This window comes from Drosophila arizonae, chromosome 2, assembly GCF_054131065.1.
Source record: "Drosophila arizonae isolate 15081-1271.41 chromosome 2, UAZ_ARI_1.0, whole genome shotgun sequence".
In the NCBI taxonomy this organism is placed as follows: Eukaryota; Metazoa; Arthropoda; class Insecta; order Diptera; family Drosophilidae; genus Drosophila; species Drosophila arizonae.
Window position 1 is genome coordinate 9,614,453 of NC_142922.1, and position 219,372 is coordinate 9,833,824.

Sequence of the window (219,372 nt, forward strand, 5' to 3'; positions counted from 1 at the left end):
GAAACCTGCTTTCTTCTTCGTGACTTTTGGTATTTGAGCGGGGGCCTCATCTTGTGCGCTTTGAACCCGTTTGCACCCTTTTCCGTTTGCCGCCTTATCGCATATGTATCGTATATGCGTTTCTCCATTCAACTGGAAACAAATTTTCAATTTGACTTTTGGCCAAGCAGTCGGTCGAAGCCGAGTAGCTGGCTTTTTGCCATTTTGTACGTCGAACAAATTTGGACTGTGGCAAAGGCAAAGCCTGTCCAGAACCGCCATCAATTCGATCTCTGTGGCAGCTGCACACGGCTCCAAACTGAACTTCGGGCTGAACGTGAGCCGCATTTTTCGGCTGCTTGTTAGCCAGCTCTCAAAATTGAAAATGCCAGCTCTCATTTGGACCCATTGGGGTCGATACGTATTGAAGGAGCTGCACATACTTTTGCCTTAGGCCAAATCGCTATCAAACGAATCATGGTGAACCTTATCTATTATATATTGAATAAAATATAATTAATTTTGTTATTCTCCTCGGTTGCCCAAAGGGGGAAGCTGTGCTGCGGGTATTCACACTGTCTGGCATTCGCATCGTTTCAAATACTCGTAAACCTCAATCAGATATTCATCGAAATGTTGTAAAATTTTAATTGATCTTCGCCAATTTAACAGCATATTTTGTGCTACTTGGCACACCTCCTAATAACTACAACTAATAACTGATGGAACACGAGTCTGCATAATGAATTCCACTTCAGCGCGTATCTTTGAGGGATTCGCGTCTCTATTATGACATGCGCCTGTCAAAATGCCGCAGCCAGTGCCTCCGTCAGAAACGCATCAAATCGGTATTTATATTTATTAGTGGCAAATTAAACAAGCGATCACGTTGAGCATCCGACTATATAAATAACAGAAGACAATTGGGAAATCTGTTCAAAATATGATATGCTGGCTCGCCGACGATCGGGCGAACAAATCGTTGGTAAGACAAAGGCCTTTGTGAGCGGCGCGTATTAAATAAACATGTCAATAGGAGCAGCAGGCAATAATTTGAAATGCAAATAGTATAAAAATAGTAAAAATGTATAGGCAATGGATGCATTGATCCAATCGTTTAAGGTGTGAAATATAGACGGCACACACACACACACACACACACACACACACACACACACACACACACACATGCACATTTGCGTTTTTTTTTTTTTTTTCGATATTGGGATTTCAGATTGGACTGGGATGCGTATTTGATTTTGAGTTTGGAGGTCAACATCGTCGTATCAGAGACATTTGATACGGATCTTGGTAGCCATTGCGGGTTTCGATGTCGAAGTCGATGTCGGCTTCAGGTTCGATTTCTGTTTTCATTATTCAGCATGGTTGCGTCCATTCCAGATTATATGAAATGAGTTTTTAAGTAAGCTAAATCAATCATTTGGCAGCTGGTTAATTGTTGGCCACACCCGACGAAGGCGTCTTCGGTTTCACTCTTGATACCCCCACATTGTCTACTTGTTAAGCTACTGACATGCTGGGCATTAATAGGCAGCATCGCTTTGTTCCACCAGCTGAACTCCTGGACAATCCAGTCGCCCGTTGGCCAGCCATTGTCTGAGGCTTAATGTCAACCTGGCACATTTATCTTCGGCCAACTGTAATTTTTCAGCGAGACCTCGGCCAGATCAAAAATCTTTCTTATAGAAATTGCTGAAACACTCCAAATTATGGCATGGTAACTCGGATTGAGTTGCTGCATGATTGACATGCTAATTCAATTTATATTTGAATTTCTAATGCACACTTTTCCCCCAGCACTCTAAGAGCTCTTTGATTGTGATAGCTGCAATTGATGTTTGCATTCATGAAGGTTTTTAAAAATTATCCACAAAATCGTTGCAACATGCTCTTTATGAATATTTTAATGAATGACCATTAAATCAAACTGTGAGGATAAGATATATTAAACAGAAATCAAATTATTTTTATTCGTTTAAATTTTCCCATAGCACCAACAAATATTTGAAATTAATAATCAATTTCACTGTAATTTCTTTCAATTTAAACACCAGAAAATTGAAAAGGAGTAGCTCCCTGCTGATTATATAAGTGGACTTTCTACCCAGCTCACTTAATTAGAATTTCGCTATGCTCATAAATACCTCACACCACGAGCAGAAGACAGTCGATTATGATGTGAATTGGCTGGCAGCGCTCATAAAACACCAAATGCCAAGTGGAAGCCATTAATAACGAATGTGTTGGGGATTAGCGCGGCCCAGCCCAGCCCAGCCTTGCCCCGAAATTGACCTGTTTGGGTTTTATGTAACAAAGTGTCGATATAACTAATAATATCATAAATCTTGTCCAATAATTTCTTTGAGTGTTTTGTTTTGTTTCTGTTTTCGGTTATTTGTTTCTGTTTCTGCGCTTTGGTTGCATCAACTTTGCGCACTTTGCTTCACATATTTAAAACACAAAACTCAGACAAAAAGAAATTAATTTGGTTTATTTGTGAGCTCGACTGTTCCTAAGGTGATTAGCTGTTCGCCGATGAGCCCCGCGACACCCACACCCACCAGATTTAATGGATGCGCTGCCCGAGGCGCCACAGAACGCCCACCTGTGCTGACTGCGTGTGAATAGACCAAACAAAAGCGTTTCCAGCGTTTCCTCCACATACATTATACGCATATATCTCTATAGCTGTCTCTATAGCTGTTGTCTGTATTGGTTAAGCCGATCTATTGTTAAGCTGGCTCATCATTTGTCATACGCGTTGGGGCTGATGGACAAGGTTACTTGGCGCTGCTTTGGCTGACAGTTTATTTTCAACACATCCATATGTATCTATATAGCTCTGCTTTATTTGCTTTCAAAATAGAATATGAAAACTCTTTACACACACATACACATATACACACACACACACACACTAATACATACGTAATTTTAAAATTCACACTACATTATGCAAAAATAATATCCTTCTGCTTTAATAATGATCAGCTTCAGTTGTTCCCTAATTTCTGTTCATTCCGTTAGCTTTGCTCAGAGCTGGCTATTGGCCAGGTGATTGTCGATGACCACCTGTATGATGCGCATGCAATCCCTTTGCCTGGCTATGGTATTGTCTATCAGCTGCTCAATGAACTGGCTGGCCTTGATGTTCGTATTGGGCGGTATATCCTGGGTGCAGCTCACGTACTTGTTAAAGATCTCCGTATTCAGGGACGTGGCCAAATAGCGTTCGCTCTCGTCCTGCTGTAGCAGCTTATTCAGCACCTGTGCCGCGGCCAGCAGCTGGTCCTTGTGCTTCTGGTAGGCGCGTAGTTCCTGCAGATTGCCATAATCCACGCCATTCAGCTGCACGTAACGCTCCCCGTCCTCCCCGGTGGCCTCGCCTGCCTTAATTGACTTTTTTGTCAGCAGCTGGCGTATGTGATACTTGCGCTCCGTCACGAAATTGCCCAGCAAATAGCCTGCGAAGCGAGAACAAACGACTCATTAGCATGTGCCACACGGCATATCCGGGATTGCCGCCCACCTGAGATGAGCATGAAGAAGCCAATGGTGAGCAGGAGTGAGGCGCAGGTGCGCTTCGTCACATATTCGCGCGAGCTGCTGCTGGCCCGCACAGCCGTCTCATAGCTGAGCACCTGATGCATGCTGAGCTCCTCCTGCGTAGCCTTCGCCTATCGGATGGATATCTTATTTTGCCTTTAGTTAGAGCACACTCTTAGAACCTGTTCAGCTTGTCTTGGCCAAGTCTTGTTGTGGCACATTCTGTCGAGCAAACGAGGCAGCTGCAAATATAAATAGATAAGGGAATATGAATTAAATGTAAAACTATATCGAAATTTAATGCTAATTAGAATGGCTTTTACGACAATGCCCGCCATTAAATAATAATAATATGCACATCCATTAGCCAGTCTGTTATATATGTATATGTTTGTCCCAGAGGCCATTCACTACGTTTGCCACCAACAGAAAATTTTAATATAAATTTTTGTCAATTTCTAAATGAACAATGTGCGGTAAAATATTTGATAAATTATAAAGGCTGTGAGTGCCACGAGAGGAATTCAGTATAATAAATGGGCAAAATCGCAATTTATGCTACGTTAGGGAAACCTACGCAAACGCAAAAATTTGCAAAACTTGAATAGAGCTTGAAATGAGACTTTTGGCAATTATGGGGAAGCGTGCCATAAATAATAGCTCGTCTTAAGCCAATTCGCTGTGTGGGAAGGTGAAATTGCGCTCAACGTGGCGTATACGCGATATTTCACATTAATTCCATAAGTAGTAAATTTACGCCATAATTATGAGCTATAGAAATATTTTCATTCAATCCTTATCTGATATTTTTTTGAAATAATATAAAATATTATTTAATCTGTGCATCTGCAACTGAATAAATTTTAAATTATTTTAAATAAACTACATATGTATATATTTGTTCCTTAAAAAGCAAAGTCCAATGAACTCTGCCTGCGGGATCTAAAATTAAAAACATATTTCAAGAACAGTTTCTCACAATCCTATGAGCTGCACTCGGCCAGCGGCACTTTCACTTACCCAGCTTTGACGAAACGAAGAACCCTTGCTTTTTGTACTTTATAGCGTGATGCTCCCCTACATATAATACACTTTATATGTATGTAAATACAAAGTAATTGTTGTTTTCTCTTCAATTACAAAAAAAAGCTAGAAATATATAATATTTTTGTTTTTCTTTTATTATTTTCCGGCAGTGCGCGTTATCCTTGCGGCTCTGTTGGTCCGGTCCGTTCGCCTTGCCACCGACTTGTGCACTGAGCACCAGCCACAGTCAGGCATCGGCTTTAATATAGCCAGAGCCGGCGACAGTTGGTGGTGAATTCGCTTCGCATTGCTCCTGTTACGAGCGCTGCCTGTGGGTGGGTGGTGCATGGGCGCAACTTTTCCTTGCTTACTTTTCCCTCATTTCCTCGTTTGGGTCAAGTTGAGATGCGGCTGTCTGTGTGGAGGCGCTTCACGTGAATGTAGAAATGCCGCAATAAATTCATGATTAACGGACATTTCAATTTGAGGCGTGCATCTTTGAAGCCGTATCGATTTTCAGACAGCCGACGAGCGGATAGACTAGTTCCCCACATACTTCGCATGGTGTTAATGCCATCGTTTGTTCTCTTTGGCCCGTTGTTTCCTGAAACGCGCCTACTTCAAGACTATCACATGCAACCTGTGCCACTTGTGGTGGCAGGTGCGAGCGTGGGTGTTGTCTTGGATTAGTTTACGCCTTACACTTTGATGTTGCCGCTTGCCGACTATTCCAGGTATTTAGTGCACCTGAGCGCAATGTGAGAGAACGGTAAACGTAGGTGCTGAATGTAAGTAAACTTGGACTTCAATAGTTATTTCTAGTGCCACTTCCAAGGGCTCATACGCAATATTGTCCTTTCCATAGCCAGAGCTAAATACCCCTTGCTCCGTTTTTCTGGTAAATTGAACAGGCTCATGGGGCTACGTATTTGTTTTATTTTTATTTTACCTCACATATTTACCTGCATCTTCTCAAGCATCTACTTGTTTCGTTTACAAAAATAAATCATGTAATTGTGTAACAAAAAAATGCAACTTGTCAGGCTAAAGTTGAAGCCGCCCCCAAAGCTGTTGCCGTATAGTAAATGTTGTTGCAGTTGCCGCTGTTGCAGTTGTTGTTGTTGTTGTTGTTGTCAGTGAAAGTGGAACTTGTGCTAACAAGCAGCAATATGTCCTCCTGCCTCTCAAGGGCCGAGAGATACATTTCGCTCGTTTACAAGTGCCGGGCGAAACGAAAGCCAGGATGAAGCCGCCCGGCAGGGGTCGGAGGCGAGGTGCTCGTGGAGGCCAATGTTTCATTAAGTGAAACGGCTTTTGCCACGCTCTGTGCGCACTGCACATGCAAATGGCCACCTAAGGGGGGCGGGGCAACTGGATACAAGTGAGGACTCCTCGTGTGCGATTCAAGCGCAGAAAGGTTTTTCAAGGCATTGCAGAAATGGGAACTAGTTCATATGAATGCTAAATGAATCTCCCAATATTAATTCAAAAAGTGTCATTAATATTAATTTCTATTTATGTAATCAGTTTGCACCTGCAATCCGGTTCAATTATTTCCAATTTCAATATAGTTCTTTCGGTTTTAATTAATTTCCCCACCCAGGCACAGCCCACTCATTCGCATTTGCAAGTTTAATCTCAAAATTCCATTTCGTACACACAGAGAAATGTCAGCGCAGTGCAGTGCATTGCACTCTGCATCCTGCATCCTGCGTCCTGGAACGTGCGAGCTGCACGCTCATCATCAGCCACTGCACTCCACACACAACTTGAACACGTTCGACGCCATTTTGGCTTGCCACCCACTGTGCCAACCTGTGCTTTCATGTCGCACTCGCATTTGCTCTGGCAGCGCATTAATTTCTAAGTGCATTGACATAGAAACACGCACAGCGAACGCACAAAAGTAGGCAACCTGCAGCTGGCAACGTGCAACATGCTACGTGCTACACGGAATTCAGTCAAGTAGTGCCACTTGCAACCAATAAGCGACAGTTGTTTCTCGTATTGATGGACATCCTAATGCACATCTATCAACGGAATAGTTTTTCATTGAACTATATAACTATTTTTTATTATTACAGTAAATTTTTTCTTGACGATTTTATCTTCATAAATGCGACTTGTTGCTGCCTTCAATTGAAGATTCAGCTTGATTCTGCTCTCTCTCTCCCTCACTCACTCTCGCTCTTTGCTGACTCTCTTTAAAGCTCTGACTCTCTGTGAAGCTTTAGAGTCGTGTGCATTTCATTGTAATAAAAGCTCTGACTAAAGCTCACTGTTATACATGAAAGTTGCAAAAGCCAACTAAGCATATGACTCTCCATATAACTAATCTAGCAAAGATACTGAAAAATGTCCAAAGCTTCATTTGAGCTGTTCGAATATCTATTGTCTAGTAAATGGCAGCTTAGCTTTTTAAGTCCATTTTTAACAGCCTTCTTTGTTTATTATAGAAGTGTGTGGTATATTAAATTCTTCATCTCTCTTAATTGACAATAAAAATTATTGGTTAAACGAAACATAAAAACTTAAGTAGCTGTATAAAATACAAGGTAACCAAAAGCTTAATACTTATTATTATTAAGCCTGTTTATCGTTTTATGTTTTGTTTTCAAAATATCTTGACTAGCCAATTAAGAGAGGCAGCAATAAATCTTAGTTAAATCGTATAGCTCGGACAAACCTGAATTTATTTTGGCTTATCATCGATTCCTAGACAGCATTGGCATATCACTTGCTTGGGCATATCACATTTTAGTAAACGAGTGCGACTAGTTTGTGGGGCTTCTGAAATCGAAAATCGAACATAATTTGTCTCGCATTCTGCACTTGTTTCCTTGCATTTCTCACGTGCGTCGCACTTTAGCCCGTTGTGCAGAATGAAATGCAGAATGTAGCAGCAATCAGAGAGCTCTGAAGTCAATTGGCGATTAGCATGGGGCCCTGGCGGCGCCCATTGACTTGTTTTGCATACGCATTGACCGAGTTTTGAGCAAGCGCTAATGTAATTAGCGACATATACCACGTCGTACTGGCCAATTGCGGGCAGTTGAACACGGCTAATTGAAGACACCGCATCGGGCAGCACAACGGCAGACCACATCAGCAATTGTGCAAAAGGATTAAACAAACAATTGCCCAGGACATTTGGTGGCGTGTCGTGTCAACTGAAGATGTAAAGTGCTGGCTGAGCCGTTTTTTTCCAATTGATATTATTTAAATAGAGGCAGCGGCATTATGGAAACGGACGCTGAAAAGGCGGCTGGCTCCCGCCTGGATTACGATCTGATGATGGCCGAGGAGTACATACTCAGCGATGTGGAGAAGAACTTCATTCTGGCCTGCGAGCGCGGTGATTTGCCAGGTGTCAAAAAGTTAGTATTTACATAGGATAGAAACTCTGACAGGCTAATCCAATGCTGTGCGTCTTACTAGAATCTTAGAGGAATACGCGGCGACACCGTCGGACAAGTTCAACATCAATTGTACGGATCCCATGAATCGCTCCGCTCTGATATCGGCCATTGAGAATGAGAATTTCGATCTGATGGTCTTGCTGCTGGAGAACAACATTCAGGTGGGCGATGCTCTGTTGCACGCCATATCCGAGGAATATGTGGAGGCAGTCGAGGAGCTGCTGCAGTGGGAGGAGAGCCATCACAAGGAGGGCCAGCCCTATGTGAGTTGTCTGATATAGCCCTTATAGCCCTTGGCTAACATTCTCTCTCGGACCAGAGCTGGGAGGCGGTGGATCGCTCGAAGTCCACTTTCACCACGGACATAACGCCGCTGATTCTGGCTGCACATCGCAACAATTACGAGATACTCAAGATCCTGCTGGATCGAGGAGCAACGCTGCCCATGCCGCACGATGTCAAGTGAGTGCACACTCCATCATCCACTCCTCCAGGAGGAGTTCATATTGGTATTGGTGTCGTTGCCTTTCCAGGTGCGGTTGCGATGAGTGTGTGACCTCGCAGACCACGGACTCGCTGCGTCACTCGCAGTCGCGCATCAACGCCTATCGGGCACTCTCGGCCAGCTCGTTGATAGCGCTCAGCTCACGTGATCCTGTGCTCACCGCCTTTCAGTTGTCATGGGAATTGAAGCGCCTGCAGGCCATGGAGTCGGAATTCCGTGCGGAATATACGGTAACTGAAAGCTGAAAAAGGATTCTTCTTAATTATAACATTTTGTTGTTAAATGTTCATCAGGAAATGCGTCAAGCGGTGCAGAACTTTGTAACGGCGCTCCTGGATCACGCGCGCACCTCCATGGAGCTGGAGGTGATGCTGAACTTCAATCACGAACCATCGCACGACATCTGGTTTCCCGGCCAACGGCAGACACTGGAACGCCTGAAACTGGCCATTCGCTACAAACAGAAGACGGTCAGAGATGCAGCTCATCTACCTTATGCAATGTATTCCATTTGCTGATCCCATTCCAGTTTGTGGCACATCCAAACGTTCAGCAATTGCTCGCTGCCATTTGGTATGAGGGTTTGCCTGGCTTTCGGCGCAAGCAAGGATCCCAGCAGCTCATTGACGTCATCAAGCTGGGCTGCAGCTTCCCCATCTACAGCTTGAAGTACATCCTGGCACCAGACTCGGAAGGGGCCAAATTCATGCGCAAGCCATTCGTCAAGTTCATCACGCACTCCTGCTCCTACATGTTCTTCCTAAGTGAGTGCTGAATATCTTTAACTATTTGAGCTTCTCTCAACTCCTTTTATTTTTTGGCGAATTAGTGCTTTTGGGCGCAGCTTCGTTGCGTGTGGTGCAAATTACATTCGAGCTGTTGGCATTTCCCTGGATGTTGACCATGTTGGAGGATTGGCGGAAACACGAACGAGGCTCACTGCCGGGACCCATAGAGCTGGCCATTATCATGTATATTGCGGCGCTGATATTCGAGGAACTCAAGAGCTTATATTCCGATGGCCTGTTCGAGTACATCATGGATCTGTGGAACATTGTGGACTACATATCGAACATGTTCTATGTCACTTGGATACTTTGTAGAGCCACCGCTTGGGTGATAGTGCACGTAAGCTGGATCTCTCTCTATTAAGCATGGTTGATCAATCGTCGTCATTGCGAATTGCTTTCAGCGTGATTTGTGGTTTCGAGGGATCGATCCGTACTTTCCTCGCGAGCATTGGCATCCCTTCGATCCCATGTTGCTCTCAGAGGGCGCCTTTGCTGCGGGCATGGTCTTCTCCTATTTGAAGCTGGTGCACATCTTCTCGATAAATCCGCACTTGGGGCCGCTGCAGGTGTCGCTTGGCCGCATGATTATTGATATCATCAAATTCTTCTTCATCTACACCTTGGTGCTGTTTGCCTTCGGCTGCGGTCTCAATCAACTGCTCTGGTACTATGCGGAACTGGAGAAGAACAAGTGCTATCACCTGCATCCCGACGTTGCTGACTTTGATGACCAAGAAAAAGCCTGCACCATCTGGCGGCGCTTTTCCAAGTGAGTCTATCCATATAAGAGGTCTACAATTCGGGCTCTGAGCTAGATTCCTTGCAGTCTGTTCGAGACCTCGCAATCCTTGTTCTGGGCATCGTTTGGCCTCGTAGATCTCGTCTCCTTCGATTTGGCTGGCATTAAGAGCTTTACGCGCTTCTGGGCGCTGCTGATGTTCGGCTCCTATTCGGTTATCAATATAATTGTGCTGCTCAACATGCTAATTGCTATGATGTCGAACTCGTATCAAATCATTTCGGAGCGAGCTGATACGGAGTGGAAGTTTGCCCGGTCGCAGCTGTGGATGAGCTACTTTGAGGACGGCGGCACCATACCTCCACCCTTCAATTTGTGCCCCAACATGAAAATGTTGCGCAAGACACTCGGACGCAAGCGACCTTCTCGCACCAAGAGCTTCATGGTAGGTGAATCCACCCATGGGCCATACCTAACCCTAACCCAGCAACTGGACAATCAAGACAAATCCTTTGGCAAATCAGTTTTAATAAAGCTCCCGTGGCGTGCTTGGCGTCAATGTAAATACGCTTAGCTCGCACTTCAGTAACTCTGCCCCTTTTCCATCCCTTTTCGTAGCGCAAGTCCATGGAGAAGGCGCAGACGCTGCATGACAAAGTGATGAAGCTGCTGGTGCGTCGTCATGTGACAGCCGAGCAGAGGCGTAGGGACGATTACGGCATTACCGAGGATGATATCATTGAGGTGCGCCAGGACATTAGCTCGCTGCGCTTCGAGCTGCTGGAGATTTTCACCAATAACAGCTGGGATGTGCCAGACATTGAGAAAAAGACGCAAGGTAATGCCCAGCTCTCGCCTCAACGTATTGCCACGACATCCACTAAACAACCTCTCCATCCACTTGTAGCCGCTGCTCGTACCACCAAGGGCAAGGTAATGGAACGTCGCATTATGAAGGACTTCCAGATTGGCTTCGTAGAGAATCTGAAGCAAGAAATGGACGATAGTGAGAACGGACGTGACATTTTCGCCTCTCTGGCCAAGGTCATAGGCAGAAAGAAGACTCAAAAGGGGTATATAGATTGCCTTATCTATAATGTAAGGGAGATCTATAACTTCTTTTAAATTCCAGTGACAAGGACTGGAATGCCATTGCCAGGAAGAACACGTTTACCGCAGATCCCATTGGATCGAAACGCTCCTCGATGCAGCGTCATAGCCAGCGCAGCTTGAGGCGCAAGATCATTGAGCAAGCGAACGAGGGTCTGCAGATGGACCAGACCCAGTTGATAGGTGCGTGCAGCTTCCACTTTGCTTTACCCTCACTAATTGCTCTGCTCTCACACAGAATTCAATCCGAACCTGGGCGAGGTGACACGAGCCACACGCGTGGCCTATGTGAAGTTCATGCGCAAGAAGATGGCAGCCGACGAGGTGTCCGTGGGCGAGGCAGAGGATACTGATGCTGAGAAGAAACCAGACGTCGCTGGCGTAATTATAACTGTCTTGTCTCCTTAGTCCAATTGCTTTAATTATAACTTTACAGTCCAAAAAGGCGCCTAGCGGAGGCTCGTCCATGATGGCAGCTGCTGCACTGCGTGCCTCCGTCAAGAACGTGGATGAGAAAGCCAATGCAGGGGACAAGAAAGATGACAAGAAGTCCGCTGATGACAAGGATAAGAAACCCACAAATGACAAGAAGCCTGGCGACAGTAAGCCCGATGCGAAGCCCCAAGCGCCAGCTGCTGCTGGAAAGCCCGCCTTGCCAGCCACCAAGCCGCCAACAGCCGCCAACGGAGCCAAGCCTAATGAACAGTCAAAATCAAGCAGCGATGCAGCCAAGCCCAATGCACCGGCGCCGCCAGCTAAGCCGGCTGATGCTAAGCCTGCGGCCCCCAAGCCAAATGAAGCCGCTAAGCCGGAAGCTGCGGCCAAAAAAGAGGAGGCTGCCAAAAGCGAGGCTGCCAAGCCGCCAGCAGCAGCTGGAGCCGCTGCCAAGAGTGCAGCGCCATCAGCGCCCGCAGATGCCAAACCGGACACCGATAAGAAATCCACAACGACGACTGCCACGCCCAGCGGCACGAAGGCAGCAAATGAGTCCAGTGGTGGAGCAACGCCAGCCGCTAAGCCGGACGACAAGAAAGACGGAGGGGCCCAGAAGGCCGATGACAAGAAGGAAAAGGATGCCAGTGGCAAGCCCGGCGAGACGAAGCCCACTGCAGCAGCTGGGGCTAAACCAGGCGATGCCAAGCCAGATGACAAAAAGCCAGACGACAAGAAGCCAGACGATAAGAAACCCGCAACGGCGCCACTCAAGCCGGCGATTAAAGTGGGTCAAAGCAGCGCCGCAGCCGGCGGTGAACGCGGCAAGTCCACCGTCACAGGCCGCATGATCTCCGGCTGGTTGTAAGAGAGGCCACATCAGCATGTTTCAATAAAATTCTAGTTGGTATTTCTAGCTGATATAAGTACTCAAAATGTGTGTAAACAAATAAACGAAACTTAAAATTAAATTTCAATTATGATTTTTATAGTCATGAGATGGGATTTATGAAGTTTCTGTCTTGCAGTCCATATGAAGCTGAAGTAGGAATAAGTAGTCGCTATCCTCATTTGACAAAGTATTAAAAATGTTACGATACGATAGGCGAAGCAAATCGAAAAATGAGCTAATCAATCATATAACTCTGTTAAAGAGCTAGAGAAATTTAGGTATTAGAAATTTGGAATGAATGCTCGAGTTGAAGGCGTGGCAGGGGTCGTCTGATAGTTAGAAACGAAACTTGTGATGTCTCAACTACTGTTCACTTTCTCTACAGATTTGCTAAGCATTGTATATAGGCTTACCTCTTTAGATTGCGAAATATTGCATAAATCCAAATATTTTGGAACTGGCTGCGATTTGACCATAAATGAATCTTCTGCAGTCGGTAAATGTCGAGTTGTGTACATCATATATGAATATGCATTTACATTATATTTTACAAAATCTACACTATTTATGCATCGCACTTAAGAAATTGCCAAACCAGATAATTTTCGCTTATTTTGCAAGAGAAAAATTCTTATGCTGTAAATATTTTAAACAGATTTGTAACATTGTTGTACAGCAAAAATCCCATTAAAGACATTTCATGCTTCACTACTTTTATTTTCTTGTAAATCTTCGCAAATCCTTTCCACCCATTTGTTTTAGTCATTGGCATCAAGTAGTTAGCTTTGGCAACATTTCATTGCCCACAGGTGGTTGGTTGCTAGACTGACACATAGATACACCAGCACACACACACACACACACACATATACATAGCAGCAAAAGCAATTGCTGCGCCACCACGGGTTGCCTTCTCAGATTGCTGCTCTGCTTTGCCATTGGTCTGCTCCTTGGCATATAAAAGGACTCGAGTTCCGTCCAGCATCAAGCATTGTGTCAGCGCCCATCAAGAAGTAAACATCTGACAAGGACACAAATATATAGATAGCAGAGCCTTTTCATCTACTGAGAAATGAAGTCGTTTCTGGGACTAGTTAATATTGCCTACACAATTCTATTGCTCGTTTTGCTGACTAAATTCACAGCTGCAGGTGAGTCAAGGACTGGAATATAAAAGTGTCTCAGCGTCAATGAGGGACCCATTAATATGGCTTATCCCCACTTGGCTGCAAGTCTAAATCCGCGCGCAATAAATCTCCGCGCAGAAGTGTAAGGACATCGCAGACAATCCTTCAGGCCATTTCAATTTGTTTCTATTAACGCCAAAGCTGAGCAGCAAGCCTAACGATTTTATTTTACAATTTTCACTTATAAATTAAATGTAAATTTAACAATTTGTATATTGTTTCAAATACTTTAAGATATTTCGTTTGGACAGAAATTCGATAGTAAGTGAAACCCTACAAAAGAACAAAATATGTATCTATACGGTTCTATATTTTTATTTACAATACAAAAATATTTTCGTTATTCGATTTTCCCCAGAAGTGGAACACGATAAGATCCGACGAGGTGCCAACATGGGTCTCTATGCCTTCCCACGTGTGGGACGCAGCGATCCGAGTCTAGTGAACAGCCTGCACGATGCCAGCGATGCGGTTACCTATGAGAATATTTACGGCATGGGTGACGCCTCCGCCGAAGATTTCGAAGGTGCGGATTACTAATTTCCATTTGATAATGCAACTCTAACACACTGAAAATCCTCAGATTACCAAAAGCGACCCGGCTTGGTGGCCTTTCCTCGCATGGGACGTAGCGAATCCGAGCTGAGAAAGTGGGCCCACTTGCTGGCCTTGCAGCAGGCGCTGGACAAGCGCACTGGACCCAGCGCCTCGTCTGGCTTGTGGTTCGGACCACGTCTGGGCAAGCGTAGCATCAATGCCAAGGACTACCCCGCCGCCGGCAAGGGCCAAAAGGAAATGTACTAAACGACATGAAAGCCAAGCGCCTCCGAAGGAAACAACAATTCGCACTTGAACACACTAATTTGCCAACAATTTATAATTTACGCAATTAATTAGCTTATAATTAAAGCTCCAATGAGATCGACAAAACAACGGAATATTCTAATGGGTATATAACAAACGAGTAAACATAACACGAACTAACAACGGGCTGGTGAGGGCATGCACTATCGGTAAAATTAGTTTCAATTTGATTTACAAGACCTCCGAAAAGCATTCACGTATGTAAATAGTATATGTGTCTAAAAATCTAAATTAATATTAAATAAATAAATATCTGAAAAGCAGTTTGAAATTTCTGAGTGCTTACTTCGAGGAAGGTTTATCAATATATATATTATTGCATACCCAATGAACACTTCAGGTTTAGTGAAAATTTTATTATAATGAAATTGAAAAAAGAGTATGTATATCAGCGTGTTATATTATTCAATAAAAAGTCTGGTCGTATCTATAAGGATAGCTCCAACTAATTGAATGTGTTAGGTTTCCTATTTCCCTTAATCCTTTTGCTGCTTGAACTTTCGCAGTTCGCTCTGAATGGCCTCGATAAGCGGCGCAGCCGAGGCCGACTGAGCACTCGCCTTACGTCCGGGCGTATTTGCCGTGGAGCTGGAGCTAACAAGTGCTCCACGCGAAATCTCCAAAATGGTATCCGGCCGCTGGAAGGGTCCAGCGCTTAAGGGGCGCACCAGCGGCGAGTGGGAGCCGTTCAGACTGCTGCCCCAAGCGCTGTAAGTGGGCGACGGCGGCTGCGTGGACTGCGCTGACTTTGGCGTCTTCTCCGGCTGTGCGGTGGCTGGCCGCTCGGCAGTGCTGTAGGCCTTCGGGGGAAAGCTGCAAGGAAGGGAAGGAGTGGTTAAACAGTGGCCTGATCACAGGCAACGTCACATACCTGGGTAAGCCGGCAGAGGAGCCGCGATGCTCGCGCTTTGTGGTGCGTCGCTTGTTCGTGAAGTCGCGCGAGGGCAACGGCATGGGCAGATCATCCTGGCTGGCGTACATCTGCATGGCTCCCTCGAGCAGGCCCTCGTAGTGGTTGCGTATGGCGGATGCATCGTGCATGGGACTGGGGCTAAAGTCAGCATAGCTCCGGGCCTCTGCGGAAGATGTGTGGAGGAAGTTCAGTTGATTTCAGTTGAGTTCAGTGGGGATTCGGTTGGATTGCAAGTGGGTTATTTGGTTTAATGGTCTCTAAGCTGGGTTAACTAATTACAGTTGTGTGCAGGCAATATCAACAACAACTAGGACTACAGTTGCCCGTTAGTAACGTGTCTGTGCCCCAATTTGCACATCATTATCATCATCATCATCATTATGAGCATGATCATGGTGTTCACCCGCCTCACCCTGGTTGTCAGCGCTGTTGAGGCGCTTCTTGTGCCGCTCCCAGACGACGGGGCCCACAAAGCCCGGATCAGGATTGTCGCTGTGCGAGGCGGAACGCACATTCCGCACCGGAGGCGGCGCCTTCGGACTGGGAAAACTGGCAATGGTCGCGATGGTGCTATCCCTGCTCCCTAGGGATTTGTGCGATTTGAGGGATCTGTTGGAGTTCTGCGGCGCTGTGGCTTGAGGTGCCACTGCATTCACATTGTCATAGTAGGTAACGAAAACTGGATCCAAGACGCGATTCAGTGGCTCGGGTAGCGTGCTCTTTGGAAAGGCGCGCACCGAGGCCATGGACAGAAAGGAGCCCACACTGGCCGTGTCCGAGGACTTCTCCGAGGGCTGTGCGCCGCGCGAACGTATCATCTCCCTGTTGATGGCTTGCGGGGAGCCCACGGCGCCCTCCTCCGCCAACTCCTTATCCGAGAATACCGTTTGCTGCTGCAGCAGCTTGTTGCGATGGTAATTGTTGTGTGGATTATAGGCCTCATTGCGCTGGAAGTTCTCGTAGTTGCGACGCATTGCAGCCGGAGAGTTGCCCTCCTCGGTTGAGGAGTTACTTTGAGCCAGTGATCCCTGCACTGGGCTGGTTTCCAGTGAGCCGACGCGATTCTCGTTGAGATAGCGACGCTTCGACTTGTGCCGCGACTTCTCGCTCTTCTTCTCCGACACCACCGAGGCGTATATAGTGTCTTCCAAGCCGTTCTCCGCTCGATCATACTGATGCCGTCGTCGCTTGTGACCGTCAAACAGTCGCGCAGCCTTGTCATCCAAAATGCGCTGCACATCAGCACTGGGCGGATTGATGGGGCAATAGACCGAGGAGTCCGATGTGTTGTCCGTAGAGGAGATGGAATCGTGGCGGGTTCGCGTGTGAGTTTCGGCTGGAGGTGCTGGGAAGCTGATGCGAGGCTCCCGCTCATACGAAAAGTTCTGCACGCCCACATCCCGAGAGCGCACGGTGCTCTGCTCAGCATTGGCAGCTGACCCACCGACAGCGCTGTCCAGCAACGTGCCACGCGAACTGGGCCGCATGGACTGGCCCTCCGACAAGAGCTCGTTGCGCGAAGTTGTTCTGCGAGTAGAGGAAACGGGTTAAACTTGGATCTCTATGTGATTTGAGGTTTTGCAACCACCTGTTGACCGCACTTAGCTCCCGCTGGCGGGCGCGCGTTCGTCCCAGCAGCAGTATGGCCACCAGCAGCAGCATGAGCAGCAGAATGGCCAGCGAGCTGATGACCACCAGAGCCACATTGTTTTTCACCGAGTTGAAGAAGCCCGCGTGACCGCTGCGCGGCACAGGTGCCAAGGCCGTGGCCGTAGGCTCTCTGATGTAAGCTGTGAATGGAAGGGGCTTAAATAGTAAAATATAATTTGATTTTTATTCTCATTCATAAACTTACGTTCAGACTTCATGTAGACGGCCTTGCCCAGGGTCTTAGCCGCCTCCGCCTCACTAACCAATTCCATGTCCTTGGCCGCTGTTGTGGCCAAAACGGGTCGCCCGTTCACTAGGACCGTATAGATGAGCTCCGTTTGATTGGCAACGGGTCGTTCATTGCTGCAAGGATTAAAGGTGCCACATGAGTATAATCAAGTACAGCTAGTTGAGTCTATACATGCAATCCCTACAATTTGAGGTTAACATACGCATCAGAGTCAGCGACATCGTTAGCCGAGCTGTTCCACTTTTGCAACTCCGCCTCACTGATTTGCGTGATGTTGTGTATGACGACCCGCACTCGCTCCTCCCGGTAAATAGGTTGCGGTTGCGGTTGCGGTTGCTCCTGTTGTTGACTCAACAATGCCTCGCGCATTTCCTGTAACTTCTCCGACTTTCCATTCTGCTGTATGAGCTCCCAGGGGATAAGCGTTACATATGGGCTGTAGTCAATGGACTCGGTTGCTGTCGTGGGCATTGTGGAGCTACTGAGTGGCTCGCCTGACTCTGAGGAGTCGGCGACTGCCCACTCAGGCTCCTCCCCCGCCGCCCACACGGTTTTGATTTGATGAGTCGGGTCCACCTCCATATCGAGTATTTCCACATCATCGCCGGGCCAATTGGTGGTGCTGGTGATGGTGGTGCCCAAGTCCAGCCCCGGCTGGCGACGCTCACGTGTCGCATCTATGGCAACGCCCGCAATTTGCTGTGCTCCATTTATGCCCAGGTGGCGTGTTTGCTGTCTGTGTGGACTCAATCGAAAGTTAGGGCAGCTCTAGCTGCAACCAGTGGCTGACTCACCTGGTGAAAGCCAAGCGATATAAACGCGCTAGCCTTTGCTCGAGCATGGGATTATCCTTGGCCGTGTAGAAGCCAGACATCACAGTCAGCAGCCAGTAACGGCGATCCGTGGAGGTGTAGTTGAATGGAGGCACGCCAGGTGTGCCCAAATCCCAATTGCCGCCACCATCGTCCGGCTTGCAGTCCAGGCAAATGGGTATCTCGATTTCCTGCAAAAGAAATTGAGTAACCCCAGCTGCAGTTTGACTTCTGACCCGACTTACATTGTTGCCATCCACGTAGACGGTGGCCACCACAGTCTCCGTCTTGACTATCACATCCTTGCCCTTGCTAATGCCCGTGTGCACCTTCTTCAGGTAGTCGGGCGGACCGTCGCCCGAGCCAGTCCAGAAGAAGTCCTCCAAGTGCACCTCATCCTTGATTTCCGAGTAGTTATCATCTGGATCATCGTCTGAAAGTAGCGTGTCCAATTAATTGAATCGCTGCGTCAACTTTTAAATAGTTTTCTGTTATTTTCCCATTTCCCACTTTTATTTTACTTCTTGAAGTTGTTTATTCGCGAATCGGCGCCTGTTATTAAACAGTTTCTTGAACTTTTAGTTACTATAGCAATTAGCTGGGGTGCAAAAAACTTGATGAACTATTTTTTGTAATCGCAGACAAGGGAACTTATGCCATGCATGAATGTATATTATATTATTCCTAATTGCTAATTCATCTGGAAATTTTTTTGATCTACATCATTTTTAATTAATTATGACAACTTTTACTCATTTAAACTCGGATCTGCATTTAACGTTGGTATAGGAAATAGTTAATATATTATATAAATTAAAAGGATATAAAAACATAACTTGCTATATGATTAAGGAGTAATCTAGGTCTAGCATAAGTAGGCCAATGAGTCCATTCATTTGACTTATTGACATATTGATTTATTGAAACGATATCAGAAAGAATAATGTACACAAGATTGATAAGCGATAAATTGTGATATGATTAAGAGGATTAGGCAATAAATTATGCCAGTTATTGAAATTGAAGTCACTTTATAAAATTGAACAAATATAATTTTGTTAGGAATTATAAGAATACTAGAATACCAGCGTATTTTCAAGAAAGTACCAGAGTATCTAGACATTTACTCAGCACTCACAATAAGCTCAAGTTTGTCGTTCAATTTATCGACAAATCATGAAGTTCGGTTACCTACCCAACGTGAGCCACTTGCGCCACTTGCAACGGGGCTTGCTGATGGTGGATTCACTCGCTGCCATTATGTTTATGTATCTTATTTTAATAGCGCATTGGCAAGTTTGTTTGATCAATTGTCGGGGAATGCAGCAGCAACAGCTGTAGATAAATTATGCTGAGTGCACTGCCCCTAGGTACTCCTCCCCCCATCGAGGGGACGTTTAAAGTAGTTCAGACTTAATTATGATGGCCTGGCCTCAATGATGATGACTGAGCACTAACCACAACAATGCCCAGTTAGACAACGGTAATAAATTTATCGATTAGCACTCGGCTCGGTGGCATGCCAGCAAAAATATTTATGGCACCGTTGACCAATTTGGGTGCGTGTTGGCGGGGCAATTAACTCTTACGCATATTTGTGCACCTGTTTCATTATTTTAGTTGGCTCTTTTTATGTCTGTGTGTGCAACTGTTTGGGATTTGGCAGCAATTGTTGGCTTTGTGGTTTATGCAATTACTCATGAATTATATTGATTGTCCTACATTTCGTCAAAATTTACCAGATTTCTACTGGGCAAATTTTTCCGGGCACTGACGCATGAAGTCAAAGGTCAAATCACCAGCCGTGCCACAGTTGAAGGGTCAAGTCGAGCCGTGACCAAATCCAAAAAAAAACCTTTATATATATAAATAAAAATATTTACACCCGTAAATCACTCTCGGGCATCTCGGAACAATGCGTATAATTTCACCTGGCTTGTTGCTCAACTTACCGTGACTCAATTGTATCAGCGACTGTCCAGCGGCTGCCACGCCCCCGCGCCCCCTGCACTCGTGTAAAACGGACAAAAACAATAAAATTGACACAGTACGCGTAAGTTTTGATTTCATTTCACTTTTTGTTCATCTATTGTTATATATAATCTATATATATATTTTTTTAAAGGCACTTTAAACACTTTTTACACTTAGGCAGTTGGTAAACATATTTTGAACTGTTTCATTTATTTGACATATATTGTTGGAATCTGCCTTAAATATCAGTTATATTGCAGCCGATTCGAATTTTAGTTTTCGCGTCGCGTTCTCGCATCGCTGAAAGTTGTCCGGGAACTGAGCATTACGTTCTAATCCAAACTTAGGGGCGCACTCTGGCTCTGCCCTGGTGGTTGTTTGTTTTGTTGCTTCAGTTGTGTGGGTACCAATAATATGTACAGTATGTACACTTAACGAAAAAGTGACTTGACAACATAAATAATTTCAATCTCAATCTAATCATCAATAAAAAATAAATTGTTAAAAATTGTAATTTTTTTAAATTATTTTTTATTATTAAATTATTGCAAATATTATTCTAAAGCTATAAGATATATTTTTTATATTATAAATATACTTGACAAATAATAGCTAAGAGAATTTTCGCATTAAAAAACAATTCTCATCATAAAAAATATTTTGTATTTCTATATATGTCTAACATTGTTTGTAAACATTGGTTACAGTGCATCGGAAACACACGCGGCCTGCCGCATTGACGTTGGTTTGTTTGGTTACTCACAGGTTGCGTTGCGCGGCTCTCTGTTTGGGCCGCTTTGTGTCTGGTCAGTTACCTGTGGCAACAATCAAGCGGGCCAATTGCGCGCCAAAGCCGACTCGCAGCTAATAAACAATTCTGAGCTTTTAATTTCTAGCGCTTTGTTACAGCTATGTTGAACACAAAGTGCCGCTAGATTTTGCATTGTTATGGCCCCATTGATGTGCTAGCTTTAGTTCAAACCAAATTACATTTATGACAAGTTAACGGCTTGCTGCAAGTTTAATGTAAGCTTTGCTGTTAACATTAACAGAGCTGTTACAGAAAGCTGTCGCTGCACACACTCAATTGCTGCCTGCTATGGCACGCAGCAAGCAGGTTAGCTAACAGGTGCTAACAGCGAAACTATCAATATGCAGACAAGAATTCCGGATTTCGACTTTACTACGAAAATCCCCGAACGAGCAACAACAACCTGGTGCGTAGCTGAAGGTCACTACGCACCAGGCTGTGTATTCAAAACAAGTAATTAAACTATTTCGAATACTTTAGCTTATCTTAATCGAGCTACCCCTTGGGCGATGTTTTTGTTTGTGGGTAATAAAGCAAAAACTCCAGTTGTTCAACCATAATTATTTAATAATTCAGTTTATTCGACGATATTTTAAACACATAACCATTATTCATGAGCTTATTTTAAGGCATTCACCCAACATATAAGGAAACTGTCAAATAATCAGTAATTACTCTGGCGTTCTACAAAGAACAATTGGCAGCACCTTGAGTAGAGGTCAGCAACAATGGCTTGGCTTGTGAGCAACTCAATATTCTTTAGGCATTAAGGCATGTGCCCATGACTTTAACATTAAATATACAAACATAGGCTTTAACTTAGCACTTTAGCACTCCCAATGACATTTGTTTAGGCAAGCGACAAGCGTCATACTTAAAGTTGCATTAGCCACGGTTCGCCTCGTGAGTTTAGATAATCTGTCATCAGGCAATGGGCATAATTAACGTGACTAATAATTAGTTAAAGCTCCTAAACCTGTAAATTAAAATGCAAATTATGCACAGATCTGTTGCTTAGCGATTCTTAAACTTCGCTTAAGACTCATTGTCAACTGGCAGCAGACGCCAAAGTGTTAATTTTGATATTGAATCTTGTAAGCTACCAGAAATTTAAATGTCAATTCACTTTGCGTAATAACATATATAGAAACTTGTCTATCCTGATAATTAAAGATGTTGGCATGATCTTGACCAAAGACCAACCACGATTTGTTGCCAAGAACCAGTTTGAAAATGAAACCAAATTGTGGACAATAATAATTTTAATAATATATAATTTTTGCTCTGTTTTATCACCTGTTTTAATTTATGTTCTTAGCAATAAGCAGCATTCCTAACCAGCTGCTGACTTGAGAGATCCAGGGCTCAGCTTACGGTTCTTAATCTGATAGCGCGTCTTATAGCCATCCTTATCAGCTGTGTACATGGTAATGGTATCCGTATCGGTCTTCTCATCGTACGTCGAGTAGGTACCCATAACAACGAGCTGTTCCTCGGCTGTGCCTGGGTTCATAATGACACCAATTTCCTCCCGACTGCTGCCATTGGGATCCTTCAATCTAAGAATGGATAGCAATTCAATAGAATGTGGATTGGTTGGTTGATCAAAGACGGACTCACTCGAAGCGATAACCCTCCTTAGTGGGCGCCTGCTGGTAGAATTCCGTGACTATGGAGGGGAACACATAGTCCAGTAAACCAGCTGAGCAGCTGGTGGCCAAAACAGCCACCAGGGCAGTAACAAATATCTATAAGATATGATTAAACAATGAACTACGTATTGACTTGCAGCTGATGGAGCAATTATAGCTAATCACTCGCCCCGGCGCACAGCAGCTGCAAGTGTTTAGCATTTTAATCACAATCATTCAGGCCGAATGCGAATGCTTTGAATGCCATTCAAATAGTAGCAAGTGTGTCTAAGCTCCTCCCTTGCCTTGGCCGACGGCCTTTGCATCCAACGAATACTCACCAATTTCGCAGCTGTCATGTTGATGCGCGGTGTAGTTCCGAATCGAGACTGAGATGGAATTGCGCGGCGATCGACCAGCAGAGATCTGCAAAGAATATTTCAGCGAGGCGTCGGCGTCGTCTACTATGTGATGCGTCGTATACTTAATATCTTATACTGTTTTTATTTGTTTCGCTGTAGCTACTATTAACTGAAACCGGTCGCTCACTTATGCTACTGAAGTATCTCTATGCAAGTCCCTAACCAATAGGTGCGCTTTTTTGCTTTATATAGCTTTAGTCTTGCGGACTCTGGCGCATCCAGGGTCGTCGAGATTTTGGACATGCTCTCAACGTGGGTGATACAATAAATAATGCAAAATTATCCGAAAATGTCATCTTTGCACCGTTGAGTTGATTTCACACTTGTAAATGTCAACAGATCGCCATTGATAAGCAAACTGAGTTTGAAATATCGAAACTATTGTACATCCAAGTTATTCATAATCACGTCTGCGAAGTATCCACACCAGAATTCGCTTTGAAGTGAAAATTAATGTTCACATGACGAAATGTGTCAAAATTTAGGCCAGGGCTGAGACTCCAAATCTGTATCATTTGATAAATGTTTCAACCTCAAATGTAATTTATTTTTACATAAAAGTATTCAAATGAAGTAAATGTCTTCGGTTCGTGTTATGGCTTGCTTTATGGTACATATAAAAAAGTACATATAAGGAGATAGATATTGTTCAAGACTTAGAGATCATTTCAAATAATTTAATCAAATGCATCAAATTTGTAAATTCAACCCCCATACTAAACTCTTAGCCATTTACGAGAGATTTGAGAGTCCTTCTCATCAGGCCTCGCTTCTTTTGTTCAACGTGTGCTTTGTAGCCGCCCTTATCGGCTGTGTATATGGTAATAGTTTCCGTATCAGTTTTCTCATCGTATGTGGAATAGCTGCCCATCACAACCAACTGTTCATCGGGTGTGCCTGGATTCATTATAATTCCGACTTCCTCGCGCGAATTGCCATTTGGCTCCTTCACTCTTTAAGAACAGAAAGTATCAGTTAAGAACCAATTGCCCTGGCATCAAGTAAAGAGACCTACTCGAATCGATAACTCTCCTTGGTCGACATTTTGGAGTAATACTTGGCTGTTATAGTGGAAATATGCTGATTCAATAGGCCAGCTGAGCAGCTGGCTGCCACCACAGCCACCACAGCATAGAAGAGAATCTGTTGAAAGATCATAGACATCAGCTAAAAATACAGTTTTGTTTGCTGGAATATAGTTTACCAATTTAGCCGCTGTCATGTTGATGCACACTTCAGTTCCGAAATTCAACTAAAACTGAATTTTCGCACAAGATAACATCAAAGATTTGCCAAACATGCTAAAGCTGGGCGTCACCAAATATTCATATTCAACTTTTCTAATTTTGTATTTTCGCATATGAATTTTTATTGGTTTGACATCGCTTTTAATGGAAGTAGTCTTAAAAACTGACTAGCTTTGTATAAAAAGAAGCAACAAGACGGAAAATATATGGTATATCATAGGGTACCTGTCTTTTATGGAGGAGTTTATAATACTCATTATAGTCTCAACTCATGAAAAATAGTAATGGCAAAAAGAGGCGTGGCTGAACCGACGGAATATATATATATATATCCATAAAAACTTAAGATTTTTTAAATCTAAAATAAATGTACCTGTATACCCTTCTCACATTTTTCACATTTTGTTATGCCATTTCTTACTATCGATAAATATGTATATTCTAATTTCATTCTCAACTTCCCTCGCAACTTCTTGGATTTTTCGCCAATTTCGCTGAACGAACGCAACGTCATTTGCGAATTGACATCGCTTCGTGTTTGTTGCATGTTTTTGTTGTATTTCTAATCTTTTTTGGAATTTTTTTTACCATTTATATCATTATTGATTTAAAAGCTAAATATATTTATGTATGTATTTATACATATATATATGCACTCTCGATTTTAAGTAAATTAATAGCTAACGAAAATTTATTGAAATAAATAGTCGAATGAAACTGGTTAGTTGTATTATGACAAAAACAAATTGAGTTAATATAGTCTATCTTTTCGGCCAGTTTCTATTTCTATACCAGACTCGTACATGACACGTTCACCTTGGAGTTTTTTCAGCGTAAAAATGTTATTCGTAAAACTGGGATTATACAAAAACATGTGCATCTGTAAAAGAATGGAAAAAGGGAGTTACGCTACAAATAATGACGAATACTACCTGAATGGATGAGTCAGTAAATTGATAGCTGCAGGAATATCATATAAATTATTCATAATTTTTACTGAAAAGTAAAAATAATTAATTTTTACTTTATTTGTGATGTCAGCATAACACGGAAGTGTTTCCATGTAGAATATATTAATTTTGTAATACTTGCTTTGAGTGGTACTGTTAGTAGCAGTGCTTGTTTATTTTGATTTGAGGTTGAGGTAGTCCTGAGTTCAATATGATGCAAAAGTCGACAAAGAATATATATAGTATATATCCGCAAGATATCTTTGATATTTTAGCAATCTTCCAATTCGAATATGCGATACAAACGTCTCTCTCTCTCTCTCTCTCTCTCTCTCTCTCGAACGAAGTAAATAAATCCCAATAAATACTTATCAAAAGTATGCAGTGCAATCATCTTCGGCTGAATAAGAATTACGCGGACCATGGCATACTTTAGTGGTATTCCATAGCACAAGCTAAACTTTTCTCCACTTATTGTTGCCTACCTTTAGGCTTTTCTTAAATTGAAAAAAATCGCTTTATTACCCTTGAACCTGCACGACGACTATGGGAATTAAATGAACCGTTTTATTAATTATATTTAATTACCAAAAACTTAGATTACTTTCAATTAGCTTAAACGCACTAGACTTTCGCATGTACAAAAAGTAAATTCTCGCTCGATATTCGCATCAGTTTAGTGAACCACCGTGGCTGCTTTATCCAGTTTTCGAAATCCAAATTCAAACTAGAGTAATGTTAAATTCAAAGTTCACTCTAGACAGGCTCTGGCCTCTCCTTTGCTTCATGCTGGTCATCTGGCTGAGCCTGAGCAGCTCAGCCTTGGTGCAGGCCGCCGATGGTGACGATCAGGAGCTCATCGCCTTTCCATCGCAATGCGAGTGCTCGCTGACCATGACCTGCAAGTGCTGCGTGGGCGCAGTTTTTAAGGTCATGGATCTAAATAAGACTCGTATGTTGGGGCCAGTAAATTAATTTCCATATTTAATTTTGTAAACTTGTCGTTCGCAGTTTGCATGTCATTCAAAATAAACTTATTCAAAGCCTCTGTTGATGTGACTGTTACGCTGGATAATGAGCAAGTGTCCAAGTTTACGCTGGACTCCAAAACCACGCCCACTTTCTGTCTGCCCATAATATCAGACCTAACGCCGATGGCCATTTGCCTGAAGATGAGCACGAAGCTGTCGGGCCTGTCAAACATCAACATGTGCCCCAGTTTCTACAGCAGCTTCTCAGATAACCAACTGCTGGCCTTTGATTTCCCATGCCTCAAACTGGGCACGGATGGCTTGAGTTTTGCCTAAAGCATTGTGCTGTGTATGGACGTTGAATAAATGCCGAGAGGGTTACAAACTTCGTTTTGATATTCTTTATTTTTGCTTAAAATTGCAGCAGCAGGAGAAAAAGCCAAATATTTGTTTAGCGCAGGATTCGTTTTAGTGAGAGGCTATATACATATACAAGTAGTGCAGTTCCTAACTTACGTCTAAAGCACTTTTCTGCTCATAGTTCTTATGATATATATGAAGTTATATTGCGGTTCTGCATCAAGTTAGTTTCAATCGTAAGATAAAAAATATATATATTTTATTTTTCAAGACAATCAAGTTGCAGGTGTTAAATATGTTTTAGGTGAGCCCCAGTTAAATAAACCCCAAATAAGTAGCCCTAAATTATGTCGCAGAACCTGGGCCAACAAACGAAAATCAAAAGTAAACTCAAATACAAATTAAAACACGCAATGTACAATAAAACTTACAACTGAAGATCACACAAAGGACTGCTAAACTTAAAGGCTATGCGGCTTAGGACTATATAGAGATATATGTATATATATGCATTAATGTTATCCCTATCGATCTATCGATGAACGTTTATCGTTGATCGTATATCGTTTGTCGTTTGTGTAAGCTAAGTAGGGATGGTGCATGTTAACAATATTCGTTAGCCGACTTCCAAATGCCCTTGCCAAGTGCTGCTCCAACTTCGGCTTAACCAGCTCAAGTGCTACCCAATGCAGCGGACGTTGACGTCGACGTCGCCGTCGGCGTTGGTGGGGGCGGCACATCGCTCACAATCGCCTTGCACATGACCATCCTGACTCCGGCTAGGAAGTCGGTTAGGTAACATCATGTGGGCCGTGGCGGTGCCGCCGCCTTGCGCGCGGTGCACATCAGCGCCACGGGCGGTGGTGGCGGCGGTGCGCTGCGCATTCGTGGCAAGGGCTTCAGATCACCCTTCGGCTGGAGCTGCTTTGGCTGCGTCGTTATGACCTTTGGTATGGTGCCCAGACGCTTCGCCTTGACAAGATCCGCATCGGCGCCGCCTTCCGAGCTAACCGAATCGTACGAAGAGGGCGTCGGTGAATGCCTGCGATTGCCCTGTTCATCCAGCTCAACATCATCATCCGCTTCCGCATCCGCATCCTCCTCCTCATCGTCGTCGTCGTCCTCGCCCTCCTGCTCCTCGATCATCGTGCGAAACTCCTGTATGGAATCGTTTAGCGCCCACAATTGTGACAGCAGTGAGAGATCCAGTTGACGCAGTCCGTACTAAATGTGGGGGAGTAGAGAAGCAAACAAACGTAGGAAATTAGTCAAGCGCCTTGCCACAAACAACAATATTAATATGCAACATGTACAAGTTCTTGACGTGGCCACCAACGCGCCACAGCCACAGCTACAGCCACAGCCGCAGCCACAGCTAGAGCTCTGCGCTGCAACTTTCAAAAAGCCAAGGCAAACCAATATATATATAAAACGTAAGCCACGATCTTGGCTGACTGACTGACTGAATGATTGACTGACTGCCAATTGCTGTTGCTGTTGCTATTGCTGCTGCTGCTGTTGCTGTTGTTGTTTTTATAGAATTGACATTGATTGACAGCGCCGCACAGCAACTAAAACTGACGGCGAGTGTCCATACCGGGGCACACCCACAAGCCCATAGAAAGGTTCGCAATTTGCCTGCCATTGACGTAGAATCTTGGAGACTATAGAGTAAATATAGAGGCTACAGAGCGCTACGACTTCCCTGTGAAGTATGGCGTCAAATGCAAACATTAATAAAGTCTGAGACCCATAAACCAATTTGAAAAGCAAATATATGACTAAACTTTGAGACAGTGTCCAAGAGTTATTTGATACGAACGAAATAAGTTACCCAATGCTTCTATAGCTTTTGATATACTGCTGCCATCTTATCAAATGGCCAGGAGATTATAACTCAGAGTAGCTTGAGGCAACTTGAGATAACTTTAGTATATTTAAAATACTATTAATAGAGCGTAAGTTAAACTAGAATTTTATGATTTGAATTTTATGATCTGCTGATCTCATCTGATCCAATAACTGAGAATGTATGTATGTAGTTTAAAGAGACTTTAATATACCTTAAATACATTCAAAATACTATTTATTTATAGATGGTGGCTTTATATACCATTTATATACTAGAACTTTCCACTATATTCAAAGAGTATCTCAATGTAAACATATTGAAAGCCATCCGTCTATCGTCTATCGATATCTTTTGCATTTCACATTCTTCTTTCGCATTTCGCCTATGGCCACATATACATATGTGCCATGACAGCGTTCATCAATCTGCCGGCTGCTATCGCGGCCTGACATTTAACAGTTCAGCGGCCCGTCAAGAAGACTGGGCGACTGACTGTGGTCTGTGGTCGGGTCTGGGCGTAGGGGGTTGGTTGGTTTTCGGTGCAGCAGCAGCAAAAGGCGTATGTTAACCTAGGCAGCAACCGCATTTATGGCATTAAGTAACGTGACAAGAGTTCGCGGCGCGTTTGATAGCGCCAGACAGTTGGCGTCAACCCAAACAGCAGCCATCGGAGACCCGGCTCCAAGCACATTGGCCAGCCACGTATGCATATTGCCTTGGCCTGCATTTGTGGAACTCAGCTGCGGCTTGAGCTTAAGCTGGAGCTGGAGCTAGAGTTGGCGTTTGAGTTTGAGCCGGGCTGACAACGAGACGCTTGTGGTCAAAATGAAAGTTCCCCTGTCGCTGTCGAGTAGGAAGGAAAAATCTCATTTGTCAATTAATATCGCCGCATAATATCTCGCCAGCAAACGCGCGCGCAAAAAAAAAAAAATACATATATATAAATATATAAAAAGAAAAGCAGCACAACTTTCTGCATCGTTGCGGCTTTAAACAAATCCGCTCAAAGCCGGCAATGCAGCGTATCCCCAACCACCCTCTCTCCCACTCTTCGTCCAAACGCCAACTCCCACTCTAAAGTGGGCTGCTAATACGCTAGACGCCAGCCAAGATCTGTCCGAGATGGGGGGAGATCTGCGGCTGCGGCTGCATCTTTAGCCATCTGATAGCTGTGAACTGAGGCTGCTGCCAACTGGCTAACTGGTCAACTGCATCAGCCTGTCATACGGCCCGTAATCCTGACAAGGCAAAGGCAAACTACCCCAAGCAGCAGCTATGAGAAATCCAGAGCACCCATCGAGTGAAAGCTTCGCAAGGCTTCCACAAAATTCAATTTTAAACATATTAAAACTAATTATATTTGAATATTGATAGATAGATATTTTTTGATAAATATGAATATTATTTATATAGAATAATTAAGCCAATATACTACACCAAATAAATTACAGGGTATTTCAGTTGTCAAACTGCAGCTTAAAGTAACTTTTGCTGACTTGACTAGTTTGATTAGCCTCATTTGCGCTCTAACACAGTTCAGCCACATGCATTAGCACAATTACTATTGTTACAAACACCCACGCACACAAACACAGCCAGAGGCACACACATGCATATATGTTAATTGGCAATTAATTAAGTTGAAGCCCTAAGGCGACAAGTGCAGCAGATTTTGCAACTGCCAGTGCTAGAGAACCAGCTGCAATTCCAATCAAGCAGTTGGCACAGTTTACACGCCCCCACAGTATGCAAATATGTATCGAAAGATATAAATATATGCAATGGTTATATATAGCAGCCGATATATGCCCATTTCCGCATTACACGCCTGCCCACAAAGAGCCAAGCAGTCAAGTAAAGCACACAAGTGCTAATAGAATTTCTCGCAGTGCAGTCGAGTTCAAACTCTGTTTGCGGAAGACAAACAGAGGCAGAGTTTCTGTGGCTTCGCAGCGCTCTGCGAGTTATGGCTAAGAACTGAAACTAAAAAAGTGGCACAAAAGCTCTGCCGCAGTGGTCCAATTGCAACTTCGAGCTGAACTTTGCGACCACACGGCGTATGGGTAACATATTGCATATGTGTGTGCAACTGCAGCTGCAGGCGACCAAGCCCACACGCACACACATACACACAGCAGCAGCAGCTACTACTCGTCAGCTACTCATGAGGTCTCAGCAACTACTCATAAAATACTCACTTCAATGTCATTGAGGCATCGCCATGCATCATTTTGTAATTAACAAAACACTGGCAACTGGTTTTGTTTACAATTTTACCTAATTAGCATTAACATTTTGCCTGACCTTGAGCGGCGGATGGCGTCGAGCAAATGTGAATGCAAATGCCCCAGAAGATACAAGATACAAAAAGGTGTTGCTCACTCAACACCGGATTGGAGAATAACTGTTTAACATGACGAACAAAAAAATAGCTAAATATTGTATAATTACAAATAATACTAAATATTCAAGTAGCTTTTTTATGAACAATTATGGCTATTGTCCAAGTTTTCTAATTACTAATCTTTGCTAATCAATTTTTCAAACAAACGATCAATAATAATTATTGCCTAAGCTTAGTTTATATTTTATTTAATAAGCGAAATAATTATAGCTATAAAATGTATATATAATGAAACTATTATACAGGCTATTAGCGCACAACAGTGCATAATACATATAAATAATAAGCTTTCGATCTTGTTTATAGATTAAGTTTTAATCAATTGAAATCAAATGCAAATTACATAATATTATTTTCATTTAAAACAAATTAAAAGTGCAATATTTTTTTGATTCTAACAAAAAGATTTTAAACTTTGACCTTCAAAAGATTTTAACGCAAGTTGGGGATCGTATAACTTTGCAGGAGCTTAGGAAAATGTGGCTCAAAGACTAAATCAATCAATAAAAAAATCGTGAGAGGAATATTAGAAACAGAGCACAGATATAACTCTAGTAAAGATATCTGATAAGATCTCTATGAAACTCAGTGGATATGCAAAAGTTATTGTCGAATGTGTCATGAATGGAATACTTATATATACTTATATGTAAACACAAGAATACACACCAATAAACAAATACATAAAGTCCAGAAACTTGAGGGCTATAAATTTGCAAGTCATATCATTATGACAGTGGCCGGCGAGTGTGCCGCAAATTTAGCATTAATGAGTTTTTAAAGCGTTTGTTCTTAACGTCCTGTTTTTCTCTTTTTATGTTTTCTCATTATGCAATGCGAGGGGCAGATGGCAGGAGGCAGGTGGCAGATAGCAGCTGGCGCACGGCTGCTGCAATCAGCATTTCATAGTGATTAAGCCCAACGCATGACGACATTAGCCAAAGCAAAGAACCAACTTTCGCCGCGACGCACGGCTCGTAAAGAAAAGTGCAATCGATAAGGCAGATTGTGGTTGAAAATTTAATTAGCTTTAAGCGCATTGCGCTTAAAAATAAATAGCTGTTAAAGAAAGCAACAACACTCATAACAACAAAGCCATGGGGGAAGTATTATATTTTGTTATGCACATTAGTTGTAGCGCGCAATAAAAGGCGACGACGCGACAGAAGCCCTCAAAGTACGTGTATCTCATGGATGCAACGGCCATAAACTAGCGACACACAGGGCCCAACATGCGGCAGCAGCAGCAGCAGCAGCACAGTTGTTGCATGCATTATGCATGTGTGTCTGCAGCTTGCGCCTGCATCTATCTTTAGCCGGGGGCCACAGAGGGGGCTGTTGGCCCGGGCAGCGGTAGGTTTCTGCCTTTGGGGCGTTGCGACGGCCACACTTCAAACATTTGTGCGTTGCTCTTGCAGCGTGAACTTTGGTGACCGCTGCTGAGCACGAGTACAAGAATGAGAATGAGAATGAGAATGCGTTGCAAATGCGGAAGCACCTCCCCAGAGATAAGCCTTGGCCAAAAACAAAATTGTTTTTATACCCTGAACCCATTGAAAATGGGAAATCAGGGTATAATGGTTTTGTTGAAATGTATGTAACAGGCAGAAGGAGGCGTGGCAGACCCCACAAAGTATATATATTCTTGATCAGGGCGACGAGCTGAGTCGATTTGGCCCTGTCCGTCTGTCTGTCTGTCCGTCTGTCCGTCTGTCCGTCTGTCCGTCTGTCCGTCTGTCCGTATGTTTGAACGCGTCGATTTCCGAAGATATAAGAGCTAGAGACTTGAATTTTTTTTTAAAATGACCGTTTATACAGCGCGGACGTCGAGTTTGCTTTTAAAATTCGATAAATCATCCCGTTATATTTTTATCGAGTATAAACATTCAAGTTCAAATCAGATGCCACTATAGCTAATTGTGAATGATTTTTCTTTTTTTTAAATTTCTCAAATATTCAATATAATATGTAGATCATATGCTGAAAGTTTCATTAAATTCCGTTCAGTCAAAAATTAATAAAAAATAATCAAATATTTGGCCAATTAACAAACGCACGTGCAGCAGCTACAACAAAAACATTCGTTGAATCACATCAGCTGTTAGTTTCATTTAGTTTTGGTAGATGGCGCAGCAGCAGTGAATCTATTTGAGTTTTGCCAGCATTGCTAGCAGGAGTGGGGTGGCCTAGTGTGTTAGCTGCGTGACGCTCGATCGAGAAGTCTGCGGTTCGAATCCCGGTCGATGCAACTGATGTTAGTTTTTTTTTAATTGTTTCAAAATATTTTTATATTTTCATAAATGAGTTTTCTATTTATTTATATTTTTGAATACACCGAAATTGAAATTTTAACTATACTTCATGTGCGTTTTTAATAGTTTGGTTATTCTAGCAGATTCTTAGAATCACATCAGCAGTTAGTTTCGTTTAGTTTTGGTAGATGGCGCTGCAGCAGTGAATCTATTTGAATTTTGCCAGCACCACTATCAGGAGTGAGGTGGCCTAGTGTGTTAGCTGCATGACGCTCGATCGAGAAGTCGCGGTTCGAATCCCGATCGATGCAACTGATGGTAATTTTTTTTTAATTGTTTCAAAATATTTTTATATTTTATTAAATGAGTTTGGTATTTTATTTATATTTTTAAATACATCGAAATTGAAATTTCAGGCATACTAAATGAGCATTTTTATTTGTTGGGTTCAGGGTAGTATCTAGTCGAGCACTCTCGACTAGAATTTTCTTACTTGTTTAAATTGTTTTTTAGTTGGCATTGTCACTGCTCTAGGCAGCAGCTGTTGGCATACCCTGTAGAGCCTGAAAGTTGTAAACGTGTATGCTCAGCTCTAAGAATAAGAAATATTTATAAATTAAATTATAAAGATAGTAAAAGTTTTAGTTAATATCAATAAAGAAATACAACTTTTCCTAAATAAAATTTTTACTATCTTAATATTTGTTATTTGCTAATTGATATAAGAAATAAGAATTTTGTAGAGTTTAGGCGTTTATCAGACTAAAAGTTGATACAAGTTAAAATATAATTTGTTACACTATTTTGTATATTTTAAACTCCATTTAACATAACCTAAAAGTCTCTCCTCTCATAAACCTTGTTTTATATAAAAATAAAAATAAATTTAAAAAATGTATTAATCTGAAATCGATAAAGCAAGTCTGTTCACAGAGTATCTGCCAGTCGATCATAGTTGATTAGCCATTTGTTATGGTTCGTTATTGTTGGCGTAACTTAATTTAGCCAAGTTTTCTTGTTGCTGTTGTCGAACGACAACAACTTTTTGGCATTTGCATTTGCCAGCCGATGACAATGCAGCAGTCACGCCTTTCAACTTTAGCGCCAACTGCAAACCGATATATATATATATATGTGTATATGTAGTATTACACTTATATACATATATACAATATATGTATATATATAGTTGTGTTGCTGTAGCTGCCAAGTCGTTGGCGACATTTTGACGTGCCCAGAACATTGTCAACACTGGAATTTTTGCACTTGCATTCGGTTCGCTTCAGTTCGCCGCGTGGCGCTCCCCCGCCCTGGGACCTAGTTAGACACGTCGTTTATTTATTGCCCGTTCTGCCCGTATCGTATGTTGACGCCTTCCCAAAATCCAAACCGAAAAGCAATCCACTCCTTTTGGAGTATAACCCAGCACGTACAAGACGATAAAATGTCAACGATATGTGTTTATGTACATCCTATACAGGCAATAGACCGTTCATCTAACGGACTCATAAGCTCATCGCATATATTATATATTTATATAGATATAGGTATACATATAGCCAATATGTTGATTTTACTGTGGGTGCCACGAGCCGACGTGCTGGCATGTTGTCCGAGCCAAACTCAAATCCAATTGGCATCACATCTTTTTGCAATCAGTTTGCTGCTCAATTTATATGCAAAGCGCCAAGCGTGACGAGTTAACAGTTTAACCAGCTGCCATTGCTAGACCTTTGTCGGGCGCCGCTCAGGCGCAATATATGTTAGATCGTAATATATAACCTATGATAGGAGCAGATGTCAAAGCAATGTTGTGAAAGGAGTCAGAGAAAATATGTGAAGCAACACAGAATCAGTGATCGTTAGGAGATGACATTAAGCAATATAATCTTCTATAGTTAGATAGAAAAAGTAAGGCAACTGAACCGAGTTAGGCAATAGTCTTCTGTACATCGATAGAAAAAGTGAGTTAACTCATGATTCTTATATAAAGTGCGACTCTCTCTACAAATATATATGGCTTTATAGATTCAGAGATCCTTTGTTATTTCAATTTGAAGATCATAAACATGTCGCCTTTTGATAGATAGTCTACTATTTCTTAGATCTGCATATGAAACCAACCGGCAACCGTCTCCAGGCGCTAACGGCTTTCAATTGCGTCGCCTAGTGGCACATTAAGAAACACACAAAACTCACACACACACACATGTAACCGTTGCAAGCATCTGCAACTAGTTTCTGTGGCACACACGCAGCTGCCCCAACAGCTAACATAAAAGTTGCCCGGCCAAAACGGTAGCCAAAAACTGCTGCACGGCCATAAATAAAACGGTTTGTACAACTTTTTTTTTCGCTTTTTATTTTTGTTTGTTTTAAATTTGTTTTTTGTTGTTTTTCTTTTTTCTTTTTTTTTTCTGTCTGCAAAATTACGCAACATTTCAGTAGCTGATTCCGCACTGATTGATAAGCCAAACAAACAGAGTCCAGACCCGAAAACGAGCCAAAGCTATTTCTGCTTAGCGACTCCTGCTGCTGTTGCTGCTGCTGTTGCTACTTTTGCTGCTGCTGCTTCTGTTGCAGTTGCAGCAGCCTCTCACCGAGCAGCTCATTAAAATTTCAGTCTGGACCAAAAGGTGTTGATTGTTTTCCAGCAATAAACAGATTTCTTTAAAAGAGTGCGAACATTTCAGAAGCAACAGATCGTAATAAGACGTATTAAAACTGTTGCATGGAAAGGTCATAAAGTACGCAAAACAGTTTCTGTTTTAATTAAGTCACACATGCGACAGAATCTACCAAGAGAAGAGCAAAAGAATAACTTCTTTGAGCTATCATTAAAACAGTTGAGCAAACACATGATCTACCAAATGAGCAATCAAATTGAGAAACAATTCAAATAGCAAAAAACACGCATATAAATATCACAAAAGGTAATAAAATATGAACACATGTTCGTTAGAAACAACAACAAATGATTATTTAATGTTTACACAAGCGAGTTGCATATTTTACAGCAAGAATAAAAACCTTATTTTTTATATACAGAAATATGTGAAATGCAAAATTAAAACGTTGAATTATACAGTTGCTTGTGAACAAAAAATGCCCACCAGAGTTAGTTCATTATATACAGGTTTTTGGGAAGAAGAAGCTTGATGATGTTTAACTAAACAGATAAAGCGAAGATATAGATATATTGATAGGGTACATAGAAGATAGATAAATAACAAACAGATATTGATGTATAGAAGACAGATAGATAACAAATAGATAAGCATTGATATAAAAAAAATAAAAATATGTTATATAGATATACATGTTAGACACATGTATATATAGATTTACAGAAATATAAAAAAATAAATAAATATATGGAAGATAGTAGAGATGATACTAGATTTTAGATCGATAGATCGCATAGATAGATAGAGATATATCTGTATATACATAGATATATGACTTATATGATATGAAAATATGGTCAGTTATTGGGATGCTTTTGTCTTCAGCCTTATAAATATTATGATTGACATATATTGATATTAATTCACCAGTTTCCATTAACAAGATATGATATAGAAGTATTTTACATTATTTAGCATATTTTCAATATTTATAAACTACCCAAGTTCCTTACAACTTCTGTCAATCCAAGATTGAGCAACTAAAGGAAGCTGTTATAAACGGTAAATAAGTTTGGGATAAAATAGCATTTAACATTCACAATTGAATGCTCTGCTTAGAAAGTGAAAGAGCAATGCGAGTGCTTGGCTCTAACCATAATAAATATCTAATATGTGAACATATTTGTCACTTGGTGATTTATCTAATGCTGTGTCGTATAGCAGCAGCAGCAGCAGCCTTTGGGGCAACAGTAAATTGTTGCAGTGGTGCAACAGATTTTGAGTGCCCCCGCACTCCGCACAGACGCTCCCAGCCCTGGGCAAATTAAGTGTGGTGCTGTGGGTATGTTAATCCATAGAGGCGACTTGTCGCTATGTTTGGGGCATGTAAGCCCCCATCGTGTAAGTTGTTGTTGATTTTGTTATTGTGGCGGCTGTTGCATGCCCCCATTTGGCATTTGCCATTTTCTAATTGCACGTATGCGGCCCAGAAGCGCAAATGCGACCCAAACGAACAATCGCCAAACATGAGCCAAGCGGGAGCGGAGCTCAGCCGTTTGGCTATGCAGCTGAGGAGCTGAAGAGCTGTGGAGGATTGCAAAGATTAAGGAGGCATCGCTGCCATCGACTACATTGCATGTGAGCGCTAATTTTTGTAATTTGTGTGCAACTGTCAACGCAAGCCAAAAAGCCACGGGCAGCAGAGCTGCGACCAAAGCTGGAGCTCAAGCTGGATCAGGCGCAATTGGCCTAAAGGCGAACGAGGAGGCTGGAGCGGTGGCGGGGGCGGGGGCGTATTGGTCGATTCGAACTTTCACTTGGAAGTTTAATGACAACCACTGTGGATGCACACGGCGCATGTGCAGCAGCTCCTGATCGAATGCAGTTTGACTTTATTTTGATTGCAAGCGCAGCGAATGTTTATTTGTTTGTTTGCTGAACTGAGCCTCGGATTTGCCGCCTTTCCACTCGCTCACCAACACCACCACACCCCCGCACCCGCCACGCCCAATAATACGAATTTGTTGCATTGTGTCCCCACTTTGCATGTCATGCGGCTGTATTGGCGCTTGGCGCATTTGTCAGCCGCCCCAATGCACAATTGCCATCAATTTTTATTAAATTTTTATGTGAGTTTTACGTGCTGCGACGCTTTCATCTCGCAGCGCTATCTCGCATCGTTTAATATAAATATAAACTGATAACTATAGATATGTATGTATGCCTATTTAATTTTATGATTTTAAAATGAGAGTCGTTTTTATGATTGTTATTGGCATAAAATATAGATATCCATTAGAGTATGAATATAGATAAATATGTAAATTATTCTTTTAATATATATAATATATGTTTTAGAAGTCTTATTATCCATTTGTAAAATAAACAGCTTATCGATAAACTTATATGGTTTCTGTTTACTTTAGGCATATGTAGAAATCGGTAATTTATTTCTGTATTTCATAGTTTTACGAGGTATCCTTTAGTCAAACAGTCTCGCACAGAACACTTGTTCATTTCACTTTAGTATGTGTTTGTGTTTATAGCTTGTGACAGTGACACACCTCGTTGCAGCAATTGACCAAAATATTATAAAAAATAAATAAAAAAGCCCCAGCCCAACAATTTGCATATTATAAATGTTTATTATAAGCTCATTGCGCCATGAAGCTTATATTGCGATATATATATACTTTATATATACAATGCACAACATATATATTCATATGGCAGCTCCCCCAACGGAACTTGGCTTCAGTGACTCGCACATAATTAGCCACGCAGCCGTGTCCGCATCCATTTGAGCCGTTAACTAAGAGGAGGGCAAACGTTTGGTCTGTTAGCTTGGCTATTGTCTACTTAGGTTTCAATTAGCCAACCTCAGCCTTCGGGCCGCGCCATTCTTTTGGCCAACTCTATGTGTGTACTTACGCTAAACTTTAAATACAAAATACAAATTGAACAGAAATAAATACCCAAAGGCCAAAAAGAATCGACGGCATTGCTGACATTTAGACAGAAATACAAATAATTCGAAAATGGCAACAACGAAACAAAACAAAACAAAATAAAAGTTAAACATTGATAGCGAATCGGGGCAATACAATAAATAACATTTAAAGAAATAAATGTACGAAATAACCATTGCAAATCGCAGCAGGTTGCCGATTTATTGTTTACACTGTGCAGCACTTAACACTAAAATATATATCATGTATAAATATTGAGCATAAGCCAGAGGCGCGCAGAGCCACTAAAAGGGGGCGAGTAACAAGCCTAAGAGCTGAGCGTGGAGTGTATGGAATGCAGAATATGTTGTAAATACATAGAGATACAGTATATCGCTTCATAAAACAGAACTGATTAATTCTGATAAGAGCAGCTGGAGTATGGGCAGATATATAGAGTAAATATTAATATTGATATTTATCAATAAATATACATGGCGTCGGGTTGAAGACACTTCCGCTCTTAAAAACAATTAAAGAGAGTAGAAGGAGAGAGATATGTGGACATTATTTTTGAAGTGAAATATATGATAATAATAAAGAATTTCATATTTAGGTATTGAACATTCAACAGATTTGATCTGAGTTTACGATATGAATTCCAAAAACGAAAATATAATATTGTATTTTATATTTATATAATAATGTATTAAAAAAAAAAAGTATTACAACTACCTGAATTACCTCATAGATACTTCTTATTTCTTTTAGTGTTAAATACACACATATACGACCATTTGCTAGGGTCGGCACCCCGTAGATAACTGTATTTTTTAATTTAATATTCTTTTCTCTTGTCCCATCAATAGGTATTAACAATTGTTAACGCTTTACAAGCTCTCGCGACTGTAAACAAATCCCATAGAACAACAAGCTGTCGGCGCCATTGTTGAGAAATTATTGTAGCGTTTCGAATGGCGTTCAAATAAAATGAAAATCATGTTCAAATTGTTTGCTTGTTTGTTTGTATATATATTTTATACGCTCGTCTTGAGCTAAAAAGAAAAACAGCAAATTTAAAAGTGAATTTCACAGTTAGCTGCGCACGCCAAGAAGTTGGCTAAGTTGCGAGGCATTAGCCAGAAATGACGAGTGTAGACAAAAGCAACAGCAACAACAACAACAACACTGATAATCATGATGATGATAATGATCGTCATAATGATGTTGATGTTGATGACGACAATGTTGGTATGTAAGCCAAGAGATATCAGCGTTGTCTTGTAACCTGTTTCCTGGCCAACATCTTTTTGGCTGTTGCCACAATTAGCGTCGCCTCCAACGCGTCGCAACAATTATGAGCAGACTTATTGAGCGTAAACACAGCAACAGAGAGCAACAAAAATGATATAATAACAATTCAGTGACAATTTTCTTATAGCATAACTCGCCCCATCTCCCTCGCTCCCACTCTTTCGCTTAATTTATAGCAGACTTTCGCTTTCAGCCACGTCAAGTGGACTTCCTGTGTGAAAGGGCAAGGAATGCACGCATGCAGATTCTACAGCAACTATGTGTGTGTGTGTGTGTGAGTATGCGTGTTTCTTTGAATGTCTGGCTAATTTTGTGCTGCATTGCACAGAACTTTCCCCATTTGGCTAGGCAATTCCTCATTCCCTGCAGGGCATTTACATTAATCCGGATTATTTATAGATGCGAAAACTTCTAGAGTTTCTTTTTGCAGGTGCCCGACTGCACGGCTGCACGGCTGCCAACTGGGCGCCCGCATAGATCATTAGTGGATGCCATGACAGCCGCCACAACACCAACAACAAAGGCGGTTGGGTAAAAGCTGAGTCAATCTCTTCCACTTCTTCTTCTTGTTATCTGCAACCTCCTGGAACAGCTGGCCACCCGCTGCGGCAAGCGGCAGCCACTGTCCAATGTCAGAGCGCCAAATCATTTCGTTATTAATTATGTATGCCGCCAGCCCCAGCAATAAGTGGAAGAGTAGCGGCAGGGAGGGGACTCTGCTCACATACTAGCCTCTGTGATATAATCGCTGCCGGACTTGAACCGCGACTGACATTGGTTCCATTCGCTGATTTCTGCATGATGCATGCAAAGCTAGCACAACGGAGTACAGCAGAGGGACGGGCCGCCCGCTTATGGATAACGTTGACCCCAGTGCCGAAGAATCGCATCGAGTGTGAGTAACTGCCACCGGAAGGTGAGTTTTTCGAAAGAAAGGTGTACAGCAAGTACTCGAATGACGGCATCGTTAAATAAAGACCCGAACCGTAGACGCAGAACTTAAAGAACCCGAACAAGAAGAAGCAGTGGCAGGGGCGGTGCCAGCGGGGGCACAGCATAAACGGAAGGCAGCAAAATAAACAACGGAAGCGACAACATAATAAAATAATAAAAATAATAAAAAATTACATTCTCCTTTCCATAAATAAACGAGAAATGTGTATTCTTATCAGTAAGAAAAAAAAAACACTTAATATTACTCTCGACTTTAGAAATAATTTAATACGGTTGAAATTTATTTTCTATTTTAAAATATTAACAGGAAAAACTATTCATTATAGTTGTAGTAATAAATGTGTAAAAATATACTCATAATAAATTAAAAAAAAAATAAATAAAAATAAAATAAAAATTTTAAATAAATAACAAAAATATAAAAATTAAGTAAAATAAATGAAATAATAAATTCAGTTTTAAGTAAGGATTTTAACAAATTATTTCGTGCTAAACCATTTTTATTACTTCCACAAATATGATGGATTAAAGTACAAATAAAGACTTTAAAGATGAATCGAGAAAATCTCGTCTGCTGGACTAATTATGATCAAAATCTCATAAAATAGCTAAATAGAAATTCTTCTTAAATGTATAAGAAAAGCACTTAGGATACTCGATTTGTCCTAAACTTTAATTTTCAGAGAAGCTTCTCATGAAAACACAAAGAAAGAAGAGCTAACATTTCGATCAGTTCATTAGCACGTGTTTTCGCTTATCAATTTCTATCAAGATCATCTTGGCAGAATAAAAAAAAAAAAGTTCATTAAACTTCAATACAAAATGGCGACTGGCATGCTTAGAGTGTGACCTGCGCTAAACAAATTTGCGACGCATTCAAATGAATCTTTTACGCTGAATATTTTGTGGGATTTCTTGTAGCTTGCTTTGTTTGTGGCTTGTGCCACATTAAGCGAAACCAAAACACTTGGCTAACAGAGAAAGAAGACCAAGTGCAGCAAAACAAAAAATTACAAAATAGAAAAAAAAGAAAGACAAACAAACACCCTAGGCCAAAAATTTTAGCAGAGAAATCAGCATATAAAATATATTTATCAATGGAAGAGAATTGATATCTAAAATGGAAAATACTCTGCGTATAACTTCATAGCAAGACTTAAGCCTAAAGCTTTTATAGTTTTGCGCCTACAATCAATGTCAATATACCCATTTTCTCTACTTTCAATGGGTAGACGGTGTACAAAGAGAGAATAGAAAGAACCGCCAGCGGGCAATGCGTTCAAGGCCGTTTTATGGAAAGCCATAAAAAGTCATTTCATGCCTTGATGCATTTCTTCTCACCAACTTGGCCCTGATGCTGCCTCTATGGCTGCTGCAATGTCTTGGTGGTTAGCTTGCGGCTAATGTGGCAGCTGGCAGCTGCTTTTTATGATTATAAATTTAATTTGCCAACCATAAACCAAGGCAAGAGAATTAGTCGGCTCAAGACGCTGACTCTGGCTATGGGTCTAGCCGTAATGGCTGCGCATGCGCTGATTAGTTCAACTCCTCAACTCCTAGGTTTTCTCCTATTGTTACCCGTTTGCTGCTGCTGCTGCCTGGTTTATTTTTTATGCGTTTTCTGGCTTTATAAAAAACATTTTTATTACTTAATTTACATTGGCGCACACTCACACACATTAAGAGGACAAAAAAGCCGAACAATTGAGCGTAATTTGGCTTGGATAATTGTAATTGACGAGACTCCAGATGTGCTGCTCATTAATATGGAATGCATGTGGTTTTCTATAGGTGCAGCACTCCCATATCTCAGTTGCCCAGAAATATACGAAGGCCAACGGGGAAAGCTGTCCATAAAATCTATCACACCAGAGCAGCTTAGCAGCTCAACCGAGATGAGATATTCCTACAAGTAGCTTAGGCCTAGAAACCAATCGGAGCTCGAACGAAATAAAATGAAAATTGAGCAGAGATGCAGAAAATCAGCCTCAACACAATAATTACATCTAGTTTAGCAGACCAATCAATTTGCATGCAACGTTCTCAACATGTAAATAATCTCATTCACATGTTCAGTCTCTCCATTTTAGTACTCCTAAGTGATTCTCTTACTTCCTTTGCATACAATTCTTTTTATATTTACTACTTTTGAGCGTTGAATTCTCAATTGGTTGAGCTACTTAAATAGTAAACAATCTCTTATTGAGTTCCACGGCGAATTGTAGCTTATCAGCTTCAAGCCCACATATCCTCAGACTTATCTAAATTGTAAGCGTAGACACTTCCGTCTCGGCAATAGCTCATAATCAAAATGTTTTTATTATCGAAAGCATATGGCAATTTATCATTTGTTGCCAATTGACATAAATTGAAGTTTGCATAATATAATTGCGTTTATGGCATATTTGAAAGCTGATCTAATAATATTAACGGTCTCGCTGACCTTCAGCCAACTATTTACTTTCAGTTTTCATAATTGAACCGAGCGAATATAAACGGCAAGATTGTAAGAAAAAAAATAAAATCATAGTAAGAAATAACCTATAAATAAATACGCATTCATACGTCAGTGTGAATGTATGTCGATGCGAAAGAGTATCAATTTCTTTGGTTTTTATCGCAGTTGAACAATTGAAAGCAAAAGCGGCCAACTAACATAATTGCAGCGCACACACACACAATGCATTGTTTTTATGTGTGCCCATGTGAGTGAGTGTATGTGTGTGTGTGTGTGTACTACACACCCACCAACAGTTCACAGCTTGAATCGTTAATCATTCAACCGCAACATTTGCAAAAAAACAAAGGAAAACTAACCCAGGCCCAAAGCCCGCATACCCCAGCCCGCACTTGGCTCTCCCACAAGCTCGAGGCCCGGCGACAGGCCGCGCTCAATTGTAAACGAGTAAATTTAAATGTTTATCCAATGCAGCTAGCTAGCGCTCAAAAGGTAGCTGACCTATTCTATACTCTATAAACATTGTTAAAATATTTATAGAGTAGTACATATAATTTATTACTTAATAACTTCATTACATAATAAACCATTTTATGTAATAGCTAGTGAATTTTTTTACTAGACAATATTTTTATTTTATAAATACAAATATTTACATATATATTATTAAATTTATTTAATAGCAAAAATTACTTTAAAATATAAACATTTTTAAAAGAATTCCTAAATGAATTACATCAAATATTTGCTGTATATTATATATATATATATATATATATATATATATATATATATATATATATATATATATTCGTACATAATATATACAGCAACTTATAGACCAATTTGTTATCTATTTTGTTGCACTACTAATATAACGTGTTGGCCATGTTACCTAACACTCAGCTGTGCATTTACTACCTAATTTTTTGCAGTGTATTAATAATGGTTGGGCAAAAACAATGACCAATTACTGTGTCATTGGGCGCGCGTTGGCGTTGTCCGGCATTTTGGCTTTAACTTCGAGCCGACTTTGAGCGCGTGAAATTAGTCGAGACAACAACAACAACAACAACAGCAGCAGCAACAACATCGACAATAATAACAATAATAATAGCAAGTGGAGCGTAATTGGTAACAAGACACATAGCAACATTTGTAATTTAATCGTAACAGGTAACAGATACCAACGGGCAGGGGCAGAGGGCGGGGCCTGTGCACAGCCCAGCCCACAGATGACGCCTGACCCAGTAAAAAGCAAAAGAGTCGCAGAATTATTGCACAATTGGCATGTAAATTGGTAAATGGCCTAAACTCGCTCAAATTGGCGCCCAAAACAGAGCACACAATAGGCCAAAAGAAACAACAAATAAAGGGGGCCAAAATCTGTGGCAGCCGCAGTTAGACCCGAACTGCGGCCGCTCCTAGTCAGCCGACAATTGTAATTTGTGTTTTAGTTTTACACCTACGCCTGGGTGTACATTAAACAGGTTCTTTGTAAAAGGTCGCCCAGGCACTGGCACATAAAATGTGAAAGGTTTTGGCCACAGACGTTAGACGTTAGACTTTAGACCCGGCCAAAAGCCACTAGCAGGCGGCAATGCGCACTCGGCATTCGGCATTCGGCATTCGGCAATTGGCAATTGGCAAGCCTCAAGCTCAGGCTGGCCCACAAAGCCCAATCCGATTGCAATTAAAAACAAGTCGCAATTGCGTTACAAATTGTTAAATTATTACGCAAGTGCAGACAAAATTTTAATTTATTTAATTGCAGCATAAAAATGAAAAGAAAAAAAAATAATGAAATAAATACAAACAGACTAAATTACAAATCAACTGTCAACTGTCGGCGACACAGGCAGAGATGACGTTGTTGCTGAGGCTTGGTCAAGAGCACCACATCAGCGAAGTCACTTGGCTCAGTGCTCGTGGGCCTGGCCACGACGCCAATAGACCAATCGACCAATAGACAGTCAGGTGGCTGCCTCAAAAAACGTGTCACAATTCACATGCGAATGCCATGTGCAGATCGTGATCAGCTCAAAAACAAACTGGATAAATACCTTAAGTCGCTCGGCATGTGAGAAACTTCGAATCATTCGGATCCGCATCGCAAGCGGATGCGAGTTGAATTTCAGGCAAAGCCACAAATTGCCTTGAGCTAATTTACACATATATTCTAAACAATCTATATCTGGCATTGAATATGAATATATATAAGGAAAATTCAGCTTTTTATCTATAAATTCTTTACTAATTACAGATTTCATAATATATGCCATATTTGTAACCAACATAATTAACACTTCTTCGAAATACCAAAGTTTTTCTTCAAGTTTAAATGCTCCTTCCTAAATTGCCTATAGAGTATTTGCGAATCTATCATGGCTTCGCTTGCTGCTCGCTCAAACTCCCATTTGCTTGTTGATGCATCGCAATTATAAAGCTGACTTAAAGCGACATTCGCTCATCAAAGCCCCCTCTTCGCCACCGGCTGATGATGCCCCAAGACATGATGTCAAATGAATACATTATTTGAAGAGCCTAACGCCAAGCGTTAGCGTTGCGTCTGCGCTTTCAACTTTGACAAAGTGTTTGGGTAAATGCCAGCTGCCCCCACACCACATATACCCGGCCCGTACCCAAAACAAAAGCTAGTCAACTTTAAAGCCAAAAGCCGCCCCATGATGGCTAGCTCTGTCTCTCTCTCTCTCTCTCTCTCTGTACCTCGCCCTCTCTCTTCTTTCACCGTCCAAATGAATCTCTTTCTATGGGTAAGTTAATTGCTTTGCCAATTTGACTTAATGAATAAAAGCTGCATTTGCATTTCGCTTTGTTGACCCAACTCGTTGACCATTTCGATGCTTTATGGCCATCTATATCAGTTTAGGCCCAAGCGCGACAATGTCAAAGTTTAGAGTTGAGCTTATTTAATGCTCTGAAATATTCATGAACTCTGCCAGCAAGCAAAACCGAAAGTTTTCGGCACTTTCTTTTCGCTGTTATATAGAAGTGATCGCAGCTGCAGCAAAGCACAGCACAGCAAAGCAAAGCTGATCTCACGTGCAAAAAGAATCGTAATAAGTATATATATTCCATATACATATATATGAGTATATATATAAATATATACGTGCATAAGATCATTTGTCAAAGTCGTAGAAAGCTGCGCCCAAAAATGCAATTGTTTTTGTTGTTCAAAAAATATGACAAATGAACTAACTTTAAGATACGGAGTACTCAAACTCACGCACACACACACACACGCGTACATACACACACACTGCTGCATTTGAAAAATGTGCAACCAAAATCTGAAGAATTTTCAAACAGTGAAATCTGAAATTGCTTTTATGGCATTCAAGTGCTGAAAGGCCAGCACACACACGTATGCACACACATATACACACACACACACTCGCACACTTAACATGCATTTACAAATTAATCAAATCGAAAACATTTCCGTTCCATTGTTGCATTTTCACTTTGGCTATAACAGAATTTAGCTTAGCTTCGTCGTTTCATATGTAAATGATGTGCACCCCGCCCCCTCCAAAATGTGATCAAAAGAAGAAATGCAATAAATCACTTTCAATTGGTCGAAGTACAAATACCCTACCCATATAGACCATAAGCAACATGAATAATTACTTGAACAAATTCTTAGAATTTGAATGCAACGTACAAATGTGAGCAAGTCAAGGACTGATTGTATACCCTATATTATTGTAAAAGAAACTTTCCATAAAAGCTGAGCCCATATTTCTTTATAATTGCCTTAATTAGTTTTACTTAAGAAATGTGTATTTTAGTTAGGTATATACGAAAATTAATCGGAATCATATATAAAATGTGAGTACCTACAAAATCTAAGATCGGTTTTACTATTGGGTATTGTTGTTACTTTGCCCCTTTAACACGTTTGCCTTAAGCTCTCCGACTAAATGAAACTCCCTTAACATATAGGGTATATTATGAGGTGATGGCTAATCGACTTACCATTTCCTTGCGCAGCGTCGCTATCTGCGCGTCCAAAGTGCTGCCCGTTACATTGATTTTTGCAGGTGAGCTTGGCGTTGATGTCGTTATTGTTGTTGTTTTGTTTTCATTTTCATTTGCATTGGGAGTTGCTGATGTTGCTGTAGCCATAGCCGCGGCTGTTGCTGTTGGTGTTGATGTTGCTGTAGCAGAGTCTGCTGTAGCTGTTGCTGATTTATCGTCTGCATTATCTTGGCTGCTGCTGTCTTTAGATGCTTGCTTATCGCCGCTCAAATTGTTGTTGTTGTTGTTGGTGCTGCTGCTGTTGCTTTTGTTGTTGTTATCACTAACTATTTGGCTTGCTAATTTGTTGCCGCTGTCGTTCTCCTTCTTCACGTTGCTATTACTGTTGATGTTGCTGCTGTTGCTGTTGTTGTTGTTATTGTTAAGCTCTTGCTGTGCCACGTCCACATCGCTCAAGAGACCCGAGTCGGAGCCGAGCAGCTTGTTGAAACCACTCAGAGATTTTGGCAATGGCGGCAAGCCGCTTATAGACATTCCGCTGTGAATGGAAAAAGAATTTTAATTTAAGATACTTTCCATTAATGATGCAGAGCTGGGAGTACTTAGGTCTAGTGCAGGTCGTGGCATACCTTCGCTTGCCACCCAAATAGCCATAGCCGTGCCAATAACTAATTACGTTCCCATCATCAACCAGTTCATCATCAGCATTGTCATTATAATAATCATCGGGATCGTTATAACTATCCTTATCGCTATGCCCATGCCCCATTAGATCATGCAAGACCAGCGGCAATTGACTCTGATCATTGTCATTGTCATTGCCATTGGCATTATCAGCATCTTCATCTTCATCATCATCATCGTTGAAGTCACTGCATGTGGTGGGCGTTTGGCCACGCCCCACACCGCAGTCCTCCTCCACGCTGTCGTCAATGGTAAAGAGTCCATCTTGAAATCTCTGATACCATCTGGCCACATACTGCGCAGTCGGCGCAAACGGCCCAAAGGCGCTGCGGCACTCGTCGAGTATCTGGGCGGGATTGAGGCGGCGGCGGAAGCCAAACAAGATGCACTGCTGCAGCTCGACGGGCGTTGGAGCCGGTATCGGCGTCAGAAACAGCTCGTCCAGATCTTCGGACATACGTGCAGCAGTTGTTAGCTTGCGTTTGAATCGACTTAAGACATTAGCTGTGAATGGGCAGGGTACGATATAATAGATAACGATAAACATTTTTTTCTTTCCAAATAAAGAGAGAGAGAGAGGGAGAGTGAGAGCGTTAAAGCGAGAGCAAGAGCGAGCGCGTGTGACGAAGTGAGAAATTGAGCACTTTGAGGTATTTTTCAAAACACAGAAAACAAAAGCAACAATAACAAGTAACAAAAGTAACAGCAAGCAAACAAATACGAGAGTGTACCCGACCAGCACATACCCTATACAACATACATAGTCTTCATTTACATTTCAAACAAGTTGAGCCAGAGAGCGCGAGAAGAAAAAGTTTCCACCACTCCCCTTTTCAGATAAGTACAGGGTATATAGAGGGGCACCCAACAATGTGAAGTGTTAGCAAAAAATATGCGAAATTAGCAACCAAGCACATTCGAATCTGAGTTTTTTCTGCGGCAGTGGCTGATCTTTTGCTGGGGCATTTATTCATACGATAAGCTGACAACAATGACATTTCAATCTCAGCCATTAGCCGCAAATACCGACTGTTATAAATATACATATATATTTGTATTTATATAAACGTACATATATATTTATTTATATATAACTATAGGCTCGAGTGTTTGCGATTCAGGCAACCAGACACTCAACTCGACTTAGAAACCAGTAACCAAGGCCAGCAGCTATTCGCTGAAGTAAGCCAGCCACTGGCACAGCCAACCGATCTGCAGTCAGTGCTCACAGCATACTTTTGGCTTGATTTTTAGAGGCTACCAGTGAAATATGATATGACAGATAGATCAAAGGTGATTAGCTGAGAAATTGCAAATATCTTACGGTGCTTCAAGTTCCTTGAAGTTGAATTCAATATAGAATATTTACACAGATATTAGAATACATTTTTAGATGCTTATCTTTAGTTTTCGATTTTTATATTTTGTAAGTATCTGTAAAGTAGGTTTACTTAATATAAAGAAGAAAAATAATAGCTGTTGTTTATTTTTTGACACCAAATAAAATCAAAACACTCGCGTTTAAATTATATTTAACTTTTCATCTTATTAACCGTAGGTAATTCTCAGCTTTTTTAAAGCTTAAAAAAAAAAAAACAACCAACACCAGAGAACAAGTCACGCTTGCAGACGAACTCAGTTTTCGATAGCTCAAAACTTTAGATATTTTCGGTCGCTTTCATAACATTTCGTTGATTCAGCATTGTGTTGGCTCTGCCTTAAGATGTTATAATTATAATCATGAGACACCACAGCGGGGACTTGAAATCCATATTTACCAATGCAGAATGGCAGTCGACTTTACGCTCGACTGTCGCCAGTCGCATTGCCAACAGAATGCTAACAAACGAGTCCAAAACAAGTTGCATCAAAGGCCACAAAAGTCAGTCATAGATACAGATACAGATACAAACGTATCGTGAGTGTGGCTGAGAACTATTTGACAATGCGAATAGACTGCGGTCTGAGATACATTCGATTGCTGTTGCCAAGCACGGCTCACAACTGACCCAATTACTGCGCAAATGGTGGAATCGAAGCATTGTAAAGCATTCAGCGGCGATTTGTAAGGCTCAGGCAGATAATATGCAGCCATTTAACGGTAATCGCTGCCTTAACTTAGCTTAGATCAGCTGCAAATTGGGCGCTACCAAAAGCCGCACTTACAACCAATATTAACCCCCAGCGCAGATCTGCAAGGGGATCATTTTGCGCCAGATCTAGAGATTTATCGGTCACGCCGTGGCTTAAGATATTATTTACTGCGATTGCACGGAACAAACTAAGCGAACGCTTCGCTGCATCTGTTGGCCAAGTTAAGACGTTCAGAGCTCAGGAGTGACAGCCGGACGGCAGTCCAGACAAATGCATTATGTATTTAACTTGGCTAATTGCTTGACTCTTGCTGCGCGTCTCTGTGTAATCAGTAGGCAGCTACGCTTTGCCAATCGCTAATTTGTGTGAACAGCAGCCGAGTATCTTTATTTACTAAAAGATACTTTGTGCTTAGCTTTTTTTTTTAATTTATTTTTTTTTTTTTGCTTCTTCTTGGCCAGTTGAATGCCCGATTTCTCTTCAAATACGCCACAACAATCTAAGCTAGGCCAAACAAAAAAATTAAATAAAAGCCCCAACAGAATACTGCAATACAGGAAGCAATAATCAGACATAAGTCAAGAGCCGAATGCTTCGTGCCTTCACAATTGCCATGCCGTTTATTTATTTTGATAGCATATTTCACAGATACTCTTATATTTTATGCTAACCATATATACAACAACAATTTAAAGCAAATTAAAAAAATCAACCTCAAGCGACCACCGCAGACCATTTTTTGCAACTCTTCGCCATTAACTCGAATAATAATCACCAAACCGAACGAAAAAAATTAAGTGCAAAATACATATTTAGCACGTTCGAAGCATTTTAAAGACAAAACAATAAACAATAAACATTAAACACAGCCAAGAGACAACGTTTTTTTCAGCGAACAGCACAGACAAGAAAGGCAAATAAATAAAAAACTAAACCGAATGAGGAAAAAACCATAAACAAAATGATATTCTTGTATATTGAGTGATTTACTTTTCTGTTAACAATGCAATAAAATGTTATCGATCAACGTGTTTTTGGCTAGAAGTATAATAAAAACTTTTTCCAATCTCCATTAGTCTTTTATTCATACAAATTCAGTTACATAAAACTATAAAACTTTTTCCAAAAATATTTTACTATACAAATTGTTGATTTACGTTTTATAAGTTGATTTACCTGGCTCTTAATGACGCGAATTCATGGCTTAACTATGGCTTTAAAGATCAGTTGAGTGTTCAACGATGACAAAAATTATCGATGTAATTAATCGATAATTTTACCTGACTCTTAATACAGCGAGTTCATGACTTTATATATTCCTTTAAAGATCAGTTGAGTGTTAATTGATAATAAATATTATCGATATGATTTATCGAAATGCCATTGAAATTTATTAAATATGCATCAATACCAAGTCTGTTCCTATCTGTTGGCTAGATCTTTACACTACTCGATCTACCATATGATCGATCAAAGTTGTCGAATCACCGCCTACACTCGACTATTCAATAACTAAGACTCTTTATATATATTCGCCATACGCTATGCTCGTCCAGATTACAGTTAGGTATGCTCATATCACTTTGCCATTCTTTATTTTATCTATCATATGATCGATAAAAGTTATCGAATAACTACCTATGCTTACTAGCTATGGTATGCTTCAATAATTATGTATGCATTAAAGCGGCCAATTTTATCCGATTCACATAAAAGATGAGCTATTAGTATAATAGCTCAACATGATGAAAATGTTAATGAAAAGCACATGAAATTCAGTACATGCCTGGCCAATACATTTATGGCGATTACAACAATAAAATGGAGCACGAAAGGAAATAAATTTTGCTCATTTATGACTCTGCTGGCAGCGCTAACTTATCAGCTAATTGGTAAAGCTATATACATATATATATATACATATACATATGTATATATATTAACGAGCACAGATGCGCATTACTTATATGCGGTATTCCTGCCCTACTCAGCTTGATTAGCAAATATATAAAAAAAAATTGAAAAACCTGCTGTGTGGCGCTCAGCGTGAGCCGTAAACAATATGCAGTTAATTTGGCAGCTGAGCACCTGAAATTTCACCTGAGTAGTGCACGGGTAATTATGGTAAAAAGCGCCTTTTGCAGCTACAGATTTGCATTTGGTTTTTAACCAGAAAAATGTCAGAAAAGCCAACAACAGTAACAACATGCACTGTTATTAATTGGAAGAAAAAAAAACATACCTTAAATACGCTCAAGCATAATTTGTGTCTTGTTGTAGTAGTTGCAGTCGTTGTTGCTGTTGTTGTTGTTGTTGCAGTAGTTGCTGTTTTGTTTGTTGTTATTTATATCATGTCCAACTGGCTGAATGGCTCACATTAATTTGGCAAGTTCATTAGCCCCCAATAGCTAATGACACGAAAGGTCTTACAAGCCTAGTATATGCACATACATATATACATATAAGCAGGTATTAAAATTGATTTATCTAGAGCCTGATCAGTTGATCGTCTCTATATGGCAATTGGCGGTTTTTCTAAATGAAGATTTCTGTCTCGATATCAGTCGTTGGTAGCTGCTTTTATGGCAACAGCGACGCCTCTTAGCCGTTGCCAACCTACGCACTCAGTTTTTAAATATATTAATTAATTAGCACAAGTATTCGTAAATGGCCTAAACAAATCTGAACCGGACTGAAACAAACTGACTGATTACAGCGTAGGTGTGAAAAAATGGCAAAGAAACAGCAATTTTTGGATAGATATGCAGAAGAAAGTATCTTTACTCAAAAGAAGAGTTGGTTCTTAAGTATATCAAGGAAAGAAAGTAGTTAATTATGAAAGCAGCTCTAGCTCTATTAATAGTAGTACAGCTAGGCATACTAATCACAGCTATAAACATTTTATTACTTCCAATTACAAACATTATAATTACTCTCTCACTTCCGAGGGATATGCTCCAGTCGAGCAGTCAGATTTTTGTGAAAGCATGAGAAAAGCATTAAAAATCTACAACTCAATTCTCAGCAAGCAGTATAATTTATTCCAAGAACATATCTGTCTTTTATTTCCACTTTTCACATATGCGATAAGCAGACGCTCTTAACACTTGGCCACATTTAGCTGGGGGGGTTTCAAGCATAGCAAAGCCATAAAGCCCAGGCACAAACATAGAACTACGAACTACATATGTAAGATTTTCCACGTGCAGTCAGTACAACGCTTAAGGTCAACACAAATAACTTTGGCTATATGTATAAATATACAAAAGTATTGTCGTGTATATATATTTATATATATAGACATTTCTTGGGGCACATTCGAATAAATAAAACGTCTTAGCGTATATGTACATAGATATGTAAGCAGGCACAGTTTTGAATGTTGTTTGAAAATCGTTTTGTTATTAATTAAGAAGGTAAAACACATTTCTAGTTAGAGACCAAACGGCGGCTATATAATTTGTACAGATCTCTATTCGGAATTCGGAATCGCACAGAACGTTTTTGTTATGTTTTGGCGCAGTTCTTCGCGAGCCATAGCAACATTTTTTATGATATTTATTTTTTGTTGTTTCTTCATATACAGCATAATTATTTTTAATTGTTATGCAGCCTCGTTTTGTTTTTAGAACGTGCACATATACATATAAACATAAAGACACAGAACGCACTCAGACACTCGCACACACGCACACACGCACAACAAGAGCTGCGTAAATATTTTGATAGCTAAGATTCTTCGACGCGTACTCACAAATGATAATTTGTAAAAACAATATGGGAATTATAAACATATAATTTGTTTTATTTGTAATGGCGAGTATTTCTTTTTCTTGGCTCTTGTTCGTTTTGACTGGGCTCGCTGTGATAGCGCTGAGAAATTCGCGTGCTACTAAAAGTCAAACGTTGGCGACTTTTTGCCACGTCGAATATCTCCCGAGTCATTCTCTCGCGCCGAGCGGAAGAGATTCGAAAACGCGCACAGCTCTATCTATCAGATGCACATATATAAATATATATATATATGTATATATATAAAATATATCTATCTAGACATATGTGTTTGTAGCTGCAGAGAGCTGAGAAAATTAGAAAATCCAAGACAAAGATAAAAATATATAAGAAATGCGTGTATTGATTTAATAAAAATAAAATAACGAACAGGGTGTGTCTGTCGTGCATTGCATGTGTGTGAGATGAGCGCGAGATAAATGTAAATAGAGAATAAGCCCAAACTAAATTAAATATTTGATTGAGCATGGAACAATTTGTGGGGCCAAATCAATTTACAGGGTTGTAAACTTATTGAGATAGAAAAAAATCAATAAAAACGGAAACAGCCCAGTTCAATGAAATTGTGGTGAAAGAGAGAGACAGGCCTAAAGAGAATGTATAGAGATCTGAGACTGTGCATCAATTTTAGTTTGAGTTTAAGTTTGAATTTATTTAAGCATTAATTTAAATGTTTATTGTCCCCATTTCTTTAAGTGTAGTTTGGACTAATCTCGGGCTATCTCTTCTATGGGATGACCACCCTGTACCTGCCTGTCGACAGCTGCTAGTGGCGGATGCTATTTTTAGAGATAATAACAAAATAACACGTTGTTTCTCTATGTAGTACATCATATTTTTGCCTCCGCCTCTCCTCAACTCAATGAGCCAAAGGGTGAAACCTCACACAACACATACGACGACATTCGACTCGAGAAAAAATTCGGGCACAACGCAGTGCTCATTCAGAAAAAGAATGATGTTGATGACGAGGAGGTAGATGCCATCAAATTTGTTTAGCTCCCCGACAGCGTCGACAAACAGCCTACAAAATATATATCAACAAAAAATAAGTACGCGTGCTTCAGGCGGGAGTACCCCACGTGTAGATACCCTAAGCGAAAGGCGACTGGCTATCAGTCTGAGAGCTTTAAGTTATAGAAATATAGATCGAAGGAGAGAAAAAGTCAAAGGTAGCTAGAAATGAAAGAGATAGAAGTAGAAAAGGAGGAGGAGAAACAAATCAGAGACGAAAAGACAAATAGAAAGAGAGAGATAGAGAGAGCGACAGAGCTAGAAATATGAAGAGTGAGTTAAAGGATAAAAGCGAGACAGAGGACAGAGGACATTTACACAGAGACAGAAAGGGAGAGCGGACAAGAGAGAGAGAGAGAGAGAGACAGAGAGAGACAGAGAGAGAGAGGGAGAGAGAGAGAGAAGGAGAGAATAGAGAGATTAAAGGAGACAGACAGACAGAAAGAGAGTAACACAGAGATAGAGACAGAGACAGAGAGAGAGAGAGAGAGAGAGAAAGATAAAAAAGAATTCCTCCCTTTATACAAGATACTAAGAGACTATGATACCCTGTTTACCCATTTCCAATGGGTTCGGGATAGAATGAAATTAAAATACATACTAGAACATTTACCCTTGCCCCGTGTGAGGCAACCAAATCGAATTGGGAGCGCGTCGACGATGTCGCATTTTAAAAATAAACTCGGAAAAGCGGTGCACGCAACGCCACCGAGAGACGGCACCACAGAGCGATGAGCACCACCGAAAATAGTGCAGGCAATCGCGCAGGTGGTAAATGGGAGCACGAACGGGATGCACTGCGACTGCTACTGCGACTGCGACTGCGACTACGACTCAAAAGAATGCAGCAGCAACAACAACGACAGCAGCGACAACAACAACGGCGCCATTTTGCTGACAACGTTGTCATAAATCTTGAAATGCCTTTTCAGCCAGTCGGTTCGAGGCGATTTCTCGCCAAACCAAGCGACGTGATCATAATATCAATAGTTGACCCAGAAATCAAAACGTTTATGAAGTTGGCTCAAAATAAAGGTTTCAGCTCTTTTTATTGTTTCTTTACTTTTGGCCAACAAATCAAATGAACTCCTAGCTCATTGTGTGTGATTAATCCACAGAAAATTGACCCATTGTTTGACATTTGTTTGAGGAGAGATGGAATAAGAACGTAATCATCGCTTCTGAAGTTCCCTATGCTAAGAAGGTCACAGTAGACGAGCATAAAACATAATTTATATAACCTCAAATCTCACAATCATTATCAAATTAGAAAGAAGAGACAGAGAATAGTCAAAATCAGATATGAATTTGCATCTACACTGTATGAGTCCAATAAATTAGAACATTCCAACAAATTCACAGCCTAAATAAGGTCACAATAAGAACATATATATAACCTATAAAGAAAACTCACTCCACCAAACATTTGAGAATTAACTTCAACAGAAAGTCGTGGAGAGGGTATCTCAGATCCCACAATAACTTTCAAGCTCCTACAATGACAGCTACTCGCTGAGCAGAGGTATGGACTGGGAAGGGGGTCACACTCTAATGGGCCATAATTTAACCATTGTATTCTAAGAGATCGCAGCTAAAGCGTTAATTAACTGAGAAGTCGCCTAAAAATTGCTGCCAGGTAATTTTGGGAAAACCTTGCGCACAACAAAAGCCAAATGACGAGTGCGTTAAATAGTTAATCACAAGAAAAAAACAATTATGTGATAAATGTGAATATGAAATACTCTTTCATTACGATATTTTAAAATAAATGCAATTTTTCATTTTATTTTATATTTTATAAGAAGCATGAGTATAAGCTTGACAGCTTAACTATAAATTGAACTGTATTGAACAAAAAAGCTTTTGGAATAACTATAATATAACCATGTCGTTTCATATAAAAATATTTTAATTTATATATCAATTATTCCCACCTACTTGAATGATGGATACGATAAAAAACAGACTTAAGGTTTGCTTGAAACTGACATTAACGATTCAGAAACTAAGAATTTATATATTTTGTGACAACAAGAGATATCTAAACTGCGCTACACATTTCGTGACAGAATTACGAGACCCACGACAAGTGTATAAGCAAAGAAAAACAATAACAAAACCATTTAACGAGCCGAGCTGAGAAAGAGGGTCAAGCTCAGTGTTTTGTGTGTGTGCTGAGTGGAATTGAATGCGCTTTCATAGCCATAAATGAAATGCTATCAGTGGATTTATATGCAGGGCCTCTCACGTACAACGCCCCCACCTTTCTACACGATTCACAAATCACATTCGCTTTCATTTTGATATGGTAAAACCATACGGGATATACCCTGCGTTTCTGGTCTGGTTTCTGGGCCAATTTGACATCAAGTCGAGTTGGTTTCTAAGCTAAGCGGCTTGGCTCATTTGTGAAATCTCTAAATAAACAGCTCAGTAATCATATGCAAATAAGCCAACAAGAAGAGACGAACAAGCATACGAAGTAGAAGACGAAGAAGAAGCAGAAGAAGAGAAGAAGGAGAAGAAGCAACAGTTGATTTCACATAGTCGTCGAGGTTTTGGTTTGGTTACCCAAATACGAACAAATTTCGTTTAGTCTGGTGACCCGGGTTCCATACGATTCGTTTCGGGTTTCTCTTTCGAGAGCGAACGAAAAGCGAAATTTGATTTCGGCTTTCTGATTAGTAGAACTAACCAACAAAATATAATCAAAATAAATGAAAAAGAAAAATAAACAAACATCGAGAAATGTGGCCAACACCTTTGCGAATAGCAGGGCGGGAGGGTTTTCTTAATTTATGCACCTTGTCATCGCTTTGGCTTTTAACGATGGGTCGATGGGGTTTGGGTTTTAGCTCTGCGGCATTGTGTTTTGGTTTTTTTTTTTTTTTTTTTTTTTTTTTTTCTTTCTTTTGGGCTAGAAACTACCTGCTTTAACTAGACAAAAGCGAAAGTCGTCTGGTAATATATCAAATATGCTTGCTGAATTATTTACGGAAAAAAATACGAAAACTTAAAAGGTAAAATATAAAAATATTTGTATACCAAATATCCATAACGAAAAGAAACAAACTTTGAATGCGAAAAAACCAGGTATTGTTGTCTTAAGCCCCATAATACGAGCTGATATAAACCAGATTTAACTTTTTGCTGTTATATTATATATGTTTATATTATAGATTAATTTAAAGCTGTTCATTCAAAGATTATTTGTGCATATACTATTGAATAATACAAATACCTCGGGTAATACGTTTCTTTTCTAGCTAAGCAGATTTGATAAAAATTTGTGTATAAAGCTTAGTTAATAAACTAAGTTTCAGCTTAAATATCATATTGAGTCTGCAATGGAACTTGTAGCCCTTAGCTTACATTTGATGTCTTGAGTTTTAATTTGTATAAAATAAAACAAGCTTAGACACGATGTTTGCTGCGAGTCTTTGCTTGATTTATGACTTTTCCATTTTTCAATTATAATAATCGTAAATATTTCAATATCTCATAAGTGTCAGAAATCGAAAACATATTTAACTCAATGGAATTTCATTTTAACCTAATTAGTTTGCCTTTGAACACATATTGTCGAAAGATTATGTACATCTGATATGCTAGAGATAGCTCATAAATTAAACAATGCTGAGAGGAACAAGTTCTTTAATTATCATATGTGCGTCTATAAATTTTAATGTTTCCAATTATTTGTACAATCATAGCTAACGCATACTCAATTTTCAACATACTTAAAAACTAGTTTGCAAAGAATCAATAAAGCTCAAAGAAAACAAGACTTAGAACAACAATCATTATATATAGTCATTGGCTTTTTGTGTAAATATTTATTCTTCCATATTTTCATTACGAATATGCATGCAAGCATAAATACACATGGCATTTAACTATTCCTCACTCTTATCTCAATTCTAGCGACTTGGGCTGAACATGTTGAAAGACCCGCAGGTTATTTTGGGGGGCGTATTGCCAAATCTGTAGTACTTAAATCATCGCGCAGCGCTTTGTACATATTTGGCTAATAGCAACGCGATTTCCAAGCAAGTGAAATGCCGAAATAACAGCAACAACAACAGCAGCAAGAGCTAAACAAAAGTCAAAGCACTTGGCCAGTCAGTCTGGCCGATTGGAGCAGGAAACTTGAGCAATGCGCGCACTTGACTGCATAGTTTCGTTTTGTATCCATAAGATACAAATCAGCAGCAGCAACAGCAGCTGTTGCTATTGCTGCTATTTTGGGGCAATACACAACAAACTCATAAAGTTCAATTGCGCCAAAGCACTTGAGTTTAAATTTATAAATTTATACAAAAATATGTACAAGAAATAAAAGAGACCAGCCAAAAGGTGAGACAAGTGCACATACCATACAAAACTCTAATTTAGACTGATTGTAAGGCGCAGATATATAGATATGCAATCGTTAGCCGAGGATCGGCTAGAAACCCACCAGAGAGTCAAAACCGAAAACCGGCTGCTGGCGAGCCGGAATCTAGCCTGGGCAAAAACTGAACTCGAAAAATCACAAATTTGAAATTTAAATTCAAATTTTGTAGCGCAAAACTGTGAGCTCCAAGTGCATTAAGTGCCGAATTGCTTCCGGTAGCTGCGACCATAGCACAGCCACAACCACTACCACAGCCAATGGGCCAACACACAAGCTCACTTGTGGCCAAGAGGTGCTCTCTGCTCACTGCTCGTCACAAGTCTGCGCCGCATTTCGTAAGCGGCTTCAGTTTTCTGACAATTTTCTTTTCGCTTCATTTTTGTTTTAATTTTTTTGGCCAACCAAACAACGCACACACACATGGCTAATGTTATAAATTAACGCAACATACAACAGCAACAAACAGTGTAACAAATAAAGGTGTAAGCAAGTAGAGCAACTCGGCTAAATGATACCCTAAGCCTTATATTTAGAAGGTTTTTAAGCCAATTTTCATTAAGCAAATCTGCCTAGACTGGGAAATAGCCTTCATTAGCATTTCAAAAGCCTTGATTAGCTTGTTATGCGTAGATATAGAACATTACCATGCTCTAGGCTAAACTGATTTGAAGATAAGCCAAGACAAAGAGAAACGGCAGCGCATGGCTAACTGGACTGCAAACAGTTGTCTTCTGCTTGGGAATAAATAAAGTTAATAAATTCTCTAGCTCTTTCTAATACCTAGAGTGCATATACCCCATATACCCACTTTCAATTGGCGGAGGGTACACAAAACACAAATTGTACCGTCATGTGGGTTTTATATAAGCCAGGCCAAGCAGCTAGTCGGCCAGCCAGTCAGTTAGGCAGTCAGTCGGGCAACCTACGCGCATGTGCGTCCAGATCCACATCCACTTCCAGGTGGAACCCGCTCACAAAGTTGGCCAATTTTTCCGCATCTGCTGCCACTTTCGTGTATTTTTATTAAGCTTTCGGTTTTGCAAATATACAGCTTTTATTTTCTACCTTTCTCACGTCAATGAGTCTGCATAAAATTAGCAAAGTTCAGCTGCGAAAATTGCTTAATTATCTAATGCCAACACTACAATAGAAAATGCCGCCAAAAATAACAATAAAATAGAAAACAATAAATAAATTATATGCCTGTCCACATCAATTTAAAGTGCGTTTGTTGTTTTGCCTTGTGGGGATGGGAAGCGAATCGCAGCTAAAGAGAAGAAATATATCTAGAGAGACGTGAAGAGTGTGCACCTTAACAAGAATCAAACTGTCTATAGAAACAATAAGCTGAAGCCAAAATTTAAACAATACAAAATTAAAGATTGCCAAAAATCTAAAGAAAAAGCCGAAAGAAAAGAACTGAATAGAAGGTCAACATCGATAATGACCTAATTATTGATTCGGTTCAGAACAAACTATTCATTATAAATGGAATATTTATGAGATGCTTGATTGATTTAAATATGCCATTCATATGACTTATATTAAAACTGGGTAAATTATAAATAAGCTGAATAACTTATAATAAATATACTATATGAACAACTTATTCAATCAATCATATGAAAAATTTGGTATATTAGACATATATTACCATTATATATATATATATATTCAGCCCATAATGCCGTAAACTAAAATTGCAATTCTCCTTTTACTTTTATGTTTTGCAGTTAAAAAATGAAGACGAAGAAGTTAAAAAATGAAGACAAGTGCTAAAAATATTAAATGAAGTCTTGTCAAGTTTTAAATGAACATCTTTGTTGTGTGCCCAAAAAACTGAAACAAAAACATAATAATAGCTCAGTGTTAAAAGCGTTAGAAACTCGTATAGAAAGTTGCAGCGGTTTTACACTTGACCCAGAGCTAATACAAAGCCAAATATTTGTACAGCTGGAAAATGCTGCATAGAACAGGCCCCCCAAACAAAGAGCAAAGTACCGTTACTCGCTAAAATCTTCAAGAATCTGAAACTTGAGAGTGTGTGTGTGTGTTGTGTCGTCTCACACACCACACACACTCACTCACCGAGTAAGATTGCCTCCCCAACCCAGGCCCATGAAACAGATCAACGGCTGTCACTGTAAGCGTTCTCAGCTCCAACTGGTAGCCCCAACTGAAAGTCACAATCGGTTACAGTAAAGTGTCAGATGCTTAGCAATTATGATGATTATGAGGAACTTACATTTCACATAGAACAGCAGACGAAAGACCGTGTATGGCTGCCTCACTGGCGGACTGCCTGACTGACTGACTTTAGACGACATGAACCTATAACCGTAACCAAAACTTCTCAGTTGAGCACTGCGCGCACTTTGTGCTACTTATTTCAAGTTCTCCCTCTATGTGGTAGCATAGGGTATTACCATTTTGTCCATAGTAATATATGCTTATACTTTGATCTATCAATATAATATCATGGGGGAGTTCTCTTAGTTTTGATCTATACATATTAATATGATTCCCATATCACCTATCATTCCACTATATCTGTGACAAACTTTGAGCTTAGGTTTAGCCTATGTCATACTGTTATAATGCTGCTAGGGTATTTAATCGTTGTTCTTGCCTGTTGGCCGTTGTTTTGGGGGCTTTGCGGTGCGTTCAACCTGCATTTCTGTCGCATCATCTAAAACTATATTTTTTTCGGGTACCTGAAACAAACAGAGGCACAGCACTTGTCAGTGCGTCAATCAGTCAGTCAGTCAGTCTGTCGGTCGGTTGCTCAGTTAAAGTCGCTTTGCCATGCTTTAACGGTTCTCACACTCGCGGGCAACTGAATCTGGCGTGTGTATCTTTGGCAGCGAGTGGCACTCATCATAATTACAACGCCGCAACAACAACATCAATCTAACTGACTGACTGACTGACGGACTGACGGACTGAATGACAGCCACATGAGGCACAGCCAAGCATCGGCCTCACTCGCGCAGTTCCATAGCCTTTCGCACTGTTCATAATTTATGATTGCTTTGCGTGATTTTACATTTCTGTGTTATTAGTCTAAACTTGGCTTGAATCTATGCTCGTGTCTTTGTCTGCTGAAATGGCAAAAATGAAAAACACCTACATACGTTCGCACCACGGACCCAACGCAGTTGCCAGCCCACACATTGGGCAAGGGGCGGGCCGGCGGGCCGGCGGACAGGCCAGGCTATGCTAGAGAGAATTGCACGTTGTGGCCAAATTGTGTTTGGAATTTTGAATGCTGCCGATCATTAAAATCAATTCTGATTCATTAGCTTCAATTGATGGCTTTGTGTAATGATTCGCAGACACCGTTGATCCCGAGTTCAGGTGCCGAGTGTGGGATTTTGAGAAATCAACAAATCTTTAAGATCGCTGAAACCTTGTAATACAAATGGTATTAGTGAACAATCTATTTGCCATAATTGAAGATTGAGCAAGTCAGAATAGTAATAGTGATAATGATAGCTAACTAAAGCAGAAACGGAAATATATTTTCATGTCTTATTTAAATACATTGTATTATTTATATATGTATATGCCTATTTCTCTATATATATTATATATACCATTAACAACTTTCAAAATCTAGCACCTATATCATTATCAAGCCTCCAGACAAACCGTAAGGTCAAGCTCAACCACAGAGCGAGAATAATGTTATGAAAACTCTATCAAAGGCTCACCTTGAAATTAGTTTAATGATCTAAACAAATATAAATTCAAATCTACTTAGTTAGTGCGTAAAATATAACATGGCAATTATTTTCAGCACGTCATCAATCATAGCCATAATAATAATAAAAGCAAACAAATGGAATGAAGTTAAAAATAGAGGAACCAACGTCTGACCAGCTGTCAGAGAAACACAAAATGTTTGACCCCAAGCAATATTTGCTTTACCGTATGTCAATGTTTCTTAAGGAAGCATTTGAATTGTTGTTGTTGTTGTTGTTGCTGCTGTTGTTGTTTTAGCTGCACAAATAGACGAGGTCAGGAAGTGTGTAGGGGGAATATTTCCGCTTGAAGTGCCATAAGGAAACTCTTGACACAGAGGCCACAAAATGTTTGATTTAAGAAGGAAAAACAATGCAGGCGAATGCTAGCGACTGCGTAATACTCGCTGGGATTGAATTAACCGTTATGAGATAAATTATAATATACTTATCATATCTGCCTAGATCAGGTCTTTCAGCTATAGAGTTGTTGTTAGAAAACTCAGTATACCCCTTAGTAATGCATGAGCGGGTATTCAAATGGTTATTGCTTCAGTTATGATCTAAGAATTTCCATGTAAATGTGCCGATATGCAAATGATATCTGGATAAACATAGAGAAGCAAATAAACGAACTGCGACAGCATTTGCCCAAAGGCACATTTCGATTGTTGTTGCTGTTGCTGCTGCTGCTGCTGCTGCTGCTGTGTTTATTGCTGTTGCAATTCCCAGAAAATTATGCCTGAAAATTGAGAGTCTCGAGTCTCGAGGAGCGCTGCATCGAGTCGCTGCGCGCTGTTTGAAGCTGGATTTGGATTTGCAGTTTGCAGTCTGCAGTTCGCCGTTAGACTTGCCTTTCGCGTTGTCGACGCTATTACGACACAGTTTTCGTTTCGTTTTTAATAATCATTTGCAAATGTCTATTAGGCCGCCCCCACCCCACTCTTCTGCTCGCTCTCGCTCTCCCTCTCTCGCTCTTTCTCTCTTTTTCTAGCTGTTGCGCATGTGCAGCGTTTTTCAAAGGAAACAAATCGCTAAGCCAAACGAAACTGAAAATGTGCCGCAAAAAAAATAAATAGCAAATGAAAAGAAAAACAAACTTGGATGAAAATGTTTGGAGCATGTAAATTAAGACTTTTAGCTCAAATTATAGCAACTGGCTGGAGGGAGGCTCGGTTCGGAGTGCCTGACAGGCCATTGATTCCCTGTAAATTTGTGCACATTTCATATAGAGCGACGCCCATGCTGCTTGCATTGGAATTATAGTCATCCTGTCTGAAAAGTAAAAGTTGGGCAACTCTTAAGGTGTGTTTCACTCCACTGGCAGCGCACACTTGCACTTTGCCAAAGAAAAGCAAACAGAAATAACAAATATTTATTTAGTATGTGTCACATATAATCAGAAATTTGAAAATTAATATTCAAAGAAGTCATTTAAGTCTAATTGTGAAGCTTGATGTAAGCTGGAAGTCTAGGAAAAGCTGTCAGTCCATTTCCATTGGAAATTGCAAACCTATGAAATACGCAGAATCAGCTGAGAGTGCTTAAAGGTGCACGGAAATGGCTGGCAATTCTTGACAACGGACAACTGTTGCTCAGTTATGCAATTAAATTAAAATAAAGTTGCAGCAGCAGCAGCAACAACAACAATAACAGCAGGCAGCAGTCGGGTGACCGCATTGCAGTTGCATTTGTTGTTGCTGCCGCCTGTTGCGAGTGTTGCAATTGCTTTCGCTTTGATTGAATTTATTTTATAATCCACGATGCCAGCTGCTTAGCCAGCATCAGTGTGCGTGTGTGTGTATGTAACTGCGTTTATGTATAGGCATAAGAAAACTGCATCTGTAAGATGCAATTTACAATTTGCATTTTACCCACTGCGCGAACATAGGAAACGGACGACGCGTCCGACAGCCCCCAGAGACCGACACACACACACACACACCCGAGCAGCCGGTCAGGCATATATGATAAATTATATTATTGGCATAATAATATATTTAAGCGTCATAAGCAGTAAAACTTGCATCGAGTCGAGCTGTGAGTGAGCTGAGAGCTGTGTGATTTAAATTCAAGCATTTCATATTTTAAAATGCGCATTAGCGGCTTCCTTCCAATTCGATTTCGATCAAAACAACAAAAAATGGCAGTAAATAGTAAAAATTAAATAACAATCAAAGAAGTCCAAGCTATAGATACCCTATAAATGTTGTGCGCCATAGTAACTAAATGCTGATAAAATTCCCAAAAACATAAACCACAAAATTTAATAAAAAAAATATTTAAGCATTCACTATAATTACTAGTCAGTATTATTTCGGATTGAAAGAAAATGTTGCAGCTCTTCAGATTTTTTTTAATTTAAGCAGATGAAAATCTTGATTTTTGATAATATATAAATTCTTAAAAAAAAACTTTTGCAATAAAGTCAGACTTAAAAATGTATCGATAAATTATAGAATTATAGGCTACTGCCTCAATACTCAATACTATATACCCTTCACTCACATCTAATTGCTATAGAGTATAAGAGCGTAAAACTGAAATTCAAAATGGAAAATGGCAAATTGCATTAAATAAATAGAAAACTGTGACTGCTGCCATTGCTGTGGCGGCCTCTCTCTGCGAGTCTCATGTTTATGGATTTGCTTTGCAAATTGGATTATGCTTTATTGTGATATTGTTACTGTTGCTGTTGCTGTTGCTTTTGCTCTTTCTGCTGCTGCTGTTGCTGCTGCTGCGCCACATCCTCAAGCAGCGGCAATAAAAATGTCGGCGCATGCGTCGCTGCAAAACTCTTGTAATTACAGAGTTGCCAGCGTGTTGCACAGTGGTTGCCACTGAATTTATGCCCCACAATCTGGCAACTGGCAACTGGCAACTGGCATCTGGTATCTGGTATCTGGTAGCCCCTTTAATTATTTGCACGAATTCGGTTTGTTAATCGCCCATTGACGTGCCGCATCGATCGGCCATAGACATCTCCATACACAAACACACACACAAAAATACATATAGATAGACAGATATAGAGTATATATAGAGCTACATTGGTATCTGAGTAAAAGTGCAATGAAAGCCACAAAAGGCACACTTCAATTAAAGGGGACGGCACGGCGCGATTGTCGACATCGGATTGCATCGGAGTTAGTTAGATAAACAAAACTGCGCGCCAAATTACGGCATTGTTATCGCAGCAGAGCAAGACAGAGGAGGAGAAAGACAGAATGAGCGAGAGAGAGTGTGTGTGAGTGTTGAGGGGGGCGAAATTTATGATTGAATTGAGCATTTTCACGTTTGTTTTTCCTTAATGGGCAAGTGAAAAGCCGAACAGCAACAAATGGGCCCATCAATTGCCAAATGAAATGAATTCAAGAAGTTGTGAGCAGCGAGTTTAAATGCCAATGACCGACGCGGGTTGCACTTATCGTCAGAAATCCTAAAAAAAAAAAAAAACACTAACACACTAATTCCCAGTGGTGGAAAATGCAAAGTGAAAACTAATGATAGAACAGCTCTAATGTGGCCACAGTCCAATTACCAATAAGGAAAATTGCGGTGCACGTAGAAAGTGCTTGGAGCAGAGCAGGAAAAATTCATTTTTCTTTCTTTCTCTCAACCTATCCGTTAGGAAAGTACTAATAGAAAATTAACAGTTAACTTTTGAATTGAAAAATGTAGTTTATGTATGAAAAGGTTAGGCAAGTGCTCAAAGTTTTACTTTGATGTAGTTTTCAGTTGGAATAACAAATAATTATATAATAGATAAGGAAAAACAATGTTTAAAGTCTTCACTACTGCTGCAATCAAATGTTCAGAAACTATCCCTACTTCCCAAGTGAAATTAATACAAATGCCCCTTTTATTGGCATTTGAAACTCGCTTATTAATCATATCATCAGCCTCAGTTGCCTTCAATCATTCAGATTAAAAATTACTCTATAACATTATACAATATTTATATGCATTAAATCATGCCCCCTCAAAATCGAACAAAATATAGAAAGAAATACTTCGGGCAGCATATCATTTAATCAAAAGCTCGTTAGTCTGCGCACACAGTTTGCGCTTGAATTTTTAATGGCTTAATCAGTTTCGGTTCGGTTTTTTTTTTTTTTTTTTTCATTTGCTTTTTTGTTTTTTTGGTTGGGATAGAGAGAAGGAAGCCACAAGGAAATTGCATCGGAAAGCGATACAAAAGAAGCACATCAAAAGTTTTTCCTCTACATGCACATATGTATAAAAGTTTTTTCTCTCTCTCTCTCTCTCTCTTTTTTGTTGCCTCACAAATTGATTTGGTATGTGAAGACGGATAATTGGTTTTTGAGCGACCATAGAAAAGCTTTCACGGACAGTCTGACGCACGCTATAAGTAGGTTTTATTAACAACTCAATTAGGGCGCCCTATTGGCAGCCAATTGGAATTTTTTAGATATACATATATATTGTATATAGAGATATATATGTGAGGATAGAGTTAGAATTTGCAAATAGTCATTAATTGAGCTTTAATTACAAAACATGCTAAACTAATTTATTGCATTATAAATATTGCATAATGTATATAAAAATACAAATATATATAAAAAATAATTAAGATACTTCTTTAAATTGGTATATTTTAGTTAAAAAAAACTACCGTTTGTATACTCGCTTTCATATCCTAATTCGAAGCAACTTATTTTTTCCCCAGTTCATTAAGCTACTGAGCTGAATTGTAAAATACAGCTTCGTTTCTATCAGCTCTGATGATATTCTTCCAGTTTTCATTATAATACATTTATGTGCTATAAATTTTGCATATATTACGCACATGTTCTCAACGGCTTTAAGATACAATTTAAAGATTTCATGAATTTTTTATGAACAGATCTAGAGGGGAATTAAAGATTAAATAATATCTTAACATAATCTGATGATAAAAACCTTTCAGTATAAACTGCATTTATATAATCAGAATAAATTAATATTATTATCACTTAAAGGTATGAAGCTTTAGCTAGTATGAGTCTCAGCTCAAAAAATGCATTAATAGCTGACTGGAATTCGATCCATGTTTGGTAGTCTAATAGCACTTATATACCCTATATCCAATGCATTATTATTTCAAATCTTTTGTGTTAAATGGGAACACGCAACCTCACCCAAAAAGGCAAAAATCAATCAATTTTTTAGTGCTCATTAAATGCATATTAAAGCAATCATAAACAAATCGCATCCGCTAATTTTAAACTATAAATACAAGAAACATCTTTTCGATATCTACAAACATTAATACCATCGCATGTTATAGGAGGAAAGAAGTAATTTTCAAAAGTTTGTAGTTCACAATCGAAACATATTTTCAGAGACATGTGCCAAATTGTTTTTATCGCTGCCATTAGAATAACTGTTGTTTGCGAATCGGGAATAGTATTACTCATAAAAAGAAGAAGAAGAATCATAATTAGGTATAGAAGTGGAGTGTGCGTGCGAATTGATCAGCTGATTCATTGGCGAGTTCTATAAAGATTTTCACAGCTTTCTCTAGGTGTCAAGTTGAATGAACATGCTAAGAAAACATAATTGTCCGCATGTGTGTGCGTGAGTGTATGTGTTGAGTGCGTGTATGTGTGTGTGTGCGTCTGGGAAGAAGTTAACTACTATTGCATTTGGCTCATTGCGTCGCACGTATACTGTATGACTAATCAATATAGAGAGCAAGACAGAGACAGACTGCGTGACAGACAGAGAGACAGATAGATAAAGACTCTCTGGGAGAAGCTACGCTTGGGCGAGTTTCACAAGCTTCGCGACCCGCATATAAGAGCTTTGCGTATGAGTTTTTACGATCGTACGAATTGTATTTGCATTTATATTGAATGTGTGTTTATATATATATATATGTGTGTGTGTGTGTGTGTGATCAGCAAATGCCAAACAATGTGAGTCACGATAATCAGCGTTGAGCACACCGCAAACACGTCTCGCAATATTCACAGTACGCTCATAAGCGCGAGGGTGGAAAAGGGAATAAATGTATAGAAATTACTAAATGTACATCATAAAATATATATTTTCAAAAAATATTTATAAACGAAGTATTACAATCAAGTAAAGTAAAATATATATTAATCATATATATTAATATATGTAAAATATATAGAAAATTTAGATATAATAGAAATTGGAAAATAAAAAAATATATATATATATTTATGAAACATTTTCAACTTTTTTTTTTTGTAATTCTTAGTTTTCCGGAATAAAGTTTTACAAAAATAAAAAAAAAAATGCAGAAAAAGAGTTACCAAAAAATATTAATGCCTGATATATAAGGTAAGCAGCCTTACTTTCCCTGATAACCTACACACAGTAAGCTCAATTCAGGCTTAAAATATAATGTGGCTAATGCCACATGATCATGTGATTTTCTTGTACATAATAAGAACAAAACTTATCACGTTTCTTTCAATAGCCCTCTATGACAATTGCCGGTTATTCGCAATTTACAATAGTCTTTTCAATAAAGCCCTGTTACAGCCCTCGTGTATTAAAAAAGAGTTGCTGTGTTATATGCGCAGTTATAATAACAACGCTTTGAATATCGCACAGTGGCTGTAAAACGAGTTTGGATTTGTTGAAATAAGCATTTATGAAAAATTAAATGCACACTGCATATTTGTATATACCTGAGCGTAAATATATATAGTAAATATACATATATACCTATATATACATATACGTGTGTGTATTTATTTGTGTTTCTTTATAGAGAGGAGACATAAGTAGACGCTAACTTGGCCAGACAGTTGTTGTTAAATATTGCAAGATGTTGCAGTTGCAGTTGCAGCAACTGCAATCGAGCGTAATGCGCGCGCATGCAACGTGCCGCAGCAGTAGCAGCAGCAGCACCACCAACAACAACACCTTTGAAATGGTGTCAGCAATAATTTATCAAAATAAAGCGAAGAAAAAAAAACGAACATGAAAAAAGCATAAATAAACCAGGCAAAGCTGTTCAAACCGCATCTAAGTCTAAAAAAAAAAAATGAAAAGAGAACCCGAACAATTTGCATGAGCGCAGCCAGAGACAAAAGACAATGCATGAATGTATCTGTGAGATACGAGCTATCTCAAGTGCTGGCCCAGGGCATGTAAAGCGTGTCAGCGCAGTGAAACTCGGTGAAATAATTGCGGTAAGCGCATAAATAAAATTACACATGTTGTGAATTTGCAAGCAACAGCCACGCCCACTGACAGTGCCAGCAGTCGGCAGCACTCACCGGCAGCCCTACAACAGGTAAACAAACGCAGACAGAGGCAGGCAACAGTTATTCGCTCGATCTGTGCACCTCTGTCGGATACGCTCTTATCTTATCGCGTCTTCCTGTTGCTGCCCCAGGTATTTATTGATTTGTATACCCTTTAGTTATGGAATATGGCTGCGAAAGGGTATGATGTAAGAAAAGAAGCCGTACTCTCTCCCTCTCTTCTTTCATTTGTAATCTACTTTACTATCTATCGATAGTTTCTGTCAATCAATAGGAAAATTCAGGGTATCCTCTGGCTGATCATGCCCAACAAATTTAATGTTACTTGTTTTTTTTCGATGCTCTGCTGATAATGCAAGTGGCAAAAACATTTTTACGACCTTTCGGAAGGGTCGAGAGATAGACAGGCGAGGGTTGGCAGAGGGTAGCGAAAAGGCTCTGTCAGTGATGTTGACAGCAGCCGCAACTAATTAAGGAAAATGACGTCGACAATGAGCATTATCCTGCGCTCAGCCCTCTGCACGTGCCCTTTTGCCCTTTAATAGAAATAATAGGGGCTGGCTAAAGTGCATACATACACACACATAAATATGGTCCACACGACGACGACTTTCATTTTTCCACTACATTTATCCTGTCAACAGGAATTTTCATGGTATTTGACAGCATTTCCGAGAAACTAATCAATGAAAATGCAGGCAAACCTCAAACATAAAACACTATATTTATGTATGTACGTATATATACGTATATCTCTGTATGTATCTGAGAAATTCAAGGTATTTAATTTACTGTGAGTTCCTGCAAAGGTCACGTAAATGCTTATAATTCAAATATCTTATATAGAATAGTGCTTAGAAACTGCAGCAGAGGCACGATTTGAGTTTGCATGAAGGCAAAAAATGTAAGAATGATATTATATGAAATAATATTTATAAGATTTTTATAAAAGGGAATTTTTAAATTACGTCAATAAATCTGTTAATATACCACATATCTACCTTTTAATTTTCCCTTTCATATTTTCTATATGTAATCCAATTCTACTATATAGTCGTCTGCCATAGGCATTGATATAACCAGTTTCTCTTGTTCTCGATAAAAACATTTGTCCCTGAACAAACAGAATATTGTAAATGAGAGTAAAGTTTAAAACCGATTCGCGTGAGTCACATGGGGTTGCTTTTAATAAGTCTACATAGTGACAGACTTATCAAGGAATATTACTGTTTCATTACTGACTTACATTACAAACTTAAAATGGAAATGCTTTTGTGAAATTAAAAAATTTATAATGTATAATATAGAACTCTTATATAATATGGTATAACAATTATAAATGTGATAGAAAAATTACACAAATTTACACACAAATCGCATTCCAAACTCAAAATGAAAAGTTCCCCTATACGACTATAGTAGTAATACTACAATGAAATTTATCGATGATTGTAGTGTCAGAGTGACATGTGAATAACCCATTCCAATTAAATTCAATACAAAATTATAATAATTAATTATATAATATATGTATGTATTAGGTATTACATATTTGTATAGTTTAGATTAAATAATATGGAATTCCTAAAAATAAGCTTGATGTCATATATAATAGTTTAGTGCACGATAGACGTTAAAAAAAAATATATATATATATCATAAAATATACTTTGCCATATTTCACCTATAATAATTCTTGCTCTTTGATGAACTCAGTTGATGCATTAAATTTTGACAAAAATTCCCAAAAATAACCCATTATATCATCATTATATTGCACTTGTCTATACTGTATAGATGCCGGCCGAATTTTGCAAATCTCTGACTCACCGTTTGACGTTGCGACAACGTTTCTCATTCTCTCGCTCAGCTTCCTTGACACTATCCCAGCTATCGCCCACGCCCGACGATGACATGTCGTCCAGTCGCTCCTCATCCTCCATGCCGGAGTCCTCCAAGCTAATGTGACAGCTGGTGAGGGTCACCTGTTTGCCATTATCCCCCACCTCAATCCAATCGGACGTACGTATGCGCTGCGAACGCTCTGTTCCATAGGGTGATGAGTCCGAGGAGCAGCCGGAGGGGCAGCGTTTGCGTGGCGTCGAGCTGCCATTTGCATTATCCTTCAGTGATTTATTGACCGCATAGGTCAGTGTGTCGTCCTCCTCGTCGCCATCGGCATCTTCCACATTATCAGCGTCCACATCCTCCGTATCCGCATCCTCAATCGAATTGTAACGCTGACGTGTCTTAGTGGGCGTGGCCTGCCACTTAGTGGGCAACTGTTCCAACGAGCAGGCACGATTACGCATAGCCGCCAGCTCTGAGATGAGCAGCTCGTGGAAGGCATGCTTCTTCTCGGGCGTGTTGCCCGCACTGACCGAGCCCTTTATTGTCTTCGATTTGGGCTGGGTCTGGGTCTGGGCCTGGGCCTGGACACTGCTGGTATTTATGTTGATGCGCGTGCAGTTGCCTGCCGCCTGAATCACCTGGCTCAACTGTTCCTGCTCCTGCTCCTGTTTCCTTTCCCGCTCCAACTGCTGCTGCTGCTGTTGCTGCTTCTGCTGCTGTCGCTTGAGCCGCTCCTGCGCTAGTTCCTGCTCCAACAATGCCTGATGCTGTATGGCGCGCTCATGCTTGGTTATGATGGTCGTATCGGCCAAGGTTTGCTTCTGCGTCTGGCTAATGATGATCTCTGAGAACAAACGCTCGGCAGCATTTTTCAGATTATTCTTAAACTCCACCGTTTTGCCGCCCAAATAGCTGCCTCCACTGCTCTGGCTGGACAGCGGACTGTCCAGCGTTGTCTTGGAGCGTCTGAAGATGCTGCTCACGGGCACATCCTCCACGTCCAGCGTGGCCACCGGCATTTGGACAATCTTGCGCGGCTTGGGCAGCGGCTGAGCAGCAGGCAACAGACCTGCCCGCTCGAAATCCACCTTACCCAGGCTCAGGCGCGTATCCTTATGGGGCGGAGTGCTCTGAGTGGTCAGGCTATTGGCGCGATTCACGCTGACAACCGACTCTCGAGGTTTAGCTGTGGGCACAGCGGGCGCCTTGCGTAGCTTCAGCGGAGGCTTCGGCGCCGTTGCCGGTGCAGCAGGTGGAGTTGTCGTTATGGGAGCAACTGTTACTGTTGCTGCGGCGCCTGTTGCCGTTGCACTGTTCACTAGCGCCATGGTGGGCGTCTGTGTCTGCGCCTGTTTCTTTTGCAGATTCAGCGAGGGCGACTTGTACACCAAGGTGCGTCCCACGGCGCTCAGTTGGCTAACAAATGTGGGCTTCTTTTGTATGAGCGGCGGGCAGGGCGTGGCAGCTGCCACAGCCCCAGCTCCTGCTGCTGCTGCTGCTGCTGCATTTGCTGTTGCTGTTTTGGGCCTGGGCGGCACTGGCGGTCCGGGCCGCTTAACCGCAAGTGTTGCCTGCATTTCGCTTGTTTTTGTTGCTGTTGCTGTTGCCATTTGCCTCTCAGTTCTCACGCGTTGTCGCTGTTATTGGTTCCAAGGCGCAAAACCCGTATTTGTAGGTCACTTTTGATACCCTAAACACGAGTGTGCAAATCGGGTATGCTAAGGCAAATGTTCTTTAGACAGATTTGCCAAAAGGTGAACTTAATTTTATGATACGGTTTAAAAGCTATTGCTTTTACAGTTTTAGAGCCGAGCAAAACAAATTTGCACTCAAAACTTTTCTCTATTGCACTCTTCACTGGGTATTTGCCAGGTCGACTCCTGCCGTTGGCCAAGTTCTTGACTTGTTTCTTTTTTTTTTTTTTCTTGCACCTTTTCGACTTCTTCGACTTTGTATTTTGGTATTGCGATGCGTTTATTTATTTATTTATTATTATTTAGCATAAAACTTGTTTTTAGCTGCGTTCTCAGGCGACGGCGGCCACTGATGCTGCTGCTGCTGTTGTTGTTGTTGTTGTTGTTGTTGTTGTTGTAGATGTTGTTTTTAGCATTTTGACTGCAACTGCGATGGCTGCGGCGATGGCGATGGCGACTGAAACTGCGACTGCGGCGACGACTGCGACGGCGGCAGCAACTGAGACTGCGGCTGATCTATTTTGAATATAGGCCACGGCGGCGCACTAACGGGCCTAGTTGCTCTTAAGTGTTGCTGTTGTTGTTGTATTTGGTTTGGCTTATTGCTTATTGGTTTATTGGCTTATTGAAACTGGTTTTTAGCTCGTTGTTGTTTTTGTTGCACTTTGAATTCTCTGTGAGTTTTTTTTTTTGTTTTTGAAGTGAAAGGGTTTTAGTATTTAATATTTCATATTTAGAATACAGCGATTGCTCGAATATTATTAACTTTATGGGATATGAAAATTGGATTCTTGCTATATACAAATTATTTAATTTTTGATTTTTTTATAAAAATTTTCTTATTGAAATTTTCCTAAAGAAAAAAATTGTATATAATTTTCGAACGATCACTGTATCAAATTAAATTCGTAATTTTTTCAATGTATATCTAAACAAGCTTATTCAATTTCAATATCTTGAAAGTCTTTTAAAAAGTCTTTTTTGATTTATCTTTAGCTTTTGCACGATTTCTGTGTCTTGTTGCGGGCGAGCCACAAAAAAAACACACACACACACACGTCATAATTAAGTTAAGCTGTTAGAAAGCTTAATTAAGCCAAAAGGCACATAAAAACGATAAAAAGCCGAACAGCAAATGTGCCCAGAATAAATTGTAAATTAATGAAGCGTTTGAGCCGCAGCAAATTGTGCATCTAATGAAAGAAAAACTAACGTATGATCATTAAAAAACGATTTCAGAATTTGATTTTCGTGCATTTTCAGGCACTGTGTTACGCCGCAAAAAGAAAATGCATAATTAGCAATTTAATATGGAAATCGAAATAGTTAAATGTAAATAAAATTGATAAAGAATTAAACTGAATACAAACAAATCGTTAAAAAAAAATCAAGATTTAACAGAAATATTCAAGAAACGAGTTTTTTTTAGTAATTTCATTTAGTCTTCAGCAAAAACATGAAATGCGACAGTTTTTGGTTCTCATTTAGACAGTGTTGATCAACGCTAAGAATTTGGAGTCGCGCTTTGAGGTCACGACAAATCGATCGATCTACGATAAGCGGCAAATTGTTGATCGATATAAAGAAACAGTTATGCGATGAACAGTTCGCTTTGGTACAAACGACAATAAACGACATATTTACATCCATACACACACACACGCACACGCACGCATACAGCTTGCACTTTGAGTTTTCGCTTGATTGGTCTTATTTCATTTAAGTTTTGTTTAATTTAATTAAGTGCTAAGGCGCTGCAGACAGGTCCAAAGAATGTCATCCACCCACACAGACACAGCAAGCGCTCATCGGTGCAGCACAGGCACACAGATCTACACGCACATGCATGATGCATGGCTATTTTCGACCAAAAAATTCTTGTTTCAAAAATTGTTAAAAATATTTGTATTTCTATATATTTATGTAAATTAGTTACACTGCATTTGCATTTGTATTGCATTTGTCAAGCACCGAAAAACACACACGAAAAAACACCGAACCCGAAAACCGACACCGAAGACACACACGCACACAACATTAGCGACCGAGCGACCATACGAGCCGTCCGTTTCGACGTTGCGCTTTGCACGAGAGTCAGAAATAAACTGAGAGCAATGTAAGAGCTAAGCGCACCTTGCTCAATCTCGGCGCATTGTGTGTTTACAAATTTGATGTGTGTGTGAGTGGGTGCGTCAGTGTGTGAATGCCAACGATGTGCGCGTGACAATAACATTCATATTAGTCGTGCATCACGAACTCTATTTTCAAGCCATTTATTTGTATATTTGCGTTTAGATATTCTTATAACTAACTTGTTTTATATTGCTTTGTAGTTCGTTTTCTTTTTGGGCTCTCTCAAGTTGGACTTAAGCATACTCAACGCGAACTCTCGCTTCGCTTGCCCACGAAAAACTCACGCGACTAATGTGTGCACATCTCTATTGAAATGCGCTCTTTTAAATGGAGCCGTTTCAACTCTCTTAAAACTTTAAGCTGGCTGTTAAATTGTAATGTTAAGTAACAGCGTGATGGGTTTCGGCTTCTAAGAGCGAATTTTAAAAAACAGAAAATTAATGTCGAGTTTTAAAGTTAGCTAACTTAAGTTACTTTGCCTTAATAATAATTAATATTGTTGAATGGCTAGCAGCCATATTGTTCTCTACGTCTCTCTTTAGCTGCTATTTAAGAGCATCAGCGGAGTTCGCTGTCTAACTTACGGCTCCCTCTCTCTCCCTATCTTTCTCTTATGTAAAGAGTAACTTGGCACATGGCCAAAAGTGCATTGATTGGCATTTGGAACGGGTCTGCTGAGGGCCGGCGCCGGCGTCTGGCTGCTGTGGTCGACCGGCCGCCCAACCATTGCAACAGCTGTTGTTGCCGCATTGCCACGCTATGCTCCATGCCACACGCCACACGCCACACGCCCCAAGCCCCAACCCCGCAAATCTGTCCTGCTCAACAACTACGTAAATCTTTATTGATTGCATGTTGCAAGAGACGCCAAAAAGAACATAAACGCTAATCGTCTTTCGAGTGACTTTGCTGTCTGACTAAACAATTATTTTAGCCGTCCGCAACTGACTGCAGACAAATGCAAGTCGGCACAGATACATTAAGTATACGTACATAGACAAAGTATTTACTCAAGGAACTCTAAAACTCCACATTACATATAAATCTTGCTCCCTTTTTTGGGGTTGATGCGAACGTATTTGTATTTGTGTTTGCATTTGTATTTGCCTTTATATTAGAAGTCAACCCACTGCGCACACAGAACCGCCCCAAATAAGAATTCGCCTAGCCGCTAGCCGGGGAAGCCCTCTCTTCAGCCAGGCACTTCAAATGATTTCCATGGCACTCAGGAAGTCGCCTCTTCCGGCCAAAAAAAAATATGAAGTAGGGAACCGAAGCCTCTCCCATTTTCATTTGCCGACACTTTTTGTTGATTTTCTTTATGTTTCGCTCATTTGCTGCAGCGCATATATGTATGTCTATTCATATATATAAATACATATATATATATATATGGATATATATATTTCCATGTTTATATTGCCGGCATTGTTTGGGCCAGTCTGGAGTATTTGTCGCAGTCGGGAATTGGCAAAGCACCAGCTGCAATTACACTTACCAAGCATGCCCAACACAATTGACTCAAAAAACATTCCATTTTTTAAATCACACACAAAGGATTATCCCTCACACACACACACATACGCACACACGCACTCGACTGCCTCGAACGCACCCTTCGGCCATTAGGAAGCCCCAACAATGAAGGTTAAACTTACGCTAAATAGCTGTCGTCGCCAGCCACACTCCCGAGAGCCACTTCTAATCCTTCCTTCTGCTTTACTGGCGAAGCACTTCAACAACCGCTTCTAATACCGCATGCTGGGGAACGTGCAAAATCAATAGCGGAAAAAAATCATAATTAACTTAAGAAAGCCGAACTGAAAATGCCCTTGGGGAGTGCATTTTGAGAGCTGTATAAAAAAATGCAAAACTCAACAATTTCAGTATTTTATCAATGTAAAAAAAAAATAAAAATAAAAATTATTTGACCTATCATACCTTTCTCAGTTTGAATTATAATAACATATTCGAAATTTAAACTTTAATATATCTTTTAGACTGTTTTCCTTCATTTTTATCGCTGTTTTCCGTCTAGCCCATTCGGCTTTAATCCACTTCAAGAATGGTCCGAAAAATTTCCAGACTTTCCTTATATGCTGTACAGCCATACTATATTTTACTCACATAAATGAAATCACTCCTTGGTGGACTCCGACTATTGACGTGATTCATATATATATACATATGTATATATGGCGGCTTAAAGCTATCACGTGCCCATACCAAAAATGCCGGCTTCAGTTAAGTGCACAATTGGCATACCCCAAAGGAGCTGCACATACATATATTTACTTCTTTACACATATTGTTATATAGTATATTAAATAATTACCACAAGCTAATTAGCATTATTAGTCATATAAGTGTATGTGTGTGGACGTGTATGTGTGTGAGTGTGGCTTTAAGATTACTTTGCATAATAATGAAAAAAATATACAATTGGCTTTCAGTTATTTTTGTTCTTATATAACAAGCAATAATATATCAACTAATTTACAAGCACACATACAGACACACACACACATACTTCCATACATATATAGTTCACACAGAATTGGCATTAGAAAATAATTAACATTAGAAAACACTTCTTTTTTTTTTTCTTTTGTCAAGCATAGAAACAGACGCTCCTCGAATATCCATCAACAATTCACATATATCAGTATAAGTATATTGTATATATACTATATGTAAGACATTACATGATCTGACTGATCTTAGATAGCGATATAGTTTAAATATATAAATAAGCGTTAATGCTATTTCAATTAATCCGTACAAAATACATATACATTTGTCATAAATACAATTAAATACACACAGAGGGGGATAAACAAAACAAGTACACAAAAGTAAAACAAGAGATTTTCACGCAGCTTTTTTTTAGCCTTCTTTACATTTACCGTTTGCCCACCCACGTTCCCTTTCCCGATTCTGTTTCCCACCGTTTGCCTTCCAGCGACTAATTGACATATCGACGGCGCCTCGATTAATCCGCAATGGCCGTGTACGGCAGACTGCTGTGTTTGGGCTTTGTTTTATTGATGAACACCTTGATGGCGCCATTGAAATCGGCACTGACCAGCACATAGCCACAGCCCTTCTTGTGCTGCTCCACCAGCGGATCTGGCTGATTGTTTGCCAGCTGCATAGAACGGCAGAAACATGAAAAAGTTATTAGTCTATAACAATTGAACACAGTCAAACAAAGGTGTTTCAACTCTGTGAGCTGTGTAAAGCGGGTTTTATGGTGTTCAGCATGGTGATTCACGACTGAAGCAAGGGAATGAATGATTAAAGCATGGAATACCCTATTGAAATTATTATAATCTAGATATGTGGGTTCAGCAAAAGCAAATCTATATATGTATCTAAATCTACTATTATCCATCAGTCATAAGTAAAACCTCACCTTATCATTGGAAATTTCATCGGGGTCCGGTTTGATAATCGCCTCCGGATGTGGCGCGAATATGGCACAGGTGACAGTAGCATTGTGTGCTTTAATGCCCTCCCAGAAATCGCTACGATCGCGACGAACCTTTAAGGGAAAACAAAAATAGATGATGCTAAGCCGAGGGAAATCAATCGCTATTTAGCTTACCGAGCTCAGCTTGGAGTAGTCGTGATTCGTTTTCCATATGTAGATGCATTGGTTCTCAGAACCGGCAATTATATATTTACCATCGTGGCTAAACGAACCCTTGATCTGCGATGACACATTTAGATAGCCCTTGTACTTGCATGACAAATTCAGATCGCGCAGATCATAGAGACGCACACGGCTGTCGTTGGAGGTGACCAGAATCTTATCCTCGCCCGGCATGGGCTCTATGCCGCTGATCTTGCGACCAATTCGATTTTTTCCGCGTGTGGATCGCACATGGATCTGCGTGTGGTACTTTAGCTGGTCCGTGTTGTAGAAGATGCAACGACCATCATAGCTGCCAACCACAGCGAATTGTCCGTTCTGACAGAAATTGGCCGCCGTGATAAGCTTCGTCTGGCCATCGACCTCGTTCCAGAGCGCCACCTTCTTATCAGGTATGTTCCACAAGCGCAGCTTTCCATCCAGGCTGCCACTCAGGAAGTAACGATCATCGCGCGGATGAAACGCGATCGCCGTGACGAAGTCAATGTGCTGGAAGCAGCACAGACACTCCTTCCGGGAGATATGCCAGAGGCGTACAGTCTTGTCCATGCTGCTGGATAGTATAAAGTAGTTCTTCGACCAGCTAACGTCGAGCAAATCCGAGGTGTGGCCATTATACGTGCAGAAGGGCTTCGGCATGAACGGACCCGTGCACTTCTCGGCGGCGGTAGCCATGGCAATGGCCTCCTCAGCAGAATGCTGGGACACCAGCGACTCCTGCGATGGCGTTGGCGAGGACTTCTGATCCGCGTTGTATTTGTTGCGCATGTCCTGCAAATTAATTGCTCCGTTAGCAAGGAAGATAATCCCAAAGTACGCGCCACAACTCACCTGGAAGTAGGGATACGCATCTTTCAGCACCCAAATGCGTAGCACTTTGTCCTGGCCAGCGGTGGCCAACAGACGTCCACAGGAGCTGAATTTCATGCACCACACGGCGCTGGTATCCTCTCCGCTGAGATCTTGCACATGCTGCAGTTTGGTGAACTCGTAAGGACCTTTGTTGGAGGATGATGCCTTGATTTTGATATTTTGCTCGGGATTCATGGCATCCACGATGTCAGCCACGTCTTCCTTGTGGCGAGCATGTGACACCTCTGACGCAATGGACTTGGCCTTGTCCACCGTCTTACGCATGGTGCTGCCAAAGAAGCGCTTAATGCGCGCAGTTTTCTTCTTGAGGCGACTGCCATCCTCCGTTTCCAGCTCCTCCTCATCCGGCTGCTGACCCTCAATGCTCGGCGGTATGCCAATTACGCTTTCCTCATCCGATTCCTTTTGTATGACCTCCAGATGGGATGTCAACTTCAGTATATGCAGCGAGAGCGGATTCCAGCCCTCAGGCACTGGCGGTGAACGCACTTCGGATAGCGGCATATTCTCGCCAGTATCCAGATTCTTAACAGGAACTTGCTCGAGTATTTCAAAGTCCGTCAGCTGTTTGCCCGAATTGGTGCGCGTGCGCACATAAATATTCATCTGCCTCAGCACATCCTCATCTCCAGCGGACTTGCGACGCTCCTTCTCGTTGGCAGCCCTATATAAGGCCGTATAGCTGTGAAGCGAAACAGAAACATAAGTGAAAACTTTTGAAATTACATTAAAGGCAATTTTCGAAACGAACTTTAGCGATAGGTGACTAGCAATATGCGCTATCTATACAATTTATACGATATTTAAGATATGTTCAACTAACTTCAGGCACATCCTCCATGTCTTGTACATTAGGTATAGTTCGATCGGATTGCTGCGAAAAAAGCTTGAAATATGTACAATCAATTTCACTTAACTAAAACTAAAGTTCATTTGATATGCCTTGACTATAGTCTAGGAATGGACGAAACGTTATTATAAAGCTATATCTACTTTAAGATTGAGTATGGAAGATTATTGTCTAACTTGTAGTCTACCTATTTAATACTCCGTTAATTGGTTCTGTTCTCGCTTATATCCCGTCATATACAGCTGTAATACACTCCTAAATCCTTATCGCCCTTTCCCTAACTCTCTATATAAATATTTGCTCAAGCCTACCGTGTGGCACTGCCCAAGCTATTGGAGCCACTGCCCGCGAGCTTGGGTCGACTAGCGTTCTCCATGAGCATTTTCTCAATGCGCTCAATTTCATCCTGAGATGGTCCTTGCGCCTTGTTACTCGCTTCGTCGCGCGGCTTAACCACGTAGCCGCCTTGTATGGCCTTGAACAGATTAAGACCCTGATTTGGATCAATCGAGCTGTCAAGAAAAAAAAAAACTATTAGCCATAGTAATATATAGTTATATGCATTCCCATCTCACCTGACGCGGCCAGGCGCAGAGTTGCTCTTGGCCGAGTTCGAGGGACTTGGTTTCGAATAGACGGACGTGACACTGTTGCCCAACGACTGCGATGGTTTCATCATGATGCCCGCCGTAGAAACGGGCCGTACATGACACGCATGACTCGTGGAGGCGATTTGCGCCAACGACGAAGGCGTCGTGGTGGCCGTGGAAGCGGAGGCAGACACTATTGTGCTGGTGGAGGAGCAGGTGAGCGTGTTGCTGGACGTCATGATGCTGACATCATTTAGCGAACTTTCGAACTGCTTGACAATGTCGTCACGTAGCTGTTGCTGCACATCTCGCACGCTCTGCACGGACCGCGTATCGCTGTCGGTGTCCTCCGTATCACCTGCTGGTAATCGCATGCCATCATTCATGTTGAACTGCTCCGAGGAGCTGCTGGAGAACTTTCGTGATTTTTTCTTACGTCGCGGCGGCGCAACCGGCCCGCTAGATGTTATGGAGTCGGTGGTCTTGGAGTGAGCCAATTTGGTGCTGGCTATCACATCCGGTTCTTGGAGAATCTGTGGTGGAATTGCAGCAACTGCCGCTTCACTCTGCTGCACACACTTTGTAGATGTGGCTGATGCCGCATTGACAACTGTTGTGGCGGTGGACATGGCCATTGTTGTGGTTGTGGGCGGTGGTGTCTGTCGCAGCTGTTGTTGTTGTTGTTGCTGCTGTGTCTGTTGTTGTTGTTGATGTTGTTGCTGCTGCTGCTGCTGTTGGTGTTGCTGGTGCTGCAGCTGCTGCTGCTGCTGCTGTTGTTGCTGTTGCTGCTGTTGCTGGGCATTCATTGAGGCCAGCGATTCACGATCAACGCTGATTGCTGTGTGAGAACAAATAATTGTGTGTGAGTGAGTGAATGTGAAACGATTGCTATATGCGTGCTCACCCGACGGATCGATGCTGCCGGCTAAGATGCGACCCACACGGCCCAATGATGTCATGCTCTGTATGCTCATCGTATCGCTCTCAATGACCTTAAACGGATGTGTGGGTCGGTTGGTAAAAACGCCATCCATGGAGCTGTTCTGTGGTTTGGATCAAATAACAATAAAGTTAGCCAAGCATTACAAAAAAAAAAATAAAAATAAACAAAGCAAAACAAAAGCAAAGAATAGTATAAAAAAATGCTTAAGCTTAAGCATTATATATATATACGGCTAAAGCTAATGGCTACAATTTTGATTTTGATAAATAGATATAATACCTGAGAATCAGGTGTGAGTGTATTTCCTGGATTATCATCTTCATCATGGTTCATGCATTTACGTAGTTCTTGAAAGCGTTGTCTACCAGACTATATGGCACGATATACATATACATATATATTTATATATATATATATTTCATTGGTTTTATTTTTTATTGAATATATACAACATAGTTATGATAATTTAATTTTATGTTCATATTTTTAATTATTTTTTTTGTTTGTTTATACCAAATGCGCACAAAATATGAAAATAAAAAGCAAATTACAAATAAATTAACAATGATGTAAAGTAAATGGTAAAATAAGTAAACAAAAAACCTAATTTATTTATTTAAGCTACGCAATGAGTCTAGATCCGCCTGAAACTGGGCCAACACAAATTACGTATATTTGTTATTATCAAGCTCAACATTTACGGAACACTCGACGCTATTTGATAAGAGTGGTTACCTTACGGCCTCCCTTCCAACTCCCCATAATAGACAACTCTGACTATTATAATATATTGCGAGTAACATATGAATGAAAACGTGCTGCGGCGTGTTACACCTGCTTTATGGGCCAAACCCTGACCGAAAACAAATATCAATTGTTACGTAAAAAAATTGAAAAAAAAAAAAAAATGATAAATAATATACACCTGATAATAGCACGAAGCGACAATTATTATCAGTGTTAATTCTGATAAGGGAAAACTTTGATAATTATTTCGTTAATCAGAGCGCGGGGAAACAGTAAAATCATTTAGTTATGTTAATTTTATAAATAGTTAACAAAGGCCTGGGAACAAATTAAATTCATTTACATGATGCCAACAAAAATTGGTCGAAATACAAAAACAAGTCAACAAGTGGCATATAAAAAAAAAATATTTTATGAAATCAACAAAGTGCCTTAATAGATGGCTCAATTTATACATACATATATATACATATATATCTATATACATATATATACGAGATGCGCTACAAGAAGAGCTATAAATAGCTATTAAAATGTGATTGATGAGAAATGAAAGTTTTCACTGTATGGCCAATAAAATATTGCTTAAATATGCACAATCATATTAAACAGGCAAAAAAAAAAAGAGAATAGGAAACTCTCGCTTGTTGGCATAGCTATACTAAACCCATTAAGTAGCCCTCGTTGTATTTATATGCACCTGTCGGACCGGCCGCCTGATGACAAGCTGCGGCAAATCTCTGACAAAGCTACCCAACACACAGGGGCGCAAACGTGAATTATAAAAACAAACACCACGCAAATGGGTTGCTTGAGTAATAGAGAGAAAACCATATGAACAGACAAACCACATGGATGGAAACTGGGGAAGAGGGGGCCAGGCAGAAGAAGGGCTAAATTAATTTGTTTTGTTTTATTTTTTGGGGGAAGCGCAGTGAAATCGGCACATTTAAATTTGCATTGATTTTGTTTTTAATTCTTTTTTGTTTTTGCTTTGCGCACAGTGGGCAACAGAGCAGAAAGGGAAAACGCAAGACGTGTTGAGAATTTGTAATGGGATCGAGCGATTGGCTCTAAAGAGGAATGGGTATGACAACTGAACAGCTAACAAAACATTTGGTATCATTAAGGCATGCACTCAAATCAGAGCAAAAAGCAATTTATGCCGCCCACTCGCAGCACTTACCACGCCCTTCACTGGCTTGGGCTCGACGAAAATGCCCGCCGCGGCCGCTGCAGCGGCTGCCGCCGCATCCTGTTGCTTGAGCCGAGCGCCCAGGCTATTTGTCGGGCTGCGGGTGGCGGGCGTGTTGGCGCCAATGGGCGTTGCATCGCTGTCCGAAGAGGCAGCCGCATTTACACGCACCGCTGGCTCTGGAAAGATGAACTCCTGTGCGCAATCCGCTGGCAATTTACGACTGCAACAACACGAAAGAGCGAAAGAGTAATACACACGTCAATAGGGTGAGTCACTGCATGAGTTGGTGGGTCTGAGCGGGGGCTCCACTTACCAGAGTGTTGCGGAGCGATTAGGTGTTGTGTCTTCGGCATCGAAAAATTCCTCAGAGCTGTCTGAGTCCGTTTCCAGTTTACTCATTTTATATGGGCTGTGCGTGAATTACCTAATTCGCTTTCTGTTTCGTGTATTATTTTAATATGCAAATTGACCAAATTATGTTTTCTCTGTGTTGTTGTTGCTGTTTGTGTATTGTTGCTGCAGGGCCGTTGTTGTTGTTGTTGCTACTGCTGCTGCTGCTGCTGGTGGTGTGTCGGCTCCTAGTTTTGCGTCATTTCCTGGTGCTGCGAGAACGCAACAATCTCTCTATTTAACATATTGCACACCTTCCTAACTAATGTGTTTTTACTACAAATTTAATTATTATTAATTTAGTTATACGCCCGAGAAAAGGTCTGTTCTGTTGCATTGACTATTGAAATGTGTTGGGCAACGCACCAAACACCACCGATTGCAGTGCTGCCAATCTATCGGTTAAGCCTATCGAAATGTCGCTGTGAATGACAATTACAGCTGGTAAAAGATACATGTTATCGGTTTCCCGCCAAAATACCATTCAGTAAAAGGTTGTTTACTAACCGTAGCTAAATTGTTGTTTACAAATTGGAAAGACGCGAACTAAATGGAAGCCGAACTGCAACAGCAATTTGATGAAATGGGCATAGAGCCCAGTGCCCCAGTCTTGGAGAAATGCATGGAACTCGCTCTCACCTACAGCATTAACGATGCTACAGAATTCGTGGAGCAATGGATGGCGTTCAGTTTGTCCCACCTTAATGGAGATGAACCGACGAACGAAAATCTTGGCGAGTTCGAACGTAAGGTGCTTCAAGTGAAGCGTGAAAAAGTCGGCAACAAGAAGACAACACACTACACCAAATCCCAGCCTGCTGCGTTGGAAGCCAGCTCTCTAGCCACCTACGGCTTGATAGAAGATGATCCCATGATGGACGAGTATGTGGGAAAATCTGGCTCCCCACAGCCGAAAACTCCAAAAGCGCTAAATAAGCAGAGTCGGTTGAAGAGTGGTGCAGCCTTCAGCCCGGCCAGCTTTACGCCACAATCTGCAAAGAGAACTCCAGCTGCAGATATAACAACGACGAATGGCAAACCTGGTGATATTGTGGACTCCTTTGGTCATCCCAAGCTTATAGCCGCCTGCACGTGGCAGTCAAAGATCGAGCAAACGCTACCCGTAGTCCAGAAATTGCTTCACAATGATGCACCATTGACGATCTCTAATCTGAGGTACATGAACGACCTGCTCTATGACAGATGCGATGAACTGCACGATCGTATCGTCGATATTGGCCAGGCCTTGGTGGAGAAAAAGCTGGGCAGCACTGGTGCCGCCGAGTGCAGCTGGTATCCGCAGGATAGACACACGCTGGACGCACTCCACGTACTCCATGCCGTGGGCATGATACATTCCGACGATGACGGGCCACTGGATGCGCACTCCGCTTTGCTAGCCGTGCTCAATACGGACGAGAAGTGTCTGGCCCTCAACTTTTCGCAAATCAAGTCGGCTAGCATATTCCCCGGCCAGGTGGTGCTAGCCAAAGGATTTATACCACGTGGTGACACTTTTGTGGTGGAAGAGATCTACACAGATCGAAAACTGACGCCGCCACCGCCACTGAAAGTGGATCGCGATGTGCACTTTGTGGTTGCTGCTGGACCGTATACCCACAGCACGGATCTGTTCTACGACCCGATGCACCAGCTGCTCAAGTATCTCCAGGAGCACAGACCCGACGTGCTGCTGCTGACGGGTCCCTTCCTAGATGCCGAGCACAAGCTGGTCGTCGAGCTGGCCGAGACCTTCGAGTCGTTCTTTGAGAAGATGATTGCGGGCATCATGGAGGCAGTGGGCACCAGCACCACAGTGCTGCTGGTCAGCAGCCAGAAGGATGCAATGACTCCAGCGGTTTATCCCACACCCTCGCCATTGATACGCAAAACATATCCCAATTTGCATATGCTACCCGATCCCTCGCTGGTCGATCTGGATGGCATCACGCTGGGCGTCAGCTCCACGGACGTGATAGACCATCTGCTAAGCCAAGAGTTTGCCGCCAACGCAGGCGAGCGCATGCATCGCGCCATCAATCATCTGTTCAATCAGGGCACCTTCTATCCGATCTGCCCGCCGGCCGATGAGAACATGTCCTACGACTCGCAGCTGGCCCAGAAATATGCACAGCTCAAGCAGTTGCCCAACGTGCTCATCCTGCCCAGTGATCAACGGCATTTCATACGACTGGTCAATGATTGTCTGGTCATCAATCCAGGACGCTTGGCCGACAATAAAGGCGGCACCTTTGCCCGTTTCCTGGTCACGCCCACTGCGCCCACGGCCACATCCAATGCGAATATGTTTAACAGTGTCGCGTGTCAAATTCAGAGCATTTAAAGTTAATAAAATTCGAACTTTACAAAACATTTATGATTCATTGTAGTTGAGGGTATTACAATAGGATGGTATATATGTAATCCTCTTCAGACTAAGCCTGACTTCTGTCCATATTCGACTTTGTTTTTGTCTTTTTTTTAAAGCGTTTATTCATTTAGGTTTTTTCGTTTACAGCTAACAGTAGGAAATGATATCTAAACATATTACATATAATCGTATTGTACTTTCTATACTCTAGAAATCAAGTGTTTGTGTACGTGTGTATTTGTGTGTGTGTGTGTGTGTGTGTGTGTGTGGGTGTGTATTGATTCCACTATATCGAACTCAATTCGAAGCATAGCGAAATGCTCTGGCATACAACTAAAAACTTTATTGTATATTTTTACTATACAAAAAATACTGCTGAAATCGTTTACAATATGATCTAAGCAAAACTGACCGATTCCTCTCAGTTGCTGTTTGCAGATATATAATTCCTGTTTCATTTTTTTTTTTTTTTTTTTTTGTTTTTTGTTGTTTTTTTTTTTATGTGTGTGCTTTCATATTTTTAAGTAACTTTGCGCCACATTTGATTTAAGTAAATTCTGGCTGTTGCCCTTGTTCTTGGATTCGTGGAGCTGACAACTACGACCGCCACGACGATCGTCCAACAACTCCCGCGAATCGGGTTTTAGTTGTTGGGCTCCTGCTTGTATTGTTATTGCCGATTGTTGACGCCCTCAGGATTGTGCAGACTGACGCCGGGCACACTGCCCATGCTGTGCTCCATGTTTTTAACAACCACATAGTTTGTCATGTGACTGATGGCCTCGTCCTGCAGCCGTTCCGGCCAACGGCGCATATAGGACTTAATGAAGTCGGCGAACGCGTCCACCTTATCGGGCGTTGTCTTGTGTGTGTCCACGATGTTTTTTACAATGTCCACGAATTTGTCATAATCTTCGTGGGACTTTTTGATTTTATTATAGTTGGGCACGCCGCCATTGGTATTGCCACCTGGACCGGTGCCACTGGCGCCGGCGGTATTCTGCATCTGCTGCTCCATATTGCTGTCGGCGAGCCGCGCCGAGGCAGCCGCCGCCACAGCTGCCACCGCCGCCGATGAGGCCATAAAATTATCCACATTGCCCGCATTCGGCGGCGGCTGGGAGTGGTCCATAAAGTGGCGATGCATGCCATACTCCGTTCTGCAAGCAAACGCCAATTAATACTCTTACAATAAATATGTGCTGAGGACTAGCTTCTTACTTGTAGAACCCCTCCGTATTGTTGCTATTGAACTCTTGCTGAGACATTGGATTTTTCCAAACTGGTGACTCGGATGTCGATGGTAAGCTGCTGGCATTCGAGGAGCTCGTCATGCGTTTGTCTCTGCGGATAGATTTGAATTAGCCAAGTGGCATATTGATTGTCTTTGGCTGTGGCACTCACTTGTAACCCGTGTGTGCAGCCAAACTCTTGAAAACATCATCCACTTGGCTGTAGAACTTCCACGTGCTAATAATGCCCGTTGTCTCAAATGTCTTTTGCTCCTGTCTGTAACGCTGTGTTAGATTATTGACCTTAAAGTGTACTTCTAGCGCGGTAACGGGTACGCCAAGACCCGTTAGCTGTAAAAATACGAATAGGGGAGGAATAGACATTAACAAAGGAACTAATGCATACAACATAGAAGCAGATAATTGTATAATTGTAGTAAATTTGTCCATTACTCACTTGCTTTGCCATAGCCACATAAAGGTGTCCATTTCGTTTGATTGTGCGCAATTCATAGGCGCAAACTTTCCATAGTTTAATTAGCTCTAATACTCCACTATCCTCCCATTGTCGGCGCTTTTTGTTGAATTTTTCATACTAGCCAGAGAGAGTTGAGTCAGGATTAAATATAATCTGAATCTACACATTTAGCATACTCACAGGCATTTCACATGGGTCTCACTCGCCACAAACAGTTGCCCAACAAAATTTGGCTGCGAATCGGAGCTGGACATGGAGCACGCTAATCAATATGGAAACATAATTGCACCTCAGAACCGCACCTGAAATATTCAAATCCATTAATATGGATTGACATTTATTTATAAAGTGCATCATTAGATTTATATCATAGTGCTATGCATCTTAAGTTCATTTATTTCGGGGGGTTTATGGAAATGTAACTAATAAGTCTCTTATTCATTTTCAAATTACTTATTTCTCGGTTTTTGATACAGTTCTTCCATCATGTATTTCTTCAGTTATTAAAATTTCGAGAAATCAACATTTTTTATTCATAATTTATTCTCATTATTTACAAATATTTGCATGCAAATATTTAAGCTCGTAATATTTAATTTATTGACAGGATTTGCATATTTTAAAAGCAGTGAATCACATTTTGAGTCGAATCTATTTTGTCCAATGATATTCAAACCAGAGGGTAGTAAAAATGATTTGCCTTTGGCCTTAATGAGGAAACGTAGTCTCTAAAGTATTTGCACCCGTGCTTCTGTTAACATATGTTTACTTTAAGCGCTCGCACCTGATAGCACACAATTATTTTTATTGATAAATGATTAAGAATGGTTTTACATTTTGCCCGACTGCAAATAATGCATTTTATACTATGTATATGTAACTATGAAGCTAAGCAAGCGGTTAATATAATTTCATGGAATAATTGACGGCACCTGTTTGAGTGATAATGATTATGGCTCTAATAATGTATTTTAAATAATTATGTTTATATAGTTTTTGGCACATGAAAACACAAAAATCTGGCAGCTCTCCACATTTGTGCACACACACATGCATAAACACTCACGCATGTGTTGCACATAATTAAGAGTATTAGATTATCATTAAGCTGTACACCGGCACATAATCACACACTCACACACACTCACATGCTAAGCTTAAGCTGGTAAACAAAAGATGAAGCGCAAGGTGTTAATGCACGCGTAGCGGGCACGAGACAACAAATAAGTAGAAGCTAACGCGACGGCAACTCAAATTGTACTGAAGCGGTATTTCAAGTATACAAAAGCTGCGGCCAAATGAAGATGCTACAGCAACAGCAGCGACAACAACAACAGCAGCGGCAGCAAGAATGACGACGTTGTCGACGTTGCCGCTACATTGGCACTTGCTGGGCCGCAGTTGATGGGGCCAACAGCAGCAGCAGCTGAAACAACAACAACAACAATACGAATATTTTGTTGTTGCCCGTTGGGGCAAGAGATGGTTACTTTTCTTGAATACACACACGCGTACAACTACAACCGTTTTTTCCCTTTGCAAAGAATGAAGATACAGATACACACACACACACGCACAGGTACATACTTTTCCTTCGATTACGGCAATCGTAAGTTCAATGCTCATGAGCCGAGCATGAGCAGCAGCTGGTCGCGCAAACAGTGTTACAAATACAACAAGCACAACACACCAAATCCAAAACTTAATAATAAGTTAAATAATTTAATTTTAATTATGTTCAAGAACACACACACGAAAAACGTAGTTAGCAGTTCAGCTCGAGATATTTACCAACACTAATGATGGCAAGACACAACACGGCCATAATGATGTTCTACAAGCGAGACAGCAATAGCGCGCGCAACATGGTGTGAGCAGTGCAGCTAGTATGACAAGAAACTGCGCGGCGTTGCCACCCCGATTGTGTTTTGTGCAAAATATTCAAAATAACGTTTGTGTGCATGTGCATGCTGAAATGTGCCAAGTTTAATTTCAATGACGAACACAATATGCCAATCAACCTAGTACGCTGTTATCATATGTACGTATATAGAACAGCTACGCCCACAGCAAACTCAATGAGTAATGATTTTTGCGATGCGCTCTAGCTTGATTCCAGTCATGAGCATGACCACGTAATTTATCTTAAGCGCGCCAGTCTGCGGCAGCAATAGCTACAGCGGCAGCTCGTTAAGGCGAGCAAAGCAAACGCATTATCATCATCATCAACTGCGACTGTGGCAACCTTTTGTGTACTCCCCCTCCCAGGCACTAACACTATGATGGGCAACTGCTATTGTTGGCGCGCATACAAGCACACACACACACACGCACATTCGTATGCGACGTACGGCAGTCATCATCATTAGGTTGGATGCCGTGCCGCTCCCCTGACTGCCTGCCTGCCTAGCACATATACTAAATGCGAACGTCATTAGCGTCGGCTAAATAACAAAAAATGATAATGTTGCTCTTTCGTTTAGTTGTCCTCGTCATCAGTGTTGGTAATCATCATTAGATTGCACATAGAATGAACTTTAGCCGCGTAGTACGCTTACCACAACAGGCAACTGGTGGATGAGCCATTGACATAGTATTTTGAATGGCAACTCAGCACAAAAACAAAGAGCTGTCAATGGTTCTGTTCATGATGCGAGCGAACGATTTCGTTCGTCAGCGGAGTTCGTCATCAATGAATCTAATGGATTGGATAAAGTTGTAATTACAACAATTAATTTGATTAGGGTTTCATTATTTTAGAAATTTAAGAAATAATATATTTAATGCAAAAAATATAACATGAATGTATCTAAACACTACAATGTATACTTAGCCAAAATGTCACCCAGAAATAACTGCCGAGCTAGAACCCAGCCTGCATTACGTGCTTCCAGTTACTCGGCAGAGAGGCTAAAGGGTGATCCTGGAATGTGTTGCTCACCCCACTTGACCACCAGAGTGTAGTCGCCCGGCTCCCTCACCTGGTACGCGACACGGTATACATGCCGCCCCAGATGCTTGACCAGCACCTCATCACATGGTCCCTGCGGTCCCAGTATGCCCACAAAGAGCATATTACTGCCGGCAGAGCTGGCATCCACCGTGAACTCGTTCCGCTCGAGCAGATTGACATGGGTCAGACCCAGGCCCCGACTCTGAACTTTGCTGGCATCGGATTCGAAGTGGGGCACTGCATAGCATACATTAGAAATGTGAACACTGGAATATATGGGACACTTACTTGATGGCTTGCTGGCGGCATGTTCGTTCCCATCCTCAATTGGTGTCGCCGCTCCAGCTATGGTGACTATAATGTAGGGCGACTTGGGCAGCGGCACGGAATTGCACTTGATGTGCACCTTATAGAGGCCCGCCTGCGTCAGCTGGCATTCCACCTGAAAGCGTTCCGGATCCAGCTGCGTCAGCTGCAGTGGCGCTCCGTGCTGTCCGCTGGGTGTCTCGAGGCGCACATCGAAGTTGCCCTTCACCCCATTGCGCTTGATGACGAAGCTAATCGTGGAATTGACGCGCACCGCGCCGCTGGGCAAATGCAGCAACTGCACCTTGCCCGCGTCGGTCAGCTCGGGCGCTACATAGACATGCGGCGGCTCTGTTGGATACGCATCTGTGGTGGATTTATAAATAGCGATACGTATGTATATGTTTACTTCCGCATGTGCAACACTCACCCGCATCGGGCGTGCGCTGGTATCGACCGAAAATACAACAACTCTCCGTACTGCTGCTGACATCGCCGACATCGGCCAGCCCCTGGGGCTGCCCCGCGGCGCCCGCTGCGCTCGTATTCAAGCGAATCTCCTGCGACACTCGGAACATGCCGCCAAACACGCTCGCAAGAATTTACACGATGCGATTCCAACTAATCTAGCAAATTGCCTTTTCAATAAACTCTGTAAATTCTTCCTCTTTTTCTCCAATTTACGAGCGCTCCCTGACGTGGCGTTGTCTGCGCCGCTGCTATTCCTTGGCCAGACTGAAGATCTGCTGCTGTGCAGTGCCTTCCTCTCTCTCTCTCTCTCTCTCTCTCTCTCGCTCTCTCTCTCTTAAACACTCGAAAATGCTCTTGAGAATTTCTCAATATTTTCCATTCACAGCTATAGAAACACGCGCCAAAATGCAAATCTGAATGATGTTTCTTCGTTTCTCAGTTTGATCCGAGATGGCATTTTGCCAAGCGAAAGCATATGAAATATATAGAAATGCGATCTACAATTTATTTATTTTAATTTGCGTAGTGCGTCCAATAGGTAGACGAAAGATTCGCGAGACTATGTTTTATTTTTCTTTTCTTACATATATATTCATATCAAATACAAAATATGTTATTTTAGGCTCAATTCGTTTTCTAGTCTGGAATGAATTGTAAATAAAGAAAAATTGGACTATTTACTTTTATAATGCACAAGCTAGGGAAAGTCTAGAAAAACAATATGTTATATCAACAAAGTTCTCAATTATTCTACTTAGGGTCATTAAGTAGATAAAATGTTAATAACAGTCTATTATATTTATATTTTTACTATTTCTATTTTTAGTGTCTTATATAGAATAAATAAATAAAATATAAGATAATATATTCAATTTTCGAATTTCGAAATACAAAATATCACTGAAGGCCGAGTTCTAACATTTCATACATTTTACATTCCTATTGTTACATTAATTTACAGGTTTATATTGTCTTTTCTTAAGGTACATTTGTAGATCTATTTATTTTGTTCATGACCCTCAATAATGAAATGGCTCGCACACAAACAAATTTAGTTAAATAAAAACGTAAAATTTTTAATAATTATTATTTTGAATTCAATTTGTTAATTTCGGCAATACAAACATGTTTCATTGGTCTAGACCACAATTACTGCACATTACTTATACTCTAAATGTAATTTCTCCCGTACGGCCAATGCTATGCGACGCAGTTAATTAAAATTTTAAAATATTAACAAATTCATAACCAAACACCATTACAGTTGTAGACATACATACATATATATAGATAAATACATATATATACACACATATACAGATACGTATGCATGTATATTGCTTTTTTTGCTGGCAACTATTGAGTGATTTAGCCAGAGCCAGGCTCCTCTGCGACCACCAAATTGAAATAGATCCTCGATCTTGTCTGTTGATTTGAATGGGGTTTTTGATTTTATATACTATATATGGAGACTGCACCTCGCTTCTATCCCAACTGCTTCACCAGTCCTCTTCTAGGCCAATGTTCACGTAGCCCCCGTTATATCATAGCCACATTGCAAATAGTGATACAAATTTGGAAAGGTCGTGATATCTGTATTGCTCAAATGACCAAACTGGAAGAGCAATGAATATATCTAGAGTCGAAGAGAGAGGATCGTTAAAGAGAAGTTCGAAATAAGTGAGTGAAGGAAAATGGGGGAGGGAAAAGTATATCAGTCTTATCTATCGGTTAATATCTGGCTACGACTATCAGACTATATTGAAAAGGGGTAGTCAGGTAGTGGGGTACTTTCGAAAATCTATGCAGCATGCAGAAGGATATTTCGTCAAGTATTCTTCAACAGGAGTCGATATAACTAAGTGCGTCTGTCTGTCTCGTCATCTGTCCGTCCGTGGGAAGTCAGAGATCTCATAAACCAAGAGAACTAGAAACTTTAAAGGGCGATCTGTAAATGCATATTCCAATATACCATAGGTAGGAGCCCATTCCTGTCAAGATATCTCCTAATCAAGCACTCCCGACCAGAACTCCCCCACTTTCATATAGAATTGTAAAGCTTACGCTCTCTGTAATTTTTAGATTCTTTATAGCCTCGGTGCGCATCTGCTGCCAGGTATTCCGCAAGCGCTCCTCAGCCTCGGATACATAGCCGGGTGCCCAGTTCTCCTTCAGACGGAAGAGATTCAGGCGATGCTTCTCGCGCGCCAGGCGAGGCTGAATCAAACGTTTGCGCTTGCTGCGAGAATTCAGCATTTGCTCCTGTTTCGCCTTCTTTTCCTCGATCTGGAGGCGCATCTTACGTGCGAGATCCTCGCGCTTCTTGCTGGCCGCCGTCTCCTGGAAAATGGACACCAGATTGGTCTGGCCAAAGAATTTGCCGTAGTAGTTGATTCGACTGGGATCTGGTGGTGGCATGATGCGACGAAAGTTCCCCATGTGGCTCTCCTCCCAGGCAATTTGCTGAGCCAGGGAGTCGGCCTCCGGCTCTGGTGACTGCTCCTTGTTCGTCGGACTGCCTTCCTTGTTGGACAAGACCTTGGTGGCACCTGCCACAAGGCGTGAGCGTTGCACGCTGCAAAGATGGAATAAGGAGGCGGTCAGGTTTAGCCATCAAGAGATCTTGATCTGCTGTAGCATCTACTCACTCGCTCTTGGACTTGAGCAGGCGCTGCTTGACGCGTTTGCGATCCTCCCGCAAAATCTGCCTCTTATCCGCCAGCACTGTGCTGACCAGAGATAAGGTGTCCCTGATGAGTGGCCTCTTGACCTCACGATCGACCTGCTCGTTGGTGTGAAAGCTGGGCGAATGATTCACCTCCAGTATGTACGGCTTCAGCTTCCAGTCCACCAGAATGTCGAAGCCGAGTATCTCGAAGCAGGCCTGTATGGTATCGTGGCCCGGAAAGCAGGCATGGTAGTTGTGCTTAAGCACCGGCCACGCGCTCAGCACGGTCTTGATGATGACGTCGTCCACATTCGACCAGAACTCACCCACGTCATAGTTGTGCCTGGTCATCCAATTGTTAATGGCGCTCAGCTTCCGTTTGCTGCCGCAATCGTCATTGTCGCACAGATCGTACTGGGAGTTGCGTTTGTTCACCGAGTAGTTGGTCAGATGCATGTACAGATCGTGGGCATTGCCCGGAGTGGGCTCCACATATTTGTTGGTGGCAAACCGTGCCAGGCCCTCATTGTAGACGTAAAGCCGTAATGGGTCCACGGACGTAATCAGTGTGTAAACGCGCAAATCGAATTTGTAGCCATCGATGAGCAGCGGCTGGAGAGGTGACAGAGAGAGAGAGAGAGAGAGAGAGAGAGAGAGAGAGAGAGAGAGAGAGAGAGAGAAAGAGAGAGAGAGAGAGAGGAGAGAGTATGAGTTATAGGGGATTATAGGTGGACATTGAGTGAAAAATACATACTCGATGTATATAGGTCTGACAGATGAGGCGCTCGTTGGGACCAATGGTCTTCAGATCGTTGGTCAACCAAATGCCGCGGCCCTGAGCGCCCGAATCCGGTTTCAAAATGAACGTACGCTTGTGATTCTGAGCATAGTGCATTGCGTCGCCGTAACTGAGAAACAGAAATTAATTATGGCATAGACGAATGAAAATACCCGAGCAACTATAACTTACTCAGCGGGTAACATCCAGGTTTTTGGAAATATTTTGTAGTCGTGTGGATACAGTTTGAGCATGCGATTTAGATTACGTGAGAGCAGGTCCTTGCGACATATTTCGATCATGCCCGGAAAGTGATTGATCTGCTGAAAGCGTTTCATGTTCTTGAAGAGCTCGACGCCGGGAAACGAATCAGACCACAGTATATTCCACAATTTCGACTCCTTGACCAATTTATAACCCAAAGATTTGGAGATGCGACCGATCATCGCGTAACGCGAATTGGATACACAAATTGCGCTCTTTGAATCACTGATCGGAGTAGGGAGAATGGAATAGAAAAGTTTGCCAAGCCCATGGAATGAGGGATCTCACCTAACTTTGAGAACTTCCTCGCGTCGTGGAGAGTTATCTGTTCGGGCTGTGCAGGCCACACGAAAGCGCAAATTGTTCAGATCTATATAGCCCTCAACTGGCGCCTCGTCATTCAAGCCGATTGTCTTGACCGGCTGAAATCCTTGTCCGCCCTTCAGGCGTGGCTCTGCCGGCGCGCTTGCCTTCCTCTTACTCTGTTTGATCTTGGGCGGGGAGGGGCGGCGACGCGGCGAGCACTCCTCTTTCAGGGGGCCCGCCAGCTGGGACCATTCCAATTCAATGACTGGGGCCACGCATTTGGACTCGGACAAGGCCATTTCCACGCCACGTATGACTGGGGTGCGCAGGCCCCGTTGCTCTCGATCCTTACGTATTTTCTCTTTTGAGAAATTGCGCAGCTCCTGAATTCTTTTGTAAAACTTGGAATTTTTCAAATTCATAGTGTTTGTCAATTGGAAAAAACAAATTGAGCTATCCTGTGTTCTATTTAAAACGAAAATTATAAACAAAGTACAGTCAAATGTATTTGTTATTGACGCAAGCACAAATGACCGAATTGACGGTAGAATCAAAACACTTAGCTAACGCAGCCCCAACGGACTACGAACTACGGACTACGGACTACGGCATGTGTCTAATACTAACAAATTGACATTAAAGGCAAGGGAATATTTTGGTCTTCTAATTTCAATTGCGCCTACGATTGATCGATTTATGATTAATTCTTGAATATGATCATATGTATATGGTATTATGTCTTAACGGGTATATTTTGGACTTACCAAATTTTGATTTTTTTTTTTTCTTTTTCTTTTTTTAACTACTGCAATTTGTTTTCTAACTTCTTTTCCATTACTTTTTTCTTGTTTCTTCTATTCCTTTCTATTTTCGCTTCGCTTCTCTTTATTTCTTCAATTTACATCTAGTTTTTTTATTTTTTATTCTTTCGTTTTATCTCTTTTCTTCTTCCCCTTTCCTCTTTTCTTTAGTCCTAATCCTTATAATATATTCCCAAAATAAATCAATTTTGAAAATAAATTTTTTTATATTTTTTATTTTTAGATACTTGACTCAAAACAGCCGGACTAAAATGTGTATATAAACAGTGTGGAGCTAGTATAATGTATAAAATGTTATAGAAAAAATGTTCACATTTGTGACGTATATAAATATAATCAAGCATCTACAAAATATTTGACACTAACAATTTACCAAGTGGGATTTTAAGATTGTATTGTCGATATTTTCTTTACAATAATACCTCTTAATAATAGGTAATGTTTTAAAAGAGTATATTTGTTTCCCCTATCCGTTTAACGTTATACCACAGAAGAGTATTTTGCAGGCGCTGCTGCTCGACTATATAGTATTCCAAGGATAGAAACTTACGCAATTAACAAGCTCAATTTGGTACAAAAGTGTTTATATTGGTTAAGGTTACATGTTTTAATAATGTTTTGGTATGCATTGTTATGGGCAAAAGTTTATATACATATGTATTTACATATATCAATAATAACAGAAGTCATATAAAAGGTATAAAAATAAAATATAATAAGAATGTATATTGGAGTGCTACTTGTGAATGTTCATATTTAAGATTCAGAGCTAAAGGTCTTGAAGCATCTGACAACCTCGTCCATGGAGGGTCTGTCCTGCGGATTGGATGCAGCACACTTGAGGCCGACTTCTATGGCACACAAGCACTTGTCCAGCTCATCGCCCATGGGCGTGACCAGATGCTTGTCGAAGAGATCCAGGCGATTCTGTTGCGGCTGCAGGCATTTGGCCTTGACGTATTTGAGCAAGTTTTGTTGATCATTTTGGAGCGTGCACTCGGCCATGAGGCGGCCAGTGAACACCTCGAGCAGGACAACGCCAAAGCTATAGATGTCCACGCCAGTGCTTAGCTTCTTGGATGTGAGAAACTCGGGCGGCAAGTAGATGCGGGTGCCAAAGACCTGCCGTACTTCTATGACCGCATCGATGGACTTGGGACCCTCGCGTGCCAGGCCAAAGTCGCCAATCTTGGGCTGCAGGCACTGATCCAACAATATATTCGCGGGCTTGATGTCGCCATGGATGAGCGGCTTGCTGCGTGCCGTGTGCAAAAAGTAGATGCCTCTGTGAGGGAAATAAATATTGAGATTAATTAAGTAAACATAAAGTGAGGGTCAATCTACTTGGCTGTGCCCAGGGCTATGCAGAGGCGCTGCTGCCAGGTCAACGGCGCGAAAGGCTGCTTCGACTTGTGCACTCTGAGTCGCGAATCCAGCGATCCGCCCTTCATCAGCTGATAAACGAGGCAGGGCTTCTCCCCGTTGATGCTGTACCCATAGAGCGCTAGAATATTGTCATGTCGTATGGTATTCAGATACTTCAGCTCATTGTAGCTCTGCTGTAGGTGTACTTGGGTCTTGTCATTGTGCTTGTGGATGTAGTTCATCGCCTTAATGGCCACTTCGAGCTGTTTCCATTCGCCCTTGAAGACCTCACCGAAGCCTCCGTTGCCCAATTTGTTCTCTGGCCGCCAGTTTTCGGTGGCTATCACAAGCTCCTCATAGTCGATTTCCAACAAGGATTGAGCAGCGCGCTGCACGCTGCTCACGCGAATATCGCCCGGAGATTCGAGGCTATTGCTATTCATATTGCTGTCGTCTGTGACGCCTGACGACGAGGCATACGGTGGTCCATTATTGATCTTGGAGCTTGTGCTGGGCGGTGCACGCAGCTCACTGATTGTGGGCATGCTGCGCGGAATGTATTTATGGAATTTGTCATCAACGTGATCCTTGATAATGCGCATGGCATTGTGCAGTTTCATTCTGCAAAAGCAATTTAGATTAGTGAGAAGAGACTCAATAGCAAGGCTGATCCTTACTTGTGGAAGAGCGCAAACAGATTGTAGACCGTGTGATTGTATTGCCCGCCCCAGATGTTCAGGAACTCCATTGAGGGGGAGCGGCCGCGTGTGCTCTGGTTGCGTATGTGCTGCACATCACTGGGATACAGTTTCACAAAGGCGGCCAGCTGCTGCCACACGTCCAGAGAGTCCAAGTGCTCGCACAGCTCCTGTCGCACAGGCTCCGGCAATAGTCTTATTGGCACTGAGTTGTCCTCGCGGCCCGATCTCGTTGGGCTTTCACTGGCTCTGCCTTCCGCTGCCGCGTTCATCTTGCCACAACGACTGCACTCTGCGGTATCTTGGTTGAGTCATGCAAGTTTTTAGTCAATTTTACATATATAATCATATGTGGCTGGACAAACAGGGCAATTTTATTGATATAACTTGTTGAACTGGAAAAATCCCAACTGGAGGCATGCACAATAAAGCTGGAGTTGCCAGACTTCAACCATTTGCTGCAGATCAATGCAGTTCTCATACTCGTTACTTTTGGCAATTACTTAACGGCACAAAGTCACAGTTGCCACACCTGTCAAAGCCCACATAATAAAATTTAAAATAAAACTACAAAATATTCAATTAGATAGCATTTTTGTTGCTTTGTACAAATATTTGTTTTTATATTTCTATTACATCAGTTTTTGCATAAATAAATAGCTCAGAAGTAACAAAATTATTCGTTACCATATTAATCAATATATCGATAATCGCCGATAGACTCATATCAAAAGTAGATGAAATAGCTTTCCATTTCCTTTTAAACTCCGATTCAAATCCAGCCTAATCAAAGCCGTTAAGAACAGCATTCACTTACAGCAACGCACCCAGGACTTACATTTCAAAACAAAAAATGGACTGATCCAATTATTTGGATGTAAATATATTCAAAGCGAAACATTTGGAATTTCTTTTAGATACAAGAGTTTGCACTTCTTCAAAATTACCCCATCGTTTACAATAAGACAAATACATGAAAGACAAATAATGAAATCTGCAGTCTCTTTGCTGCGTAACAGGCTCGGATTTGCTCGTTTGCATGCAAAGGCCTCATCATTGGAGCGCTTCGGACTGGAGCATCTGAGAGGCAATCCGTTAGAGCAAATCAAATCCGCCTACAACAGCGACTTCTACATTCCAAAATGCCGCTTTATGCAATATGTACGTGCTGGCGACACCGACAAGCGCCTCGGCATGGTGTCCGAAAATGGCTCCAAAATGATTGAATTGTCCGGCAAAACGTGTGCCGCGCCAGACATGCTCAGCTTTATACACCAGAAATATTGTATGAAAAGTCTGATGGAAAGTGCCAAATATATGGATGTCGAGGATGTCAAGCCCGACCTGCGCCTCCTGCCGCCCATTGATTCGCCAGGTAAAATAATTGGCGTCGGTTGCAACTACTATGACAGCTGCAACGAGCGCAACATTAAAGTGCCCAAGACACCAGAGTTCTTTGTTAAATTCGGCACCTCCATTACGGGTGCCCTCGATAATATCCGTGCCCATCAAATAGCCAAGGTAGGTTTATCACAAATTACTTAATATGCTCTAATTAAATATCTCTCATTCGCCCATTTGCAGCGCATCGATTATGGCTGCGAGCTAGCCGTGGTAATTGGCAAGAAATGCCGCCACGTCTCGCGTGTCGCCGCTATGAGCTGTGTTTTTGGTTATATGATTGCCCAGGATATTAACGCCCGTGACTGGAATGTATTTCTCGGTGGCCAAACCATGTTAGGTAAGTCGTTGGACACGTTCTGTCCACTGGGGCCAATCATCGTCCATAAGAGTCACGTACCCGATGTCAATAATCTGTGGATCAAGACGATTGTCAATGGTGAGGAGCGTCAGTGCGGTAACACAAAGAATATGATCTTCAAAATAGACTACCTCATACATAGATTATCCCAGTAAGTCAACCGAAGGCTATTGATATTCCAGTGCAATTAACATTCGATTCCATTTAGATTTATGACGCTCTGTCCGGGCGACATTATTTTAACCGGTACACCTGCCGGCGCTGGGGCTTATCGCAATCCGTCAAGCTATCTGAAGCCCGGCGATATGGTCGAGAGTGAAATACAAAAGCTGGGAAAAATGAGAAATAAAGTCGTAAATCCTTATTTTTAAATTATGGGAAACAGTGTGAAATAAAGTCGTAAACCCTTAAGTTCAAATTACATAGTCACATTAGATTTCAGTTTACAGGCCTCTTCTATATTTGTAATTTGTATAATTGAATCTAAAACAAAATCTGACAATCTGTTTTAAAGAGTGCATTTTTTTTTTTTGGGTTATAATTAAAACAAATCGGAGATAAACTAAACGGTCGACGTTATGGGGAACATAGTTTACAAATACATCAGACCGCTTGCAGCGGCGTGCGCCATCAAAGTATTTGCTGCCTGCTGTGTCTCGAGCATGAGGCGAGTCTCCTTCATCCAATCGTTGGCCACTTCGCGAGGAGCGCCTTGCAGCAGGTTTAAGTATTTAAGCGCCTGCAGGAAATCACCACGGTCCACATGGTACCTATCAAATATCAAAGCAGATAGTTTAGATTATAGATTCCATTAGATAATTTGCTCTTTGGCTCACCTGGCTCTATTCAATATGTCATAGGTGTCCAATTTGCTATAATCAAAAGGCTTGTTCTCTAGCTCATCGCTCGAAACTGGATTATCTGGCCGTAAAATGAAAAGGGATTGCAGAAATGAGAGGAAATAAATGGGTATGCTTCCTCCATTCTCTGGCACCATTGCTAGACGTCGCGCAATGCGTTCAACGTTCAGGAACCGCTCACGTAGCGCATCCTCCGGGAATACGCCACGCTCCTGAGCCTCCTTTGGCATGTTCTCCAGCACAGCAATTACCAATTCGTCGCCCTCTGAGAGACAATTGTGAGTCATGAAATAACAAAGTCGATCAAATCCATTATCAATTCCACTTACCAGCCACCTTGGCAATTGCATTGATCTCGTTCTTGAGTGGCCTCAGCTTATCCTTGTAGTGGACACCGGGCGTGGCAGTGCGTACAGAAGCCCAGAGGGCTTGGCAGGCAGCCCATAAAGCTTGCGCTTGGTTAGCAGAACGCTCAGTTTCAGCGCGTTCTATGATCAAGATTAAAAATGATCATTAATATTAAGCAAAAATCAACTTTTCATATGAATATAAATTGTTAGCTTGAGGAATATACCTGCGAACTTGTCCTCTATTTCTACGCAAGCAGCATTTATATGAGAGCAATACATTTAAAATATTAAAATGCTAGCCAAGATCATTTTAAGGTAAAAAATAAATAACTGCTAAAAAAAACATATACCCGATTGACACATAAAGCTTATGCATAATATAATATAAATACGAGTCTATCTACCTAAACCCCATTTCAATAGCTTACGTACCAGCCAGTGCAGCATCCATTCCGCGTAGCTTGCCAAGCATAGCAGCCAGTTGGAGCTTGTAGTTGGCCTTTTCAGCAGCCAATTTATCGTCCATTTCACGCTGGAAAGCGCGAGTCAAATCGCTTTCTCGCTGCGCAACGATGTCCTTAATATGATCTGTATGGGCTTCGGTTTGTTTCTTCAGCTGCAAACGCAGTTGCTTGTCCGCTTCGGCATGGATTTGGAATATTTTCTTTTGATTTTCCACCGCTAGCTTGCGCTTCTCAGCCTCCAAGTGGTAGTCGAGCTGAGCACGCAAAGCCTCCGAGCTATTGTCGCCGCGCAACGAATCAATGGCACGCTTCAAGCGCAATTCGCCGTCGGTTTGCAGGCGCTGCAGCTCCTTTTGGTAGGCCACCACATGCGAATAGGCATGCAGTATGAACAAATCCAGATCCTCTTTCGATAGGTTCAACTTCTTCTCAGCCAGATTGATGCCAGGGAAAATCGACTCGATTTCATCAATAAAATAGTTACGTGCCTGTTCTACACTACGCCAATATTTATCTGACACGCTTGCTGTGTCCTTCTGTCGGTACAGCTCATCCTTGACTTTATTTATATGCGCCACAAGTTTCTGAATCTTGTCTCGCACTTGCTCCACCTTCTCCTGGTTTTTCGCATTGGCCGCCTTACTCAATGCGATTTGACAGCGCTCTGAAATGAAAACGCATCAAATGGTTTTATTTCTTGCTTTTGTTGTCGATCCACACTCACCAATCTTTTCCTGTGCCTCGCGAGCCGCACGCTCTGCCACCTGTACGGCCGAGTCTCTTGCACTTGCTCGGTTCTTGAGTGTTGCCCACAGCGAGTTCTCCCCATGCTCCACTGCCTTGTCGACCACGCGACGAACATCATCGTTGAAACTGTAAATATTTATTTATAATATAAATAATATATAAATATAAATATTTATTTATAAATACGCACCACTTAAGAACTCCAATAGCAGAATTGTACTCCTTGATTGCCAACTGGGCCGACAGCTCGATGGCCTTCTCCAGCTCCACGACTTCGTGTGGCAATGGTTGAGGTTGAGGCGCAGCTGGTTTTGGCGGTGGCGGTGTTACGTCCGACTTGGTGGCAATTTTTGTTTCCTTCTGGGCAGCTGGCTGAGCTGGAGCAGCAGCAGATTTCAGTTTATCTGTTTTCTGTACCGCGGTTTCGTTTGGTTTCGATGCAGCCTGCACGGGGGGATCCTTTTTGCCGCCAAAGAATCCGGTTACTTTATTGGAAGCGGAGCTAACCGTATCCGAAACACTAGTAAAGGTCGATTTTATACTATCGATTTGGTCGTTAACACTTTTGGTGATTCCCTGGAATGGCGGCTCTTCCTGCAGTGCCACTTTGATCACCGCTTCGGCACCGGGCACATTCTTCTCAACCATCTTGCGGAAATCATTGTCGTACCTGCAATTACAAACACACGTGCACAAATTAACCTGACAGGCCAAGGAATCTGATTGGAGACTCACTTGGAATAGGTGATGACGCCGCCGACTGCAGCCAGTGGGCTCAATAGAACCATCACTTTGCCGAAGCCTGCTTCGCGTGCATTGGGAGGCGGGGGCAGGCTGCCTCTCTGCCGTTGCCGTTGGTGCTGATGCTGTTCCTGCTGTTGTTGATTTTGCTGTTGTCCATTACCACTGTGACTTCTGTTGTTATTACTGCTGTATTGTCTGCTGCTGGTTTGAGGAAGCGTGCGCTAAAAAGATATAATTGAACGATTCTAATTGGCAACGGGAAACACATATCAATGGTCAACAAATGCGGCCTTGCTGGAATTTTGGACATTTTTTGCATTTGGTAGATGACATAACACACAAGCACTCTTGTATATTTTTGCAATTGGCTTTGTTTGTGGGCGATTGCGGGGCGATCGGGTGGCACCGACGTCACAGACACGATTGATTTTCACATGATTTTAGTCACATTTATTACCTGCATCGCACTCTTGCACTCAATTGCTGCTAGTCTGTACATGATGTAGCCACAGAATTTCGTTAATTTACTTCGATGGTGCGTACCGCAGACTCTAACCGGCGGCGAGAATAATTTTCCTGCCCAATTTCTCTCCAACGACAAATACTGGCTAGCTCGCTGGCCGTCGACGTTATATGCACGTTTACAAAAGAATGGCAAACGATTGCTGCCAGCCTTTTCCATTCGTGCAGTAATGGATAGCCGTTGATGCGTGTAAGTAGTATTAAATCAACATAAATTTCTAACTTTAATTTGACTCAATTTTATACTATTTTACAAATATTAATCTAAATTCAATGTAAATGATGTATAAAAAACTGTGTTTTAAAATGAGCGCACTGCGTCGCCGTAAAGTGTGAATGCCTAATACCAAGCATGTGTTACTCTCGAACAGCTGAGCCAGAGGCTGTTACGCGACAGCGTTCCATAAGAAAATTTGGACATTATTTTGATCAATCAAAGAGAATACAGAAATGCTACGTTCGCTGGTTGCAGGTGGTAAGTTGAACAGATGCATAAGCATGTAATAATTGCGTGATCATTAATTATATGATTTCAACAGCAATGCGCAGTGTCTGCCGCGCCCAGCCGGCATTAGCGCTGCAGCAAACCCAACGGAACTTTTTTGGTCATTTGATTGCTGCGTCTTCTCCTGCTCAGAACAAAATAAGTTTACTACCTGCTCGCAGCCTAACACCGACGTTATTACAGCCAGCTGTGCTTGACGCATTTCCCGCTCGCAGCGTGACGAAGTTCTCACTCATCAAGGGCAAACGCAAGTCGGTGAAGGCGGTGCTAAAACGCTTCAAGCGCCTGGATTGGGGTGCCTGGATTCGTACACACTCTGGTCGCCATAAGAAGATGTTTAAGAAGTCCCCAGAGCTGCGCCGTCGTCTACGTCAACATGTCTTTACAAATGCCACACAGAGCTGGCTGCTGGACAAGATGGTGACGAGCTACTGGCGACGGCCTAAGCATTATATCGACGACCCATATTCTCCGTACCACAAACGCGATGAATACTTCGCAACCAAATCGAAAACATTTAAAGTGTAGTTGCTAAATGATTTAATAACATGTTTTTAACATTTGTTTACTTTACATAACATTGAATAACAACAATTAATTTGGCTTGCATGGAGCCACCACTTGGTTGGTCATCGTGCCCAGTCCAACGATTTCTGTCTTGATGACATCTCCAGCTTTCAGATACTCGGGTGGGCTGCGATACATGCCCACACCTTTTGGTGTGCCTGTCAAAATGATGTCGCCCGGCAGCAGTGTAATGGACCTGTCACGGATTAGCCATTAAATGATTAAATCTCATGAGGATTAGTCATGTTTGCTGAGCTACTCACTGAGTTAGTCTGTTGATGACATCATCTATTTTGTGGATCATATCGCCAGTATTGCCATTTTGCTTCTCGACGCCATTGATCCACGTCTTCAATGGCAAATCGTACACATCCTTAATTAAGCTCTTATGCACCACGGCAGGGCCAAGGGGACAGAAGGTGTCCATAGATTTGCCCAATAGAAATTGGCCCCCATTGCGCTCCTTTTGCCAGTCCCGAGCCGAGATGTCTTGGGCGATGGTGTAGCCAAACACATAGTCGAACGCTTCCTCCTTGGGCACTAGGCGGGCGACCTTGCCAATGACGACCACTAGTTCCACTTCCCAGTCAATTTTCTGATAAGATAATATAAATCAGAAAATATATGGCATAATCATAATCATATGTTGTACCACATACATTTGTCACTTCGTGCGCTATCACATCATCAGTTGGCCCCACCAACGTATTGTTGTATTTGCTGAAGAACATCGGCGACTTGGGGGCCGGCTTGTTCTGCTCGTCGCAGTGGTCTTGATAATTGAGGCCAATGCAAATGATTTTGCCTGGATCGCTCAATGGAGGCAGTAACGTGACGTCATCGTTCAGTGGAAGTTTCGGCTGTTTTTCAGCCTTTTTGGCGAGCTCGGCCAGATTCGGGTTTTGCGCAATCAAATTCTTGAGATCACAGGGCACGCCTTCGACGCCGCTTAGCTCAACCACAGACTTGTGATCGTCGGTCAAAAGACCGAGGCGCTTGGCGAGATCACCCTTACGCAAATATTGCACGAAACGCATTCTAGCAGACAACATTTATGACTGTTCGTTCGATCACCAGCTCCACTTGTAAGAACGAAATACGTACAACGAAAACGGCTGATTACCCAACACTGTCAGTTTAACAGTTTGACATTCTCAGAATGGAATTTTTGTCCAGAGAGATTGAGATGGGCGCGTGTCGTGTTTGCACGACAGCACGAAAGCCGTAAATCGAATATGTACGAGTTCATTGCATAAAATCACTAGTGATAATATGTATAAGCACTGTTCTTTGGTCAGTGGTATAAGCCAGATATTCTTACTTGCCCCAATAAAATATTAAATTTCTTGTTAATGTCAAATAAAAGTAATATATTTTTTCAATGGCAGCACCGAACTTGAACGCATACAGCGCAGCCTATAACATAGTTTTTGGATTCATTAATAACTTAGACCAATTTTGTACACTCCTAAAAAGCTTCCTATTCGCTACCAGCAGTTGCTGTTTTGCTATTGCCAGAGCTGCCAAATTTTTCTGATAATTCGTATTTCCAGCGCATATAGGCGACGCGCATGCGATCCCAAACGTTATCGACGGAGTCCATGGCCGGGCGCACATCTAATAAAGCAAAGCGGTAATCCTTGTCAACCAGGCCGCCATCATAGTAGTCAATGACATAGCGCACATCCTTGCCGCAACGGTCCACAATCCAATCGTGACGATCGAAAGGCAACTCATAACTAGAAGTGAACAATACTTTAAAATATTTATAGAGATAATCGTCTTTGGCTGTTTACCCAAGCCAGCTGCGGAAGCGTGCACGTGGACTGAAATCTTTGGCCTTGCCACCGAAACTCTTCAAGCGTGGATTGCCGCACTCCTTTGCATGTAGCGCCTCCCATTTAAGTACCTCCTGCCAGGCCTGCTCGTTGTTGGCGTTGTGAATGCGTATTATGTCGCCCATATCCTTCTGGGAGACATCCTCATTTTTCCAGCGCCAGCCCTTGCGCAACATTGCATTCCAGAACATCTGTTGGCTTGGATATTGCCAAAATTGTACGCTCCCATCCTCGGTCACCTTTGGTATGGTCGAAGTCTGACGATCTGTGGGCAGAGGAAAGGGTTGATCGGGTGCCGGCTGTTGGTTCGCTGGGGGCATCATATTCAATGGATTGACATCGCTATTGTCGTGCTGAACAGGGCACTCAGATGCCTGCATTTTAGGATGTGGCGGCACAGCAGAGGCCGACTCATTGCCGCCCTGTTTCTGATGCATGGGACATTCGGGCGGCGGTACTTTGCCAGCATTGGCCATATGCTTGCCATGCTCGGCTGGCATCGTCTTGACGCCCTCCATTTGGACCCTGGACAGCGCTGAGTTCCCCATATTTATTGATTTACTTCAAATTGTTGCTAGAATAAAAAAATTACTTTAACTGTGTCACGCGTAAATCTTTTGAATTCTCCGTTGCGTAACGCCGCACAAATCATATTGTGGCCGAAATACACAGTTGGAAAAGCTATAACTTACATGTATTTATGTTTAGGATGCGTTACAAAAACTTGCAATATTAAAATACTAATTGTCGTGCACTTTTAATTGATATTCTTCCAATACATTGTGAGCTCTCCAACAAATGTCTTGAAATGCAGCGAGGTTACGCACAGGGCTGCCACAACATCTAAAAAAAAGTATATTTTCTGGACTCGCAAAGTGACCAGGACGTAGAAACTGAATAAAATAATGAATTCAATTTGACGAAAAAATCACTGGTCCATATATAAAAAACTAGTTTGCAAATTCTAAAAGTATAAATAATTATTTGAAGCTGCCATCGAGAAACCCTGTCAACCCACTTTAGAGTGTGGAACAATTCTGCACAGTTTGTCGTTTACCAACACCAGCTGCATAGGCCGAAATTGTTATTGGATAGATTTTAGATTTTTGCTTTTAAAGTAAGTAAATGATACGCGAATCAGCAATAAATATTGTTTTTGCAGAAGCTGCAACCGAACTGCCATTCGTGATTTGCCAAAAGAAGGCCATTACCCGCTTAACTTAAGGTGGCAATCATGAATTGCAGCCAAGTATTTTGAAGCTCGTGTGATGTAACAACAGACAGCAGAAAATGCCAACCAATTGGTAATTATTATTATTTAGATTGTAATTAATGCTGGGCTTTTTATGACTACAGCATGACTGCCGTGTTTCGAGTTGGCCTGGTGCGGCTAGTTGGCCGTGGCTCAACCGCCCCCGCCCCTGCCACACTGCTGCAGGCCCAGACGACTGGATTGCCTGCCGCCTTCATGCAGAAGTGCAATATCTCCGGCAAGACGATGCGTGGCGGTCCACGGTGTCCCAAAGTGCCGCCCTACCCGTACAAGACGAAGAAGTACAATGTCTTCAGCGCCATTTTCGATAAGACCACGAAGCGTTTCGATGAGAACACGAAAGTGATTTGCGTCGAGGGTCCCATTGCGGCAGGCAAAACAAAGTTTGCCATGGAGCTGGCCGCGGAACTGGATATGCAATACTATCCGGCTGTTGATATGGATCTGATCTATATTAATCCATATGGCTATGATATGCGTAAATTGGACCCAGAGCTGCCGCCCAGCTGCCGCAGTTATGACATTAAGAACTTCTGTGCGGATCCAAAACATCCCTCGGCCGCTGCGTTCCAGATTCGCATGTACATGTTGCGCTTCTCGCAGTATATCGATGCACTGCAGCACATCTTGTCCACGGGCCAGGGCGTGGTCACAGAGCGCAGTCCCTTCTCCGACTTTGTCTTCATGGAGGCGATGTTCCGCCAAGGCTATATTTCTCGCGGCGCTCGCTCCGTCTACAACGATGTGCGTCAGAATACCATCGGTGAGTTGTTGAGGCCGCATTTGGTTATCTATCTGGATGTGCCCGTCGATGTCGTCCAGAAGCAAATCAAAGCGCGCAACTTGGAGCATGAGGTGAAATCAAAAGTGTTTACCAATGCGTACTTAACCGATCTGGAGGTCATATACAAGCAGCAGTATCTGAAGGACATTTCTGGTCATGCCGAGCTGCTCATCTACGATTGGTCAGCCGGCGGCGAAACCGAGGTTGTGGTGGAGGATATCGAGCGCATTAATTTCGAGCAATACGAATCGGATCCGCACAACAAGAAAATGATCGACTGGCGTTTCCCGCTGGAGACCGAGTGGTGCGAGGCGCGCATCAAGTACTGCAATGAGAAGTCCGACTTGATGAACTACTTCAATGTGCCACGTTTCGATGTGCCCGAACTCTTGCGCAGCGCCGAAGACGGCAAAGTCTGGCGTGATGTCTGGTACAATGTGAGTTAATTACCCAATTATGCTTAATTTACCCAAAGTCTAACTCGCATCATTTGTCTTCACCAGGCGCCTGGCATGAAGTACCGCCCCGGCTACAATGCGGATGTGGGTGACACTGGTTTGCTGACCAAGTTAAAGATTGGCATCAACGAGCCCTTTTAAGCCAGCCGTTTGCGTGCTTTGAGTTCAACTGGCGAAATGTGTTAATTATGTAATAAAAAATCTAGTAAAATATTTGTAATCCTTTCGCTGACGAACTTCAGTTTCTTCTATAATTTGCGTGGCGCTACAGCATGAAGTTCGGTGACTAAATCCGGGCTTGGTTACATATTCGGAATAGAAATATATACCATATACCATGTGAGCTATGATTGCGAACTTTATATATATGAAAAGTCTAACAAGTCCGGATGTATAATTTAATTTAAACTAACGAAGTAAGAGCGGAATCAAAACCAAATTAAAACACATACTTCTCCATATTTTCTTTTGTACTCAATTTAAAGAATCTGCAACGTGGTTAAAACATCTACTCTTTGGAGATATATTGTTTACATTAATGCATGTACAACCAGGATCGGGATTTGAAACATGACATACATATGGTACATACTCGTATATTATAAAAAACATTTAAATAATTACCAATTAAGTTTACTTCATCTTTAGTTAAGGGAATTGTTAACGCTGCAATCGGTAGAATAAGTCATTTATACAATAATGTTGCGCTGTCTGGATCGCATATTATGGAACATTAATTAGGGTTTAAAATGTGATGCGACTGATCGAGCAATGTTAATCGCTGTCGTAGTCATTTTTGCCCGCACCGCCAACGGAGGTGAGTGGCCGACGGGACTCCTCGTCGGAGCCGTAGACGACATCCTCATCTGAATCGTCAATCATGGAAATGGCTGGATTATCTTTGGTCACAGCCAATTCCGCCTGGGCGAAGCGGCCATCGGGCGAATACACATACGCCATGGTGTACAGGTAGAAGTTCAGCAGTCCATAAAAGCACATGAACTGCGCCGAACTCCGATAGGTGGTGTTCAGCGAGGCCACAAAGTTGTCCTCCAGTATACCAAAGCCGAAGCGACAGGTGGTCACCGTTATGGAGATGGACAGCACAAAGAGCATCAGCAGCGTGAGAAACTTTAACCGAATATCTGGAAGAGCGGAGAAATTCAGAAGAGAAATGAGGAGAAGTCGATGAAGTAAAGAACAAATGAAAAGAGAATGAATATGAAGGGAAGTAAATTGAGTAACGAAGCGAGAGTATAAGGAAAAGAGAGTAAAAAAATCGAAGGGAGAAAGAAAAGGAGCAGGAATAGAAAAAGTAATAAGAGATGGAACACCAAAACAGAAGAAGAATGAAGAGAAATGATAAGAAGAGACAAATTGTAGACAAAGGTTGAAAATTTGATGAGAAGAACCAGCAAGGCGAGAGAGATCATAGAGAGTAAAAATGACCAGAGCAAAGAATAAAAATTAAATTAAAGAAGGGAGAATAAAATATGAGCAGAGAAAAGAAAGTACAGTATATATATATCTGTACTATATATATATATATTGTTAATAAAAACATACCAAAGTAGGGCATGGAGCGCAGTTCGGTATAGGCTCGCAGCAGGAGCACGCCCAGATACAGCACATACATGCAGCAGGCAATGTAGAAGAACATCTTAAGGCCCTGCAAAATGCGATATATGGGGATAATAAGGTCTGTAGGTAATCCAACTGGGAGCTCAGCTGCACTCACATTATAGTTCTTGGTGTCTACGAAGTGGCTGTATGTGGGATCACGCAGTTCATTGCACTTCTCCCAGGTGGCCAGGACAATGGCGCACAGCCAAATGGGCAGCACCACGATGATCTTGACCAGGTAGAAGCTAACGAAGCGCCGCTCGTTCTGTCGCAGACCGTGGTAGATGCACAGCCAGAACATGAGCAGGGCGCAGAGGAATGTTGCCTGCAGAACGGCGTCCAGCATGCCAGGCAGCCAGGAATTCATCAAAAATATCAGCGGAAACAGTGGATCTACATTGAAGAGTTCAATTACAGGAAATCAGAGTTTAAGCTAGATCTAGTTTACTCTATACTCACTATCGTAGAGCAGCAGCAGCGGCAGCAGCACGGATATCCATTTCTGCTCAATGGACCAGTCATAGACGGGATACTTGCGCAGGGTGTGCGCATACCAGCACTGAGGGGAGGATAGATAGGGTTTATCTCTGTGCAATTATCTACATATATATTTCTGCACTTACGATGACTATGAACGTGAAGAGCAGAAAGATGAATCTAAACCAAATCTCAATCTGCGTAAACTCCGGGCTATACGTCTTGAACTGCAAGAAAGTCATTTGAGTGATTTTACTCAACAATTTGGTAATAATGAAATAACTAAAAATAATTACTAATAAAATCAATATGAGTTCTATTGCGTTAATACCAAGTAAAAAGGCTCTAGTCGAGACTGCTCGACTAGGAGATACCCAGAACCCTCCAAACTGATATTCTAATCATTCTGCACTTATGTTATGCACACATACATACACACGTACACATAGCCACGCGCTCTGCTAACTGCGAATTTAGCAGCGACTGCGCTGCGGTGTGGGCAATATTATATAATATTTCTTTTGTAGACAGACAATCTTAGTGAAACTTTCAGAGCGTGATCATATGGTTAAAATGTGTGTACATTTCAAAGGACAAGTCTCTAGTACTTGTTCTGTCTATTCTGCCTGTTACATACATTTCAACAAAACCATTATACACTGATTTCCCGTTTCCAATGGATTCAGGGTATAATGAATATAAATTCATATTGGCAAAAATAAAAGATCAATGAAATATATATGAGAAATAATACCAGCAATTGGGATCTATAGCTATAGCTACTCACATAGAAGGTAATGGCCCTGATGTTGTACTTCTGATGGAACGACTCGAGTCCAAAAAACCGTACCGTGATGATGTAGTGGGCATAGTCGAGAAAGCCCAGATGCATGACGGTGAACTCCTCGCAGTCGTTGCGCACACAGAGCAAGTGCCTCGTGCGGTTGTGGGCGGTGCTAGTGCCCAGGACGCTGAGTGGCTTGTGCTGCTCGTTGATGCCATCGATGGAGACGCTGATCTGAAAGCTCTTGTCGTAGCGCTCATCTGTGCAAGCAGAGAGACAATGAGTGACCTGAGAGCTGGTGCATGGACTGAACACTCACCATCGTTGTTATCGGTGACCAGTTTGGCTATGAGCCACATCTGCTGCGAATAGGTTGTCATCAGAGGCGATTTCATGGCAAAGGGCCCAGTGGCCAGCACCGTTTTACTCTTGGCCAGCGTCGTGTTGGCCAGTATCTGCTGTGCGGTGAGTGCGTCTGTTGTTGTTATTGGCGGGCCGGTCAGTCCAATGATGATGCCCAAGCCGAAGCAGGTGAAGAAGCCGAGAAAGACCATGACGAACTCCCGCTTGTGCATGGAGTACATGCGCATATGGACGGATCGCTCGCAGCGGTCGTGAAAGAAGGCAGGTGAAATGTATTTGTTGAACTCACTGAACAGATCGCTGAACTGCGACAGGGAGTTCTTGAGGCGCAGCAAAAGGCCGCCGGATGGCAGATGATAGGCATAGCCCAAGCCGGAGGCGTCTGTGGGTGGCTTGGCCATGGCTCTACGACTGTGAGTGCTCGTCGAATGGAAGTGCTCTTGTGTTTTGTTGGTACGTTTGTTTAATCCTCAAATTTCAAACGGGTGCATTTTCCCAATGGCGCTGAAACTTTTTGACAGTTGCAGCAGCGCTGGCAAAGCCTGAATTAATTATATATCTTTTTGGTTTCTTTTCGCTTATTTGTTGTGCAAAACAATTTCTGCGTCTTTCGCCTGCTTGCTTGTGAGAAAAGTATTGATTTTGGCTGGCAATCTCACATATGTTTTGCGCCCTGGGGTGGGCCACAAAATTTGATTGCAAGCCGAAGCGCCATATTGTACAGTTTGGCAAGCACTGCGCATGCGCTCTCTTATCAGCTGGCCACAAAATGTAAACAAAAACGTTACCTTTGTAAATGTTTACGTTTATTTAGTTATAATTATACTTGTAATTAAAAATCACAAAACAAATATGTTTTCTATTAATTTTCTATTGCAAGCAACCCATATAGAACAGTTTAGCAGTCACTGCACTCCAGAAGCAAATGTAAACAAAACTGTTAAAATTCAGAAGTTCTAGCTCATTTAATCATTTAATATTTTACTTTTTGTGCTTATCAATTATTTTTTCTATTTCTGTAATTTAATCCCAATATTTAATGAGACCATCCCAGCCGGCGGTAACCAATTTGCTGGCTTCGTGCGGATGCCACAGGGCACTGATGCAGACGCCATCGTGCGCCTGCCATTTCTTGTACATTTTCGTCGTCTTCCAGTCCCAGATGTAGCACTTGCCATCGCCATCCCCCGACACCACATAGCTCATGTCCGGCGAGAAGTCCAGCTGGCAGGCATAGCCGGAGACCATGTGGCCGGTGAATGTCTTCTTCCGATTCATCTTGAAGCGATTGAGGGCGGAGAATATCACGATTTTGTTGTCCAGCGATTGACAGGCCATCCATTTGCCATTGGGCGCCAAGGTGACTGCTGGCATGGAATGCATCGTTGGGTCGGCAATGTACTTCATGTCCACAGGTATGTCCCACTCCCAAATGCGCATTGATTTGTCATCCGACGTAGTCACGAATCTCCGATTATCGTCCACAAAGGTAATGGTGCTGACAGAGCCCAAATGACGATCGTATTCCTGAACAATGTCGCCACTCCGTATGTCCCACTATGGAAGAGATTAAGCCTTAGTTTAGCTCTAATCATGCTGGATGGATTCACACTTACACAAATGATCTTTTTGTCCGAGGTGCCGGCCACGAAGAGATGCTGCTTGCTGTTGTCTGGATGAAACTTAACGCAAAACGGCATTTTGCGTGTGGTAAAGCGCGACACAACATCGCCCGTCTCCGCATCCCAGAGCTTTATGTAGCGATCATACGAGGCGGACAGAAAGTGGGAGCCCTTGTTGTTCCAGGCAATATCCTTGATGGCCTGCCGATGGCCGGAGAAGGTGCGTACGCATCGCCGATCGCCATACACCTCCCACAGCTTGACGCGGCAGTCCATGGAGCCGGAGAGCAACAAATGGGCCGTCTTGGGAAACCAGCGAATGGAGGAGATGCCCTTGTTGTGGCCCGTCCAGGTGTGTATGTGGGCCTTGGGCAGAAAACATTTCGGTGGCGGCGCATTCGAGCGCAAATTGATACCCAAATCGTGTGGCGCATGCAGATACGAGCGGCCCTGGTAATCGTAGGCATCCTTGACTGTGGGGAAAGAAATTATGAAATATAGATTTATGACTTATATTCATATCAATTTTCCAAGCTTACTGTGCAGCGTGGACTTCTCTTCCAGTGGCTTGTCTTCGGGTATGCGTCCTCGTTTGTGTCTCTTGGAGAGCAGTTCGTCCAGCTCGGCTCGCTCCTGTTCGTTGGGCTTGGCCACGCTTATCTCGTTCTCGTACTTTCCCCATGGTCCGAGAAAGCCTTCTATGTCCTCTGGATTATCGTTCTTCTCCTGTTTGCGCATCTTCTTTGGCTTTGGCGACTCGAAGACCGTTTTGCCATTGTCATCGTAGGCGGACTGGAGATCACCCACAAAAGATTGCCCGTCGGCTTCGTTGTCCACCGTGGGATCCAGAGCATAGCCATAGGTGTGGAAGGTGCGTCGCTGGTTCTCGAATTCAAATGCATTTATATGTGCCTTCTCAACATAGCCAGCTAGCGTGTTGCGTGGCGCCCGTTGCTGCATTGTCAAGTTGGGATGCTCTGGACCTTGGACGGGCGCATACATTTCTTCGTACCGTGGATTGTAGGCGACTTCCTTGAGCGTGGGGTCCAGCGTACGTGGCACGGCCGCTGTGCCCATTGGCACGACGTCGGGCGCTGCACAAACGGCCAGCGTTGTAGACAACGAATGGGTTTTGTCCACGGGCTGCAAATGCGCGGTCAACTCTTTGGCAGCTTCCTCGCTTTGTTCGTTGTCCGAGTCATTCTCGGATGAGCTGCCGTAGGATTGCAGTCCCAGCATGGTTATCTAGAGACTGCGTACGAATTCCGTATATCTGTTCACAAAATGCTGCAAATATAAAATAAACAAACTGTACAAAATGAAAATAAAAACGTTTATAGAAATTTCCATCAAGGTGGCGTTTGTATGCCAATTACTTGTTCGTTGTGACTGTGAAAATGTAGACATGCCAACTCGCTCAAAAATAGACAATAAAATTTCAAGAATTAATAAGTGAATTTAATAATTTTCACGGAACTGGTTATTTATTATAAAATCAAATGAATAATTTCACGAATTGCATATGAAATAAAAATTAAAGCTATTCGCAATTAATCAGTGGCCTACGGGAATATACTTATTTTTATCGAGTATATGTATATCGATTTAATTACGCCCAGCTGTTTGCGGGTTTTTAGCTATTACATGTGAATGACAATATCGTGGTCCTCAACACGTGCGCGTTTGTTTTATTCCAAGTTGTGTTTTCATACCGCAATTCCTTAAAATGTCGATCCGGGAAAAACTCCTAATGAAAAAAATTGTTAAGCGTGAGAAAATGAAGAAGGAGCTCTCACAGAAAAAGGGTAAAGCGAAGCAGGTAGCACCGGAAACGCCAGTCGAAAAGGCTGCCAAAAACAAGCCGAAGAAACAGAAGCGACCTGTGGAGCCTGAAGAAGGTCTGTGAAAAACGATAGCACTTTAATCCATATATGCATACATTAAAAACATTTTATAAACAGAAGAGTTGGAAAAGAGCGAAGCGAAGCAGTCAGTGCCAGAGCCACCAGTGGGAAAGGCTGGAAAAAACAAGCTGAAGAAACAAAAGCGGCCTGCGGAGCCTGAAGAAGGTGTGTGAATAACGACAGCATTTCAATTTATATACATATGTATACATTAAAAACATTTTATGAACAGAAGAGTTAAAAAAGAGCGAAGCGAAGCAGTCAGCGCCGGAACCACCAGTCGGAAAGGCGGGAAAAAACAAGCTGAAGAAACAAAAGCGACCTGTGGATCCTGAAGAAGGTATGTGAAAGCGATAGTATTGATGTATAAATTTAAAACATTTTATACTCAATAGATGACTTGGAAGATGATTTCCAACAGCAGCGGCAGAGCAAAGGCAAGAAGCGCCAGCAGCAGAAAAAGAAGCCACAAATTGAGGTCGCAAACTCCGATTCAGAGTCAGAATCAGAAGAAGAAGAAGAAGAGAACGCGGTGAGCGGTAGTGAAGCAGAGGATGATGAGGGCGACGAGGAGATAGATAGCGAAGGTATATTACATATAGACATTATTAGAATGCTATATTTAAGGATGATTCAAAGGCGAATTCGATTTGCTCTGGAGCAGCGAGTTAATGTTGCCAATTGCAGGCATGAGATATACAAAAAAGAAACTGAAACTCTTATATTGTAGCTTAAGACTACTTTAAAAGAGATCCTCATTAATCCTGTCGTAATATTTACAGCTGCAGACTCAGCCGATGCGGGTGAGGAGGACGAGCCTGTGCCGGCCAAGAAATCCAAGTTACAGCCTAAAGCAGCTAAAAAGGCGGCCACAGCAAATGACAAAGCTACTGAGGAAGATGTACCCTTCTCTGTGGAATCGTCTTTGGCGGCACTGGACCATCGGGATTCGGATGATCGCACCTTTGCCTCGCTCAAAGGCGCCGTCTCTGAGGCTACGTTGCGTGCCATCGAAGAGATGGGCTTCACTGAGATGACCGAAATCCAAGCCAAGTCCTTGACGCCGCTGCTCAAGGGCCGAGATTTGGTGGGTGCTGCCCAGACTGGCTCAGGCAAAACCCTCGCTTTCCTTATACCCGCCGTGGAGTTGATCAATAAGTTGAGGTTTATGCCACGCAATGGTACGGGCGTCATTATCATCTCGCCCACACGCGAGTTGTCCATGCAGACGTTCGGTGTGCTCAAGGAGCTGATGGCACATCATCATCATACCTACGGCTTAGTCATGGGTGGCTCCAATCGTCAGGTGGAGAGCGAGAAGCTGAGCAAAGGCATCAATATTCTGGTGGCTACGCCAGGACGTCTGTTGGATCATTTGCAGAACTCCCCGGATTTCCTGTACAAAAACTTGCAATGTCTGATTATCGATGAGGTGGATCGGATACTGGAGATTGGTTTTGAAGAGGAACTCAAGCAGATTATCAATCTGCTGCCAAGTAAGAGAAGAATATTACTTGATGAAGCCTCAAATTTTATAATTTGATTATAATTTTTTAGAACGCCGTCAGACTATGTTATTCTCGGCCACACAGACGGAGCGGATTGATGCGCTGTCCAAGTTGGCGCTCAAGAAGGAGCCCATCTATGTGGGCGTGCATGATAACCAGGAGACGGCCACCGTCGAGGGACTTGAGCAAGGCTACATTGTCTGTCCGTCCGAAAAGCGTTTGCTGGTGCTCTTCACGTTCCTCAAAAAGAATCGCAAGAAGAAGGTCATGGTCTTCTTCTCCTCATGCATGTCGGTCAAGTACCATCACGAGCTCTTCAACTACATCGATCTGCCGGTCACATCCATACATGGCAAGCAAAAGCAAACGAAACGGACGACGACCTTCTTTCAGTTCTGCAATGCCGAGTCGGGCATTCTGCTCTGCACGGATGTGGCGGCGCGTGGCCTGGACATACCGCAAGTCGATTGGATTGTGCAATACGATCCGCCAGATGATCCGCGCGAGTATATTCATCGTGTGGGTCGTACGGCTCGCGGCTCTGGCACTTCGGGACATGCTTTGCTGATGCTACGGCCCGAGGAATTGGGCTTCTTGCGCTATCTGAAAGCAGCCAAGGTGCCGCTCAATGAATTTGAGTTCTCCTGGCAGAAGATTGCCGACATACAGCTGCAGGTAGGCACAATAGCTATAGAGAAATATATATATTCATATGTTCTCTCTCTCTCTTCACAGCTAGAGAAATTGATATCGAAAAACTACTTCCTCAATCAGTCCGCCAAGGAGGCGTTCAAGTCGTATGTGCGCGCCTATGATTCGCATCAGCTGAAACAGATATTCAACGTGAACACGCTGGACTTGCAGGCGGTGGCCAAGAGCTTTGGCTTTCTGGTGCCGCCAGTGGTTGACCTCAAAGTGGGCGCTGCCAAGCGCGAGCGGCCCGAGAAGCGAGTGGGTGGCGGTGGCTTTGGCTACTACAAACAGATGAACGAGCGGGGCGGCGGCCACAAGCAGCGCGTTTTCAAGCAGATCAATCGGGATCAGGCCAAGAAGTTTATGCGTTAATGCTTTAGCCGTAATTTTAAAATCATGTGTTTTTTATATAGGTATACAAGAATATAAATATATACCATAATATATACATACATATATAATGTAGAGAGAGATTGCATGACTCTGGCTTCATTTCACAAATAATTCAACCCAAAAGGCGTTGCAACGCCCACACGGATGTGCCGGATGCCTTATTTGTGCACGGTTTGTTTCTCATATATTTTTATTGTGTCGGGCAGACTTTAACAAAGTATTTGGCAAGCTGTGCCGAATATGGCCAATGCGATTTTTCTTGTTTTTTGTTTTTGAAAGTATATTAAATTGTTCCAGTTTATTCAGCGCTCAGTGGAGCTCAAACTGTGACAGTTTGGCAGCCCCGTTCCGTCCAGGCCTTTACCAATTGCGCAACGTTCAGTGCGTCGTCTTGTTGGCGCCCACAGCGAATGCGGCCATCAATTGAAATAGCATTGAAGAGCTGTAAACAATTTTCTAATAAAACTCGTTTAACCCACGACACCCGCTTCACCCAGGCTGAGCCAATCGCTGTCCAAAAGACGGCATCAAGAAATTAATGCGCTGCCTAATCGAAGCAGCCGGTCAGACAGACAGACAGCCAGAAAGCCAGCAACAAATTAATACTAGTTTTTATATTCCGTTCAAGCCTGGGCGTGGGCGACAAAACTGCCTGCGAGGCAGCACTTGCCACAGCTAAGCCAGCCAAGCAGAGCTTGTGAATGAAGTCGGCTAATGCTCATGCTAATGCTAATGCTGATGCTGGAGCTAGTAGCAGTCGAGAAGCTTCATTCATGAATGCACAAATACCGCCAGCATGCTAAATGAAGGGGCCTCTGCTGCAGCTACACGACTCGCAGATACCCTGTAAATATCCCAATTTTCGATAAACAAAATTTCTGAGTACTTCAGGCCATTTGTGGATTACTCATTTAACATTTTTTTACTTAGAGTAAACTGTAAGCATTTTCAGAAAGTTTAGCTGCCAAAACTTTTACTTCAAGTTGGGTTGAGTTGAAAAGTTTGAACGTGAAGTTTGAATCTGTGTTTTCTTTGTTGGCAGGGGAATGAATAGGTTAAAAGTCTATTGTACAAGTTTGTAAGAGATACTTAAACTCGGTCAATGAGATTGTCATTAGTATATAAAATAGCAGATTACATTTATATTGAAAAGCCTGGCACCAAAATCCTTCAGGAAATATATCTTGAAAATGACACGATCTATTTTCATAGCTTCTTGATCTCTCTTTCTATTATTTTATATGTCTGGCTCTAATTCACTATATATCCCTCTCTCTTTCTCTCCCTCTTTTTTATTTTTGTCCTATTTTGGCTCTTAAGCACACTTTCATCACATACTCCATTTAAGTGTTCTGCACTTATATACCTTTTTAAATGCATTGCAATAAGTACAGGGTATAAAATCCAACTATCTTTTATGAATGAAAAGTCAGGTGTTTTAACTTGTTGCTGCTCTCGTTGCTTTAATAAAATTAGTATTTAGTAATAAAAAAGCTAATTAATAAATCGATAAAATTTAATACAGATTTTCAGATTAAAATTTTATAGTAATTTGCAATAATTAAAAATCTACTACATCTATATATGATACATAAATAAATATATCTATAAGCAATGCCTATGTTAATAATATCATCAACCAGGTTTCGCATACATCTATGAGTCGTCTGCCTGGCCAAGTTAACAATATCATCAACAGGCGTTATCTAAACGCCTCTGATTCATTAGTTGATTACTCTTCAGTGAACATCTCATTCATAGTCAGCCAGTTGAAAATTTAAAAGCTCAACTCTTGGCAGTTGACAGGTGAGCATAGTGTGTGTGTGTGTGTGTGTATATATGTGTGTGGGTGTAGTGGCTTGTTTCATTTGGCTCACTCAATGCTGGCGCCCACGCAACAGTTGTTCGCGTAATAAAAACCCCAATAGAGGCGAGTTGCGCTTTTAGCTAACATGCCGCTACTAATTATACAAAGTCATAGATGTGGCATGGCGGGCGTACCTGTCATACTGTGCGTCCCATAGAGCAGGTGCATCACTTAATGCGGACAGCATCCATGCAGCAGTCCTCAGTCCAGGGATAGGCCTACAACGTGTGCATGCATTATGAAGGCCCTGAAATATGGCCACTGAGGCGAGCCATTGCCAAATTAAGTGATACAGTGGGCAAAATGGCAAAATATATTTACATATGTACATACATCTACAATGTAGATAAGTAAACATATATGTAAATAAAATAATATCACAATATCTAGGAATATAGAATTCAATACAGATTCATTCATTGAAACATCAATAATTACTTTTATCTATAATTTATTCTATAAAATGCAACCTTTCTACCTACATATGTACATAAAAATACTGTAAAATCTTGAAAACTTAATTTCCATTTGTAAAATAAAACTTGAAAAAATTTCATTGATAGACACTATTTTGATAGGATTGGATAACAAACGTCTGCCATAAAAAACACACAAAATTTGTATTTTTTTTTTTTAAATTGATATTGAATGATTATGTGAAAAAATACATTAGATAGATATTAACGAGTGTATTGAAAAAGTACAAAATTTAGATTTAGTTGAATACAACAAAATTAATCGTTAAATTAATTCGATTAAGACTGAAACTTAAAAATTTTAGAATTATATGAACAACTCAAATATACTTTACTTTCCTATCGGATTCAAGGATAGAATATTTAACTTGGATATATATTACTACATTACTAAATTTGTTCATTAAGAAGTTCTTCTTGCATGCATGAATTGACTACTGTGTAAATCATATTCATGCGACTCAACTAGAATCGTGTGTCGACCATGTTTGCGGTTTCGATTCATTCAATCCGTGCTGACGCCCACGCAACAGTTGTTGGCTTAATGAAAAGGCTAATAGAGTCCGGTTGCCTTTCAATAAGCATACCAGTAATAATTATACAAAGCGTGTGCACACAGACAGCAAGTGCATCATTTTGTCAGCAGCGGTAGCAGGAGCAGATGGAGCAACAGCCACACGCACACCCGCAGCAGCCACCCATTAGGTCACAATAGGCACAAAAAGTGGGCATGCATAAGGGAGGAGGCTGGACGATTGGGATGCTGCACATCAAGTTGAGTGTGAAATATGGCCACTGACGTGTGCTGTGGGCAATTCAGCGCACAGTGGACTGAAACTGATGAAAATGATATGAATTTGTATGGTGCTGAGAAGATATTTATTAATATATACAATTATATTTATATTCATAATTATAATTTGAGTTTGTTTCATTCTTATACATCGTTATTACCATTGCACATTTCGTGTCGAGCTTTCTCGCACATTTGCCACACTGTGCACTGTGAGCTCTTCTATTGAAGCGTAAGACTGCGTAAAACGTTGTTAACTCTGCCTCTGGGCTTTTAGCCCCGGCTAGCCTAGAGTAACTGGAATATTTGATCTGCATTTTAAATGCAATTTTGTTCGCATGCGAAATCTAATAACTCAAGCCAAAGTGCATGGCTTGGGCTGAGGCTTGGCTAACGTGTGTGGCTCTTTCACAGTTTCGTGTGGCAATCAGTGTCAGTGACGAAATCGTCATGCAACATTTGTTCAAAATGGAAAGTGCTACCAGAAATGGCCTACACGCAAAGCCCTGAAGCTTAGCAGCCCACGAATGAAATGATGTGTTGCTTTTTTAACCAACTTGTTTATCTCAGAGGATCTACATATTATATGTTTGTGTGCGTTTGTATGTGTGTGTTTGGGTGTGTGGGTGTCAACATCAAAATAGGCTTTGCTGGGCATTAAATCGAACAACCATAATAATACAATGCCTAAATCTCTGACACATATTCAATGGCAATAAAATGTATAAATGTGACTGTATGTATGCGTATATATATATATAGATATCAGTTTGATCGGCCTACACACTCGCACACACATGACCATGCCAAGGTGCACCACAGCGAGTGGTTGGCCAGGTCGATGGTGGGCGCCTGCTTTCCACTTCCATTGATTGAAAACTTTCACGTCTCTTTTTAAGTGCATGCGGGTGCTGTGTATGTGTAAAGCGGTCGCTGTTGCTGATGGCTTTTTGCGGAATACACGGAAGCCAGGCGTAAAGAAAAAATTGAAAAAAAAAAAAAAAACGTACTGAAATGCCTAGCACTGAAACGCATTTGCAATGGAAAGTAAAAGTTGTTGCTGTCCAGGGACACTTATATGGTGCGTCGCTGGCATCGCATGCGAATTCCAATTTTCCCACATACATTTTAACTATTTTGAGCATTTTGGCTCAAAGGCAAGTTTTAACACCAACATTTGGCATTTTGGCCCGGCCAATTTCCATTTGGTACGTTTGGTAATTTGCATAGGCTTTTGGCCAAATGCCCACATATCTAACAAAGCGCTGTAGTTGATTCTAAGCGATCACAGTCGTTGCCTTCTAACAATTTCCGTACGTAATTAATGCCTCCGCTCTCAGAGTGTTTTCATAATTCAAACTGACGCCAACGCGCCAAATGGGCTTAACAAGCGAGTGCGAGAGAGATGGCTGCTGTTAACAGTGCATGATTGATAGATTTAGCGCTGCCACCTAACACACTATTATTTGTAATAATGCTCCCGATCCATTTCTCGCTCATCAAAAGCCCTAAGATGAACAGGAATATATTTTATTTAAGCAATTTCAATGTATTTAGTTCTATATTTATTGAAAACTTGTAATTTTAAGCAATATTTCTCAGTTAAAACGAACAGCTGCGCAGCGTGTTAACTGTGGCAACGCTGTTAAACGATCTTCACTGCTGTTAAGTCGCTGTTATACTCAAAATGGCATGCTGGTTCTCCTCATTTCATTTTCTTCGTCAATACGCTTTGCGTTCAGTTTCTTTTTCTCTGTCTTTGCGTGCGGTTCAGTTTTAGAAGTAGGAAGAATCGTTCAAGTAGAGGCGAGATCCGTGCGTTTTCCTTTTACCCGACTCGAATACATTTTTAAATAAACAAATATATATATATATATATAAGAAAAGGAATTCTTTACTAGTTAATGAACGCAGTGTACAACAAATGCAAATGTATGCAAATTTGAAAACAATATTGATGTGAAACTGAAAGCAACAAACTCATAAAACGGGCAACAACAACAAATAAAACATAATCAGCAGCAACAGTAAACTGTGCATATTTCATGCGAAATTTTCAACTTTTTAGCTATAATCCAAATCATTGTTTGCTATTCTTTGCTACAATAAGCACGTCGAATATTCGACACTTGTGCAATTGTGCGTAGACTCATATATGGACTTCAAATTTCCTGCAAATAAGAAATATGTTAATTTGCATATAAAAAATAATTTCTTTTTGTTTTACTTCTTGGGGCTGCTGCAGCCACGGAATGAGAATAAGAGAGGGAGCGCGAAAGAGAGCGAACAAATAAGCAGCTATTTTGACATTCTGCTTTCATTCATCTCCGTTGCTCACGATTACGCTCACAAACACAAACACATGCATAAACTCACACAAATTAAGTGTCTCTACGTGTGGGTACTGTTTGTGTGTGTGTCTGGCAAAACGTAGACGGCGACTGCGCCGTTTGTCTTCTCTTCTTCTTGCCGATCACCGATCTGAAGCAGCCGCGCTGCTGCGTTGAGGAATTTTTTCAGTCTTCATTTTAGACTTGCTCTCTCTCTCGCGCGCTCTCCCTCTCTGGCTGTTTCTGTGCTGCTGATGTTGTTGTTGTGTTTTCGTTTTGTTTCTCTCGAAAATCTCAAACTTTTTTGGGTGGAGTTGTTTTTAATCTGTTTCTGTTATTATTGAAAATTCAACTTGTAACAAAATAAAATTGTGTTTATTCCATTTTGCAGTAACATTGAAACATTCAAAAGCAATAAGATATCAAAGAGTGTTAAAGCAACAAATATATAATAGCCTTTTGTTTAGCAATTGTGCAATACCCGAAAACCCGAACATAGAGAAACAGTCGAAAGAGTTAAATACGCATCATAAAAGAATCTCGGCAACAAAAAAATATATTAAAAGAGCATTGTGCAACTAAGTAAACAATTGTAAAAGCTTAAACAAAACACGCTCACCCACACACATATAGAAATATATACACATACTACAACAAAATGAGTGTCTGTGAGAACAAGACCGTTGTGCAACAGCAATTGCAACAACAGGCCGCCGCTGCCGTTGCGGCCGCCGCAGCCGCTGCCGTTGCTCAGCAGCAGCAACAGCAACAACAACAGCCCACGCAAGTGGTGCCACAGCCGCAGCACATGACGCCCCAACAACAACAACAGAGCACACAAAGCATTGCCGACTATTTGGCACAATTGCTGAAGGATCGCAAACAGTTGGCCGCATTTCCCAATGTCTTCACGCATGTGGAGCGACTGCTGGACGAAGGTAAGTTATATTACAACGGATAAATACATATATAATTATTTGAATTTAAAAATACTACGAGTCGAACTGTATGATCTAAGAACTTGAGTGGATCTTCAGTATTTATTCCTTATTTAGTTATATATTTACATATGTATATATATTATAGGTCCAGATCGGTTTTACTCCAATAAGCGCAACTTTGTTGCTCTCTCTCTCTTTCTATATTTAAAGTCGCCTCTGTGCCCTGATCTTGAGTTCATTCCACCTTGCCGGAGAGCCCAAAGTCAACGCTGCCAACGTAGCAGCCGCAGTCGCAGTCGACGTCAGTTGTTTGTTATTTTTAGTTATTTCCTTTTTGTGTTCGCGTTCGTTTCTGTCTGCATGCTCTCTTGGTCGCTCTTTGAAGAGTCCACTCTTGTCTCTTGTTTTCGCTGTTGTTTGTTATGTTGTTGCTTACATCTTCGTTAGCTTGCAACGGGACCCCCGCTTGTTTGAGAAGATGCAACACAGTTGCAGCAGCCTTGATCACTTCCGAGTGTTCCGAGTGTAGCTGTATCTGTATTCGTATCTGAATGTGCAACTGTATTTGAATGAGGCGCGCCTGTTTAAACATATCGCCTGACTGAGTGCCTCAGCCACATGCCCACGCCTTTGCCTCGGCAAATAGTCTCAAGAAAATTAACAATGAGCGCCGAAAAATCAAGACAACGACAAACAACAAGAGCAGCCGCTGGGGGCGTGGCACACGCATACAGGATCACACAAAACATAACTGTGCGACGACTACCTGAATGCTCACAGCTTGTCAGTGTTGCCAAGTGCACTAATTTCTCGTTATATTTAGCGGTTTTAGCTTGAACTGAAAGTCTATTAGTTTGTCTTAAATCAATTTATATTTAAATTAGTTAAATTCAATTAAATTTGAACTAGTAATTAATTATCACTTTTCGAGCTGATAAAGTACTTTAAGTTAATGTTAAGTAAATTAAATTAAATTTAAATTTAATTAACATTACAGTGATTTGTGAAAAGTAAATGAAATTTCGCATGTAGTTCAAAGCATTTTCTAACGCAATTCAAACCAAAATCGAGTACATTTATACAAATACTTAAAGCATATCAATTAGCAGTTTGAATAAATTCCGTCATATACATATAAAAAACAAAAGAACTATGAAAATCGATATCTTATATAAATAGAAATCACATATCTTGTTACCTTTGTAACCCACCCACCTTTCTAGCTAGCTTCATTTGTTGATTCTCATAAGTTGGCAACGCTGCAGCTCGTTTTCTCAAATCGCAATCGCTTGCTTTGGTTTCAATTTGTTGCTGTTGTTGTTTTTGTTTGCCCAACATCTGTTGGCCATATGCATATATGTATATGTGTGTCGTATGTGTCGCCTCTTGGTAATGACAAAATTATGTTGCACAGATACAGATACAGCCACAGATACGTAGATACTCGCAGCACTGCAAACTAGTTTTGTTTTTGTGTCTACAAATTGTATTTGCCAAAAGCAAAGCGTTGACAATTTGTAAAACTCGTTGGACCAGCTACGAGAAAATGTGTTTTTTTCTTTCTTTTTAGGTTTTGGTTTTGTTTTTTACCTGCTTGCTGCTTACTGCGCGCTGCAGCCAACCACCCACCCGCCCGCTTATCAACAGCTGTGGGAGTGTGGGCGTGTGGCTTGAACTATTTGGCCAACTTATGGTCTCACACCCGGACATCGGACCTGGGCTGTGGGTCGCATTGTGAACGGCTAACGACTTTTCAACTTTTTGCCAGAAGTTTTTGGTTTTCGTTGGATTTTTTTTTTCATCGTTTTTTTACTGTCGTTTTTGGCTACTTTCTCTATTTTCAATTGCTGTCGTCGCATCGTTGTTGTTGTCGAGTTTGTGGCTGTGTGTCTGCTGCATGAATACGGGCTTACCGGACTTTCCTCGTTGTAAAAGGAATCCTGGTTAAGCATTCTTCAAATTGCAGTCTATGCGTATTATATCTAGATTTTTGCAGGAATTTTTCTTGTGTGCGCATCAGATTCAGCAGCTAGTTTACTCAAAAGGGATCGAAATATGATTTTATTATTATATGTGCCATTGAGATTGCTTTTTTCTCGATTTGATTATTTGTAAAAATGAATATTCGGAATCCCCTGCCATATAGAATATAGAATTCATAGCTGTTGCAACCTGTTGGCCGCTCATTTGAGCTGCACAAATCTGTTGAATGCGCCCCCCACGGTTATACCTCCACCCTCATATATACACACACACATACGCACACACATGTCGCATGAATATGTGAGCATTTGGCTTAGCTTTTGTTATTTTTCGCCTCTTACGTTTGCCTCTTTTACATTTAGATTCCTTATTTATTTCGTTTGCCGCTTGTTTTTATTGTCTTCATTCGCTCGTCGCTTTTGGCACTGCTGACATAAATTTCGTTGTTCACTTTTGTTGGGGGTAGTGACTCATGTCTAAAAAAAAAGAAAACAACAAAAAAATTAAAAAAAAAAAAAAAAATTAAGAAGCGAACAAGCAACAAAAAAAGTATAAAGCTGAAGAAGATATTGTTCACAGCGGCATCGGCGTTTATAATATCTGTATCTGTATCTGTATCTGCATTTGCATCTGTATCTGTATCTGTATCTGTATCTGTTAGATACAGATGACACATGCCGTCGAAGCACGTTTCTAGCGTATTTGTATCTTGATGCATGCCGAGCAATTTGCACAGTTGAAGTGTGCCTAGACTGTGGAAAGACGACGTCAACGACGACGGTGTGCACCGTGTGCTCGGGTTCGGATTACGGAGACGCAGTCCAAGCATAACTGCACGTAGTATCTGAGAGATGTGTATAAGGTATAAATATACTAAATATAAATCCGAGACTATCTTCCGCATGACGTCTGACGCTCTATAAGACTCATAAGCTGCAAGGCCTCTTCATCTGTATATCTATAGCTGTATCTGTATCTTTATCTGTGTATCTGTGTGTCTCTCTCTATCTGTATCTTCAAGTTGTAGCTGTATCTGCAGATGATTGTGTCCACATCAAAGGCGACGGTTCGCAGCTCTAATCAAATAATTATTTAAAGGTGTTTTTCTAGCCCACGCATTGGCCGAAATAAGCACAACAACAACAACTCAGCTATCAGATATTCTGTTGTTGCTCTTTCTTTATATCTCGGGTACGCAACGCAGCGGCGGCGATCTTATAGATACACAAACTCTGTGTGTACCTTGCGTTGTGCATTTAAAAAGAAAGGAAAAAAAAAATCAAATTACGTACGGACTACACCCGCTATACGGACTAAAGCACAAATGTTTATACAGTCACAAAGCTATATATATTTATATATATAAATGTATACATATATGTAGACGAAAACTTATATGCACGTATGCTTCAGAATCATGTATATATACTTGGCATTTCTCTTTCAGATACATACACGCGGCTAGATTTTCAGCGCTCGACAGTTTTTGGTGTTGTTGTTGTTGTTGAAAAATTTGAAATGTGTTTCATTTCGTCTAAATTTAGATGATTGGAAATGGTTTCTAGCCTGTTGAGCGTCCGTCTTGTGGAATGCTCTGCCGTTCTCTATTTAAGCATTTTTAGGGCGTTGTTTGCGGATCGAACAGAATCAGTATTAACTTGGCTCCAAATGCAAACAAAGCAATGCTTAATTGCACTGCGATCGAACGCTTCATCAAATGCTGCGTAAACAAATTTAGTTCTCTTTTTTTTACGATTTACGATTTTTTTAATTAAAATTAAAAAAAAAAAAAAAAAAAAATGAAGGAAAACAAATCAAGAGATATACAATGTGCGCAATGAGCTCTTTTGAATTTTAATTTAATATCAATACCAACCGGGCCCAGAGCCAATGCTTATATGCGAGTAGTTGGGCTGACGTTGTGCTCATAAATTTGTTGACAATTGTTATGCGGAACGCGTGGGCCCAGCTGGCAAACCCTCTACTCTATTCCCGCATTCTCTTATAGATTGAGGGAGGGAGAGGGAGTGAGACTGGGCACAGGGATGAGGGGAACAGGGTAACTGTGCACGTCGCATTGCGTTTTTTTTTTCAGATTCAATTAAAATCTTTTGTCATGGCGACCGTTGGTTGTTTTGATTTGATGTTGTTTACGTTTATGCGTTTTCATGTTGGCCAAGTCGCCATTATGGGCGCTACCAAAACAAGAGGCAGCCAAGCGTTTGCCCACTGCAATCGGAAGTTGACTATGGCCAGGAGCTGGCTGCATTTCATTTGATTGAACATTAAATAACTGTTCCGCAAAATGAAGCAATTGGCTAGGCGTATAAACAATGGCATTGTCTAAATTTATTATATGTTGAAAGGGCATTGATCGATGCTGATCGTTGATCACTGATCACTGATCACTGATCACTGATCAATGAACACTCAAACGTTGACAAGCGAAAGTTTGTGAGCTAAACTTTGCTGGTCTTAATGGTTGGCTGGCTGCGATAGGGAAAGTGGGCGGGGAAAATTCAAACTAACAATTTACGTTGCATATGATATCGAACGGTTATTTATAAATAATATAGGCGAATCTGTAAAATAACACACATTTAATGTAGAATAGGTGAATTATGTAAATATCTCTATAAGGACCTCCCCTCATCTGAACTCAAATTGGTTTTCATTATCAAAATATACAGCAATATGCAAATTAAGCATAGTTATTAGTTAAAAGCTCTTGCGCTGAGCATAGTACTTTAAACAGTCGCATTTCTTGTGTGTGCAAACATTTGCGAACCTTTTTGTTGAGTTTCGGTGTGGACTGGGCCACTCAATTAGCAAGTTTTTATTTATATTTTGCTTTAAGTTGTATTTTGCTTTTAAGAAACCGACCAGAGAATTCATAGAAATGCGCTCATCTAGATGGCGGCGGCAACTATAGCTAAACTTGATATCTACTGCAAAGCCGAGCGAATGACTCAGCACATGGCACATGGCAATTCCAAAGATACAAATGTATCTGAGTATCTGCAGCCTTCAATTAGCATTTTTCAAGTGCCTCTGCCTGTGGCTGTTGTTTTGCTTGGCTATTGGGCTGCCCTATAGATTACGTCATCTTCATGTTCCATGACATTTGATACACACACACACACACACACATACTTGCAACAAATGCTGCGAACAATTTTTGACAAAAATAGCTGAAAATGCTGAAAAGCTCGTAATTAAAATGTGTTTTGCATGCTCATATTCCACACACAAACACACACACACACACTCACACACACACACTCACACATGATCTCCATGAATGGCACGCGACTACCAGCAGCATCAGCATCAGCAGCCAGACTCCGCCTTCATATGTGGCAGCTGAGCAGCAGCAGCAGCAGCAACGGCAGTGGCAGGCAGACAGCCAGCCAGCCAGCCATGTGGCATTAGACAATTGCTTCAATATGCCGGCAGACAGCAAATTGAACAATTTGATAACAAAGCGCAATACTTGAGAGTGCGCGTGGAGATGCAAAAGGCAATAAATTTCGCTTTGAAGTTGTGCCATATGGTCGCTCGGCCGCAACTTCAACTTTAACTCGATCTCGAACTCGAACTCGAACTGGAAGTTGAAGTCGATTGTGTTGCTGTTGCGGTGGCCATATATGGGCGGGCGATGCCACTTGAGTAGCAGCGAGTGGCAAGTGAATCACATTTATTGTGCAATGGCCGGCTGCAGTGCCATCCGATTTATGTGGCCGATCAATTCGATTTTCAATTTTCAATTGCCCCCAAAACGGCCGACTATGTCTGTGTGTGTGCGTGTGTGTGAGTGAAAAATGTAAAACGAAAAGGCTGACAGTCATGTGAAATGCGGGCATGGCATAACTAATACGCACACACACACACGCACACACAAAGACACCCCTATTGCAATTAAATATCGTCAATTGATAGATCATTATTATTTTGATACCTCGAGAGATTATTTGCGGCAAGCCCAAGCGAAAGGGGGGCGTTCACTTGCCACAGCTGACAAGAGGCAAGCTAAAGAAACTTAAGCGTATATGTCACACTGAATAAGACTATATGTAATACAGCTAAATACATATATATTTATATAGATGAGTATCGCAATTGGATGCGTCATGTGTGCCGTAAAAAAATAAAAGAACAGCGAGAGAGATTCGAGCTGATTTTTGGCATAGTTTTGCGGCTGTCATTGGAAACGTTTAACAGCTATGTAAGCTGCGATATGGATCTAATAGATACATATACATATATATACATGTATGTACATATGTATACAGTTGATACGCGATGACAGCATGCAAATGTCTGCAGCTAATAATTAAAATGCGGCATAAAAACAAATACTCGCACGCGCGCTCTCTCAGCTGTAGATACTTTTGTATCTTTGTATCTTTTGGCTGTCTGCAATTGAGAAATTTACCAAAACGACGCGTTTTGTATTTTGTGCAGCATGAATGAACGTTGTCGCCGTAGTTGTTGTCACGTTGTTTGTGTCTCAAGGTGTGCGTCTGTGTAAATGTGTCTCTGTGTGTGTGTGTTGACATTTGGTTGTTTTGCCATCCGTTTTAGTTTGACGCTATTTTCGCATAAATGCATCAGCTAATTTCACGCACTTTCGTCTCGTTCAACTGTTTCGATCGAAAGTCTTTGGTATTTTCAAAAATTTCGCATCTGGCACGCCCCCATGACGCCTTAATTGTTGCATTTACAATCAGCTGTTGTAGTTTGTTGTGTGCGTCTGTGTGCCGCCGAATTGCATGTTTATCGTTGACGTCGTTGTCGTTGTCGTTGTCGTTGTCATTGTCGTTGTCTTTGCCACTGCTTCTACCTTTGTGTCGTGTTGGCTATGTTGTTTATGTTTATTATGGCACTTTTTGTATTTTAAAAAATGACATAAAAATTGAATGTCGTGCTGCCACGTTTCTTTAATGCTGCGTATTCGGGTTAAATGACATTTTATATGGACACTCTTAAGCTATTTTTTAAGCGCGTGGGCGCCACATGGCCAAATAAAACTTTAAGTGATCAGCTAGCAAAAAAAAAAAAATCCACTATAGATTTCAAAATGAAATGAAAGATAGCTACAATACAAATTTGTATAAATTGTTTGTTATATTTTACTAGTGATTAATAAATCTTCTTAGAAGTTCTCTTGACTAAATCCTGTCGATTGCTGAAGTTAAGAATTCTTTTTGAAATTAAATAAACCTTAGCGGAAACCAACTATAAACTAAATATATAAAATCATCATCATATATCAGTTCAAATTATATATCTTTATAAGAATATGATATATCTATGTAAATTGTTGTCATTCCGTGAAACGAATCATTTATAAGATTTCGCTACAGATTTACAAACTGGCTTTAGGGCATATTTACTTTTCCCATTTTGACATTTTGCAATCCGCATGCAGTCGGAAATCATATTATCAATTTGCAGCAATATTTTTTATTTGTAGCAGTAGGAGCAATAGCAGTAGGAGCGATAGTAGCTGAGGCAGCCGTAGGTGCCGTAAATTCACTTGGCCGTTGCATTTGATTTCCGCTTCGCTCTTGCATGGCACACCACGCGTTTGGGTCATCTTCTGGGCTGCAGCAGGTGCCAAGGGGTCAAAGGCTACACTTGGGCATAACCTTTGACTTTAGGTAAATGCACAGTCAGTACGAATATACGCCCCAGCGCCCTGATCTAATTGCAGCGGATCATATTACGTCCCCAGCATTTTTAATGAAGTTTGTCCAGAAGCAAACATTTTTTGTTTGTTTTTCAGATTTTTAGCATTTTGAGATGCAGCGGCAACCGGATGCAACCGGATGTAAGCGTTACCATTTGGTACCCCGCGTTCACATTCGCTGCTGTTGGAAATCTAATTACACCAGGATCTATATCAGGAGGAGCTGTTGCTTCCGGTGTTTCAACTTCAGCATTCGATTTCAGCTCAAATCGGACAGTGTCGCTGTCTGAAGGGTTTACGCCCACAAATCCTTTTAATTTCATGTGCAGCAATTGAAGCCAGTTGATTGCCGCCATCTACGTCGTCTGCTGTTGCTCAGGGACTAAAGGTCAATTTGGTGTATGCTATATTTACTCATGCTCCGTAAACTTGAGCTTTTGGCCAACTATCATAGAGCCAAGTGCGGCCAGTCACTTTGATTGCCAATGGTCATAGTTGTTAGTGCATTGCAGTTATTGCTATTTTCAGCCATACCCTTTGGCATTTGAAAACTGGGCACATCATGTAGCATAAGCCAAAACGCGTGTCCAGCAGCCGTAATGAAGATTGTAATTGAAAACCGTTTCTATTCATAGAACATTCGCACAGGCCTTACGCACTGCGTCATTGATTGAAAGTTGCAGCTGCTGCAGTTGCTGGGGCTTCGACTGCTACTGCTTCACTTGCTATATAGCATTCCACATTTCCACTTCACTTTCAAATGGACAACTGCCTACGCTGACGGGGCAGGCACAGGCACACAGCGTGCCCATCTCAAGGACATCGTGTGGCTTATCAGCCAAACGTCAGATTCGGATGAATGTCATTGGTACATGAACGAGTTCACTTGCATTTTCTAAAATGCCAAACGGGCTTTTAGGCCAGTTCAACTGTATGTGAGCGTGTGTACGTAGGCTTTTCCGGTTTTCCACGCACCAGCAGCAGCTGCCCACACCAAAAGTGATTTCTTGTATTTCTTGGCTGTCTGACAAAGCGACAGCATAAATGTACAAAATAATAAAAGGCAGGTAAACAGCATTCAGCATATAGCATATAGCATACAGCAGAGCAGAGCTGAGTACATCGACAGAGAGACATCGCCGGCAGTTGTCGCTGTCGCCGCTGTCGCCTTTTTGACTAAAAATAAACAAAATATGTGGGCGCTCGGAGGTGTTAAGAACAAGTTGCACAATGCTGAAAAGGAAACCTGCAGTGCTGAAATACATATAGATAATTACTAATAAATAGCTTTGAGGCTCTATGTAGTCGACCCTTAGATACCCAGTGCCTCAAATTTGCATATCACATTTGTTTGTTTATAACATAGATATCCATTCCAATCATTATACCCCACACTCATTTTCATGCGTAGCACTACTTGATAGACAGAGTACTGAGGAAGGCGGCAAGTCTTTGAGTTTTGTTTTGAAAACGAGTTGTCTGGACACTTCAAATTTGGTCAAGCATATTTTAATTATGCATGAACAAATATCTATAGAGACACAAGTGGCCAAGTACATAGAGATACACAAATAGATATATATTTGCTTTGTACTTTCAGTAACAAAAGATAGCTGTGACAGTGGGTAGGTGGACAAGTGGTAGGCAGTTAGGACGGGGGTCTTCGTAATAATTTATAGCAATAGCTAGAGAGCTCTTCATGTATTGTCTTTGGCTTTGGTTTTGGGCTCAGTTGTTGCCACATTCGACTGTCTGTGTGTGTGTGTGTGTGTGTGTGTGTGTGTGTGTGTGTGTGAGTGGGGCTTTGTATGGCGTGCGTCACGTTGCGTATGCGCGATAAACAACATTAATTATACGCCAAGTAAAAGGCAGCACGATCAAGTGACATGCTGCGTAGCCACAAGTAATGCATGGCCCATTTTAGGCGCTCAAGAGACGCCCACAGTCCATCGTCTACACTTACACATGCACTAACACACGCACACAGTTGTGTATTGTATGATATTTCGAAATATGTTGGTAATGAATAAGGCTAACCTTTTTTGTCTCGCTGCGATTTGTACATTATTAAATTAAATATTTAACCCTAGCGCAGACATTGTCATAGCTAATTATCGTGAATAAGCCATTTGCAGGAACATGATAGACATGACATAAGCGACATTAGAGTTAACATTCGGTTTTCAGGGCTGCTTCCAAGCGACCAAATGCAACTTTCACTATAGACACAAGCAAACAAGGCAACATAACTGTGTGTGTGTGTGTGTGTGTTGCTTCAATATTTGTTTAGGCTTTCAAAATTCTCTATGCATATATATATGTATTCCATATTCCATTTAATTTCCGCTAGATCACGCGCAGCATCTCCAATAACAGCTGTAAGTTTTCAAAGAAATAAAAAAAGCCGAAAATTCGTATAGTTATAAATAATATTTTACCGAAATGAAAACACAGCTAAGGCAAATTCTTAGCGTTGATGATGGAACGCAGCTTGTTAAACGAAATGTTTACAACTTATCTAAACTTTCGTAGTCTCATCGGCCCACAACAACAACATAAAGGAAAAAAAAAAAAGACGAACAACAATAAGAATTTTGATATTTATTTGAACAGTTTCAACGCCATTATTTGTGCACTAAAACTCATGCCTGCAACATGTTAGCTGGAACCAGGTAGTAGAATTTTTACAGTATTTTGAAATCTTGTAGTCTTATCTAGAAGACAACATAAGAGGTCATGAACCTTGCGGTTTATTTGACTCGCACAGACTCTGTTTTGCTTGTCCCGCTTTGTATTCGATTCCGTGCGTGATTTGTGTGATACAGCTTCTGCTTCTTCTTCATCTTTATATTGTTGTTGATTGTTGTTGCTGTTGTTGCCGTTGTCGTTGTTGTGGTCGTGGCCAGGCAGCGTCTGTTTACGTTCCACACACGTCGTAGCAGGGGCTCCGGAAAAGTCATTCGGCTACTCCAGAAATAAACAAGCGCTGGCAGCGTAGCAACAGCCAACAGCCACAGACATAGCCACGGCATTTGCCTAGACAGAAATGTTATCTTATGGATGTTGTACGTAAAAATAGAAAAACCAAAAAAGAAAACTGAAAAATCAAAAAGTAGAAATAAAAACCTCAAAAATTGAACATTGCTGCAAGCGGCTTTTCGGGTGTTAACAGCCCCAATGCAGCAAGGCCCCCAGCCGCGTTGATGGAGCGTTTCGTGACTTAAGTGCGTGTTGAGCCCTGAGCCTCCTTCTGCACTCAATGAATATGAATTCTCTCGTAAATTTTATGGTATTTTAGCAACGTTAATTCAGGTTAGACTAATTTAATTTATGCGCTCTTTATCAATTTCAATGCAGCAACAACAATGTTATCTTAAATAATTCCTTTAGCGTGCGTCTCTGCATATAGCTTTATCTCGACACGTGTTGAGATTGGGTATCTTCTGTTGTTATTTTGTTTCCTTGCCCAATTTGAACTGGCCGTAAATCGTGTTACGCATGTGAGCCATTTGTATTTTCACGTAATCTTATCTCCTTTTCTACCTGTCTTGCTCTTTTCAGGTGAGTGTTTGATTAAGGACTTATCAGTTGGGCGATAACACGGTAGCTGCCCATTGGAAAATGCCGACAAATGTGCTCTAACAACTGTTGCACAAAATGCCGTCGGCCCGAGGCGAAATCTAACCCGATTGGCTGAGTACACAAATTGTCTATTAGCTATAGTATATCTATATATGCTGTTAATTTTTAATTGGTTTAAGCAGCCATTGCTATGAGCGTTGAATACTTGAGCGCTGTGAAAATTAAACAGAGGGAGATAGAGTGAGTGAGAGAGAGAGAGAGAGGGACACAGGCAGAGGGAGCGCGCGAGAGAGAGGGAGCGCATGACTGTGAACGTTCATTGATAATGTCTGCTGTTGAGTTTTATGAGCTGGGCTATAAAATCAGCTCGGCTAATTGCTTTATAAATATGGGCGCGCAGAGAATGTGCATTGACTACCGTTCATATACCCTGCATTCCGATAACTGGCATGAAATTGTTCACAAGTAGCAGAGGTCTGATATGAACAGATTTCGTCTGCCTTAGCGAATCGATATTCAAAGTCATATTCAAATTTAAGATATATAGAATTGTTTAAGCTTAAATGATTTCCTATTTTATGAGCTATTCAATAATACAAATGTTATCAAGGACATATAAACATTCAAGGCTGATATTGTTTATGCTTAAATTGTTTATTTCATTTGTGAAGCACTTTTTTCTACTTATACATTCGTCAACTAGGCATCTGCTAGTCGAGCAAACTGTTGTGGGAAATGACTAATTTGTTAACTGGTTAACTGCCTGACTGACAGCAGCTTCTCTCTCGCTCTGCCCTTCAGCTAACAATTTATGCACTTTACTTGTCACTGCCATGGGCCGGACCCTGGCTATTTGCTGAAAAGGTTTTCCAATAGAACCCTAATGCTCTCGTCCGCGCCCACGCCCATCGCCACGCTCCCTTAGCTTCATTGTATGAATCTTAATTAATTTTGAAATATTGACATAATACGCAAAACGAAGCGTTGAGGCAATTCGTGACAGCGTTTTCTTTCTTTTTCTTTTGCTTGGCTTTGCTTTTGACTCAGCTCGCCTCGTCTTGACTTCAGTCAGAGTCGGGTTGAGTTGAGTTGGTTTCGGTTTTGGGTTCGGGGTGTGGCTTCCTGCCTTTCATCTTGCTTTGTTTGTTTGGCGACTCATTACGGGCGCTTTTTGTTGTTGTTTTCTTCTGTGGTTTTGCGCGGCCAGCGGGCCCCAAAGATTTTCCACAATTTCACGTAAATTAACGCATTTAATGCATTTTCATTTTGGCTGCGGATTCGGCTTTTGGATTGTGGGTTCGGGTTTTTCTTGCTTATGTGACGGCATTTGCTACGAAATTGCGCACATGGGAACTGTTTGATTTGCGGCCAATTTTCGCTTGGCTCGATGCCTTGCGCCACTTTGACCAAAGCAACAACAACAGAAGCAGCAGCAACAACAACTGTTAAACTGTGTGCAACGACATTTGCAACGTTTTTTGGCAATGACAAGTTGCAGAAAAAGTTTTTTTTTTTGTTTTTTTTTTTGGAAAAATTGGCTTAAAGTTTACGAACTTGTTTGCGATTTTCGAACATGTTTCGTTGGCCGTTTTGCTGTAATAACAGGCAGTTTTTATATGTATGTACTACACATGTTTCAAGCTATATATTTTTATTATCTGTACACATAAGTACATATGTATGTGTGCAATTGAGCTGTAATGAGTGTGTGAATTTTTAGTTCTTGCCTTCAATAATAATAGTAATTAATATATGAGCTCAAGCTTTTCAAATGCGTATGTCGAATAATGTTTATTTATTTAATGACACATTTACACGGAATATGTTGGCAGCTATTTTTAAGCATATGAAACATACTCAAATTTCAACAGCCAATACAAAATGCTGGTCAAGTACGCGCTAGACATTGGCTAAGATTTCAAGGGTATGCCAAAATATTGAAGAATGAAATTTAAATATATATTTATATATCTTATTACTTGTTTATTGTTTGCAGACGTTTTGACAGTAATTTCTGGTTTTCGTTGTTGTTATTGTTGTTGTCAGGTCTCGTTAGGTCATGCAAATTGACACGCCCCCAACGCACAGCTGCTGTGGCTCGTTGTGGTTGTTGTAATCTCTCAAAGCTTAATGTCAAGTTGCAAGGCTGCCGCTATGCTGCACATACATACAGAGGCACGGCGACTAACAGTTATTTATTTTTATTGTGTGCGTGTGAAAAATTGTCGTAATACTGCTAATGCGGTTGCTGCTGTTGTTGTTGTTATTGTTGTGGCGAATGCCACCCACACGCATAGCATGTGGCATTAAAACATCGTTTGCATTATAATTTCGTTTTCTATTGCAAGTCAGCGTGCTTGTGTGCGTGTGCGTGTGTGTGAGCTTGTAAAGCTGTTTACTTGCGTGCTAGTTGTTTGTCTTTGCTCTGGGTGCCAAGAGCTGTTGACAAGAGCTTTCCATTTTGCCCATTGTGGAAACTGAAAGTTGTAACAAATTCACGCCGCCATGCTCTACCATTTCACTTCCTTTCCTCAAAGCCAGAGTGGAGATCAGTTAAGATTCATGACTTGTTGCTTTGTTTTCTTTTGCTGCTCCAAAGGCATTCTGGCGTGTCGACCACCTTCACTTTATGTGCTCTCTGCGTGTCTGTGTGTGAAAAATAGTTAAGCATTTGTGTCATTATTTTCCCAGCAGCAGCAGCAGCAGCAGCAGCAACAACAACAGTTGACACATTTTCATTTACTAGCTTGAGAAATTTTGTGGCATATTCTATTTGGGGTGTTGCCAATTTTGCCGCTGACCTCGCAGCGCATCGCATCGCATCGCATCGTATCGCATCACATCTCATTTGGTTTTATGGCCCTTTGTTGGGCTGTTCATTTGCCGAAAATATAAAGCTGACTGTGTTGCCTAGCAATGCGCGGCTCTTGCTATTCAAATTATCTAATTAAAATTTTAATACAAATATATATACATATTTATGTATATCTTTAATTTTTTTCTTGGGCCTTATTAAATGGCACTGGCTAATAAAACTGGCATTCAAAAGTGCTAAGAACCGAAACGTAATTAGTCACGATTTAGCTTGTAAGTGCAGGGTGTGTGGGGCCCGTGAAGTGGCTCGAATTAATCACAGCAATTTGTAAGCTCTGCTTGTGGAATGGGTGTTAATAATTTAAAACAAATTTAATTTACTCAAAATACAATTTATTGGCTTATTAACGAGCGTGTCGTACGCTTATTGGCCAATGATTGTTACAATTAGCAATTTGAGACGATGCTGCTATAACTAATTGCCTTTGAAGACCTCTTCAAAGACCCGTGTGTTGAGTGTGTCTGTATTAAAGTATCATTGAATGACTAATAATAATTATACAGCTCGACAAGCAATCTAATAATAAAACATATTACTTCATCAAAGTATTTGCGAGCTGTCAAAGTAAATTTGATCATTATACTGAATACTATATATCGCATTCAGTACGCCTTTTTTGATGCTCTTTTTAATGAGAAAATTATACAAAATCGCATAATTGCATTCGCATGTCATTTTCTATATATATGGAACAATATATACATACACCCACGCATATTCATTGAAAATCCAATTTATTATAGTTCATATTACGTCGCATTATCAGCCCAGCTAAAAATGTTTATTTAAAAAAAAAATTTTCTTTTTTTTTTTGCTTTGCGGTAACAGGGAAAAAATATGGAAAATTGCGCCTGTATAATGAAAATATGTATAGAATTTTTCGTGTTATTGTTAGGTTATGCACATTTTCCATATTTATTCTGGTTCTTATACGTATGCGCATGTGGCAGCCCAGTGAAAGAATCCAGACAGCTGGCCAGGTGCGCTTTTTTCCGCTATGTTCTCGTTTTGGCTTGCTTTTAGGCACGTAGCACTGATTTGTAGCATAAGCTGTGTATTGAAACAATTTAAGGAATCCCATACATTGCTCAAAGTTGTATACATTCCAAATGTTTATTACAATCGAAAGGGAAATAACTTGGATTATCGTGAATTCTTCATCAAATACAAAAACATAAACAATGCTTGCAAACTGATTAAAAAACTAACTGAAATTGTCAAAGTGTCAACTTTAGTATGTATTATAAATAAACAGCTTTTGTAATCTCTCGAAGATAAGCATATTTTTTTCTTAAAAAGAGGATTTGAAAACGATTAAGAATTCGTCTCAGTCGGACATCATTCTTGCTATATTTATTACTACATTAAACATTTCAAAACATTTCAAAACAAGTTTTTCTGCATAACAAAATTGAGTCAACAACAGTTAAATGCAGTTTACTGCATAATTTCCATTGCGATTCCCAAGAAATCTGTTCAGATCAAAAACTTCACGGAAAAAAGTATAAATATTTGTCTTTTAAATGATAATCGGAAAACTTTATCTATCTTTATTGAGAGTGAAACTCGTTTGGTAATAATTTTGTGTCGATATCATTTTTCACGCTTTTCGCTTGACGCTGCGTTTCTTCTGGCTATGACCCAAAATTTATGTAGGTAAACAACTGTTTACTGTTTTTGCTTTTTATGTACTTGTCGCTGTTATTTCATTTTATGAACATGTTGCCCTGCTGTTGCATGTTTATGTGAATGTTGTATGCTCTACTTTTAATAGCCATATATCCATTAAAGGTTGAATGGGCTAACACATAATATGACTTATAATAAATCTTGTTGGAGTGAGTTTGATATAAGTTTTTAATATGTTTTATTTATTAAAAAAACTGATTTAAACAGAGTATCTATATTTTATTTTTCATATTTTGCTTAATATATTTCATATTCTGTTGACCTGTATTGCATAAAAAATACACGTCTACACTTAAATATTTGTTCAGCAATATTTACGCATATTCTTTTCACTAAAAAATTAAAATAATATTAAAAATTGAATTTTATTCATGTGCAGCAGCATGAAAACCGCAATGCTTTATTATCTGAATACGTAAATACATACACATACAAAAAAATCGTTGTGGCGCATTTAAAATTTAGTAAAGAAAGTCGAAGAACCCGAAAATGTGTACAGATATATATGTATAAAATGTATAAATATATGTTTATCATAATTAACATTTTTATACAATTTTACAAATTGTTTTTGGAACTGCCTAACCGCAGGCAAAGGAATAATAATATACATACATAAAAATAAGTATGCGAAATACAAAAATCAAATAAATGAAATTACTTGAATACACATACAGATACACATATACAGATAGATGCTATAGATATGTGCGTATTTTTGTTTTGCGCAAAGTGATTTTGTGTGCAAATTCTCAAGGCCGAGCAAGGCATTTGTGGAGTTCATGCCAAATGTGTGCCTGCAGTTGGTTTATGGCCGGAGGCAACTGGCTTAATTGCAGTGGCTATGGCACACAACCATCGACATTCAAGCCGAGCTTGAAGTGTTTTTGTTTCTTTATGTATTATTTGGTGCCATTACGAGGCGTTTGTCATTGCTGTGACAATTTGTTAAACCCGGCTTGTCACCCACACGATCAGCGTTTTGGCATTGTTAAGGCCGAAATACGCTGGCAACACCCACGCCGCGCTGCGCTGAGCTGGAGCCCACGGTGCGAGTCATCTAATTCGTGGCCTGAATGGTCTTGCATTCATAAATTAGCTGCTCGGATACTTGGCTGCTAATGTATCGCACTTGAAGCGAAGTCGTGAGCCAATGCAAATTACTGCGCTCCGGCAAAATCAATCAATCAGCTGATCTACCCGCAGCCGCCAAGCTGTGAGCTGAGCTTGGTATTAATTTGGTTTAGGTGTCAACTGAGCTAACTGCCTACCTGACTGTCGGACTGTTTGACTGCCTGCTTGGCATATCTTATAAGATTGACAAGCTGGGATTAGATTTTGGCGTGAACAAGGTTGTCTGCGGTTATGTGGAAGCAACAAACAACATGTCTGCCCATAAATCAAATGACAAAGTATGGAAAAAACAATAGATTCCACTTACATTATAGCACTTCTTATCAAATGAAATATGAAATGAAATATTTCAAATTATACAATTTGTTCGTTCGTTTAATTGAATTTAATCCGCGTCTATGCGACGCCTTTGCATTAAGCACGAAGAGCAAACAGCGGAGCGGAAAATCTCTTGAGACTTTGAGCAACAAAAAATTGCACATAATATAATTTAATTTGCTTGGCAGCGCAGTGGAAAATGATTTTCATTTTCACTGACAAAAAATGAGAGAAGAAGCAGCAGCAGAAAACATGCAGAAACATTATGAACAGATATAAATAACAAGACATGGCTCGTTCTAGCTGTCCAAGCACATTAAGAGTCGGCCAAAGAACTCATTAAGCGATGCGAGTGAAAACTGAAATATTGAATACAGCATGGAATTTGTCGCAATAAACAAGCATCAAGTATATTCGTACATACATATGTATATATATATATATTTATATATGTGCGAACAATTTGTTTTTTGCGTTCCATTTAATAGATGTTCAACAGCAAATTAAGGGCAGTTCGGCGAAAAGCTTTTCATTTAGTTGGCAACATATTCCTGCGTCTCGCACGCAACGTGAGCAATTTTTTGCGCTGCAATCATAAAATCAGCAAGCTGAGATCTGTTTGAGCATAACCGCAATCATGACAGCTGCCAATTTTAATCGGTCAAATGTCAAATCGTCGGATAGAGACTGACAAACTGAAGGAGATGTGTGGCACACGAATTAGATGAATAAGCCGCGGAATTGCATTTGCATATGACACAGCTGCCTCAAGGGGGCTGTATCATAGAATCGGATTAGTCACTGACAGGCCGAATTGATAGCAGCATTTAGATAAATTATAATAATTAAGACTAAAGCTGATGCGCCATATGCGCAGGCAGCTTAATTAATAGCTTGCCTTTAGCGACTCCATCGCTCTCTTTCTTTTTCATTTTCTCTCTCTCTCTCTCTCTCTCTCTCTCTCTCTCTCTCTCTGTGTGTCTCTATCTCTTCCTCTAGCTTCACATTTACATATATGCATATATGTGGTGTATAATTAAGCCCCATGTCCGTTGCTAAGTGACCATTTAAGGGCATTGGCTGAGTTGGCTTGAGCAGGTTGTCTATATGTAGGTGTCGAGCGGCTAAACCAATCTAATAATTATCAATGAAAGATCTTTTTATTCATTAACAAGTTCTCGTTCTGCAGTGCTTATAAGGCAGTTGCTGTTTATTAATAAATATATATACATATATATGTATATTTTTTTTTTTCAAACTGTATCGTTCATTCATTGGAAGTGGCGGCACTCTTAATGCAAGTCAAGTTTTAGTCATAATTTACATGTGTCTTGCTTATGACTCTATCTCTCTATCTTGGCAATTCAAATAGGCGAACTGCCTTATAAGGCGCACACACAGCGCTAACCAAATTTGGTGCCAAGAGAACTTGCAAAAAGAACTTGACGCTGGCGTGTGTGGGCAACATTTAAGTATTATTATTATGTTGCTTTTTGTTGTGTTGTGTTGCCCAGCTAATAGTTGATTGTCTTCTAAATTCAAATCCCGCACACATTGTTTAAACTATTGAAGAATGCTAACGAACTCTGTAAGAGAATTCTGCCAAAGAAACAATTCTGATCTGTTTTTTTTTTTTGAGTTGTTTTTCAAAAATAGACGGGTCTGCCTTTCAGCCATCTTGGCCATGTGTCCAAACATAATTTTGAGGGCTTTATGACGCCCTTCTGGGAGCTGTTCGGCAGCGCCTTTTACGCCCAGCTGCCACATTTTGCAACATTTTAAATTTAGACTTGTGTGTATTTTTCTAGCGCTATTGCACTTTACGAGCGGCAGCGGAGCGTCAATAAATTGTCAAATTTTATGCATGGCGATTTTACATTTGGCAGGGATATTGCATTAGTCAGCCGAGGAGAGGCAGAATGAAGGCACAATGAACAACAGAAACTGGGCCAAGATACATAAAACTTGAATATATCAAATATATAAAATATTTCCTAGAAAATTTTCACTCTGTTTTGGATGCTTAGCAAACGTGTTTGGAAAAATTGAGTTCAATTAAATTAAATATAAATTTCGATGTCAAGAAATGCACGTTTCGTTGCGGCCAACGATTCTAGCTATAAATTTAAATGTTTCCAACAATAAATAATTGCATATCGTAGAAGGAGGTGATTTAAGTATTGTATAGCCATAACCAGAATGAATTAACCAGTGAGTTATTTTGCTGGCCAACTCATGCAGCAAATTGATGACATACTAGACCCCCTAGGCATGGGGCACAGTGGCTGCTTCTTAAGTCATACCGTATGACATGTGCCCAAGCACACACCCTCTAATAAAATATACATATATACATATATATCTGTGTATATCTTTTTCAATTGTCACATAGATCATAGAGAGACTGCCCTATCGTTCTGGTGACAAATTGTTGGCCATTGTATGAGCCAGCTATAGTCGGGGGCACATGCCAAACTTAAACAATGCAACTGCGTCGAGTCCCAAAGCAAGCAACAACAACAATAACAACAACAACCAAATGTTGATCATGTCAATTGTAAAGGCGCTGTCAACTGGCACAGTTGGGGGGCGACAGTGACAACGTCGACGTCGACGTCGACGACAGTTAGTCGCTGCGGTAGCCCAAACGCCAAATGTGTGAATTATGGCGCACAATGAGGCGTATGCGCAATTTGGCATTGCATTTTACATTTATTTAACACAGCTCCGCTCCGCTCCGATCCGCGCATCGGTGTAATTTGAAAGGCAAATGCATGCCATAATTCGTTTATATATAAACCAAATGATTTCACTAGTTGAATATATTGTTAATGGGGGCGTAGAGGTAAGGTGTTTGCTGTGCGTCTGTGTGTGTGTGTGTGTGTTGACTAGTTTGCATCTAATAAATTAGCGGCATTAATATAAAGTAAACATTCACACGCCATTAATGGCATACATGCGTCGTCTGTGTGTATGCATATGCTGGGGCAATTGTTGCTCGAAATATTTGTACAGCTAAAAGTCAAATTAAGCGTCATTTAATACGCACATTTAACTAAATGGCAAATTGCTCTAATGACCGAGTTGAATGATTAGCCACATAGTTGTCAATTAAACAACAAATAAAACAAAACTTGCTTTGCACTTGGACAGCAGCATTTTATTATTATATTATAATTATTCATAATAATATTTTGGCTGTAAAGCATTTTGGAAACTTTAGTTGAATCACATTTTGGTCGTAAAAATGTTGAAGTTTTATAGGAATATTTTTATGTTAACGCATTTTAATTGTCATTTCATTAATAATTATTCTCTTTTATTGCAGAAATTGCACGTGTTCGTGCCTCCCTATTCCAGATTAATGGCGTTAAGAAGGAGCCCCTCACCCTGCCCGAGCCCGAGGGCGCCATGGTAACGCTGAACGAGAAGGTTTATGTGCCAGTGCGTGAGCATCCAGATGTAAGTAGACACATTGAAATAAATAAACATATATGTATGTATGTATATATATTGGGAAACGATCAGCGATGATCTAATTTATGAATCGAAGCACATTTGAAGCGCTTCCGCTAATTAGAATTGACAGCGCGGCCTGCTCAATGGGCCCCAATGAGCAACTGGTACACCGGAAATCGCTTTAAGGTGCGCCCTCTAACAGTGCCCAAAGAACACGAGACGCTGCCAGTCAGTTTGCTGCTGCAACAAATGGGCGGTTAGGCAACACTCTGGCAGACACGCACACGTATCTAGAGGGAGAGCGAGAGGGAGTGGGAGAGGGAGAGAGAGATAACACACCTTTAGACAGCTGATGGAATCAGTCGGCTGTTAAGTTGTCCAAAACATGGCAATTGCCTCAGTACGGCGGGGCTCGCCTTAAGACTCGCCAAATGCAAAATGCGTATCAGTTCAGTAAGCTGCAGGCGAGCACACACACACATGTGCATATAAATATGTATGTATGTGTTTTAAATGGGTTAGACAAAATCAGTGAAGCGTTTTAGGAAGTCGCTTGACGTCGTCGTCGTCGTTGTCGTCGTCCGTTGTAGGCGTTTTGTTTCCCCGCCTAGCCAAACGCCATGGCAAATTAGAATTTGATTTAATTTTATGCAATTTCAAATGCTGTTTTTCTCATTTTAATTTGTTATTGTTGTTTTGTTTTCATTTTGGAAAATGTTTGGGCGTAGTTTTGCCTTATTTATGGCTGACAGCATCACGAACCGAGAACTGAGTGAATTTATTTCATTGCTTGACACAATTAAAGCATGTCTTTCAATGAGGGGCAGTGCGTGCTCCATATAGCCGTCTATTTGTCTATTTGCTATATATATTTATATATTGTATTGTATATTGTATATATATATTCAATTTATAAAGTATTTATTGGCTAATTTCGAAACTCGACACTACTTAAAGCGCTCGATATGCAAATATGCTTGCTTTAGGCTGCTAATTAGTTAAACACGCTTAAACCTGTGGCAAATTCTAGCTGGAGGTTAAAGTTGTCGAAAGTTGAGACTATTAGTTACCCTATAGTTTGAGACAAAATGCAAAATAATACCTACAACATATATGTAAATATAATATATATATTTAAATATTTAACGATTATGTCAGATTGACATAGGATTCGCTTGAAAATTTCACTGTGTATTGGCTTGAAAGCTGAGCTAATTCAACATGTTTAATGTCTCTAGGGTATTAAAAATTAAACATTATTTAAAATCAGCAACTTCTACTTAATTAATTTCAGCCGCTGCATTGCATAAGCCTTAACTTAACCGTTAAGCAGCAGAAGCAGCCGCAGCAGCAGCAGCTCAGCAACTGTTTTGCATAAAGTTATTGAGTTTTGTTTTTTATGTTGACTTTTTCTTTATTTTGCTCCTACAAAGAGCAGAGCGAATTGATTTCGAACGAGGCAAGTCATAAATTAGAAAACGAACATAATTTGATGCTGAAACAGAGCAAAAGGCTAAATCAAAGTTGCTTTTGATGATGCTGTTGCTGTTCTTGTTGTTGTTGTTGTTGTTGCTTGAGTTTGTGCTTTCCAAATGGAAATTGGCACAACTCGACCAAGATTTACGATCGCAGGGCATAGGTTTGTTGTTTATATATAGATAAATTTATTTGTATTTTCTTATATAAAATATGTTCAATTTTTTTTTATATCTTTTGACTATTTTGGTTTTTGATATTTCAGGTGTTCTGTGTATTTCGTATTCTTCTATTTATATGCCCATCGACCAGCTGAAGATTTTTGTTTTTGTGTTTAGCGCTGTGACTGAGCGCGGGTGTGTGTGTGTATGTGTGTATTTGTGTGTTCAGCATTTCGATAAATCATTTCATTTAATTGCAATATTTCTAGCTCGATAGCTGAACATGAACATTTCTGACATTTTTCTGCCGAATGAGCGAAGCCAAATGTTTCTAAGCAAGACAAATTGCGTTTCAGGTCGCCAGGCAGGCAAGAAAATGCAACAAGTTTTCACAATGTTTATTGTCCATGCAAACACACACACACACACACACACATACACACACACGCACACAGTGATAGATATGTTTATATATAAACACATAATATATTGTTTATACATATTGTTTAGCCTCGTCATTGCTCATAAATTTAACCACTCAGAGTCGGACACAGCGGGCAGCATTAGCCGAAACGCTTGCACGAAAAATAATAGCAGTAAATAATTTCAGCCATATTTAACAATGTAAATAGTGATTTGTCAGCTGGCTGACAAGCGGCAACAACGAACGCCATGTAAATGGACAACAATTTGTCAACAAGGCTCATGTCTTATGCGAGTGCATCGCATTGCATTCTGTAGGCCTACAAAATGCAGTCTCTTTTATTGCGCTCAATTGTTGCTGCTGCTGAGTGTGTCCAAAACATAAATACAACTTAATTAACGTCAACAGCAACATCTGTTGCAAGCTAGCCACAGTAGCAACAACAACAAAGGCATTTAACAGTTTACAATTAATTACTGAACTAGCTATTAACACAGACAAACTTGTATATAAGGCATAGCTCCAGTTGAAGCTGTCCCACAGCCCAGTATTTATTTCAAATGCACTCTCTTCTCTCTGTCTATCAATGTGTCCGTCTCTATCTGCTCGCCTGTCAACATATTGCTCATACGCCCCGCGGCGTTCGCCGCGCGCAGAACTACAAGCTGTCGTTTTATATACGTTCGAGATAAGTCAGATAAAAGATGAAACTTTTATTAAAGCTGCCAAGCAGCTGTTTAAATAGTATTAGCTTAAGTTTCTTCGCTTTTAGTATATAGCTATTCAAACGGTTGGCAGTCATGGCAATAGCTAGTAATTGTTGTCGGGGAGCTTGTAAAAATAAACAGATTTTTAAAAATATTTAAATAAATATGTAGTTGAATTTAATGAAAGCCCTTGCTATACAAAATATGAATAGACAAATATCTACGCTGATTGCAAAATAATAGGAAAGGGGACAACAATTAAACAAACAAAACTGTTTTAAATATTTTGGCTTACCGAAAGGAAAATACAATTTAAATGGGTATAAATAAGTTTATATACATATATAAGTTTACAATCAAGGCTTTGAATTGACTTGGCTTAAGCTTTACATAGATTCTGATTGGAACTATAAATGAAATTAATACTTGTGAAATTTTCTCTGTTTATGAACACACTATAGCCTTAATATTCAAGCACCTTCGGAGTTTTAACATTTCATAATTCACATAGCTGGCTAAGCTGAATGCTATGCTAACAGCTGTTGTCCATTAGCGGACGTTACTAACTGCTAGATTATTTATGTTAAATTGTTTGCAACAACAGCAGCAGCAACAACAGCAGTAAGTGAGCTCAGCTCATTTGTCGCAACAATTTGCAAATTTTATGCATTGTGTGAGTCGTAAATATATTGGCAATTAATCTGAAAACTGCAACGAATTGGTCATGAACATAGAATGCTAATTATGTGCAACAAAAAAATGCTCATTTCAATTTTTGAGTTATTTAATAAGTAGTACAACAGCTTACAGAGGGGAGGGAAGGGGAGGGGAGCTATTTTTTGTTGTTGTTAGATGTCAAACTGTGATTTATTTTTCCGCGGAATATAGACATACTTTTTGTATTACATTCGCGTATAATTAAGCACACGCACGCACACTCATACTCACACTCAGATTTGCACTCACACTCACACTCTTATGAAGAGAAGACATATAGATTGTATGTTCGTTAAAATGTACTTATACAGATTTGTAATCTATTTGATCTGCGCCGCCTGGCTGCCTAGTTTTGCATTTTTTGTTTCCACTTAACTGGCGGCTAATATGAAAAGATGTTTTGCTGTTGAAAACTATTTGTAAAACTGTTGCGTCCATTTGGCTGCGTGAAAAACCTGAACTTAAGAAACAATTCATTTGATATACATATATGATATATTGACTATGTTGAGAGTACTATGTACATAACATATATCAATTTGATTTTATTCTGTGTTGTCTGATTCTGAACAACTGTCACGTGCTGTTAAGCGGCTTTTGCAATTGTCCGTTATTATGATGGCAGCCATAGCAGCCATAGCCGATTTCCATATTGATTCATTAATTTTTAAATTGGGTCCATGCGCGTCTTTCTCTCCTTTGAGGGCGACCTGAAAGAGTCTAAAAAAAGCATCTTATGCCCGCTGCTGCTGGCGGCTTATCAATTGTTTGCGCTGCGAATACATATAAGTATTTAGTACATAATGAAATCATTCTTATCGCTGCTCACAATCAGAGAGGAAAAGCAAGAAAGTGTGGAAGAGGGAGAGAGAGAGAGAGAGAGAGAGAGAGAGGAGGCTGAGAGCTCCTGTTCCAACAACTGTTGCCTCTTTTGTCTGCTAACAGCATTTTTGAGTTGAGTAAACAACAATATTAATAAATACTGTTGTTGTTGCTGTTGCAGTTTTCCACTTGAGTCGCATAAGTGCCACTGCACTGATTTCATAATTGATTGGAAATTAAAGGGAAAGCTCTTCACAATTGATTAACTGGATTACTTTTAATTTGCCTGCGATTAAATACTTGATATATTTGAACCCAGCTTTTGTTAATTATCAGCATCGAGTGTCGTGTGTTATCGTTAAGCCAAAAGAATTCGATTATTAATTAATTGCCTGAAACAGTTGCGAATGCAATATGTATATTCTCGTGGAAGGAAACCTTTTCATGAAAAGTTGTATTTTACGCTTGTTCTGGCTCTTGCTCCGGCTCTGTTTCCGTTTTCAAACGAATCCGTTTAAATGCACATTGTTAAATTCTTAATTAAAATTTGTGCACAGCCATTAAGCCGCTAACAGCATTCACGCATCTGCAGCAATTTTCAATTGATTTGATCTCAATAGTTGCTTGCAGCAATTGCTGCAACAAGCAGCGAACAGCAAATGCCAATAGATATATATGCATATGTATAGATTTATTTATCTAGATAAAGATTAATATACTTACATACCCGACAACAACGAGTGCTGCTGTTGCCACTCACATCATCGTCAATACAACAACGACAACAACAAGAGCAGCAGCAACAGCACATATCACATCATCAGTTTGGAAATAAAAATAAAAGTACTCTTGCAGCGGATATTATTAATTTGTCATCCAATGTGTAATAATACAAAGGAAGAAGCTTTTAATTTTGAGTCTATATATAAATGATCAGACTTGAATTCTGAGATTCTAATTCTTAAATTTTACATAGGGGAAAGCAATAAAAAAAATGGAAAAAAAAATCGGATAAAAATTATAAAAAAATCGAAATCTAATCGAAAAAAATTAAAAGAAGTACTGTCAAGACTCGATAATTCGTACCCCGCTAAATAGAAAATCGCGATAAATCGAAAAAAATCTGTATCTGTGTAATTTCCGTGTACATCGAAAAAAAGGGGAAAAACAACTGATACTCTTGCCATTTCAAACTATTGGAACTCTACTGTATATATTCTTATAAACCTTTTCACCAACATCGCTTCAAGAACATTTTATAGAGTATATAATATTCGCGTTGACCCACTTAGCCTTGCCTTTTTGCTAATAAAAGCCAAACTGCGCCACATTTGGTGGGTGGTCGCCTCAGGGGTAGAATTGCGCCATTTTCAATATATATACGTATATACATATAGAAAAACCTTTATACAATATAATTGTCTATATAATTCAGGTTAAATTGTTGAGATATTCGTCTATGAGTGTGCCTAATAAATCTACAATCTGATCGTCTAATTTATGAGCATCAACTTACGCTCGAGGGCGTGGTTAGAGCGCAGGCATGAAGCATATGATAATTGGCTGCTGGCTCATCAATTACACAGCTGTTGGCAAGAGCTCAACTAGCCGGGCCTCAACGGAGCACCGCTCGCTATCAGTGTGACCTGTTGTCAGTCAGCTATCGACCGAAAAGACCTCCCTCCTCTACTGGTATTTGGTATTTGAAATGCCTTTGACTGTTGCCGCCGCTAAGCACTCGCTCATGCTGCCGTTGCAGTTGGCAATCTGGTTGGGAGTCTGGCTGATTGGTTTATCGTGGCAAATTCAGGCGTGTCGCCTTAGGTCATATTACGTATTTTGTGCGCTTGTGCATTTGTATTTTGATTTTTTTTTTATTTCTCTCTACTTTGATTATAATTTTGCTGGCGCTCGACTCAACTCGACTCGACTTGGCGAAACAGAAAATAATAATTTTGACTTTGAAAGAATGTTTTGTGCATTGAATTGAATTTGGTTCATGAGTCAGCCTTGCCATTAATGGGTTTTAAATTCATATGAGATCAACTTATGGCATTAAGACATTCAGCTTAATTTGTTATTATTATTATTTGTATATTATATTTGTTATAATTGTTGCTCATTTCCTGTCATTTCTTTCCGTTTCAGTTCAACTTTGTTGGCCGCATTTTGGGACCGCGCGGCATGACAGCCAAACAATTAGAACAAGAGACTGGTTGTAAGATAATGGTACGCGGCAAGGGCTCCATGCGGGACAAAAAGAAGGTGAGTTCTATGCACAGATGCTATATATGGGAGCCTCAAGTCCAGAGGAGTCATGAAAAACTATAAAAGCAATTCGAGAGAAATTAAAATTTCATTAAATAAGCACTTTAAATGCCAATCAGCAGTCATCCTACCGCTGCATAGTTTGCATGCCAATCTAATAGCCCCAATCACCCACGCCGAGAACACACATACACACTGCACACACATACATACATAGCTGGCTATCACTATGCAATCAAAGCACATTTCAGATTCAATTTAAGATGGTATTTTTCTGACGAAAATTTCGGTTGACATTCGGTTTCCGAGCCAAAATGAAAATGATTCTCAATTAAGAGACAAGTTTAAGTCCAAAATTTAATAGCACATGAATAATTGAGTAGTATACATATAAGATTAGCAGCCAACAACAAGTGACAGTTCAGATGGCAATGTTTCTTAAATAGAAATATCAAATGTTAGATAATATAAGTTTTTCATTTCATTTAATTCTAATATCTAGTCAAAAAATTTGTCACTCCTCAGCACTCATGATGATTTAATTTCCTCTGGCGTACGTTAAACAAACAAGAAAATAAACAGAGCTAAGATGATTAAATGTATTTTCGTAGTTTACCAATGTGGAGCGCATTTTAAGCAAACACAGGCAGAGAGAGATAGACAGAGAGAGAGAGAGAGAGTGAGAGGAAGAGAGAGACATATACAAAAAGTCAGAGCAGACAAGCCATATAAAAGTGAACACTTTTATAGCATTGCAATATTTTGATAATTTAGTAGCTATACACAGTGAGTGAGCTGACACCCACTCAGGTGCTCAGCGTGGACTGCTTGCCTGGCTGGCTGGCTGACTTGCTGATATAACGTCAGCCGAAATGTGTGTGTGACTCATGATATTTTCATGAAAATGACAAGCGAGTAAAGCCAGCGAAAATGTTTACTAGCTGCAGTCAAACAAGAGATAGAAATACAAAAATATCTACTATATACATATAAATATTTTGCAGCAGAAACCCCTTTATATATATAAATACATATAAATCAGTTTCCATGCAACTGTTTGAATCAGATGTGTCCACAAAGTTGGCTCATTTTGCCGCTTGACAGTTCGTAATTTGACAAGTGGCTGGCTGGCGGCTCGAAATTAGCCAGGCACTGGACTGGCTGGCTGACTGACTGGCTGGTTGGCTGATGAGCCAACTTCAAAAGCCAACTAAACTGACAGTTTGGCCTGGCACTTTGAGCTTAATTGATTAGAAAATTTTCAAAATTATATTTAAAAGCATGAGCAGTTTCCATGCATATAAATAATGTATATATTTAGTGCTTTCTTTCGCATTTTGGGTCAAAAGTTAATGAGCTGAACAAGTCGCGGGAGCCTTGGGTTAAGCATTAACAAATATCAGGCACATATTCTCACACATTTCGAGCGTGACAGCCAAAAGTGCCTGCGGGCATTTGGCGTGGCCGCAAACTAAAACTGCCTCACCAGAATTTTCATATTTCGAGCATTTCACAAAATCCACTTTACTGTGTGGCCACAGTGAATTGTTTGCGGCCATTAACGAACACATGCGCTACAAAACGTCCTCTGGCAATGCAATTCGTCCATATTCCAACTACACTTTGACCAGAATGAGTGAAATAAGAAAAGCTATACGTTTTTATTGGCATCCACATTTGCCGGTTTCTGTTAGTGTGGCTATGACGTTCATTGCTAATAAACTGTTGCCGCTTGTAGTTGTAGTTGTGGTTGTGTTTGCGGTCTGCGAAGCACTAAAAGAGTGATATTTATATATACGAATATAATTTAGATTTATAGCTATAATCATTCAATCATAAATAGTTATTTTAGAGAAAAAACTTAAACTTAATCAAACTTCCCATAGGGACTTGCAGTCTTTACTCCCAGAATTCAAGTGAAATCAATATATTCTATATAATAAAATTGTTTCTATGCCTTGCAGGAGGATGCCAATCGTGGCAAGCCCAACTGGGAGCACTTGTCTGACGACCTGCATGTTCTGATTACCGTCGAGGATACCGAGAATCGCGCCAAAGTCAAATTGGCTCAGGCTGTCGCTGAAGTGCAAAAGCTGCTCGTGCCGGTAAGTGGATGCGTAATACCTATAGCAAATGCCAAATGGCATTCTGCAATTCTATGCCCAACTCTCTATTCCCTTAATAAAAATAAAAAGTAAAATTAAATAAAATTAATGCAAAATACAAATACAAAACAAGAATTGAGATGTTAAATTGTTGGCATGTATTTAATGCCAGTTGCCTATTTAGATATATTGATTAATCAATTTGCTGTACCTATCTATCTGTATAAAATCAATAAATAAATAATTATCTCATTGCTAAAATTGTTAACCGAAATATTAATAATAATTTTTTTTTTTATATTTTCATTTCTTTTACCAATCTAATATGCTTTGATGTATTTTGTTTAATACATTGAAAAAATATCTACTACCACTACTACACCAAAACAAAAACCAACCCACACACATATATACACGCGCCAACACACACATATGCGTACGCGTACTTGTACTAACAGCAAGCCGAAGGCGAAGATGAGCTAAAGAAACGTCAACTTATGGAATTAGCCATTATTAACGGCACATATAGGGACACAACGGCGAAATCAGTCGCAGGTACGTCAATCAATCAAGATCTACATATAAGTCAACAAATATTTATACTCAAACAAAAACAGCAAAAGAAGCAAAACGAAAACAATAAAAAAAAAAGAAACAACTTTTGTCTAATACCAACAGCTAATCCCAGTACTGACCAAAAATAAATTAAATGATTAAACATCCACCCGGCTTTGATAGCAATCTGCAATGCGTAATAGCTATGTGCTCTATATAAGCCAATCGAATTCGGTTGCGATTGCGATAGTCATGCTTTCTAATCCGTCTAACCAATAATGATATAATGAATATGTTTTCCTTTGAATTTACATGGATTTTCTATACGGACAGCTTTCTCATGCGTTGGTTCTCCTTCTGCTTCTGTTCTGTATCCCGCAGTGTGCGAAGAGGACTGGCGCCGTTTGGTTGCTGCATCGGATAATCGCCTGCTGACACCCACATTATCGGGACTGGCCACCCAGATACGTAATCCCGCCAGTGCACCGCTCGGCGCACCATTGATACTTAATCCACGAATGACAGTGCCGACATCTGCGGCCAGCATACTGTCCGCCCAGGCAGCGCCGACAGCCGCCTTCGATCAGACCGCCCATGGCATGATCTTTGCATCGCCATACACCGACTACGCGAACTATGCAGCACTGACCGCCAATCCTCTGTTGACGGAATATCCAGATCATAGCGGTGGGTTATTTGCTAGATAAACTACTTAACTACCATATCGTATCTCTATAACTACAAATTATGATTTTCAATCAGCTAAATATTGATTCAATATACTCTTAACTATATGCGCCATAACTGTTGACACCAGCAAAAAAACACACACAAAAACATGCACACACACACATCATTTTGAAAATTACACCAACAAAAAAGATACAAGAAAAAAAAAGTAATATATGAACATCTAATAAGCCAGTTTATGAGGCGAGTCATCGATCAATTGAGCTATGGTTAGCCAATGTTATTAACTTCTATTACCGAGCCAAACTGCGAGCAATAATACTTACTTACAACACTTACACAAACTCATGACAGTTTAAAGTTAGTCAACGACTAAGCCTTAAAATCAATTATTATTTGAGCAAAAAAGAAAAGAAGCAACTTTTGATTTAAAGCGTTTACAATTCCGCTGAGAATAGTCCATAAACTTGTGCACATTAAGCATACGCCCAGTTGCATGTTCAATTTATTAGCCAGCATTATTTCTTGTTAATTTATTTGATTTTGCATTTTCAGTTTGTTTTATAACCAAAACATCGCCATTTTATATTTATTAACTTGTTATTTGTATACCCTTGCAGAGGTAACTATGCGTATTCATTATTTTAAAGATGAAAACATAGATTCCATATTATTTAATAGCAATTTTTTATTTTATTCAATAGCAGACTATATCTGTCTATATAGAAGTCCACAGCTACAGTTTTTCCATTTAATTACCTTTAGTTTTCTGCAAGGGTATTGCAATGTCGGTGTCTTGGCCGAATCTGTTGCTGCTTGTTTATGATACAATATAATTACGGTTAGATTTGTGCAATGCCTCAAAGTATGCAATGCAAATTTCGATTTTTTTCGCACGCTCTAACCCTTTGCATCGCTTGCTTTTGATTATAATTTTGATTTTAACTTAACTCGATTAAATTTTCGTGTATTTAATTCTGCATGCACCGCACAGCTAACGATCACATTTTTAATATATATCTATAAAAAATAATAATTAATTTCATTCTTGAATTTATTCCTTTATTCTTTTAATTTTTGTTTATCTGAATTCTGATATCAAAAAATATTTACAGTTGGTCGATATATGCATGCCGGCTCCGTCTTTTGAACTTTTTTTTGTTTGCGTGCACCAAGAATTTATTGAAGTCCATATAAATCGTTAGTTTTTAGTACCAGCTTAAACAATCTGTATATGTATTTATATATGCATATGCATCTATGTATATAAATACAGCAAAAAAGAAGCAAGATTCTGCCGTTGACAGTGCACAACACAGGACATATTCAAAACATATTGAACGTAGTAGTACTACATATTTAACTATAGCTACGTATATACATAAACACACACTTGAACATATATACGATTATAATTTATTTAGCAATGCACAACAACAACAACAAATACTCAAGTAAACAACTGCAGCTTCTCTGTAAGCAACAAAAACAAGAAACAAACAAACAAACAACTGAAAATATTGAACAAAAATGAAAGAGAATGAAAAACAAGTTACTCAAGTAAATATGATTATTGCTCGTCGAGAAATTTTTTGTTAGTTCATAGGTCGCAAACATTTCTAAAAAACTGGCAGCTAACGATTGAAAAATAAGTGATTTTTAGGCGCTTAGAGACAGATTTTTATTTTTATTTTAATTTTTTGGTTTTTTATTTTTATAATTAATGTTTTGGGTTTGTGTTTCGTCAGCTCTCTTCAAACAATTTGCAAATTTTCTACTTCGGAACATGAGTATATTCTAGTTGACAACAGCTGCAACAGCAACAACAATGACGACAGTGAAGCAATTTGTTGGTTGTTGTTGTCGTTGTTGTTTTGGGAACAATGAGTATTCTACTTACATACATACATACATAGACATGCATATTACTTAAAGCCTTCAACCAAGTTGCTGCAAGTTTTTTGTTTAGCCATTTAAGTAGTATATTTACAGATGTCTATGTTTTCTAGTTTTCTATTTATATATATATATATATTCACATACGCTTAGGTCTTGAATAACTTTTGTTATTTATTTACACTTCTTTTTGATTTAACGGTGTAGGTTAATTTCTATTTGAGTTGAATTTCTTAGACTTTTTTCTTTCTTTTTTTTTTTTTGTTTCCTTTTTTGTTGGGTTTTCTATTTTAATTAAGTGCAATGTCTAGCTAATAGCTAATTAGTTTTGTGTGGTAGCAGTTAAGCGCAGTATTTATGCACAAGTGTACCTTACGACAAGTTCAAGTTAAACATTTGATTTCCGTACCGTTTGATTTTTTTCCAGTCAGTGCCATTTATATTTCGTTTGGTAGTAATTGGCTAACAGCCTCACGTCGATTTTTTATAGCATTTTAAAATATATTCATATATATAAACATATATATTAATCACTTTATATGTAGTAGAGTATAGATGGAGCCTTGAATCGAGTTGGTGCTTAAACATTTTTGTAGACATAAGTTAGTTGAGGTTCTCAGGCAGCCGTCCAACAATATTTTGCACAACTAGTCAGCAAAAAGCGCGCATCAAATCACCAGACAGACAGACAGCTGGAGGAATGCTAAAGAACTGTAAAATCAATAATAATAATAATCATAATAAGCATTTATGTGTATATTCACATAAATGTACTTAGATATTCTGTAGGCTAGTTTGAGCTGAGCTGCCTTAAAGATCACTTATTTCGTCGACGTTAAATCCAGTAGCAAATCAATCAATAAGTAAACCAACATAAATACGACTCATTCCAAAGAAACAGAATTTAAATCTAAACAAACAAAGCAAAACAAAACAAAACAAAAGAAAAGAAAAACAAGTGCAATTAACAATTTACAATAAATGTATTTAATTGTTTTAATTAATTGAAATTGGTATTTAGTAAATGAAACAGTGTCAGTGTTCCAACAGCAAATGCAAATTGTGTGTTGTTTGAAAGAGGAAGAGGAGGCAAAAAGAGCAAGCATAAATATATATTTCTTTCAATTATATACTATTATACATATATAAGTTTTGTAGACGATATACATATATACATACAAGCATACCTGTCCACCTGTCCAGCTGTCCACCTGTATACCTGTATGTATATGTATATATTTATTGCCTTGAATATTATATATATAATCTCTATATACCAATATAAACATATATAAATATATATCTATGTATATCAATATATATATTTATTTATGCACATATCTACATGTATCGTATCGTATATTTTAGTAGGCGCCCTTAAGCAGCAACGTCGTTTGGCGGCTAACAGAGAACACCCCTATCAGCGTACGACGGTCGGAGTGCCAGCCAAGCCGGCGGGTTTCATTGAAATTCAGTAAAATCAAAAACAAAAAAATACAAACGAAGCACACTAGCAACGACAGCAAAACAATTTCTTGTTTTATCATATAAAAAAAAAAAAAAACATTTTTTTAAATCTTTTTAAAAATGTATTTATCTAAACAAATTATTTAAATTTTATTTCTCCAAATGCTAAAAAAAAAGAACGATGAGTGTTATCGTTGGACCGCCATTATTGTAAAAAAAAAAAAAAAACATTGGTCCTCAATCAATTTAGTTCAATTATGATAAAATTATATTTTATTTATTTTTGTTTTGCATTCTATAACACAAACAAAATTTTATTTCAAATCAAGTCTTCGAACAATTCTTAATCTAAATTCAAATAAATCAAATGCTGTGTGCCGTCCTGCTGTATGCACAATGAAACCCAGCCAGTCCAGTTGGCCAGGCCGGTCTGTGCAGCTCCGTAACTCAGTTAACTCAGTCCAATAATAACTCAAGCGCCTAACAGGTTAGTTGTGTTTCTACTCATCTATACAAATTGTTTTCTATATTACATTTAATATTACCGCATGAGGTGCGATTGGCATTGTCTCCTCCACGACAATGGCAGCTGCACCTCTGCTGCGAGTTTTGATTCGTTTTCCAATCACTCACAAGAGATAAACAAATAAAATGAAAAATATAAGAAAATTCTGAAAATCTGAAAATATTAGTGCAATAGACAGAAAGTAAAGCCGCTTTAAGCTGTCAAGTATAAAGAATAACGCAAAGAGAATATCACGTTGTTTTTTATTATCTATATATATAGAAATATATATATATATATATATTTTTGTTAGTTTATTTTATTTCTTTGTTGACGACGTTGACTTGTGCCTTTGATGTTTTACAAAAACGAAAAGAGAATAAAAAAAAAAAAAATACATATAAAATGAGAAAAAAATGTGAAAATGAAGATATCGGTGAGAAATTCGTATATAATTTCTACTGCAGACTCGAAAGCAAAAGCAATTTAGTACACTTTTTATTACTCTTTCTTAAGCCATATAATTATTATTATTATTATTATATTATATATATCTATATATTATATCTATGAATTATGAAATATGAATTTTATATGTGTATTTAGCGTTTAAGGCCCTGTTAGTCTGTAACATTTACCTTGTATATCATTTCAAAATGTATGTTGCAATTGAACCGAAAGTGTACCAGAATAAAGATCAATGACTTTTGTTGAAGTGCAACCCGAACACAGAAAACAAAACCAGCAAACAACAAAAAATCCATTCAAGTCTTATAATTTCATTTCTACTCTGATATTGGAAATGCCATCCGGGCATTCAAAAACAGAAAAGTAAAACAACAAAAAAAAAAAAAAAAATCTTCTAACGCTTTCCGAACTTAACACTCCTATGTCGTCTCGCATAACTCATTGATCACCTAAAAGAAGACAATATATATATATATATTAAAATCATAATGTTACTATAATCAAGAAAATGAAACACTTAACTTTTGTTTGCAACTCTAGTGCCTTAACTTAAGTACTTAACTTTAGATCTAAGCTCTGTGTACGCGCACTTCTAGCCAGCGTGGGGCCTGATGTACTACTCTAACTACTACTACTAGCACAACCACCACCGCAACCACAACCAACAACAACCACTACCATATACTAGTCCGGGGCATAACTCTATGCTTAACGTCTGTCTCATCTACCCACACACACACACACACACACACACATATATTAAACTCTCTCTCTAGTATTTAATTGAATAATGAATTGCAACGATTTGAACAGCGACTAAGCCAAATGCCAAATACCAAGTCCAAGTCTCCACCCACTACCACGTATACATATATAAAACCTAAAGATATATATTAATGTGTATTTAACAGACTTAATCTATAAGCTTAATACGGTTCTGGTATCAGTAATACATATGTTTAATATAATAATATCTCTCTAGACTAGTAAGATGAATACTTGTGTAACGTTCTATAAAATTGCATTTGCATTCGCTTACAAATCCTGATATAACTTCGCACACACATACACATACACTCACATACAGAACTATACAAATACAAATTACTAAATTGATTCTAATGCCATGCTGAAGAATGTCTCTGATTACGAATATTTGAATAAAAACAAATTCCCCTACATTCAATTTAAAACAATGTAAATAACGCTTTACCTTGGCATTTTTTCCAAAAAAAAAGACTATTATTTAAACAAATTGATAGCCAATGCACCTGCAATTTTATTATTATTTTTTTTTCTCTAATCTTTAAATTTTTTTTATACTCTTTAGCATTTACATATGTATAAAAAACCATAAAAATATCAAATGATATGTGATGTAATATTATTGCTAATTTCAACTAACCAAAGGCCAAGTTAACTAAACAAAGAAATTAAAAGTAAAAGAGCAAAACAAAACAAACCAAAAATGGAACGTACAAAAATAATACAAAAAAAAAAAAAAAAAAGGAAATAAATATGTACGTTGTTTTTGTAAATTACTCGTGCAATTCCTTTGCAGCGTCTTGAATAACCAATAAATGTCTCTTAAATAACAGTTTGATAAAACAATAAACAATAAACATTTAATACACTTAGATTTGCACTATCGACGATTTAGTTTGTGTTTGTTGTCTACATCAACCGAAAATGTAGTAATCTCAAGTACTGCAAACAGAATGTTTTTTCATTTTATAGATTTTATTTATTGTTGAGAAAATCAATTTGTTTTGTTGAAAAAAAAAAAAAAAAAAAAAAAAAAAAAAAAAAAAACAGTAAATGAATCCAAATAAAAAAGAAAACAAAAGTTACTAAACGAAATCTTGGCCTGCATGTTGTGTGCCCTGCTCTTAATTGTCTATTTACTGTTCTACACATTGCATACCATAAATACCATTTATTTTAACTATACAGAGAGATATATATATGCCCGCTTTCATTTAGTAACTTTTTGTGTGCTCATAATTCGCATATTATATTATTTATATATAGTTTAGGTATTTCAATTATGAAACACCATAAACGATTTAACTAACTGCTAACCATTTATTAATACTCAATTTCCATTTCTATGACTTCTTTTATTTACATGCTAACCAAAAAAAAAAAAAAAAAAAAAAAAAAAAAACAATATATATATATATCTATAAATAAAAAAATCGAAACCTATAACAAAATCCACCAAAAACACATTAAAAAAAAACTACCAAATTTGCTAATAAAAAAAAGCAACGCCTTCACCTGCCGTCTGCGCCGTCCTCGTTTCGGTTAGATGCAATTGCCATTGTGATACAGCCGCAGCCAGATGTGCGAATGAAATGAATGCAGCAGCAGCAGCAGCCGTAGCAACAACAACAACAACAAGGAGCAGCAGTCGCGGCAGGAAGCTGTGTGGGCAGCGTTGTGTGCCATGTTATATGGAATGTATGGATATGCTAATTGCAAGTAGTGCAGCAACTTCTGTCACTGACAAATACTAATGAAACACCACACACACATACATGCACACATATTCACACGCACAGACACGCATATGCTGCATCCAAATACATTCAGCATCTGTGGCCTGTTGCTTGCGCCTGCATCAACACTCATCTGTATGCAACAGCAGTAACTGCAACCAACAACATCCACCAACAACAATAGCAACAACATCCAACAACAGCAACAACAACAATCCGAAGAAGAAGCAAAACAATGTATTGAATTTTGTGGCCATTTCTGCTTGCGTTTTGCCAGCCAGTAAAACAAAACAAAAAACAAACAAACATTACAATAACAAATCAAGCATAGTTTTATAGTTTAATTTAAAGAAGATGAAAACAAAAAAAAAACGCATATAAATAATATCTTTGAATCACTTATAAGTTGTAGTACATAATGAAAAGTGCAGCGAACAAAAACAAAACACAAAAAAAATCTAATTAAAAATACTTAATTCAACTGCAAATATTTATGCATTAAACAATATGCATTTGTTTAAATGCCATTATAGAAAAAAAAAAAAAAAAAAAACAAAGAATATCATTTATAGAATCTCATCTGCTAAAAAAAAAAAGAGGAACATTTTATCATATTAAATTTTTTTGAACGATGCGATGAAGAATCTATTATACATATATATATTATTTAGACTACACAAAAATTGTTTTATCTGTGTAATAATGAAAATACACACACAACCTTATACACACAGACATACGCACCTCGTCTACTCATTGTACAGGCAGCAAATAGATTGTTGTTTGCGCAGCTTATGTTTATGTTTATAACAAAATATATACAATTAATTTTTTTTGTTAAATTGACGCAAATTCATTGTTAATGAAGTATTTCGATTATGATTATGTTAAATACCATATACAACATGCATATATATATATATATATATATATAATTATAAATATATACAAACACATACACATCATTTTTAAGTATGTAGTTAAAGCAAAGCGCGTGAGCTTATTAAAATTAATAATTAAAGCAAATGATAATACAAACACAAGTAACAGCCATATTTAGTTAATGAATAACGAATATCATGCATTAATAATGTACAATTAATAAATAAATAATTTTAACTTAATTAATGTTAATATTGAGCTCAAGCACAATGTATTATACATAAAAAAAACATAAACAAAAAATAAAAAAAAATATATAAAAAAAATTAAACAATTTGAATAGTTAAACCATTTTTGAACATATATAATAAAATATAATACCAGAATTCTTTAATTTAAAGTAAATGTTAGCAGTTATGAATTGTTAAATTAATATACAAATATTTTTGTTTAAGAAAAATTCTTGCTTTGATAGAGAAACTCTTTTAACACGTTCAACCCATTAGCAGCTAACAATCATAGCAAATATGCGATAGAAAGCATATCGTTAAAAAAGAAAAATAAAAAAAAAGTAAAAAGGAAACTGCATTTAAATTATGGTACAAAAGAAAAACGGCTACATTTTATTTTAAATTAAAGAATTTTCCATAATGCAGCTAAATGAGAAACTATAAATTGAAACAAATATGTAATTAGTGTGCCTTTCAAACATATTGCGACTAAGTTAAATGTAAACTTATTTTTTATAACGGCACAAATCAAATGCAAGTAAAAACAAAAAAGAAACTTAAATTGAAGCCAGCTAAAATTACATTGAATCGCAATGTTAGGCAGCAGCAGCCAACCACAATATGAAATTAAAATGCAAAAGATGTGAAGCGACATACTCAATATATCAACAAATTACATGATAAACTAACTATTTTAATGATAATACTATCTAATTACTATAATATGTATATTTATGCTAGTAACGGCAATCGTGCAATCGTAGCAATGCGCACCGCCAGAATTATCAAATCTTTTGGTGTGCTGCCTAATTAAAATTCATAATCGCTGATCAGATTTCAAAATTCAATACAATTGATGATTGTGAGTAAACTATATACAGCCACTACAATATGTTATGATGTATGTAATCATGTAGTGCATAGGAATAAGCTAAAGCACTTGCATTGCTTTAATGCATTAATGTTAATGGGTAACATCTATTGCAAATAATATTCATTCATTCAACATAATAAATAACATCAGAAATCATACGCATTGCAGATTCACTGAATTCTTGCAATTCTATTCACATATGTTCAAATAAATAATACATACATATATACAACATATATATGTATATACATATACGCAACTGTAACAAAATCAAATTAAATTATGTACAAGTTTTTGCATAAAATAAATGTTTATATAAAAAAAAAAGAAAAAAATAGAAAATGCTTTTTCAGGGAAATCTGTTTTTGCGCTGCGAGTCACGCCTGATGCAGCTGTTAATTGCAAACAAAATTGTATTAGCCTTTGCATATTGACCATAAAATTGTTGACCAACAAACCAATCATTGCCTATTGTTTGCCGAGTTGTTGCACAGCGATGCATGATGCATTTAAAGGAAATAAAAGAGCTCAATATGTACGCCATGTTCCTCAATCGTGTTATTTTTGATATTATCCGAAAAATCCATTGCATACTTGCAGGCGTACAGGTAGGCGTGCAGGTATAGCTGCTCGCTGCTCACACAAACAATAGATGAGAGCGGCATGCATAAGCAGTTTTCATTGGAAAATTCTAGGAAAATTGTGGGTTACGCAACGAAGCAAAAATATCAAGAGTGTGTAAGTTGGTTTAATGGAGGTGCTGTTGAGCCACCACAACACTGTTGAACAAAACATCAATTCAATTCTATTAGAAGAATGAAATGCTGAATATAGGTGTAAGACTTCAACTCTCTTGGCAAATTGCAATGTTGATTTCAGCACTCTATCTAGGTAAGTCTTTCAGGCGTTTACCTTTAAACTCAATGAAAATCCTGCGCAGCCAGATTGCCTCTTAATTGAAGGCTATTGCTTTTTTTCAGTAACCAATCAGACTACTCGAAAAGTATGATAATTCTGTTTATTGCAACATTAATCAATGCACATTTTCCAGCGGGGTGCGCTACCATATGCATATGTATATATATACGTACCTCGATGAAAAACTGCATGAATAAATGTTTCATGCGACAGGATTATGTACATATATATATATATATATATATATATGTATATCTTGATATATGTGCACACAGTTATGTGCTGTGAATGTGGCGCTGCTGCAGTTGATAATTATATTGGTTGACGAATTAAAAAGAGTCGCATACGGCCGATCTGCAAGTTTGTACTTGTTTTCAGCGGACATATTCATTACGTTATTGAATTTACGGGCTTTTAAGCGGTTAAGTCATTCGTTAAATATAAATAAGTTAAGCAAAACTCAAAGGAAGGACCTTGAATAAATTTTGACCGAACCCAGTGGGTGCCATTCATATTCACTCATTTATGCCGCAGCGGCTGCTATAGATTGATTGTATTTTGCATCTTGTGTTGCAGTGTTGTACGAGCAACATAAGAGCACGCATAGGTCGAATTTTAAATTAAATGACAAATACTTCTTCTATTGCTGGACGTGTGCCTCATTGATGTGTTCGGCATGTTTCTGTGTGAGTGCGCATATGATGGTTAGGCACTGTAGATTCGCATGATAGCTGAAATCTACGCAAAAAAAATCACAGAATACTTGCAGGCAACTTTACGTACAAAGGTGTCCACAAAGAAACAGATGAAAGCTGAATGCAGATATAGTTTTATGTGGGCATATCAGCTACAATTGCAGATTGTTCTGTACGATAAAGTTAGGTAACATTTTCTCCTAAATATGTGCTGATTTTATAGTTTTAAGTTAACTGTTTCAAAACTTGAAAAAACTCGAAGTAATGTAAATAATTTGTATTCAAATGATATTTAAGCTGCAATATATTTATCTTTGTGTGGAGTCTGCTGACTCGTTGTATGCTCATTTATTTTTAGTTTTTTTTCTATTCTTCATGATATTTGATAATTCTGTATAGCATATGTTAAATTTTTTATGCATATAAGGTAAAATAAATAAAATTTATATACATATGGGGTAAATCAATATTTTCTATACGGATTATCAAATATTACAAAAAATATGTCGACAAATATGACTACCTCTTTTTAGCAGTGCATGCTCTTACTTCAAGCGTCTCACGTTGCATTCGAACATGCACGTTTCATACTTAATTAAATAAATTACTTGTGTGCACTTGATTTTCTTTTTATTTATATATATTTTTTTGTACCCAAACTTCAGTCTGATTGCTGCTTTTCACTGCTGCATAGGCCATGAGCAGATTTTCCGGCTGCACACAGAATTAATAATAAGATTGTTAAATGAAATGTTGCTATATGAAATTTATTTATCTGACGGTCAGTTTGGTGCGTAGTGAATTCTGGAATACTGCGCCATTTGTTTATTGAATTTCATTCTTTAGCTTTACAACAAATATAACCCTCATTCCAAATACCACTTCATACAATTCTATTCAAATGTAATATAAACATTAATTTTGTAAAAGTTAAATTATACTTGTTTTTATTTTATTCTATTTGTAAAAAATTTAATAATGTTTTTTATTTAATGTAAAATTGAAATATAAATACAAAATACAATTTCAAATATTTAAAACTTTTAATTTATTATAACATCCTTTTTTTTGAATTATTAATTTATAAGGTTAAAACAAGAAGAAACAAAAAAAAAAAAAAATAAATAAATAAAAAAAAAATAAATAAAAAAATATAATAAGGAAATGGTCAATTTCATTGTCTCCATTGCAATCAAGGCAAAACAAATGGGCAACAGGTGAAAATGCATGCATTGCGTCAAAGGTTTAACAGTGCTCTGTTAACAGGCCTTAAATACACTTGCAAGTGGCCAACGTTGTTCAGTTCCTTGACAGGAGGCAAATCGTAAGGATTAACAGTGCGCGATACGGATCAGACATTAAAATACGTACATCATAAAAAAATTTTAGTTAAAAAAAAAAAAGTAATTAAAGCCAACAATGCATAAGGCGATCATTTTTGTTCTAGTCTTTATCTGGCTTAGTTCACTGGTTGCCATAGCAATTGCACCAACTAAAAGTTTTCGTCCGCCACATTATTTAGATAAATGCGTCAACGGTCAAAAGCAGATTCACGAATGTTTCAAAGATTTGCCGTCACATCTTATGGAATTTTTGCAGAACACCAAATCTGTGAGAAGCCAACAAGATATCGTTGACCAATGCAAGTAAGTCTCGTTTGGAGTACAGATGACTGTGCTAAGAAGTGTTAGTGTTATGTTAAATAAACTATGTCAATTGGAATCATAATTGAACTAAAAAAATGAACTGCTTACATTAATATTATTTAGAATTTGCAAAATGGAGAAATGCATTTTCATATTCAATAATGAATATCTAAAATGTATTCATAGTGTGTACAATCAATGTATGAAATGCATCGAGGACTACTCAGCACGTTGTCTACAAAGCCACGATCTCAGCTCATTTAAAAAAGATGTCGATGGTGTTATCAAGTTTTTCGAAAAATTTTGTACAGACAAGGACTTTCAGCGAGGTAAGAAGCACAGCTAGAACATCTAGTAAATATCTGTTTGTTTTTTTCTGTTGCCCAAATTTTGATCACACCTTTAAGACTATATGCGATACAAGAGTTGCTTTGCGAATGAAAAGGAAGATTGGATAACCTGCACTGCAGACGTTGAGAAAGCAATTGAAGACTTGAACGACGACAAACGCAACGCTACCAATAAACAACTGCAGTTCTGTTGGTAAGCTGTGGTCAGCCATCTTGCCTATCGAGTAACTAATTAGCTCAAAATTTGTCTGTAGCGATTATTTGGTATTCGAGCACTGCATGAACAGAGGGGCTCCATATACGAGCTTGAGGAATTCATCCAAATTTGTGTGCAACGTCGTAAAAATTTTGTCTACCGAGGATTACGCCAGAAACTGTCCACAGCTGGAGAACACGTGCGCCAGTGCTCCTAACACTTACCTTGCCTGGAGCAGCTTTTTGCCCTTGGCATTGATGTTGCTAATGAGATATGCGTGCTATCACTAAATTGGTTGTTCTCTGGTTATTAATCCGTATCATGCAATGAGACGATAAGTGTGTGATTCTTCCCAAACATCGACCCTTGTTGGTCTCAAAGATGCATTTCAACCAATTACTTGTTTATATGTGTGTTAAATAAATTTTACTATGATATGCAGTTTGAAAATAGTTGCTCATTTTGATGTAATTTAAATGACAACAACATTTCTATGAAGATATGCAGCCACATGGTGTATACTTGATGTACAAAAATTAATTAATAATTAATAATTCGAATTTAAATGTTGATCAATTTTGAAAGATGATTATGCAGAATTTAAACGTTTTTCTAGTTTTAATTTAATTTAAATATTAATAATTAATATTATGCCCAAAATTTTTTTCAAAGATGGCTATATATATGTACACAAGCATATATAATTATTTGTTGAAAATATCTTCTTCAGTGTAAAAGATGGTAAAATGGCAGACAAACAAAATATTTACGTTGCTCAAAAAAATATGAAATAAAAATAAAAATATGAAACCTTCATCACGGGTTGAGCGATATGAATAACAACAATTTAACAGAGCTCTGTTAGCGAGCATCAAGCCGCAAGTTTAAGGGAGGCAAAGTACTTACGTCTTTTCATGCAACTATATAAGTTGCTATTTTTGGCTTCCTCTGCTCATGAACATGATGAGAGTGCACCAAAATGCCTATTTCTATAAACTCAATTTTCATAGCTCTCTTGCTCTTCTTTCTACATATAATATATTTAAATTCCTTAACAGACTTTTTTCGAAAACAAATAATAATTTCTATCGGCTCAGATGGACTGAGTGTGCGTATGTTAACGTGGTATTTCGTTGAGCAATCCAACATTTTAGTCAACAAACCGAAAAGCATGCGTGGCCGTCGCCAAGGAGCATGCGTTGTCCCTAACAGCGCTCAAGCAGCAGGCCAGCAGAGCTCTGTTAGTCAGCCTTAAATATGAAGCGAATTGGCCGAGCCGATTCAGTTGTTCGGGAGCGAGCGAATTGCAAGGACTGCGCGAGCATACGGCACATGGAATACGGAATACGAGACAGACATTCTGAATAGCGGGCAACTTAAAATAGCGTAAATCACAGCAACAAGTGAAGTGTAAAGGACAATGAGTGAAGGTTTAAGATTTGTTTTTGGTTTTTGGTGCTCTGTGCTTTGTCAAAGTTATATCTACAGTCGGAACCTGGAGAAGTCGATGCCTGTGGCGATTCCCAAAATGTGGTTGACGATTGCTTTATGAATTTCCCACAGATGCTTCTGCATGAAGATAAGATTGTCATAACGATTTGAGTGGCTAGTGCGAGTAAGTCTCGGTTGGATTAGAGACACTTGCGAAAACGTTTGCCCATGAAAAAAAATGCCTGAGCAGGTGACAGATAATCAAATAATGATAATCAGAAATTTTCTAAAACACAATTTTTTTATTTAAAGTGCAAGACTTTCTTTTAACAAATAATACATATATAATAAAAGAGTGAATATAAACTTGTGTTTAATGTCTGCAAATAATCCCTGCTTAATTTAATATAACTTTAAATATGTAAATGAAATCAATCGTGAAAGTTAAAATATCCACCAATTTATTTGTAGTGCTTTAAATCGTGGCGTGGAATGTTTTGATGTCTACTCCAAACATTGTCTGCAGAATCAAAACCTCAACCTGTACGAAAATAATATACATATATAGAGCTCTCAGGCTTTTCAAAAAGTTTTGTGCCAATCAGCGAGGTAAGGAACTGACTTTCTTACTGAGTGTGAAAATTAAATGTGTATAATGTGTGTGTTCCATGTTTGTCGTACTAGCTACTTGAGAGTTTGTTATTCAAGTAGTTAGTTCAAGTTATGTTCTCCTTCCTCTGCAGATATGCATCGTCGCAAGGAGTGTTTCGCCGAAATTAAAGCAGATTGGCAAAGCTGCAGCAATAACTTTCAGAGAGCAAATGTTGACGGCAAAATAAATAATACGTGGAATTTTGTTGGTAAGCTAATTGTTCTCATGGCGGCTAGGAGGATCAGTTGTCATAATTTAACCGCAACGCACGTTTGGCATACGAGAGCTGCATCTACAACAGCATCCTCTACAAGTGCTATAAGAACTCGACCCAGTTTGCACGAAAACCGCTAAAATGTTGTCAAACGCGAAGCATTTCAGCAACTGCCGTCAGCTTGAGGAGATTTGCGGCTATGCCGCAGACATATCCTTCATCAGAGGCAGTATTTTGTCTTTGGCATTGGTGTTGCTGCTGCGCTACGTGCGTCGTCACATGAAATTGGTCTTGGGCTGGGTGCGATTGCTGTGGTTGTCGTCATCCACATGGCAATGCATAGCATTGACATATTCGTGGATAAGTGTGTGATTTCTCTCATTAGGAATATGTATGGTCAGACAGTGACAGTGCCTAGTCTCAAAAATGTATTTCAGCCGCCTATGTGTATGTATATGTCTACAATTAAACTCCCTTACACTCTGTTACGCTCCATACTCATTTATTGGATATTCTTTACCAGAAAATTCCACGTGGCGTATACGTGATGTGTGAAAACTATTATAAAACACTTAACTGCGAGGCAACTATGATATTATTCTACAAAAGGCTAAGATTGCCCTACATAGAGCCTCATTTAACCAACATTACAAGCTATTAGCATAGCAAAGGTTGCTCTGAAACTTGAGCTCCAAGAGCGGGAAACTTTCCACTAATAAAAAGTTTAATTTCATTTTAACTTACATAATTGTTACTGGGCAAGCAATTAGCTAGTTTTCAAACTCAAAAGCTCTCATCTCTAAGTGCCCTCATGGAAAAGTTAATTTAAATTAATCTAATGTGCCGCAAATGCAAAGAGAGCAGCAAATGTGTACAATTATATTGCTAGCAGTAAATATTTGAAATTGATAAATTAAGTTACCTGCCGTTATCAATGTATTATGTCTCAAGTCAATATTAAAGAGCCCAATTGAAAGGAATGATTGCAATTTCAGAGCAGACATAAACAAATAAAGCCCATAAATAAATATTAAGTTCTGCTCGCTTTAAACTCGACCGAGGTTGAAAATCTGTTAAAGTCTACAAACACTTAATTATGCGTGCATACACATTGGGGCAATGGGGACGGAGGACGGGGGACGGGGCGCTTGCCACAGGATTGTCAACAAAGCGAAGAGAGATGCCACAGGGCATGCGCCGTATTGAGCCGAAGTTGAGTGGCGCTCAGATGGAGCCTTAAATATAACGTGAATTGACAGAACACGCTCAGTTGCTCGGCAGCAGGCGAATTGCAAGGACTAAAACTGAACGGAATACGCAGAGCATCGAAGTAGCAATCGAACAATACCATTGTAGCTCGTAGCAACAAGTACAAGTAGCGAAATTAAAGCGACGGCGACAATGTGCGAGATGAAAGCATTTGTTTCGGTCTTATGGTGCTTTATGCTAGTTTGCAGCACGGCAGCAAACCAAACTCGAAGCCTGGAGGAGGAGCTGTCCAGTGCGAATAGCTGTGGCAGCACAGAGAAGATGGTCGACGATTGCTTCAAGGACTTGCCGCCACATCTGATGGAGTTTCTGCAGAATACGAAAATTGTCATCACCAAGCAGGAGATCATAGCAAAGTGCAAGTAAGTCCCGGCGGGATTACGAACACTTACGAAAACGTTCCCATTAAGTGTGATTGGATGTGAGCTGTGCGCTGTGCTGTGTGCTGTGCTGTGTGCTGTGCTGTGTGCTTGAGTGTTACTATAAATAAAGCACCTTCGCAGGTGGTATTAGGCGAAAATTTTATTGATTAACCACTCAGATGGTTTGGTATTTGCTTAAGTATTCCTGGACTTCATAATTAATTTGTGTTAGCACTTGGATTGTGCAAAGAAAAAAGTTTTGTTGCCTTTGTTAAAACGGTTCTCTTTGTCGGACCGCATCGCCAGCAATTTAGCATGGAGTGGAAATTAATAAGAAAGAAAAACAAAGCCGAAATAAATAAAAACTTTTTACTCATTTAATAACGCTTTAAGTTATCCTTCGATGAAGGCAATATTCACTTTCTTGCCTAAATTGACAAGCGGAATTCAATTTAGGAAAATGAATCACCAATTAACATAAAAAGAAACTCGTCTGATGAAAGCAAACGAACTCTTTATAAGCTAAATATAATTAATAATCCCAATTTTGTCGTAGAGTTTTCAATCGCGGAATGCAGTGCTTCGATGCCTACTCGAAACGTTGTTTACAGAACCGAAAGCTCAGCTTGTATAAAAACAATATTGACGGAGCTCGCAAGTTCTTCAAGAAGTTTTGTGCTGATGAGGACTTTCAGCGAGGTAAGCAAGTCAATGTCTTATGTCTTATGTGAGTATATTTATTAATATACCAAAATTAAAAAACATCTATTCAAGTAAAGCCTTATTGATTCGTTCCAAAAGTCAGTATATATCATTTAAGGTGAAAGCTTGTGTACATCCATATATATCAATAAAAATGCATGGCTATTGGCACAGAGGTTTTAGTCATGGCAATACTTTGATAATAGTGACAAATAGCTCGAAGTAACCAATGAATATGCAATTATAGCTGCAGGACAGATATTAGAATCTATTACAGAGGGCAATTACCATCAACAAACGCAACAATTGCGCCACGCATTGCAAATTTAATGTTACAAAATAGAACGCTTTACAAATTAACTATGTGTGAATTAATTAATAAATAGATTACATTATATAGAGACTGAGATTAGGTCTTTAATTTCATTTTAATTCATTAAACATAATAATTCAGATTAATTGACATTAAATTTTTCGTGAATTTACTTATATTATTTGAATTAAATATATTTATTTATATTCTTTACCACCATAAAAAATATGTTAAAATATGTTAATTTTGAAATTAAACTGTTTTATTTTCTTTGATTATAAATGCTAAAATAAAAAAAAAATATATATATATAAAAAATGTGTTTATTTCGTTTTAATTTAGTTAATATTATGTTTGATAGCAGACAAACAATCATTCAATTATTATAAATATTTAAAGCCGAAAGGCCTGAAAATTATTATTTAATATAAATTTTATTTATTTGAAGAAGCACAGCGTTAAGCAGAATATAAACATATTGATTAAAATTTCATCCAAAAAATCCATTGAAACTGGAGACAATATAAGAATTGCCAAAGAGGGTATTTCAGTGGATTTATGCCTCAGTGGAGAAACATCATTAGAAAAGTAAATATCAAAAGTTATGAAGGGAGACGATGAGTAAACAAAAATAATAAAAATAAATAAAATACATACATACATAAAAAGGTATCAAATAAAAGTGCTGGTCAAACAAATAGCTAAAAATATAAAATAAAGAAAGTATATTCATAGAAAGAAATCAATAAAACTTATTTAAAACTGTGGCAAAGAAAAGCTGCTACAAATGCATTAAGCAGCTAGCAATAATTAAGATAAATACGAAAGTGCAGGAATTGATATAGATAGCAACACGATAAAAACACAGGCAATGCAATTAGATACAGCTTCAGTTGAGTTTGCCTCAGTGCAATCGATCATTTGCTGTCATCGATTACGTGGCTGCTGTGATTCGTGACGTTGATATTAAGTCATTAAGGGGGCAGGGGGAGTCAGAAAAGAAAATGAATGTGAGTGGACATTTAGAGCACGTCAAAAATAGATGATAATTGGATGATAAATAATTAATAAACAAGTGTAGACTTGTAAGATTTAATTGCCTAGTTTCACAACATTAATAGAAATTAGAAAAATGTATAAATAAATATAGCGATAATTAATTGACATATTAGTGTTAATATATTCAATCGACTGTTTTATAAAAAAATAAGTAAATAAAAAAAATAAATAATTAAATAAATAAATAATCAAAAACAAATAAATAAAAAAATAAAAATAAACTTATGTGTTTTAAGAAATTATTTACCAAAGGCATTTAAAAAAATATTTCTAGCACAAATAATTACTATTTATTATCTATATAGATCAAGTAGAATGGTAATCTTGACTTTTACTTTGCATCTTGTCTCGCGTTCCCTGCAGATTATTTGCGGCACAAGGATTGCTTTACGTATATACAGGTGGATTGGATAAGCTGCACCACCGACTTCGAGAACATACTCACCGACGATTTGCATGACGACAAGCGCAACGTTACCGACAAATTCATGGAGTTTTGTTGGTAGGTTAATTGAGCTTGTGTTGCCTGTGGATGACTAATTGCTTATCATTTACCTGCAGCGCACGTTTCGCATACGAGAACTGCATTTACAACAGCGCCCGATACAAGTGCTACAAGAACTCGGCCAAGTTCGCACGCGAAACCGCCAAAATGTTGTCAGACGAGAAGCACTTCAGCAACTGCCGCCATTTGGAGGACATGTGCGCCCATGCCGCACGCGTCTCCCTTATCTGGATCAGTCTATTGCCCGTTGCATTTGTAATGGCGCAGCGTTACCTGCCCTACATCATCCGGCAGTAAATTGGCCTTGGTCTGTGGCTGGTTGTGGTTGTTGTTGTCCAATTGTAAATGCATAGCATTGAGTTTTTCGGGAATGGGTGTGTGATTCTCCTGGGTGGGTACTGGGTCGGACAGCGACACTTGTTAGTTCTTAAGCTGCACAGTAATCGTTTCTTTACATCTCTTGTATATGTCTATTGAATAAAATTGACTTTAGTTGTGAAACATCTTCAATGTATTTAGCCAAGATTTATTGCAAATGGAAATGAACTTTGTCAGCTATCAGCAACTGCCAAAGTCACGGGACGTATGAGTGATGTGCCGAAGTGATTGACAAGGCCGAGAGCTTTTGTAAGTACATACAATATATATAAATGACAAAGTTAAGATTCGCCTGCAGATACGACAGAATTAGTCACGTGTTCAGTTTGAACTTTGCGAACTTTATCGTCCACTTACCTCCTGTTCATTTATCTTCATGGTTTTGAATTCATTCCACAGGCCATTTGCAGTCTGACAGCAAACTTTTAGCTAAGCATACTGTCGGGCTATTGCCCGAGCATCCAACAAACTTTTAGCTGGCGCAAACACTGCAAATGGCGTAGTTCGGCCTCAAATATCAGCGCACGTGTGTAATAATTTAGGTGCGTTTCAGGTTACTAAACCCGAGCAGAGTCACTGATTCTATAAGTAAATGTAATTTATTCATGCTGCTCTCAACGAAAATCAATATTCGTTTAGTTGCTCAGTTACTTCAAACAGCGAGTTTGTGCCACACGCCTGCAAACCCATTAGCATGCCAAAGGATGCATTTGTGCCTGGCATGCGGCTGCAAAATCAGAGCAGAAAACGTTTAGCAACGAGCAGGTCTTTTATTTTCAATTTTACATGAGCTGACTTATTAAGTATTCTTAATGGGCGAGAGCAGACAATTAGTTACTACTGTGGAGTCAATAACTTGTTGCCGCGTGTTGCCTGCCATTAAGAGCAGGACAGAGCATCCTGGGAGTTAAGGCCCCGACTTTGACACAAAGCGTGTGCCAACATGTTGAATCAGAGAAATGTGAAATGCAGGTGCTCTGCATGCGACATATGTTGCATAGGCTGCAGGCAGCCAAAAATATTTGTTTGTTTAATATTCACTCACTCGCCAGTGCATTTAAACCAACTCGAGTATTCGTATTCATGCTGCGTTTCCTTTGAATGCTCACGCCCACATGAGAGGCTTAAATGGGAAATCCACACAATGTTGGCATTCAGTCCCAATATTTCTGCATTGAACTGAATAATGCTTACGAGCCTCCCAGTGCAGTAAATACAAAAAGCTTTTAAGTGAAGTTGAGAAGCTGAAATGACGAATTAAGTTAAATATTGATTCAAGCGCCAAAGAAAGTCAAGTTCTGCTACTCTTTGTTTAAAAGGGCATCTACTATGTAATCAAATCATCTTACAAATTTCCATCGAAATTTGACTTCATGCATACATCATCTAGTTGCATTCCTGGTATTCATTTGCATTTAGGAACAGGATTTGTTTGTTATGCTAGTAGCTTTAACATGTATATACAGGCATAAGTAGTTCTAGTTAGTTGAAGGTTTAAAGTTAAAAGGGAAAACTGCAATGCTGTATACAAGACGATTCCCTATCGCCATTTGCATTAAAGTTCCATAGCACACAATATCGGAATTATTTATAAATTTTGCTATTCATGGCTCACGGTTAGATGGGCAACCGTATTGATTACGGTCAATAGATCGTTAACCTATACACTATTCGCCCTCGATTCGCAGTGGCAACCTAATTGCTTTTTCATCACACTAATAAAGCTAATAATGCTGCAAGCTCCAGCATAAAAGCTGGTCCGATTTCATTAGGGGCTACGTGGACCGTGCCATCGATACAAATTAGGTCAGTTTCATACTCTAGAATTGATTGAAAGCTTGCTTGAAAAGCACAGTAATTTTTTTTAGACTCCACTTTGACACTTGAAATCAGTTTAAATAGAACGTTTTTTTTTTTTTTTTTTAAATTAGACTCAATTTAATGATAGCCAAAACTTTGCATTGTTTTTTATTTGTTGTTTTCAGTTTAATGAAAATGCAAAACAAATAAAAACTAATTGCAATTTTAATTGAAAAATGTCATAAATGCCATAAGCAGGCGAGTATTTTTCATGCAATTGCAAATTAAAAAGTTTCAAAAGAAATATTTGCAGATTTATAATAAAAGAGATGAAATATTTAGCATAACGAATGTTGAATACACTTGCTGACTCATGAAGCACCACAAAAGATACAGAGGAAGTAATACTAAATGAACTGCAAAGACTCTTTATATCTATATTTGCCCTTAAGAGGATTTTTCTGAAGTCAAGTGGCGGACTTTTATATAAGCACATATAATACCTATAAAGATCTTGGACACAACTTGTTCGATTCAATTCACATTTCATGATTAACTTATTGAATTATATGAGTGTCTGCAATTTTCCAGAGAAATCTTTTATTAATAAACCTATTTCAGCTGAGGAGCTTAGAAAGCATCGCCTACGAATCACAATTCAGAGCTAAAGCTGAAGCTGAAGCAGCCGGTCCAAGCGATGTTGCGGAACTTATAACAGTGTGTTTAAAAAAAATCAATCATAAATCTGAGATGCTTTCTCAGTAAGAATCAACCAGTGTTTTCCCTATCGTATGCGCAAATTAATAAACAGCATGAACTTTGCATCGAATGTAATTAATATTTCTTTCGCAATGAAGTCGTATTAGTTTTTGCAATTCATGCAAGCAGCTTTGTTTTGATAGCTATTCGAACGCCATGAAGCCCCATTAAAAATGTTTGTTTTAATTGAAAAAGTTGAAGCAGCCGTTGCGAAACTGCGCTTGAAGTCTGTGCAGAGTGGCTATTTGAATGTTGTGTTGCGTTTTTTTTCCTAAGTGTATATTTAAACAACTATGCTACTTTTAACCGCTTATGATTTGCGTAAAGCCATCATCGTAGCCACCGCCACCGCCACCGCCGCCGCCTCTACCGCCGCCACTGTAGCTCCGGCCACCGCCATTATAGCCATTTGGTCCAAAGTTTCCCGAGTAAACCGGACGTCCGCCACCGCCGCCGCCTCCAGATCCTGGGTTATAGTAGCCACCACCGCCTCGGCCGCCTCCACCATTTCCCGTATATATGCCTGGCCCTTGACCACCGGGCGGATTACCTGCGAATGCCATTCAGTTATTTGTGATTACTTTGTGTGTTCAGCCCTTTGCAGTCGCCGCTCTTACAGTCATAACATCCGCCTCCGATGTACACAGCGGCCTCTGTCAATGCCACAGTGAGCAGCAGGAAAACCGCAAGCACCGCTGGAAAATTATTCATGCTTTTGTATCTGTTCCACTGAACTGTTCGAGTTCCGTATATGTCACCGTTTCAAAGGGATCTGGCTGGCTGACATAAGCGTTGTTGACTTTTATATGCCAGCGTTAACATTCTCTGTGATTTTTTATTTTGCGACTCAATCGCCAGCGTTCATCTTATCGGTAGTTCGAGCTATATGCATGTGTATATACTAGACACACGAATATATTAATCAAACTGAGGGAAATGCCCAGTATTAAATATAAACAAGTCAGAAAGAATGTTTTGGACGGGCGCACTCGACTACTCAATGCTCGCTCATATACTACAATTATGAAGAGCTAATGAAAATATTGTTTTCATAAGCAGTTCATAAAAGTGCTAATATACTTCACACAAGCGCTGAGCGTCGTTAGTCTGTTTGAGATGCGTTGCTGACGTTAGAACAATTACAACAAACCGTTCTGTCTGTTCCAGCTAGCGTCTAATCGATGTGCACTACGAGGCGGGTCGACTCGAGTCGAATCGAGTCGAGTCCATTGAATGAGCATTAAATGAAATGAGTTTTCTGACAGTCACGACAATTGGCTATAGATTTGGCCATAGTCTATGATAAAGCATTTTGTTTTGCATTGTTATAGGAGAGGCCGGCTTCTTTGGAATTATCATTCAGCTATAATATGTTAATTATGCAAATTGGATTTTCAGTTGAATTTCAAAAAAGGGTTGTTAATATGTCAAAGTGTTTATGGGCGTGCCAGAATGCCTTCTCTTTTTTTGTGATTATCTATATATTACTTGAAATATATTATACAGGCTTGGGTAATTTTGTGATTTTTCCCAAATGCATACGCTACCAAACTGTCTGCTCCGTACATCAGTTGATGAATATTTCCTATATACATTATATTATATTAATCGGCTGTGCATCTATTCTGATTAGTAGTGCATCCAGCAGCTCACACATTGGCTCGGCACCTATTGAACTGCAAGCGATAACATTGAGTTCATACACACACGGACAATATGCAAATTCCATTTGATTCACTGGGTAAATACTATAAAAATGGCTATATAAGCTCTATAAGTGTAGATCTGTTGGCTGCAGCTGAAATGAAGTACTTGGCGTGTGGATTACTCTTGCTGGCGGCGCTGCCGGCTCTAATCAGCGGTGAGAATTTACAATGTTTACGCCTTGATTAATGCTAATTGTGGTCACTGTGGCGTATACTCAATTTGCAGCATATCCCAGCACAGTGGTGGTGAATGGCGTCTGTTTGACTTGTAAGTTTCAGTTGCATTCATGCATTCAAGCAAAGCATCTTTGAGCTCTGTTCTCCACTAGGTCCCAATCCAAATGGTGATTCGGTGTACATTGATGGGCAGGAGTATCGCAGCTTCTCCAATGGCAATGTGATTGTCAGTCGTCCGGGCTACAGCAATGGGCGCAGCACTATTGTGAGGCGTGGCGGCTCGACTGTGGTGAACGGCAATTGTGAAATATGTAATGTTGATGTTTGAAATATTTGACGGAGCTGTCAAAACTATGCGAAAATAAACTTTAAAATCCGAATCAGTTTTTTAGATTGAGACATGTGACCAGCTGTATTTGTGTGGATGTGTGATATGTGGTATGGATGTATGCATGTATGTATGAATTCTTGGATGAGTGTATGTGGATATACATATGAATGATGGATGATGAATGTATAGATGTGTGCGTGTGTATAGATGTACGTAGGAATGAATGTTTGGATGTACAAGCATATGGATGGATGTATGACTTAATGTATGACGTTAAAAATGTCCTTTACTAAGTAGGTCTGTATGTATGCATACATGTATGTGTGTATGTATTTATGTATGTATATATGTATGAATGTTTGTATGCGTATGTACGTATGTATGTCTGTATGTATGAATGTTTTCAGGTATTTTGGTATACAAGTATCTGTCTATATCCATGCATGGATGTATGCGTATATGTGTATATAAATACGAGTGTATTCACGCATTTACTTTACGTTGTTGAGCACTGCAGAGCACAAACTGCTTTCATAAATTTCAATTTCGTGAAATTCGGTCAATTTCGCACATCTTTACACACATAGTCCCTGGATACCACAGTGTTCATGCAGTGTGAACAAAGGTCTGCTCGGCTGAGGGTTGTTTATTTCATTGATAAGGGCTGCTGGCTTCCAGCTGCTGTGTGTGCGGAAATTCCATAGAGCTTTAACGGTAAAATAGAAAGTCAGACAAATAAATAACGCAAATATCAACTAGATAATAAAAAAATAAAAAATAACAATGAAAACAACTTGTCAAAGCATTGGCTTTGAATATTTCGTAAGTGTCGTCACTTGAATTGAAATGTATAGAATAAGTGGAACGTAAGAATGCTCTACAAGGTGCTATACACACAGAAAGCAACTAGCTCTCGGTAGTTGATTTAATTTTGCTTTAAAATTTCATGATGGCAACGTGGCGGATGCTTGATGCTGAAATACTGAGTGTGTACGAGGAATAATCCGTCCTGAGCTGTGAAGTAACACAATACATAATGTTTGTGATTGCAACATGTTGCATTGCCATCAGAAATCATTCCGTGTGTGAGCTATAGTATTTCATTTTCGTATTCCATTTGAGCTGATTAAAGGCAATACGTACTCAAATCAAATAGGATTTGCAGTCATACACTGATAATAATGTAGAGTTGCAGGGCACCGCAATGGAGTTGGCTGGCAGACCAGTAGATTTCGGCACTAACGGGAGATATGTAACAATTGGGTAGTATTTGATTTCCAATGCCAATTAAAATATAATTGCATTCGTTAGCATTTGCTTTCTTTGCCGGCTATTAGAAATATTATGCCAGAATAAATTGTTACATTTTGTAATTTGAGTTTTTTTCTTCATTTATTTACATTTCTTTGGCTTCGGCCATGGCAGCTTGTCTTCAATTTCATTTCGTCCAAAGCTTTTCAGCACAATTTGTCGCTTGGCCTTTAAAGTTAGCCTCTGCTCGTATTTATCCGTCCCTCTTGGCATTTAGGAGTTCAACAGAAGGAACAATACGCTGATTTATTGTGGTTACCTTCGATTTCTGTGGAGTTAATGTTAATGCCGTCACGTCTGTGGTACCGCGCAAACAACCTGTGAGCCCAATTTAATTTAATATCGCAGCCGAAACTTTTATTTGTAATGATTAATTTATAGGCATTGGTCGATCTCAAATATTTGTGTTCAGCGAGCTCAAAGTGAAATTTAATTGAAATGTCGCTAACAGCCAATATATGTATAAATATGTAAGTATATATATATATATATATATATATATATATATATATATATATATATACTTATACGTATATGTTATTGATTACTCAGAATTGGCATTAATGTCTGCCTGTAAAGATTTGAATTGCATTTGTCCATTTTTACTCAAAGCAAACCATGGAGTTAATAATTGAATTTCTAATTTCGCATTTCTCAACTCAATGCACAAATCATACAGAGTTTTATAAATTAAACTTAATTAAGAGTTAGCTTAAAGCTGTCTTAAATTCTTCTTATGCAACTCAACAAGCCATCGCATCAGAGCACAGAGACAACAGAGTTTTCGCTTTTATAATTCCTTTGTATTCACATAAAGGCAACTAACTACCTGAACTCAAACTGAGGTCAGGCAGCGTTTTATGTTTTGCTTTGGATCACTTGAAATTGTTTTTACAAGCTGCTGTATATTTAGGTTTGCACTTTTCACAAAACCTTTGTTTTGGCTTTACGCTTTGTCGGAAATGTTTTTTATTACAACTTGCTTTTTAGGAGCGGCATTTCCGTGGGGAATTCGCCGCTTTCCCCGCGCGCTGTTGGCGACAAGTGGCTCGTGGCCGGCAGCTTTGGAGTGGCTCAACAGTTGTATTTATTTTCGGCCAAAATATGAAACGTTTTTGCGCAGCATTCGCTGAGTGAAGCGAAATTCATTTATTACGCTTAGCCATATTTTATTTATTTTCCTGACTTCCCTAACTACCCGAATGCACTGAGACCTAATTGAATTCAGTGTAAATTTTGCGCTTAGCTTATTTTCTGCGGAACACTCATATGAGCATTCCATACACACCTGATCAGGTGCTCGCCCACGCTGATGTATTTATAGGCTTGCGATGCCAATTTTTGGCTTTTGGTGTCATAGAGAGTCAATTTCTTTTTCATTTATCGTTATGAAATTGAAGTGCCTCGCAGACAGCAGGGGTCATCAAATATATTTTCTGAGTTAAGTCTCAACTTTTAATGTTTTACTTCTTGTTTTCTGTGTTTGTGTTTGCTTTAGGGCTTTTTTTTTCGTAGGAATCAGCAACATTTTTGTTGCTTATTTGGTATTCAATTAAATAATGAGCAGCTTGAGTCTTGCTGCCCTTTGTGCTATCAATCTCTGCCAGGAACAAGCTATTCCTGTCATGTTGATAATTACAAAATTCCACAGCTTTATATAATCAGAGTACAATGTGCCTGGGCAGCTGGCAATCAGCCGTAATGTGGTTATGAGTCGTTGTTGCATATTTTGCACATAGCTCTTTCGCTCTTACGCAGGGCAGGAAGAGAGCAGCTCACGCTTTTTTATAATTTTGTAATTAACTATTCTCTCTGCTCAGCTTTGCTGCATATGTTTGTGATTGCCTGGCCATGGCATAGTCTGATAGTGGCCAGCTTCCAGCTTACTAATTATATATTGTATAATAGATTGTACAAATTTCGAGAATTCTGTGTTTATTTGCAGCCGTTTAAGGTAAATCCACAGAGAACACTTTATTTTCGCATGCAGTTGAAGCGCTGTGTACAACGTGTCGTATACTTGATGCGCTAAGCCCTTGCTTTGTTACGTTACGCTCAACTTGACCATCAGTTGCCATTATACATTGCAGCTTATTATGAACAGCTTATGCCTCTTTGTGCTATCAATCTCTGCCAGGCGCAACGCATGCATATCACACAGTTAATTGCCGCAAATTTTCTTTACGTAATCGAAGCGCGCTCTAATGCGTTAATGCGGTTATGGGCCATTGTTGTTCCCGTTCCCTCGACTCGTTCGAATTGTCAGTTAATTCCGACACTTTTTTCTTCGCTACCTTTTTTTCAATTACGTTGTCAGTCATGCGAGCACAATTAAAGCAAATTATGCTCAGCTTTGCAACGGATGCATGTGAGTGACAAGATAGCCATCGAGTAGTTTCGCAGCTAGAGAGTCCTTTGCCAAGGTCCTTCATATATTGCGCTAAAGTTTACGACCGCAAGCCAATGTGACCCAGCACATACATGTGTCTGTCTGTGTGTGTGAGTGTGTGAGTGAGTGTGTGCTCTACGATTTTACGACGCTAAGGTGTGTTGCTCAGCAGGCAGTGACCTTGACACACGTGGCTTCATTTCACATTGGCAGACACTGAGGCAGACGCCAGCTTATTACAATTAAAAAGGCCGATAACGAAACGTTAAGCATATCGTTTCTCGAATCCATTCAACTGAGCTCAGTCATAATTTTCGATTTACTTCACTGATGCGTACATAATTCAATTTCTCTCCACAAACGAACAAATTTAATAAATCTCAACACTGACTGAACGTTGTCCTGCCAATGGACTCGAGCTGAACCCATTTGGCGCCTGAATGGATTTTCTGAACCAGCTACAATTGATTTAACATGAGTGTCAGGGCAGGTGTCGCCAACTGCTGCAGATAACTCGACAAGCACCGCCAGATACCCTTTAAGGTGCTTGCTTTGCCATTGGCCACTGGACAGCTGCTCACTTCAATGATTGTCTCTTTAGTAAATTCTTGTTGTATGGCACTCACATGATTTAAGAACTAATTTAGTATACGCCCGTGTTTGCGGACTGCTCGACTCGGCCATATAGTTCTTGCATGTCGTTTTATGCTGCCCAAATCGCATGTCAGCTAGCCGTGCCACCCCTACAGACTGTATATCTGGCTTTTACTGCAGTCAGGTGGCACGCTTAATAAATGGCACATGTTTATGCTCAGCCCTTTGCACACATGTGCGCTCTATAAAAGCGAGGGTCAATTTCATAAATGAACTTTCCTTACATTTAAAATTTAAATTATAGATATCAAGTAAAACATATAAACCCGAAAAGTCAATAATTAAATGGGAAAACAGTTTTTGCTTGCAGCTTGCCCCAAAAAAACATTGAAAGTGCTTCAAGCATTGAAGAGACTTTTAAAATAAATTGTCTAAAATAATACAAAGAAAAATATGCCTTCTCTCAGCTCTGTTCGCCCTCAAGTACAAGCTGCTTGAGCTATTCTCTCAGTGTAAGTTAAAATGTTTATAGCTCCAATAGCAGACAGAAGCTCGTTTGATGTATGAACGCAGCTTGCATACATATGCATGTCCTTAATTTATATGGGCAAATAAAGAAAATGGAAGCGTCGACGTTTGACATATGTTGATTAGGTTTGGAATGTGCTGCAACCTATTTTGCATATATGTATATAAATATATATATGTATATATGCATGAGTGTAGACACATAAAACAGGTCGTGTTTGCAATCAAAGTCATTAATGGCAATACTGTGGCATTGTCACCATCACCTGTTGCACTCGTGCCAACATCCTGTTAATAAAATTGGCCTATAGCTTGCGTAAAAGTAATTAGCAATTGTGTAAAAGCATGACCCAGATATCCGGGTATTCTCTACAGTCAATACTCTGTCACGTTTCACTTTGATGTGACGTGTCCTCTCTCTGCTTACTCGAAGGCAGTTGCAGCACAGTTGTTTGCTCGAATTCAACGAATCTAGAGGAACTAATTTAAATAAACTCAATTAAAATGGCCCTACGAGACAGAACGATTTTGCTACTTTGGAAATTCGATCCAAGGTTCAGAGGAAGCGTAATCCTATTAGTAAGGATTTCGACAGCAATAGTTAAATTTAAGGTCAACAAAGGCCTACGAAGAGCTGTGTGCAAATTAAATATTTATTGAGATATGCAGAAACTAATAAATTGCATTAAATTTCATTATATATTTAATTAAAATCAAATTAAATTTATTAAAGCTGTTTGCTGATGCCGCTGCTGTTGCATGTGCCGAGTCCTTGACTCCTGTTTAACCGGTCAGTGCATGAGAACGTTGACCAACTGCCATTGTTTTCCCTTATAAATCACATTAAAACCGATCGAATCGATTAGTCTGACAAACACGATGATGATGATGTCTATGTGCATGTAGATTGCAATCTGAGTGATTTGTTTGCCACAAAATCATTCGACTGCATATACATTTGTGCGAGTTGAAAAGGGCTCCCCGCCCGCACATTTCTTTGTTTACAACACAAGCTCAAACACAAACACAAAGCAGCTGAGAGAGAGGTATGAGATAATGTTTGAGTTTGAGCTCGTGAATTCTGTACGCAGGCATTTAGCTTCCAATGTTTGTCGCCGATTCGCACTCAATTAGTCGCTCACACTTAATTAAGCCTTAAACATTGCATTTCGATAGCAAATACTGTTTGAATGTGGTTAATGGTCAGCGGTGTTGACCTCATCATTCATTCGCCGTCATTAGGTGTTGTCCATGGTTGGGGCTTTGCGGTCGAAGATGCTTACCGAAAGCCTTGAATATAATTTCTACGAATTATTCAAATAGAGAATTTCAATATCTCTGACAGCTCTAACATTGTGGTATTGATTTTGAGAGGAATGAATTCCTTTCTAAAATAATTGCTCTAATAAACTAAGTTAATGTTAACCTGCTTAGCCTATAAAATGAGTATATTCTCATTGAGCAACAATTCGTTGTCGACATACAGATAAGAATAGAATTGTATAGAACTTACTTAGTATGTTCCTTTATTTTGCTCTCGTAATTTCATATTAATGGTCATCTCTCTAAGAATGCAAGTCAGGCCAACGTACAACAAGGCGTATGCATAATGCCCTTCAATTTGGTTTGCAAAGTTATGCAAACGGATATTTCAGTCGACTTATTTCACAGTTATTATTCTAAAATAGTCTATAGAATAATTAACAGCTGGAACCATTTTTCTAGGAAGCAACTTGTGCATATCAGTCAGTCAGTTAATTATGGCTTAGCTCTCAGCTCCTTTATGCAACCAAAGTAGGTTGTCAGGCACAGCATTCGGTTATGCTGTAATGTTGTTATGAGCCTTTGTGCATATTTTGTCATCAATCTCTCACATTTTTACTTCCATGCCCCTCCTACACACGCTTGCGGCTTATTTTCTAATTAACTTACCAGTCATGCATTTCCAGTTAAAACACAATATGAATACTCGGATACTCGTATTTGTGTATGAAGTGTGGGCGCAGTTTCCTATTTGAATCATGAGAAACGCAATTCGGATTCCTATGTAATCCTTCAGTAGAAATTCCTAGAAAACATTTGAAATTATAGTTCTCTGAACATTATAGCTTAATTTTGCTGTAAAGCCATAGATTAATTTTATATGCAGTCTTATGGTGAATTTATATTAATTTCAGCTGTGCTTCGTCAAGTTGAGTTGGAGCGGAACTCGGCTAAATTAACGAAAGCTAAGAATTGGGTACAATTAATTTGGTTTCATTTGCGTTCAGTAGAGACGCACTACACGTTTGGCCAATCTCAGCCAAGACACGAACCAGGCAGTTAGTATGCCAGCGCAAACGCTAGGTGTCGCACGCGCATAGCGCCAGCTATGGCACAGTCGAGCAAATCAGGCCTCTGTGGGTGGGACATCATAGCTGACCGTTTATGCATCAGTGCGCCGCCCACCTTACACACCCCATCCCAGACCCCTGAAGTAGGCTGACGGGCAGTTCGGAGTTGGATTTTTTCGAGGAGCGAGCTCTCGCGCTTTTGTGTGACACTACAAAGGCTGAAAACTGCATGCGCCGGCAGAGGCTGTCGGCAGTGCACTGCAGTGCAGGCAGCGTCGCCTTTGATTTGATTAATTGATGCATTAAGCTCATTTACGCATAATTAATGCCACTTCAATGTGAGTTTGAGTTTTTATTTGAAAAAAATCATTTTTACACATGCTCACATGCGTCGCTTGCGGCATAATCATAAATTCAACTCGTGCGACAAATCAGCAGCGAGACAAATACATGAAAAAAATAAGAAAACAAGAGAAAAAACTGATTTGCTGTCCTCCGGCGCTGCAAAAGAAGCGGAAGTACAAATTCAACTCAGCTCATGTTTGTGCTTGACTAAAGGAGTGAGTGTGCACGCGTTTTGTCTGTATGTGTGTGTGTGATATGTTTGCAGATAAAATGTGAGAGAAAAATATGCTTCACTCACACACGCACCTGGGTGTGGCTGCAGCTACGTGATGTCTTGAGCTGCCGCACTGCAAATGTCGATTTCTTGAAGTTTTGTCCCCGCACAACTAATAAACTAAAGACAAAGTAGCAGAGACATAGCTGGCATACCGCATGCAAAAACTTCTGCCTAATTTGGGTCATTTCCTTAAAGTGCAGCAGCAGCGGCAGCAGTGGTAGCAGTGGAAGCAGAGGCAGCAGTAGGCCCAAGATGCCAGTCTCTTGAGAAGGCGTATTTGTCGCTTGTTTCACCAAAAAGCAATTACAGATAAGATCGGCTCATTTCAGTGGACGGCGGACTGAGGACAGCGGCCAGCGTGCTTGTTTGCCAAGTGTTTGAGAATTTCGCTTTTCACACTCTGAGCCGCACAGATAGCCATCGGCTTGCATTCAGTTTCGCTTTCCGTTTGACACAGTTAGATGGCAAGCCACAGATAGCTGGCAAATTTGCGTCATAATTTTTGCTAGGCCCCATTGGACAGCGCTATTGGGTCGAGATCCCTAAGGTGCCAAACAGGAAGTGCAAGGCTCAAGGTGCAGTCGTTGAACTCGACCAAAATCCATTCATATTAATTAACACCTGTCCGCTAAGCATCCTTATTAAATGCACAAATCGTTGACGATAATCCCTTGAAATTGCAATATTTTGTGCATCAATTACTGTTACTGTTGCCGCTTGCGACCACAAACTCCCGCCCGAGTCGCGACCCTTTTGCCAGCCCTCAAGTGCTCATCGCATATCGTTGATGAGGCTAATTAAAAAGTTTTAGAGCCAAAGCCAAAAATGGAGAGAATCTCTACTTTGAGTGCAGTAATAAAAGCATAAAACGAAAATTTAAGTTGCTTTTTTTTTAAATGTGAAAATCGACATGGATCGTGCCTGGCATAAATAAGACACATTAACTCGGTTTGTTTGCGCTTCTGTTACTCAGCTTGTCTCATGCTAATTTCGCATAGTGCATTGCTAACACCAACAACAACAACGACAACTTTTTCGTTTGTCAAAGCCAAAGTTTGATGATAAATTTTAAGAGTTTTGGTCTTTGAGCGACTCCAAGGAACTGTTCGAGGCTCTCTTCTGCGCCAAGAAGGGAACAGAAGCTGGGAATGCAAATTAGATTTTAAATAGTTTTTGGCCTGATTGTGTGAATTGCGTGGATCAAATGCTGCCAGCAGCCAAATGCCAAAAACCATTTCAATTTGAATAATTTGAAAAGCCTTTGCACTTTAAGCAATGCAACTACCCTTAGCGTCAGCCCAGGGCCCAGCCCCAGACGCAGCTCCTCGACTGCCACAAAGGCTACTAATTAAGAAATTAAAACGAAAAAAATGCCAAAAAAGTGAAGAAGAAGAATGCAAAGTAAATGCACTTTTTATGGCAATTTTATAAAAAATTGAACAACAACAAACAGCACGCAGCTGCGGTGCGCCGCTCAAAAGTGCAACTCTTGCAAAAAGCGCCTAAAAGCAGGCAGCGTGCAACGTGCAACGTGCAACACAACGGCTGATGGCAGACGGCAGACGGCAGACTGACCCCACCAACAAAACGATGACAATGACAAAAAATGAAAATAAAGTATATATATAAATATATATACTCGAATATATATATATGCATATAAAAAGACAAAAACAAATACAAATTGCATAGGTAAAAAAAGTGAACTTCAAGCAGTATGAGCGGTGTCTGAACAAAGAGCTGCCCGCCCCATCGCCCCCTTTCTTGGCGCTGGCACCACGCCCACCACACCTCCCACCTGTCTTGCCGCAAACGTTTTGCTGCAGCGCAATGCAATGCAACGGAAATGTGAATGCACCGTAAAGTGAAGTGAAAAATGCACTTGAATTTTTTCTATTTTTTTTGTGTTTTTTTTTTTTGGCTTTTGTTTTGTTTTGCTCAAACTGTTTTAATCGCTTTTTTTCTTTTGGGCTCGCAATTTTTGTTGTTGTAATTTTCGAAGGCCCAAAAAAACAACAAGAACAAGAAAATAGAAATGGAAATTAAAATGAACGCAGGCTGCAAACGAGAAGCAACTCAAACATCATAATTTCTAGCTGCCTCAGAGGCATCCAGGGCGTTGGAGGCGTGGCATATGCATCCGCAGCAACAACAAAACATCAGCCAAAAACAACCAAAAAGCAAGAAGCCCACAAACAACAACCAGAGCAAAGCAACAACAATGTAAGCGCCCACGTACCAACACCATTGCTGAAAGGTGCAACGGTTGGCAAGGTGCACGGTGCACGGTGCACGGTGCACGGAGCATGTTGCATGTCGCTTGGGACAGGGGGCATGGGGCACGGGATAGGCGACTTGTTAGCGTGCCGCTTGTTCATGTTCATCAACAATGCGACGTTGTCGTCGGCTGCTGCTGCTGTTGCTGCCGCTGCCGTCTTCTAGGAAAAATTTCATTTTCAGTGAGGGTTGCGCAAATATACAAGCAACAAGAGCAGCAGCAGCAATGACAGAGGCAGAGGCAGCTGCAACAGCAGCAGAAGCAGCTCTTTTAGTCAAACTCCCGGATTTCTCTTTAATTTTCTCCCGGTATATATATTTTTTTTGCTGCTGCCCAAAAAAAGAAGCTCAAAAAATTAAAAGAATTTTTGTTAAAAAGCGTTTCAAGTGGGTACTACGATGTCGTCGTCGTCGTCGTGTGTGTGTGTGTGTGTCTGTGGCGCAAAACACCTCATATGTGCCAGCTAGCGCTCATCTACCCAACCACCCACAAATACACACACACACACACACACACACAGAGAGAGAGAAAGAGAGGGGTAGAGTGAGAGGGAGTGAGAAATCCCCACCGGGTGCAGTGACACGGCGACAGCGACGACAACGTCGCGCATTTTGGCTTTTGACGCTGAAGCTGACGCAGACGTCGACTTTGGCGCTTGATTTTTAGCAGCAGCTTTTAATTCTTATTTTAATTTTTTGTATGCGCATTTTTATGGGCGCTACATGTGGTGCGAATATGTTAACTCCATTGGCGTGTTTGTGACAGCCAAAGAGCCACACATCAGGGCACATCACATTTGGAGCTCGTGATGCTAATCAGCGATATATTGAATAGACTGAGAATCACAATAAGCTTATACGCAGAGTCAGTCGAGTGAGCTGAGACAAGTCTTGAGTTGATTTCTTATTTATATTCAGCTCCGATCGGGCGTTAGCGTTATCTATTAGCTTTGAGTGTAAATTAAATTGAGAGTAAATTATTGACTAGCTGAATTATAGCAATACAAAATGAAATAATAAATATATACAACAGTAATTTTTGATATGTATATTTTATATTTTATATTGACAATCCATATATGCATGCCAATGTGAATGAAATGTTTCATTACTCAAATGTCAATGATGCATTTCGCTTTTTGGCATCCAAACAACTTTTCTGCGTTTTTTCAATGCTTAATACTACATATCTCATATTTATTTATTTATTTATTAATAAGTTACAATTTAGATTTTTTAAAATTTATATTATATATATTATTATGATATTTGAAATATTTGTAATATATGTATAATATTTTCATTTAATTATTTTTTATTTATTATTATTATTATTATTATTATTTTTTTTTATATCATATAAATTATATATATAATATACGTATTTTAATTTACTTATGTTTTTTTTATACCCTGAACCCATTGAAAATGGGAAATCAGGGTATAATGGTTTTGTGAAAAAGTATGTAACGGGCAGAAGGAGGCGTGGCAGACCCCACAAAGTATATATATTCTTGATCAGGGCGACGAGCTGAGTCGATTTGGCCCTGTCCGTCTGTCTGTCCGTCCGTCCGTCCGTATGTATGAACGCGTCGATTTCAGAAGATATAAGAGCTAGAGACTTCAATTTTTTTTTAAAATGTCCGTAATTACAGCGCGCATATCAAGTTTATCATTAAAAATCGATAACTCATCCCGATCTTTTTTTATCGATAAAAAATCTTATCGAAAACCAGTTATAAAATTATATCTTCTACACCCTTACTGCTAGAGTCTCCAAATTTTTAATGTATGCTTATATGCAATTTATACAATTTCGGTTTTTGTTAAAATTTACCCCCCACCCTTAAATTCACCCCCTCACCCTCACTTTTGTAAAAAGCGTATTTCAAATACTAGAGACTTGGGCTTTGGAATATACACACATATTCACCATATGATTACGCTCTAAAAGTTTCATGAAGATCGTACGTCTCCAAAAGAAGTTATTTGACAAATAAATTCTCATAGTATTGCCCACACTGCAGCGCAGCCCAAGCGCAGTCGCTGCTTACTGCGCAGTTAGCAGAGCGCAGGCTTATGCGTGCGTGTGGATGCATGTGTATGTATGTGTGCATAAAAGAAGTGCAGAATGATTAGAATATCAGCTTGGAGGGTTCAGGGTATCTCCTAGTCGAGCAGTCTCGACTGGAGCTTTCTTACTTGTTTTTTATTATTATTTGTACATACCTATTATTTAATTGCTATTAACGTCAATTCATTTGAGTTCTAATTAATTTTTTTAACACAAAATAATAGTTATGAGTTTTTATTATCAGACATTTATTTATACATGTTTTTATATTTATATAATTAGTTTCTTTATATATTTTGACATTACAACTAAAACCTTTTGATTTACAAATGTATTATTTATAATTTTATAAACAATTAAACATATAGAAATAAAAAAAATTTTTGCAATTAAACAGAAAAGGGTACATCTAAGTGCGGCTTATTTTATAATAATTCTTTTCTTATTTGTTTTATTGTTTTTTTATTTTTATTTTATTTTAGTCTATTTTATTTTATTTTATATTTTACTTTCTTCTTCTATTTTTGTGTGGTTTGTACTTGGCTTTTACATGCACAACCATCCGCATTCGTGTGTGTTTGTGTGTGCGTTTGTCTTTTCTTTTTTTTTTTTTTTAGTCACTGTGGAGCTGGTGGTGCTGAGTGGTGGTGTTACCTGGCTTAGCATTTTGCGATGCATAATTAATCTGTGTGGCCGGGATGCGAACGCCGTCAGTTTTGAATGCCCGCCCGCCCCCAGATTCTAGGGAGCGTGCTGCCAGCCAGCAGAGCCAGCAGCCACCTTGGCACTTCAATAAAATGTTCTTTATTTTATTTTTAGTGGGGCTTTTGAATGATGTTTTCATGTATCTGATGTAACTTTTGGGCTTTGCCAGCGGCCGCCGTGGGGGACCATATAAAAGTGCAAAAATGTGACAGGCACGCTTGAGTGCCACGCCCCATGCCTGCAGTAGTTGACAGGGTATTGTTTGTGAAGCAACTTGACGCAGCAGCCACAGCAGAAGCAGCAGCAGTAGCAGAAGCAGAAGCAGCTCCTATTCTACTCTCCCTACTGCTAGCCCGAGGGCGTTCAAATGGGGGTAATGACTTCTACCTGTTTGGCAGGTGGGTTAAGATGGGGCTGGGCCGAGTTGACTGCACACTCAAGTGTTAAGCGCTGAATTTTCGGCTGAGCTGGCCGAGCATCTTATGGCCGCATAGAGAGCATAACAGATGCGCCTCATTATGAACCCTTTGGCCAAGTCGCCGAGCAGCCGCTTAGCCATGCATGGCTGGTCGCCTTGGCCATTGTTGCGTGGCCTTTTTAATTGGCCAGCTTCGCTACCGAAAATTCGCATTTAATTATGTGCAAGAAACAAAACAAAAACGAAAAGAAATGAAACGCATTACATTTTTAATTTCAAGGAACTGAGAAATACAAAAAAAAAAAAAAAAAAAAAAAAAAAAAACTGCTTAATTTTCGAGAGTGTTTGCTTAGATTATTTCATTAAATTGAGCGGGCGACAAAAGGCGGGTCGAGCAGCCGTTCAGCCGCTGAGCCGTTCAGAAACCGTCGGCGCTTGGCCTTTGTGCCGGAACAATGCCAAAAGCAAAGGCAAACAAAAGTGTTGAAGCCAACTTGGCCGAGACTCCTAGACGTCTGCCATAAACGCGCAGCTGCTGCTGCTACTGCTGATGATGCTACTGATGATGATGCTGCTGCTGATGATGCTAGTGCTTTGGCCAGCTACTCTGTCGCCTTTGCCGGGCGTGGTGGGAACGTGCACTTAATTAAAGATAAGAATTAACTGCTGATTAGTAGTTCTTCTTTACACTTGACACTCGGTTCGGCCCGCTGGGCCAGCAGACAGCCAGGCCAGCGAGGAGTCGCGCTAGTCCAGTTAGTCCAAGCACGTAGCCAAGTTGAGTCCAAGGCAGTGGCACGACCCAAGACTCTGTCCGTCCACCCCCCCTCTACCAACGGCGTGCTGTGTTAACGAGTTTTTATTTTTGTTTCAATGCTGCCCGAAAACTTTGTGCTTAATGTACCCAAAAGATTTATGTACCACGCACACCCACACACCCACACACACACACACACATACACACACTTACATGCACACATGTGTTACCAACTAAACGCGTGCTGCAATATTTTGCGCCGTTCATATGCGTTAATTGATGCGGCCAACGGCCAGCTAGGCCGAGGCATGTTATATAATTTAAAATGTCTACGTGTTAATCACAGCACTCAGTGCAGGGGCGGGGCACAGACAACGATACACGGACACAGACACAGACACAGACACAAACACAGATACAGATGCTGCTACAGACAGATACAATCAGAGACGTTGGCCAGAGACTGGGCACAGACAGCCATAAATATCGAATTGCTCGCTGGGCACGTTCGTCTTCGGGGCTTGGGCCACAAGAGTTGGCATTGGCCCTGGCACCCACTCAGCTTAAATGGCTCATTTTCCAGTCATTAAATTTTGGTCGGGCCGCTGACCAATTTGGGGGCGCCATAAGAGCTTATAAAAATGTGCTATGCATTTGGCCAAAAACTACAATATGTAGCCAGGACTCACAGCTTATTATTATTGAGTCTCTGGCGGCTTGAAATATGTTGACAATGGCGCCAGCAACAAAGCTACTGTCGCACAATTGCTGCAAAAAAATAAAGAGTCTTCAGCCCGGGCCACACCCCCGCTCGCAGCATTCACGCCGTCGACTTGCTTTAAGCTAGTACAAAACTAGCTTCCCTTCTCTATTTCCACCCCTCGCGGCATTTGAGTTTTTGATTTGCTTTGCACTTTTTGCTTCTATTTTTTGTTCGAGCACTTCGAGCAAAACTGTAGCAATAGTTCTTTTTCCTCTCTTCGAATACCCTTTAATAATGTTCGGTAGGTGAGATTAGGGTATCAAAGAGTTGACTGAACTTATGTGAGTATCATAAACTTTTTATATATTAAATATAGAGAGAATATATATATGGATATAGAACAATATTTGATATATAATGAAAGACATTTGGTTGTCAACAAAATAATCAAGACTTTCTTTAAACATTATCTAATATCAAGCTTGAGATATCCTGTAGTTGGGTTAACTAATATAATTATCAACTGCATTTGTGATGTATAGAGGCAAAATATATTGTTATATAATTATATTAGATATAGGAAAGAAAGACATTTCTTTGTAAGGTTTATCAGCAAGAGAATCAAGACGAACTCTAAGCATCTAGTTTAGGCTGCTGCATACCTTATATATAATATGTAAAATACTATATGAATATATTAATATAAGTTGTAGTAACAGTAAGTGAATATTAATTATAAAGAACTCCTAAATATTCATATAATATTCCATTCATAATCCTTCATAATAATGTCTATAACTGTCTATAACTTATAGATCTATAGTCCCGCTCGTTGAACAAAGCTCACTCAGTTCATTAGAGGGTATCTTCTAGTCGTTTCTATTTGCTTCATTTAATTCACTCTTACTTTTGTTACTTGCTTTTTCATTTTCATATTTTTTGCTTGTTTGTAGTTTTTTTTCCCCCAGTTGCTTTTCCATTTCCTGGCAAGGGGCTAAGACGGCAACGAGGTCGAGGGCGACAAATCAAAGCGTAACAAAGGGCAACGACGCAACACAACGCGGCGGCAAGTTGCAATGCAGAAATTTGACAATTTATTATGTGCCCTTCGACTTGCCGCTGGCTGCTGCGGAAATGTTAAATATTTGTTATTGCAGTCTAATGTTTTCCTGTTGATCTAAGACAAAAATCGTTGCTGCCAGTGAAAACTATTAGCCGACTTCATAAATCTTCGAGCCATATGAAAAAGCCGCACACACACACAGAGACAAGCACAGATGCAAACACACACACACACACACATACATAGCCATGCATAGATAGAGAGTGCAACCACAACAGCTTCGTCGGCTTTGCCACACCCACTACTTTAGCAGTGGCAACCGCAACATGGGCCGCACGCACGCCCAGACATGTCACAATTATGACAATTTCTGATGCATAACGTTGCATAGCGCTTTTAATGCAATAAACCGGCGGCAGCAGCAGCAGCGGCGTCATTAACACTGACAGCCACTGACTGGGGCAGGGCTAGCGGGCCAAGAGTGGGCGGATGTGTGCATATATGAGGGTGTGTGAGCGTGTGGGTGTGTGGGAGGGACGGCTGCTTTTGTCGTGCACTAATTGTCTGGCTGTGGCCAAAATGTGCAGCGCATGCAATGCTCCAGTTCAGGTGTGTGTCAGTTGGTCGCCCCGCACTTGCCGCAAAACACTTTGCAGGCAATTGTCAGTCGGCAAGTGCTGCAGGCAGGTGTGGATTGTAGGTGCTGCAGGTGGTTGCTTGGTGGTGGGGCCGGTGATGGCCTCGCTTTTAACAGCTGACAATGACAAGCATTGCCAATGTTTTGCCATTAAGTAAGTGAGCAAAACGCTCCAGCAGCTCGCCTAGGCAGCTCCGTCAGTTGCGGTTGCTTCAGGCATTTGACTTTGACTTTGGAGCGGCTCAGTTTGTGACGGGCTGGCCGACGGAGTCTGTGGCGGCTGACGGAAATCAATTAGCAATAAAATTGCCAAATCAAACATCAAATGTCCTTTGGGAATATGCAATATCAGCAGCTGGCAGCGGAGCAGCAGCAGCAGCAACAACAACAACAACAACATCCGCTGTTGTCAGCCATTTCCGGAAATAATTATGCGTAAGCAAAATGACAGCACGAAATTTATGCGGCGCTCGCTGTGACACAACAAAAGCAAATGATATTCGCCTTACCTGGCCGGCATGTTCGCGTGTGTGTGTGTGTGTGTGTGTGTGTGTGTGTGTGTGTATGTGTGTGTGTGCTGAGTGCTGTTTGTGTGCTGTTTGTTTATGTTGACTCGCAATTTGTTGCACTTACCCAAACTCAGGCAGTGATTTGAATTCTTGCAGTGATACACAGCGCGCCCATTACCCCTGGCACCACCAGCACCACCAACAGCAGCAGCTCTATCAGAATCCCTATCTGCATTATGGACGACCATTGCTGGCCGCTGCGAGCAACCACAACGGTGCTTATGCCGGCACAGGCGGCGGCCACTCGGGCTATGGGTAAGTAATCCGCATCCCCCTCTGCGTCGCGTGGTGCTAATGCAACTTTATATTAACAGCATGGAGCCATCGGTGGAGTATGAGGTGCAACAAACGCCCCCCTCTGGCAGCTACTCCTCTTACCATCCGAGCGGTGGCAGTGCGCCCGCGCATCCTCCGCCACTCCTGCAGCATCCGCCGCACCCCCCATATCCGCCTCCATACCATGCGCCCAAATCGCCGCCCACAACGCCGCCCACAAAGAAGAAGAAGAGCGGCAGCTCTGTAATGTCGGCGCTGACGTTGCTCTCGTTCTTCTTTTTCGTGAATATGCTGCAGAGCTGCATCAAGGAGCACATCTCGGATATCAACCCCACCGTGATGGTGCTCACATCGGTCGGCAGTCGCAATCGCTTCAATAAATTAGCTGAAATGAACTCACGCGAACAAACCTCATCGCCAGCATCCACAACAGCATCAGAGTCGGCGTCATCTTGGCAGCACCAGCAACAGCAACCGGCACTGGTGCCGGCATCCAGCTCCGCCGTGTTACCAGTCATTGTTACGCCAGCTGTGACGCTGCATACGCCGTATAGTAGTGGTTTGGTGACTAATAAGCCAGCTCCGCATACCCATTCGTATCAGCAATCGCATCAACAACAACATTATCATCAGAACCAGAATCAGCAGCAGCATCAGCAGCATGAGCAACAGCAACAACCATATCACGATGATGCTGATTATAATAACGGACATCGCACGCCCTCATCCGCCGCTGATTTCTATCCTAATCGCACATACATTGACCAGTCGCTGCGGCCCGACTCCCCCAACTCCAACTCCTACAGCAATTCGAATTCCAACTCTGATTCGTACTCGGACTCCGACTTTGACTATTATCAGCATCACTATTATCCAGAAAGGGAGCGACATCGGCATCATTACATGGACTATGCGTGGTCCTCTGGCAGCGTGCATTCGCGTTCACATTTACATCCGCAACCGCATCCGCATCCGCAGCCACATCCGCATCCGCATCCGCAGTCGTATTCGCATGCAGCTGGTAACAAACGTTACTCATCTTCAGCTTCGTTGGGCGCTCAGTCGGGCGTGAGCTCTTACTCGGATAATGCGCGCTACAGGCAAACCAATGACGCTGATGATGATGATGCCGACGACGCTGATTTTGATCAACAGCGACGACATCATTATGAAAATGCTAATGCTGACCGTAGTCCACAGCGACGCGCCAGCGATTCTTTCTACACACGCAATAATTGAAAATGAGCAAAGCAAAAACATAAGCAACAAATTTATTGTATTTCATTTCTATACAAATTGTATAAATGAAATTTGAAATTGCGAAATAAAAGCTTTTTAAAACAATCCCATTTTGTTTAAATAAACGCCGAAAAGTATGCAGCGAAAATGGTTTGGATTGGCAGATGTGTAAAGCCAGTATAAAAACATATAAATAAATCCAAGAATATTTAAAGATGATTATATACATATATTGTAATATTTGAATTATCTAATACAATGTCATATTATCAAATAAAATAATCTAATTTAAATTTTTCTATTTTATTTTTGTTTTTTTTTTTTTTATTTATATGTACTCAAATATAAATTTATATAAATAAATATTCCTGTACATAAAAATTAAAATTATTTTTAAAAACATATAAGCAAATATAAATTTATATAAATAAATATTCCTGTACATAAAAATTAAAATTATTTTTAAAAACATATAAGTAAATCTAAGAATGTATAAAGATACATAATAATATAATAATAGATACATAATAATATAATATTAGTAATACTAATATAATCAAATTAAAATTTATTTCTGTACATAAGAATTAAAGAATTTTCCGAGCAACAGTTTGATAAAAAATGTAAATGGTTTTTACATTTTGAACATTTTCTACATTTTGTTGTCCTAATTAAAATGAAGTAAAGTGCGGCTAAAAAGAAGCGCCGGAACAATGCAATGTTAAAGTCGTAATGAAAATGAATGCTAATTTGTTGCGCAACAAATTAAATGTGGCAAGCTCTCTGAACTGGGAGCTAAGACTTTATTTTATTGCCTGCCACAACTAAGTTGCCACAGACACCGTCGCAGCCACAGCCACAGCTAGAGCCACAGGCACAGACACGGACAGCAGCGCTTTACCTTTTGCAGCTTGCAGCTTTTCTAATGCACGAGCTGTTGCACTTACAGCGTTTGCTTATTTCCTTATTTATGGCATTTCAGTTCGCGAATGGCAATATAATTATTTCTAATGAGATCAGGAGAGAGGACATGAACGCTTTAATTAACACATTTCGCGCACTTTAAAATGCAGCACAGACATGCACGCACACACACGCACACAAACACGTACTCACACGTGCACACAAACAATGCTATCAATTTCAACAACTTTGATTAAACGTCATTTACAGTTGCCACAAGCGGCGGCAGCTGAGATTTGGAGTTGAGTGCTGCAGCACGCAATGGCCGTAGATGTAGCTGAGACTTATTGTTGTTGTTGTTACTGCTGCTGCTGCTGCGGCTGCTTCATTTGCAATTAAATGCATGATAAAAAGCCATTGCAACTGCAACTCCAACTGCAGTTGCAGTTGCAGCTGCAGCTGCCGTTGCATTTCGGCATCGACTGCACTCGCCTCGCCACTCAAAAGCGTAATTTAAAATTCTCTTGGCTGCCATTTGGACCGTGGAGCAGCAGCCCCAACGACGACCCACCAGCTTGCTTTTCTTTCGGCACTGATATGCCTGTTGGAAAACTGGCGCTGCCGACACGCGCCGTGACTGCTGCTGCCGGAGTCCGAGTACCGCTGCGGTTGAACACGGTGCGTATGAGTTATGCCACGACTGCGTGGCAGCCAGCATAAAATGAAGTTAATATAAATTGTACTTTAAAGCGCAGCCCATTCGCATACGTGTGCGTCTTACGCCCATATATTTGAATAAATTTATTACTTTAAGTGCAAACTGGCAGCTAATGCGTGATTTTCGGACTCTTAACGAGGTCAACGGCATCGCAGCACAGACTCGAGACTCGAGACTTGGGCAAAGATATTGCTACTGCCTGGGCGTAACTCAATTAGCTGCAATGCATTGAAGACGAGCTACGAATGTGATTTGTATAAATAATGATTGCTAATAACTTAATTAACTTGACTTTTTATTGTTATTCATGCTTGAATTACAATAAAACGTATCTCAAGTTGAATAACTTCATATCAAGTGGTACTCAAAATGTGTGAATTTGTTGCAATTCGATGGAAAACAGTGCTTAATACACCTATATGAACCAAGAACCACTCGATGTATGTATGATGAAAATGATTTCTATGATTTGCCGTTTTCTTAAGTGCTTATATACAAGATAGGCCATATTCAAATATCAGGACAGATAATGTTTGATCAAAATCTATTATATTCCATTATTTCTTAGATATTGACGCAATTCTTGACTAACTGCAATGTATTCAAGTTCAGCTTTCTATAGAATTTAATTTATTCATCGACAGGTGTCAGGGCTTAACACCCCTTTACTCAAAACAGATCGTCTCGGAAATTCCTTGGCAATACGTATTATTTGAATAGACACGATGTTTGCATCACATATTAAATACACTCACATGAAGAATCATTATGTAAAAATCTATTCTTCCAAGGTTCCGTGATACATAATTCACATGCGTGATGGCAAGATCCACTCCTCTGTTGATCCCAGTTGAACTGGTGGCGTCGACGATAAATAACAAGAGCCGCTTGTAAGTTCCTCGTCTTTATTTGTAGGAAGATAATTGCGTTTTTCTTATATTCGTATGACATAGAGTGTCAATACTGGGTGAGGAAAGGGGGTGAGGTACGAAGTACTCAGCGGTACGCTAAGTATCGAAAGCCAGTAGTAGAACTGGTCTTGGAATTATGCTATTATCATATTAACATAATGCTGCATGGCATATCGGAGCGATTCCTGTTAATGGGATCTAGCATTAACAACCCCAATAAAGTATACATTTTATTTACCTCTTATAAGCGTACAATTCGTATTCATATTCTGCATTCATATATTCATATATCATATTCATTTTAACCACCTCAATATGAATCAAGCTTTCACTGCAGCATAAGCCTGGGCTGCGTAGCCAAGCTGAAAGCAAATTGTGGTCAGAAACTAGCTATTGAATTACTGATTAATATTTGAATATCGAATACCTTCAGATCTCACACTGTACAATTGCAATTTGCAGCTAAAGCATATGCATCTGTGCTGCTCTATAAGAATCTATTGTATTAATTGTATTGCTGCTGCTGCTGCTGCCATTCAGATGCAATGAATATCGTTTTCAGTTGCTGAGCGATTTATTAAGTATCTTATTAACTAATTGGACAGTTTAAGCCATGTATATCCGAGTACGGCTGCCGCACTTAAATGTGCATTACACAGGCAATAAATTGTACTAGCAATGCGCATAAATAATCGCATAGTGCGAGGAGTTCGCTGTTAAAACATCACAATGAAATGCATTTGGTATTTATTATTTGTATTTTTATTTTTACTCATTGTTGCTTGTACTTCATTAAAAAATAATTAAAAACTGTAATCGACGTACAATTTTTGCCTGCCTTTGCGCAATTATTTATGTCCGACATAAAGCACAAAATTAAATGGCAATAATTTGCTCGTGTCAACTATAAGTGTGCAGTAGATAAATTAATAGCAAACAAGTATATAAATTTATTATAAAAAAGACCCACATATATACATATAAAAACACATACATTTAAATTTAACAGTTAAAGTTTGTGTGGGGACGGATCAAGAGAAAATGTGTGAAATCCTTTTTGCTATGTGACAGCTGGCAAAACCCGAATTTCTCAAAAAGCTATAAGAACTCCACAGACAACAACAATAGCAACAACAGCAGCAGCAACTAGAACAACAAAGAAGAAACGACAAACAACTGTCTCGATTTACGCTCAACGCCTTGGCTACAGTTTTATATGGTAAACAATTACGGTAAGTAATTTATTTCTGCTCAACTGAATTAGAAATCTCTTAGCACTAAGCCAATGCCAAAGCATTTGCAGAGACACTCGCACACTCAGGGGGCGGCTAGCTGGCTGGCTGGCTGCCTGCCTGTCTGTCTGTGTGTGTATGTGGGTGTGCGTGTGCGTGTCTGTTTATGAAGATACTGTAAGATATGCAGGAAAATTAATAGTACTACATTTTTTACAACACGTTGCGTCTCGTCTACGGGCGCAGCTAGTGCGATAATTCATTGCCATTGCTGCTTCTGCGTTTTCTGCCTGCCACGCACTTCCTGCCAGACAGTCAGTTATCCTCTGACCAGCTACTCTCTAACTACGACCCACCATCTACCATCTCTCTCTCTCTCTCTCTCACTCACTTTCTGCTCCAGCTATAATCGGCTTAGTCTGCGCTTACGGTTTGCTTTTGGTATTGCCTGCGCATTTGTATGTGCGGCAAATAGTTGCGCCCTCTCACTCACTCCTCTCTCTCTCTCTCTCTCTCTCTCTCTCTCACTCTCTCTCTCTATCTGTGTCTTTTTATGCTTCTTTCAGTCCTGGAACCCTTTCCTTATACACCCCCACACTGTTTGGCTGCCCGAAAGGTGTTAAGTTGTTATTGCATTTTATTTCATTTAGCTGTGAGCCTTTTATACGCTTTCAAAGGAAGAGACTTTTATGACTGCCTTTAGTTATACACGAATAAAAGGTCATGCAGCACTACTTGATGCAAAATAGATGTGAATTCTATATATTGTATAGTATTAAATTACTTTATTAATGCTGACTAGTTCGACTCACATCAATTCAAAAGAAAATCAAGCTCAATCATCATATATCCAAGAGATTTTTTGCAATATATAAAATTTGCATTTAATTTACATTAATATAGATTTTCAATCGTTGTGGAAGCAGAGTGAATAATACATGATAATATGCAGATTTTGTAATATATTTGGACTTGGACTACATTCGACTTGGATATGTTTGTCATCTAATGGGATAATTAAACATTAAATGATTTACTTAAATCATATAGATATAAATATATGTATTTGTCTTCCTTTGACTATGAACATTAAATTTTTAATACAATTTATTATATAAGTAAAATTAATATACTAAATGTACATGGCTATAAGTAGTAACGCCTCAGCGAGCACTTGAATGATTAAAATAACAAACAGCCAATTCTAGCTAAATGCTTTAAGCTGCTCAAGCATTTGACATTATCTAACGAATCCTTCGACATTTGACGCTTTTACTGTTATGTCCAACAATTGGAAAATTAAAATCCGTGTAAACGAAACGAGAACCAAGCCAGAGCTGGTTCAGTTGGTTTTGTATACTTGCCTCAGAATGTTGTGCTTCAAATCGTATAATCGTGCTTTGTTTCTGGTATTAGTTTTCCTGCTGCCCGTTCGGATTCTCCCACATCTTCCAGTTTTAAGGCGTGGCAGCTCACTTCTAAACGATTTCATTCAGCAAGCCCACAAACAGAAGCCCATCCAAACATTGTTGGCTACAAAACACCGCACGGATGACGACTGTTTCTTAGATGACTTCAGACCGACCGAAATTCCCACTCTACTCCTCGATGACTCGAGCAGGATGTATGTGAAGAAGCTCTACAATAGCCAGGCACTAGCTCTGCTTTGTGTGTCCGAAATTGCCGACGTCCTCTCGCTGTCTACACTGGCCCAGAACCTTGATTTAATGAGACATTCACGAATTGTTGGGCTATTGCACAGCCCCGACTCGAATCTAATCGAATTTCTAAGAATCATATCTGAGCAAGCAACAAGTAAACAATTTGTGAATCTAATTGTACTACACTCAAATTCATCTGAATCGATAGATTCATCTACTCTCTACCGCATGCATCCCTATCCGAGTCCAACTTTTACACGAATTACAAACTTTAGTGACGAAAGAATTTTCCTCAAGTTCTGGACAGATTTCCAGAGAAAACCGGCGGTTATATTACACGAGCTACGTACACCAGCTAGTTTTATCTCTGTAGACCGACGCACGGGTAAAAAAGAGTTACAGGGCTCTTCGAATACATTTTTGAAGGAGTTTGCAGAAAAATACAATATACAGTTGAGATTATTGAAACCATTCAGTGAGTTGGGAATTGCTAAGACAATGGATATTGTAACTATGGCTCGAGAAGGTCAGATTGATTTACCTAACAGACCATCTATTTACGTTATGGAAAATCTGCAAGATTTTGAATATGTCAGCATTTTAAAATTTATAACATTTTTTGTAATAGTTCCATGCAGTCAGGAAATGAGTATACGGCACGTATACCTAGGCTTACAGACTTACTTTGTAATAATTCTTTGCTCTTACATTATGTTTGAAGTAATTGAAAACCTCATCATATACGCAACAAATTGGATTTATCAGCGCAGAGCAAATGTCTCATACTCGAGATTTGTGTTAAACTTGAGAGCACTTGCGGGGATTCTGGGGCTTCCGATGCCCCGGAGAAGATATAGAACAAGCATTTCCTTACAGCAGATCATAATGCTCATGTGCTTTTGCGGCTTGATCTTCACCGCGTTTTTCAACGCCAATCTCAGTACTCTGCTGACAAAGCATCCTCACAATAAAGAAATCACGAATTTTGATGACCTGCGGGATAGTGGCATAGAGGTACTACTAGATGAAACCTTTAAAATTGGTTTAGAGCCTAAATTCAGCGGTGTAGGTTCCAAAAAACTAAGATCCAATGTGAAATTTATGGAAGGTATCAAATTGGAGCAATTGCTATTGCGTTTAGATCCTCGATATGCCCTACAAGCATATCAGTATATATGGGAAATCATAGTGTATTATCAAAAGTCACATAGCATGAATGTACTCTGTAAATGGAATGATTTGAATATCACGGGAGAAATACCGTTGGGATATATGTTGAAGAAAAACTCGATATATGGGCAAGCTCTAAATGATTATATATCTAGAGCTTTGAGCTACGGATTGGACCAGCACTGGGATTCCATGGCTATGCTAAAATTGATGGAGATGATGCAACCATTTCAAGATCTCAGATTTTCGACAAACAATCAGGAACACTCAGCTTTACGATTTGAAGACCTATTTTGGTTGTGGAAATTGTTAGGGATATGCCACACTTTGGCTAGCTTTGTTCTTATTGGAGAAATTATTGTAGCAAGATGGCAAAGAAAGCGAGTTAGACAGCTAGAGATTATAGAAGTTTAAGCTCTTAAAATATTCTTAATTATGTAATTTATCGTATGCTTGTCGATATATAAATATATATAATTGTAATATTTAATGTCTTAAACTTTTTCACATAAAACTTGAGCACTGTTCAGAAATGAGCATTTAGTCCTGTTTATTAATAAATATATGTACCGTTGTACTTAGCAAAACATTATGATTATCTAATTTTTTTATTGGAAGAAATTGTAATTACATTTATTTACTAACATATTAGAAAATTGCTAAGGATTTTCTAGTAATCGATCAAGAGTTTGACGGTGTAATGCATAGTAGTAAGAAGTAATCTTGAAAACTAAAATCGAGAATAGTTTGTAAATAGGTAAAGCAACTCACTACAGACCTGAATAAAAATGTATTTCACATATATCTGTATGAACATGGATATAGATATACGTACAATCACATTACACATACATATGTATATGTCTGCATACATTTAATACATATTAAATGCAGTGCGCGCAAAGAGGTTTAATTCTTTTAATTGCATAAAAAGTTTTCCACTTGGTTCGTCGTTCGACGCTATCTCACATATCCATTGGCATTTGATGATGTCAAAATGTTGTCGCAATTGTAAACTGCAATTATGAAATTGTACTGCACAAGTAAAATGACTTCTCATATTGCAAAGCAAGAGTTTCCTCAGTTGATATATTTTTCTTGCCCAACAATGTTGTGCCTATCATCATATACTCGTGCTCTGTTTGTAATTATATTTCTCCTGATGCCCGACCAGATTCACGGATTTTATTATATGCGAGATCGGCGAAGCTCTTTCCTAAGCCATCTTCTTACGAGAGTTCACGAGGAAAGACCCATCGAGACATTGTTGGCAATTAAAAAGCAAACGGATAACGATTGCATCTTAAATGATTTTAATCCAAGCGGAATCCCCACTGTACTCCTCGACGCCTCGACCCAGATGAATGTCATAGAGCTGTACAACAGCGAGGCACTTGCTCTGTTTTGTATGTCCGATGTCACAGACTCCTGGCTGCTATCAACACTGGCCAAGAATTTGAATGGAATGAGAGAGGCTCGTATTGCAGTCTTATTACACAGCTTGGATGCAAGGGATCTAGACAAGATCCTTCGCTTGATTGGCAAGCAAGCAGATAGTAATGTCTTCGTCAATCTAATCGTACTGCACTCAACTTCATCTGAAAAGAATGCTACGTCTACTGTTTATCGCATGCAGCCATTTCCGTATCCCAGTTTCGTCAGGATTACAATGTTAAGTGATGAACATATATTTCCCACGGTCTGGACCGATTTTCATAGAAAATCGGCTATTATATCACCCGACCTTTTTCCACCGCGCAGTCTCTTGTCTAGAGACCGGCGCACAGGAGAGTTGAAATTGTTTGGTTCCACGGATGTAATGCTGAAAGAGTTTGCACATAAGTACAACATAAATTTACAGTTAGCTCGGCCTTTGAAACAGTTGGCTGAAATTGAAAAACTTGAAACCTATACAATGCTACATGATAAAGTCGATATGCCCAGACGACCTACTATATTAACTTTAGAAGAAATAATCGATTATGAATTGTCTCCTGATTCGCGATTCACCGAATTTTTTCTCGTAGTCCCATGTAGCCAGGAGATAAGCATAGGTGATGTCTATTCGGGGCTAAGAACCAATTCCATGATTCTTTTAAGCACATATTTTATGTTTACAACAGTTGAAACATTTGTCGTATTAGCTACAAATTGGATTTACAAACGTAGAGCCAGTGGTCCAGAATGGAACTTCGTCCTTAACCTACGGGCATTTGCTGGAGTCTTGGGACTTCCGATGTACCTGAGGAAATATCGAACGGGCATTTCGCTGCAGCAACTGGTCATGTTTATGTGCATCTTTAGCTTGGTTTTCAACTGCTTTTTCAATTCCAACTTCAGCACGCTGCTGATAAAGCATCCACACAACACACAAATCCAGAACTTTGAGCAATTGCGAGACAGCGGCTTGGATGTAATTTTGGAAATGACCTTTAAGCCTCTGTTCGAAAAGTCTGCTGAGAATGTGGGACTCTCTAAACTAGTGCCCAATGCCAAGTTCGTGACAATGAAGAGATATTATGATCTATTGCTGACTTTCAACTCCAGCTGTGCACTGCAAACTTACAGCTATATATGGGAGTTCTTGGACAGCTATCAAAAGGCTCATAGCCGTAAAGTACTTTGTAGCGCCAATGCCATGAATCTGACTGGCAGCCTATTACTTGGCTACAAGCTGAAGAAGAACTTTGTGTTTCGCGAGGCGTTACGCGATTTTTTATCTAGAGCATTCAGCTACGGGTTGGACCAGCACTGGGACGTTAAGGCTGGACGCAAAATGATAGAGATGCTGGTGCCCGTTTTGGATCAAAGGCTGCCAGCAAGCGATCCGGAACCCTCAGCCCTAAGCCTTGAGGACTTGGAATGGTTATGGAAATTGCTGGGGGTGTGCTACGGCCTGGCGAGCTTGGTACTCATTGGAGAGGTTTGTGTGTCAAGGTGGCAGGCAAAAAGAGCTAGAAAGGTGGATGTTATGGAGGTGTAACAACTAAAAATAAATACTCTTAATATTGATGTAAAAAATATGGAGACGACACTTCTTTATAAAGATTATGTTAGCACAAACAAATATTTAAATATATTCAGAAAAATAATGAAATAAATATGAGAACATTTAGATATTATTTCTTTAGTGGGTGAAATATTCTTAAAAAAATTATTTAAGTATCACATTTTTGGCTAACTAGTTTCCTTACTTGGTAAATAATTCTAGAAAATATTGCAGCAGCATTTGTCAAAGTTAAAAGAGTAATTTGTTGTCAATTAAGGAATCATCTTGATTTGATTGCTTGACATTAATTTGAAGAAGGTATTTTAAAGCCAGCAGCTCTGGGCAGCAGCCTAGGCAATGGCCTTCTGGGCTTCGCAACATTTGTCATAGTTAAAGTTATAGATTTAAATGTGTCAACGCTGCATGCTGGGCGCTAGCTGCCACAATGCGCCCCAGTCACAGTCACAGTCACAGTTCCTGTCCCTCTTCTTACCCCTTTCCCTACCCCTAACCCTGCTTCAGATGCATCTGCTGCTGGTGCTGCTTGAAAAGCCATAACTCATGGACAAAGCACTCGAGTGTTGGCTTCGCATTGGTCACATAACTGTCACTGCATGTGGCATGAATGTGTTGCAATTGTGTTGAAATTGGGCCGCAAATAAACACGTCACAAACGGCTGGCATTGCAATCAAGTGTAGCCGCCTGCAAGTATGCAACATTCACGATTCAATTACAAGCTACAAACAACAACAACAACAAAAAAACTTATTGCACACAGAATATCTATTAATGCTCCATATATATATAGGGAGAGTGAGCTGGGCCTTAAGCTTGCTACAAATATTCAATGTGTGCACACAATTCAATGCCAAATGGGATTTTGGGCTAACAGCAGCAGCAACAATGCAAACAACAACAACAACAAAAACGAGAACGAGAACTGGAACTGGAGAAAATCGACTAAACTTTATGTGCATGTTAGGAAAAGTGCTGGAAAACAGCAGCCAAGCAGCAGGCAGTGCCAGCACACGGAAGTGAAAACGTTTTACACTCCAATTGCTCTATCTATGTTGGACCACTGCCTCTTGCCACACACACACACACACACACACACACACACACTCGCACACCCTACCACACTGCCACAATTTTTGTAAAAAGTTTACGTTGCGACAGGCGGCACATAAAATAGTTTTAAATAAGAAAGGCGAAGGCAAATAAACAATTCTATTTTTCTTGCTGGCCAGTGGCTGTGGCGCACGGGGCGTGTTGCTCAACATTTTTATTTTGGGGCGTGGCAAGGACAGTGTGTGCGTGTATGTGTATGTGTGTGTGTGCAATAAATGTAAAGCTGCTGGGCGCATGAAACTGAAAATTTCCCGTAGCATACTTTGCGCCTGCATTGGCACACTAACACACAGCGCATAGTTCATGTGAGTGTGGGTGTGTGTAACGCGGTTTCCGTTTAGTTGGCCGTGTGAACTGTTTACACACACACTCATACACACTAGGAAGGCTTTTCAAAGCCATTTAAGTCTATTTAAAGCTTTTATTATATATATGTTCATAGCGCCTGCTGACATTGTAAATCACACACACACACACACACACGCAGAGACACAGCAATGCACAGTTGATTTAAATTTAAATGCGCGTGTTGTAATTAAAATTGACTTTTCCACATTGGGCCTTTTGTTTTTGCGCAGCGCGCAATGCGAAATGCGAAATGCCAAAAATTATGCAACACATGCGAAAGTGCGAGCAGCTGTTGACATATTCCGCCAGCGGCCATTTTGTAGCCAACACCGGCAGCCGCCGCCGCCGCCACACTGTCATTATCTGCCAGAGCGAGAGGTAATCAAAAAGAGTGAGAGAGATAGGGAGAGAGTGAGACGGAGTGAGAGAGTGCAGGCTGGCCAACAACCAACTGCCATTGAGATGTGCAATGTTAACGGCTCAGAGCACACAAATCGAGTATTGGATCACGAAAAAACGGCTGAAGCTCGCATTCCGTTCGGCTTATGACAACATTTTAATATAATGTCAAACATTGTTTGCGCACTGCCATATTCAATTTCGTGGCCCATAATGAAAGCATTGCCACAGCACAAGAATTCGGCTCGGTTATCCAATGCATTTATTTTTCATTTCCTTTTTTTAGTTTTTCTTTTTTTTTTGGCATTTTTATATCCACAAAATGGTTTATTAGAGCCACGCCGGCATAGCTGTTGCTGAATTGTTGTGGTTGCTGTCCATGCTGGCCACTCTTTAAAAGAAGAAAAAATTTTATATACAATACATGTATATATATATATATGTATATATAATACAAATAAAATTGAGATACAGCGCAAAATGGGAGCGTTTGCGACAGGCTGCCATTTGCATTGGTCCATGGATGCTTTGCTATGGATGCTAGGCATAAATTCTATTATAAATAACATTTAGCGTACGCGAGTTTGGCAACTGTCAGCAATGGAAATTGGAAAATATATGTACACACATACACATCTATATATGTATGTATATTTATACACCCATATACATATATTCATATTATCGTCGGAATATGCAGACTGAAGCCAATACAAATTGCGGTTTCTAGATTGAAAATAGTACGAGTTTTTGCTATATACATATACATATGCGCGTGTGCCTGTGTGTGTATGTGTGTGTATCTTTTTGTGTGCATCTGACGCATAATCAGATTCCAAAATTAAATTTGCGGTTGCGTGGCGGCCAAGCTAGGCTGAAACAATTATTAAGTGCTTCTGACATGGTCATTGTTAGCATTGAATTAAGCCAAATAGCTACTTAAAAAGGCTAAATAAACAGCGTGAATGTTATGGAAAACGTGAATATATAATTTCTATTCAACACACAAAAGTTTCAATATACACATATATCACTAAGCACACATATGTTCTGGTAAGTTTTGTTAGAGCAGTCTTGGAGCTTGTTAATTGTATAATTGGACTTCGAGTTGGTTCAACTCTCGAATTTCTCCAAAGAGGCCGCGCTCAATCAGCATAATGAAATGGACGTGCCCGTTCAATTAACTGGCCGCTGCAACAATAACAAGCGATAATTAAGGTTTAATAAACTGTTTGAGCGCGCGTATTACGCACATTACGCATCCGCCACGTGTGACACTACACATGTGTGAGTGTGTGTGTGTGGGTGTGTGTGTGTGTGTGTGGGTAAGCCATGCAAATTAATCAAATTAGCATCGTTAAGCCACGGCGTGCGACTTGTAATTGACTTCAAGCATGTTAACCACAAGATATCATATTTACTTAGCACAGCGAGAGAGAGAGAGAGAGATAGGGCGAGAGGGGAAAGTCTATAAAATTTAACTCTCATTATTTATATTGCGAATCGGCGCCTACTTTAAGATAAATGAACACGCTATATATTTTCTCCAGCTGGGCCGTGCCAAGCATAACATCAAATGCTTCTTGGAATGAAAAAGGCCATAAAAACTCAAGTTGTTTAGAGATTAAATTAGTTCCATGTATTTACGAATTGGCTGCCGGACCAGGCACCAGCACCAGGCCAGCAGCATCAGCACCAGCTGTGCGCATTAATTATTTGTTTTGCAAATAATTTAGTTTTCTTTTTTCTTGCTTTCGATTATCCATTAGCAATTGCTTGCAGCTTGCTGATAGACATTAGACAAATTAAATGTGTTCAATGAGAACGTTCAAAGAAAATCTGTTAAACAGTAGCCAGAAAATGGAAGCACGACATTAATAAAGCTTAAATGACAATAGTTTTCAATTTTATTATGTCACATGCTCGACATATGTTGGAATTCTTAAATTGGAGCCAGAAATCAATTAGAAAATGCAATTAACAATAATTGTTATTCGCTGTCAACTTTCCGCCCAGCACTTTCTCTATCTTGTCAATCGACCCGGGATAAGCATTTTAAATTATGTTGCATGTCCACATGTCAAATATAAAGTCGCCTCAATTCCAATAATTTTTAAATGAATTATCTTGCTGAGCTCTTAGCTTATCGTCGAATAGCTGGTGGTCAGTGCGTCCATTTAACTCGGCTCAGAATGTATTCGTTTATACGGTCTACTTCTGCTGCTCCTGCAGACAGCCTGTCCACACTCAATTGAGACTGGACAGTCAGAAATCAGCTATATCCACAGCATACTAGAGCAAGCTCACCAGGAAAGACCCATTGAGACTCTGGTGTATGTGAGCCGTCGACAGGACTTCAACTGCCACCTAAACGAAATCAAATCAGTTGGGTTAGCCACTCTGCGAATGAATGAGAAAACCGTGTTCAGTGTAAAGGGGCTCTACAATAGCCAGGCTCTTGCTGTGGTGTGCTTATCCGAGCTGGCAGATATCCTGCTGCTGCCCAACCTGGCCCAGAACTTTGATCGGATGAGAGACGCGCGCATCATAATTCTTCTACGGACTATATCATCCAATCTTCAAGACTTTCTACGATTAATCAGTGAACAGGCTAACAATTACAACTTTGTCAATATCATCATTCTATATTTCATTCATTGTCAGGAAACACAACATTCAATTGCAGTGGCTTATGCCTCTGAGTGAGGTGGGGCAGATTAACTTTGCAGATGTTATCCAATTCACAAGACAAGGGCTCATTGACTTGCCAACACATTCATTTGTGCACAGGCTGCAATCATTGCCCGTCAACTTGGAATACTATGGATTGAGTGTCGAAAATCTCTTGCTTTTTGTACCCTGTGCAAAGCAAACGAGAACCAGCGAAGTAATTAGAGGCATGAGAACCTATTTCATCATAGTATTGGTTTCTGTGTGCATTGCGTGAAGCATTAACTGCAGCTGCAACTTTTCGTATTGCTGGAACTCGAAAATTGGACTGCTTTGATCTCATTGTAAACCTACGCACGTTTGCAGGAGTTCTGGGAATGTCCACAACCAAGAGAAGCTTCAGGTCGATATCAATGCGGCAGATCGTTATTATGACGAGTGTTTTCAGTTTAGTTTTCACCACGTTCTTTGAGGCCAATCTGAGCACTTTTTTGACCAAGCATCCTCATTATAGGCAGGTTGGCAGCTTTCAAGAACTACGGGAGAGTGGTATTCCAGTTGTAGCAGATAGAAGTTTGAAGAAAATCGTCAGCATGCATTTAAATGCCGAAAAAAGCGTCACAAATCTAAAATATCTGCCAACCAAAGAATTGCGTCGCTTGGTAATGTCCTTCAACTCGAGCTATGCATATCTCACGCCTTCCTATTTATGGAAGCTCGCGAATCACTACCAAAAGTCCCATAATCGAATTGTCTCCTGCAGACCCCCAGGATTAGAGTTTCTAAAAGTAACTCAATTCCAAAGTGTTCTCAAGCGGAACTCAGTTTTTAGTACGGCTTATAACGAATTCGTAAACGATATGTTCACTCACGATATGTTCACTCAAGCTGCACAAAAAATAATGTCAAGTGCCTTCTTCTCAGACAAAAGACCAGCCGAAAAAGCTTTAAATTTCACACCACTTAGTTTCAGTGACCTATGGCTATGGAAATTATTGGGGGTATGCTACGTTGTGGCAGGCTTTGTGTGGATTGCTGAGGTTTGCATTGCCCATTGGCAAAATAAAAGAGCAAAAAACGATGGGATTTTTAAAGAATTTGTTGTCTAAATATTTTAAGATGCAAACACATTTTTATTTATCGAATAGTTTAAAGATTCTTGTAAAATGTTTATTGAAATTTAATGCTTAAATAAAATATCACCGAAAAAATTGTAAGTCCAATAGCTAAATGTTTCGATAACTCACCATAATTATCGATATTAATCGATAATGATTTATTTGGTTTCTAAAAATTATACAAAAAATACGGGGACTTTTATACATTTCCATCAAAATTAACAACATATTAATTTCTATTAAGGGACACAAATCAAATCAATTTAAAATAAATAAATTTATTTAAGCCTTTCTACGTTCCATCTGTTAAGTTTGTCATACCGCAATCACTCTATAAGTATGTGATACAAATAAATCGATAAAAATATATACTACATCTTTGAAGTCCCTCGCTTCAGTTATATGATTGTTGTTGGTTAACACAATATATATTAAGTTCTGACTTGACACTTAGCACGTGTTTCCCTACTCTGGCATCAGTATCGACATTTACACTTAAATTTATTCATAAGGACAACGGCAACAGAACAGACATTGCACAAATCCAATATACATCGTGCATGAGTATATAAAAGCAATTAACAATAATCAAATTATAAAGAAAGCAACGACAATATGGTCCGACTCCCTCGTCAGCTCGTGATAGACATATCGAACTACATCAAATCTGAGATTCGCTGTCAATTATAGAGTAACCTCAATTCCAATAATTTTTAAATAAATTGCCCTGCTGAGCTTTTAGCTTATCGTCGAATAGCTGGTGGTCAGTGCGTCCATTTAACTTGTCTCAGAATGTATTCGTTTATATCTGGTCTACTTCTGCTGCTCCTGCAGACAGCCTGTCAACACTCAATTGAGACTGGACAGTCAGAAATCAGCTATGTCCACAGCATAATAGAGCAAGCTCACCAGGAAAGACCCATTGAGACTCTGGTGTATGTGAGCCGTCGACAGGACTTTAACTGCCACCTAAACGAAATCAAATCAGTTGGGTTAGCCACTCTGCGAATGAATGAGAAAACCGTGTTCAGTGTAAAGGGGCTCTACAATAGCCAGGCTCTTGCTGTGGTGTGCTTATCCGAGCTGGCAGATATCCTGCTGCTGCCCAACCTGGCCCAGAACTTTGATCGGATGAGAGACGCGCGCATCATAATTCTTCTACGGACTATATCATCCAATCTTCAAGACTTTCTACGCTTAATCAGTGATCAGGCCAACAATTACAACTTTGTCAATATCATCATTCTACATTCTGAATCAGAAGTCACAGATTCAATCGTAACATATCGTCTGCAGCCGTTTCCAACTCCAATATTTTCGCATGTTGGAAGTATATATGATGGATCATTATTTCCGAAGGTTAAATTTAATGGAAAAACAGCCCTCATTTTACCCGATTTGGTTCCGCCTCGTAGCATGCTGACAGTTAACCCTCGCACTGGAGGGAAGGTTCTTTGTGGATCATCTGATAGACTGATCATGGAGCTTGCCAAGAGAAACAATATAACTCTGCGTTTGCTGCAGCCTTTGGGCAACTCAGAGTATAGGGACTCAACAGATATTTATGAGTTCATTAAAGAAGGCATAGTTGATTTACCAATCAGAGGCTTAATGCAGTCACAGAATTTACCATACAATATTGAATATACAGACATTGTTGAATATTCAGATGTTTTTATTATAGTTCCCTGTGGAACTGATATAAAAACAGGCGATGTCTTCTCAGGCTTAAGAAATTACTTCAGAATCCTTTTAGTATCATATTTTATATTTGCAGTGATGGAAACATTCATCGATTTCGCAACGAATTCGATTCTCCGACGCAGACCCAATTATCAATACTGGAGCTTAGTCCTAAATTTGCGGGCATTTGCTGGAGTCTTGGGACTTCCGATGTATCAGAGGCGATATAGGAGTAGTATTTCATTGCAACAGATCACAATGCTGTTGTGCATTTGCGGTTTGGTGTTTACTTCATTTTTCAATGCCAATCTCAGTACCCTGCTGACAAAGCATCCGCAGGATACAGAAATCCAAAATTTCAAACAGCTCCGGGAAAGTAAACTAGATGTTATATTCGATAATATATTTCTCTACTCTCTTGAAACAAGTCCTTTTAGGAAAGCTTTCGAAAAGCTCATACCACATGCGAAATTTATTCCAACTAGTCAATACGTATATCAACTTTTCAATTTAAACTCTAGCAGTGCTTATCACATGCGTACAGATATCTGGAAATTTTTAGAGAAGCATCAGAAGTTTCATAATAAAATTAGGTTGTGTAGGTCCGACGGCTTGAACTTATTTAGCAGTGTTGCTCTCAGAACTGTTCTCAAGAGGAATTCAGTATTTAGGCAGGTGTATAGAGACTTTATACATGATTCTCAAAGATACGGATTATTAAAGCATTGGAACCGTGCGGCTGGGTTGAAAATGACGTCGAATCTAGTTTCTGGTTTACCGAAAACACTTGAAAAAGATGATGTTGAGTTTAAGCCGAATCCCTTAAATTTCATGGACTTTCTGTGGCTGTGGAAATCGCTAGGGGTATGCTACGCTGTGGCAGGCTTAGTTTTCATTGCAGAAATTTGTGTAGCCTATCGGCGGAAGAAACTGACTAGAAGGGAAGTCAATATAAGAGAATTCGTAATATAAAATTTGGAGTATATAAACTTTTTATAAATTGTAACATGTTCCTTATTATATTGTATTAAATGTTTGCACTAAAAATGTTAAAGTCTGTTTAAAAATAAATTTATTTTACTTTATAGCTGAAAATTCTTGTAAGTTCAGTTGACTATAAAATAAAACTTCCACTTAAGCAGAGGCTTCCACTCTGGACTGATCGACTCGAAGATACAATGGGCTATGCTCTATATTTGCATTATCCTATGCTTCTCTTCATTTTCAGTGCATTTGGGTGGATCCATAATCTATGAGTTGACAATAAAGTCTACATTTATATTAAGTAATCGATTTTGATCGATCCCAAGGAAATGATATAGATATCGAAAAACTATGTAAAGGCATATGCATTTAGTCTTTACCATTTTTGGTTCAAGGAGTCACTGCGTTCACTCGAACAGACAACCGGATATATAATATATGTACATATATACATATATACTGTTCAATGGTTCCGGGTATTAAAATCGCACATTACTACAAATCTAATTTAATTGCAATGACAGCATTTAGTCAAGCAATCAATCAGCTCTTGTTTAACATAGCGCATAATGGCGGTAACTTCAGATCCGATATCAGTTTATACCATTAACTTAATCAAATCAATAGTTCAATGCTGCCATTGGAACTGGACTATAAAGTTAGATGCAGTTCAGTTTGTACTTTTAACTTGGCGCAGAATGTTGGCGTTTCGTTTGTATACATTTTGTGCGCTTCTGGTGCTGCTTCGACCTGGCTACTTGAAGGCTTCGCCGCTCATTGAGTTGGCCGCACCATCACACAGCAGCTTCATCCACAATGTCATAGAGAAAGTCTTCAAGGAAAGACAAGTAGAGACACTTCTGTATATGAACCGTCGACAGAACCTCAATTGTCCTTCGAAGGAAGTCACTATGGATGGATTGGCTACTCTGCGCATGGATGAGAAAATCTCTATCAACGTAAAGGGGATCTTCAATAATGAAGTTCTCTGCTTGGTCTGTATGTCCGAGATGACAGATGTCCTGCTGCTGCACACCCTGGCCCAGAACCTTGAGGGAATGAGAGACGCGCGCATCGTAATTCTGCTGCAGACCCAGTCATCCAATCTTCAAGATAATTTCGCAATAATCGGTGAACAGGCCAATAATTACAATTTTGTCAATCTGATCGTGTTGCATTCTACTTCATTCGATGACAAAGAGCCGATTGTTGCATATCGTCTTCTGCCGTTCCCCACTCCAAGTTTTGCAGCAATTAGAGACCTAAATAATGAACAGATTTTTCCGAAAGTGTGGCGTGACTTTAAGGGAAAAACGGCTCTCATTTTACCCGATCTGGTCCCTATTCGTAGCATGATGACAATCAACCCTCGCACTGGAGAGAAATCTCTTAGTGGATTTTCAGATAGACTCATTATGGAGTTTGCCAAGAAAAACAACATCAA

General features: G+C 40.0%; 29 protein-coding genes and 3 long non-coding RNA genes across 50 annotated transcripts; 13 read left to right on the forward strand and 19 right to left on the reverse strand.

Moving 5' to 3' along the window:
* Nucleotides 1–2,829: 2,829 nt before the first annotated feature.
* LOC108608793 (uncharacterized) lies at nt 2,830–4,822 on the reverse strand. The gene is made up of 3 exons (XM_018000349.2): nt 4,567–4,822; nt 3,530–3,788; nt 2,830–3,464 (listed from the first exon to the last, which is right to left on the reverse strand). The coding sequence occupies exons 2-3, from the start codon at nt 3,648–3,650 to the stop codon at nt 3,034–3,036; spliced, it is 552 nt and encodes a 183-aa protein (XP_017855838.1). The 5' UTR covers nt 3,651–3,788; nt 4,567–4,822; the 3' UTR covers nt 2,830–3,033.
* A 2,783-nt stretch (nt 4,823–7,605) lies between these two features.
* Nucleotides 7,606–12,539, forward strand: trp (transient receptor potential). The gene is made up of 14 exons (XM_018000347.2): nt 7,606–7,949; nt 8,011–8,254; nt 8,311–8,453; nt 8,525–8,726; nt 8,790–8,966; nt 9,026–9,260; nt 9,326–9,624; nt 9,689–10,056; nt 10,114–10,471; nt 10,645–10,864; nt 10,934–11,099; nt 11,159–11,319; nt 11,375–11,517; nt 11,573–12,539. The coding sequence occupies exons 1-14, from the start codon at nt 7,813–7,815 to the stop codon at nt 12,434–12,436; spliced, it is 3,717 nt and encodes a 1,238-aa protein (XP_017855836.1). The 5' UTR covers nt 7,606–7,812; the 3' UTR covers nt 12,437–12,539.
* An 898-nt stretch (nt 12,540–13,437) lies between these two features.
* Nucleotides 13,438–14,774, forward strand: Capa (cardio acceleratory peptide capability). The gene is made up of 3 exons (XM_018000350.2): nt 13,438–13,611; nt 14,006–14,173; nt 14,231–14,774. Exons 1-3 carry the CDS (start codon nt 13,533–13,535, stop codon nt 14,449–14,451), a joined length of 468 nt encoding a protein of 155 aa, XP_017855839.1. The 5' UTR covers nt 13,438–13,532; the 3' UTR covers nt 14,452–14,774.
* Nucleotides 14,775–14,846: 72 nt separating this feature from the next.
* LOC108621277 (uncharacterized) lies at nt 14,847–20,578 on the reverse strand. 2 transcript variants are annotated; one of them, XM_089475634.1, is made up of 9 exons: nt 20,089–20,578; nt 18,382–18,569; nt 18,119–18,327; nt 17,527–18,060; nt 17,280–17,437; nt 17,013–17,214; nt 15,837–16,951; nt 15,383–15,587; nt 14,847–15,324 (listed from the first exon to the last, which is right to left on the reverse strand). In XM_089475634.1, the coding sequence occupies exons 1-9, from the start codon at nt 20,204–20,206 to the stop codon at nt 14,988–14,990; spliced, it is 3,066 nt and encodes a 1,021-aa protein (XP_089331760.1). In that variant the 5' UTR covers nt 20,207–20,578; the 3' UTR covers nt 14,847–14,987. The 2 variants fall into 2 exon arrangements, with proteins under 2 accessions (XP_089331760.1, XP_017873984.1); XM_018018495.2 differs by having other exon boundaries at nt 17,509–18,060.
* A 1,587-nt stretch (nt 20,579–22,165) lies between these two features.
* LOC108620817 (uncharacterized) lies at nt 22,166–23,513 on the reverse strand. Its single transcript, XM_018017788.2, has 3 exons — nt 22,894–23,513; nt 22,542–22,669; nt 22,166–22,480 (listed from the first exon to the last, which is right to left on the reverse strand). Exons 1-3 carry the CDS (start codon nt 22,909–22,911, stop codon nt 22,255–22,257), a joined length of 372 nt encoding a protein of 123 aa, XP_017873277.1. The 5' UTR covers nt 22,912–23,513; the 3' UTR covers nt 22,166–22,254.
* Nucleotides 23,514–23,630: 117 nt separating this feature from the next.
* Nucleotides 23,631–24,285, reverse strand: LOC108621288 (uncharacterized). The gene is made up of 3 exons (XM_018018507.2): nt 24,179–24,285; nt 23,990–24,117; nt 23,631–23,927 (listed from the first exon to the last, which is right to left on the reverse strand). The coding sequence occupies exons 1-3, from the start codon at nt 24,194–24,196 to the stop codon at nt 23,699–23,701; spliced, it is 375 nt and encodes a 124-aa protein (XP_017873996.1). The 5' UTR covers nt 24,197–24,285; the 3' UTR covers nt 23,631–23,698.
* Nucleotides 24,286–25,846: 1,561 nt separating this feature from the next.
* Nucleotides 25,847–26,530, forward strand: LOC108620816 (uncharacterized). The gene is made up of 2 exons (XM_018017787.2): nt 25,847–26,123; nt 26,183–26,530. Exons 1-2 carry the CDS (start codon nt 25,907–25,909, stop codon nt 26,476–26,478), a joined length of 513 nt encoding a protein of 170 aa, XP_017873276.1. The 5' UTR covers nt 25,847–25,906; the 3' UTR covers nt 26,479–26,530.
* LOC108621295 (uncharacterized) lies at nt 26,529–75,955 on the reverse strand. The gene is made up of 4 exons (XM_089461687.1): nt 75,774–75,955; nt 72,123–74,511; nt 47,314–47,854; nt 26,529–27,726 (listed from the first exon to the last, which is right to left on the reverse strand). The coding sequence occupies exons 2-4, from the start codon at nt 73,751–73,753 to the stop codon at nt 27,304–27,306; spliced, it is 2,595 nt and encodes an 864-aa protein (XP_089317813.1). The 5' UTR covers nt 73,754–74,511; nt 75,774–75,955; the 3' UTR covers nt 26,529–27,303.
* A 2,259-nt stretch (nt 75,956–78,214) lies between these two features.
* On the reverse strand, nt 78,215–85,593 carry LOC108620818 (uncharacterized). 2 transcript variants are annotated; one of them, XM_089461686.1, is made up of 11 exons: nt 85,140–85,593; nt 84,815–85,046; nt 83,161–83,250; nt 82,843–82,981; nt 81,924–82,776; nt 81,660–81,860; nt 81,322–81,372; nt 80,457–81,180; nt 79,578–80,396; nt 79,386–79,514; nt 78,215–79,118 (listed from the first exon to the last, which is right to left on the reverse strand). In XM_089461686.1, exons 1-11 carry the CDS (start codon nt 85,223–85,225, stop codon nt 78,963–78,965), a joined length of 3,480 nt encoding a protein of 1,159 aa, XP_089317812.1. In that variant the 5' UTR covers nt 85,226–85,593; the 3' UTR covers nt 78,215–78,962. The 2 variants fall into 2 exon arrangements, with proteins under 2 accessions (XP_089317812.1, XP_017873278.1); XM_018017789.2 differs by lacking the exon at nt 81,322–81,372.
* A 58-nt stretch (nt 85,594–85,651) lies between these two features.
* PolA2 (DNA polymerase alpha subunit B) lies at nt 85,652–87,587 on the forward strand. The gene has a single exon (XM_018017780.2). It carries the CDS (start codon nt 85,767–85,769, stop codon nt 87,558–87,560), a length of 1,794 nt encoding a protein of 597 aa, XP_017873269.1. The 5' UTR covers nt 85,652–85,766; the 3' UTR covers nt 87,561–87,587.
* Nucleotides 87,588–88,039: 452 nt separating this feature from the next.
* LOC108620814 (uncharacterized) lies at nt 88,040–91,133 on the reverse strand. 4 transcript variants are annotated; one of them, XM_089461693.1, is made up of 6 exons: nt 91,050–91,133; nt 89,478–89,599; nt 89,277–89,414; nt 88,992–89,170; nt 88,809–88,931; nt 88,040–88,747 (listed from the first exon to the last, which is right to left on the reverse strand). In XM_089461693.1, the coding sequence occupies exons 2-6, from the start codon at nt 89,481–89,483 to the stop codon at nt 88,258–88,260; spliced, it is 936 nt and encodes a 311-aa protein (XP_089317819.1). In that variant the 5' UTR covers nt 89,484–89,599; nt 91,050–91,133; the 3' UTR covers nt 88,040–88,257. The 4 variants fall into 4 exon arrangements, with proteins under 4 accessions (XP_089317819.1, XP_017873271.1, XP_017873272.1 ...); XM_018017782.2 differs by having other exon boundaries at nt 90,885–91,085; XM_018017783.2 differs by lacking the exon at nt 91,050–91,133 and adding an exon at nt 90,446–90,582.
* Nucleotides 91,134–92,043: 910 nt separating this feature from the next.
* On the reverse strand, nt 92,044–93,703 carry LOC108620815 (filamin-B). 2 transcript variants are annotated; one of them, XM_018017786.2, is made up of 3 exons: nt 92,987–93,504; nt 92,539–92,922; nt 92,044–92,487 (listed from the first exon to the last, which is right to left on the reverse strand). In XM_018017786.2, exons 1-3 carry the CDS (start codon nt 93,132–93,134, stop codon nt 92,192–92,194), a joined length of 828 nt encoding a protein of 275 aa, XP_017873275.1. In that variant the 5' UTR covers nt 93,135–93,504; the 3' UTR covers nt 92,044–92,191. The 2 variants fall into 2 exon arrangements, with proteins under 2 accessions (XP_017873275.1, XP_017873273.1); XM_018017784.2 differs by having other exon boundaries at nt 92,044–92,922; nt 92,987–93,703.
* A 374-nt stretch (nt 93,704–94,077) lies between these two features.
* TTLL6B (Tubulin tyrosine ligase-like 6B) lies at nt 94,078–98,141 on the reverse strand. The gene is made up of 7 exons (XM_018017779.2): nt 97,808–98,141; nt 97,026–97,508; nt 96,666–96,962; nt 96,450–96,603; nt 95,676–96,307; nt 95,092–95,602; nt 94,078–94,663 (listed from the first exon to the last, which is right to left on the reverse strand). The coding sequence occupies exons 2-7, from the start codon at nt 97,463–97,465 to the stop codon at nt 94,553–94,555; spliced, it is 2,145 nt and encodes a 714-aa protein (XP_017873268.1). The 5' UTR covers nt 97,466–97,508; nt 97,808–98,141; the 3' UTR covers nt 94,078–94,552.
* A 16-nt stretch (nt 98,142–98,157) lies between these two features.
* Nucleotides 98,158–98,532, forward strand: LOC149270278 (uncharacterized). The gene is made up of 2 exons (XR_016268462.1): nt 98,158–98,299; nt 98,356–98,532. It is a non-coding gene; the product is annotated as an uncharacterized LOC149270278 (long non-coding RNA).
* On the reverse strand, nt 98,432–100,367 carry pll (serine/threonine-protein kinase pelle). The gene is made up of 3 exons (XM_018017790.2): nt 99,907–100,367; nt 99,209–99,850; nt 98,432–99,149 (listed from the first exon to the last, which is right to left on the reverse strand). Exons 1-3 carry the CDS (start codon nt 100,197–100,199, stop codon nt 98,621–98,623), a joined length of 1,464 nt encoding a protein of 487 aa, XP_017873279.1. The 5' UTR covers nt 100,200–100,367; the 3' UTR covers nt 98,432–98,620.
* A 75-nt stretch (nt 100,368–100,442) lies between these two features.
* LOC108620821 (oxaloacetate tautomerase Fahd2a, mitochondrial) lies at nt 100,443–102,110 on the forward strand. Its single transcript, XM_018017791.2, has 3 exons — nt 100,443–101,448; nt 101,512–101,840; nt 101,898–102,110. The coding sequence occupies exons 1-3, from the start codon at nt 100,915–100,917 to the stop codon at nt 102,058–102,060; spliced, it is 1,026 nt and encodes a 341-aa protein (XP_017873280.1). The 5' UTR covers nt 100,443–100,914; the 3' UTR covers nt 102,061–102,110.
* Nucleotides 102,111–102,125: 15 nt separating this feature from the next.
* Nucleotides 102,126–105,668, reverse strand: Mitofilin (inner membrane mitochondrial protein mitofilin). Of its 2 annotated transcripts, XM_089461688.1 has the most exons (9): nt 105,312–105,668; nt 104,846–105,075; nt 104,301–104,780; nt 104,088–104,236; nt 103,332–104,027; nt 103,124–103,144; nt 102,879–103,037; nt 102,526–102,814; nt 102,126–102,459 (listed from the first exon to the last, which is right to left on the reverse strand). In XM_089461688.1, exons 1-9 carry the CDS (start codon nt 105,534–105,536, stop codon nt 102,282–102,284), a joined length of 2,427 nt encoding a protein of 808 aa, XP_089317814.1. In that variant the 5' UTR covers nt 105,537–105,668; the 3' UTR covers nt 102,126–102,281. The 2 variants fall into 2 exon arrangements, with proteins under 2 accessions (XP_089317814.1, XP_089317815.1); XM_089461689.1 differs by lacking the exon at nt 103,124–103,144 and having other exon boundaries at nt 105,312–105,666.
* A 22-nt stretch (nt 105,669–105,690) lies between these two features.
* Nucleotides 105,691–106,531, forward strand: mRpL35 (mitochondrial ribosomal protein L35). Its single transcript, XM_018017794.2, has 2 exons — nt 105,691–105,851; nt 105,916–106,531. The coding sequence occupies exons 1-2, from the start codon at nt 105,827–105,829 to the stop codon at nt 106,407–106,409; spliced, it is 519 nt and encodes a 172-aa protein (XP_017873283.1). The 5' UTR covers nt 105,691–105,826; the 3' UTR covers nt 106,410–106,531.
* On the reverse strand, nt 106,405–107,592 carry LOC108620822 (oxaloacetate tautomerase fahd2, mitochondrial). The gene is made up of 3 exons (XM_018017792.2): nt 107,108–107,592; nt 106,712–107,043; nt 106,405–106,644 (listed from the first exon to the last, which is right to left on the reverse strand). Exons 1-3 carry the CDS (start codon nt 107,498–107,500, stop codon nt 106,476–106,478), a joined length of 894 nt encoding a protein of 297 aa, XP_017873281.1. The 5' UTR covers nt 107,501–107,592; the 3' UTR covers nt 106,405–106,475.
* A 198-nt stretch (nt 107,593–107,790) lies between these two features.
* On the reverse strand, nt 107,791–109,170 carry Cchl (Cytochrome c heme lyase). Its single transcript, XM_018007217.2, has 3 exons — nt 108,979–109,170; nt 108,245–108,860; nt 107,791–108,187 (listed from the first exon to the last, which is right to left on the reverse strand). The coding sequence occupies exons 2-3, from the start codon at nt 108,832–108,834 to the stop codon at nt 107,929–107,931; spliced, it is 849 nt and encodes a 282-aa protein (XP_017862706.1). The 5' UTR covers nt 108,835–108,860; nt 108,979–109,170; the 3' UTR covers nt 107,791–107,928.
* Nucleotides 109,171–109,643: 473 nt separating this feature from the next.
* ND-42 (NADH dehydrogenase (ubiquinone) subunit ND-42) lies at nt 109,644–111,037 on the forward strand. Its single transcript, XM_018007194.2, has 2 exons — nt 109,644–110,780; nt 110,847–111,037. The coding sequence occupies exons 1-2, from the start codon at nt 109,644–109,646 to the stop codon at nt 110,940–110,942; spliced, it is 1,233 nt and encodes a 410-aa protein (XP_017862683.1). The 3' UTR covers nt 110,943–111,037.
* On the reverse strand, nt 109,644–114,711 carry LOC108613635 (transmembrane protein 181). The gene is made up of 7 exons (XM_018007205.2): nt 114,005–114,711; nt 113,689–113,945; nt 113,048–113,128; nt 112,884–112,983; nt 112,540–112,817; nt 112,368–112,470; nt 109,644–111,946 (listed from the first exon to the last, which is right to left on the reverse strand). The coding sequence occupies exons 1-7, from the start codon at nt 114,447–114,449 to the stop codon at nt 111,576–111,578; spliced, it is 1,635 nt and encodes a 544-aa protein (XP_017862694.1). The 5' UTR covers nt 114,450–114,711; the 3' UTR covers nt 109,644–111,575.
* Nucleotides 114,712–114,988: 277 nt separating this feature from the next.
* Nucleotides 114,989–116,909, reverse strand: LOC108613566 (pre-mRNA-processing factor 17). Its single transcript, XM_018007109.2, has 3 exons — nt 116,210–116,909; nt 115,665–116,143; nt 114,989–115,605 (listed from the first exon to the last, which is right to left on the reverse strand). The coding sequence occupies exons 1-3, from the start codon at nt 116,907–116,909 to the stop codon at nt 115,072–115,074; spliced, it is 1,713 nt and encodes a 570-aa protein (XP_017862598.1). The 3' UTR covers nt 114,989–115,071.
* A 6-nt stretch (nt 116,910–116,915) lies between these two features.
* LOC149270279 (uncharacterized) lies at nt 116,916–117,078 on the reverse strand. Its single transcript, XM_089461696.1, has one exon. The coding sequence runs from the start codon at nt 117,075–117,077 to the stop codon at nt 116,916–116,918; it is 162 nt and encodes a 53-aa protein (XP_089317822.1). The 5' UTR covers nt 117,078.
* Nucleotides 117,079–117,100: 22 nt separating this feature from the next.
* Nucleotides 117,101–120,240, forward strand: pit (probable ATP-dependent RNA helicase pitchoune). 3 transcript variants are annotated; one of them, XM_018007062.2, is made up of 7 exons: nt 117,101–117,568; nt 117,632–117,739; nt 117,807–117,914; nt 117,970–118,161; nt 118,357–119,070; nt 119,132–119,757; nt 119,818–120,240. In XM_018007062.2, the coding sequence occupies exons 1-7, from the start codon at nt 117,397–117,399 to the stop codon at nt 120,145–120,147; spliced, it is 2,250 nt and encodes a 749-aa protein (XP_017862551.1). In that variant the 5' UTR covers nt 117,101–117,396; the 3' UTR covers nt 120,148–120,240. The 3 variants fall into 3 exon arrangements, with proteins under 3 accessions (XP_017862551.1, XP_089317817.1, XP_089317816.1); XM_089461691.1 differs by having other exon boundaries at nt 118,363–119,070; XM_089461690.1 differs by having other exon boundaries at nt 117,635–117,739.
* Nucleotides 120,241–125,024: 4,784 nt separating this feature from the next.
* On the forward strand, nt 125,025–163,738 carry how (protein held out wings). 10 transcript variants are annotated; one of them, XM_089462832.1, is made up of 8 exons: nt 125,025–125,119; nt 126,026–126,572; nt 147,177–147,310; nt 153,763–153,879; nt 155,847–155,987; nt 156,446–156,542; nt 156,876–157,229; nt 160,497–160,629. In XM_089462832.1, the coding sequence occupies exons 2-8, from the start codon at nt 126,293–126,295 to the stop codon at nt 160,604–160,606; spliced, it is 1,233 nt and encodes a 410-aa protein (XP_089318958.1). In that variant the 5' UTR covers nt 125,025–125,119; nt 126,026–126,292; the 3' UTR covers nt 160,607–160,629. The 10 variants fall into 10 exon arrangements, with proteins under 10 accessions (XP_089318958.1, XP_089318959.1, XP_017862623.1 ...); XM_089462833.1 differs by having other exon boundaries at nt 125,032–125,086; XM_018007134.2 differs by having other exon boundaries at nt 125,038–125,236; nt 160,497–163,738.
* Nucleotides 125,164–126,003, reverse strand: LOC149270280 (uncharacterized). The gene is made up of 2 exons (XR_016268667.1): nt 125,532–126,003; nt 125,164–125,475 (listed from the first exon to the last, which is right to left on the reverse strand). It is a non-coding gene; the product is annotated as an uncharacterized LOC149270280 (long non-coding RNA).
* LOC149270281 (uncharacterized) lies at nt 136,837–140,564 on the reverse strand. Its single transcript, XR_016268668.1, has 2 exons — nt 137,377–140,564; nt 136,837–137,286 (listed from the first exon to the last, which is right to left on the reverse strand). It is a non-coding gene; the product is annotated as an uncharacterized LOC149270281 (long non-coding RNA).
* Nucleotides 163,739–166,738: 3,000 nt separating the features above from the next.
* Nucleotides 166,739–179,600, forward strand: LOC108613648 (uncharacterized). The gene is made up of 6 exons (XM_089462834.1): nt 166,739–169,857; nt 169,919–171,900; nt 172,035–173,788; nt 174,345–174,487; nt 176,226–176,364; nt 176,424–179,600. The coding sequence occupies exons 3-6, from the start codon at nt 173,559–173,561 to the stop codon at nt 176,662–176,664; spliced, it is 753 nt and encodes a 250-aa protein (XP_089318960.1). The 5' UTR covers nt 166,739–169,857; nt 169,919–171,900; nt 172,035–173,558; the 3' UTR covers nt 176,665–179,600.
* Nucleotides 179,361–180,056, reverse strand: BomT3 (Bomanin Tailed 3). Its single transcript, XM_018007310.2, has 2 exons — nt 179,922–180,056; nt 179,361–179,854 (listed from the first exon to the last, which is right to left on the reverse strand). Exons 1-2 carry the CDS (start codon nt 180,013–180,015, stop codon nt 179,607–179,609), a joined length of 342 nt encoding a protein of 113 aa, XP_017862799.1. The 5' UTR covers nt 180,016–180,056; the 3' UTR covers nt 179,361–179,606.
* Nucleotides 180,057–181,012: 956 nt separating this feature from the next.
* BomBc3 (Bomanin Bicipital 3) lies at nt 181,013–181,567 on the forward strand. The gene is made up of 3 exons (XM_018007284.2): nt 181,013–181,165; nt 181,237–181,278; nt 181,340–181,567. Exons 1-3 carry the CDS (start codon nt 181,021–181,023, stop codon nt 181,513–181,515), a joined length of 363 nt encoding a protein of 120 aa, XP_017862773.2. The 5' UTR covers nt 181,013–181,020; the 3' UTR covers nt 181,516–181,567.
* A 16,568-nt stretch (nt 181,568–198,135) lies between these two features.
* LOC108621303 (uncharacterized) lies at nt 198,136–200,031 on the forward strand. The gene is made up of 3 exons (XM_018018532.2): nt 198,136–198,364; nt 198,595–198,753; nt 198,813–200,031. Exons 1-3 carry the CDS (start codon nt 198,255–198,257, stop codon nt 200,011–200,013), a joined length of 1,470 nt encoding a protein of 489 aa, XP_017874021.2. The 5' UTR covers nt 198,136–198,254; the 3' UTR covers nt 200,014–200,031.
* Nucleotides 200,032–219,372: the final 19,341 nt, after the last annotated feature.

Bases quoted from the DNA above. Each gene is read 5' to 3' on its own strand.
- LOC108608793 (XM_018000349.2), bottom strand. From the start codon at position 3,650: ATGCATCAGGTGCTCAGCTATGAGACGGCTGTGCGGGCCAGCAGCAGC. The intron at 3,465-3,529 runs GTGGGCGGCAAT...CTCGCTTCGCAG, and splicing joins CTTCTTCATGCTCATCTCAG to GCTATTTGCTGGGCAATTTC.
- trp (XM_018000347.2), top strand. From the start codon at position 7,813: ATGGAAACGGACGCTGAAAAGGCGGCTGGCTCCCGCCTGGATTACGAT. The intron at 8,727-8,789 runs GTAACTGAAAGC...AATGTTCATCAG, and splicing joins AATTCCGTGCGGAATATACG to GAAATGCGTCAAGCGGTGCA. The intron at 11,100-11,158 runs GTATATAGATTG...TTTAAATTCCAG, and splicing joins AGAAAGAAGACTCAAAAGGG to TGACAAGGACTGGAATGCCA.
- Capa (XM_018000350.2), top strand. From the start codon at position 13,533: ATGAAGTCGTTTCTGGGACTAGTTAATATTGCCTACACAATTCTATTG. The intron at 13,612-14,005 runs GTGAGTCAAGGA...GATTTTCCCCAG, and splicing joins GACTAAATTCACAGCTGCAG to AAGTGGAACACGATAAGATC. The intron at 14,174-14,230 runs GTGCGGATTACT...GAAAATCCTCAG, and splicing joins CTCCGCCGAAGATTTCGAAG to ATTACCAAAAGCGACCCGGC.
- LOC108621277 (XM_018018495.2), bottom strand. From the start codon at position 20,206: ATGAAATCAAAACTTACGCGTACTGTGTCAATTTTATTGTTTTTGTCC. The intron at 18,061-18,118 runs GTGAGTCAGCCA...GAGTCCACACAG, and splicing joins TATCGCTTGGCTTTCACCAG to ACAGCAAACACGCCACCTGG. The intron at 15,588-15,836 runs GTGAGGCGGGTG...CATCTTCCGCAG, and splicing joins CAACAGCGCTGACAACCAGG to AGGCCCGGAGCTATGCTGAC.
- LOC108620817 (XM_018017788.2), bottom strand. The intron at 22,481-22,541 runs GTGAGTCCGTCT...ATCCATTCTTAG, and splicing joins AAGGAGGGTTATCGCTTCGA to ATTGAAGGATCCCAATGGCA.
- LOC108621288 (XM_018018507.2), bottom strand. The intron at 23,928-23,989 runs GTAGGTCTCTTT...CTGTTCTTAAAG, and splicing joins AAGGAGAGTTATCGATTCGA to AGTGAAGGAGCCAAATGGCA.
- LOC108620816 (XM_018017787.2), top strand. From the start codon at position 25,907: ATGTTAAATTCAAAGTTCACTCTAGACAGGCTCTGGCCTCTCCTTTGC. The intron at 26,124-26,182 runs GTATGTTGGGGC...TGTCGTTCGCAG, and splicing joins CATGGATCTAAATAAGACTC to TTTGCATGTCATTCAAAATA.
- LOC108621295 (XM_089461687.1), bottom strand. From the start codon at position 73,753: ATGGCAACAGCAACAGCAACAAAAACAAGCGAAATGCAGGCAACACTT. The intron at 47,855-72,122 runs GTGAGTCAGAGA...TTCCATTCACAG, and splicing joins CGTTGTCGCAACGTCAAACG to CGGAATGTCTATAAGCGGCT. The intron at 27,727-47,313 runs GTAAGTCGATTA...CCCCACATTTAG, and splicing joins CGACGCTGCGCAAGGAAATG to TACGGACTGCGTCAACTGGA.
- LOC108620818 (XM_089461686.1), bottom strand. From the start codon at position 85,225: ATGAGTAAACTGGAAACGGACTCAGACAGCTCTGAGGAATTTTTCGAT. The intron at 85,047-85,139 runs GTAAGTGGAGCC...GTGTTGTTGCAG, and splicing joins AATCGCTCCGCAACACTCTG to TCGTAAATTGCCAGCGGATT. The intron at 82,982-83,160 runs GTATTATATCTA...TCCAAACCACAG, and splicing joins CACTCACACCTGATTCTCAG to AACAGCTCCATGGATGGCGT.
- PolA2 (XM_018017780.2), top strand. From the start codon at position 85,767: ATGGAAGCCGAACTGCAACAGCAATTTGATGAAATGGGCATAGAGCCC.
- LOC108620814 (XM_089461693.1), bottom strand. The intron at 88,932-88,991 runs GTGAGTGCCACA...ATCTATCCGCAG, and splicing joins GCTGCACACACGGGTTACAA to AGACAAACGCATGACGAGCT. The intron at 88,748-88,808 runs GTAAGAAGCTAG...GTTTGCTTGCAG, and splicing joins AATACGGAGGGGTTCTACAA to AACGGAGTATGGCATGCATC.
- LOC108620815 (XM_018017784.2), bottom strand. From the start codon at position 93,134: ATGTTCCGAGTGTCGCAGGAGATTCGCTTGAATACGAGCGCAGCGGGC. The intron at 92,923-92,986 runs GTGAGTGTTGCA...AATCCACCACAG, and splicing joins CCAGCGCACGCCCGATGCGG to ATGCGTATCCAACAGAGCCG.
- TTLL6B (XM_018017779.2), bottom strand. From the start codon at position 97,465: ATGAATTTGAAAAATTCCAAGTTTTACAAAAGAATTCAGGAGCTGCGC. The intron at 95,603-95,675 runs GTGAGTAGATGC...CCATCTTTGCAG, and splicing joins CTGCTCAAGTCCAAGAGCGA to CGTGCAACGCTCACGCCTTG. The intron at 94,664-95,091 runs GTAAGCTTTACA...CTTCGACTCTAG, and splicing joins ATCTAAAAATTACAGAGAGC to ATATATTCATTGCTCTTCCA.
- pll (XM_018017790.2), bottom strand. From the start codon at position 100,199: ATGAACGCGGCAGCGGAAGGCAGAGCCAGTGAAAGCCCAACGAGATCG. The intron at 99,851-99,906 runs GTAAGGATCAGC...TTGCTTTTGCAG, and splicing joins CTGTTTGCGCTCTTCCACAA to AATGAAACTGCACAATGCCA. The intron at 99,150-99,208 runs GTAGATTGACCC...TTTCCCTCACAG, and splicing joins ATAGCCCTGGGCACAGCCAA to AGGCATCTACTTTTTGCACA.
- LOC108620821 (XM_018017791.2), top strand. From the start codon at position 100,915: ATGAAATCTGCAGTCTCTTTGCTGCGTAACAGGCTCGGATTTGCTCGT. The intron at 101,449-101,511 runs GTAGGTTTATCA...GCCCATTTGCAG, and splicing joins GTGCCCATCAAATAGCCAAG to CGCATCGATTATGGCTGCGA. The intron at 101,841-101,897 runs GTAAGTCAACCG...GATTCCATTTAG, and splicing joins CTCATACATAGATTATCCCA to ATTTATGACGCTCTGTCCGG.
- Mitofilin (XM_089461688.1), bottom strand. From the start codon at position 105,536: ATGGAAAAGGCTGGCAGCAATCGTTTGCCATTCTTTTGTAAACGTGCA. The intron at 103,038-103,123 runs GTATATTCCTCA...TCTTGATCATAG, and splicing joins AATAGAGGACAAGTTCGCAG to AACGCGCTGAAACTGAGCGT. The intron at 102,815-102,878 runs GTAAGTGGAATT...ATTGTCTCTCAG, and splicing joins TGCAATTGCCAAGGTGGCTG to AGGGCGACGAATTGGTAATT.
- mRpL35 (XM_018017794.2), top strand. From the start codon at position 105,827: ATGCTACGTTCGCTGGTTGCAGGTG. The intron at 105,852-105,915 runs GTAAGTTGAACA...TGATTTCAACAG, and splicing joins ACGTTCGCTGGTTGCAGGTG to CAATGCGCAGTGTCTGCCGC.
- LOC108620822 (XM_018017792.2), bottom strand. From the start codon at position 107,500: ATGTTGTCTGCTAGAATGCGTTTCGTGCAATATTTGCGTAAGGGTGAT. The intron at 107,044-107,107 runs GTATGTGGTACA...TTATCTTATCAG, and splicing joins TAGCGCACGAAGTGACAAAT to AAAATTGACTGGGAAGTGGA. The intron at 106,645-106,711 runs GTGAGTAGCTCA...AATCCGTGACAG, and splicing joins GTCATCAACAGACTAACTCA to GTCCATTACACTGCTGCCGG.
- Cchl (XM_018007217.2), bottom strand. From the start codon at position 108,834: ATGGGGAACTCAGCGCTGTCCAGGGTCCAAATGGAGGGCGTCAAGACG. The intron at 108,188-108,244 runs GTAAACAGCCAA...GTTCACTTCTAG, and splicing joins CGCTTCCGCAGCTGGCTTGG to TTATGAGTTGCCTTTCGATC.
- ND-42 (XM_018007194.2), top strand. From the start codon at position 109,644: ATGACTGCCGTGTTTCGAGTTGGCCTGGTGCGGCTAGTTGGCCGTGGC. The intron at 110,781-110,846 runs GTGAGTTAATTA...TGTCTTCACCAG, and splicing joins GGCGTGATGTCTGGTACAAT to GCGCCTGGCATGAAGTACCG.
- LOC108613635 (XM_018007205.2), bottom strand. From the start codon at position 114,449: ATGGCCAAGCCACCCACAGACGCCTCCGGCTTGGGCTATGCCTATCAT. The intron at 113,946-114,004 runs GTGAGTGTTCAG...CTGCTTGCACAG, and splicing joins GGTCACCGATAACAACGATG to ATGAGCGCTACGACAAGAGC. The intron at 113,129-113,688 runs GTGAGTAGCTAT...ACTTTCTTGCAG, and splicing joins TCAGGGCCATTACCTTCTAT to TTCAAGACGTATAGCCCGGA.
- LOC108613566 (XM_018007109.2), bottom strand. From the start codon at position 116,909: ATGCTGGGACTGCAATCCTACGGCAGCTCATCCGAGAATGACTCGGAC. The intron at 116,144-116,209 runs GTAAGCTTGGAA...CTTTCCCCACAG, and splicing joins AGAGAAGTCCACGCTGCACA to TCAAGGATGCCTACGATTAC. The intron at 115,606-115,664 runs GTAAGTGTGAAT...TCTCTTCCATAG, and splicing joins CGGACAAAAAGATCATTTGT to TGGGACATACGGAGTGGCGA.
- LOC149270279 (XM_089461696.1), bottom strand. From the start codon at position 117,077: ATGTCTACATTTTCACAGTCACAACGAACAAGTAATTGGCATACAAAC.
- pit (XM_018007062.2), top strand. From the start codon at position 117,397: ATGTCGATCCGGGAAAAACTCCTAATGAAAAAAATTGTTAAGCGTGAG. The intron at 117,569-117,631 runs GTCTGTGAAAAA...TTTTATAAACAG, and splicing joins ACCTGTGGAGCCTGAAGAAG to AAGAGTTGGAAAAGAGCGAA. The intron at 117,740-117,806 runs GTGTGTGAATAA...TTTTATGAACAG, and splicing joins GCCTGCGGAGCCTGAAGAAG to AAGAGTTAAAAAAGAGCGAA.
- how (XM_089462832.1), top strand. From the start codon at position 126,293: ATGAGTGTCTGTGAGAACAAGACCGTTGTGCAACAGCAATTGCAACAA. The intron at 153,880-155,846 runs GTGAGTTCTATG...TATGCCTTGCAG, and splicing joins CCATGCGGGACAAAAAGAAG to GAGGATGCCAATCGTGGCAA. The intron at 155,988-156,445 runs GTAAGTGGATGC...TTGTACTAACAG, and splicing joins TGCAAAAGCTGCTCGTGCCG to CAAGCCGAAGGCGAAGATGA.
- LOC108613648 (XM_089462834.1), top strand. From the start codon at position 173,559: ATGTGCGAGATGAAAGCATTTGTTTCGGTCTTATGGTGCTTTATGCTA. The intron at 173,789-174,344 runs GTAAGTCCCGGC...ATTTTGTCGTAG, and splicing joins GAGATCATAGCAAAGTGCAA to AGTTTTCAATCGCGGAATGC. The intron at 174,488-176,225 runs GTAAGCAAGTCA...CGTTCCCTGCAG, and splicing joins TGATGAGGACTTTCAGCGAG to ATTATTTGCGGCACAAGGAT.
- BomT3 (XM_018007310.2), bottom strand. From the start codon at position 180,015: ATGAATAATTTTCCAGCGGTGCTTGCGGTTTTCCTGCTGCTCACTGTG. The intron at 179,855-179,921 runs GTAAGAGCGGCG...TGGCATTCGCAG, and splicing joins CGGAGGCGGATGTTATGACT to GTAATCCGCCCGGTGGTCAA.
- BomBc3 (XM_018007284.2), top strand. From the start codon at position 181,021: ATGCAAATTCCATTTGATTCACTGGGTAAATACTATAAAAATGGCTAT. The intron at 181,166-181,236 runs GTGAGAATTTAC...CTCAATTTGCAG, and splicing joins GCTGCCGGCTCTAATCAGCG to CATATCCCAGCACAGTGGTG. The intron at 181,279-181,339 runs GTAAGTTTCAGT...GTTCTCCACTAG, and splicing joins GAATGGCGTCTGTTTGACTT to GTCCCAATCCAAATGGTGAT.
- LOC108621303 (XM_018018532.2), top strand. From the start codon at position 198,255: ATGTCCTTTGGGAATATGCAATATCAGCAGCTGGCAGCGGAGCAGCAG. The intron at 198,365-198,594 runs GTAAGCAAAATG...GAATTCTTGCAG, and splicing joins ATTTCCGGAAATAATTATGC to TGATACACAGCGCGCCCATT. The intron at 198,754-198,812 runs GTAAGTAATCCG...TTATATTAACAG, and splicing joins GGCGGCCACTCGGGCTATGG to CATGGAGCCATCGGTGGAGT.